The sequence below is a fragment of the Carcharodon carcharias genome, chromosome 14, assembly GCF_017639515.1.
Source record: "Carcharodon carcharias isolate sCarCar2 chromosome 14, sCarCar2.pri, whole genome shotgun sequence".
Classification (NCBI taxonomy): Eukaryota; Metazoa; Chordata; class Chondrichthyes; order Lamniformes; family Lamnidae; genus Carcharodon; species Carcharodon carcharias.
This window is the reverse complement of record NC_054480.1, coordinates 128,635,102-128,923,459: the sequence shown is the minus strand read 5'-3', so window position 1 is coordinate 128,923,459 and position 288,358 is coordinate 128,635,102. Positions and strand designations below refer to the sequence as shown.

Sequence of the window (288,358 nt, the reverse complement as noted above, 5' to 3'; positions counted from 1 at the left end):
TCCTCTCGCTCTCACTATTAAAGGCCCCACTGCTCCTCTCGCTCTCTCACTGTTAAACGCCCGAATGCACTTCTCGCTCTCTCACTGTTAAAGCACCAACGATCCCCTCATTGTCTCACTGTTAAAGGACCGACTGCTCCTCTCACTCTCTCTCTGTTAAAGGCCCCACTGCTCCTCTCGCTCTCACTATTAAAGGCCCCACTGCTCCTCTCGCTCTCTGACTGTTAAAGACCCCACTGCTCCTCTCGCACTCTCACTGTTAAAGGCCCTACTGCTCCTCTCGCTCTCTCATTGTTAAAGGCCCCACTGCTCCTCTCGCTCTCTCACTGTTAAAGGCCCCACTGCTCCTCTTGTTCTCTCACTGTTAAATGCCCCAATGCTCCTCTCGCTCTCTCAATGTTAAACATCCCACTTCTCCTCTCACTCTCTCAATGTTAAACATCCCACTGCTCCTCTCGCTCTCTCACTGTTTAACACCTCACTGCTCCTCTTGGTCTCTCACTGTTAAACGCCCCAATGCTCCTCTCGCTCTCTCACTGTTAAACGCCCCAATGCTCCTCTCGTTCTCTCACTGTTAAATGCCCCAATGCTCCTCTTGCACTCTCACTGTTAACCGCCCCAATGCTTCTCTCGCTCTCTCACTGTTAAATTCCCTGCTGTTTCTCACACTCTCTCACTGCCTCAGTCCTCAATCAGTTGTTGGAGCTGCAAAGTTTGGAACATCAGGAAGGGGTCTCTGGTGCACTCCTCAGATTGTGAGGGACGATGCCTGAGTCCATCCACCAGTCTGAGGTGATAGCGCTGGCATGCCAACACACCAAGGTCAACACTGGCAGGCTGGCGGCTGCTGTGGAGAACTTGGTCCAGGACATCATTTTGTACTGGTTTGTGGGCTTAACTCCGTCGCTGATGCCATAGTGTGTAACCTTCAGAGCAAAGTAATGGTCCAGCTTCACACTCACTGGACCCATCAGTGATGCCTGCTCCTCAATGGTGCTGGTCATTGCTGCTAGAATGTCATGGTCAGGCATTGCAGAGTTCCATCATTCTCTCTGTGTGCTCTCTGCATCTTTGAGGTGGGGCTGGCCCCATCTCTTCAGCACCTGTGATTGGTAACAATGGTCCGGAAGGGATCGGGTGCTCAAGGCTGATAAAGGATCAGGTGCACTTAAAGTTTCACAGCTGCATCTCCATGATATGACCCTGATCACAGAGCGCAAGTGAGCTGCCCTCAGCCAGAGAGGAGTCAGACGTTCAGAGAGGCTATGTGAAGATCTAAGGCTTGTCCTCACTGCGTATCATCATCATGCTCCTGGAATCGAGTGAATATTGGGGCATGTCCTGCATCTCCATGACATGAGCCTGAGCACTGAGGGTATGTGCACTGCCATCAGCCACACAGGGGTAACATTCACAGGTGCAAGGTGAGCATGTCAGGACCGTCCTCAATGCATCTCGTCATCATCCTCCATGAATCCAGTGACAATGAGACTAGTGCGATGACCTCATCTCCAGAATCCTTGCCTTCGAGGTTCTCCTCACCATCATCCCTTTCAAAGTCTTCCTCATCAGAGGAAAGGTGCAGCTCTTCCATCACCTCCACAGCCAGGTCCTCTTCTGGTTGCAGTACCCGGTTGTGTAGCGTGCAGCAAGCGACGATGATGCGCGACACTCTCCGGGGGTTGTATTGCAGTGCTCCACCAGACCTGTCGAGGCACCGGAACCTCATTTTCAAAATGCCTGATGTTTGCTCCACCAAAGTCTGGGTTGCAGCATGAGCCTCGTTGTACAAGTTCCCTGCTGCAGTGTAAGGGTGCCGCACGGGCACCATCAGCCACATCCTCTGTGGGAAGCCCTTGTCCCCATGGAGCCAACCCTGCAGCCTCTGTGGGCCCTGGAAGATGTCAGGGATCTGAAATTTGCTAAGGCTGTAGGAGGCGTGGATGCTCCCTGGGAATCGTGTACATACCTGGAGGATGCAGTTATGATGGTCACAGACCAGCGGAACATTCAGCAAGTGGAAGCCATTGTTTTTGATGTAGTTGACCGCTTGTTGCCATGGAGATTTAAGAGTCACATGGAACCCTGCACCTGCGTAAAAGCTGAAATCTGTGCAAATCTCAGTGCTCTTGCTTCCTGGCAAAGTTCAGTGACTTCGTGAAGACCTCCTGCAAGCACTTGTGTGTGGGGGCTTGCGAGATCCCGCACAGGTCACCTGTGGAGCCCTGGAAGGAGCCACTGGTGTGAAAACTGAGCACCACCGTCACTTTCACAGCCACCAGCAGTGGATGCCCTCCATGTCCCCATGGCGCCAAATCCTGCAGCAGCTGGAATATGTGACCAACCAGTTCCCTAGACACGTGCAGTCTTCAGCCACACTTGTTCTCGGTCATCTGTGAAAATGACAGAGGCCATCTATAGACGCTGGGTCTAGTGAGGCACCTACGAGCGGTGGGTCGCTGTGGATCTTAAGCTGTGTGCACAACAGGCCCTGCCGCCCCTTCATCTTGAAGGTGATGCTCATAAGAACGTAAGAAATAACAACAGGAGTAGACCATTCGGCCCCTCAAGCCTCATCCCCCTACCCAATAAAATCATGGCTGATCTTCTAGCGTTTCGATTTCCACGTTCCCATCTAACCTGATAATCTTTGATTACCTTACCTAACAAGACTCTATCTATCTCTGCCTTAAAAATATTCAGTGACCCCACCTCCACCACCTTCTGAGGCAGAGAATTCCAAAGTCGCACAACCCTCTGAGAGAAAAAATTTCTCCTCATCTCTGTCCTAAAAGGGCGACCCCTAATTTTTAAACAGTGCCTCCTAGTTCTGGACTCACCCACAAGGGGAAACATCCTTTCCACGTCCACCTTGTCAAGGCCGTTCAGGATCTTGTAAATTTCAGTCAAAACACCTCTCACTCTTCTAAACTCCAGTGGAAACAAGCCCAGTCTGTCCAACCTTTCCTCATAAGACAACCCACTCATTCCAGGTAGCAATCTAATGAACTTCCTTTGAACTACCTTCAATGAATTTACATCCTTCGTTAAATAAGGAGACCAAACTGCACACAATATTCAAGCTGCAGCCTCACCAATGTCCTGTAAAACTGAAGCATAACGTCCTTACTTTTATGTTCAATCCCTCTCAAAATAAAGGATATCATTCCATTAACCTTCTTAATTACTTGCTGTACCTGCCTACTAACTTTTTGTGACTCATGTACTAGAACACCTAGATCCCTCTGTACATCAGAATTATGTAGCCGTTCTCCATTTAAGTCATACTCTGCCTTTTTGTTCTTCCTGCCAAAATGAACAACTTCACAGTTTCCCACATTAAACTCCATGTGCCAGATCTTTGCCCACTCACTCAGCCTATCTATATCCATCTGCAACCTCCTCATGTTCTCTTTCCCTAACTATCTTTGTGTCATCTGCAAATTTAGCTACCATGTCTTCACTCCCCCCATCTAAGTCATTGATGAAAATCATAAAAAGTTGAGGCCCCAGTACAGAGCTCTGTGGGACTCCATTCATCCTACCAATCAGAAAAAGACCCATTTATGCATATTCTCTGCTTTCTGCCAGCCAGCCAATCTCCTATCCATGCTAATATGTTACCCCCTACACCATGAGCTTTTATTTTCCATAATAATCTTTGATGTGGCACCTTATCAAATTATTTCTGGAAATCCAAGTACAGTATGTCTACAGGCTCCTCTATCCACTGTGCATGTTACTCCTTCAAAAAACTCCAATAAATTGGTTAAACATGATTTTCCTTTCACAAAACCATGCTGACTCTTCCCAATTGTCTTGAGCTCTTCTAAGTGCCCAGCTGTAACCTTCTTAATGATTGATTCTAATAACTTCCCCATGACAGATGTCAAGATAACTTGACTATAGTTTTCTGTTTTCTGCCTCCCTCCCTTCTTGAATGTAGGGGTTAAGTTTGCTACTTTCCAATCTGATGGAACCTTTCCGGAATCTATCGAATTTTGGAAAATTAACACCAGCGCATTGACTACCTGGTTAGCCACCTCTTTTAAGACCTTAGGATGTGGTCCATCAGGACCCGGAGACTTGCCAGCCTGCAGCTCCATCAATTTGCTCAGTACCATTTCCCTAGTGATTTCAATTTCACCAAGTTCCTCTGTCCCAATCACCTCCTAATTTGCAGCGATGACTGGAATGTTTTTTGTATCCTCTATAGCAAAATATTTGTTCATTTCTTCCGCCATTTCCTTATTATTTACTATTAACCCCCCGTTGTCACTCTGTAGAGGACCAACACTCACTATACTTACTCTTTTCTTTTTTAAATACCTGTAGAAACTCTTGCTATCCGTTTTTACATTTCTAGCTAGCTTCCTCTACTCTAAATTTTTTTACTCCTTTTCATCATTCTCTGCTGTTTTTATATTCTGACCAATCATCTGTCCTGCCACTCATCTTTGCGGAATTGTATGCTTTTCCTTTAAGTTTGATGCTTTTCTTAACATCTCTAGTTAACCACAGATGGTGGGTCCTCCCCTTAGAATTTTTCTTTATAATAGGAATGTACTTATTCTGAATAATCTGAAGTATCCCCTTAAATGTCTGCCACTGCTTCTCTATTGATCTATCCTCCAGCCTAGTTTCCCAGTTCACTTCAGCTAGCTCAGTTTTCATCCCCGCATATTTGGCCTTATTTAAGTCTCAGACCCAATCTTCTCCCTTTCAAACTGGATGTAAAATTCAATCATATTGTGGTCGCTGCTACCCATGGGTGCCTTTACTCTGAGGTCATTAATTAATTCTGTCACGTTACACAATACCAAGTCTAATATAATCTGCTCTCTGGTTGGTTCCAGAACATGCTGCTCTAAGAAACTATCGCGAAAGCATTCTATGAACTCCTCATCCAGGCTAACTACTGCCAATCTGATTTTTCCAGTTTATATGTAGGTTAAAATCATCCATGATTATTGCTGTCCATTTATCACAAGCACTCAATATTTTCTCTTGAATACTCTGTCCTACACTGTGGCTACTGTTAGGGGGTCTGTAGACCACTCCCACTAATGACATTTTCCCCCCAACTAATCCTCATCTCCATAGAAACTGATTCTATATCCTGATCTCCTAAATCAAGATCATCCACAACTCTTGCACCAATTCCCTCTTTGATTAACAGTGCTACCCCTCCACCTTTACCTTGCTTCCTATACTCCTTGAATGTCATGTACCTTTCAATATTAAGGACCCAATCTTTGTTGTCCTGCAGGCACGTCTCTGTAATTGCTTTCAGATCATATTTATTTACTACAATGTGGGCCATCAATTCATTTACTTGATGAATGCTATGTGAATTCAGATAGAGAGCTTTCAGTTTTGTCTTTTTGTTACCTTTGTAACAAAACCTAGTCTTGACCGTTGATGAATTCTTAGGATTTTTCTCTCTGTCCATTCCTGCCATTCTCTGACCCTCATTTCTCATGTTACTGTTTTGCTCTCCTGTCTTGACTCCACACCTTGAATTACTATCTCTACTCAAGCTTGATCCCTCACCCCACTTGTTTAGTTTAAATCCCCCCTCTCCTTCCCTAGTTATGTGATTTGTGAGGACACTCATCCCAGCACGGTTCAGGTGTGAACTGTCCCCACTGTACAGCCCCCACTTTCCCAAGTACTGATGCCAGTGCCCTGCAAGCCAGAACCCACTTCTCCCACTACCAGTCTTTGAGACACACATTCGTCTCTCTAATCTTATTTGTCCTATGCCAATTTGCATAGGTAATAATCCAGAGATTATTATCTTTGAGGTTCTGTTTCTTAATTTGGTGCTTAGCTCCTCATACTGGCTTTGCAGAACCTCTTTCCTAGCTCTACCTATGTCATTGGTACCTACATGGACCATGACAGCTGAATCCTCCTCCTCCCACTGCAAGTTCCTCTCCAGCCCTGAACGGACGTCCTGAACCCTGGCACTGGGCTTGCAAAATAGCCGTCTGGACTCTTGCTCTTTGCTGCAGAGAACAGTGTCAATGCCCCCTCACTGTACTGTCCCCCACTACCATTACATTCCTTTTTGCTCCCGCCATTTGAATGACTTCCTGTACCATAGTGCCATGGCCAGCTGCTCATCCACCTTGCAGATAATTGCAAAGTCTGAGGCTCCTCCACTACTGTCTGCTCGGTCCCATTACCTGCCTCACTGACAGTCACATCCTCCTGTACCTCACTGCTGACCAAAACAGATGATCCTCTTCTAAGAGATGTGACTGTCTTCTGGAACAAAGTATTCTGGTATTTCTTTCCCTTCCCTTAAGTTGTGCAGTGTCTGCCTTTCAGCTTCCACATCAATAATCCTGATCCAAAATTCCTCAAGCTGCTTACACTTTCTGCAGACATGTTTTTCATGGATTGTCTTAGCATCCAAAAGATCCCACATCTCACAGCTGCAACATAGCACCTGTCCCACCATTCTAACTTATGTTATTTAGTTAATTTACTTTAATTACTTTCTTCCTATGTATGCTACAATTTACTATGTTTATTGAATGCTAGTACCACTGACAACTACAGGGTTATATGCTTCTTCACTACAAAGTGTGTGTTTAAATGTTTGTTTAAATTACTTTATTTTATTGCTTTTTGTATCTTTATTGTTTTATTTTAATTTTAAAAGTTTTCAAATGTTGGTTTATTATTTTAAAGTTTTAGTTCTTTTTATTTATAGATCTACCTGAACTCACCTGTCCTAAGCTGGTTTCTCACACACTGTCCCTTAGACTGAGCACTTACTGGCCAATCAACTTACTAGCTCCCTGTGATGTCACAGTTGCTTTTTCCTTTTTCCTGGATTACAGCCTCACAGCAGCTGAAACAGTGAAACAGAGAAACAGAGAAACGGTGAAACAGAGAAACAGTGAAACAGAGAAACAGAGAAACAGTGAAACAGTGACACAAAGAAACAGAGAAACAGTGAAACAGAGAAACAGCAAAGCAACGAAACAGAGAAACAGCGAAACAGAGAAACAGAGAAACAGAGAAACAGTGAAACGGTAACACAGAAACAGAGAAACAGTGAAACAGTGAAACAGAGAAACAGCGAAACAGAGAAACAGTGAAACAGAGAAACGGAGAAACGGTGATACAGAGAAACAGAGAAACAGCGAAACAGAGAAACAGAGAAAAGTGAAACAGCGAAACAGTGAAACAGAGAAAAGTGAAACAGTGAAACAGTGAAACAGAGAAACGGAGAAACAGAGAAACAGAAACAGAGAAACAGTGAAACAGAGAAACAGAGAAACTGTGAAACAGAAACAGAGAAACAGAGAAACAGTGAAACAGAAACAGTGAAACAGAGAAACAGAGAAACAGTGAAACAGAGAAACAGTGAAACAGAGAAACAGAGAAACAGAGAAATGGTGAAACAGTGAAACAGAGAAACAGTGAAATGGTGAAACAGTGAAACGGTGAAACAGTGAAACAGAGAAACAGTGAAATGGTGAAACAATGAAACAGAGAAACAAGTGAAACAGTGAAACAGAGAAACAGCGAAACAGAGAAACGGTGAAATGGTGAAACAGAGATACAGAGAAACAAAGAAACAGTGAAACAGAGAAATGGTGAAACAGAGAAACATTGAAACAGAGAAACAGAGAAATGGTGAAACAGTGAAATAGAGAAACAGTGAAATGGTGAAATAATGAAACAGAGAAACAGATAAATGGTGAAACAGTGAAATGGTGAAACAGCGAAACAGTGAAACAGTGAAACGGTGAAACAGAGAAACAGTGAAACAGTGAAACAATGAAACAGTGAAACAGAGAAATGGTGAAACAGTGAAACAGAGAAGCAGAGAAACAGTGAAACAGAGAAATGGTGAAACAGTGAAACAGTGAAACAGTGAAATGGTGAAACAGTGAAACAGAGAAACAGAGAAACAGTGAAACAGAGAAATGGTGAAACAGTGAAACAGTGAAACAGCAAAACAGTGAAACAGTGAAACGGCGAAACAGAGAAACAGTGAAACGGCGAAACAGAGAAACAGAGAAACGGTGAAACAGCGAAACAGCGTGTTCCTCAGCTCTGCTCCGACTCCCAGCAAGGTTGGCTCTTCCCTTTGCCGAGTCAGGCACCTCTACCACACTCTTCTTCTTCTCTGCTCCCCGTAAGCTTTGAGGCATACTGCTAAATCACCAGACTCCATGATCCTGATGTTCTCTTCCTGCAGGATCAAAAAGAGAGACGTGTGGGTTAGCATGGGTGTCCTAAAGACCTTTCTTGGGATTGAGTTGAAGGCCCCTTCAAGCATGCTGGAGAGTGCTGGCCTCCACTTAAATGGTCAATGCGTTGTGCGCTCATTGGCTGTCCAAAACCCCACCCACCTCCGCCCAACTCCACTTGACCAATTGGCTGCAGCTTTGCCCATTGGACTGCACGCTGTGCTCTCAGCTCAGGCACAGGCATTCTCCTAACCCGCACTGCAAGGCTGCGCTGTTAGCTTGAACCATGAGGGAGACTAGTCCAAACCTGAATAAAGACATTGCAAGGGGCTGTGAGCGCTTCCACCAGTGACTGCGCCATGACCACCTTTCACAAGGGGATTGTACAACTTGCCCAGTCGGCCAATTGTTCTGCAGCCTCCTAAAAGGTGCATTAATTTGCAGTCTGCACCTGAAGGGTGAAAAGTTCTGCGGCATTTGGTTGCACTCATTGATTCACAGACTCACAGCGCAGTCACTGGTGGAGGTGCTCACAGCCCCTTGCAATGTCTTTATTCAGGTTTGGACCAGTCTCCCCCATGGTTCAAGCTAACAGCGCAGCCTTGCAGTGCAGGTTAGGAGAATGCCTGTGCCTGAGCTGAGAGCACAGCGTGCAGTCCAGTGGGTAAATCGGTCAGGTGGAGTTGGGCGGAGATGGGTGGGTTTTGGACAGCCAATGACCGCACTACACACCAGCCATCCAAGCGGTGTCCAGCACGCTCCAGCACGTGTGAAGGGGCATTGAAACTTAGCCAAGAGAGATCCTTAGGACACACGTGCTAACTCCCGCATCTGTCTCTTTGATCCTGTAGGAGGAGAACATCAGGATCATGGAGCATGGTGATTTACTGCACAGAAGGAGGTCATTCGGCCCATTGTGTCTCTGCCAGTCAACAAAGATCTGACTACACTAATCTCATTTTCCAGCGCTTGGCCCATAGCCCTGGAGGCTATGGTAACGCAAGTGACTATCTAAATACTTCTTAAATGTTACGAGAGTTTCTGACAACCACCCTTTCAGGCAGTGAGTTCCAGACTCCCACCATCCTCTGGGTGAAAACATTTCTCCTCAGCTCCCCTCTTAGTCTTCTACCTCTTAGCTTAAATCTACACCTCTGGTTATTGACCCCTCTACTAATGGAAAAATTGCCTTCTTATTCATCCTATGAATGCCCCTCATAATCTTACACACATGGCTGAACTTCCAGGTTCAACTGGCCCTTTCTTCTATACATTGTAAAGGACACGGAGATCACTCTCAATGGGGAGAATTGAAACGTTGTCAGTGAACTCAAAGCCCAGCAAGGACTCTGCCAGCCAACACTCTCAGATGGACCCACACATGGAAAGTACTGACAATGCCTTTTAGGCCCCCCCATTTTCTTACATTCATTGAATGTTTCCACCACCACCGCACCCCACCCACCCACCCACCCCCCCACCCCCCACCACACCCGGGATGCCTGGCTATTCCGTCTTCGACTCCCCCATGCCCCGAACCCCCACCGTCTGCCCTCCCCTGGATCCCTCTCCCGCTCCTCCGTGCCCCCCGACCCTACTCCACGCCAACCCCCTCACCACTGACCCGCTCTGCCGGTCCTGAGCTTCTATGCAAGCTGCCAGCCCCCTGCTCCCCTCCCTCATGCCACAGAGTTCCACGAAGAAAGCCGCTGGCCTCAGGCACAACTACACAGAGCCGGCTGGTGCCCACCACCTTTGAACAAACGTGAACCGGGTGCCATGGGACTCTCGTGCACTGCCGGCTTCATTAAGTGTGAGAAAGCATTTCCAGTTGGCATGCAGACAGCTCACACCACCCATTAGAACATCCTGACCAATGCTGCGGCTCAGGTGTGTGGGGATGGGGGAGGTGGTGCAGAGCCAGAATTGCCCAAGTGAGGGACCTCCCCCCACTGCACCCACAATGATCGCTGGACCATCGGGTGAAGGCTCTGCCCCTCCCAGGATCATGGCCAAGTGGCTTGTTTACCTGGCCTTTCCCTTCCCCGTCTTCAGATCGACAACTCCCACCTCGGTGAGTGCTCAGTGCTGGAGGGCCTCCCATTGGTCCTCTCGCCTCAGTAGTCCGCCCACCATCCCCAGTTGTACAGCAAACCCACTCACTGACCTTGAATCGACTGAACCTTTAAAAGTAGTGGCGGAACGCGCTGTGTGGAGTCGGGACCTGCAATTGGTCCCCATGTCGTATTCCTAACATCAGAATGAAAATTCAGACCCAAGTCAGTCATGAACCAACTTAAAACTGCAGTTTGGCCAACGGTGGTAAAATGTGTGTCATGAATTTAATAAAGACACTCTTTTAATTATTGTTCATTCCTGTGATGTAGGATCACTGGCCAGGGCAGCAATTATTGCCCATCTCTAATTGCCCTCGAGAAGGCAACTTCAGATGCCCGGTGTGGAGGATATGGTGGCATACTGGTTATATCACCGGGTTAGTAATCCAGAGGCCCCGGCTAATGCTCTGGAGACATGGGTTAAAACCCCACCATGGCAGCTGGTGCAAATCAAATTCAATTAATAAAATCTGGAATTGAAAGCTAATCTCAGTAATGGTGACCATTATTGTTCTAAAAGCCCATTTGGCGTACTGGTGTCCTTTAGAGAAGGAGATCTACTGGCCTTACCTGGTCTAGCCTATGTGTGGCTCCAGACCCACAGTAGTGTAGTTGACTGTCACAGACAGATGTGTCTATTATTGTCCATGATCAAAGTTCTTTCTTAATCTGTGCGAGGTCAGCGTGTGTTCTTACCCTCAGTGGTTTGTCCTCATTTTAATAATTTCCAGCAGCAAGGCTTTGTGGATTTAAAAATAAAGAAGATTATTCACTATAACATTCTTTCCCCAGAGATTTTAACACGGCATCTCACACACAACTTCACACACACAAAGAATACATGCAGATGAGGAAAAAAACAATACGATTACAAGATGAAATTATTTCAATCTCTTTTATAGCAGGCCTGTAGTTTCTTAAATGAACTGATGCTGAAGTTGGGGTGGAAGTCAGATAAAAGCAAAGGGTTCTCAGTAAGCCGTGAAGTTTCTTGTAGTTGAATTGTCAGTCGGTTGGCTCTCAGGTGAACTTAAAGGTAGCACAGATTGGGGAGAGATTCCATCTCCCTCTTTCAAGGTATTGATGTTGTCTTGCACCTGTTCAATGGTTTTCCAGATGGTCTTTCAGATGGAATCTCTCATAGTGTTTCTCTGATCTGAATAGCTTCTGCTGTCATTTTAAAGGGAGGTACAAACATGGCTGCCTGAGCCTCGTGACCTATACAAGTCCAAATAAGGTGTTGGGTTGGGTCAATATGCATCCTGTATTGTGGCCTTTCACACCTTGAGTGTTTTGAGATGAGGGACCGTCACAATACAATGGAAGTCAACAAGACTCATTTTGCATTCGTCTAACACCTAGGTTTTCATGGCTGGTATTTTCCAGCCCCTCACGGTGGTGGGATCCTCCGGTCCTGCCGATGTGAACGGAGATTCAATGGCTTGCTGACCCCAGCGCGCAAGCACCCGCCACTATGGGGGGCGAGGAGTGGGGTGGTGCTGGAAAATTCCAGCCAATGTCTCTAGTGTCTATGGTGAGGCAGGAAGATGAATTGTATCATAGACCCGGTTGTTTACAGCTCATCGTTCAAAAAGGACCTGTGAGTTTCACAAGTAGCTGGGAATATTCATGGAGCGGGGGGGGGGGGGGGGGGGGGGGGGGGGGGTGGGGGGGGGGTGGTTGTAGGGACAAACAAGCAGTGATAGAAGCAGATCATCAAAAGATGTCAACGACAATAGTACAATAGAACACATAGATGTTAAAGTTAAAGTTGGTGATATTATCTAAACGAATGTGCTAATTAAGAATGGATGGTAGGGCACTCCAGGTATAACTCTAGTGGGGGGTTTTTTTTATAATGGAAATAGGTGGGAAAAGGAAAATCTTTATAATTTATTGGGAAAAAAAAGGAAGGGGGAAACAGAAAGGGGGTGGGGATGGGGGAGGGAGCTCACGACCTAAAGTTGTTGAATTCATTATTCAGTCCGGAAGGCTGTAAAGTCCCTGGTCGGAAGATGAGGTGTTGTTCCTCCAGTTTGCGTTGGGCTTCACTGGAACAATGCAGCAAGCCAAGGACAGACATGTGGGCAAGAGAGCAGGGTGGAGTGTTAAAATGGCAAGCGACAGGGAGGTTTGGGTCATTCTTGCGGACAGACCGCAGGTGTTCTGCAAAGCGGTCGCCCAGTTTACGTTTGGTCTCTCCAATGTAGGGGAGACCACATTGGGAGCAACGAATGCAGTAGACTAAGTTGGGGGAAATGCAAGTGAAATGCTGCTTCACTTGAAAGGAGTGTTTGGGTCCTTGGACGGTGAGGAGAGAGGAAGTGAAGGGGCAGGTGTTGCATCTTTTGCGTGGGCATGGGGTGGTGCCATAGGAGGGGGTTGAGGAGTAGGGGGTGATGGAGGAGTGGACCACGGTGTCCCAGAGGGAGCGATCCCTACGGAATGCCGATAAGGGGGGTGAAGGGAAGATGTGTTTGGTGGTGGCATCATGCTGGAGTTGGCGGAAATAGCGGAGGATGATACTTTGAATGCGGAGGCTGGTGGGGTAATAAGTGAGGACAAGGGGGACCCTATCATGTTTCTGGGAGGGAGGAGAAGGCGTGAGGGCGGATGCGTGGGAGATGGGCCGGACACGGTTGAGGGCCCTGTCAACGACCGTGGGTGGAAAACCTCGGTTAAGGAAGAAGGAGGACATGTCAGAGGAACTGTTTTTGAAGGTAGCATCATTGGAACAGATGCGACGGAGGCGAAGGAACTGAGAGAATGGGATGGAGTCCTTACAGGAAGCGGGGTGTGAGGAGCTGTAGTCGAGATAGCTGTGGGAGTCGGTGGGTTTGTAATGGATATTGGTGGACAGTCTATCACCAGAGATTGAGACAGAGAGGTCAAGGAAGGGAAGGGAAGTGTCAGAGATGGACCACGTGAAAATGATGGAGGGGTGGAGATTGGAAGCAAAATTAATAAATTTTTCCAAGTCCCGACGAGAGCATGAAGCGGCACCGAAGTAATCATCGATGTACCGGAGAAAGAGTTGTGGAAGGGGGCCGGAGTAGGACTGCAACAAGGAATGTTCCACATACCCCATAAAGAGACAGGCATAGCTGGGGCCCATGCGGGTACCCATAGCCACACCTTTTATTTGGAGGAAGTGAGAGGAGTTGAAGGAGAAATTGTTCAGCGTGAGAACAAGTTCAGCCAGACGGAGGAGAGTAGTGGTGGATGGGGATTGTTCGGGCCTCTGTTCGAGGAAGAAGCTAAGGGCCCTCAGACCATCCTGGTGGGGGATGGAGGTGTAGAGGGATTGGACGTCCATGGTGAAGAGGAAGCGGTTGGGGCCAGGGAACTGGAAGTTGTTGATGTGACGTAAGGTGTCAGAGGAATCACGGATGTAGGTGGGAAGGGACTGGACACGGGGAGAGAGAAGGGAGTCAAGATAACGAGAAATGAGTTCTGTGGGGCAGGAGCAAGCTGAGACGGTCGGTCTACCGGGGCAGTTCTGTTTGTGGATTTTGGGTAGGAGATAGAAGCGGGCCGTCCGAGGTTGGGCGACTATCAGGTTGGAAGCTGTGGGAGGGAGATCCCCAGAGGAGATGAGGTCAATGACAGTCCTGGAAACAGTGGCTTGATGTTCAGTGGTGGGGTCATGGTCCAGGGAGAGGTAGGCAAAAGATGCAACATGTGCCCCTTCACTTCCTCTCTCCTCACCGTCCAAGGACCCAAACACTCCTTTCAAGTGAAGCAGAATTTCACTTGCATTTCCCCCAACTTAGTCTACTGCGTTCGTTGCTCCCAATGTGGTCTCCTCTACATTGGAGAGACCAAACGTAAACTGGGCGACTGCTTTGCAGAACACCTGCGGTCTGTCCGCATGAATGACCCAAACCTCCCTGTCGCTTGCCATTTTAACACTCCACCCTGCTCTCTTGCCCACATGTCTGTCCTTGGCTTGCTGCATTGTTCCAGTGAAGCCCAACGCAAACTGGAGGAACAACACCTCATCTTCCGACCAGGGACTTTACAGCCTTCCGGACTGAATAATGAATTCAACAACTTTAGGTCGTGAGCTCCCTCCCCCATCCCCACCCCCTTTCTGTTTCCCCCTTCCTTTTTTTTCCCAATAAATTATAAAGATTTTCCTTTTCCCACCTATTTCCATTATAAAAAAAAACCCCCACTAGAGCTATAGCTTGAGTGCCCTACCATCCATTCTTAATTAGCACATTCGTTTAGATAATATCACCAACTTTAACTTTAACACCTATGTGTTCTATTGTACTATTGTCGTTGATATCTTTTGATGATCTGCTTCTATCACTGCTTGTTTGTCCCTACAACCACACCCACCCCCCCTCCACCTCTCTGTCTCTCTATCTCTCCGCCCCCCACACACACACCTTAAACCAGCTTATATTTCAACTCTTTCTTGGACTTGAACTCAAGTTCTGTCGAAGGGTCATGAGGACTCGAAACGTCAACTCTTTTCTTCTCCGCCGATGCTGCCAGACCTGCTGAGTTTTTCCAGGTAATTCTGTTTTTGTTTTGGATTTCCAGCATCCGCAGTTTTTTTGTTTTTATCTCTGGGAATATTCATATTCTAATGAGGTATTTGCTTGTGTCTGGTCTGGAGCCCATATTGTCAGTCACATGATGCGTTGTCAGCTATCTTAAAAACTGTTGTGTCCATTTTTTAAAAAATTGCAGCTTTAAAATTTGTGACACCTTCATGTCTGTACTGGACATGACATTGACTCTTAACTGCCCTCTGCAGTGGTTGAGCAAGCCGCTCAGTTCGAAGGCAGTTAGAGAAGGACAACAAATGCTGGCCTTGCCAGCGATGCCCACACCTCATGAAAGAACAGACGGAGAATAAAACAAAAACTTGAACAAAACAGAGTGACTTGAGAGTCAACAACATTGCATGGGTCTGGATTCATTGCAGGCCAGAACATGCCTCTAAAGGCTTGATAGATTTTGATGACAAACCAGTATCTGCATGGTCACCATCACTGATTCTAGCGTTTTGGTCCCAGACTTATTCATGAACTTCCTCAACTGCGATGGTGGGATTTGAACTCCAGGTCATTTGGCAAGTCTCTGAGCTACTATTCTAGTAAGATCACCACTGTACTATTGTGCTGCACTGATTGATAAAGGAGACAGATTAGGAGAAATGAGGAACCGTTTAAAAACACAAGCAAAGGACAAGGGCTAAACTTTATTGGAGGAAGTGGCATCATTAGAGGGGGAACTAATTTGAAACTAACATCATCTGACTCAGTAGTGACAATAGCTGAGGTCCCAGAAGCCAGAGGGTAGTGGCACATTCTCATTGTTAGGAACAGACAGCACTCTCAGAGGCCATTCAGCCCATTATATGAATGCTAGCACATTCGCAATGAATATCTTTTACTTGATGTGTTTTTGGAGTTTGGAATACTTGGTACAGGCAGTGGATAAAGCAGAGGCCTTTGACCTTTCAAAGAAAGAATGAAAAGCACATTGGGCACAAGAGAAAAGGAGAAGAGGAAATAACTCCCAGCTGCCTCCACACCCTCCTCCCCCCCTCACTGCCCAAGTCTCTGCCCTTCAGATCACTCCAGCCAGTGTCACTCTCGCCTGAGTCAGAAGGTTGTGGGTTGAAGTCCCACTCCGGAGACTTGAGCACAAAACCTAGGCTGACACTCCCGGACAGTGATGAGGGAGTGCTGCCCTGGCTGAGATGTTAAAATGTGTCCTCGTCTGCCCTCTCAAGTGGGCCTGGTAGATCCCACAGCCACTCGAGCAGGGGAGTGCTCTCCCCTCCTGGGTGTCCTATTCAACATTGATCCCGCTACCAGCACCGGTATAAAACAGATTGTCTGGTCATTATCACATTGCTGTTTGTGGGAGCTTGCTGTGCATTGGCTGCTATGTTTCCCACATTACAACAGCAACCACACTTCAAATAATATTCCACTGACTCTGCTTGGGGATTTCCTGAAGGTGTGAAAGGCATTATCTAAAACATGTTCTTTCTATCATTACCAGGGATGGAATTTTACGACACGTGAGATTTTACGATTCCGACAGAGTCAGTGGAGTTTAGATTGGCTGGCCGCATTTTACAGCCACATTTATAGTAACATTCCAGCCCAGGCTTCTGTTTGGACTGGGATGCCATTAGCTCATTTCTCCACACGATGGTGCTGTATATCAATCTGTCTCAATGAGCTGAAGCCTCAGCTTCAACCGGTGTTCGACCTGCAGGGAATTCTAACTGATTCAGGCTGTGCTTCAATGAGAAAGAGAAACAAAAACTTGCACTTCCATAGCACCTTTCACTACCTCAGATCGCCCCAAACTACGTAACAGCCAATCAATTGGAATCATAGAATGAGATAGCACAGAAGGAAACCATTCAGCCCATCATGTCTGTGTTGGCTATTTGGACTAATTGCAACGGTCCAATTAGTCATCTTTCCCCCGCTCTTTCTCCATTGGCCCTGTGAAGCATAGTCACTCTGGTAATGTAGGAAATATCGCAGCCAATTTTCACACAGCAAGATCCCACAGACTGTGATAATGACCAGATAATCTATTTTTAGTGATAATGGTTGATGGATAAATAAATAGAACTCCCCTGCTCTCTCTCGATGGAGTGGCCATGGGATCTTTTACATCCACCTGAGAAGGAAACTGGGGCCTTGGTTTAACATCTCATCTGGAAGATGGTTGACAGCCAGTTTTAGAAACATAGAAACTAGGAGCAGGAGTAGGCCAGTCGGCCCTTCGATCATGCTCCACCATTCATTATGATCATGGCTGATCATCCAACTCAATAGCCTGCTCCCGCTTTCTCCCCATGCCCTTTGATCCCTTTCGCCCCAAAAGCTATATCTAACTCTTCTTGAAAACATACAATGTTTTGGTCTCAACTACTTTCTATGGTAACAAATTCCACAGGCTCACCACTCTCTGGGTGAACAAATTTCTCCTCATCTCAGTCCTGAATGGTCTACCCCGTATCCTCAGACTGTGACCCCTGGTTCTGGACTCCCCCACCATCGGGAACATCCTTCCTGCATTTACTCTGTCTAGTCCTGTTAGAATTTTATAGGTTTCTATGAGATCCCCCCTCATTCTTCTGAACTCCAGTGAATATAGTCCTCATCGACTCAATCTCTCCTCATATGTCAGTCCCACCATCCCAGGAATCAGTCAGGTAAACCTTTGCTACACTCCCACTATAGCAATTACATCCTTCCTCAGATAAGGAGACCAAAACGGCACACAATATTCCAGGTGTGGTCTCACCAAGGCCCTGTACAATTGCAGCAAGACATCCCTGTTCCTGTACTCAAATCCTCTGGCTCTGAAGGCCATCATACCATTTGCCTTCTTTACCGCCTGCTGCACCTGCAGGCTTACCTTCAGCGACTGGTGTACAAGGACACCCAGGTCTCATTGCACATTCCCCTCTCTCAATTTATAGCCATTCAGATAATAATCTGCCTTCCTGTTTTTGCTACCAAAGTGGATAACCTCACATTGATCTACATTATACTGCATCTGCCATGCATTTGCCCACTCACTCAGCTTGTCCAAATCACACTGAAGCATCTCTGCATCCTCCTCACAGCTCACCCTCCCACCCAGCTTTGTGTCATCTGTAAATTTGGAGATATTACATTTAATTCCCTCATCTAAATCATTAATATATATTATGAATAACTGGGGCCCCACTAGTCACTGCCTGCCATTCAGAAAAGACCCGTTTATTCCTACTCTTTGTTTCCTGCCTGACCAATAAATTTTCCAATAAAAACCGCTGACCAGTCACAGTTGTTGCTATGGTGACTTTATTTGATCCAAATGCATTCACTTTGGTAAAAGGCACCTTGCACATACTCACACAACATATACTTCACATTATTTACTGCACAAAACTCTGCTATCATTCAATAACCAAGGAAAGTAAAGAACTGTTCCAGTGTGTGTGTCTATGTTTGTGTGTCTGTGTTTGCGTGTGTGTGTGCTGGGGGTTGGTTTGTGTGTTTGCGTGTGTTAATGCGTGTCTGTGTGTGTGTGTGTTTGTGCATGTGGGTTTGTGGGGGGCAGTTTTTGCATGTGCATGTATATGTGTGCGGGCTTTTGTGAGTTTATGTGTGTGTGAGGTGGTTTTGTGTGTGTGTGTGTGTGTGTGTGTTTTTGGGTGTGTGTATTTGCGTGTGTGGGGGGTGCTGTGTGTTTGCCTGTGTGCATTTGTGTGTGTGTTGGGGGGGTTTGTGTATTTGTGTATGTTTGTGGGTTTGTGTGTGTTTATGTTTCTGTGTTTGTGGGGGGGGGGGTTTGTGTGTATTTGTGATTGTGCATGCATGCCATTTACGATTGTTCACATTTAATACATGTGCATATTATGTGCATTGTGCATAGGTATGTGCTTGCATGTATGCATCTGTGTATTTGCATGTGCATATCTATATACACATGAGTGTGTATTTGTATGAATGTGTGAGTCTGTGTTTGTGTGGGTGTATATGTGTGTGTGTTTGCATTTGTGCTTATGTGTATTAGTGTGTGATGTGTGCACATTTGCATGGGCATCTTTGTGCAGCCCAGGAAGGCTAAGTTACGAAAGCATCAACTCAGGCTGTGTCACTCATGAGGCCAAATACCCTGCGATGCTCACAGTCACTGAGTTACTGCATAAGCAGCTGCAGCCTCCAGAGCGGCCATCCATCACCTTCAGGGGAGGAGAGGGGGAGGGGACAGAGAGAAATATGATACTTCAGAACTATGTCTAAATTGCTTGAAAATAGCTTTCTTTGTTTCCCCTGCGGTGATGGCCAATGAATGGCCTCTCGCTGCCTTCAATTAATGTCACATTAGCTGGACTGTTAACATTGATGTTTCTCTTGGACATCCATATGGATTAGAAGAGGTTCTGGGTGGGAAGGTGGAGAGAGATGGATATCATTTAATCTCCAAGGCTCAGGAAATGGCCCCCGACACAGTTAAGCTTCACTCACTTGCAGACTGCAGGATGCCAACTCAAGCCTTTTGCTTACTGTCACTGTGCCAGGGCTGGCACGGAGAGTAATCGTGCTGCTTTATCACCCACTGATTACAGATTTGACACTAATAGCCCTCCCACTCCATTAACCTCGCTGTTTCCAATCTTCCTCCTCATTAAGCCATTAATGATTACGGCTCCCAGTGCCAGTACTGGGGGAGTGCCGTACTGTCAGAGGTGCTGTCTTTTAGGTGAAACATTAATCTGAGGCATTAATTTGTAGGTCCCATGGTGCTATTTGAAGATGAGCAGGGGAGTTCTCCCTAAGGTCCTGGCCAATATTTACCCTTAACCAACACCACTAAAAAAGATTATCTTGCCATATATTTCATTGCTCTTTGTGGGATCTTGCTGTGCATCAGTTGGCTGCTGGGTTTCCTCCATTACAATAGTGACTGCGCTTCAAAAAGCACTTCATTCACTGGTAAGTTCTTTGGGACGCCTTGAGGTCATGAAAGGCGCTATATAAATGAATACATCCAAGTTTTTTTTTATTGTGTGGGCCGGATTTTACCCTTTGCCAGAGTGTTTGAAGGTAGGGGTTGGTTTGTAAAGTGCACCGAGTGGCCTGCCCACCACCTTCTCACCCTCCCCCCGACATGCCATGTTGGCCAGCAGCTCTCTAAGGCGGGACTCCCTCCTCAGGTGGGGGCGGAAGTCTTGCCCTGAGCCAATTAAGGCCCTAGCGAATGGAAAGTGGCTGCAGGGCAGTCCACTTTGACGTGGGCGGGCTCCCGGCTGACTTTTTCGGTGTGGGAGGGTGGGGGTGAGGCATGGGTGGCGATGGGGTGAGGAATATCATAATGTCCTCACTGGAGATACCTAGGAACATCGTAAAGCTTATCCAGATCAGGTGTTAAATCTGCTACTGTTCTGTCAGTATACAGTGCTATCAGTGATGGTCAATGTCAATTGTCATTGTATTTTTCTGTCACCCCTTAAGCTCACATGTAGTTCCTCAAGCCCCTTCCTCCAGATTGTTGATGAAAATGGTCCTTAGGGTACTGTAAACAGTTCTGGTCTCAGGCACCAGAGCAGGTGCAAAAAAAAAGGTTTCCAAGGATATTACCAGAACTGAGAGGCTAAAAGGCTGGGGATGTTTTCTCTAGAAAAGAGAAGGCTGATGGGTGGCCTAATAGTTTTTAAGAATATAAAAAGGTTTGATAGGGTCCCCTACACATCAAGGTATAGATCATCAATATACATCAGGAAAAGCAAGGGCCCCAATACCGACCCCTGAGGAACTCCACTACTGGCCATCCTCCAGCCCGAAAAATATCCAGAGACCATTACCTTCTGTTTCCTATTACTCAGTATTCATGTTGCTACTGTCCCTTTTATTCCATGAGCTATAGCTTTTCTCACAAGTCTGTTGTATGGCACTGTATCAAATGTCATTTGAAAGTCCATGTACATGACATCAACAGCATTAACCTCATCGATCCTCTCTGTTACCTCTTGAAAAAACTCCAGCAAGTTAGTTAAACACAATTTTCCCTTAAGGAATCCATTCTGGCTCTTCCTAATTAACCCACATTTTTCTATGTGACTACTAAATAGCAAAACCCAAACTGAAGAGAAAATCCATTCTGCACTGGAGCTTTTCACAGATGAAGTTATGAAAATTACAGACAAGGAAACACCAGGCCTACTCATCAAACCTGCCCTGCACTCAAGTGGACCGTAGAATCATGATTAAATAATTCCTAAACCATACAGTGTCCTCCCCCACCCCCCACAACATTGGGAGAGCCAACAAAAAAAAAAGAGCAAAAATCCAGGACAAATAGGGAGGGAAACTATGTACAATTCTTCTCTGAATCCTTAATGTGACCAAAACAAATTGATCTCATTGACTATCAAGGAGATCAGTTGAGGAGATCTCATGGTCCATTGAGGAGATCAGTTGAGGAGATCTCATGGACCATCTGTTTATTCATTTCTCCATATCCAGTGATTTAATCCAGTGATTTAGTCAGGAAAGGCACATCACCACCTCCTTCTCAAGGACAAATAGGGGTGGGCAATAAAAGCCAGCGATGCCCACATCCCATGAAAGAATAATTTTTAAAAACATTTTTACATCACACCTTTCATGATTTTAGGATGACCCAATGTGCTTCATTGCCAATGAAGTGCGCTGGAGCTTTTTTTTGAAGTGTAATTTCTTGATGTTGTAACTGCAATGTGATTCGTTATGTTATTACACCCATAATTTGTATTATGTTACTATCCTCCACTCACTGCATTTAACGTAGGGAACACAGCAGCCAATCAGTGCAGAGCAAGCTCCCACCAATAACAATGTGATAATGACCAGATCTAGTTTTAGACTGAGAGATAAGTATTGGTCAGGACATTAGCATGAATGCCCTTTCTACTTCTTCAAAAACTTTCATCGGGTCTTTCCAGTTTAACACCTCATCTGAAAGATGGCACCTCTGACAGTGTAGCACTCCGTCAATAATGAACTTAAGTGCCTAGATTTGAACCTAGATTTTGTGCTCAAATTTCTGGGGTCAGACACTGAACTCACAATCCTCTGATTCTGAGGCAAGAATTACCCACTGAACTGCAATTGTATTTTGTAGTGTTCAATTGTTTAATTGTTCTGTCTTTGATTATGAGAGTCTGGTAACTGATCTATGTTCACTGTGCTTGACTGGTTAAGCCTGGATGTGGAATCAGAGCGAAGCTAAACAGAAAGACCTTGAAGCCAGAGCTGGGATAAACATGAGTGCAGACATTTTGTGATTGCAGAGATAATTTAAAACTCTTTTAAATAAATCTGTTGCACACTTAGAAACTAATGTCATTTCTGCATTGCTCTGAGGCAAATCAAATATATAAAATATATGGCAAACCGGTGAATACACAACAGAATGCATTCTACAGATGGAAGGAGGGAGGAGTCAGAGGTATGGGCTGTGTGGGATTTGGGCCAATAAATTCAGGGTAAGTTCAACACAGGCCGTCATCTTCTGGTCCTGTTGAATTGATTCCGATCACAGTGGTACAAAATCATACAGCTTCTCACAATGAGGTTATAATTGTAGGAGAGAATAGTTTCTAGACAGCCAATGTGGACATTAATTTACTGCTGTGATGCTGGACAAAATTAACAATGGATATATGCAAATACAGAGTGGCCGAAAAGCCTTCAGGTCTAAAAGGGCATATAACAATGTAGAACTGACGTGAAACCAATGGACCAATGTACAATATGCATCTGTTACATTATGTATGAAATGTAGTTTAGGCAGCACAATTTACAGACTCCACTGAAACAACTGTGACAGCTAATAAGTTGGAGATGGGGCAAAACGTACAGCAGGATTCATAGCAAGCAGATTATTTTGCAGCAAACATAGTATATTTATATAGCAAACAGTCTACATAGTCTATTTATATGGCAAACTGCCTACAAAGTTTATTTATACAACAAAGAGTCTACAGAGTCTATTTATACAGTAAACAGTCTATAAAGTCTATTTAAAAAAAGGACTCTACAAACTACAGTAAACAGAACACATGGCCAAAGCTACGGCAAAATCTCCCAATAATAGCAACGTTTTCTCCAGTAAAATGCAGTGAGTGGAGGATAGTTACATCTTACAAGCTATGGGCACACTATCAATACAAGTCACATTGCAGTTTCCAGGTGTGATTGATGGAGGAGTTACCGATCACTGGTTGGAACAGTGCTATACAGCCCAAAATTAAACCTCTGTGGTGACTGATCAGTGAGGTGAATGATCTCATGCCGACTGAATCATTAACATGTTACTGATGTTCAATAATCACTTGAAGAGATAATGGTTGATGTGGCGTAAAGTACAAAGCTCCAAGGAATTGTATGCAAATACGTGATCAAGCTTTTTACTTTGAAAACCGAACTGTTTATTTCTAAAACATAGCGGCAGATTAAGCACCTGGCTTCTCAAATATGCACAAGTTTTAAATAAGTAGTTAATTGTCTTTGGATTAAGGAGGGTGGATGTATTAGATCAACAGATTCTTCTGGTGTTATGCTGATGAAAGCGTGAAAATATTTATCAACAATGATTAGTCTGCTTCAGTCTCATTTTTCAAAGGCCTGGCACTAGCCCAATGGGACAAATAGCTGTCCTGCTGAATGCTGCTGGCTTCTATGGCTGGAATTCTCTGGCCCTGTTACCGTCAGGCGTCATGGTGGGGTGGGGGCGGAATAATATGGCGAGAAGGCCACAAATCGGCTTCACGCCATTGAGAAACCAGTTTGCGATTGTCGGCACCACCTGTCAATGGTGGGCTGCATTTCCCACCACTGCACCTTGGGAATGTCATTTTAATGCATTTACATCTCATAATAAGCCCTGCTCGCCAGAATCATTCCTCCCCCATCACCGCAACACCCCCCCCGCCCCCACGTCAAAGTTACCGTCCGCATTGGCGTGGCTTCACAACCATCTTTAAAATGCGTGCACCTGGCGAGCTGAACTTCGGGGGGGAACTCGGAGGTGAGTGCGCACAACCTAGCGCAGCGCTCCTGAGCATCACCCACAGGACATCAGGGATGAGGCGTTGCGCATTCACGAGGGGGCACAGGCAAGTCATTATTTTCCCGGCCGGCTTTCAGCACAGTGCCGGGGGCTATGGCTCCAGTGAGGGTGAGGCCGGGGGGAGGGGGTGAGGGTGCATGGTGGGGTCAAGGCAGCACAGACTGAAGGTAATACTCAAGCACATGCCGGGAGAGCTAGGGGAGGGGAAGTGTGAGGGAAGCGGCCAAGCACTTCATAAAGCTTGTCAAAAGTGAGCTGAGACCGTTCAGCCGGAGCTCCATCGACAGGCTTGGAGACGGGTCTCTAAAGCATTTCTGCCCATTCAAACAACGCAAAAACATGAAAGTGCCACCAAATGCTCCAGAATGGCCTCCTTCTGTGCTGTAAACATCTATGAGCCTATGAGTGCCACCAAATGCCCTTGGGTGCAGACTGCACATTAATGTGAGTTTTAAGGGCTGCAGAACAATTGGCCGATGGGGCAAGTTGTACAATCCCCTTGGGAAAGGTGGTCACGGCGCAGTCACTGGTGGAGGCGCTCACAGTCCCTTGCAATGTCTTTATTCAGGTTTGGACCAGGTTCAAGCTAACAGCACAGCCTTGCAGTGCAGGTTAGGAGAATGCCCGTGCCTGAGCTGAGAGCACAGCATGCAGTCCAGTGGGTAAAGCTGCCGCCAATCGGTCAAGTAGAGGTGGAGGTGGGTGGGGTTTCACGTAGCCAATGAGCGCACTACACACTGACCATCCAAGTATTGGGGCCTTCAGACTTAATCAAGAGGGGTTCTTAGTACACCTATGCTAACCCATGCATCTCTCTCTTTGATTCTCTAGGAGGAGAACGTTAGGATCATGGAGCCTGGTGATTTAGCGGTTTGCCTCATGGCTTACAGAGACCAGCGAAGATGAAGAAGAGAGTGACGGAGGCACCTGGCTCGGCAAAGGGAGGAACAACTCCCTCAGGATTAAGGGGTGGAAGGGCCTGCTCCGCACGCAGCTGAAGATCCACAGCGAGCCATCGCCCGTAGGTGCCTATTCCCAGGGTCTATACACAGTGCCTATCATTCCTGTAGATGACTGAGAAACAGTGTCATCAAAGACTGCGCATGTCTAGGGAAGTGGTCGCTCACAAATGCCACCTGCTGCAGGATTTGGTGCCATGGGGACATGGAGAGCAGTCACTGCCAGTGGCCATGAGAGTGACACCGGTGCTCAGTTTTTACCCAAGTGGCTCCTTCCAAGGCTCCACAGGTGACCTCTGTGGGATCTCACAAGACTACACCCACATGTGCATCCAGGAGGTTATGGACGCCATCTTCACAAAGGCACAGAACTTTGTGTATTTCACCTGGGATCAGAAAAGCCAGGAAGCAAGATTACTGGGATCTCTAGTTTTCTACAGGTGCAGGGAGCCATCGACTGCATTCATTGGGCGCTTAGATCTCCATGGCAACAAGGAGTCAACTACATCAACCGCAAGGACTTCAACTCAGTGAATGTTCAGCTGGTGTGCGACCACCACAAACGCATCCTGCTGGTCTGCGCATGACTCCCAGGGAGCATCCAAGACTCCTACATCTTTAGCAGGTTTCAGATCCATGAAATCTTCCAGGGTCCAGAGAGACTGCAGAGAGACGCAGGCATCACTAATGTGTCCAGTGAGTGTGAGGCCGGGCCATCACTTTGGTGTGAAGGTTACACACTGCACAGGGACGAGGCCCTGGACTAAGACACCTGCCTTTATCTTGTGCAGGCACCAAGGTTTCACATCTGAGTGACACGAACACTGCTCATTATAATAAGGAGCCATAGGCAAGGAGACATTTTTGGGAGTTTATTTACAATAGTGAACATTATGTACAAGTGATTAACACCCGTGCCCAGGCTGCGCAACTGCATCTCCTTAACCTTTCTAACCCTGCCGCTATGTCTTGGTGCTCCCCGGATATCCACAGCAGAGGAGGAGGCAGCCTGCTGACTGCTGCGCCCTGTCTGTGTTGACTTTGGTGTGCTTTAGAGGGCTGAGACCTGGAGGGGCCCAACCTGCTTTGGGTGTCTACTGAGGACCAGCTGCAACCTCCTCGGCCTGTGGAGCTGGAGCTGCTGGGGTCGCAGGAAGAGGGGATTTGGGTCGACCGGGGATTCCCAGAGTCACCTGGATGGATGACCCCAGGGTGTCGAGCTGTTGTTCCTCCTCCCTATGGGTGCCCGACAGCCCCTGGATGACTCCTTGAGGGGAAGAGGAAGCTCGAGTGACGTAGAGGCATCCCTCTCGCATTGATATTGTTGGAGGCCAACTATGGGGTCAGCGATGGAGCTCAGCCCGCGCAGCAGTGCAGGACCAATGTCTTGGACCAAGATCTCCATGGTGGCCGCCATGCTACCATGCTGGCTCTATCACCTCAGACTGAAGGCAGACAGATTCCTTCATCATCACTTGCAATCTGAGGAGTGCACCAGACATTCCTTCGTGATGTTTCCGTGATTGTCTTTGCAGCTCCACCAACTGCTTGAGGACCCAGTCCAGAGGCTCATCATCGCACTCGGACTCTGCGATTCCTTGCCTCCAGCAGCCCTCTGAGTGCCGGTGACCTCGGATGTCCTTGCCTCCGCCATGACGGGTCTTCAATGGTGCTTCCCTCAGGGTCCCCATCCGAGGTGCTCTCAGAGCTGGGGTCGAGGTCAAAATTGCCTGAGGGCGACGTGCCAGATGTGCCTCGGACAGAAAGTGCAGATTATTAGTGCTTGGCAGCCACGTTACACACAGAACAGCGGACTCGGAGTAGCATTGAGAGAGGGATGATCTGGTGCATGGTCCTCACTTGGATGTTTGCTGCCAACCTCACCGTCACCACGGGAACACACATGCTCTCCAGCCAGGTCCAACGCACGACTCCTGAACAGAGTGAGGACCTTGATGTCCGACACTCCACCCCCGGTCTGGGATCTCTCCCAGTGATTGTGCGCGATCTTGTCCCGCATAAAGACAGATGGACAGATCGTGAGCAAGGGACATGCCAGGCCAAATGAGAAGGATGCCAGGCGTGCGGGTGTGCTGAGTGGAGGCACGGGCAGGATGGAGGAGGCAGTCTCCAGCAGAGATGAGGGCAGAGGGAAATGTGAGGGTGTGCGTGTGAGAGAGTGAATGGTGATGTCCTTTGAGCTGGCAGTGAGTGAGATGCCAGTGAATGTGTGATGGGCTTGTGACTGGGTAAGTCAAGACTGATGAGATGGCGGCCTTACCCTGGAGGCACGGATGAGATCATTCATCCATTTTCTGCATGGGGTGGCTGACCTCTTGTGTGCAGCATTGGCACTGACCACCTCAGTCACTGCCAACCTAGCCAGGGTGGTAAGATTGTTGGGCCTCCTGTGGCCAGAGTGGGGAGTGGGGAGGGGGTAGAGGACATTGCAGCCGGTCTCCAAGGTGTCCAGAAGGGATCCCAGGGATGCATTACTGAATCATGGGGGTGGGGACTGAACTCTTCTTGGCTTTTGGAGCCATGTTTTTACTGGAGCAGTGCAGGGCTGCAGTGTGTGCATGGCTAGATAACAGCATGGCAGGCAAATCGGAGACTGGCAGCCAGCGAGCTGGCATGTTTCCCCTAGCAGCTTAATTTATGACGCAGGAAGGGGAAGATACAGGGTGGAAAGCCACCATTGAGGCCGGCGCGTAAAACATCTTTCATGCCTGCTCCCGCACTTAGTGCAAATCTGGGACGATTTCAACCTGTGAATTATTCAGTAACACACACTCCAGAGAGTAAATTACCCTGTAACGCACTCCAGACAGTGAATTACTTGGTAACACACACTCCAGACAGTAAATTACTCTGTATCACACTCCAGACAGTGAATTACTCTGTATCACACACCAGACAGTGAATTACCCTGTAACACACTCCAGACAGTAAATTACTCTGTACTACACACTCCGTACAGTAAATTACTCTGTAACACACTCCAGACAGTGAATTACTCTGTAACACACTCCAGACAGTGAATTACTCTGTACTACACACTCCGTACAGTAAATTACTCTGTAACACACTCCAGACAGTAAATTACTCTGTAACACACTCCAGACAGTAAATTACTCTGTAACACACTCCAGACAGTGAATTACCCTGTAACACACTCCAGACAGTAAATTACTCTGTACTACACATTCCATACAGTAAATTACTCGGTAACACACACTCCAGACAGTAAATTACTCTGCACCACACACTCCATACAGTAAACTACTCTGTAACACACACTCCAGACAGTAAAGTACTCTGTATCACACTCCAGACAGTGAATTACCCTCTAACACACTCCAGACAGTAAATTATTCTGTCCTACACACTCCATGCAGTAAATTACTCTGTAACACACTCCAGACAGTAAATTACTCTTTATCACACTTCAGACAGTGAATTGTCCTGTAACACACTCCAGACAGTAGATTACTCTGTACTACACACTCCATACAGTAAATTACTCGGTAACACACACTCCAGACAGTAAATTACTCTGCACCACACACTCCATACAGTAATTTACTCTGTAACACACACTCCAGACAGTAAGTTCCTCTGTAACACACTCCAGACTGTGAATTACTTTATAACACACTCCCAACTGTAACACACACTCTGTAAATTCTGTAACACACACTCCAGACTGTGAATTACTCTGTAACACAGTCCAGACTGTAAATTACTTTATAACACACACTCTGGACAGTGAATTACTCTGTAACACAGTCCAGACTGTGAATTACTTTATAACACACTCCCAACTGTGAATTACTTTGTAACACACACCCTGGACAGTGAATTACTCTGTCACACAGTCCACACTGTGAATTACTTTATAACACACCCCTGACTGTGAATTACTCTGTAGCACACACCCCAGACTGTGAATTATTTTGTAACACACACCCCAGACTGTGAATTCCTCTGTAGCACCCACTCCAGACTGTGAATTATTCTGTAGCACGCACTCCAGACTGTGAATTACTTTATAACACACTCCCAACTGTGAATTTCTCAGTAGCACACACCCCAGACTGTGAATTACTCTGTAGCACACACTCCAGACTGTGAATTACTCTGTAACACACACTGCAGACTGAATTACTCTATAACACACACTCCAGACTGTGAATTACTCTGTAACACACTCCAGACTGTGAATTACTCTGTAACACACACTCCAGATTGTGAATTACTCTGTAACACACTCCAGACAATGAATTTCTTTGTAACACACTCCAGGCAATACATAACATGCACCCACACATCTTTCATTAACTCTGCAAGTTGTCATCACCAGACAATTCAGCAGATCTCATCTGCTGCAATCCTGAACCTAACATGAGCTCTGAATCTGCCCAAACTCCTTTCACTGTCACTGCTCCCTCTCCCCTCCACACTGCACCACTTTCTGCTTTGATAATGAGATTTTTCCCACATTGGCCTGGCAGGTTTGCTGACTGTGAGCAAAGTTCCGGTTAGACCTTTAATTTCACGTCAGCATTTCACTGTGCAGTCGCTCGAGACAGCGAGGGAGAGTGTGAATGAGAAAGAGATAGAGAGAGACAGAAATTGAGCGAGAGTGAGAGAGAGAGAGAGAGAGAGTCTGTCCTCTTGAACAACGTCTCCAGACTGGCTCATGTTTTAGTTCTGTTTAGTTCCACTGCTTGTACCTGCTGTTCTCCTGTGTTCCTGTGTTTGCAGTTGAGAGGGGAAATGGTAAGTTGACACTGCCTATATTTACAGTCTGTGGGATCATTTTGGTGCATTAATCATCTGACAGTGTACAGTAATAATAACCTTGACAAGCTGCCTGGGAAGATACTGCAGTGCTCAAACAGCACCTCGTTCTGCATTCCTACACTAAAGTGTTGCTGGGCGCTTGCTTACGATGCTGAGTCCCTTTGTGCAGTTTATTCCAGGAAGCGTTTGCTCCCATTTCTATTTCTGTGTAATTGGTCTTTGGCTTTCCCTCCTTCCTCTCCCCAGAGACGGGCAGATCCTTGCTGGATGCGTTGATCTGCAGAATACCCCCAACTCCTACTCCATAACCTACCCCAGGGACAGTCCCACTATGTGCAATGTATCAGCACCCTATCTGACTGTTGTTGGGGTGGGGAGGGTAGTGTAAGTTTAATTGAATCCTCTTGCCAGTGCACCCATACCCCCCAAAACCCCTGCACCGTGCCCCCCCCCCGCCCCCCCCCCACCATCCCCCCGCCCCGTCTATTCCGCCCCATCCCATTTCCAACAAGAAGGTGCCAGATCGAGTTAGATTGGGCGAAAGCATACCAGGTTTTATGTCCCACTCCCCTTTAGTCCAGGCCCAACGCAGCACCCCTTTCCCCCTCCCCTCTTTGCCCCATTTCCTTTCCTTCCCCCTCCATGCCCACCACTGCCATCCTGGTAACAATCAACCAACTCAATACAGAGTGAGCACTGAACCTGGAACCTGCCTGATCTGTGCAGCTCCATATTACAATGGGTGCTCCGGTGCTACCTGGACTGTCGGGTTCTCTCCACGGTCCAGCTCATTCGCCTCTTACAAGATCGATGGCAGAATTGAGAGGTTCTAGCTTTCAGTGAGAGATTGAACTGGCTGGGACTCCTCTAGTAAAGCAAGGCCTGGGGCAGTCATGTTAGAGATCTGTAAGGTTATGAAAGGGTTTGATAGAGAAGATGTTTCCACGTGTGGGGGGAGACCTGAACTTAGGGGCCTTCAATATAAGATAGTCAAGAATAAATCCAACAGCAAATTCAGGAGAAACTTCTTTACCCAGAGAATGATGGGGATGTGGAACTTGCTCCCACAGGGAGTGGTTGAGTGTAATAGATTTCAGGGGAAGCTGGATAAACACATGAGGGGGAAAGGAATGGAAAAATATGCTGATTGGTGGTGGGATAAAGTAGGAGGAGGAGGCTTGTGTGAAGGGTAAACACTAGCATGGGCCAGTTGGGCCGAATGGCCTGCTTCTGTGCTATTCACTCAATGTAATCCAAAGCATAAAATCCTCAAGTTTAAACAGTGAGACAGAGCTGCAGAAGGGAGAGAGGTGGCTGCAGGAGACACATGGCAAAATCCTCCCCACCTTGAGTGCCTTTTGTTGTGGGTTAAAACCTTACCTTGCTCACGGGTCCCTCATACAATCATCATGGGTGGTGGGGGGCATGGGGCTCTATACAGTGGCCGCACATTTCAATCATGCAACAGTGGGAAGATGCCAAGTGGTGGTCACAGACCTTCCCAAAAAGTGGGGAGTTAGGGGTGGGGAGGGCAGGGGGTATAAAGTGACATGCCATAGGATCAGTCATTCTCACAAAGCTGTGACAGTTAAGGAGCAGAGCAAGTGCCAAATCCCATAGTGGACAGGTGACGAATGGAAGCCCAGCCACAAAGGAAAAAGCTGCCCACCCAATGCCTCAGGGGCCTTATGATGAGCAAATGAAGGAGGTATTGTATGTTGGGCACAGTTTGATAGGCCTTATCAAGCTATTTGTAGTCTTAGGTAGTTCAATAGTAAGTATTTATTAACTACTATAAACAATATGTATATGTTCAGCAAAGGACCAAGCTAGGAGTTGTCTCCATGCTTGCTTCTACATACAGCTCTGTCCAACACTACACTGACTGCTAGGTGTGGGTCATGTGTTCTTTTATATCACTGTGTGGGCTGTACTCAGTCCCATGTTAACCCTTCATGTATCATGTGCCTTATACTACAGGAGGTGATTTTTTTCTCCCCTTCCTCTATTTTCCTTCACTTCCCACCACCCCACCCCCCCTCCTCCCCAACCCTTTCCCCCCATGGGGCTTTGTGGGTAGAGTCAGATGGTTGTGTGTTCAAATACTGTTTGAGAGACTTGATCACGCAATCCAGGCCAGTGTAATACTGAGGGAGTACTGCATTGTCAGAGGTGCTGTCTTTCAGATGAGACATCATATTGAGGTCCTGTCCACCCTCTCAGGTGGATGTAAAAGATCCTGTGGCCAAAGAAGAGCAGGGTAGTTTTCTTTCAGGTGTCCTGGCCAATACTTAACTCTTAAACAAACTCACCAGAAACAGATGATTTGAACATTATCACTTTGCCATTTGTGGGATCTTGATGTGTGCAAATTGCCTGTGGTGTTTTTTATACATTACAACAGTGACGACATTTCAAAGAAAAAAAATACTTCATTGCTTTTAAAGCACCTTGAGATGCCCTGAGGTCACGAAAGGTGCTTTATAAATGCCACCTCTTTCTTTCAAGTGATCTGGCATTGATGAGAAAAAAGTCTCCCTTTCCCCTCTCTCCCCCGCAGGGAAAATTAAACTGAGTCTGAAGATCATCTAATGGAGAGAGTTCAAAGCTCTAGCACTACAATTAGTCACCATTTTACACACATACCTAACCAGCAGGGAGGCAGATGTAACATCCAATCTGATCCTCACTGTGTTTACTGGGACAACTCTCAGACATCAGCCTGAGCTGTGGCTGATGTAAAGTTATGGATTTTAAAATTTCGCTTTTGGTCCATAAATTGACTGAATTGCTCCCGTGCCCTCCACCACAATAATTCTATAACAGCTTTTATTGAACCACATGCTTCACGCGTCCTTTGTTGAGGCGTCAGTGTTATTGACGGGAAACAGCGCTGCCAATTTAACTGGTAGTTAGGGGCCTCCTGCAGTTTCTTTTTGATCTGCACAGTTCAGGCAATGAAGGTGTTAACCCTTTAACTGAAGGCAGGGAGTCGATCCAGGATCTATATTGGAAGAAAGAAAGAACTAGCGTTTTTCTAATGTCTCTCACAACCTCAAAACACCCCGAACTGCTTTACACCCACTGAAGTACATTTTGAAGTGTAGTTGCTGTAGTAACGTAGGAAACATGACAGCCAATTTACACACAGCAAGCTCCCATAAACAGAAATGTGATTATGACTGGATAATCTGTTTTTGTGACATTGGCTGAGGGATAAATATTGGCCAGGACACTGGGGAGAACTCTCCTGCCTTTCTTCATATAGCACAATGTTCTCTGCTGTGTCCACCTGAAACAGCAGACTGATAGCACAAAAGCCAGAAAGAGCCCCTCTAAAGTTTGCTGGTGAATTGAGCTGCCATTCCTCCTGTTCAATCAGATCCCATCAAACAGGGAGGGTGGGGTTTATAAACTGCAAGGCTTGATGTGCTCTGTGATTATCCAGTCTGTCTGTCATTCATAAAGCGTCCTGCCAATCAGAAAGCGTCTTGGCACCTTCACTCCCTTCCCACCCTAAAAAAAATGTTCTCTACCTCATGAGAGAGTGAGGTGCCTTATAAATCAACTAATATATTAATTTACCCTTGAGGTTAAGTAAGGGTATCTGTGGGATCACAGATTGACTGTGATATGACAGCATCTCAAAGCCACACAGATTCTTGTGTCCCTGGGAGTTGAAAATAGGAGCCAAGTAGAGCTGGAATAATCCAGGAGACAGTACCTACACACACATGCACAAGCACATACACACATGTGCACTCACATACACACATGTGTGTGCCCACACATGTACACTCACATATATGCACATGTAACATGTAAACACAAACATATGCTGGCACACACACACACACATGTACACACATCCAGGTACACGTATAAACTCATAGGTACATATGTGCACAATCACACTCATATAAGCATATATACTCACACACGCATATACCCTCATAAAAGTAGACACAAACTCGCACACACACACACATGCACATGCGCACACACACACAAACACACACGCACACAAACACACACACGTACACACAAACACACATGCACACAAACACACACACATGCGCACACACATAGAAACACACATGCACCCACAAGCATACACACAGACACATACACCAGACTTTGTAATGTGGTGTACATTTTCAGTTAAAGTTGCAGTCAGTACATCAAAACCAGATTGTGTGAAGCCGAGAAACCAGTTGAGTGACAATCGAACATCTGCGGAGCACAGATTTTGCATCTGTATTTTTGTTTGGTGTTAAATAAAACAAGATCCGGCTTCAATGAGTTGTGATGGAGGGTCATTGACCTGAAACATTAACTCTGTTTCTCTCTCCACAGGTGCTGCCAGACCCGCTGAGTGTTCCCAGCATCCGCAGCAATTGTGATCTTTGCGCAAATTTCCCTTCTTTCTTTTAATTAATAATTCTTCATGCTGTAAGCAAGACCAGTTTAGAGATGCTAACTTCAGAATTGCCCTGAAGCCCCCAAAACCACAATGGAGAAATATTTTTAAAAAAAATAATTGTACATTGGAAACTTCAAAAACAGCAACAAGTTGCATTTATATAGCACTGTTCACATGGTGAAGCATCCCGAGGTACTTCACAGGAGCATTACCAGACAAAATTCGACATCGAGCCACATAAGCAAACAAGACAGGAGATAGATATGTTTTAAGAAGCATTTGGCCTCTCAAGGCTGCTCCAGCATTTGTTACCTCAACTCCACAATTTTTTATTCGCCCTTGGGATGTGGGCATCGCATTTATTGCCCAACCCTGGAATCCTTTACCCTAGAGGGTAAATGATGTTCTGTCATTGAGTGTATTCCAGGCTGTGATAGATTCTTGGTCTCTCAGGGAATCGAGGGAGATGGGAAGCAGTTGGGATTCCAGGATTTTGATCCAGTGACAGTGAAGGAAGGGTGATATCGTTCCAATTCAGGTTAGTGTGTCACTTGGAGGGGAACTTGCAGGTGGTGGTGTTCCCATGCATCTGCTGCCCTTGTGCTAGGTGGTAGTGGTTGTGGGTTTACAAGGTGCTGCCGAAGGAGCCTTGACAAGCTGCTGCAGTGCATCTTGTAGATGTTTCACACTGCTGCCACTGTGCGCTGGTGAATGTTTATTGTGGTGCATTGGGTGCCAATCAAATGTGTTGCTTTGTCTCGGATGGTGTTGAGTGTCTTGAGTGTTGTTGGAGCTGCACTCATCCAGACAATGGAGGGCTTTCCAACACTCTCCAAACTTGTGTCATGTGGACGGTGGACAGGCTTTGGGAAGTCAGGAGGTGAGTTAGTTGCCACGGAATTCCCAGCCTCTGACCATGGGCCAGGGGATTTTACTCTTGACTAGTGGGATATTACGGTCCCATTGAACTGAATAGAGATTTAAATGGCTTGCCGCATCTGTCAGAGGGAGACACATTGTGGCAGGGCTGTAAAATCCTGGCCTTGGTCTTTATCCTACCTGCTCCCCATGTCCCTTGCTTCCCTGGGAGACCAAAAATCTATCTCAGCCTGGAATATACTCAATGATGGAACATCCATAACCCTCTGGGGTCAAGAATTCCAAAGATTCACAACCCTTTGAGTGAAGGAATTTCTCCGCATCTCAGTCCTAAATTACCATGACCCCTTATCTTGAGCCTATGCCCGCTGTAAGGAGAGAGAGCTAACAAGGCTGAGAGGATTAAGGAGGGAACGCCAGAGCTTGTGGCCTGGGCATCTGAAAGCACAACCACCAACGGTGGAGCGAAGAGAATCGGATATGTAAAAAAGGCCAAAATTGAAGGAGATTCAAGATGGCAGAGGATTGGAGGAGTAGAGGAGGTTATGTATAATTGGTAAGAGGCCTGAACAGCCCAGGAGTGAAGAGGTTAAATGAATTCTAGAGCTTAGCAACTAGGCGGGTAAAAAGGAAGATTTTCAAGAAGTTGTTTAAGCCAGAGGAGGGCAAATTGCTGGAACCTGATTGAATAGATCGAAAGACTGGGAGGCAAATGGGGCAAGAAACTGCAGATGCAGTAGAAATGATAATCCAGGGTTGTATTAAGAGTGGAAAAATCCCAAAGGATTGGCGAGAAGTCAATTTAATAACTGAGTTCAAAAAGGGAGACAGAAAGCCCAGATAATTACAGACCAGTGCATTTAACATCTGTGGTAGGGAAAAAATTGGAATCTTTAATTAAAGATGAAATTATTAAATATCCGGATTAAATAAAAATAATCAGAAGCAGCCAACGCAGATTTCAAGAAGTATTCTGTGCTTGACAATTTGAATAGAGAAGATCAAGGGGACTAGAATCTGTGCATTGGTAACAAATTGGATTCAAAATGTTAGTTAGAATGACAAACACTGGGGAAATTTGTCCAAATCTCTGACTGGAAACATCTGTTTTACCATTCTCATTTACACATCTAAGTATGAGTCTTCAACTAGCTTGTAGTTTCTGTACGTTCATGCTTTTTCCCGGGAATGCAGAAGCAGAAGGATTTGCAGGTTGCCAGACCGTGACATGAGCGCTCCTTCCACAGGAGCAAGATCTGCCGTCCTGACCTGGTCTGGCCTACATGTGACCCCAGACCCACAGCAGTGTGGTTGACTCTCAACTGCCCTCTGAAATGGCCTAGCAAGCCATTCAGTTCAAGGGCAGTTAGGGATGGGCAACAAAATGCAGGCCTTGCCAGCGACGATCACACCCCAGGAAAGAATAAAGAGAAAAAAACCTCCCCCTTCCATGTCAAACATTATTGGTTTCCAGTGCAAACAGGAGGAACAGCACCTCATCTTCCAATTTAGCAATTTATAGCCTTCTGGACTTAACATTGAGTTCAACAGCTTCAGACCATGAACTCGCCCCTCCATCTTCACCCCTTTTTTAACCCATCTTTAAATTTTTATTTATTTTCGTGGTTTTTTTTTATTATTTTTTTTTAAGTCCTTTTCCCCAAACACCACCACCACCACCCCCCCTACACTACACAGGGGCGTCGGTCACTGTTTTCTCTGTGGTGCCTTCACGGAGCGCTGACCCTTGTTCTGCTAATAACACATTCTGCTATCTTAGCTTTATACCACTATCAGCACCTTCTTTAGTCTTTAACATGACTGTTAACACTCCCTTTGTCTTGTGTCCATGACATCTTTGTCAATCTCTCCTGAGCTCCCCCCCATCTCTGACCTTCTATCTTGTTCCACCTGCCCCACCCCCCTCTTAAACAGTATAAAATTCATCACATTTCTATTTCTCTTTAGCTCTGAAGAAGAGTCATATGGACTCAAAACCTTAACTCTGTTTCTCGCTGCACAGATGCTGCCAGACCTGCTGAGCTTTTCCAGCATTTTCTGTTTTCATTTCAGATTTCCAGTGTCTGCAGTATTTTATTTTTACTGTAGGTTTCTTTCTCTGCTCCCTAACTCTCGCCAACTTGTTACAGCCCTGAAGCTAAGCTTTATAAGTGTTTGTTTAAAATAAATTTAAATGAGTTACTAACATGAGCTTTGAAGGTTCTGGGGAAACAAAGACATTTTTATTCATTCATGGGATGCAGGAGTTGCTGGCAGGGCCAGCATTTGTTGCCCATCCCTATTTGTCCTTGAGAGTAGTTAAGAGGCAACCATGTCTGCTATTCTTACCTGGTCTGGTGTCACATGTAGACCAGGCCAGATGAGGATGGCAGATTTCCTTCCCTAGTGAGCCAGAAGGGTTTTTACAACAATCAGCAATAGCTGCCATGGTCACCATCACTGAGACTGGCTTTCATATTCCGGATTTTTATTAATTAAATTCAAATTCCTGCAGCTGCCGTTTGAACCTGCATCCTCAGTGCATTAGCTTAGGCCTCTGGATTACTAGTCCAATGATATTACCACGGCACTGCAGTTTAATCTCTTATATGACTTCGAACTGGTGGGTGAACCAGGTTCAGTTTGCCAGCCTTATACCAGCGTCTTGGACTTCAAGTGCTGAGTTTCACCATTTCGCACGTCCAGCACAGAGCTTCCCATGGCCTGAGCACGCATCGGGGGATTCATGTGCTCAGTGTGTGCCCGAGTCAGGACCTGGGGGATTTTTATCCGTTAAAGTTATGATGTCTGTTTGTCCCTTCAGCTCTGTCTGAGAAACCGTCTTTGCCGCAATTCCATTCTCCTGATGCTCCTCGTTCCGGCCTTCTCCCTCTTGAACAATGACATTGGAACCAAGCAGAGTGTGCACGTGTCAGGTGAGATGGAAAATAGAGCTCATAACGGTTTGTGACTTCCACATGATCTTGTGTTGGGGGACATGCGGTGGGATCTCTCCAGCTCTCCCTCTAATACCACAATGTTACTCTATGTGATAATGAGCTAGCTGCAAGGTCAGAAAGATCCCAGCTTTGACCTTCCCTCAGTTATGGTCACTGATCTCAGATCCGCGGTATTAACAACTGGTACCTACAGAGTGTCTTTAAATGTCCCAAAGAGCTTCATGGGAGAGCTGTAAACAAAATTCAACATTGATCCACAAGAGATGGTGCTAGAACAGGTGACCAAAAGCTTGGACAGGGTATCTTACAGGAGAGAAAGGTGGAGAGGTGGCAAGGATGAATTCAAAGCCCAGGGCCCAGGCAGCTGAAGACATGTCCACCAATGGTGGAAAATTGGGGACGTGCAACAGGCAGAATTGGAGGGGCATCTTATTTGGAATTATATTGAATTTACAGCACTGAAATAGGCCATTTGGCCCAAATGCTCCATATTGGTGTTTATGCTCCATACGAGCCCCCTTCTACCCCTCTTCACCTCGCCCTATAGCATATCTTTCTATCCCTTTCTCCCTCATGTGTTTATCCATCTTCCCCATAAATACATCTATACAATTGGCCTTAATCACTCCTTATGGTCGTGAGTCCCACTTACTAACCACTCTCTTGATAAAGAACTTTTCCTGAATTTTACTGGATTTATTAATGACTATCTTAGATTTATGACTCCTAGTAAATGGGAACATTTTCTTGACATACAATTGCTCTCAGAGTCTCTGGACTGAGTGACAGCGGGCTGGGGAGAGGTGGGAGAGGGATAGGGTTCAAGGAATAAGCCCAGGGTTCCTTCCTCTGATTGCTATCGAGTGCACAGATGTTGACTGAGGGTAAGATTCTGACGCCTCTTACAGTTGAATAATCCACCACCAATTACTGCCCAACTCACGCACAAACAGTGAGGCGAAGGACAAAGGAGAAGCCAGAGCCGGGGATGGGGTTTCACCCCAGCTAGAGTTTCCATCTTTAGGTTGTATAAACCCCCTTGGAGTTAGGAGCATAAGAGCAGGAGGAGGCCATTCAGCCCCTCAAGGATGTTCCACCATTCAATAAAATCATGGCTAATAACAACAACCACCTTTGCCCCATATCCTTGATACCTTTGGTTAACAAAAATCCCACCATCTCCAATTTAAAACTAGTAATTAAGCTGGCATCAACTGCAGTTTGCAGAAGAGAGTTCCAAACTCCTACCTCCCTTTGTGAAGAAATGTTTCCTAATTTCACTCCTGAAAGGTCTGGCTCAAATTTTTTGACTATGCCTCCTAGTCCCAGACTCCCCAACTGCAGAAATAATTCAGAGTTCAGAAGATCGAGGCGTGATCTGCACAAGGTGTTTCGAATGAGTAAAGGATTCAAAAGTGAGGTAGGGAGACACTATTTCCTCAGGTGGGACAGTATCCAGAACAAGGGGGTCAGAAACTTAAAATTGGAGTCAGGTTATCCAGGAATGAAATTGGGGAGCATTCTCTTGTTCAAAGGACTACAGATGCTGGTGGGAGTGACAGTTGAAATTTTCTAGACTGAGATCAATAGGTTTTTTGTTGAGTCAGAGTATTAAGGGATATGGAACAAAAGCAGGTAAATGGGATTGAGGTACAGATCAGACATGATCTGAGATCTGATTGAATGGCAGGACAGGCTTGAGGGGTTGAATGGCCTGTTCCTGTTCCTCTCTTTGCTTATTCATTATTCACTTGTTAATTGAATACAACCTAACAATTCAATTGTGGGGCGATGGGGATCCCTGTCTATCCTTACGAGCCTTCCAGCAGGTGTGACTGCACAGTGATCTGGCAAGACTCCTTGCTGATCTTCCTCCTCCTTGAACCAGAGGGTCTCACTCCTCACCAGCACTGATTGACTAACTCAGCCGGAACATCATCAAACCTTTCTTCCTCTTCTTGAGACCTCTGCCCAAAGGCAGATCTGACCCACAACTTCCACCATGTGTAGGGCAAGATTTCAGATCCTGAATCCAGCCCAGTCAGAAATGGGACCAAATCCCAAGCTGTTGGCACCAATTGGATCCACTTCGGCCGTCCAACCAATCCTTCCCATGGTGAACAAGTTATTTTCAATATGTTGCCAAATTGGGAGCATTGATTCTCCTCATCCTCTTAATCTTTGAATTTTCCCACAATTTGGCAAGACACCAGGCATAATGGCCATTTCCTACTACTATTGAATCATAACATTAAGAGTTTTACATGTAGCTCCTTTGCTTAAACAGAGAGCAATGTGTTCCCCAGAGGGATTACAAGGCAGCAATCTCATTATAGGGTTAAGAGGATATCATAAATCACTAACGCTAAAGTCAAGATGTTTCTCATCACCCAAGCTGAGATTTCAGCCTTGAAATTAGTCTTTCAGTCATCATTTCAGCAGCTCGTGTGCTGATCTTTTAATCAGATTTCTAAAATAAGTGTCATCTGACAGATTCAGCGAGGTGGAAGGCTCTCTACTGAGAAAAAGAACGTGCAATTCTACAGTGACTTTTATAGTCTCAGGAGGGTCCTGAAGCACCCTACCAAAAGAGGTACTTTCTGAAGTAAGCTTCCAGTCTGAGAATGAGTATTTGACACCAGCCAAAGGTTCCATAGTAGGAGGTCATGTGGGGCAGTGGCCCCCTCTGAGCCAGAAGTTCCTTAGGAATTGATGGTCAAAGGAAGGTGGGTTCATAATTTAGCCAAAAAGGTATCAACTTGTAAATCTTCCAACACACACCAGGGGTAAGAGTGGGAGAGATTCCTGGTCAGCCATGTGAAGCCTCTATCATCACTTTCCACAGCTCCAGACTACAGCATGAATGTATATGCGTATGTTGCCGCAGCAACTCAGACTCCTTGGGTGGAATTGGGGGGTGGGTGGCAGTTGGCTCAGGTTGCTGGGCAGCCAGATGGGTACCAACAGCATGGGGTTTGATCCATGTTCTGGCAGGGATGGGGGTGGATTTGGGACCAGCCTCCTTGCCTTACCTGTGCTGGAAGTTGTGGCACTGTGGGTTGGACCTGCCTTTGGAAAGAGAATTGACGAAGAATTTCTGACAATGTTTCTCTCCTTCCCTGCGTTTATTGATCTACATTAAGAGTTGTTATATGTTTCATACCTGTGCAGGTGATGAGAGTGGGCTCGTGGTGGTTCAGACTGCCCCAGGGAAAGTCCTCACTCACCGAGGAGGCTCCATCATCTTGCCCTGCAGATACCACTACCAGCCGGAGAGCCAGGACCCCAGTAAGATCCGCATCAAATGGACCAAGGAGTCCAACTCACTGCAGAGCACCGACGTTTTTGTGGCCTTGGGCAAAATTCAGAAAGCATTTGGGATCTACAAGGGGAGAGTGTGGTTGCAGGGGGACGGAGAAGGCGATGCATCCCTCATCATGCAGGACGTGACACTGCAGGATTACGGGAGATACGAATGTGAAGTCATAGATGAGCTTGAGGATGATACAGGAATCGTCAAATTGAATTTGGAAGGTACAGTTTCATCTTAATTCGACATTGTTGACATCTATTCAACTCACTGTTCTTTCATCCCAGCCATAGAGTAAAAACATAGGTACATAAAAACAGGAACAGGAGATGGTCATTCAGCCCCTCATGGCTGATCTATCACCTAACTCCTTATACCCGCCATTGCACCATATCCTTGAATACCTTGGTTAACAAAAATCTACCAGTCTCAGATTTAGAAGTAACGATTGATTTATCATCAACGGCCATTTGCAGAAGAGAGTTCCAATCTTCTACCACCCTTTGTGTGTTTCCTAATTTCAGTCTGAAAGGGTTTGGCTTGAATTTTTTCACCATGCCTCCTAGTCTTAGACTATCCAACTCATGGAAGTAATTCAGAGTTCAGAAGATTGAGCCATGATCTTCTCAAGGTGTTTAAAATGATTAAGGAATTCGATAGGGTAGACAATATCTTAACCAGGTCAATAATTTGCCTTCAACTCCATGAGCTTCAACATTAACTGCAGTCTCTTATTATATTATTATTTGTTGGGTTGAAGTAGATTCAATAACTCTCAAATCTGCAAACACTCTAACTTTGTTGTAGCATACTTACAGTTGAGAACATTCCTTTACACTAGCTTCTTTCCACGCTGACTCTCTCAGATCACAAGTGTATGTCACTTTCTTCTATGACACCACAAACTATTACAGTCAACCCTTTGTAGGACTTAGTCTAACATACTCCATTATACTACATCTCCCCCCAAGTCTCTGTTCAGACTTTAACATCCTCTGACATTCTTGGACACCCAATGCTTCAGTCTCCTGCAGTCTTCGGAACATTTCAGTATTTTGAAGTCTCATAGGGAATGTAGCCTCTTTTTATTATCTTGGATAAATGTTGTTTTTCTTTCTTTATCTCTCCTTGTTCTCTTTTTATTCTCTTTTCTCTCTACTTCCTCTACTGATAAGCATTTTGGTGCCTTCACTGGTCTACCATACCTCATTCTCCTCTCCTTTGTAGGGAAGCTGTTGTTGGCCCTCTGGATGCTGTTGAATAGAATTCAAACTAATGGATGGTTTGGGATCACCTTCTTTAGTGTCTTCTTTCATTTCTGATGATTGTGATCTCTCTGGTCTCTGGTTTTTGTGCTGTTGCTCAATCGCAGTCAAAGGTCTTCAGTTTTTTTTTTACTTTGCCCTGTTCCAACTGGATCTCAGGTGTGATGACTTCTCCATTATTTCTCCAAGTCCCAATTGATCTCTGATCCAAACTTTATTATTGTTGGGTTAACTCAGGAGACACTGGTTTTCTTACTCTAGAAGAGATCTTGCGGGAGGCAATGTTTTTTTACTTTGAAATTATTTTATTGTGGGTTTGGTAAACTCACACTTCTCGTTGAGTGTCAAGCCAGCATCTTGCAGCGTTCGTAAGACTCCTCTCACTCTCTTGTCCATATTCTTCCTTTGTTGAGCCATAGATTAAAACATCTTCCAAGTGGCATATTCCATGCCCTCCAGTATGTTGGACATTGTCCTTTGGAAAATGTCCGGTGTGGATGTGATGCCAGAAGGCAGACAGTTGAAGTGGTAACATCCAAAGCATGTTAGGGAAGGTGGTTAGGAGTTTGGTCTCCTGATCTAGTGGCAACTGCCAGGATCCACTATTTGCGTCGAGATTGGTAATGATTGTACTCTTTGCGAGCTTGGCTAGGTTCACACCTACCAATGATGATGTATTTTGATGATATCATTCCACCACCTTGTTCAGGTATGTCAGTTCAACGCAGATTCAGAAAGGGCCATTTGGTTTTGGAATTGGTACCATACCAGAGCACCGGCTGGTTGGTGTAGTGACTGGTGAAAGAACCCCATGTTGAAGCATCGCCCATCTCACTCCTGACCCATTTCAAAAGTGGGAGTAGGAGCTTCCTGGGTGTAAGTAGACAAATGGATTTCGTATCGATCTTCAGCATTATGTGGGTACACAGTTCTCAAGCCTCTGAAGAGTTTAGGAAATTCTCTTCTAAATTCATTGTCTTGTCCTTGTTCATTGACTTCACCAACTTTAACAACCAGGTTCAGGCCTGAGCAGCTTCCCTGTTCAACAAGGAGCATTCCTGATTCTGAATAACATATAACGTCTCAGAGATTTTTCTGCTTTCTCCTCAGGCTCTCTCACGTCACACGATTATATGTCACTTCCTTCTATGATATCACAGACAATTACAGTTAACCCTTTATGGGACTTAATATATACCATCGTGTAGTATACTCCATTATACTATACTTATGAGGGGCTTTATGAAATGCCACTGGAAGTCCATACAAGGAACAATGATACACATTCCCTTGTCGAATATAACACTGTTCTGAAGAAGAGTCCTATTCGACTCGAAACATTAACTCTGTTTCTCTCTCCATAGAAGCGTGCAGAGTATTTTCAGCACTTTCAGTTTTTAGCTCTGATTTCCAGCATCCACGGAATCTTGCTTTCGTTTTCACATCTCCCTCTTCTCTACTTTAGTCAACTCTTCAAAAAACTCAAACAAATTCATCAAGCTTGACCCATCCTTTCCAAACCCATGCCAGCTCTTTCTGATAAGCTGAAAAATTTAACTCTGTTCAGTCATCCAATCCTTAATTATAGACAACAGATGTTAGGCTGACTGGTCTATAATTCCCTGGTTTCCCTCTTTTTCCTTTCTTAAATAACAGATTGACAAGCACAATTTGCCAATCTAAAGGAACGCTCCCGATGTCAAGAGAACCCATCCATTCAAACTTCACTTAATCCCATCCGTGATGTGATTAATGACAGTTTTATGTTGCACTGCTCTTTCTTAAGGCCCTGGAAACTCATTCCTCATGCATCAGAACTGACCAGGCTAATTGGCCAGGAAGGGCATCACAGCTTCCCAATTGCTGTTAGCCCATTGGGGTGGGAATCCTTCCCCACAACTGACCTCTGCTCCTGGACCCAGCGGGGGTTAGGATTAGATCATGGGTTTAAAGTGGGTCTTGGGTGATAGGGAATTGGCTTGTCTGTTTGATGAAGAAAATCGGGTGGAGGGTGTGAATGCTAAGTAAGATGCTCCCAGACCGGTTCCTGGAAATTTTGGATCATCTGGGCACTTCAGATCCACGCACAATTTTCCGTTCAGTCAACGTGGGAACACAGGACTTAGGAGCAGGAGTAGGCCATTTGGTCTCTTGAGCCTGCTCTGCCATTCGATAAGATCATGGCTGATCTGGTTGTGACCTCAACTCCACTTTCCTGTCCGTCTCCCCTAACCCTTGACTCTCCCTTGTCAATCAAAAATCTGTTTAACTGCCTTGAATGAATTCAATGACCCAGCCTCCACTACTCCCTGGGGAAGAGAATTCCACAAACCACCCTCTGAGAGAAAAAGAATTCTCCTCATCTCCGTCTTTAAAGGTAGAGCCTTTATTTTTAAACTGTGTCCCCTAGTTCTAGTCTCTCCCACAAGAGAAAACATCCTCCCAGCATCCACCCTATCAATCCTCTCAGGACCCTATAAGTCAAATGAAAGGCCTCAATTAAAGGGGTGATGTCCCTCACCCAGCTGACCCAAAACACCCAGAAACCAGGGCAGAACACTTCACCTTGTCCTATATTTCTGCCTCCTGTGTATAATGGTGTCTTTAATTCAATTAAAGGTGTGGTGTTTCCTTACCATCCGCGGTTGGGACGTTACACGTTAAACTTCGAAGATGCTAAAAAGGCATGCGCCGAGCAGGATGGGATACTGGCCTCATACGAACAACTGCATGAGGCGTGGCAAAAAGGACTGGACTGGTGTAACGCAGGCTGGCTGGATGATGGCTCCGTCCAGTACCCCATTTCCATACCCCGATTCAAGTGTGGCAGGTCAGACCAGGCCGCTGGCATTAGGAACTATGGCTACCGGCACAAGGATGACGAGCGCTATGATGCTTTCTGCTTCACCTCCAACCTCAAAGGTGAGGGGTCATTTATTCGTACTGAGAAATCCCAAGGGAAGAGAGAGAGAGAAACATGATAAATTGAGGAGTACTGTCAGGTACTTGTTTGCAAGCTCTCTCTTGTGTATCAGCAACTGTACAGTTAGTATCTTGTGCATGAGTGTCCTTTAAACAGTCAGATAAGTGGCCAATAAGTTGTTAGATTTTGCTTTGTGGGTTGCACTCTAGCTGTGGATTCAAGTTCCACTCCAGAGACTTGAACATGTGATCTAGGCTGACACTCCAAATGCAGCACTGAGGGAGTGCTGCACTGTCAAAGGTGCAGTCTTTCAGTTAGGGTGTTAAACTGCAGCTCTGCCTGCCCCTTCAGGGGGATGTAAAATATCCCATGGCACTAATTCAAAGAGGAGCGGAGGAGTTCTCCACTGTGCCCTACTCAACATTGATCCTTCAGCCCACACCTCCAATGAAAGATTACCTGGCCATTATCACGCTGCTCTTTGTGGGAGCTTGCTGTGTACAAATTGGCTGCTGTGTTTGCTATGTTACAACAGTGGCAACACTTCAAAAAAGCGGTTATAAATTGCTTAAGGATGTGAAAGGCACTATATGAATGCAAGTCTTTCTTCCTCACACTGTACCTCCACATACCAGAGGTCAGGCAAGAAACATGAAACATAAGAAGCTGTTGGACTTGTGCAGACATTTATTGCAATCGTGTAACTTTGTTTTTTTTTAACGAAGGTAATGTTTACTTCTTGAGGACTTACCGGAAGCTGAACTATGGTGAAGCGGTGAAGGCGTGCGAGAAGAGCGGGGCATCCATCGCCAAGGTGGGCCAGCTGTATGCAGCCTGGAAGGTGCAGTTACTCGACCGCTGCCAAGCGGGTTGGCTGGCAGATGGAAGTGTCCGTTACCCCATCGTCAACCCTCGAGCCAAGTGTGGCGGCAAGGAGCCCGGTGTCCGCAGTTTCGGCTTCCCAGACAAGAAGCGCAGACTCTACGGAGTCTACTGTTTCAAGAAGAAGGAATGAGGGAGAGGGAGAGTGTGTGTGTGTGAAAGAGAGAGAGAGAGAGAGAGGGGGGCAGAAAAACGAATGGGTCAGGACTTTAGAAGTTCTCTGAGAACGACAAAGTTTTAAAGCAAAAACAGATTCAGATCTTAGAATGAACTCACTTTTCTCCTCAATCTCAGGCTAGAACGATGTGAATGTAAAAGGCCAAAAGATATGTGATTATGTTTATAGATTAGGATGCTTCTAGTTTCTATTTATCCTCTGAAAATAGTGCATGCTTTTAAATGCAATGTGAAGAGTTTCAAAATCCTAAATGTCATCATTCCAGAGAGGATGTTAAAGCGTCAACGTGACAAAATTAGGGATTCCCTTACTCTGAAATTTGGCTCTAAACCAGTGATGGGCAACCTAGGCGAGTAAGTGGGCCACATGAGAGGCCCTCCTTCACCTCAGTGGGCCGCAAGATTGAAATCGGGCATGCGCACGAACCATGAACCCCATGAATAAGAATTTGCGGGGCGTGCCAACTGAACCGTAGGAGCTCTTTGACTGGGCGCAGCGGGAGCACACGGCTCGCACAGTCAATGTTGTGTGCAATCAGCATACACCCCACATCATGTGCCCTTGCATTGTGAGAGTATCATTTTTGTAATTCGGGCAGGAAAAACATGACGTGAATGAAAACCAGCAGAATCTGGCATCCCTGCACATGGGCAATGGTCAACAAAATGTCTTGCGGACCACACTCAGAACCCTAATGGGCTGCATGCGGACCCTGGGCCACAGGCTGCCCACTACTGGTCTACGCTCTTCGTGGGCTAGCATCTAAAACACATTAATATGAATTCTCTTTCCTTTTTACAGCCTTTTCTGATCCTTTATTCATTCATGGGATGTGGGTAATTGCTGGCAAGGCTAGCATTTATTGCCTACCCCGACTTGCCCTCGAACTCAGTGGCTTACTAGACCATTTTGAGGGCAGCTAAGCGTCAACCACATTGTGGGACTGGAAAATCCCAGCCCTTATCATCACCCAGTGACCTGTCAGGTCTACATGTAGGCCAGCATTGGGCATTGGAAGCCTTAGACTCAGACGCAATGCCTCACCAAGTCAAATAGCTAACTGGCGCTCACCAATAGAAATGGTCCAATTTTATCTCTGTGAAAATGAATGGATCTTGAGGGAGTTAAATTCTCGCCCGGCCTAGAGTGTCTGAGTCACCAGACAGGAATTCTACCCAGCACCTTCAGGGAAGGAAGGAGAAAGAGGTGGGACCCCAGGGAACTAAGCAAAAGAACCATCTTTCAATACTTATTGGGCCTGGGTTTGAATCCAGCCCAGATTGATAGGGTGGAAGTTCCTTGTGTCTATTAGCTGCAGGAGCACAGAATGTATTTTACACACAATTTTACCCCTAGCCACAGTGAGTGGTGACTCTAACACACATAGAAAGCCTTGATCCACTAGCCATTGGCAGATTCACTGAGAGAGAGCTGAGACAAGTGGTGTAGGATGGGACATATCACATGAGGGACCGCCATGCTCATTTTGAGATCAAGGCAAATTATGGAAGCAGTGTACAAGGGAGGTCTACACTGCTTCTAACATTGGTTATACATAATCTGTGGGTGTTTGATGGTAACATTTGATGCCAAAAGTGAAACATTATTCCCTTCTTCACTCAGAAATGAGACACCTACGTTCCAATGTGCTGCTCCTTTCTGTGCTGCAATTGGATACCATCCTAATGGGCAAATAAGCAGTGAGTGAGATAGGATCATAGCAAATTGAATCATGAGGAATGGTCAGAACTTTGAAACTGTTCTCTCTAGTGAAGGTGGGGCTGGATAGAAAGGATAAGGTTTGAAATATATGGGGTTTTTTTCCTGTCTTACAAGGAACTCCAGAATCAGATAGCGTCCAGGCCATGGAGACTGAATGGGGAATTCAGGCAGAATGCTTGTAGCAATCTGATGATCAATATGTGGAACTAGCCTCCAGGGAATGTTGGTGAGCAGGAACCTTTAAGAGGTTACATGCAGGAGGAAGACAATGACCTGGGATCAATGGCCATTACATTTTACAATCAGCATCTCACAGGAAAAGAAGGTATCAGTTGGGCAGTTTTGATGTAGGTCTTTTTAGGCCTGAAATGTATTAGTCTGGTGGAGTGGGTGTGTTGCCAGTGTGAATACAGAGTCTCAGGTCGCATTCAGTAGAGAATCACAAGGTTTTTTGACAAAAAGAATAAGAAGCCAATGAGATGCTTTCTCGAAGATTTTAATGGAAGTCTGGAAGAGACAAGACAGAACCAGATGTTTCTCTATGAAGCGGATAACCCAACATCTGGAAGAAAATTCAGGACAGAATAACAGGGTGTAAAGAAGTGGATTAGTTTAGGAAAAAACAGGATGGTACAATAGAGTCCTGGTAGGGCTGGCTGTAAAGGTAAGATAAATGCACAAATCCATCTAGTGGTACTATATATGATGTGGTCAAATATGACAAGAAATTTTAATAGACAAACGAGAGGCACTTTCTTCAAATAGACACTGTTTACAAAATGATCAATTTTGGAGAAATATATATTGATGCTGGATCTTCATCCAATAAGGTCACCCTCACAGTGGCTGTAACTGGTATTCAACAAACTGATAGCCCCTTCCTCCCTTCCCAATGTTGTTAAGCATTCGTTGTATAATATGTCAAAAACAGAAAAGCCACAGTGACATTGGGAAGAATTAGATGGGGTGGTGGGTTAGAACCTTCACCTCAACAGAAGCAAATTAGTCTTGGGGAAGGAAGAAATTGACCACACTATGGTGTCAACAGAAGTAGATGTAAAGGGATGGGGCTGGCTGATTTTGAGTTGGACTTCATTAAATTCCAGATTGGGTAAATGTTATGCGGCTCTTAGATAACTGCATTGGCTTATTGTACCATTCAAGTACTGGCTCAGGGTAATACTCTCACCTCCAAAGGTTGTGGGTTCAAGTTCCGCACAAGAGAATTAAGCACAAAAATCTAGGCTGACACTCCAACCACAGAACAGAGGGAGTCTTTTGGATGAGACATCCAATAGAGTCTGCTCTCAGGTGGAAGCAAAAGAGACACATGGCATTATTTCAAAGAAGAGCAGGGGAGTTATCCCCAGTGTCTTGGTCAATAATGATTCAATCAACATCACACAAACAGATATCATTGCCGTTTGTGGGAGCTTACTGCGCGCAAATTGGCTGTTGCGTTTCTTATATTATAACTTCAAAAGTATTTCATCAGCTGTATAGTATTTTGGGGGCATTCTGAGGTCATGAAAGGCGCTATATAAATGAACATCTTTATTTTATTAAATGACAGTCTCATCCTAAAGTGTCGGGACGATCCATCTATTTTGCAACTGTAAATGAAGGCTGACTGGATTTCAGGTTCTGAAATGCTTAATATATGTATATACAGTATGTAAAACAGAATGAACACCCACTGAATTCTAATAAATATTGAGGGTGAATGTTTAAAACGTTGTGTAAAATAAAATGTTCTACATGTACAGTCAAACTGATGATGTCTACTCTGGCAGGTTGTAAATGATGATGCGATTCTCCCAGACATTGTTGGAAGATTAAGCAGCCACTTGTTGAACCAAGGTTGTTTTGAGTGTACGTTGACCTTCCACCCCAAGCCATTGTGGAGGGGTTGTTGGAGGGACACCAAAGGCTTTCCCGTTTGGGAGGAGCGGGAGCTTACCCCAGACACATTCCAACATATACTGGCTGAGTGGGTGAGGCACAAAAACCATTAATGTGATCCTTCCCTCCTATATCTCTCTCCTGAAAATGTTGACTCTCATTCGGGTGCAGCTTCTCAGTCATAGTCGCTTCACCTAAATGGCCACTCCGCAGGAGTGCGACAAGATGATGGCTGGCAGGAGGCTAATCCACTGTGGAGGGCATCACACCCACAACAGATTCTCTCACCCAACATTCTCTTCCCTGGTAGAATTGCCAAAATGCAGGAATTTTGGCCAATTCTTTCCCCCTGTCTAGCCCAGGGATGTTGAGGTCAAAGCCCCAATTGAAGTTACACAGGAAATCTAGGCTGACACACCCAATGCTGCACTGAGGGAGTGCTACACTGTCAAAGGTGTTGTATTTCAGATGAGGCATTAAACTGAGACCCTGTCTGCTCTCTCAGGTGGATGTAAAAAAATCCCATGGCCACTATTTCAAAGAAGAGCAGGGGAGCTCTCCCTGGTCTCCTGGCCAATATTTATCCATCTATAAACACTAAAAAGATTGATGACTTTGTCGCTATCTTCTTGCTGTTAGGGAGCTTGCTGTGTGCAAATTGACTGTCATATTTCCTACATTGGAACAGCGACTACACTTCAAAAAAAATGTACTCCGTTAGCTGTAAAGTACTTTGGGATGTGCTGAGGATGTGAAAGGCGCTATATAAATGCAAGGTTTTTTATTATTAGTTAAATCATTCAGCACAAGGACTGAACTCGGGACCTGGTTGTCCTTCTAGCTCAGACCTTGACCAAGTGAATGCCTGACAACTGACAGGATCAGTGAAATGATGTGGTCAGTGCGTTGTGAACCATATCTGTGTATCCTCCTGTTAACAAATCGGATTGATATTGCATTCATTTTCTACAGGAAGACAGTTTTCCTTTGCATATGATTGATGGCTGAAGACAGAACAGAAAACTGCCCAAACTGAATTGAACTGCTAAGCTTTTAAGCACATGTACACAATCATCAAGGAAACAGATACCAGGGGAAGACTTGTCTTCAACTAGCATAAGGGAAACATTTCCTTTTACGTTTACCATTATAAAGAAAAATTATTTTTCTGAATTGGCGATAATTCATAATGCTACTTTATCAAGATAATTTTTTTCTTTAATCTTACACATGAGAAATACACTCGGTGCATTACAACACATAGTGGCACTAAACCTTGGGTGGAGACCATAAGCGATGACAAAGGTTTTTCAATTAAGTTGAATATTGCTGAAAAGAGAGACATCTTGCTGAAGCTTTTCATCTTGAACTCATCCAGACAAGTGCAATTGCGGGGGTGGTGACATAGTGGGCTAGTATTCCAGAGACCCAGTGTAATGCTCTGGGGACCCAGGTTCAAATCCCACCACAGCTGAGGTGGAATTTGATTTCACTAAAAATCTGGAATTAAATGTCTAATGATAACCATTGCCAATTGTCACAAAAACCCCATCTGGTTCACTAATGCCCCTTCTGCCACCCCTTACCTGGTTTGGTCTACATGTGACTCCAGACCCACAGTAACATGGTTGACTCTTAAACACCCTCTGAACAAGGGCAATAAATGCTGGCCTAGTCAGTGGCACCCACATCCAATGAATAAAGGGAAAAATACAAATGCAAGAATGCCAAATTTCAAATGATCTCAACAATTTCTACTCCAGGAGGAAGATGGTGCTGATTGGTTGGCAAGTCAACTCTGAATGGCTGAGGTATTGCTACGGAGATAGCAACAGGGAAGTATAGTCTCCCCAGTGTCCTGAGTAATTCAAAAAATGTGCAAAGATTGAACGTATTCCTTTTGTTTGCAGAGAACTGGTCCCTGCTTATGAATATATGTTGCAGCAAGCATAACCCCATTATGACTAATTATTTCAAGTTGGTTGTTAGTGTAGCTATTAGCACACTCAGGATCATTTGATAGATTAGGCATGATCTCATTAAATGGTGGAGCAGACTCAATGGGCCGAATGGCCTACCTCTGCTCCTACGTTTTATCGTCTTATACTGTCCAATCGTGGAATCACATCTAAAAGTAGATATTTTGTTTTGGGTTTTGTGAGCACAGACGGGTTAAGTATGGTCTGCAATCAGCCTTTTATGACCAACTGAAGGATCATGCTGCTTGATTCGAACAATCAATCTCTGGGATGTATGTCCTACGTGTCTGACATCATACCAACGCTGAAATTCATACACAACATTGCTCAATTGCATGGTCTGGCAGCAGATTCAATTCAAAAACCAATCAGTCTGTAGTATAAATTCTCCTGAAGTATAAATTGTTGTGATTATTTGAAATTTGGCATTCTTACATTTGTCCTGATGAGTTCAAGATGAAAAGTTTCAGCAACATGTCAGCAATAATCATGTTCTGTACTACAAGCTAATGTGTGTCAATTATTACAGATACGAGTGTCTCTCCAGAATATATTCATTCAGAATAATCCCCTTCCACTTGTAGAATTATCCCTTTACTCCTGAGCTACTGGGAAGCTAAAAGCGCCAAATTAGCCCAAAGCTTGTTAATGTTCCAAACCTGTTCACTCGGTTATTTCAGACTTCCACAGAACAACACAAAAATACTCCAGGATGAGGTGAAGCCAAGATGAAACTCTTTGTTCTGATTAGGGGCTGAATATATAAGAATACCTGAATTTTAAGATGTTGGAAGTCAGAGGCTGGAAGAAAAAAACATTTTTATTTACCAGAGCGGATGCATTTTAACCTTTAAACTTCCCGACAATTAGAGACTTGCGAGCTTCAGTAGATCACCAGGGATGTAGAATAGATCTATCTAAAAAGACCATAATAAATGGGCACACACATCTGCATAATATACTAACATTTGAAAGACACCCCTTACACTCACTCTGCTGCCATGACTGGAAACTGAGAGAGAGAGAGAGAGAGAGAGAGAAGAAGGGAGGGAGGGAAAGAGAAAGAGAGAGAGAGAGGGACAGATGGCCAAATGATCTGCGTTGTGTTAACTGTCTAAATGCTTGCTACAAATGTATAAGACTTTGGTGGAACCACACCTGGAGTACTGTGCGCAGTCCTGGTTTCTAAAGAAGGATGTACTTGTCCTTAAGGCAGTACACTGAAGGTTCAGCAGACTGGTTCCTATGAGGAAAAGCTGAGTAAAATCTAGAGAACATAAGGCTCAATTTAGAAGAATGAGAGGTAACCTCACTGAAACATGCAAGCTTCTGATGGTGCTTGACAGGCTAGGCACTGAGAGGTTATTTCCCCATAGCTGGAGGAATCTCGAACTTGGGGCACAGCCTCAGGATAAGGAGTCAATTATTTAGGAGAAATTTCTTCACTCCAAGACTTGTGAATCTTTAGATTTCTCCAGCCCAGATGGCTCTAGATGCTCCATTGTTGAGGGTATTTGAAGCTGAGGTAGAAAGATTTTTGATTTTTCAGAAAATCAAGGGGTATAGGGGACAGGCAAGAAAGTGGAGTTTAGGTAAAAGAATAGCCATCAGTGCATTCAATGGCAGAGCAGCCTCAAAGGGACAAATGGCCTACTCCTTCCCCTATTTCTTATTAGACTGTGTATGGACCATTAACTCCCTGAGGAAGGGCTTTCTTTGTAATGTCTCAGCCACAGGATGACAAAGACCCAACACTCAACATTGTCCTGAAGTATCAGTTAACATATCCACAGGCCTCTGGAGTTGGACTTGAACTCACCCCCTTTATGTGTCATCTGTGGCTCAGTTGGTAGCACTTGATGACTCATCTCTGAGCCACAAAGATCTGGGTTCAAGTCCCTGAGCTTGAGCTCAAAAATCAAAGCTGACTCTCCTGTGCAGTAGTGAGAGAATGCTGCACTGTTCAAGGTGCAGTCTTTTGGATGAGACATTAAACTGAGACCCCATCTGCCCGCTCGGGTGGATATAAAAGATCCCCTCCCAGAAGGAAAAACAGTTCAGACCAGTGCTCTTATTTCCCAGTTTTTACTGTTGTTTTCATTCTGGGATGGAGATGTGTCCTGGTCACAATCCCTCAATCAACTTCGCAAAAAGCAGATAACCTGGCCATTACTTCATTGCTATTTGTGAGAGTTTGTTGAGCGCAAATTGGTCGCCACGTTTCCTATGGGCAGGATTTTTCAGTCAGCATGCAGGGGAAGGCCTGACTCGCCAATGCATAAAATGACGCGCGATGGCATTGGGCATGCGCCAAGGCGTCATCGCACAGTCCCGCAATATTTTGTTCGGCGGGCGTGCGCCAGAGTTGGCTGCGCACCCTCCAATATGTAAGCCGCCTATTAAGGCCTTTAAGGAAGTAATTGAAGTCATTGTTAAAGCTGCCTGCCCGACCTTAATGTTGGCGAGGCAGGCGAAAAGGCCAAGCGGCCTTCGAATTTTTTAGGAAGCCTCACCCACGAGCGGGATGAGGCTTCCAAAAGCTTTTATTTGAATAAATAAAACTATTTCCCTAAATACAAAAACATTTCCCATCTCATGTGACACAGTCACCTGAGCTGGGGACATGTCTAAATACATTTTTGAACCATTTATTTAATTTTTTCGATATCGATTCAATCTCCCTGAGGCACGGAGCATTGAGGGGCCCTTTTAGCCCACATGCTCGAAAGACCGCTGGCCCCGACTCTCCCTCCTGCCCCCGCCCGCACAGGCCATGCTGAGCGCTACCGCTCACGTATTACGCTGGGTTGGCCTGAATTGGCCCGCCCGCATAAAATGGCGGTGCGGAGCCAATCGCAGGCGGCAATCGGCTCCATGACTGCTCCCGCCGAGCCCACCCGCCACCTGAAAAATTCAGGCCTACGTTACAGCTGTAGAGCAAAGGGTTAACATCAGAAGCATACATGATGCTGATGCAGTAATGATGTCAGATCACATGACTGAGATTAAAGAGAGACCTGGAAGGGGGAGAAGCTCCAACCCCGTGTAGAGGTCCAAATGTGTAAATACTTGCTGTACATAAAGAGTAATGGTTTCGAGAAACTACAGACTCGAGCAGCTTTGAATAGACAATCCCCAAAAAGCCCCACTTAGACCCCAGCCACTTAACGAAACAAGTGACTACATTTCAGAAAAAAGGTGCTGTAAAGTGCTTCGAGATGTCCGGTGGCATGAAAACGCTATATAAATGCTAGCCTTTCTTATGACTCAGAGATGAGACCTCTGTCCTCGTGAGCCACAGTCAAACTGGTGCTTATTCACTACATGCTACAGGACAATAATTAGTGAATGTCGCCATCAAAGTCAGTTAGCCACCAAAATACAAGTTATTTTGGTGCCTGCAACTATAGGTTTCTTTAACTTCAATTAAATCCTTGATTTTAAAGGACATTCACCCTTATTTTGAAATCTGGCCACCCTTTCAGGCAATGCATTCTGCATTATAACAACTGTCTGTGTTAAATAAAATTCTCCTCATCTCTCACCCCTGGCTCTTTTGCCAATTACCTTAAATGCAAGTCTTTCTTTCTTTCTAATTGCTGACTCTTCCCAACTGGTGGCTCTTATTCATTGAGCAATAAGCAGTTTTCTGAAAAGATGCATCATTAGATGCTTCTTAATGTTGTCTGCTTGCATGCTCTGCCTGCTTGGCTACTGTGTGCTGTCAGCAAGCGCAATCTTTCCCCTCCAGCAAGGATTGATTAACCAACGGATATACTGCGTTGAGTCATACTACCCAGAAGGACAAAACCTATCGGGCCATTAATCTTTTTTTCCCAGTTTTTACTGGTGTTTCATTTTATGGTATACAAGACCAGTTTGAACCAGCGTTCTTATTTCCCAGTTTTTATTGTTTTTTTTTTCCTTCTGGATATGATCTTTCCCTCCCCTTCCCTCTCCTCCCCATCTGCCCAAGAATCTGGATGCTCAGAAGCATATATATCAAATAGAATTCGACACCAGGCCAAGTGGGGAGATTGGACAGGTAACCAAAATCTCGTCAAAGATTTTAAGGAGCATCTTAAAAGAGGAAAGAAAGATAGAGGCAGAGAGGGTGAAGGAAATAGTTCAGGGCCTGGACAACTGAAGGCACAACCAGTAAACGTGGGGTGAAATTGGAGGATCCATAAGAGGTCAGAATTGGAGGTGAACAAAAATTTCGGAGGGTTGTAGGACCGGAAATTATACCAATAGGAGGGAGCAAAGCCATGGAGGGATTTGAAAACAAGCATGAGAAGTTGAAGTACAGGAGGAGTAAATAATGTCAAGTGAAAACAGTGGAAAGTTTAAACATCAGATACAAATCAATGGATGAGTGAATTGTTCCAGCTGGTTAGGGTTGATGCTTTACCCACAAAATCCTCCCCACATTTAGAACCAGCATGGCGATTAACTGAGCCAAGCAGACCCCAACTCAAGCGGATAAGTCTCCCTTATTACTTCCATTTACAGTCAGTAATGGTTAAACTCCAGACCCTTGTGAGGTATGCACAATTACTTGTGTTTCATTTCACCAAGTGCTAAGCCGTGTTATTCCCCTGACACGACACTGTGAAATTTGAAATCTAATCTTTCACATGTTATCACCTTGTCAATGAGAACTCCATCTCCTCTCTATTTAATTATCCCAGAATGGTCTGTCTGGTGTTTGACTTCTTTCTCCCTGATGTCCCAAGCTGAAACATGGAATAAACTTTTGCAAAAGTAAACATTTAAATAGGCAATGAGAAAGGGGCAGGTGTGAATGGACACGACACATTAGAAAGGTGGTGATGGTTTTGGAGAGGGTATAGAAGAGATTCAGTAGAATGGTTCCAGGGAGGAGGAATTATAATTACCTGGATAGACTGGAGATGATGAAGTTTGTTCTCCAGAGAAAGCTAAAAGGGGATTTGATAGGAGCCAGTAAGGAGAAACTGTTGCCAATAGTTAAAGAATCGATAACCCGAGGGCACAGATTAAAAGTGATCAGCAAAAGAACCGGGGGCAATGCGAGGAAAAACTTTTTTTACGCAATAAATGGTTATGGATTTTTTAATTCATTCTTTCCTGAGATGGGCATTACTGGCAAAGCCAGCATTTATTGTCCATCCCTAATCGCCCTTGAACTGAGTGGCTTGCTAGACTATTTCAGGAGGCAGTTAAGAGTCAACCACACAGTGGGTCTGAAGTCACATGTAGGCCAGACCATGTAAGGACAGCAAATTACCTTCCCTGAAGGATGAACGAATTAGGTTTTTGTTAAAAAATTGGTGATGGTTTAGGCTCACCATTACTGAGACTAGCTTCACAATTAAAGACTTACTTAATTGAATTTAAACTTGACCAGTGGCTGCATTGGGATTTGAACCCTTGACCCCAGAGCACCAGCCTGGGCCTCTGGATTACAGGGCCTGTGACACCATCACTATGCCACCATCTCCCCATATATGCTACCTGATAGGCTGGTGGATACAGATTCAATAGTAGCCTTCAAAAGGAACTTGGGTAAACAATTGATAAAGAAAGGTTGTAGTGATATGGTGGAAGAGCGGGGGTACAGGACTAACAGGGTTGCTCTTTGAAAGAGCTGGCATTGTCTCAATGGGCCAAATGGCTTCTATGAATGGGATTACCTGGATAGCTCTTTCAGAGAGCTGAACATAGGTGTTAGAAGGCAAATGCCCTCCTTTGCGCTGTTACTCAAACACCTGGAACCTCAACCAGCTGCTAGTCACCATGTTTGTCGACACTTCAAATGGACTTCATTCACTGTGCAGTGTTCTAGAACATCCAAAGGTCATGAAAGGTGCTATTTAAATTTGAAACTTTTGGGCCAGGATTTTCTGGATGGTCGGGGGGGAGGAGCAGGAGGGGGGCATTGACCTGATCACTGCTCGCGATCAGGTCCGCACCGCCATTTTACGCAGGCAGGCCAATTAAGGCCCACCCAGCGCACTTCACAACTCCCGTGTATAGCGGGAGTGGGTGGGCAGTGGTGGACGCACTCAGCCCGCCAGGTCCAATGGCGACCCGACGGCCTGAATAAAGGAAAGCCTGGCAGCCTTGGAAAGGCAGCTCGCAATGGCTGGGCAAAGGACTCTGCAGAGGGGCAATGGAGGTTATGCAAGTCTGGAGGGTAGGCCATTGGGGCAGGCCAGGCCGGAGGGTAGGGCGGGGGGGCCGGTGTGCCCCTTGTTTCTCGGATGACTGCCTTGCTGCCCTCCTCGAGGAGGTGGCAGCACAGTGGGAGGTTCTGGTTCCCCAGGACAGGAGGAGGAGGCCCCCCCAACATGACGAAAGGTGCCTGGGAGGAGGTGGCGGAGGTGGTGAGCTCCCGCGACGTGGTGCGGTGCACCTGGATCCAAAGTCGTCAGCGCTTCAATGACTTGTTGTGCTCTGGAAGGGTGAGGACAATGTTAGCATCGGTCACTTAACCCCAGCAGGTCGGCTTTCCCCAATGCTTCATCCCCATCCCCAAGTCTGAGTGTCCTGACTGCACTGAATCATTGATGGCATGTGTCCTTCGCTGGGTGGGCCAGCAGATATTGCCCATGCCAAGGTCAGCCTGAGAGGGTGGTGAAGAGATGGGTTCTGCCCCCGAAGTATGTATTACACTGAGTCCCACATGACTGGTTTGGGGGCAACCTAGAGGAGGTAAACTCTGTGTTTGAACTGCAGGACATGCCAAGTCAGGGTGATGCGATGCTGGGAGGGGAGATTCAAGGTGGTGTGGCAATGAACCATCTGCTGCGCCCTGCGCTCCACGTGCTTCTACCTCCTTGCTATGGAAGGATACACCACGTGGTGCCTAATGTGGTGTTGGCGGCATGTGTCCAAGACAGGGGGGGATGGGGGAGTGGAGGTGGGGAACAGGCCTTGCATCTTTGTGTGAGTGTTCGGCAGCAGTGGGGTGAGGAGGAACTGAAGCCCCGATATGCCCCACTGTGGGTGGGGTGGGCTGTGCGCAAAGAGACTCCATGTACAATTTGCACAAATCAATGCTCTTCTCTCATTTTCAGGAGAAAAATGCTCATAACGCGGCAGAGTGTGTGAGGACTGGCAGCGGCCAGGCATAGTTAACCATTCTCAGCCGGTTTGAGCAGGAGGCCCTGGATTTGGAGAGATGCCATGCCCCCAGGTCCACAGGTATCGGAGAGGCTGGGGTGCCATGGCATTTATGCCCAGCAGTGAGGTCACTATTGTTCTCCCAACAGCCATGGCAGTGCTGAATGTTCAGTGATTTAATTTTGCAACATGGCTTGACCATTGCTTACGGAAGGATGAGTGCATAATGATCCGGGGGACAGGGATACACATTGACATTGTCTCCACGTTAACTGATCCAATGTCCTTTCAGCATCAGAGGAGCAGGGCCAGGAAGAGGAGCAGCAGAGGCCCCCTCTCACACCTGAGGGCCCTGAAATCTCCTCAGTGTCACACCATCTCTGCCAGGCAGGCATCAGCGCAGATACTAGCGCCTCAGTGGGAATTAGAACATCGGCTAGTGTCCTGGGGCACAATGTTGGGGGCACTTCACAGTCACTGGAGGAGCTGGCGGAGTCAGAGAGTGCCCATGGCGCCAGCAGTTGGAGGATTGCAAGGGACCAGGCACATAGAGTCATAGAGTCATAGAGGTCTACAGCACAGAAAAAGGCCCTTCAACCCATAAGTCTGTGCCAGTCAAACAAATACCTAACTATTCTAATCCCATTTTCCAGCACTAGGCCCATAGCCCTGTATGCCATGGCATCGCAAGTGCACATCCAAATACTTCTTAGATGTTACGAGGTCTTCTGCCTCTACCATTCTTTCAGGCAGTGAGTTCCAGATTCCCACCACCCTCTGGGTGAAAAACTTCTTCCTCACATCCCCGCTAAACCTCCTGCCCCTTACCTTAAATCTATGCCCCCTGGTCAGTGATCCCTCCACCAAGGGGAAGAGTTCCTTCCTGTCTATCACCTATGCCCCTCATATTTTCATACACCATAAGAACATGCCTGATGATGTGCCTCTGGATTTGTCCGCAACAGGGTCATGACATGTGGCCGGGTGTGTGGGAACATCTGGGGGAGATACATGAGGCTATGTAGTGATGGAGGAGTCTATGTGGCTTATCACTGAAACAATGAGCCACATGTCTGTGTTGCATGAGTCCTCCATGGAGAGAGTGACGACTCTCGTGGAGAGGGTCCTTGAGGAGACCCAACAGGGCTTCCTGGGGATGCGCTTTGACCAGCAAGCCCTCATGACAGCATTGACCTCAGCTGGTCAGTGCCAGTGTGGGAGATGGTGTGGGCACCAAGTTTCCCAGTTCGGTGCCCATCCATCCATGGTGAGCGTGGAGGTCCGAAGCGACCTCACGTCGGCGCAGCAGCTGCCTGTCATCTCTGTGGGCTCCTCTCAGGGCGCTCCAGATGAGGACGGCAGTTCCTCCGCCCCTCTCCCAGTAATGGGAACATCTGATGAGGTTCCCAGGCGGGGCCAGCACAGGCTTCACGGGCCAGAGGACGACCGCCAAGGTTACTGAGACCAACAGGACAGCAGTCAGGAGGCTGTCTCAGGCGCCACTCCCAGCGATGGGGCAAAAGCAAAATGTAGCACCCGGAAACGTAAACATAAGGCACCTTAGGCACACCAGGGGTTTATCACTGGTGCTTTTGCGTTGGCCCGAGATTAGGTCTTTATGATTTGCTTTGAACTGGAACATCCTTGTCATTTTGTTCATAAGTTTCTCTGCCTGTGATATTAAATTCAGATATTTCACCATGGCTGAGGGTGCCTCTTTTCTTCTGCTGTTGTATGGTTTACAAAAATGTTATGAGTGTTTTGTGGGACATTCAGCTTTATTAACAAGGCCCTTAGTTAATGTTCCTAACCAGGCAGACTTTGCACTTAGGTATCGAGTATGGAGCCTACAGTCCAGGCTTGTCCTGGAGGTCCATATGTGGTGTGCAGCTTAAGGTTTGTTGGATTAAAGCCTCCCAGGTGTCCTTGCCTCCCTGGAGTATGCCCGGGTCAGCGTTTACCCTCTCAGCATTTCCCTGTGCGTGCTCATCCTCGGACTCACTGCTGGACTCATCGTGTGCAGCCGCAGCAACTGTGTCGACATCTTCATCATTCACAATGTCTCCCCTTTCCAGCGTAAGCTTGTGGTTGCGCAGCATGCAACCACTATCACCAACACACTACCTGGGGGGTAGTGGAGTGCGCCCCCTGAGCGGTCCAGGCATCGGAAGCACATCTTGAGAAGACCAATGGCTCTCTCCACCAGAGCCCTTGTGGAGGCCTGGCTCATGTTGTACTGCTGCTCAGCTTCTGTTCTTGGATGGCAGAGAGGCGTCATGACCCACCTTCTGAGGGGATAGCCCTTGTCACCCAGCAGCCAACCATCCAGCCGGGCTGGAGCACTGAAGAGCCCCGGCACCTGGGAGTGTCTGAGGATGTAGGCGTCGTGGGAGCTGCCTGGGTACCTTGCACAGACTTGTAGAATCAGCATCCTGTGATCACACACTATCCGCACGTTCATGGAGTGGAAGCTCTTCCTGTTGACGAAGGCACCGGGCTCACCAGCTGGTGCCTTGATGGCCACATGTGTACAGTCTATAGCACCCTGGACACGGGGAAGCCAGCAATGGCCGTGAAGCCTCTGGCTCGCTGTGTGTGGCTTGCCTGGTCCCAACGGAAGTGGATGAAGGTCAATGCCCATCTGAACAAAGCATCTGTAACCTGCTTGACACAAGTGTGGACAGCTGATTGGGAGACATCGCAAAGATCACCCACCGAGCCCTGGAAGGAGCCAGAGGTATAGAAGTTGAGGGCAGCCGTGACCTTTAGAGCCACTGGCATGGGGCGTCCACCCACGGAGATCTCAGGCCCATCATCTGATAGATATAGTTGACTGTCTCCCTTGAGAGATGGAGCCTCCTTCGGCACTGCACCTCAGACATATTGAGGTAGCTGCTCCGCTGCCTGTATACCCTGGCAGCAGGATAGTGGCGTCTTCTGCGGCCCCTTCCACCTTGGACTACCGCTTGGCCCTGCACCCCTTGTGCCTGCGCCTGTCCTCCCAAAGGTGGCTCCCCTGGAGGCTGAATGCGCACTCCTGGCCTCCTCCTCCTTCTAGTTCTCACTTCCACCTCAGAGGAGGTGCCTCTAATGGAGAGTTCAGCTCCCATTCCCAAGCTATGGGAAAGTTTCCTGAAACCTGCAGGACCAGAAAAGATTCCTCACTGCAGAGCGCTGACCTGAAGGTTAAGAGCCCAGACCAAGCAGCTGGTATGCGTTTTGAAGTATTGCAGATCACACAGGCAAGTTTCAAAAACTTTGAAAAATCAATATTTGACAGAGCACACTTGCAACCCCACTGAGCCCTCTTATCCTGCCCATGGATGAGGTTTATACAAATGTGTCCTACCCGCCTGCCCATTGCGCCCGTGTGCCGACCCAAAGATTGCACGGGCGCCGAAAAATCGGCACTGATTGGGGAGTCAAGGCCCTTAAGTGGCCCGTTAATTAATGGCGGGTGCGCAGCAGCTATCATCGCGCATCTGCCCAACCAAATATCGCGATGGCGCACAGTGACATCGGGACGCTCGCCCGACCTCACCACGCGTACTTTTATGTGCAGGGCCTGCCAACAGGAAAATTCTGCCCTTGCTTTTATGCATGAGTCCGGGCTTTGTGTGGGCAGGGGATTCAACTCTGGTGGCATCACTGTGGAGCTTGACACTATCACAAGCTGAGGTGCACATGCAAAGACTCACACAGGCACACACACACACAAACACTCTCACACACGCACTTACTCACTGCCGCTGGGTCAAAATCCTGGAACTCCCTCCCTAACAGCACTGTGGGTGTTCCTACACCACACAGACTGCAGCGATTCAAGAAGGCAGCTCACCACCACTTTCTCAATGGCAATTAGGGATGAGCAATAAATGCTGGCCCAGCCAGTGAGGCCCACACACACACACACACACACACACACAACCATCGGCAGGAGCCACAAGATAGCAGAACACATGGGAATCCTGGATGAATTTCCTTCCTCTCCAACCAGTTGAAGCTAATTCAACATTCCCCTGCTCCTACCATCAGGCCTGGTTTGATTTATCCTCTGTTGTACGAGGTCCAAACAGAGCTCATGTCTCTGGCAGTCCCTGAGATTCCTCGCACAAGCACAGTTAGCCCTACTTTATCATCTTTGTTGATGGTCTGATACATTTTGTGCTGAGCACCACACCAGGCAAAACATTGCACTGGAGAAACCAATTTCTTGTGCCTGTCAACATAAGGGATGTTAGTGCTTTGTAACCAGTGACCAATCAAGTTCTCCCTGATCATGTAATTTTAATTATCATCCTTGTTTTCAAATCTTCCCTACCCCTGTAACCTTCTCGATCCCTCAACCTCCAAAATTTGCACTCCTCCAATTCTTGACCCTTCCGCATTCCCGATTTTCAGCAGTCTTATCATGGCTGTAACTTCAGCTGTTTGGGTCCCAAGTTCTGGAATTCCCTCCCTAAATTTCTTCACCTCCCGACATCTCTCTCCTCCTTTAAGTTACTTCTTAAAGCTCACACCTTTGGCTATAGCTTTTGGTTACCTGCTCCAATACCTTTTTATGTGGCTCTTGTGTGAAAGGTGCCATGTAAATGCAAGTTCTGTCCCTTTTAAAATATCTCCACAGATATGCTAATAGGAACAGCAGGAGGCCATTCAGCCCCTCGAGGATGTTTCGCTATTCTGTTAGATCATAGCTGATTTGTATCTCAACTCCATTTACCTGCCTTGGTTGTGTAACCCTTAATACCCTTGCCTAACACAAATCTAACAATCACAGTTTTGAAATTTTCAGTTGACACCCCTGCCTCAGCTGCTTTTTGAGGGAGGGAGTCCCAGATTTCCATGCCCCTTTGTATGAAGAAGTGTTTCCTGACATCATCCCTGACCAAATCACCTCAGATTTTAAGGTTATGTCCCCTTGGACGGAATTTAATGCCATCCCCCATGGGCGAGTTTGGTGGTGGCAGCCATTGAATTGGGTGGGTGGGTGGTGGGCAGGGACCGTGCCACCCTCCCACCTCTGCCCTGTTTAAGTTCATGGCGGGAAGTCTCATGGACAGCCTTGCCGTTGCCGTGGTCTCTTACGGTCTGCTGCCACTATATATGTTGAGGGTCTTGGTGTAGGCCTCAAGGGATCTGTCTCTGTGCTAAGCAAGACGTTGAGACTGACGAGGATTCTGGTCAAACACAATGACATGAAGTTTGGCAACAACTATATACAGCTCGGCACAGGCTGTGATCTAGCCTGGGTCCTAACAGTTACATAGGCTGGTTACTTGACTAGGTGTCTGACTCATAAGGTATACATAAGGTCCTACTCACAGAATCACAGACAGAAGTGAACATCTGCTGGAGAGATCACAGGCAATCGTGAACATCTAACATGGAGGCTGCACCTTTTATCCTCTAGCCGTACACACGGTGTTGTCATAGTGATGTCACTATGCAGCTTCTTAAAGGTACATGTCACTGTCTTCATTGGCATGCACACAATATCACAACGCCTGTCCCACCGCCAGTTGAGGCCTTTAAGTGGGCCATTAATGCCTGCTTAAGGGCCTCGTTCTGCCACCAATGGTATACATACAGCAGTGGGTGGGGGACTCACCATGCGGGAGCCCGAAAAGCAAACCCTAACAGGGTTGCTTGTGGGCTCCCTAGGCATTCCATGTTGTCAGGCACTTGGTGCCTGATCGAGGGAGCCATCATGGGAAAGGGGTGGTCCACTGAATGCCAACACCATGCCCCTGCTGCGTACCCACCCCCCACCACCACGCTGTGATTCCCCTCCCTCACCATCACTCACCTGTGGCCTGGGCCCCGCAGCAATCCTGGGCCTTGGGTAGTTGCATTACCGGTAACAGCCAATGCCTCCCCAGTGATGTTGCTGAGCAATGAAGAGTTGCTGAGCTCTGATAGGCCGGCAGGCCTCAGTTGGCGGGACTTCTACACCCGGGGTCCTTGATCCTGGGAAAGGACCGCTGCTGCCCAGTTAGGTGCCTGACTGGAACTTAATGCAGTGGGACTTCCTGAAAAGAGGCGATGAGGGTCTCTCTTCAACAGGTGAGACCCTACATTAATTCTGTCCCTCATTTCTTGTCTCCCCTCACCAAAGGATATAGTTTCTCTTTATCGACCGGATCAACTCTTTAACCATCTTAAACTCCAAGATGATATAACCCCTTCATCTCCTATACAGAAGGGAATACAAGCCTAGTCTATGCAGTGTCCCCACTATCCTCATAATTTAACCCTGATATCCCCAGTATCATTCTGGTGAATCTGTGTTGCACCCCCTTCAATAAACATTTCCTGTGAAGCCATGTTGAGAATATTTAAGAATAAATCCCATGTCAATAAATATAGCCATTCAGTTTGAGTATTGCAATATACAAGCAAATACAGAAGTAAAATAGAGAGTCCTTAAAAACACAAATCCCTCCTTGATATGTTTCAAACGTTGGATGTTTTTATACATTATTCATCGTTTCACTGCGAATCAGTTCTGGAATCTTAAAATCCTTGGCACTCAAGAAATTACTCACTCCATTTCACAATGCAAAATAATCTATCCGATTCCTGTCCAGTTAATCCCCAAAATAATAGAGTTTGCTGCATTCCTTAAAGTGAATCCCATCACAGCTCATTTGAATACCAGCAGCTGACTGGCTGGAAAGAATCCTCAACAGAGCATTTGGTTAAGAGATGCAAATTCATGCGCATACATTTGCAACTCTCAGAACACCAGGGTGGTGGAGCTCTGATGAGATGCGGTGCTCACTCTGCATAATATTAATATTTAATGAGTAACATTTACAGCTGCTTTCCACTTACACGATGCAGCGTATAAACTATTAGTGACACCTTCCAGAATTGGAGAGGCAATTTAGAATATTTTGATGCCTCTTTGTCTAACAGAATTTTTATTTTCATGAAATCAATTACAGTCTGTCCATGTGAGGAGAGTTTACAATCTCATTTTCGATGAGGAGCAAGGAAGAATCCTCCCCCGAGACCTGGTCAATATGTATCCCTGACCAATGTCTAAAAAGAGATTATTTACTTAATTGTTGTCAGATCTTGCTGTGCTCAAATTGGCTGCCGGGTTTCCAACACTACAACAGTGACTACACATTGAAAGTACTTTATTGGCAGTAAAGTGCTTTGGGACATCCTGAACACCGTGAAAGACACTATAATAGTCGAAGTTTGTTCTTTCTTTCTGATTTTCACTACTTCCTCTCTTGAACAGACTGACTGACAATCTATTAGGCAGCCAACCTTCAAGTATCTCAACCAAGTGCCCATTTTATTCTGTATACAAAGGTGGCGCATGTCAGTGGGCAATTCAAGCAGGTAGGACATTGTTTCAAAATGGATTCCTGTCCCTGGCCAATGCCCACACTTGTAGCTAGGCCACCATCAGGAATATTAAAGCGCTAATTTGCCCTGGCCCAGCCCTGGTTAATCGCAGCTCTTCATCACTGATATTCCAGCCAAGGTCTGCTAACTTGGGGTTAAGCTGGGGATCAAACCTAAGACTTTCCTTCACCTGCACAGCTCAGTGGAGGAGTCTCTAATTCATCAGAGGCCTGAAGCATTCTGCCATTAGAATAATTGGCTCTTAGTCATGCCAAGCTTTACCCTGTGGCAATCTAGCTACGACAGCTATAAATTGCCAAACCTTATTGCTAAATTGCTGCTAGCCAATGGTGGAAAGACAGCTGCCATTTCCACTCAGTTAGAAACCCATGTGCCTCTCCTTAAGCTTGTGGGTTCAAGCCCCAGTACAGATGCTTGCGCACAAAAACTGAGACTGATATTCCAGGTACTAAGGAAGTGTTACACTGTCGGATGTGCTATCTCTCAGATGAAACTTTAAACCAAGACCCAGTACTAAACTGGGGAATGAGTTCACATCCCACTGAGGCAGTTAGAGAATTTTTAATTCAGTTTTTTTTTTAATCATCAGATGAAAGTTTTTTTTTTGTTCTTGGTTTGTAGGCAACACTGGCAAGGCAATTTATTGCCCATCCCTAAATGGCCTCGAGATGGTGATGGTGAGCTGCCTTCTTAAACCGCTGCAGTTCAGTGGTGTAGGTACACCCACAGGGCTGTTAGGCAGGGAGTTCCAGGATTTTGACCCAGTGACAGTGAAGGAATGGCGATATAATTCCAAGTGAGGGTGGTGTACAACTCAGTAGGGAACTTTCAGTGGTGGCGTTCCCATGTGTCTGCAGGCCTGTAGGTGGAGTTGTATGATGTTGTATGTGCCTGCGTGCCATTGTCATGTAAAGGTGCTCAGCAGAGCAAGGGTTAATATGGGACTGGAGAATAGCACTGCCCAAAGTATGATGCATAGAGTCACATGGTAATAGACTAGAGAGAACACTCTGGAACCAGCATGCACGGAGATAACAGCACCATGCATGACAGCAACCTGGGATCTGTAAATAGTTAAATGTTAACAATAAATGGTTAATGGTTAAATATACAAGTCTCAAGAAATCATAATTGAGACATCTAAAGAACCAGTATTAGAACATGGTGGCAGCAGTGAGATATCAGAGCTATCAGCATAGTACAACATGGTGGCAGTGGTGGGATATCAGAGCTATCAGCATAGTACAACATGGTGGCAGTGGTGGGATATCAGAGCTATCAGCATAGTACAATATGATGGCAGTGGTGGGATATCAGAGCTATCAGCATAATACAACATGGTGGCAGTGGTGGGATATCAGCGCTATCAGCATAGTACAACATGGTGGCAGTGGTGGGATATCAGAGCTATCAGCATAGTACAACATGGTGGCAGTGGTGGGATATCAGCGCTATCAGCATAGTACAGTAGATGGTTAGAGGTCTCAGGTTTGGAAGGTGCTGTTGAAGGCAGCAAGGTGAGGAACCATGAAGCTGTCTGATTTTTTCCAGAAAACCAAATGGTTCACTCGTGTTCTTTATGGAAGGATAGCTGCTTACCGGGTCTGCACTTCTGTGTGCCTCTGAAATGCAATGGTTCAAAAAGAAGCTCGTCACCACCAAGGGACAACTAGGGGACGGACAATAAATGCCAGCCTTGTCAGTGATGCCCACATCCTGAGAGTGAACTAAGAAAAAAGATTTCTGCCAGACATTGACCACTCACCCACCGTATCCATGGGAACCTTGGAAAAATGGCATAGGCGATTTCTAGGTGAGTGTTAGTTTTATCCTGAATTTTTTCTCCAGAGGAGAGAGGCAGGGAGGAAAATGTCTTTCAAAATCACATCAGTTTCCTACCAATGCCCAACTCAGTGCACATCTGGGAGTAATTCTGATTGTCTAGTTGAATTTTATTGCACTAAACACACAAGCTGCTCTCTAACTGCAGCAGCATATAAACTGTCCAATATGATTAATGGAGCAGCATTGAAAGGATAAAGCGTAAAACAATTTGGAGAAATTTAATAAATCTTATTTCCCAATTTCAACGGATCAACCCTTTCCAGATAGCAGACACAAAAATTAATTGTAGCAAAATTGAAAATTGGATTTTAAAAATTGTTGTGGGAATCGCAATGACATTCCCCCTCTCTACGCAATTCCCCCTGGAATCAAATAAACCAAGGCACCCCTCTGCCCTCTCAGGTGGACAAAGAAGGGCAAGTGATTTCCCCCTGGTGTCCTGGAAAATATTTATCTCTCAGTCAACCATTCTAAAGCAGATTATCCAGACATATACCTCGTTGATCTTTGTGGGATCTTGCTGTGCATAATTTGGTTGCAGCATTTCCCTACGTTTACAAATTCAAAAGTTCATTCCACCTCAAAAGTACTTTGTTGGCTTCGAAGGCTTTGGGTTGGCCCGAGGATGTGAAAGTCACTATATGAATGCAAGTCCTTAAATTGCCACGGTGAACCGGATTGCCTCTTGACCTGTCAACCCAATGGGTGAGCGTGAATGGTGATGCCCCTTGAGCTGGCATTAATGAGATCCCTGCGGACGTGTGATGGGATTACGAGTGTTTGAGTTAAGAGTGACCTCACGGAATGGAGGACATCATTGATCCTCTTTCAGCACTGGTTGGCTGTCCTCTTTTGCAGGGTGTTATCGCTGACCACTGCCTCCCACACTGGATTGCTGACCTTGCTTGCTGGTCTTTGCCCAGAGTTGGGGTAGAGGGGGGCCTCCACAGCATCCGGTAGACACACGAGGGGGGGGGGGGGGGGCGGCATCGCTAAATTTGCGGGCAGCACGTTTTCATCCTTTCAGCAGCCATCAGTTCCCAGCAGCTTCCGATCCCTTGCAGAGTGCTGGCTTTGTACAGAGGCGGCCTTTAAATAAGGTTTACTGACTCCTGAGAGAACAGCGGGGCGGGCGAATTAAAGGCTGCCCTGCCAGCGACCTAGCACGTTTCCCGGGAACGCATAATTAATGAGGCTGGGAATGGGACAATACAGCGCGAGAACCCGCCATTGTGGGTAAAACGTCCCTGTTCCCACTCGCTCCCGCACTTAGTGCAAACCTGGGATCATTCCACCCTAGGTGTTTGGACATCTGGTGATCATGGGAGGATTCAACTGAAAGAAATAGGTCGAGGAATGGCAGAATCTTCCTGGTCCCAGGGTGGGAGTGGGGGTGGGGGTGGGAGTGGGGGTGGGGGTCGGGTGGTGGAGTGGGGGGGGTGGGGTGCGGTGGGGGTGCGGGGGGTGGTCTTGAAGGTGGGACGGGGAAGAAATTCTGTCATGATGTCAGTGGGTCAGAGGCCTACACCTTCCCACCTCCAACCTTGCTGGAGGTGGGTCATGACCAGCAAAAGCTACCACCCACCACACGCTCGCCGCCACCCCCCACCCCCCCCCCCCCCCCACCCCCCCACCCCGGCCCTGAGTATCAGCGGGTAGCCGATTTCAATAATAACCTGCCCATTTGTGGGCTGACTGGGCATGCTGCTGCCAACTCCCCTGTAGCGGGAGGCCTGTCCCTCCCCCCAACCCAGGCGGCTTGCCAGTGGCTGACCTGGGAGGGGCCCACATGGTCTCCTGTACTTACCCCCCACCATGGGGGCAACAGAAATCAGAGGGGCCGCTGTTGCAACCAAGGCCATCCTGTCGAGGGTTTCGCTCCACTTTGGCAGCCTGGCAGCTGTGCCCACAGGCAACAAATGTGGCATCGGCTGCAACACTCACATCCCGAGAATGAATACGAAAAGAAGAGCAGAAATACGGGCAAGCTGCCCTTATTTTTAATCCCTTCGCGGGATGTGGGCCTTCGCTGGCAGGGCCAGCATTTATTGCCCATCCCTAGCTGCCCTTGAGAAGGTGGTGGTGAGCTGCCTTTTTGAGCCGCTGCCGTCCATGTGGTGTAGGTACTCCCACAGTGCTGTTAGGGAGGGAATTTCAGGATTTTGACCCAGTGACAGTGAAGGAACGGCGATATATTTCCAGGTCAGGATGGTGAGTGACTTGGAGGGAACTTCCAGGTGGTAGTGTTCCCATCTATCTGCTGCCCTTGTCCTTCTAGATGGTAGTGGTCATGGGTTTGGAAGGTGCTGTCTAAGGAGCCTTGGTGAACACCTGTAGTGTATCTTGTAGGTGGTACACACTGCTGCTACTGTGCATCGGTAATGGAGAGAGTGAACATTTGCAGATCTGGTGCCAGTCAAGCGGACTGTTTGTCCCTGGATGGTATCAAGCTTCTTCAGTGTTATAGGAGCTGCACTCATCCAGGCAAGTAGGGAGTACTCCATCACACTCCTGACTTGTGCCTTGTAGATGGTGGACAGGCTTTGGGGAGTCAGGAGGTGAATTAACCGTCGCAGGATTCCTAGCCTCTGACCTGCTCTTGTAGCCACAGTATTTATATGGCTAGTCCCGTTCAGGTTCTGGTCAATGGTAACCCCCAGGATGTTGAGAGTGGGGGATTACCAGTGATGGTAATGCCATTGGACATCAATAGGTGATTCTCTCTTGTTGGGGATCGTCATTGCCTGGCACTCGTGTGGCGTGAATGTTACTTGCAGAGAGATCCTTCCTGGTGGATTTCACCTGGCCTTAAAGCCACCAGGACACACTCTAACCTGTTCATGTTGCACTTTTGACCGGTGTTAATGCTTCATACATGTTAGAGTGGACAATTTAGAGACACTCTCTTAATCTCATAATACACTAATTTTCCCTAGTCAAAGTAACTGAAAATGATGTATTTCAGTTGAGGCTAAATGGCTTCTTGTCAAATAAGGTCCCTGTACACCATGCCCAACAAACACTCCCAGAACAATTATATCACTGGGTTAGATAGAGAGTAAAACTCCCTCTACACTGTCCCCATCAAACACTCCCAGGGCAGGTACAGCACAGGGTTAGATACAGAGTAAAGATCCCTCTACACTGTCCCCATCAAACACTCCCAGGGCAGGTACAGAACAATTAGATATAGAGTAAAGCTCCCTCTACTCTGTCCCCATCAAACACTCCCAGGACAGGTACAGCACTGGGTTAGATACAGAGTAAAACTCCCTCTACACTGTCCCCATCAAACACACCCAGGGCAGGTACAGAACAATTAGATATAGAGTAAAGCTTCCTCTACACTGTCCCCATCAAACACTCCCAGGACAGGTACAGCACTGGGTTAGATACAGAGTAAAACTCCCTCTACACTGTCCCCATCAAACACACCCAGGGCAGGTACAGAACAATTAGATATAGAGTAAAGCTTCCTCTACACTGTCCCCATCAAACACTCCCAGGACAGGTACAGCACGGGGTTCGATACAGAGTAAAGCTCCCTCTACACTGTCCCCATCAAACACTCCCAGGACAGGTACAGCACGGGGTTAGATACAGAGTAAAGCTCCCTCTACACTGTCCCCATCAAACACTCCCAGGACAGGTACAGCACGGGGTTAGATACAGAGTAAAGCTCCCTCTACACAGTCCCCATCAAACACTCCCAGGGCAGGTACAGCACGGGGTTAGATACAGAGTAAAACTCCCATTTTGTTTTAAACCACAGTGATGTTATTTATTTATCATTCAAGCTAGATAAGAAAGAAATATAAAACAGGTTGAAAGTGAAAGCATTTCTTTCACCTTCAACTGACCAGGTCATCAGTGGAATGATGCTTGTGAAAAGATCAATCAGAAATGGAGTATGTAACGAAGTCGCAGGTGGCTTTCTCCGGCAAATATAACACACTCATCATTTCTCATGTTGATGTATTCAATGTTTATTGACTGCTGGTGGCTGCACCAGAGCCAGCACAAAGGAAGGTGGTTGTGGTTGTTGGACATCAGTCATCTCAGCTCCAGGACATCACTGTAGGAGTTCCTCAGGGTAGTGTCCTCGGCCCAACCATCTTCAGCTGCTTCATCAATGACCTTCCTTCTATCATAAGGTCAGAAGTGGGGATGTTCGCTGATGATTGCACAATGTTTAGCATTATTCTCGACTCCTCAGATATTGAAGCAGTCCATGTCCAAATGCGACAAGACCTGGACAATATCCTGGCTTGGGCTGACAAGTGATAAGTAACATTTATGCCACATAAGTGCCAAGCAATGACCATCTTCGACAAGAGAGAACCTAACCATCGCTCTATGACGTTCAATGGCATCACCATCACTGAATCCCCCACTATCAAAATCCTGGGGGTTACCATTGACCAGAAACTGAACTGGACTAGCCATATAAATACTGTGGCTACAAAAGCAGGTCAGAGGCTGGGAATCCTACGACATGTAACTCACCCCCTGACTCCCCAAAACCTGTCCACCATCGACGGACACAAGTCAGGAGTGTGATGGAACACTCCCCACTTGCTTGGATGAGTGCAGCTCCCACAACACTCAAGAAGCTTGACACCATCCAGGACAAAGCAGCCTGCTTGATTAACACCCCATCCACAAACATTCACTCCCTCCACCACCTACACACAGTAGCAGCAGTGTGTGCCATCTGCAAGATGCACTGCAGGAATTCACCAAGGATCCTTAGATAGCATCTTCCAAAACCACAACCAGTACCATCTAGAAGGACAAGGGCAGTAGATACATGAAAGTTCCACCACCTGAAAGTTCCCCTTCAAATCATTCACCATCCTGAACTGGAAATATATCGTTGTTCCTTCACTGTCGCTGGATCAAAATCCTGGAACTCCCTCCCTAACAGCACTATGGGTGTACCTGCACCACATGGACTGCAGCAGTTCAAGAAGGCAGCTCACCACCAGCTGCTCAAGGGCAACAAGGATGGGCAATAAATGCTGGTCCAGCCAGCGAAGCCCACATCCTATGAATGAATTAAAAAAAAACAATCAACAAATAGAGAGCTTTGCAAAAAGCAACTAAACAGAAAATCAATAATGTATTAGGGATTGGAAATCAGGAAAATGTCTTTATGGCAAAATTCAACCCTGTATCTGGGCTTGACTGGGATCCCACCATCAGATCCAGCTGCCCTCGCACAGACACTTCACCCTGCAGGTGTGTTATTGGCTCAGTCCTCTGACGCTTGATTCCTTTTACAATTAGACTGCTGGTCTGTAAATAAGATCCCAAAATTCTTCCAGTGGCTCAATTGATGACACAAGTGTTTTGTTGGCTAAAATCTCTCATATTTTACCGATTGAATTCTAACAGAATTAGACAGAATACACAGGATAATAATGAGCCAGTCAACCCAACTAGTCCACACTCCATATTAACCTCCTCCCACCCCTCTTCATCTCACTTTATCAATACTATCTTCTATTTGTGTCTCCCTCATGTTTACGTAATATCTTCTCAAATGCATCTACACTATTCACCTCAACCATTTCCTGTGTGTAGTAATTATCGTTTGGATAAACATAGGGCTGTAGCTTTAAGAATAATCCTGCGTTGTAAGATCACATGATCTGTGTAAACCAATGATTTAGCAGCACAGGGCACCTCTAGGAGAGAGTTCTTCTTTAGTTATAGAGTTAAATGCACACATGTAGTTGCTGCTGGTGTCTTGTAGGTAAAGTTAAATGTTCCCACTAAGAAAAGTTGCCTGAAGATAGACTCCTAGATGTTTACAGCACAGAAAGTGGCCATTCGGCCCATCGTGTCCATGCCAGTCAACAAAGATCTGACTACACTAATCCCATTTTCCAGCGCTTGGCCCATAGTCCTGGAGGCTATGGCAACGCAAGTGAATATCTAAATACTTCTCAAATGTTACAAGAGTTTCTGACTCAAAGACGCTTTCAGGCAGTGAGTTCCAGACTCCAACAACCCTCTGGGTGAAAAGAATTTCTCCTCAAATGCCCTCTTAGCCTTCTACCTCTTAACTTAAATCTATGCCCTCCCTGGTTATTGACCCCTCTATTAATGGAAAAAGTGCCTTCCTACCCACCCTATCTATGACCCTCATAATCTTATTCACCTCTATCAGATCCCCTCTCAAACTTTGCTGCTCCAAGGAAAACAACCCCAGCCTATCCAATCTTTTCTCATAGCTCAGACCCTCCAGCCCAGGCAGCATCCTGGTAAATCTCCTCTGCACCCTCTCCAGTGCAATCACATCCTTCCTATAACGTGATGACCAGAACTGCACACAGTACTCCGGTTGTGGCCTAACCAGCATCTTATACAGCTCCAGCATAACCTCCGTGCTCTTGTATTCTATGTATAGACCTCGGCCAATAAAGGCAAGTATCCCATATCCTTCTTAACCACCTTATCTACCTGCCCTGCTACCCTCAGGGATCTGTGGATATGCACACCAAGTTCCCTCTGATCTTTAATACTTTCCAGGGTCCTACCGTACATAGTGTAATCCCTTGCCTTGTTAGCCCTCCCCAAGTGCATTACCTCACACTTTTCTAGGTTGAATTCCATTTGCCATGGCTCTGCCCACCTGACCAGTCCATTGATCTCCTCCTGCAGTTCACGGCTATTCTCCTCACTATTTACCACCCTACCAATTTCCCTGTCATCCCCGAACTTCTTGATCATGCCCCCTACATTTAAGTCCAAATTATTTATGTACCACAAACAGCAAGGGCCCCAGCACTGAGCCTTGTGGAACACAACTGGAAACAGGCTTCCAGTCACAGAAACATCCCTCTACCATCACCCACTGCTTCCTGCCTCTCAGGCTATTTTGGGTCTACTTTGCCTTAGATCCCATGGACTCTTACTTTCTTGACCAGTCTTCCATGATGGGCCTTATCAAACTCTATAACAACTCTAGATCAACCCTATAACAAACTTGCTACGAGGAGAAATCAGAGGTGCTTTCCCTCGCCCAGCGATTGGGAGTATCAAAGTTCGTTAAAAATATAAAGAAGATACACTCATCCGAAATCCCACAATTTGGCAGAATTGATCCCTTTGAGCCAGCCACAGATGGTTGGTCTCAATACATAGAACATCTTGCATTTTTCTTTCAAGCAAATGAAATCACAGGGTAGGAAAAGAGGAGAGTGATTCTCCTGAGTATTTGTGGGAGCAAGGCCTACAGTTTAATTCAAAGCTTGCCAGCCCCCAGTGCCCCAGATTCAAAGATTTTCAGTGAATTAGTTGACTTGGTTAAGGGGCATTTTCAACCCAAGTCCTCAGAGGTTCATGTTCAATTCACGGAATAGAGCCCCAGGGAGACAATTGCTACCTACATGGTGAAATTAAAACAACCAGCAGAATATTGTGATTTCAGTGAAACCCTGAATGACATGCTCAGAGATCGTTTAGTATGTGGTGTGCAGGAAGACACTAGTCAGTGAAGATTGCTGGCTGAAGTGATTCTTGATTTTAAGAAAGCATTAGAAATAGCGCTGGGGATGGAAAGTGCTGTAAGGGGTTCACAAGCAATTCAAGGGGCACAAAATGGCACCGTTCTCCTGGTCAGATAGGAACAGACAGCTCAAAGTGGCATGAAAAGCCAGGGCACCCCCGCTAACCGAAAACTGAGGGGAAACAGCTTAGCAACTAAAACGAAAGATAACTTTCATCAACATGGAAACAATCCGTCTTCTAGCGATTCACAATTTAAAACAGAAATGGACATTGCAATCATGAGACATTGCAAAGCAAGATTTAAACAGGCCTCCAAAGGCAAACGAAATCCAATGAAGTCTATAATGTAGAAGAGTCAGAAACAACCGATTCTGACATTTATTCATTATTCAACATGACAATTGGGAAGACAGAGCCAATAATTGTCACAGTGCAAGTGAATGGTAAACGAGGCTTCTACCACTGTAATAGGAGAACACATTTTCAGATATTTAAATAAAGGTGATCAACAATTAAATTTGGAACAAACATCTGCCAAATTGAAAATGTACACAGGCGAAGAAATCCAAGTAAAAGGTATCAGCAGAGTAACTGTCCGTTATAGAAACCAATCGGCACAGATACCAATGATAGTGGTAGAAGGGGAAGGGCCAAGCCTTCTAGATCGTGTTTGGTTGAAGGAGATTAAATTAAACTGTGTCCCCCAATGGAGTGGGAGCGGTACTATCTCACAAAAAGAACAATGGTACAGAGAGGCCGATAGGCTCTGTATCCAGGTCACTTACCACAGCTGAGAAAGGATATTCTCAGATCGAAAAGGAAAGTCTGTCGATAATTTTTGGTGTACGAAAATTCAACCAATACATGCATGGGCGACATTTCACGATAGTATCAGATCACAAACCACTTTTGGGTCTGTTTAGCGAGGAAAAGTCTAAACCTCCCGTAGCTTCTGCAAGAATACAAAGATAGGCCCTAATTTTGGCAATGTATGAATACACCTTTGTACATAGACCAGGGCTTCATATAGAAAATGCTTATGCCCTAAGTCGCCCTCTTTTGCAAGAGGATGATGAACATGTCCCAATCCCACAGGAGCTCGTATCAGTGATGATTTTTCAAGATTTCTCACCAGTCTGTGCCAGGCAGAATCGTGATTCAGTCCTGTCTCGAGTGAGAGACCAAGTGTTACATGGTTGGCCCCTGGAACCAGTCTCTGATAAATTGAAGCCGTTGTTTAACCGAAGACACAGGATGAGCAATCAAGATGGTATTCTATTCTGGGGCGCAGGGGTGATAGTTCCTGCACAAGGAAGGGAACCACCTTTAGTAGAGCTACACAGTGCCCATCCAGGGATGTCCTGAATGAAGACAATAGAGCGGAGTTATCTTTGGTGGCTGGGGATGGACGGCGATATTGAGATTGTGGTAAAACACTGTGTGCAATGTCAACAACTGCAAAAGTTGCCAGTGGCAGCCCCATTACATCCATGGGAGTGGCCTGGTAGGCCCTGGGTGAGATTGCACACATAGATCATGTCGGTCCTTTCCTTGGAACCATGTTTCTACCGATTTTAGATGCTCATCCCAAGTGGTTAGACATTTTTGAGGTTAAGTCACCAACGTCCACCGCTCCTATAGAAAAACTATGCCAGAGCTTCACCATCTACGGTAATCATCTTAGATAACGGCACTAAATTTACGAGCACTGAGTTCCAATAATTTATCAGCCTCAACGGTATCAACCACATGAAGACTGCACCATACCATCATCTAATGGACTGGCCAAAAGGACAATACAAACTGTTAAAGCAGGAAAGTAAAAGTTAACAGGTGACTCGTTGAAGACCAAACTTGTTTGTTTTCTATTTCACTACAGAACAACACCCCCCTCCGCCCACACTACGACAGGAGCAACACCTGCAGGGTTATTGATGAGATGTCATTTTTAGAAAGACTAAGCCTAATACTTCCCAATTTGAAGGGAAAGATGGAGAAATGTCAAGGGAACCAAAAAGCAACTCTTGACTTGCATAGTCATGAGCGGCAATTTACTGTTGGAGAAGCAGAGTATGCAAAGAATTTCGGTGGAGGACCAAAGTAGTTACCTGGTAAAGTAAGTTCTGTGACCGGACCATTGTTGTATCACATGGAGTTGGAGGGCCGGATCACCCGTAAGCATGTGGATCATTTAAGAAAAAGAGAGACACCCCAGCAAAATGATATTCCACCTGTAACCATTACTGAACCAGTGGTTCCTGTTGAGGTTGCTCAACCAAGGACAAACATGCCCGATGCCTCTGTTGGAGTGGAAGACACTGAACTGTAAGTGCCCACTGAGGTACCTGATGTTCTTGCAGTTCCAGAGAATGTGGTTCCTGAAAAAGAATCTGAAGTTGTGGAGCTGCGACATTCCACACGGATCAGTAAAGACCGAACTCGTAAATTTCATGACCTGTGTAAATATTATAATGTCATTTTGTGAATATATAGTGTACAGAAAAGTTAAGGGAGAGAAATGTAGTAATTATAGTTCTGATAAACGTTGGACTGTAGCTTTAAGAATAATTCTGTGTTGTAAGATCACATGATCTGTGTAAACCAAAGCGTTAACAGTGTGGGGAACCTCTATGAGAGAGCTCGTCTTTAGTTATGGAGTTTGATGCACACGTGTAGTTGCTGCTCCTGCTGCTGTCTTGTAAATAAAGTTAAATGTTTCCACTAAGAAAAGCTGTCTGAAGATCAACTCTATAACACTGTGATAGCGAGATCCACATTCTCACCGCTCTCTGAGTAAAGAAATTTCTCCCGAATTTGCTACTAGATTCATTTGTGACTATCTTATATTTATGGCCCCTAGTTCTGGTCTCCCCACAAGTGGAAACATCATCTCTACATCTACCCTATGGGTAGGATTTTTACCTTGTCGGATGGGCGCAGCGGGTGGGCCTGGGAGTGTCCGCGAAACAGGCTGCCACCCACGATCGGCCCCGACCATAATTTCGCACTGGCTGACCAATTATTGGCCAACCAGCGTGAGAAGCGGGCTCAGAGTCTCAACGCTGCCAGGGTGGGGGCAGGAGGAGGGCGAGCGCTGAAGTGTGCACGTGCGCTGGGGAGCTCTCAGTGAAAGCTAACCCTGAAGGCACAGAGCTGAGCTGCCTCAGGGAGCTGGAGATTTTTAACAAGAAAAAGGAAGATGTCAAAATAAGGAAAATATGTCCCCTCATGTGACTCTGTCACATGAGCAAGGACATGTTAAAAATGAGTTTTTAAAAATTTTTATTGTTTTTTTTTTATTTACTGTCCGAAACCTCATCCCGCTCATGGGTGAGGTTTCGTTAAAAATGCAAAGGCCTATTTGCCCGACCACCAAATGAATGGTTGGTCAGGCAGCGAAAAATTAAATTTAATTAATTGACCAAGGGCTTTAATAGGCCTCTTAATTGTTGGCTGGCATGCTGCCCTCTCTCGCATGCACCCGCCGAGCGAATTATCACAAGAGTACTCAATGATGTCGGGACGCTTGCCCGACAACGTCACACACCATTTCACTCCCGTTCGGGTTAGGCACGCGCCCGCCTGTGGGATGAAAAATTCTGCCCTATAAGACCCTTTCATAGTCTTACAAACCTCTATCACATCACCCCTCAGTCGTCCCTTTCCTGGATTAAAGAGCCCCAGCCTGTTACATCTTTCCTGATGCATTGGAACCCCTCTAGTCCAGAAATTCTTTTGAGCATCATCGTCATCATTTTAGTCCAGGGAGCAGAAACATGGAAGATGTTTACTTGCATAAGTAAAATAATTTTTATTACTGCTTTATAATGTTTTATTACTGTTTTATGCTTCAGGTGAATACTTATATCTGCGATGTTTTCCAGTTCTCACTCTTGTGGTTAGGTGTTCTAATATCATTCTATAATCCAGAAGATTCCGAAATGCAGAAATGACTTGGTCCCAAGCATTCCGGGCTGGAGAGTTTCCAGTGTAGTTATAATCTGTTATCATCCTTGTGAATCTCTTTTCTGCCTCCTCCTCTATATCATTTTAATAACATGGTAGCCGTGTAGCACTGCGCACAGTGCTAAATAATCTGTACAATTGGCCTCGGCATTCCTGGGCTTGAGGGAGGGGGGAGGAAGTGAAAACCAGCCAGTCACTGTCCAGAGACATCTGCCGCACAGTGATTTGAGAGAAGAATCAAGGGTGACCTTCCAAATTTGTTAAAAGGGGGCATTAAACAGGTGTAAGGCCCCCTTCTTTGCATTTGCCAGGAGGCTCATGCCTGTATCAGATACAGCCCCCCAACCCCCGGAGACTTCTTTTGATGCCTATGATGGGCAATGCACCACTGCCTCAGCAAGTGTACACACACGTCACCTGCATTCTTGGGCCCTCTGGCACATGATTAATGCATGTGAACAAGGCCCAGCATCATTGAAATTCTAGGTTCATTTCCTATATTTTGAAGAATTCTTTTTTTCAACATGTTGGTGCATTCAGAAGTTTTTCTGTCCAGGGATAGCAAATAATCGCTGAAATTCCCAGTCATGCCTCTCACGCTAGCTGTCTATGTAATGCCATAGCTGATATCTCCACTTTGTATCCCACTTTGCCAGTGGCACGATGGTTCCCATCTGGACCTGGTTGGCCGGGTGCTACTTCCAAATAGCAGAAGTGCAAATTTACCTTTAACGGAAGAAAGCGTGAAACAAGTCAAAGCCATTCAGCCCATCAAGTCCGCTGTTTCTGCAATGCCTCCATGTCTACTTCAATCATGGTTAAGCGAGACCTCTATTTTAAAACTCTCATTCCTGTTTTTGAATCCATTCATGGCCGCATCCCTCCCTATCGCTGTATTCTCCTGCAGCCTAACAACCCTCTAAGACATCTGCATTTCTCCAATTCTGGCCTCTTGCACATCCCCGATTTTAATCACTCCACCGTTGTTGCCTTGTCTTCAGCTGCCAAGGTGCTAAGTTCTGGAATTCCCAGCGTAACTCTCTTCCCCTCTCTACCTCTCTCTTCCTTCAAGAGGTTCCTTAAAACCTCTCTACCTTTGAATGAGCTTTTGGTCACCTGCCTAATTTCCTATTAAGTGACTTGGCGATAAATTTTGTTTGATAATGCTCCTGTGAAGCACTTTGGGACATTTCCCTCTGTTAAAGGTTTTATATAAATGTAAGTTGTTGTTATTGACTCATCCTCACCCCATCCAGTGTCTTCAAACTCTCTTCCTAACGTCTATGTAATCCAGATTTATCAATTCCTATATTAACTCAATCCCTTTTCTCGACAACTATTGACCCAGTTTCTTTATGTCACCAGCTTTGATATCAATCAGCTTTGGGAAAAGAAATCACATTTAACAATCCTCTCAGGTGCTGTCTCAATCCTCATCTTGTGTTGTGCCCTTAAATCATCTTCTCAAATTGTTCCCATCACTAATACCAACAGTGACAGAGCTGTAACCAGCAGTGATCTACTCCTGAGGTATAGCAATATGCTTCCATCACAAGCAACCAAGGCTTGAGACAACAGAGTCTAGATCCCAATATCTGGCTGCTTTCACACACTCACACACACGTATGTTCCTCAAATTCCAGTGATATTGTTGATTGAATTGAGCACCTTCCATTTACTTTTGTGCCAACCACATCTTATCCAAGTGAGAGATGAAAACATTGAGGAGGCTAACAAACCATTGAAGTACTTTATAGAACAGTCATAACATAGGGAGCTCTTAAACAAACTCTATATAACCCCTTTATCGAGAGTAAAATTTCTCTGGAAGAAGTTCTTTTTATGCTTCTCCAGGATTTCTGTCAGTCTGAAAAAGGAAGACCTGCATTTATACAGTGCTTTTCATAGCCATCGGACATCTCAAAACATTTCACAACCAACGAAGTACTGTTCGCTGTTGTAATGTAGATATTAAAGATATCAAGGTCATGGTGATAGTGTGGGAAAAAGATGTTAAGGTAGAAGATCAGCTGTGACCTAATTGAATGGTGGAGCAGGATCAAGGGGCCAAATAGCCTATTTCTTCTTCTCTTTCCTATGTGCCTGAATGCAGCAGCCAATCTGCCAACTCCCACCAATAGTGATGTGATAACAACCAGATTTCTGTTTTTGATAGAGCAGGACACTGGGGAGAATTACTCTCCTGCTCTTCTTTGAAATAGTGCTGGAGCCAATAGATATCTTACATCTGAGAGGGCAGAAGGGGCATTGGTTTAATGCCTCACCTGAAAGGCAGAACCTCCCACAGTACAGTGCTCCCTCACTACTGCACTTGAGCCTTCATATTAAGCCTCTGGAGTGGGTCTTGAACTCAGAACTTTATGATTCAGAGGTGAGAGTGCCATCAACATTTTTTTTTCCATTCATGGGACATGGACATTACTGGCTTGGCCAGCATTTTTTGCCCATCCCTAACTGAACTCGTTCAGAGGGCATTTAAGAGTCAGCCACGTTTCTGTGGGTCTGGAGTCACATGTAGGCCAGACCAGGTAAGGGCAGCAGATTTACTTCCCTAAAGGGCATTAGTGAACCAGATTGGTTTTTATGACAATCGGCAATGGTTTCATGGTCAAGATCAGACTTCTAATTCCAGATTTGATTTTTTTATTGAATCAAATTCCACTATCTGCCATGGTGGGATTTGAACCCAGGTCCACAGAGCATTATCTGGGTTCACAGGATTACTAGTTTAGAGACAATACCACTGCGCCACCACCTGCCCAGGCCTACTGATTTACAACGGCACCATCTGTCACCATAGTTACAATTAGGAGACTGGGAGATACTACTTATGGGATTGTCTCACCATCTCACCAAACATTTCAAAGCGTTCCACCCTTTGGATGCTCCTGTTTAGTGGAGAGCTGCACCTAACTCAATAATCCAAGTAAACTACCATGTTGTCAAGTCAGCATATATTGATGGTGGTATCCTAGTCAGTCCTCATGTGGACTATTGTGTTCTGCTCTGGATAATGCAGACAGCCATGCCCTTGGAAATGGTACATGAAGTCGGTCTTAAAGGAGGGGGAAGGGAGGGTGCAGGGTTGCGATTGGGTGGTGGTGATGGCTACCTGTGGTAGCAAAGGGCAACTTTTGGCAAGGCAAAGAACATGGAGCTTATTGCCAGTCATTATTTAAGTAGAATCATACATGTGGATTTTCATCACCGAGGCAGGTAGGAGAGGGGAAAATTCCTGGCTTCACCCACTCACTGCATAAAGAAGTTCTTCCTCATATCCCCCTATGCTTCTGGCTGAAAACCTTAAGGTTCAGCATAACTTCCTGGCTTTTGTATTTAATACCTGTATTTCTGAAGCACAAAAGCACATATGCTTTGCTGACCACTCTCCAAGTATGCCCTGATACTTCCTAAGGTTCATGTACATGCATCACCCCAGCTGCCTCTGTCCCTGCACACTCTTTAGAACCATACAATTTAGTCTATATTGCCTCTCCCTATCCTTTCTGCCAAAATGCCTCACCTTTTTCTGTACTGAATTGCATCTACCACTTGTCTGTCCATTCTTCTAGTCTATCTATAACGTGTTGCAGTCAATCGATGTCATCCTCCCTATTTGCCATACCTCCAAGTTTGGTGTTGTCAGCAAATTATGAAATTTTACTCGGTATTCCAATATCCAAATAAGTCAGTGCAGACTCCTGCCTCCGGCACAATAGATTGGCGGGTAGGCTAGCGGGAGCGGTAGTTAGTGGCTGGAGACAGCAGATGTGGTCTCCAGCATACACAGGATGGGGTTAACTTCCTTGTAAGGCCTGTGGATGAAGCGGGTGGGATGGGAGACCACCCCTGTTCCCCCTGGTCCAAAAGTAGCTTGAAACCAGGCAAGTCAAGCAGGCCCTTACTTTCAGCAGGAGCTGGAGGCCTGGATCTTTAAAATTAAAACCTCTGAATCTTCAGGCATGAAAGGTAACAGACGAGAGGGAGGCCTTGTAGAGGGGTCGAAGGCATTCATCCTGAGTCAATGAGCGAGATTTTAACTGAGTCAAAAGCCACCCAATTACAGGCAGTTAAAATTGGGCCTAGTATTTTAAGTCAAGCCACAAATGAATGATGGGAGTGCAGGGTTGGGTGGGGACACACTGGGAAAAGGCGAGATCAGGATGTTGGTAAGCACTTCATCGTGCTCAGAGTGGCCAATACCTGGAATGATCTTCGAGTAGGTCATGGAGGGAAAAAGCTCTGGAAACATTCAAGGTGAGGTTAGCAGAGTCAGCGGAATTATCAGTTCATTTTGAAAGAAGGGTAAGCTCCATTCATCTCTGCTTTTGTGAGCTTTTTGAATTGCACCGTGATATTTAACATCCAATTGAACTGGCCGAAACACTGCTGAAGGCCAATACCTCTGACGTTGAAGCAGCCCTTCAGTGCTGCACTGACAGGCCAGCCTTGATGGTGCACTCCAATCCTGCAGGGGGAGCTTGAACTCACAGCTTTCTGATTCAGAGGTAAGCTTTTGTGTGGCCTGCCTCAATCTTGGCATTTGTTCGTTAATTATGCTAACCATCTAACCACAGGCATAACTGTAGAGAAACAGGGATGCAGGGTTATCAGACTTTAGGAAGGATGTCAAGGCCTTAGATAGGATGCAGAGGAGATTTACTAGAGTATCTGCAGGGAAGAGGGACTTGATTTATGTGGAAAGACTTGAGAAACTGGAGTTGTTCTCCTTAGAGCAGAGAAGGTTAAGGGGAGGTTTGGTAGAGGTGTTCAAAATCAAGAACTACAAAAGCAGGTCAGAGGCTGGGAATCCTGTGGCTAGTAACTTACCTTTTGCCTCCCCAAAGCCTGTCCTCCATCTACAAGGCACAATCAGGAGGGTGATGGAATACTCTGCACTTGCCTGAATGAGTGCAACTTGAACAACACTCAAGAAGCTCAACACCATCCCAGACTAAAGCAGCCCATTCATCACCTTAAATATTCACCCTCCACCACTGACACATTGTGGCAGCAGTGCGTACCATCTACAAGATGCACTGCAGCAACTCACCAAGGCTCCAAAGCCACAACCACTACCACCTAGAAGGACAAGGGCAGCAGGTGCATGGGAACACCACCACCTGCAAGTTCCTCTCCAAGCCACTCATCATCCTGACTTGGAAATATATCGCTGTTCCCTCACTGTCGCTGGGTCAAAATCCTGGAACTCCCTCCCTAACAGCACTGTGGGTGTAGCTACACCACATGGACTGCAGCAGCTCAAGAAGGCAGCTCACCACCACCTTCTCAAGGGCAACTAGGGATGAGCACACTTTGTGAAAGATTAAAAAAAGAATAATAAAGGAGAAGCTGCTTTCAAGGGCAAGAGGCCAATAACTAGAGGTACACAGACCTAAAATAGTTGGCAAAAGAACGAGGCTGGGGGTGGGGGTGGGGGGGGTGGGGGGGGGGGGCGCATGAAGGGAATGTTTTTTATGTAGTGAGTTATGATCTGGAATGCACTGCTTGAAAGGGTGGAGGCAGGGTGAAGTAAAAGCAGGATCAATATTAATTTTCTTAAAGGAATTGAATGTCTACTTGAATAGAAACCATTTGCAGGGATATTGGGAAAGGGCAGGGAAAATGGGACTAATTGTATGAACCAGCGCAGGCACAATGTGTCGAATGGCCTCCTTCTGTGCAATATCATTCTATGATTATCGTCTCATCTGCAACTATGATAACAAGTTCAATATTTTTGACGTTGGTATGTTGGCCTTTTTTTTATGAATCAATTTACAAATTGCCCTAATGTTCCCCCATTCTCCAAATCAAGGTTATGCCCTTTACCTGGCTCTCCATTTCCTCCCTTGTTCTTTACATGTGGCCTCAACATCCTCTTGATAGAGAGAGTACATGAGCAACTCAAGCCTCAAACTATGCTGCACCTAAGCCTGTTGTTAGGAGGTTTGCGTCTGATAATGGCTCCCCCTGAACAAGGGCAGAGTCCTTCACTCAAGGGGCTGAATCTGTGATCCACCTGCCACAAAGCTCCTTGCATTTATATAGCACTGTGGTAATCTGAGGTGCAATACACCTTTAAGAGAACGTGAGCATATTCACCACATGACTGTATTACCCACATGCTGTGTAGCGTGGGCTACAATTGTTAATCAGTAGTTTTGAATAGGGTCTGGTAGGAGAAGCACACATTGTGTTAGTGCTCTGTTACTTGTGTTAATAAAGTGCTTCATCTTACATTGGTCTCTGCATCTGCAGTACCTTGTTTACCAACTCACTCACTGGTAGATAGGCGTGCAAAAGTGTTCGCTGAACAAAGCAACCTGATAGGAGGAACATAACAACTGGTGATGAGGCAAAATATGACCAGTTAGCAACATCAAAGAAAGCCCCGAAATTAACAGAAGTAAATCAGCCGTACCTTGCAAGGTGATTGTAAGTACAGCCTTCATCATAGTCGTCGAAGTTATTTCCCTCCAGTATGCCATAGTTTGGCCATATCGAACCATTGATCAGATCACCGATGACTGGTCACATTATATGGTACACCTTGTGTTCTTCTTTTTGGCCAATGACATAGCGGGGGAGGAGAAGAGGCGAGCGATCCTCTTATTGACACATGGTAGTAAAACGTATGGCCTAATTCGTAGTCTAATAGCACCCAACACCTCAGATTTCAAGAGCTTTAATGAGTTGGTAAATTTTGTGAAAAGCCATGCCGAGATGAAGAATAAATTAGTCAAGAAAACACAACAATGCTTAATTCTCCAGAAAACAACTAACAAATATAAAAAAGAAATAGAAGAGCAGAAGAATCAGCTATGTGAAAGTCAAGAAGCTTTAAAAATAGACACCCCTGAGTTTTCAAAGGAGCTGACAGCTGAGAAAATGCTGGAAGACTCAACACTGAGTTCACTCAAGTTGAACTCATACCTGAGCCTAGTCTGGCCAATAGAGAAATTGAGAAGAAGGCCAATATTAAAGTCAGCACTGCCAAGAAGAAAACCCATCAAATGAAGACATGCAGGAAGAAAAAGCAGAATAACTAACAAGTCCCTGAAAATTTTATTTTTTATTACCCAACATCCTGATTTTGAGAACCTTCTTGACAGTTGACCTTCATTTGTTGAACTTGGAGGGAAGGGGCAGCAGGAGTGCCTGCGATTAGGTGCGAAAGAGGGTGAAAACATTCCCATTGGAGTTTACAGCACATGTGGAAGGAACTCAACTTGGTTTGGTAGTACCTATAGAATCCGTTGAGCCTGAGAGCGTTGAAGAAACAAACTTACAGGTGCCTATTGGAGAGCCTATTGGACAGATGACTCCTGAGAGGGAGGCCTTGGATAAACCATCCGAAGTCGTAGAAACACGTCATTCCACGCATTTGAGGAAGCCTCCTGAGAAACTGAATTTGTAAATAGTTTATTTATGTAAATAGTTGATATATTGTAAAGATTGTAAATTGTATTTTCAAGTTAAGGGGGAGGGATGTGGTAATCTGAGGTGCAATACACCTTTAAGAGAACGTGAGCATATTGACCACATGGCTGTATTACCCAATGGCTGTGTAGCTCAGGGTACAATGTTAATCAGTAGTTTAGAATAGGGTCTGGTTGGAGAAGCACACATGTGTTAGCACCCTGTGACTTGTAGTAATAAACAGCATGTGCTTCATCTTACATTGGTCTCTGGATCTGCAGTATCTTGTTTACCAACTCACTCACTAGCAGACAGGCGCGCAACTGTGTTCACTGAGCAAAGCGACCTGACAGAAGGAACGTAACAAGCACCTTTAATGCAGTAAAGCATCCCAATGTGCTTCACAGTTGCTTATCGGGAAAAATGTGACACCGAGTCACATAAGGCAGGTGACTGATACGTTAGAGGGAGTGTTTGCAGCAATCTGTGAGTCGTGCTGAAATGCGTTTGGATGCCTGAATTGCAGAAGTGTTCCATTCTGCGGCACTAATATTCCTCACCAGCGTTGAGCACAAAATCCACTAAAGTGTGTAGAACCAGGAATTTCCTTGGAATTGTTACCATTCCACCAGGGTAAATTTGTACGTCCATCTGTACACAGCTTCTGACTGAGTTACAGCAGATTTTTTTAAAAATTCATTGATGAAATTTGGGCATCCCTGGCTAGGCCAGCATTTATTGCCCATCCCTAATTGCCCTTGAGAAGGTGGTGGTGAGCTGCCTTCTTGAACCATTGCAGTCCATGTGGTGTGGGTACACCCACAGTGCTGTTAGGGAGGGAGTTCCAGGATTTTGACCCAGCGACAGTGAAGGAACGGCGATATATTTCCAAGTCAGGATGGTGAGTGACTTGAAGGGTGGTGGTGGTGGTGTTCCAGGTGGTGGTGTTCCCATCTACCTGCTGCCCTTGTGTTTCTGGATGGTAGCAATTGTGGGTTTGGAATGTGCTGTCTAAGGAGACTTAATGAGTTTCTGCAGTGCATCTTGTAGATGGTACATACTGCTGCTACTGTTCATCAGTGGTGGAGGGAGTGAATGTTTGTGGATGGGATGCCAATCAAGTGGGCTGCTTTGTCCTGGATGGTGTCCATCTTCTTCAGTGTTGTTGAAGGTGCACTCATCCAGGCAAGTAGGGAGTACTCCATCACACTCCTGACTTGTGCCTTGTAGATGGTGGACAGGCTTTGGGGAGTCAGGAGGTGAGTTACTCTCCGCAGGATTCCTAGCCTCTGACCTGCTCTTGTACCACAGTATTTATGTGGCTGGTCCAGTTCAGTTTCGGGTCAATAGTAACTTCCAGGATGTTGATAGTTGGGGGTTCAGCATTGGTAATGCCACTGAATGTCACAGGGCAATGGTTAGATTCTCTCTTGTTGGAGATGGTCATTGCCTGGCACTTATGTGGCACAAATGTTACTTTCCAATGACAGCTCAAGCCTGAATATTGTCCAAATCTTTTTACATTTGGACAGGGGTTGCTTCAATATCTGAGGAATTGTGAATGGTGCTGATCATTGCGCAATCATCTGTGAACATCCACTTCCGCCCTTCTGATGGAGGGAGGACTATTGATGAAGTAGCTAAAGATGGATGGGTCTAGGACACTACCCTGGGGAACTCCTGCAATGATACCCTGGAGCTGAGATGACTGATCTCCAACAACCACAACCATCTTCCTTTGTGCTCGGTATGACTCCAACCAGGAGAGTTTGCCCCCTGATTCCCCTTGACTCCAGTTTTGCTAGGGCTCCTTGATGCCACACTCAGTCAAATACTGCCTTGATGTCACGTGTAATTAGGAACCTAGGAACAGGAAAAGGATATTCAGTCCCTGCCATTTAATGGGATCATGGCTGATCTGTGACCTGACTCCATACACCCACTTTTTCCCCATATCCCTTAATATTTTGGTTACCAAAAATTTTTCAAACTCAGATTTAAAATTAACAATCACTTCAGAATCAATTGTCATTTGCAGAAGAGAGTTCCAAACTTCTCCCACCCTTCGTGTGTAGAAATGTTTTCTAATTTCACTCCTGAAAGTCCTGTCTCTAATTTTTAGACTATGCCCCCTAGTCCTAAATTCCCCAACCAGCAGAAAAAAATTAGTAAAGACAGAAAATACGCATCAGGTCTGGCAGCACCTGGAGAGCAAGAAACAGAGTTAGCGTTTCAGGTTGATAGTCTTTGATCAGAGCCTTGCACTATCAAGCCTTTTGTTATAAAAAGATCTTCTCTCTCCTCAGATGCTGCCAGACCTGCTGAGAATTTCCAGCATGCATTTTCTGTTTTTATTTCAGATTTTCAGCATCTGCAGTAGTTTGCGTTTGTGTTAGTTTCTACCTACTCTATCCGGTTCCCTTAATATCTCAAAAACTTCGATGGATGAATTCACCCCTTAATCTTTGAAATTCCAGGGAATGCCACTCTAATTCTTCCTCGTAATTTAACCCTTGGTGTCCAGTTATCATTCTAGCAAATCTGCAGTGCACTCCCTCCAGGGCTAATGTATCCTTCTGAAGCTGTTGTGCCTAGAATTGAACACTGTACTCCAGCTGTGGTTTAACCAGGGCTTTGTATAGCTGCAGTGTGACCCCAATGGCAGAGTTACAGTGAAGTTACGGCAGAGTTACGGTTGACTATGAGCGGCTCTGAGGAAGTTCCCCAGCTGTTTCGCCAGTCCTGTGCCAAACACCTGATCAGTAGCCCAAATTGTTTCAAGTCTAGTTTTCTGAAGACGACAATTTTATCTGATTCCCTGAGGCACACAGAGTTAATCTTAAATTGAAACAAAAGGATGAGTTTGTACATCAATTTCATCATTGTGGATACCTCCGAAAATGCTCCTGAAAAGATCTGAAATGTCTGGAAGGATTTGTTTAAATTAGTACTCGTGCTGGGACTTCGCACTTTTAGCACCTTTGGACTGCAATCCTTAACACAGGAAATAATGAAGCAGGAAAGGTTTCTTCCATTCTTTAATCATCAACTTGTATCTATTACAAACTCCTGGAGATTTGATTCTAGATCTTTCCTTTCAAAGTAAATCACTTGCATAAGTAATTCCAGCTTCTGCTGGAGATCCCCGCAGAGAGACTAGATTGTTCTTAGAACAGAGGACGTTTTGGATAAGATTTAATAGAGGTGCTCAAAATAATGAGGGGGTTTAATAAGGAGAAACTGTTTCCACTGGCAGGAAGGTCGATAACCAGCGGACACAAATTTAAGGTAATTGGCCAAAATATCCCGCAGGAGAGAATGAGGATTTTTTTTTTGTTTGTGTGTTTGTGCAGTGATTTGATGTAATCTGGAATGCACTGCCTGAAAAGTCAAAGGAAGATTATGTAACACTGACTTTCAAAAGGGGAATTGGATAAATAGCTGAAACAGAAAAACAATTACAGAGGGATGAGGAAAGAGCAGGAAAGTGGGACTAACTGCATGAATAGCTCTTTCAAGCCAGCACAAGCGTGTGGGGCCAAATGGCCTTCTTCAGTGCTGTAAGATTCTATGACCCCAGTCACCGCCTCTTTGGTGCTGCCCCAGTATCTAATTCTGTTGCTGCACATTGCAACTCACCTTGCCACTGTCTTTTGCTAGTATCCAGCCCAAAGCTTGGAAACTTCCTTCAGTCCTTACCTGATTCATCTGATTTAGTAGCAGTTGAAGGGTTGTGTCAGCCTTAATTCTTTCTCCAAAGTTAAAACACCCACCACATCATTATTTTGTTGGACTTCGGGCTAATTTTTTTTTACCTCTGACAGGGTTTTGTGTGTAGATATGGATAAACTGAGAGATTAGCTAGATTAGATAAAGTTAGAGTTTAGATAGATTGTGTTTAGGGAAATTAGATAAAAATTGATAAATTAGAGAGTTTTTCTTTCATGGGATGTGGGTGTCACTGTCATAAGGCCAGCATATATCGCCCATCCATAATTGCCTGAACTGAGTGGCTTGCTCAGCTATTTTAGAGGAAAGTTAAGAGCAAACCAATTTTTTATGGATCTGGAGTCACATGTAGGTAAGACCAGGTAAGCATGGCAGACTTCCTTTCCTAAAGGACATTAATGAACTAGTTTAACAACAATCAATAATAGTTGTCATGCTCACTATTACTGAGACTAGCTTTATATTCCAGATTTATTAATTGAATTCAAATTTCACCAGCAGCCATGGTGGGATTTGAACCCACATCCCTAAATCATTAGCCTGGGTCTCTGGCTTATCAACCCAGTGACATTACCACTACCCCATTGTCACACCAAATTACATTAGATAGGGAGTGGTTTGACAGATTGAATAGCAATTGGATAAACGTGATTACAGTGTGATAGATCAAGATGTTAGATAACTAGACAGAGGTTAAAAGATTTGTTGCAAGTTTAGATCGAGGTTAGATAAAAATTACACATTTAGATAGAGACAATGAATAATTGGATAGAAAATAGAGCTAGATAAATTAAAGATTGCATGAATTCAACAAATAGATAGATAAAAAGACAGAGATGAGTGGATTCAGTCACATGGGCTCAATTCTCCAATAAAATTGAAGACGATTCTGGTTCCCTTTCCCACCCATTATCACCAAGGCTGTGGCCTCCAGTCAAATTACTTTTATGTACAGATCCACTCCTCCTCAAATTTCTTCTCACCCTATCCTCACCCCCAACCTCATCCTTCCCTTCCCCTCCCCAATGCCCGCACCCCACCTTCGCCTTGCCCCCTCGAACTCTCTCTGATCCTTGCTGTCCCTCACTCTACCCCTGCCCCTCAGCCCATCCTCATCCTCATTCTGAACCTCACCCTCGGATTTGCCCTCATCCTCACCCCACCATGCTTTTGCCCTGCCCCTCACCTTCCCCCTCAGTTCTGCTCTGGCCCTTGCTCTTACCATCCCCTCCCCCCACCCTGGCCCTCCTCCCCCATCCCACCTCACGCAAACACAGAGAATTGAAAAGAGAGTTTCCATTTTTAAAAATCCTTTATTCTAACAACCAAAGTCCAGTACATAAAAACACAAGGTTTCCAGAATGCAGATTATTCACAGCACACTGACTAACACAAACATACCAGGAAATATTAACACTACAATGCAATAACACTCCAAAAAATAACAGAAATGAGATCAATACTCTTTCCCGATTCCGACCAGCTCTTGAAATGCTCTCCCTTTGGGACAAACCTGTTGTTGTGATATGCATACAACCTGTGTCCCACATGAAGGTAACACATAAAACCTGTGTCCCACATGAAGGTAACACATATAACCTGTGTCCCACATGAAGGTAACACATACAACTTATGTCCCACATGAAGGTAACACATACAACTTGTGTCCCACATGAAGGTAACACAGTTTTCTTGCAGTTCAGTAGCTAGCTTCACACGGGGGATGTGCAGCTTAGACCTGGGACTTTATTATTTGGGTCACCAATATTGGCTTTTGGATCAGACTGTGTTTTTTGGGGTAGGAACCATCCTGGAATTTCTAAAGTCTCAACTAAAGTCAAAAATCCATTTTTTTCCTCTCTCACTTACTTGTATCCAATGACACGGGTGTGTGTGTGTGTGGATTGCTAGTTAATAACATTACATTTAATTAATTTCTACCCGCAGAATTAAAGCAACAACAGATCCCGCTCCTACCCCATCCAAACCTTGCCCCATCTCACCCACTAATGGGACTCCACAAAAGGTTGAGCCACCTCCTTTAACCTGAGAACCATGTGATTCCACTGTCAGATATCCATGAAGAAAGAACTTAAGACTCTCAGAGCATCCTGAAGTGCTTTACAGCCAATGAAATACTTTTGAAATATAGTCACAGCTGTAATGTAGGAAACACGGCAACCAATTTGCACACAGGCAAGATCCCACAAACAACCATATGATGGTATCCAAATAAGATATTTCTTATGATGTTGATTGAAGGATAAAAGTTGACCAGGACACTCGGGAGAACGCTGTTGATCTTTGAAATAGTGCCATGGGACCTTTTACATCCACCTAACAGGGTAGATGGGGCCTCAGTTCAGCGCCTCATCAGAAAAAGGACGCCACTGACACTGCAGCACCCCCTCAGCACTGCACTGGGACTTTCAGCCTAAATTTTGTGCTCAAATCTCTGCACAGGGAATTTGAACCCATGGCCTTCTGAATCAGCATTGAATATGCCACCCACTGAACAGCAGCCAACACCTGGAACATTGGACCTTGCGGAATAAGGGTGTTCCTGTCAGTAGCTTTTACCTGTCCTTTTCCACTTATTTGTGCACTTTGGTTAGTTTCAATGCCAGTAAATGTGGAGCATTAAAAACATGCCTGCCTTAGTGGGCTGAATTTGGCATTGAACATTGATAGGCATTAGCTGAGCAAAGGAGCCTTCCATTGTCTCTTAGACAAGAGGGACCTGAACAATTATAAACCTCTATTGTAGCTCATTGGTTATCCTTTTGTCAACCGATGCATTCAGACACCTTAGGTCAATGGTCACAATCCTGAGCAGTGATTGACTTGGCAAACACACACGCACAACAAGCCCCTGCATTTAATTTGTACTCTCGCTTGTCTCTCTGTCTCTCACTCCTACATATTCCAGAGACAGGAAGGCTTTGAATGGAGGCCGGGGAAGGGGGGAAGTGAGGAGTGAAGATAGGAGGGGGTTGGGGTGCAACAAACTGGCCTCCAGAGAGGCACAAGTGATGGGGGGAGGTGGGGGTGCAAGGAGGGGTGGTTAGAGAGGGGTGCGGAGGGGCTTTATGCGGGTCAGTGAGCCATACAATTGAAAGCAACTGCTGTAAGTCAAACAGCCATTCTACTGGCTACTGGTTATATGAGACGAGGTCGCCATGGCAACCGTCAGTTGCAGCAATAAAAACTAGGCTTCAAAGGCTCGACCTTGAACTCGTTATCTCGTGAAGTATAGAGTTATGGGTTCGCTGAGAAGAATATTATAAAGAAAATTCTATTCTTGCGAAGACACTAGTGACCCCAATTTGCAATTTGCTTCCATTTTGACTTCTTACAAAGTAGTTACAACACAGAATCAGGCCATTCGGCCCAACTGGTCAATTCTAGTGTTAAACACAAGCCCTTCCCACTCCCCTGGACAACTAACCCCATCAGCATATCCTTCCATTCCTTTCTCCCTCATCTGCTTAACTAGTTTCCCCTAAAATTCAGCTGTACTATTCACCTTAACCACCCTCTGTGCTACCGAGTTCCTCACTCCAACCCCTCCCTGGGTAAAGAAATTTCTTCTGAATTCCCAGTTGGGAAGGTAAGGTTAGGAGTGAAAAGGGGGGATGGGGGAGTGGGTGGGAGTTGGGGGGGGGTGGAGGGGACACAAGGGTCAGTAAGGGGGAGTGGGTGGGGCAGGGAATGGGGCCCAGGGTGGGGGAAAGGAAGGGAGGATCGCCAGAATGGGATGGGGGAGGCAGGGGGAGGGGCAGGTGTGGGGTGAGGGGGCACGGTCGAACTTTAGATTTGACACAGAGATAAAAACAAAAAAACTGCGGATGCTGGAAATCCAAAACAAAAACAGAATTACCTGGAAAAACTCAGCAGGTCTGGCAGCATCGGCGGAGAAGAAAAGAGTTGACGTTTCGAGTCCTCATGACCCTTCGACAGAACTTGAGTTCGAGTCCAAGAAAGAGTTGAAATATAAGCTGGTTTAAGGTGTGTGGGGGGGGCGGAGAGAGAGTGGGAGAAGTGGAGGGGGGGGTGTGGTTGTAGGGACAAACAAGCAGTGATAGAAGCAGATCATCAATAGAACAAAAGAACACATAGGTGTTAAAGTTGGTGATATTATCTAAACGAATGTGCTAATTAAGAATGGATGGTAGGGCACTCAAGGTATAGCTCTAGTGGGGGTGGGGAGAGCATAAAAGATTTTAAGATATTTAAAAATAATGGAAATAGGTGGGAAAAGAAAAATCTATATAATTTATTGGAAAAAAAAAGGAAGGGGGAAACAGAAAGGGGGTGGGGATGGGGGAGGGAACTCACGACCTAAAGTTGTTGAATTCAATATTCAGTCCGGAAGGCTGTAAAGTGCCTAGTCGGAAGATGAGGTGTTGTTCCTCCAGTTTGCGTTGGGCTTCACTGGAACAATGCAGCAAGCCAAGGACAGACTTTTTTTTCCAATAAATTATATAGATCTTTCTTTTCCCACCTATTTCCATTATTTTTAAATATCTTAAAATCTTTTATGCTCTCCCCACCCCCACTAGAGCTATACCTTGAGTGCCCTACCATCCATTCTTAATTAACACATTCGTTTAGATAATATCACCCAACTTTAACACCTATGTGTTCTTTTGTTCTATTGTTGTTGACATTTTTTGATGATCTGCTTCTATCACTGCTTGTTTGTCCCTACAACCACACTCCCCCTCCACTTCTCTCTCTCTCTCTCTCTCTCCGCCCCCGCACCCCCGCCCCCTCACACACCTTAAACCAGCTTATATTTCAACTCTTTCTTGGACTCGAACTCAAGTTCTATCGAAGGGTCATGAGGACTCGAAACGTCAACTCTTTTCTTCTCCGCCGATGCTGCCAGACCTGCTGAGTTTTTCCAGGTAATTCTGTTTTTGTTTTAGATTTGACCAACTTGGCAGGGACAGGGAGCTGGGAGTGGTGTTGCCAACTCCGGTTGGATGTATTCTTGGAGGTTTTCATCACTTGATCTTATCTGCCAATATTTTTGTAATTAAGAAATTAAAGAGTTCAAAGAACTTGAGTATTGCTGAAAAAAGCTTTTCATCTTGTACTCATCAGGACAATCGCAAGAATGCCAATGTCAGGGGAAGCAACAAATTTATACTGTATGAAAAGAGAGTGCTGATTGGTTGGCAAGTGGACTCTGATTGGTAGAAGCATTGCCATGGAGAATGCTCCAGTTAATGGTGACTGACAGTTCATTGTCAAGCATTGTTTGAAATTTAAATTAGGCAGCTTGACTCTGATTGGTCAAGGCATTGCCCTGAGGAATGAACCAGCGAATGGCTGTCACTTATTTTGTTTAGCTGAAACAGGCGCCATGTGTGTCCATGTTCTTCCTGTCTGCAAAGAACATGGCCCTTTGTATTAATATATGTTGCTTCCAGTACATACAAACGCTCCACACTGCGAGCCTGACTGACAATCTTAAATTGGTTGTCAGCGTAATTCCGAGCACGCTGAGGATTATTTAGCAAATGTTGTCCAATCGCAGAATCACATGTAATGTTGGACACTATGCTGAGAGTTCTGCAAGCACAGGCTGGTTAGGTACGGCCTGTATCTTGTGAGTTGCGAACAGCGGCTGGGACATGTTATTTGATACAATCAGCCAGTCTTTGGAACATACGACCTACATACCTAGCATTACAGTGGCACTGAAATTCATATACCACATCACTCATTTGTGTGATAGGCAGAACATCTTTTCCTGTTAGTGGCAAATACCACTCGTGTTGCTGCTGCATAGTGGCAGCGTGAAACAGCTAGCTTCACCTGGTGCTCAAATTTTTTGCGATACCTTGTTCTTCCAGGGTAGCCTGAGGTAGACTGGGCACTTTTCAGGGCCAAAAGTGACGGCCTTAGGCCCATTCATGAGTTTGTATGATATACAGCACAAAACGATCTGATTAGGGTCGCCATCATCCTGCAGGATGTCTTTGATGCATTTCCTTAAATGTGAGAGTGGGGCGGGGGTCACATTAACCTGACCTAAATCACCAGGCCGGAAACCCACAGGATCGGGACAGTTATACACCCCCTCTGATATTACTCTGCATTGACCTGAATGGGGGGGCTAAAACTAACATGGCAGCCGACCTGTTTCACCAATGGACAGGTCAGATTAAAATTGTCCCCCAAGTATTTAAGTGCAGTGAAGTTTGAGGTTGCACAATGGGGCCAGGGCTGCATTTCTGGTGACAATGTCCCAAGACAGGCCAGAAAGTCAAGGCCAGAATGTCAGCAGGCTACTCGACCTGGAAAGCCATCACTGGTCAATGCAATCCTGTCCGCATGTGAGAAATGGATGTATACACACATACAGGCACATATGCACACACATGCACACATATACGTACACACACACACTCAAAAACATATGTGAACACACAAACACACACACATAAGAACATAAGCATACACAAACACACAAACACAAACATAAACACACAAACATATGCAAACGCTAATACACACACACATGCACACACATAAACACACTGATATCGTCCTCAATGAAGAAAGATGCAGTGGTTCCAGAGCATCAGCGCTCACACCAGCACGGACCTCGAGGCTCTGTTGATCTTCTAATCCCACCCAAGATACTCTCCTTAACATCGAGGGAATCCGTTCTGGGAATTCACATTGTTTTTAAGGGGGCACAGTCATTCTTGTAAAGCTTTCCCCACTCTTAGCAAATTTACGATTCAATGGAATCTTTGACATCGTGAAAATGATGAACCAATAACATCCTTGAAGAAAGTATGACAAGTGTAAAGTTAGCTTCTTCCACCCAAATCACAGCCAATGAGACCAAAGCTACCCAAGCTCTGTGCTGATTGCCTGATCCAGTAGAAGAGCTACAATTGGGTTCAGTGCCCATGAGTTAGGAAAGGATTCTAACCACTGATTGCTATTCCAGTGATCACTAGGTAATGCAATACACTATTCAGCCCCTCTAGCTTGTTGCACCATGGCTGATCTGTACCTCAATTCCAATGACCATTCTTGCTCCCTATCGCATAATGCAACAAAAATCTATTGATCTCAGCCCTGAAAGTTCTGTTTGGTCTCCAGTATCCACAGCCTTTTTTTCAGGAGGAGAAAGTTCCAGAATTCCACTGCTCTCTGTGCTTCCCGATTTCACACCTGAACAGCCCAGTTCCACTTTTGCCAATAGGATTGGGTTCAGCAGGTGATGCCCACCACACTCCAATAGCTCAAACGTCGTAGGATGCTCTCTTGCCCACAATGTGAAATGTAACTGTTTCATACTCTCTCCTTATCTCAGTCCTGGTCAGCCTCCAGTACTTCACCTGAGTGACCTTGACCTTTCTTCATGAATGTGCAAGGGGGAGATCAGTGTTTGCCTGGCTACTCACAGCCAAACCCCATCCTCACCTAACGTACGCTATACATGTTCACCTTTCAGGAAGAGTCACAGGTTAGCAACCTGGAGTAAGATCCCATCTTCGCCAAGGGCATTTAAGGTCAACTGTCTCTCACCCCCTTTACCATCACCTCACCTGAGCATAACAGGAGCTAACTCAACACACACCAGGGAAACAAACTTCAGACCCTTTACAACCATAAAAGTATACCAACCTTTAGAAAATGGTCTCTAGTCAATAAAGAATAAATTAATAATATATAAACAGTATTCACACATTTTTCGTTGTATTGTTCTGTTTAAATAGAATTTACAGCACAGAAACTGGCCATTCAGCCCAACTGGCCCATGCTGGTGTTTCTGTTCCACAAGAGCCTCCTCCCACCCCTCTTCATCTCACACCATCAGCATATCTTTCTATTACTTTCTCCCTCATCTACACATCAAGCTTCCCCTGGATTGGTGCCTTGTGAACTCAACATAATGCTGAAAGGTTGGAAAATCCATTGTTGCTGATCGTTTTCTAATAATTCTCAAATGAAGACCCTGCAGATAACGGAAAATTGAACATCAGGCAACCTGGGGCGTGAGGTTCATCATTACCTGTCTCATACACGTGACAAAAGCCCTCGGTGGTATCCTTAAATGTAACCAGTTGGATCAAAACACAAAATGAGCTTCTCTGAAAGGGCCTTTCGCACAATAAAACCTGATTAAAAACACACTGGACCCAATTGTAACTGCGCTCTAGCTGTCTGCTGCAGTAGGGGCAAAGGGAGTGTGGGGGCGCTGGTGTGAAAAAGAACACGAGGACCTCCTTGTGGAACTGCTCCTGCTCCTTGGCTAGAGTGAGAGGCAGTCACCCTGGCTGCCTGCCTCTTTTCTGCAGATTAATCCCAGCCTCATATGGCCTTGGAGAGTAAGCACGCGGTGCCTGCTGACTTGCTTGATGCCATCCTTGACCGATGGCCAGTGGAGGGACTGGAAGGCACAGTTGAGATGGTCAACAATATTAGTATTTAATTTGATAAGTTTCCTATGTATTTTTTTCATGATTGCAGTGTTCAAGTGAGGTCTTGTGGTGCAGTGGGTAGCATCCCTACCTCAGAACCAAAAACTCAGGTTCGAGTCCCACTCCAGGACTTGATGGCTACAGAAAGTGTGTTGATAACAGGGACACACAGGCTGACTATCAGCCTGTAAATCCTTCCAATATGCCTAATGGCTGGTGCTAATGGTGGAATAGTTTCCTGGTCAGCCATACTGCAGAAGGCAATGGCAAACCACTGCAGTACTTTGCCAAGCATAATCATGGACCAAGTCTAATGGAAGCCCATAGTCACCAATGCCCTCTTGGGCATGGTACCAGGAGCAGGAGTGCTTGATTAGCTGTGCTCCTTTGAAAGGGGTCACTTTGGCCCTTTTTGACATTGATACATTATTCTGTTTACCACACAGAAAAAGGCCATTCAGCCCAAGCAGTCCATGTTGGTGTTTTTGCTCCACATGAGCCTCCTCCCATTCCTACTTCCTTTCACCCTATCTTGATATCCTTCTAATCCTTTCCCCATTATGTGCACACTTAGCTTCACCTTTTGCACCTTATTAAACTCAGTGCAAAGATGAGACGTTGGGACTATCCAGCAGGCCTTAAAGTTACCGCCTGGCAGCTGGAGGAAGTCCGGAGTTGTCGGTGTGTTAACCTGTGGGTTTCAGGTTGTATCGTTCAGCAATGTGAAACCTGGCATCAGCGCCGGTGTGATCACATGACCTGACTTCAGTAAGCTAGCATCAAGATCCGCCACTAGATCAAAGCTTGAAAATAACAGCAGGGAATATAAAACAGGCCAAGAAATTCCCATCCTGAATAGAGAAACACAGAATGGTGGAAATCTGATATAAGCATTCTTCGTATCGAAGATGAGGGGGTGATCTAATGGAATTGTTTAAGAAGGTTAAAGGAGTTGATAGGATAGATAGAGAGAAACTATTTTCTCTGGGGGTACGGGGGAGGGGGTCCAGGACAAAGGGGCAGAACCTTAAAATTAGGGCCATTGAGGGGTGATGTCAGCATTTCCTCACACAAACAGGCAGTAAAGGAGCTGACTGGTCCATTATTGTCACCAGGCTGATCAGCATAGCGGGAAGTTAACACATTTCCCTCCACATCAGGACCAGTGGGATAAACTGTTCCCACTTGTGAAAGGATCGAGAACGAGGGCGACAGATTTAAAGTAATCGGCAAAAGCGGCAAAAGCGATACGAGGGAAAGCTTTTTCACACAGCGAATGGTTAGGGTCTTGGATGCACTGCCTGAGAGTGTGGTGGAGGCAGATTCAATCGTGCCATTCAGGAGGAAATTAGGTGATTTAGAAAAGAAATGACCTGCAGGGTTACAGGGAGAAGGCAGGAGAATCACACCAGAGGCAGAATTTTGCCCTTGGCTGGGGAGCCTGGTGGGGGTGGGCAGGGGGGCGGTGGGGAAGCCTGCGATCAGCACCACGCCGCGATTTTACACGGGCCGGCCAATTAACGCCCGTCCAGCGTGATACGCGAGCGGCAGCGCTGAGCGCTGAGCGCTGTCTGAGCGGGCGGGAGGAGGAGGGCGAAGAGGCCTAGCGCAAACTTCTCGCGTGCGCGCGGAAGAGTGCTTCAACCTGCCTGAGGTACGGCGCTGCCCCAGGGAAGGTGAAGCGCTGTTTATAACAACTAATGAAGAAAATAAAAATGTCATAAAACATGTCCCCTCAGTGCGACTCTGTCACATGAGCAGGGACATGCTTTCAATTCAAGCGCAAAATTTTTACTTTATTTTTATTGGCTTTGGGAAACCTCATCCTGCCCGTGGATGGGGCTTCCTAAAAAGTGCAAAGGAGTTTTCGCTTGCTCGCCAACTGTTAGTGGGATGGGCAGCGTAAATTTGAATGTAAAACCTTTTTAATGGCCTTAAATGGCCTTTTAATTGTCGGTGGGCGCGCTGCCAACTCCAGCGCGCGCCCGCTGGCCGATGTATTGCAGGACTACACTGTGATGTCGGGATGCTCGCCCGACATCATCGCGCACCATTTTTATGTTCGCCTGTGGTCCAGGCACGTGCCTGCCCGCCGAACTCAATATTCTGCCCTAAGTGACATTGAGCTGGTCGCACACACAATGGGCCGAATGGCCTCCGTCTGCGCTGTAACAATTTGGTGATCCTGCAAATATTTTCTGCTTCTGATGAAGGGCTTAGTTTGCTCTCACTGGGCCCTGCTGTGCCTGACTTGTTGAGGGACCAGCTTCAATTACACAGAGGGCAGAACCTTTGGGTCAGCAAGCAGGGGGTGGGCACCGCTCGCTGATGGGTAAAATGATGCTCGGTGATGTCGGGCGTGTGTCCCGATGTCGCCGCGTGTCACTCTGATCCTCAGTCCGGTGGGTGCGCAGTGGATTCGCCTGTGCGCCGACGAACTATCAAAGGCCTATTAAAGCCACTTAAAAACTAATTAAAGTAATTAATTGAGCTGCTCATCCAACCCTTAAGGTAGGCAGGCAGGCAAAAATCCCAGGCAGCCTTCGCATGTATCATGAAACCTCATCCACGGGCAGGATGAGGTTTCATGAAGGGTCTATAAATTAAATAATTTCTTTATTAAAGTTCATTGACATGTCCCAGCTCATGTGACACTGCCACATGAGGGGAGAAGTCTTAGAATTTTTTATTTTCTTTATTAAAATTTTTAAAAATCAATCTAATCTCCCTGAGGCAGCTCCGTGCCTAAAAAGCTTGTCAATTGGTAATTTCAACACTGGTTGGTAGGTTTTTTTTTTAGACAAGGGTAAGGGTTACAGAGCCAAGTTGGGTAGGTGGAGTTAAGGTACAGATCAGCCAAGATCTCAATGAATGGTGGTACACGCCTGCGAGCTGAATGGCTTCCTCCTGTAGCTGCTTTTGGACATAGGTCAGGAACGGCACCATCAGGCGAAGGGGGATCTTGCTTTTTGTAGAAAAACGGAAAATTGATCCATTGGCTCCAAATGCAGATTAAAGTGAGGAAAAGTAGAGAGGGAATCTTCAGAGAGACTCAAACAAAAATAGAATTTTTTAAAAAGAGACTTGCATTTATATAACGCCTTTCACAAATTCAGGACGTCCAAAAACACCTTATATCCAGCGATGTATTCCTGAAGCACAATCACAGTTGCGATGTAGGAAATGCTGCGGCCAATTTGTGCGCAGCAAGCACCCACAAAGAACAACGAGATAATATCGAAATAGCCTGTTTTTTTTTAATGATGGCTGAGGGATAAATATTAACCAGGACATCAGGGAGACAACTCCCCTACTTCTCTTCCAATAGTGCCATGGGATCCTTTATGCCCACCTGAGAGGGCAGATCGGGCCATGGTTTAATATATCATCTGAAAGATGCCAGCAACACCTCAGTACTGCGCTTTGAAGTCAGCCCGGACTACGTGCTCCGGAGTTGGAATTAAACCCACAATCTCATACTCAGAGGTGAGAATGCTCCCACTGAGTTAAAGCTGGAACCTTAGCAAGTCTGGCACAGCAGGCCTGGAGAGAACGAGCTGAGCCATTCACCAGAAGCAAAAAATATTACAGATGAACAGCTTACAAAAAGGAACAGAATGAATGGAATAGTTGGAGCGGGGGAAATGTGCCATCGACAAAAAAAAACATGAGCTGTGAAGGGGTAGGAGGGCAGGGTGGGGGGTGGAGTCAGGCAGATGGAGGCAGTGGTGGGGTGGGGGGGGGGTGCAGTTGTGACAGGAGGACCTTGACAGGGGTGATTAATGCCTGAGATAAAAGGAAGCTAAGGGTGGCGGTAATGGAGTTGAACTTGTCCAGTTGAAAGTAAGAACAGGAAGCGGTGTTAGCTCACAGTTAGCTGGCTGAGAGTAGGGCTGGACAAGGAGAGTTCCACAAAAGGAGAGTTCCACGCCTCTTATCAATCTTGTAGAAAGGGAGCCCCTCCGACATGACTGAGTCAGAGAAAGATCTACATCTGAAGTTGTGAATCACATTTAGATGCTGATTGGGCAGCTCTGTATTCCAGAACTATCTGGCTTCATTCTGAAGTCCATATTGGGAATAAAGTTTCACCTTCTCAGTCCATCAATCAATCACTATCTTCTAACAGATTGTGTCAACCCCCAATATGAAATGCAACACAAAATCCACACTGAGGGAGTTTTTCTTTTCCCCATTCAGTGGAGATAGCTTCCACTGCTACAATCTGGTTAATCACACTCTCACCAGTGACCCCTCTCTCCTACATCCTGTGTTACTGATTGTATCTCTACAGATGTTAATCCAGCTCCCTCACACCATCACTTAGTGACACCTCACTCCCAGCACCCTTTGTTACTGACTGTATCTCTACGGATGTTAATCCAGCTCCCCCACACCATCACTCAGTAACCCCTCACCCTCAGCACCCTGTGTTACTGACTGTATCTCTATTGATGTTAATCCAACTCCCTCACACTGTCACTCAGTAACCCCTCTCTCCCGATGGTTCTGTGTTATTGACCTTATCTCTACTTATGTTAATCGAACTCCCTCACATTGTCACTCTGAAACCTCAACCACCCCCAGCACCCTGTTTAATTAATGTATCTCTACTGATGTTAATCTAGCCCCCTCAGGCTGTCACTAAGTAACCCCTCTCCCCCCACCCAAACACTCTGTGTTACTGACAGTATCTCTACTGATGTCATCCTTTTCTGTTAAAACTAAAAAAATCAATAGAAAGAATCAGTAAAATAATATCTCCATTATAAAGGGGGCTCTGGATAAATTCTGGTTCTGGGTGTATCTTTTAACACCCTTTCATCCAAAAGTGATTATGTGTGGTTAATAAATAGCCTGTCATTCTTAATCACAGAAACGTGGGCTGTGATTAATTTTTTTTGGAATGGGTGGAAAAAGTATTCCAGGATATGAAAGAGCACACTCCCCAAAATCCCTGCACAGCCTCCAAATATCTGGACCATATAAAAATCCAGTAGTACCTGGCATCTGTACATGATGCAGAGATCAGGATAAAGGACCATGAACAATCATGGAACAGTGGCCAATCTGTGTTTACAAACTCACTCAGTTACACTAGGGTATGCCAAAGTCATAACAGCCAAGCACTGGTGAGTATTGAGCCCTGACCATTAACCCACCATTGATTAATTGGTTTGCCAGTTAAGTAACTAATGGCAAACTAGGATTCTGTCACGAGGCATGAATGTTTGGATTTAACTTGTGAATATGGGAAGTAGGACAAGGATCAACTGTCTTGCCATCCAAGCCAAGTTGCCAACTCTCCAGGATTGCATCGGAGTCTCCAGGGTTCATCTCCCAGACACTGCAATGAGCAACATGGGAAAAACGTCATAACAAACATTAAAGAATTGGGCCTGACTTGTGTTTTATTTAATGGAATATTTTAGTTTGTTATTAATGCACGAGTGGAGATTGGGGAAAATGTTCTTGACCGACAATTAAGAAGCGTCCAATCAGATTGTTTCCAATTGGTTGTAGGAAAACATGGACGTGTCAGAGGATCAATAGTAAGAGCTTGGGGGCAGGACATTAAGAGGCAGGCAGTCATATGATTAAACATTTAAGACCACAGACGAGTAGAGTTGGCAACCCAAGAAAGCATATTCAGAAGATTCATCTCTGCCATATAAATATTGCCAGAATATTGTCAGGGCCAACAGCCTTTGCAGTATCCAGTGCCTTCAGCCATTTCTTGATATCATGTGGAGTGAGTTGAATTGGCAGAAGACTGGCATCTGTGATGCTGGAGACCTCTGGAGGAGGCGAAATTAATCATGCACTCGGCACTTCTGGCTGAAAAACCATTGTTTTCTTTTGATCATTTTGTTTGAACATTTCTCGTTACCAGATATAAAAATATCGAAAATGAGAAAAAAAGAGTGGGAGTCTTCTTAGGCCATGCCTCGGGGACGGGGGTGATTTGCTTTCACACTGAAAATAAGTCCTCAGGTGACTGAAGAGTCCAGTGTGCGACCTACAGTCTCTGTCACGAGTGGGGCAGATGGTAGTAAGGGGAACAGCTGGGTGGAGTGCCAAGGTAGCCACACGTTCCTTTCGCTGTTGACACTTGGCTTCAGTTAGCCCTGGGTGACGAGACTTGAGGAGTTCAGCTCCTTCCTGGCTGCTTTTCCTCCACTTTGGGCATTCCTGAGCCAGGGATTCCTAGATGTTGGTGGGGACGTTGCACTTTTTCAAGGAGGCTTCAAAGGTGTCCTTGAAGCATTTCCTCTGCCCTCCCGGGGCTCACTTGCTGTGTGGAAGCTCCGAGTAGAGCGCTTGTTTTGGGAGTCTTGTGTCAGGCATGCAGACGATGTGGCCCGCCCAGCGGAGCTGATCGAGCATCGTCAATGCTTTGATGCTGGGAATTTTGGCCTGAGAAAGAACAGTAACGTTGGTGCCAATGGATTTGCAAGATCTTGCAGGCAGTGCTGGTGCAACTTCTAGACCCAAGGTCATCCCATTCTCTGTCATTGAACTACAGCGAAAGGAGGGCTACTCGGCTGATAGTCAAGCATTTTTTTTATTCACTTAGGGGATGTGGGCATCACTGGCAAGGCCAGCATTTATTGCCCATCCCTAATTGCTCTTGAGAAGGTGGTGGTGAGCATTATCCAGTTGGGTAATGAGTCTTTTTGCTTTCCAATTGGCGCAGGAAAGCAGTACATCACAAGGATGGATATGTTGGCCAACTAATGGCAGGAGAGTGGAGCAAGTCATGTGATGTAACCTCCAGGAATACATTTAAGCACAGTTGACAACCCTATGAAAAGGTGGTAGAGGGAGATTTATCGCGGCTTTCAAAAGGAAGTTGGATAAGCACCTGAAGGGAAAATATTTGCAGGGCTGTGAGAAAGAGCTGGGGAGTAGGGCTTAAATTGCTCTTGCAGAAAGCCAGCAGGGCCTCGATGGGCCAAAAGGCCTTTTCTGTGCTGCAGCCATTCTATGGTTCGTTGAGAGACCCTTTTCATAAAACTGCCTGATTACAGTTGCAAACCTCAAAGACAAAAATCTACCCCAACTCGTTGTGGCCATGACAGGAAGTTAAAGTTACTGGGGTCAAAGGTGAATAAATACTAAGCTCAGCTCCTTAAAGAGGAACCTCTGCCATTTTTCAAGATGCCCGTTAACATCCCTTCATCTCTGACCCTCAAGAGACCAATCTTAGTTCCTATCACCAGTAATTTAAAAAAAAAAATTCTTTAGGGATGGCTTGATAGATAAATATGCTAAATGGCGTGTTACTGGCCCACCCAAAATCAGGAAGATTCCAGTTTTAATTACCGGTCAGTGCTGTGTTAGTGAATCTTGGGCTCAAGAGTTGATGCCACTAACTATTCATAGAGTTCCGCTGGGGAAGTGGGCATTTCGATGATGGCCTAAGGCAGGATGAGGCTGCAATTAACCCTTGCCATAGCCAATTAGCCCACCAACACTAACATTAAACCACTAAAGCTTCCTTCAGGATTGGTTAAAACTTTAGAAGTGAAATGTGTGCAGGCAATAACAAGTAACAAACCCCAAAAAAGCATTTGTATAAAATCTCTCAGTCTGTTATTTAATGGAAAGTGTTAACCTGTTTTCAATTAATAGGGTTTAACGAGTTCAAAAATAATAGGCAAATACGTTAATGGGTCTGTTACTAGCATGGCACAGTGCAGTTACAGGGGGTAACGTTTACCAGGGCTCACAGTCAAACTAGTGCCTGTCTTGTTAAACCAGCTTCATTTATAATCTAATCATCAGTTACAAGGGAATATTATTGTGCCTTTTTTAACAGTAAAGGATTACGGGATAGTCTTTTGTTTGCACATTGAGACTGAATATTTGCTGTTACTTGGTGACCTTAACCAGTGGACTGTTTTCATTTCCAACTCCTACTGACTGTGACTCAACAAGGTTTTCTATAAGCCCCACAATTGTTTTTTAGAAAAATACGTGACAGAATTCTCGGAAACTAAAAAACAACACCTTCATTCCTTTGAAGGGCTTTGTTCAAAATGAAACATCGTTTACGATTTCAGTATTGTGTACTCGCAATCCTGATCCTCCATCGCAACTCTCACTGAGTGCCCGGTCCACTCAGTAGAAGGGCCTCAGATCCACCTGATGCAAGTCCGGGTTCCTCTTGTGCTTTCGCTTCTCTTTCCTGCTGGATTTATGCTGGTGCCTTCGAGATCTGCGGTTCCCAGAGGCAGCTGGAGAGGAAAGGGTGGAGGTGGTGAAGAGAAATGGACAGGTGAGATAAGAAACAGGTAAAAGAGCAGGTTACTTCTATCATTTTTTACAGCCCACCTCTCACCTAACCACTATTTGCTTTTGTTGTCTCATTTGTGTGTCATTTCGCCAACAGAGATTTCTACTCTGAACCAATTTGTCTCTGCTTTTTCCCTCATCCTTGGATATCTTTATTTTTTAACAACAAAGGTTGTGGTTAATTTGGGCTTGATGGGCACTTGAGATTATATGTTATATATTCTAACAATGGTGTGCTGTGTGTGTTCTGCCTGAAGGCAGGTCCTTGGCTCATTATCTGCTAATGCTTCATCTTGAGTTGTTTTCTTGGTAGTTTTAGTCAGCGGTGGTTTGCCATTGCCTTCTCCTCTCAGGGGTATGGTAAGGAGGTCCCAAGACTACCTTGGCCCCCAGAATGGGAATTGAACCCAAGCTGTTGACATTATTCTGAACCACACGTTAGCCATCTAAGCTAACCAGCCCCCTATCCCAACAATACTTGTGTGTAATAGTCTTCCTTACCTGCCCCTTTACCCTTCTCATAATAATCCTGACTCCCAACTTATTGCTACTGGTTCACCCATCATTGGGACAAACCATTCATTTGTTACTCTGATAATGTTGTTCATACATTTTGTGTTGATGTTGACTTGTTTTATTGGAAACAAAGCTGGTGTTAGTAAAAATGACCTTGGGAGCTTTTGGATTGTTGTAGAAAGCCAATTGGTTCACTAATATTCTTATAGGGAAAGAAAATCTACTGTTCTTAACCTGTTTGGGCCTATATGTGACTCCAGTTTCACAGATAACGTGGTTGACTATTAACTGTCCTCTGAAGTCACTGAGTGAGCCCTTCAGTTGTATATTGGCAATTCAGGATGGGGATTAAATGCTGGCCTTGCCAGTGATGCCAAATCCCAAGACTCAATAAAAGGGTAACACCAGAAGGGTCACAGGGAGAGCTGGTTCGCTGTAAAGAAAGACTTGCATTTCTTTAGCAATTTTCACAATCTCAGGACATCCAATCAAGTGCTTTTGAGATGTAGCCATTGGGAAACTCCCCTGGTCTTCAACATCTTTTACATCCACCTAAGAGGGAAGATGGAGTTTCAGTTTAACATCTTAACTGAAAGACAGCAACTCTGACAGTGCAGCACTCCCTCAGTACTGCACTGAAGTGTCAACCTAATTTTCATGCTCAAGCCTCTGGAATGGAGACCTGAATCCACAACCTACTGGCTCAGAAACTAGGAGGCTACCAACAGAGCCGATGGCAAGGAGTGATTTTCCACCTTCATGCAGCTCAGCCTCAACCACCAGCAGCACAGATTAGAAATTTAGGCTTTCTTTTTTTAATATTTGCTTTTTATGGGATGTGGCTGTCACTGGCTAGGCCACCATTTATTGCCCATCCGTAATTGTCCTTGTTCAGTGGGCAGTTATGGGTCAACTACATTGCTGTGAGTCTGGAGTCACATGTAGGCCAGACCGGGTGAGGAGGGCAGATTTCCCTCCCTAAAGGACATTAGTGAACCAGATGGGCTTTTACAACAACCGACATTGGTTTTGTGGTTAATTCCAGATTTTTATTGAATTCACATTCCACCAGCTGCCGTAGTGGGATCGAACCCTGGTCTCTGAAGCATCACCCTGGGTCTCTGGATTACTAATCCAATGATAATACGCCACCAATTTAGGCTTTCTAAGATACATAATTATTCAATTGAGTTTCAGTAAAACCACGTGGAGCGTGCCTGAGTTTCAATAAACACTGTCATTGGGGAAAGATAGCTGTCAGGCCACAAGCACAGAAAGTGTCTCCGATGAAATCTCTTGTCTCTATTTCAACACTGGGACTCCGAGGCTTATTCTCCATAGAACTGTGACTTAGAATCAAAGCCTGACATCCCTTTGATCAGTGTGCATCGCCCTCATTGAAACATATGTCACACTTTGTAGTCATTTAAAACACTTCTTTTTGGCGAGCCATAAAATGATCTTGCCTCCTCTTTCCCATGGGGGTCCCAAGTTGTTACAGTTGCTTGGCTTTATAAATGCAGATGGAAATACACAGTGTACAATGTAAGGAGGTGATGAGGAGCTCTAGGGTGAAGGAATAAGGAACAGGAGGTGGCCATTTAGCCCCTCGAGCCTGCTTAGAGTTCCACATCCCTTAATACCCTTAGCTAATAAAAATCTATCGATTTCCATCTTGAAAGCTCCAATGCTCCCCCAGCATCCACAGCCTTCTTGCGACTGAGAATCCCAGATTTTCAATACCCCTTTGTGTAAAAATTGATGAATTAGCTCCTGAATGACCTAGCTCCGAAAATGTCCCCTCGTTCTTGATTCCCATATACCAGAGGAAATCATTTCTCCATATCTGTCTTGCTGAATTCTTTTAACATTTTAACCACAAGGAAAATCAGAACGTTAGTCAGCACATCATTCATTGTACAGGGCAGGTTGCTACGGTTACCTGAGCAGTGGAATTAGCAGATGACTGGCACTAGGCCCCATGCCTACCCTTTCAGATAAAGAATGGCAAATGGCACAGGGAGATGGTATGATGGGAGCAAAGGGAGAACAACAACGTCAGGCCCGAGGCCTTTTGGTGTATTTGGCCTGCCTCCTTGAAGCATGCAATGAATGTTCACTAGACTGATCCCTGGGATGAGGACTGTCCTGTGAGATGAGATTGAGTAGCCTATATCCTCTGGAGTTTGGAAGGCTGAGAGGTTATCTCAGTGAAATGGAGAGCTTGACAGGGTAGAAGCTGAGAGGCTATTTCTGTTAATGGCATATTAAGTATGATGTTAAGATACATGGATGAAGGGAGTTGTTTAAGTGTCGAGAGCATTTATAAAGAGAGACTGCTGGGACATGGTAGGAAGCAGATATGTGTAATGCTGCATTCTGCAAATAAGCCTATTATCAGCAAGAGTATTAGAGCCTAATTTCATATTTCACCAACTGGCTTGGGATTGATTTACATGAGTTTCCCCATGGCTAGAGAGTCTAGAACACATTGTCACAGTCTCAGGATAATGGGTCAGCCATTTAGGACTGGGATGAGGGGAAATTTCTTCACTCAAAGAGAGTTGTGAACTTTTGAATTCTCTACCCCAGAGAGCTGTCGATGCTCAGTCATTGACATATCCAAGACCGAGGTCAATAGGTTTTTGGGCACTTAAAAAATCGAAGGATATGGGGAGTGGGCAGGAAAGTGGAGCTGAGGTAAAAGATCAGCCACGATTGTGTTGAATGGCTGAGCAGACTCAAGAGGGGCCATATGGCCTCTCGGTGCTCCTATTTTCTATGGTCTTATGTACCAATGCAAATCAGGCAGTCCTGCTGCCTCTGCGTCTGCTAGGTGTGCACTCTTCCCATGATTCCAGAGGCACAGCAAGCACCAAACAACTGTTGTGGAGGTTGCACATTTGGATCAGAGCCCAGCTAGATGGGAGCACAGGACACAGAATCGATAGGCTAGTCCATCAAGCCCTGACCCCTGTTCCTGCGTAAGGAGGCTCCAATCCTGGAGTGGAATCTCACAAAGTGACCCCTTACATTTCCAGGACACTCTCCCCACGCCACGGACCCTGATGGAGCCTTCCCCTCTATTAGCCAGGATCCAGGCTTTTGAACAATTGTCAACCGCACCCCAATGTCCTACGTTGGAGCCAGTATCCTGCACTGTGAACAGAGAAGGAGAGAAAGAACTTGCATTTATATAGCACCTTTCACAACCTCAGGACATCCCAAAGTGCTTTACAACCGATGAAGAACTTTTGAAATGTTGTTACTGTTGGGAATGTAGGAAACACAGCTGTCAATCTGTGCACAGCAAGATCCCACAAACAGCAATGTGGTAAGGAGAAAATCATCTGCTTCTGTTAATGTTGGCTGAGGGATAAATATTGGCCTGGAGGGTGAGGAGAACCCTCCCCTCCCCCCTGCTCTTCTTCAAAATCGTGGCTTGGGATTTTTTTTATTATGGTCGCCTGAGGGATCAGACAGAGCGTCGGTTTAACATTACCCATGGAAGAAGGCACCTCTGACAGTGCAGCACTCCCTCAAGGGGCTTCAGATACCGGGGTGGCGGGGGGGCCGGGAAAGCTAGAGATGTTTCAATTCAAAGAGAGTCACAAGAGCATAAACGACACGAAAGTGGTCACCACAGGAGAAAGCAGGATGCCAGGTGTCATTTGCCATAAGGAAGAGAACTGAGTGACTCAGCACCAAACAAACTGCAAAATTTGGCAACAGTCCTGTTATTAGTTTCTCATTTTTACTGAATCGGCAGGAAGCAATTAGAGTTTCACATTCCTGTTTCTGTACAAGTCAAGACAGAGACTCTCAGCAGGCTGCTCTTCCACAAATGCTAAATGAGGCCGCTTTAAAACTTTACAAGGCAGGGTAGCAGTTTCCACATATTTGCATCCCCAATTAAATATTTATCCCCACCTGGACGTCCTGCTTCTCTTCGCTGCAGACTTGCCTGATTAAGAGGTCCGAGGGGATGGATGGTGTTGAGTTTCACAGAGGGGCTTAGCACAGAATTGGAAAGAGCAGAGAAAGTGAAGGGGCTGATAAGGAGGGACAGGACCTGAGTTGTATAAAGTTTGTAGGTTGCTGGGGAGGGCTGAGTGGGGGAACAAACTGCTCAATTTTGTTGTCCTGCGAAGGAAGATTTCGCCTTTGGCTCCAGATCTTGCTGGACCCCATCAAGGTCAGGGGCTGGGAAGCCTGCAGCGAGTAACTCACCTCCCCTCTCCCCAAAGCCTAGCCACCATCTACAAGGCACAGGTCAGGAGTGTGATGGAATACTGTCCACTTGCCTGGATGAGTGTGGCTCCCGCAACACTCAAGAAGCTCGAAACCATCCAGGACAAAGCAGCCTGGTTGGTTGGCACCCCATTCACAACCTTCAACATTCACTCCCTCCACCACCGATGCACAGTAGCAGCAGTGTGTACCATCTACAAAATGCTCTGCAGCAACTCACCAAGACTCCTTCGACAACACTTTGCTTACCCCCGATCTCTACCATCTAGAAGGACAAGGGCAGTAAACACATGGGAACACCACCACCTGAAATTTCCCGTCCAAGTCACTCACCATCCTAACTTGGAAATATATCGCCGTTCCTGCACTGTCGCTGGGTCAAAATCCTGGAACTCCCTCCCTACCCACACCACATGGACTACAGCGGTTGAAGAAGGCAGCTCACCACCACCTTCTCAAGGACACCTAGGGATGGGCAATAAATGCTGGCCCAGCCAGTGATGCCCACATCCAAAATGATTTAAAAGAAATTACTGCTCTCCTCTGCTAAAACTGCTCACTAATCCAGGATTATCCTGGAATAGAGAGGTAAAGGGGCAGAGAATAACATAGGCAGGGAGTGAGACAGACAGAGAGTGAGGTAGGCAGGGAATGAGAGAGGCAGGGAGTGAGGTCGGCAGGGAGTGAGGTAGGCAGGGAGTGAGGTCGGCAGGGAGTGAGAGAGATAGCTAGAGAGTGAGGTAGGCAGACAGTGAGATAGGCAGAGAGTGAGAGAGATAGACAGAGAGTGAGATAGAAAGAGAGAGTGAGAAAGATAGCTGCGATAACTAGAGAGGGAGATAGACAGAGAGCAAAATAGACAGAGAGCGAGATAGGCAGAGACCGAGGTAGGCAGAGAGTGAGGTAGGCAGAGAATGAGGTAGGCAGAGAGTGATAGGCAGAGAGTGAGGTTGGCAGAGTGAGAGAGAGAGATAGACAGACAGTGAGATAGACAGAGGGTGAGATAGGCAGAGAGTGAGATAGGCAGAGAGTGAGATAGGCAGAGAGTGGGATAGGCAGAGAAAGTGAGAAAGATAGACAGAGTGCAAGATAGGCAGAGAGTGAGATAGAGAGAGTGAGAGAGATAGGCAGAGAGTGTGATAAGCAGAGAAAGATAGGCAGAAATAAGATAGGCAGAGAGAGAGAGAGATAGACAGAAAATGAGATTGACAGAGACAGTGAGAGAGATAAACAGAGTGTGAGATAGGCAGAGTGAGATAGGCAGAGTGTGAGGTAGGTAGAGAGAGAGAGAGATACAGAGAGAAAGCAGGAGAGACAGAGACAGAGAGGCAGTGGAACAGACAAAAACAGACAAACCAAAAGAGGGACTCACAGAGAGTGAGAGACCTGCCTGTAGGCAAAAGTAAGTTAATGAAGGAGCTATAGAAAGACTGCATATGAAAAACCAAATGCCTGGTTTTGATTAAAGAATGGAATTATCTTTTCTCTCTGACATATGCATATATTTATTTCTTTAACTGTGGCTTGTTAGAAGGCTGAAATGTATTTCTGTGTTTCTGTTCCTGCAGTGTGTAAAGAGACCGTGATAATCTGGAAATTTCTTGCAGGTTTTCCTGATCACTCACCCCAGCCTCTGGAGGTTTGCCGAACCCCCGGAAAAGAATCTGCAAATGGCGACTGGCACCTTTTCTCTCGGGGTTTCACTGATCCTCTGCCAAAGATAGTTTGCACTGACTTCCTTCTAAGTTCTGTTGCAGAGGCCGGCTTCACCCCCTCCGCCACCCCCCCCCCTGTCCCCCGCCATCTCCCCTAGCCACACGTGTCCGGGTAATCTCCAGCTGCCCGAGCAACATCGTGGGAAGGTCTGCCTAGTAAAGGTCTACCAAGTAAACGTCACCAGTTGGTCAGCACTCACGGTTTAGGCAGAGTATTTTAGGGTTATCCCACTTCCCGTTGGTGTGGCACTTGATGGTGGGGATGTGGCGTTGGACGAAACCATCCTCACACTGGTATCTGACCAGCGAATGGATCTCATAACGCGCCTTCTTTCTGCCGATGATCATGGCGTGTTCCAAAGCCGGGGGTGGGCCACAGAGCACTGAGAGAGAAAGGAACAGCGTTATTAAGACCAGGCCATCGGTTGTTATTTTTGTTTATGCAACATGGCTTCATAAATTCAAAAGTCGAAGGTGTTGATATTTGCTCTGACATATCATCCAACGTCTTTCAATGCAACGAAGAGCTTTCTTCCTATTCACAGAACTGTGGGATCATAGAATTTTACAGCACAGGAGGAGGCCATTTGGTCCATCGTGTCTGTGGCAGCTCTTTGAAAGAGCTATCCAATTAATCTCTCACTTCCTTGCTCTTTGCTCTTGGCCCGACAAATTTTTCTTTTTTAAGTAGATAAAAATTCCCTTTTGAAGGTTACCGTTGAATCTGCTTCCACCAGCCTTTCAGAGAGCGCGTTTCAAATCATCACAACTTGCCATGTTAAAACAAAAACTCCAAATTTCACCCCTGTTTTTTTTAATTCTTTCATGGGCTGTGAGCTTTGCTGGCAAAGCCTGCATTTGTTGCCCACCCCTAACTGTCCCTGAACTGAACATTTCAGAGGGTAGTTAAGAGCAAATCACATTGCTGTGGGTCTGGAGTCACATGGTCACCATGACTGAGACTAGCTTTATATTCCAGATTTATTAATTGAATTTAAAATCCACAAGTTGCCATGGTGGGATTTAAACCCAAGTTCCCACAACATTAGCCTGGGCCTCTGGATTACTAGTCCAGTGACTTTACAACTATGTCACCATCACCCCCTAATGCTTTTGCCAATTATTTTAAATTTCTGTCCTCGAGTTACCACCACCCCCCAACACAAGTCACACACACACACACACACACATACCCCCCCTCCACATCACATACACATCCACACACACACACCCCCTCCCCCACATCACACACAGCCCCACACACACATCACAAACACACACACACACACACCGCCCCCACATCACATACACACCCACACACATCACATACACACCCACACACATCACAAACACACACACAGAAACACACACACCCACCTCACATCACACACACACCAACAACCCCCCCACATCACACCCACACCCACACACACCACCCCCCCACATCACACCCACCCACACACACACACACACACACACACACATCCCCCCTCCCCACATCACATACACACTCATACACACACACCCCCTCCCCCACATCACACACACCCCACACATACATCACAAACACACACACACACACACACCCCTCACATCACACACACACCACCCCCCCCACATCACACCCACACCCACACACACCACCCCCCCCACATCACACACACACCCACACACACACACATCCCCCCTCCCCACATCACATACACAATCATACACACACACCCCCTCCCCCACATCACACACACCCCACACATACATCACAAACACACACACACACACACACCACCCCCCCACATCACACCCACACCCACACATACCACCCCCCCCACATCACACCCACACCCACACACACCACCCCCCCACATCACACACACACACACACACACACCACCCCCCCACATCACACCCACACACACCACCCCGCCACATCACGCACACACACACACACAAGTTTCTCTTTATTTACTCTATATCCAAAGCCCTTTCTTACCAGCAAATTACTTTTCAAAATGCAGTCATTGTAAGAAAAATGGCAGGCAATTTGCACATAGTAAGATCTCACAAAGAGCAACTGGATAAATAGCCAATAACCTGCTTTGCTGATGGGCCAGTGCATCAACAAGAACACCCCTGCTCTTCTTCAATATTGGAATCTTTTTCATTCATCTGAGAGAGCTGATGGCACCACAGTTTTACTTTATCTCTGAGAGACAGCATCTCCAACAGTGCAGCACTCCACAATAGCTCCACTGGAAATGGCAATCTCCATTCAAGGCTTAAGTGTCTAGAGCAGGACTTGAACCCAAAATCTCCTGATTCAGAGGCATGAGTAACAGTGACAGAGCCACAGCCTCTCCCTTATGCTTTGCAAGCTTGTTGGTGTACTGCTTTGGTCCTCCCCTCAGGCATTTTGCTAGAAAATATCAGGGAGTGAGTGGGAAGTGGGAACATCAGAGAGAAGCAGTATAGTCAGTCTGCTGAAGTTGAGCTTTGGCAAATTGTCGGAGGATCTAATGCTGCTATGAACTTTCTAAACTAAGAGAGTCCTTGGTACTGTCACCAGTCTGAGTGAAGCAGAGTGTCTTCCCAAAGACCTAGTTGGCCATGAACGAATCCTCTTGAAGTATTACAACATATTGTGAATGACCAATGAAGGTAAAGTCTACACAACCCCACAGAGGGTCAACCAGCCCCTATAACACTTGGGCACCCATGGCTTGGCCCATTCCACTGATTTCTGTTCCTTTACCTGTTCCCTTCTTACAGATGTAGGGCAGGTTGTAGTTACATGGCACGTCATTCCACTTCCCATTTTCATGCCTGATTGTGACCACACAGTCCTCTCCTCCAGCAAAGAAACTGTCTGGTTGGTTTTCCCGCCAGTTTTCATATTGCTTGACAAGAAGAAAAAAAAATTGGAAAGCAGTTAAAATTATGGATTTGCAAATCAATATCTCCATCACTACTGACACTAGCCAGTGAGCCACACAGGCCAAGAAGCTCCCAAGTTTGACACTGGGCCAAGTTGGCTGATCTCAGCCTTGGTGACCATAGTGGACACAACATTTGCTACAAAGACTCCTTCAGGTCAAGAAAGGAAAATTGCCCAAAATTTCCCACTTCCAATCATTACCAAATACATGGAGGTCCCACAAGGGCGGGTTGTATGGGTTAGGCCTCTATTCCCTTGAGTAGAGAAGTTTGAAAGCTGATCTGATCAAAATGTTTAAGACTTCTCAAGGTAGAAATGGAGAAGTTATTTCCTCTGGTGGATGGGAGGCAGGGGAGTCAAAAACAAGGGCGGGGGGGGGCGGGGGGCGAACCTTTAAAATTAGTCAATCACTGTTGGGGGATAACATCAGGAAGAACTTCATCACATCAAGGATAGTGGAAATGTAGAACACTGTTCCCCAAAAAAGGAGAGCCCAGGAGAGGCTATTAAAGTCTCCAGAACACAAAATAGGACAGTGTGTTTGGAAGGATTAGGAATCTAACTTCAAGCACATCAGATAAAGGGACGACAATGAGAAAGGGGATGGGAAATACAGGACTGAAGGTGTTGTATCTCTATGCACGCAGTATATGAAATAAGGTAAATGAGGTGGTGGCGCAGATTGAAATTGGCAGGTATGATGTGGTGGGCATTACGGAGACATGGCTGCAAGGGGATCAGGACTGGGAGCTAAATATCCAAGGATATATATCCCATTGAAAAGATAGGCAGGTTGGCAGAGAGGGTGGGGTTGCTTTGTTAGTAAGAAATGAAATTAAATCGATAGCAAGAAATGACGTAGGGTCAGATGATGTAGAATCTGTATGGGTAGAGTTGAGGAACTGCAAAGGTAAAAAAAACCATAATGGGAGTTATGTACAGGCCTCCAAACAGTAGTCAGGATGTGGGGCACAAGATACTCCAGGAGACAGAAAAGGTGTGTAAGAAAGGCAAGGTTACAGTGATCATGGGGGATTTCAATATGCAGGTAGACTGGGAAAATCAGGTTGGTAGTGGATCCCAAGAAAAGGAATTTGTGGAATGTCTACGAGATGGCTTTTTGGAGCAGCTTGTGGTGGAGCCCACTAGGGAACAGGCAATTCTAGATTTAGTGATGTGTAATGAGGCAGATTTGGTAAGGGAGCTTAAGGTGAAGGATAGAATTTACCTTGCAATTTGAGAGGAAAAAGCTGGAATCAGATGTATTACAGTTGAATAAAGGCAACTACAGAGGCATGAAGGAGGAGCTGGCCAGAATTGACTGGGAGATGAGCCTAGCAGGAAAGACAGTTGAACAGCAATGGCAGGAGTTTCTGGGAGTAATTTGGGAGACACAGCAAAAATTCATCCCTAGGAAGAAGAAGCATACTAAAGGGAGGACGAGGCAACCATGGCTGACAAGGGAAGTCAGGGACAGCATAAAAGTTAAAGAGAAAGCATACAATGCGGCGAAGAGCAGTGGGAAACCAGGGGATTGGGAAGCCTACAAAGACCAACAGAGGACAACTAAAAAAGAAATAAGAAGGGAGAAGATTAAAAATGAGGGTAAACTAGCCAGTAATATAAAAGAAGATTGCAAGAGTTCTTTTTAGATATATAAAGGGTAAGAGAGAGGCAAAAGTGGACATTGGACCGCTGGAAAATGACGCTGGAGAAGTAGTAGTGGGGAACAAAGAAATGGCGGAGAAACTGAATAGGTACTTTGCGTCAGTCTTCACAGTGGAAGACACAAGTAACATCCCCAAAGTTCAAGAGAGTCGGGGGGCAGAGGTGAGTATGGTGGCCATTACCAAGGAGAAGGTGCTAGGAAAACTGAAAGGTCTGAAGGTGGATAAATCACCTGGACCAGATGGATTACACACCAGAGTTCTGAAGGAGATAGCTGAAGAGATAGTGGAGGCGTTAGTGGTGATCTTTCGGGAATCACTGGAGTCAGGGAAGGTCCCAGAGGACTGCAAAATCACTAATGTAACCCCACTGTTTAAGAAGGGAATGAGGCAAAAGACGGGAAATTACAGGCCGATTAACCTGACCTCGGTCGTTGGTAAGATTTTAGAGTCCATTATTAAGGAAGAGATTTCAGAATACTTGGAAGTGCATGGTAAAATAGGGAAAAGTCAGCATGGTTTCATCATGGGGAGGTCATGCCTGACAAATCTGTTAGAATTCTTTGAGGAGGTAACAAGTAGGTTAGACAAAGGAGAGCCAATGGATGTTATCTACTTGGACTTCCAGAAGGCCTTTGACAAGGTGCCGCATAGGAGGCTGCTCAGTAAGATAAGAGCCAATGTTGTTAGAGGCAAGGTACTAGCATGGATAAAAGTTTGGCTGTCTGGCAGGAGGCAGAGAGTAGGGATAAGGGGATCCTTCTTAGGATGGCAGCTGGTGACTAGTGGAGTTCCACAAGGGTCAGTGTTGGGACCACACCTTTTCACTTTATACATTAATGATCTAGATGAAGGAACTGAGGGCATCCTGGCTAAGTTTGCAGATGATACAAAGATAGGTGCAGGGATGGGTAGTATTGAGGAGGCAGGGAGGCTGCAGAAGGATTTGGACAGGTTAGGAGAATGGGCAAAGAAGTGGCAGATGGAATACAACGTGGGGAAGTGTGAGGTCATGCACTTTGGTAGGAAGAATAGAGGCATAGGTTATTTTCTAAATGGGGAGAGAATTCAGAAATCTGGAGTGCAAAGGGACTTGGGAGTCCTAGTCCAGGATTCTCTTAAGGTTAACTTGCAGGTTGAGTCGGTAGTTAAGAAGGCAAATGCAATGTTGGCATTTATTTCGAGAGGACTAGAGTATAAGACCATAAGACCAGAAGACATAGGAGCAGAAATTAGGCCCTTCGGCCCACCGAGTCTGCTCTGCCATTCAATTACGGCTGATAAGTTTCTCAACCCCATTCTCCTGCCTTCTCCCCGTAACCTTTGACTCTCTTACCAATCAAGAACCTATCTATCTCGGTCTTAAGTACACTCCATGACCTGGCCCTCACAGCCTTCTGTGGCAAGGAATTCCATAGATTCACCACTCTCTGCCTAAAGAAGTTTCTCCTCCTCTCAAGCAGGAAAGTGGAGTTAAGGCCACAATCAGTTCAGCTGTGACCTTATTTAAGAAAGGATATAAATGCATTAGAACCAGTTCAGAAGAGGTTCACTGGATGGATATTTGAGATGGGGGAGGGGGGGGTATCTTATGAGGAAAAGTTGGGCAGGCTGAGCTTGTATCCACTGGGGTTTAGGAGCATGAGAGGTGATCTTATTGAAACATTTAAGATGCTGAGGTTACTTGACAGGGTGGATGCTGAGAGGATGTTTCCCCTTGTGGGAGAGACTAGAACTAGGGGACGCGGGTTTAAAAACAAGGGGTCTCCCATTTAAAACGGAGATGAAGGGAAATTTTTTCTCTCAGAGGGTCATGAATCTTTGGAACTCTCATCCCCAGAGAATGGTGGAGGCAGGCCATGTCTAAGGTGGAGGTAGATAGATTTGTGACTAACAAAGGAATCAAAGGTTATTGGGTGTTAGTGGGAATGTGGAGTTGAGGCCCCAATCGGGTCAGCCATGATCTTATTGAATGGCAGAGCAGACTCGAAGGGCTGAATGGCCTACTCCCTGCTCCTTTTTCATATGTTAATATGTTCCTATTGACTGGCACAGCAAGCTTGATGGGCCCAATGGCCTACTCCTGCTACCATTTCTTATGTTCTTACCTTCGTGTTAGATTACAATGGAGAGAGAGATTGTGATAGAAACTGAGAGTGAGAGAAAAATAATCTATTGAAGAAAAAGTTCTGTTTTAGTTTCTGGTCTGGGGATGTGAGAGAAGTTAACAATCCCATGAGATAAAGGTAAAATACTGCAGATGCTGGAAATCTGACACAATCCCATGAGATACCCTTATGGTTCAATGCTACATGTTCTTTTTTTAAAAATCTAAACAATGAACATAAAGAAGCCAGTCATGTCTCACTCTGCCCTAATGCTGTATTTGAGCATGAGGTCAAACAGGTCCCTGAAGTGTCTAATCCCTTCCAGCTCCCGTCCAACCCTAGTCCTGTTATCAGAAACATCAAAGCTAAGGTGAAAATCGATACAATCCATAGTCAAAAAACATCCCTGGAGCCTGGCTTAACTCAGCTTATCAACCAGAGCAACCATTTCAGAACCTTTCCACTTACAGGAAACCTTGTGTTTTTCACAAACACAAGGCTGCTGAAATTCACAAAACAGACAGTGGGCTTTTGAATTATGCACATCAACCATTCACTCACTGTGACCAAAAAGGACTGCAGGGGTCTACGTGTGTGTGTGTGTTTTTGCATACATGCGCAGCGTGAGCATGTGTGCGCATGTGCATGCGTGTGAGTGCTTGTGTATGTGTGTGCGTTGGTGTGTGTGCACGTGTAAGTGTGTGTATGTCTGTGTGTGTATGAGTGTGTGTGCATGTGTGATTGTGTGTGTGAGTTTTTGTGTGTGATTGTGTGTACGCATTTATGTGTGTGCGTGTGTGCGGGTGGGCGTTTGTGTGTGCGTGCATGTAAGTGCGTGTATGTGTGTGTGTGCACGCCTGTGTGTGCGTGTGTGTGTGTGTGTGTGTGTGTGTATGGGCGAGTGTGTGCGCGCGCATGTGTGCACATGTGTGTATGTGCATGTGAGTGTGTGCACATGTGTATGAGTGTGTGTTTGTGCATATGTGTGTGCATATGTGTGTGTGCGCGTGTGTGTGCATGTGTGTATGTGCATGTCAGTGTCTGTGTGTGTGTGCATGTGTATGTGTGCGTGCGTGTGTGTGTGTATGCGTCTGTGTGTGTGTGTGCGCATGTGTGCACACATCTGTGTGTGAGTGCGTGAGCGTGTCTGTGCATGTGTGTATGTGCTTGTGTGTGTGTGTGCATGTGTGTGTGTATGCATGTGTGTGTTTTTGTGTGTGTGCGTGCATGTGCGTGGGTGTTTATGTGTGCATGCTTGTAACATGTGTATTTACATATGTGTGCATGTAACAAGGATTGTCTGTTTATGCAAAAATGTCTATCAGAGCCACAAGAAAGAAGGGACTTGGCAGCTGTTGTATGGTTGATACAAGACTTTCACCTTTGCAATCTGGTTCAAAATCCAGTCCAGCTAGATGATTTTGGCCAGTCTTAATTAGTTCCTCATGAGCTCTGCCCCTCAGAATAAAACTCTCTCCCTATATTTGGTGCCAATGGACAATGTCGTTCAGAAAGGATGTCTAGTGTGGGAATTCAATAGTAAAGGATTCAATCAGGAATACTAATTCATAAAATCTATTCTATAAAATATTGAATTTTATGTTCACCTGAGAGTTTAGACAGGGCCTCGGTTTAACATTATACCCAAATGGTGACAGTGCAGCATCACCTCAGTACACACTGGGAGCAGCAGCCCCAGAATTTGAATCCATGACTATCGAACTAGAGGTGAGTCTGCTATCAACTAAACTACAACTGATACCAATGGATGAACTAAATGGCTTTCCCATCTTTGAATCGCTCGCATTGGCGAATGAATGAAACATTGCAACTCAAATCGCTGCTTTTATCCTTCTTTTCCCCCACCTCTTTTATGTTTTTGGTTATCAGGTTTGCTTTGTCCAGTGAATGTGAGCTGCGCCCTTGATATTAACACACTCATTGCCTTTGAAATAATATAGGCAGAGAGGCCGATTAACTGAACAAACACTGGTCGTTTATTGGCACTAAGAATGGGACACTAACACTATGAGTGCTTCTTTAATCACCTCCAGCTCCAGACTTACAGTTACCCAAGTCACCCCTGCTGTACAGCGATTGGTTGATACAGTCATGTGGTCAGTTAACTACATTCTTTTAAAGGCACTCCACTTTACCACACCCTCCCTTCACAATCTATCACCGCACAACAATCCAGACTTTGATTAATGACTGGCATCTATAGGCTTGATCGGAACTTACCAAAGTAGTGCCATCAGTCCACTGAAAATCCTCCTCGATTGTCCTGTCGTTCAGACCAATCCAAGCATACTCCCGACCCAAACCTACACACGGGACAGACAAAGAACATCAAGGAACTAGGGATTTCACTCTGGCCCATTTTATTGTAAAATTCATATTCTCAGGAGCAATGATGTGCTCCTAAGCCCTGTCCCATTCTATCCCCTGTCTTCACCCTGGGACATCAAGACTTTTCAGTCAGCCTTCTCACTGCTTTTAGCATCCTATTGACTCTGTTGCCTACTTTAGCTCATCTTCTCCTCTCCCAATCTGACAAATTTCTGGAGCTCCTCAGCTCCGATAATGACCTAACGTCCTTAAAACCCCAAGTTTCGAGTCACTAATTCAGATAATTGGCAAAAAGAAACCAAGGAGAGGAGATGAGGATGTTTTTAAATTCAGCAAGCTGCTGTGATCTGGAATGTGCTGCGTGAGAGGATGGTGGATGCAGTTTCAATAGTAACTTTCAAAAGGAAATTGGACATAGCATTTGAAATGGAAAAGTTTGCTGGGGAGATAGCAGAGTAGGGGAGGGAGGGGGGGACCAATCACATAGCTTTTTCAAAGAGCCAGCACCATTAATTGTATATGAATCGTGTTAAATTGTATGCAGCTCGTGGACAGTAACTAGAGATTCACTTGCGCCGCACCTAAATAGATAAAAATAAATGTAAAACTGTGGTTATTGGGTTAGGAGGCCTGTGCTTGTAATGTTTACCTCTGTAAAAAAAAATTATGTATAAAGATTGGCTCCAGTTCCATCCTTCACCAGCTGGCTTTCTGGAATAAAACAGTCTCAAGCATGATGGGCTGAATGGCCTCCTTCTGTGTTGTATGATTCTATGATTCAAGTCACAAAATCAAATTTTTCTCTTTGCCTGCTCTCCTACTGTTAACCCTTTGCACTGTCTTGCACTGCGGGCCTACATCTGGGTTTCTCAAATGATAGCAGCTCCTTTTGCGTCCAGTGGCTATGTTGCCAACTCTGCTTGGGGTATTCCTGAAGGTTTCATCTCTTGAGCTCCTGTTGCCAACTGCCCCTGCCACCACCACCAATCCTCCCCCACCCATCCCAATCAAACAGCCCCCTTTTATAACCTTCAACAATATTTTTACAACTGATAGACAAAAATGAAATATACAAAATATTTTCTTCCACGCCCTGATTATTTTTCTCCCAGGTTTACTCACAGTACTATCCTAGAGATTACTTATTAATTACTGGAGACTCCAGGGCAATCCTGGAACGTTGGCAACCCAATACCCAATGTAACAATGCCACCAATAATAATACTCCAAACACACAGCGCATTCTCTTAGAAAGTCTCACTGTTCAAGAACTCCTTCTCCTCAGCTGAGTGTATGCTGGCCAGGTGTGCACCATGGCTTCGGCAATCCTTCTCTGCGTTCTCCCACAAGCGTCTGTGGGAGAAGTATCGATAGCAATGGCCCAGGAACTTTTGCCAGTTGTGATCACATCCCTCTGTATCTGGATGTCAAAGGAAGAATTCAACATTATTACCAGTGAATCGCAATGCGGCGTTGTCCAGCTCACTCTCAATTGATGAGTAGGATTTTGTCACGTACAAGATGGTGGCCATGAAGGAGGACAGCTCTGAGCAATTTGCTGCACAGTGCCAACTGGTGGCCAGAGCCTGCAACAACACCATGGCCAATGGCACAGCAAAATTGAATGGGAAATTGTTGACATAGCGATTTACGACACTCAATGTTGACAGGGAAACAAGATCAAAAGTTATGACAGCAGCAGGCATCCTGAAAGCAAATCAATTAAAGACCAATATAATCGATGGGCATAACAAAATGGACAGCCATGGACGGGCAAAGAAGAGCTGGTGGAGAGAGTTGACTACGGAGAATTCTAGAGAAGGAGAGCACAGTGGAGAGGCATAAATGATGGTGTGAAGTGTTAAGGACGAACACAGGGTAAAAGATGTTAGCATTAAGGAAAGGGCTGGAGAAGTCATTCTTCATTAAGTTTGCAGAACACAGTATATAAAACACCTCAAGACGGAGCAAGCTGAATCTTCCTTGATTGGGAAAGAAATAAACAGAAGGATTGATACCTTGTCTTTAACTAATGCACAGTGAATATTTACTGAAAGGCTGTTGGAGAGCATGTCACTCATTCTGTTAGTGTGTCTCTGGTATAAACCATCTGACCTTTAAAGTAATGAAGAGTGTTTCTTAATAAGTTCTGTAATAGGTTGTAAGATGAGTCTACTGCCTTCAGTTTCCTGGGAGAAAGTGATTAACATTTTCACCCTGTAACATACAGGTTTATAGGTTTGCAGTGTTAGCCTAGTTAATCCACAGGACTCCCTGGGGTTATACTTTGCATGTTCTGCCCAGGGTCCCTTTCCATAGCAATCTGATTGGTCCATCGATCGCCCAAGAAATCCATCCCAAGTGTTAAAGGCTCAACCCATGAACTTACTTCCCACGTTTTCTGTTCTCCTCTCTTCATTCCTGTTTGTTTATCATTAATTTTTGGCAATTGGATGTAGCTGGTGAGACCAATTATTGCCCATTCCCGTGAGAAGGTGGCAGTGGTCATTCTGCTTGAACTGCTGGTAGTGGTTTGACACAGTTGAACGACACGTTAGTTAAGAATCAACTACGTTAGTGTGGGACTGGATTCACATATAGGCCTGACCAGGTCAGGACGGTAGGTTCCTTCCCCAAAGGATAGGAATGAACCAGTTCGGTTTTTACGAAAATCCAATGGTCTCATGGTCACACTTACTGACACCTCACATCCTGCTCCAATTGTTAAACCCGGTCTCTGCTTTATCAGTAACAGAAATGCTGCAGAACCTATCCCACTGGGGCATTTGCTCCTGGTCCCTTGCTCACAGGTCAATCTTTGTGACATGAGCCTGGAGCCTGAGTCTGGAACGTTCCCACGCCACATGTTACTTACGGGTCCTCACATGTGGTTGGTCAATCTAGGACGCACTAATCGAAATTTTCTGGTCAGTTGCTGAGTGGTCACGTGGAGATTTAGCAGAGAGCCTTGGGGAGTCCCACTCAAACATTGACAGACACTTCCTCTACCATCACAGTCCAGGAGGAGATGGTGGCGTAATGGTAATGTCAGTGAACCAACTTGAATTCAATTACTTAATAAACAAATTGATGAATAATTACAGAATATAAAGTCGGTCTCAGTAATGGTGACCATGAAACGACCATCGATTGTCATAAAAACCCATCTGGTTCGTTAATGCCCTTTAAGAAGGGAATTTTACCATCCTGACCTGGACGGGCCTACATGTGACTCCAGTCCCACAGCAGTGTGGTTGACTCTTAACTGCCCTCTGAAATGGCCTCGCAAGCCGCTCGACTGTAGCAGTTAGGGATGGGCAACAAATGCTGGCCTTGCCAGCGACGCCCACACATCCCATGAAAGAGCAAAAACAACAACTGGCATTTATATAGCGTCTTTAACGTAGTAAAATGTCCCAAAGGTGCTTGACAGGAGTGTCACCAGACAAAATTGAACATCAAAATACATGAGGGGTTATTAGGGTAGATGACCAAATGTTTGGTCAAGGAGGTAAGAGTTAAGGAGCGTTTTAAACGAGGAGGGAGATGCACTGTCCAGTGAGAGAAGGGGGTAGGCTAGCATCACTGGGCAATGGTTCAGATCAGGAACGAGTCCAAGGGGGCTCTGTGACCAATTGTTCCTGTACTTCATCTGGCGTCAGCTAATTCAATATATCCGATAGGAATTGGGTTCTTACTGGCCAAACAATGCAGCTCCACACAACACCCCCTCCTGTTCAGTGCTTCTCCCTGCTTTCTACTGCTCTTTCATATGGATATCACTCAATCCACTCACTGCCCTGGTGTCATATATGACAACGAAAAGAAATACTTGCATTTCTATGGCATATTTCACACTCTCAGGACATCCCAAAGTGCTTTACAGCCAATTATGTACTTTTTGAAATGTAGGCACTGCTGTAATGTAGGAAACAATGCAGCCAATTGGCACACAGCAAGATCCCACAAACAGCAAAGTGATAATGGCCAGATAGAATAGATTCATAGAATGATCATAACACAGGAGGAGGCCATTCAGCCCATCATGGTGTGCTGGGGCTCTGAAGGTGCAATTCTAGTGCTATTCCCCCTCCTTCTCACCATTACCCTGCACGTTCTTCTTTTTCAGATAACAATTCAATTCCCATTTGAATGCTTCGATTGCACCTGCCTCCCCCACACTCTCAGACAGCACATCCAGATCCTAACCACTCATTGCGTGAAAATCTTCTCCTCACATCGCCTCATTCTCCTCTTCTCTTTGCTTCTTTTGCTAATTATCTTAAATCTGTGCCCTCTGGTTTTCAATCCTTCCACCAACGGGAGCAGTTTTCTCCCTATCTACTCTGTCCATTCCCTGCATGATTTACCTCTAGCACATCTCCTCTCAACCTTCTCTTCTCCAAGGAAAACAGTCCCAGCTTCTCCAATCCATCTACATAACTGAAGTTCTTTATCTTTTTACCAATTCTCGTGAATCTTTTCTGCACCTTCTCTAATACATTCACATCTTTCTTAAAGTGTGGTGCCCAGAACTGGACACAATACCCCAGCTGGAGCTGGAGTCGAGGGTAAATATTGGCCAGGACACCAGGGAGAATTCCCCTCCCTTTCTTTGAAATACTGCCATGGGATCCTTTATGCTCACCCAGCATGTACGATGGAGGCTCAGTTTAACAGTTTACCCAAAGGACAGCACCTCTGACAGTGCAGCACTCCCTCTGGACTTGCTCAGCCCAGATCGAAGCTCCAGGATATCTCAGAGCTGTTAATTTCCACCACTCCACATAGCCTGTGTGCCAGTTTCAGAGGTCTCAGGGCAATACTGGAACAGCTGGGCATTATTTATGGGGGACAAGACAGGGCTGAAAGGGATGGAACCAGCATGCTCACTGTGGACTGCAGCGATGGACCAATGACATGTGGGTAGTCCCAGCAGAAACCAATTCACCTAAAGCCTGAGGTTCATGTTGGGAAAGTGGGAGAGAAAATTCTAGAATTTCTCAAATTGTTAACATGGCCAGCCATTAGTCTGATTTGCAGATGTTGACACTCTTAGGTTATGAATGTTCCTACTGATTCAATGTTTCCATTAATAGTTTTGGTTTTGATCTCTCCCTCACTTTGCCTCTAGCCCATTTCTTTTTTTCCTTTGCTTTCTCTTTCTCATTCTTCCTCTCTCTCTCTCTCTCTTTCCCACTTTGAGCATGCAGGCTCCCTCCCTTTCAGGCCTCTCTTGTCCCCCTTAAATAATGCCCAACTGTTCCTTCTCAAGGGCAACAAGGAATGGGCAGTAAATAGTGGCCCAGCCAGCAAAGCCCAAATCCCATGAATGAATTTTTAAAAAGTTATTTCTTTCCCTATCCCACATCTTTCTCTATCTCTCCCTCTCTCTCTCTGTCTCTCTCTGTCTCTCCCACATTTCTTTTCTTCTCTCACACGGTCTCCCTCTACCTCACACCGTTTCTTCTTTCTGAAACCTCAGCTGGAATTTTCTAACACTTGCCCCCTGGTGGCCCCACCACCCGGCAGTGGGTTCCACACCAACAGCAGGCTCTCCCCCCCACCCCCACCCCCAACCCTGGAAGCGGCAGGGCTGGGCAGCCATTGAAATCTCCATTCACATCAGCAGGTCTGGAAGATCCCGCCGGCGAGAGGGGCTGGAAAATTCCAGCCCTCCTTTCTCTCTTCCTCTTTTACCATTCTCAACATTCCTTTCTCCCTCGATCTCTTCTCCTTTCTTTCCCCCTTGTCCATGCGTCTATCCTTATTTTTGATTGACAAAGGTATATATAAAGGGCGGGGGGAGTCAGGGTGAGTACAGGCTGCAACCATGATCTCTTTGAGTGCTGACACGGGCTCGAGGGGCTAAATGGTCTTCTCCTGTTTCTCTCAATCTAGCTCTGCCCCTGACATTTCTTTGTTCTTCCTCTCCTATCTAATGCTTGATGATGACTGTCTACAAGAGGCAGTATATCTGCATTCAGTAATCAGTTTCCCAGTCTAAGCAGTTGTGCCGTCACGCTCCAGCTCTTTCTCAATGAGATGACAGACTATCTCATTTCTAACTGCTGCTTCCACTATCCTTAAAATCCAGTTCTATAATTGATCCCTCATGCTTCATTAGCTGCAGCTGTAGTGTGTGGCAGTCCTGGGCAGGATTACTCTTTACATTAACCCTTCTGTTCCGAAGTCTTTACAGCAGAATTGTGCAGCCATGATCAGTGGGTAGCGCTCTCTTGTTCCTGAGTCAATAAGCCGTGGGTTCAAGTCCCACCCCAGAGACTTGAGCTCATGAACTGAGCTGACATTGACATTGCTAGTGCTGTGCTGAGGGAGTGCCACACTGTCAGAAGTGCCATCTTTTGGATGCGACATTAAACTGAGGTCCCATCTGTCCTCTCAGGTGGACATAAAAGATCCCATACAGTACTTCAAAGATGAGTAGGGGAGTTCTCCCCGTGTCCCAGCCATTATCAACTAACAGCACTAACACAGCTTACCTCGTCATTATCGCATTGCTATTTCTGGGAGCTTGCTGTGTGCAAACAGGTTGCTGCATTTCCAACATTAAAGTAGGAACTACACTTCAAAAGCAAAAGTGACTAAAGTCCTTTGGGACATCCTGAGGTCATAAAAGGTGCTACAATAACACAAAGTTTGTCTTTCTGTTGTTCCAACACTGTGCAGGGAAATGCAAACTAAACAACATGGTGTCTGGGTCAAGTGGGGGTTTAAAATTAGACAAATCCATTTCCTGACACAAACTGCCCATTTTTGGCATGAACTAAGATCGAAAGATGGGAGGATGACCGAACCAATCAGAGACACATTGGAGCTTTAAATATGATGATGACTTTGCGAGGCTTGTTGTCATTCATTGTCATCATTTTAATCTTAACTCCTGTCAGCTGGCTTTCCTGAGTGCCGGTAACCATGGAGCTTTTCCTCGAGATGAGGACACACTGGATTCAGGACGTGAGTGTCTTTCCTACTGCCTGTTGAGCATCTATGATTGGGCACCCTCCATCATCAACCTCCCCCCCCCACACCCCCACCCACACCCACCACCAAGGCCTCCAATCAAACCACCACAAGGCCATTGATTTTCCCACCCTGAGGTCTCCAATTGCCCCCCAAGCCTGCAATCATCGACCCCCCCGCCAAACCCTGGCACTGAGCATTCAACATCCTCCGCCCTCCCTGACGCTGTCAATGCCCACCTCATCCCCACTTCCTTCAGGCCACAGTCCCTCAAATGACGAGACTTCGGACCTCCCCTTATGTCAAGTCCTTGACTTCAGCAGCCCCTCCATCCTTCCCCAGCCCAACCCCCTCTTTCCTTCCCCCAAACCACCCCCTCCTTCCTTCTCATAAACCCCCTCCTTCCCCGCCCCACCCCCTCCCCACTTCTCCACACCACCCCTTCCCTCCTTCCCCCATGTCACTCCCTCCCTTCTGCCCCCCTCTCCACCCGCTCGCTCCCCCTTATCCCCGCCCAGCTACTACCTCCTGGTAAACAGTCAGTGTGGGCCACCAAGCACCGTGGTGACATGTGAACTGGACTGTGTGTGAGTTTGGATAAAAGCAGCAGAGTTTTGAACGACCTCAGGTTCTTGGAGGATAGGAGTGAGAGGCCAACACCAGGAGAGCGTTGGAATATTAAATAAGTGTTTCAGCTGAAAATGGGCTGAGGGGGAGGGGGCAGCAAATAAACAGGGAAACTGGGACCTTCTTCTCCCCCATGTAGTAAGGTTTTCCACAGTCAGAGCCTTTGTGGAGGGAGTGTCATGGACTGGACAATGTAATTGCCTGGTGATCCCTTACCTTCCTCACACAACCTGCCAGCATAACTTGGTAAACAGAGGCAAGTGAAGGAATTGATCCCATCGACGCAGGTTGCTCCATTTTCACAGGGGCTGGACTGGCATTCGTCAATATCTGGGGAATAAAATCATTATGGAAAATCATTAGTGTCAGCCATGCCTCAGTGGATAGCTCTCTCTCTCAACTCTGAGTCAGAAGGTCTGTGGGTGAGTCCAGAGACTTGAGCACAAAAATCCAGGCCGACATTCCAGTGAGGTACTGATGGAGTGCTGTCTCTCGGACGGGACATTGACCCATGGGCCTGTCTTCCCCCTCAGGTGGATGTAAAAGCACAACTTCGAAGAAGAACAGGGAGATAATGGATTTAGCAGCCTGAAAATGAAGCCTTTAGCCAGCTGCAGAGAGGCAGAAAGCTGCCGATCATGTGGCGAGATTACCTCAGGGAAGCAGTGGAAAGGCATTAAAAGGAGAAAAGGAATGAAGAAGGGGTAGTAATTCAAGCAACACAATGTGCTCCTACTTGCACTTATCGACCTTGAGTCATTGTGTCATGAGAAATTTTGGAAAAGTATACGTGAATAGAGATAGGTCAGAAATAGTCTCCGAGCTGCTCCTCTCCTTTGGTGTTAGATCAACGGAATTGCAGAAGAAACAGGATGAAGTAAGGCTGAGTCTACTCCAAGGAATTTCCCAAAGTGTCTGGTTACATTGTCCAAGTATCTCCAGGTACATCACTTAATGCATTACCTTTGGAACGCAGAGAGAGGTATTTGAAAAAGATTAAGAAATTTTTAAAAGGGCAACGGCAAGGGATTAAGCAGATAGGTCTTACAGGGAGCCAGCATGATCCTGATAGGCCAAATGGTTCCCTTCCGTGCGATAAAATGTTACCATTCCAACCATTGTTATGAGGAACAAATGGCCATTAATCATTTACATACTGAGCTAGCTGACTGGCAAAACCGTCATTTAGTTGATGCAACAGGAACTTGATCAGCCATTTCTGAAAGTTAGTCATTGAAAATAATCAATTGAGTACTTTTACATTAAACACAGAATTCAATGGGATGGAAACTGATTGATCCACCAGAACCATATAGAACAGGTTTCAATCGGAAGGAGTTAAACTGGGATCTTATGCAATGAGAATGATAGGGAAGTGGTTTTGTCTTTGATTATTTTATTCAGCAGTGAGCAGTTCAGGGCACCACACAGTAGGAAGGATATATTGGTCTTGAAGAGAGTGCAATGCAGATTTAGCAGGATACCTGGACTCCAAGGGCTAATTATGAGGAGAGATTACACAAACTAGAATTGCATTCCCTGGAATTTAGAACACTAAGGGGTGATTTGATCAAAGTTTTCAAGGTATTAAGACAAACATATAGGGGAGATAGCGGGAAACTACTTCCACCGGTTGGGGAGTCTAAGGCGAGGAGGACATAGTTTAAAAATTAGAGCCAGACTTTTTAGAGGTGAAATTAGGAAACACTTCTACACACAAAAGGTGCAAAATACTTCGGATGCTGCAAATCTGAAATAAAAACAGAAATGCTGGAAAAACTCAGCAGGGCTCTGAAGGAGGGTTGTACAGACTCGAAACATTAATTCTGTTTCTCTCTCCACAGATGCTATCAGAAGTGTAAAGTTTGGAACTCTCTTCATAAAAAACATTTGATGTCAGATCAATGCGATCAATAAAGTGATGGAAGGGGTTGTCGACGGTGCTATAAAGCGGCACTTACACAGCAATAACCTGCTGAGTGGTGCTCAGTTTGGGTTCCACAAGGGCCTCTCAGCTTCTGACCTCATTACAGCCTTGGTTCAAACATGGACAAAAGAGCTGAACTCCAGGGGCAAAATTTTGCCGTCGGCGAGCTGGGGGCGGGGCCTGCTCGCCGACGTGAAAATGAGGTGGGATGATGTCGGGAGGAACCCCTGACCTCATCCCGCCCCATTTAAATATTCAGGAAGGGGGAGGGACAGTGCGATCAGCTGTCCTCCCGCCGACCTGTCAATGGCCAATTGAGGCCATTGACAGGGTAGTTAAATCAATTAAATGCCCTGCCCGTCCAACCTTAACGCTGGTGGGCAGGCCAGGAGCCCCTGCGGGCTTCTGATAATATGTGAAACCTCATCCACTGGCAGGATGAGGCTTCATATCAGTTTTTAAAAACTTTAATAAAGTTTCTGTGATATTTATTAACATGTCCCATCTCACATTGTCACATGGGGGGGACATGTTAATAATTTTTTTATTTTTCTATTTTTAAACTTTCAAAAACTTTCAGCGCTCTCCCGAAGGCAGCACTTAGTCTCAGGGAGCAGTGCGCGCACATTGACAGTTGGGGAATTCCCCCAAGCGCATAGCGCTTCCCATCGGGCAGCCCACTGGGTGGGCCTTAATTGGCCCACCCACTTAAAATGGCAGCGGGGCCAATTTTGGCGGCGGCGATTGGCTGCCAACCCGCCGCCAAGCCAGTGGGGTCCGCCCGCCCGTTAAGGGCAAAATTCTGCCCCAGTTGTGAGGTGAGAGTGACTGCCCTTGACGTCAAGGAGCCCTAAATAAACTGAAATCAATGGGAATCAGGGGGAAAACTCCCCACTGGTTGGAGTCATACTAGCACATGATGGTTGTGGTTGTTGGAGGTCAGTCATCTCAGTCCCATGACATCACTGCAGGAGTTCCTCAGGGTAGTGTCCTCGGCCCAACCATCTTCAGCTGCTTCATCAATGACCTTCATTCCATCATAAGGTCATAAGTGGGGATGTTCGCTGATGTTTGCATAATGTTCAGCACCATTTGCAACTCCTCAGATACTGAAGCAGACCATGTCTATATGCAGCAAGACAACATTCACATTTGGGCTGATAAGTTGAAAGTAACATTTACGCCACATAAGTGCCAGGCAATGACCATTTTCAACAAGAGAGAATCGAACCATCTTCCCTGGACTTTCAATGGCATTACCATCACTGAATCTCCCACTACCAACATCCTGCGGGTTACCATTGACCAGAAACTAAACTGGACTAGCCATACAAATACTGTGGCTACAAGAGCTGGTCAGAGGCTAGGAATCCTGCGGCAAGTAACTCACCTCCTGACTCCCCAAGGTCTGTCCACAAGACACAAGTCAGGAGTGTGATAGAATACTCTCCACTTGCCTGGATGAGTGCATCTCTAACAACACTCAAGAAGCTTGACACCATCGAGGCTTGATTGCCACCCCATCCACTACATTCAACATTCGCTCCCTCCACCACCAACACACAGTGACAGCAGTGTGTACCATACACAAGATGCACTGCAGAAACGCACCAAGGCTCCTCAGGCAGCATCTTCCAAACCCACGACCTCTACCATCTAGAAGGACAAGGGCAACAGACACATGGGAACACCAACACCTGAAAGTTCCCCTCCAAGCCACTCACCATCCTAATGTGGAAATATATCACTGTTCCTTCACTGTTGCAGGGTCAAAATCCTGGAACTCCCTCCATAACAGCACTGTGGGTGTACCTACACCACATGGACTGCAGCGGTTCAACAAGGTAACTCACCACCACCTTCTCAAGGGCAATTAGGGATGGGCAATAAATGCTGGCGATGCCAACACCTCATGAACAAACCAAAAAAAATTAATTGTTAAATCTGAAATTGTCAGATTTTTGTCAATCAGGCTGTTAAGGATAAGAAGCAACGATGAGTATATGGAGTTAGGATATAGGTCAGCCATGATCTGGTTGAATGGGGGATCAAACTTGAGACTAAATAGCCTCCTCCTGCACCTATTTCCTAAGCACAAAGGACGGAATCATCCCAGATTTGCACCAAGTGTTATAACGGGTGGGCAAAAGGATATTTTACCCACCAGTTGCAATAGCAAAGGGGGCAGAGAGCAGCTGATTGGTGAGTAGGATTGTTGAGTATTTCTAGGCTCTAAAGCAGAAATAAGGTCTTTAATTTGTGTTTAGGTCTCTACTCTTTTTTTCTCATTTTCTTAAAAAAAGCTTGTTAGGTATAAGATTGATACTGGTGTAAAAAAATAATTATAATAAAGTGTAAAGAGCAGGGATACCAGTGTAATTAATTAATAAATTAAGTAAAATATGATAGCGATGGCAGGATGGGTGATGGGTTACTGCTGCAACATGTGGGAGCTGCTGGACACCAAGGTGATCCAGAGCGAACACATCTGCAGTAAATGTTTGCAGTTCAAGGAACTTCAGATCCGAGTTGAGGAGGTGGAGTCTGAGCTGCAGACATTGCACCACATCAGGGAGGGGGAAAGTTACCTGGACACTTTGCTCCAGAAGGCGGTCACACCCCTCAGATTAGGTCATTCAAATTTGGTCTGTGATCAGGGACAGGAGGGTGTGACTGTAGCTGAAGCAGGTTTGGGGACCCAGAGGGTAGCGTTCGAGGAGCCTTGGCCCCTGCAACTGTCCAACAGTTACAAGGTTCTTGCAAGCTGTGTGGATGTGAGCGGAGACTGCAGGGAGGATGAGTGAACTAACCATGGCACCATCGTATAGGAAGCCATTTAAGTGGGGGGAGGAAATAGGAACTTGACAGTGGTAAGGGACAGTATAACTAGGGGGATAGATACTGTTCTCTGCAGCCATAAGCATGAGTCCCAAAGACTGTGTTGCTTGCTCAGTGCCAGGGTTAAGGACATCTTCTCAGGGCTGGAGAGGAACTTGGAGTGGGAGGGGAGGGGAGGGATCCAGTCGTCATCGTCCACGTTGGTACCAACGACATTGATAAGGCTAGAAAGGAGGTTCTGCTGAAAGAATTTGAACAATTAGGAGTTAAATTAAAAAGCAGAACCTCCGAGGTAATCATCTTGGGATTACTACCTGAACCACGGTCAAACTGGCATAGGGTAAATAAAGTTAAGGAGTTAAGTGCGTAGCTCAGAGATTGGTGTCGGAGGAATGGGTTTCAGTTCATGGTCACTGGCATCAGTACTGGGGTAGAAGGGAGCTGTTCCGGTGGGAAGGGCTTCACTTGAACCATGCTGGGACCAGTGTCCTAGTGAATCAAATAACTAGGGCTGTAGAGAGGGCTTTAAACTAAATAGAGGGGGAGGGGGGTTCTGCAGAGGGGATATATACACTTACAAAGCAAAACGATATGGCAGCATTGCAGGGAAGCTATTTAGGCAATGATACACGGAGTATGACAGGAAGGGACAGAGTGTACAAACTTTAAAAAAGCAGCAAATAGGGTCAAAGGGGGAAGAAATAGTAAAAGGGCAAAATTAATGGCTCTTTACTTAAATGCACAGGGTATTCGGAACAAAATAAATGAATTAACTGCACAAATAGAGGTTAATGGGTATGATCTTATAACCATTACAGAGATATGGTTACAAGGAGATCAAGCTGGGAACTAAATATTGAGGGGTATGAGAATTTTTGAAAGGACAGACAGGAAGAAAAGCTTTGTTAGTACGAGATGGAATAAATACAATGGCAAGAAATGACCTTGGATCAGAAGATGTAGAATCCATATGGGTGGAGGTAAAAAATAACAAGGGGAAGAAGACATTGGTGGGAGTTGTCTATAGGCTCCATGACAATAGTTATGCTGTCAGACAGAGAATAAAGCAGGAGATAATGAGGGCATATAATAAAGGCAGTATATTAATCATGAGTGATTTTAATCTTCATGTAGATTGGGAAAATCAAATTAGCAGAGGTAACCATGAGCAAGGATTCATAAAGTGTATTCGGGACAGTTTCCTCTAACAATATGTTCTGGATCCAACCAAGGGATTCGGCTATTTTGGATCTGATAATATGTAATGAGACAGGTTTAATAAATGATCTCAGAGTAAAAGATACCCTAGGAAACAGTGACCATAACATGGTAGAGTTTAGCATTCAGTTTGAGAGTGAGAAACTTGGGTCGGAAACAACTGTGCTAAACTTAAATAAGGGTAATTACAAAGGAATGAGGGCAGAGTTGGCTGGAATGGACTGGGAAAGAAGTTTAGCAGAAAGAGATGGTAAATAAACAATGGCAGGCATTTAAGAAAATAGTTCATGACTCACAACAAAGACATATCCCAGTGAGGTAGAAGGATCCTAGGAAGGGGATAAACCAACCATGGTTAACCAAGGAAGTTGAGGGTAGCATCAAATTGAAAGAAAAAACATACAACGTGGCAAAGATTAGTAAGCCAGAGGATTGGGGAAGTTTTAAAAGCCAACAAAAGATGACCAAAAAACAGAGGGAGAAAATAAACTTTGAGGGTAATCTAGCAAGTAATATAAAAGCAGACAGTAAGAGCTTCTTTCAATATATTAAAGGAAGAGAGAGGCCAAAGTTAATATAGGTCCCTTAGAGGATGAGGTTGTGGAAATAGTAATGGGGAACCAGGAAATGGCAGAGAAGTTGAATACATTTTTTGCATCACTCTTCAAGGTAGAAGACACAAATAGCATTCCAAAAATACTAAATAATCAAAGGGCAAAAGGCGGGGGTGAGAAATAAATACAATAACTAACTCCAGAGAAAAGAAAAACTAATGGGGCTAAAGGCCAATAAGTTCCCTGGACCTGATGGGTTGCATCCTAGCATATTAAAGGAAGTAGCTACAGAGATAGTGGATGCACTGGTAATAATCTTCCAAGAATTTTTATATTCTGGAGAAGTCCCAGAGTATTGGAAAACTGCCAATGTAACACCCTTATTCAAAAGGGGAGGGAGGCAAAAAACAGGTAATCATAGGCCAGTTAGCTTAACATCTGTCATCGGGAAAACTTTAGAGCCTATTATAAAGGATGTATTAGCAGAATAAAAATAGAATAGAAATGCATAATATAATTAAGCAGAGTTAGCTTGGCATCATGAAGGGGAAATTATGACCATGAAACCATTATCGATTGTCATAAAAACCCATCTGATTCACTAATGTCCTTTAGGGAAGGAAATCTGCCATCCTTACCAGGTCTGGCCTACAAGTGACTCCAGACCCACAGCAATGTGATTGACTCTTAAAAAAAAATGCCATCTGAACAAGGGCAATTAGGGATGGGCAAAAAATGCTGGCCTAGCCAGTGACGCTCACATCCCACAAATGAATTTAAAAAACACAAGGGCTGGGATTTTCCGATCCCATTGCAGGTGGGTCCCACCGAGGGCAAGGCAGTGCCCCACCCAGAAGTCTACTGACTTGCGCTGGGAGCAAAAGATCTCGGTGGCGGGTGGGTGTGTAAAATCCCGCCCAAAGAGTCTACAGAGGGATGCAGACAGGTTAAGCGAGTGGGCAAAAACTAGGCAGATGGAATATAACGTGGGAAAATGTGAGGTTATGCACTTTGGCAGGAAGAATAGAGAAGCTGCATCTTATTTAAATGGAGAAAGACTGCAGAAAGCTGCAGCATATAGGGATTTGGGGGACCTTGTGCATGAATCCCAAAAAGCTAACATATAAGTTCAGCAGATAATAGGGAAGGAAAATGGAATGTTAGTCTTTATCTTTAATGGGAATGGAGTATAAAAATTGGAAAGTCTTGCTAAAACCATACAAGGCACCAATTAGACCACACCTAGAATACTGTGAACAGTTTTGGACCCCTTATCTAAGGAAAGATATACTGGCACTGGAGGCAGTCCAGAGAAGGTTCACTAGGTTGATCCTGGGTATGGAGGGATTTTCTTATGAGGTGAGATTGAGTAGGTTGGACCTGTCCTCATTGGAGTTTAGAAGAATGAGAGGCGACCTTATTGAAACATATAAGATTCTTAGGGGGCTTGACAGGGTAGATGCTGAGAGTTTGTTTCCCCTTGTGGGAGAGTCTAGGACCAGAGGGCGAGTAAGGGGGCACCCACTTAAAACAGAGATGAAGAGGAATTTCTTCTCTCAGAGGGTAGTGAATCTGTGGAGTTCTTTACCGCAGAGAGCTGTAGAGGCTGGGTTGTTAAGTATATTCAAGACTGAGAGAGACAGATTTTTAATCAGCAAGAGAATCATGGGTTATGAGGAAAAGGCAGGAAAGTGGAGCTGACGATTATCAGATCAGCCATGATCTCATTGAATGGCTGAGTAGACTCGATGGGCCGAATAGCCTACTTTTGCTCCTACGTCTTATGGTCTTATGGCAGCCTTTCATGCCATATCATCCTCTTCTGGCCTCATTAATTATGCAGCCACAGGAAACACGCCGTCTCGCTGGTCGGCAGCCTCTGAATCACCAGGCACGCCGTTATCTCACTGCCTCCTCACTCCGAGTGCCATATCTAAAGTACAGCCGCACACACAGTTCTCAATGCCTGCAGCCCACGACTGTTCCAGTGAAGACATGGCCCTGAAAGCCAGGGCGAGTTCAGTGACCCATCACTGGAAAGCCTTTTGGAGGTCCATTGTGATGTCCCCCACCCCCGCTCTGTCTGCAGGAGGTCCAGCAATCTCACCACTCTAAACTCACACTCTCACAAGGCTGTCACACATTCACTGGCATCTCACTCACTGCCAGCTCAGGGGACATCACCTCTCACTCTCTCACACACACCCTCACATCTCCACCTGGCCTCATCTCCGCTGGAAACTGCCTCCTCAGCCCTCACTATCTTGAGACCACTTGCACAGATCAACATGTGCCCCCACACACACCCTGGGATACCCTCCTTCCCCAGTACGACCCTTGCCCTGCAGCCTCTCCCCTTGCCTGAGGCCGCTTCTCCATCTTCCCCAAACAAGCCCCAGGCCTGCAGCCATTAAAAAGCCACCCCAGCCTTATGGCTGGTCTGCTGGGTAGAGACCTGCCCGTGAGCCCCTGTAAAAGTGATGTGGTGCTGCCTGTGAAGCCTGGCGCTGATGATTGCAGGTGCTGCCCGAAGCAAGGTAGGCAAACAAACCTCGCCCTTGCAGTCCCGAGTGAAATGCAGCTCGCCAGGTGCACGTCACTTATGTACAGTTGTGAGACACGTTGGTGTGCAATCACGCCGATGTACCCGGATGATCCAGCATGGGGGACGATGATTCCGGTGAGCAGGGATTATACTGATATGTAGATGTATTACAATGTAGTTCCCAACGTCTGGCAGTGGGAAACACGGCCTGCCATTGACAGGCGGAGGGGACGATCGCAAACTGGTTTCATGACGGCGTGAAACTGATTTTTGGACTTCCCGCCATGTTATCTGCTGACGCCACCATGAAGCCCAACGTCAATGAGCATGGAAAGTTCCGCCCAAAAGTTTACAGAATTTGGAATTCACTCCCACCAAACCTTTGGTTGGTGGGATTATTGGTGCTTTCAAGAATGTGAGCATTAGATTTTTATGAAGGATTCTGACAAAGCAAGCAAGTGGAAACTGTTTCCACTGGCAGGAAGGGCTAGTAACCCTTAGACACAAATTTAAGGTAAATGGGAACATTTGGGTAAGATGTTGAATGATGCCTGGCACTCATGAAGCTTTACCCTGAGCCTAATTCAATGCCCTGAGAAGAGGAGGGGTCAAAGTCAGGATAAGAATCACAGAATCACAGAATCTTTACAGCGCAGAAGGAGGCCATTCGTCCCCTCGAGTCTGCACTAGCTCGCTGAATGAGCATTCTACCTAAATCCACTCCCCTGCCTTATCTCCATAACCTTGCCCATTCTTTCTTTTCAGATAGCAATCCAATTCCCTTTTGAATACCTCGAACAAACCTGCCTCCACCACCCTTTCAGGGTGATCATTCCAAACTTCAAGCACGCTCTGGGTGAGAAATCTTTTCCTCACATCACTTCTACTCCATTTATTAATTGTTATTAATTGTTAGTCGCTCACTTCACATTGAGGGGGTTGGGGGTGGGGGAATGCATTACAGAATCAACCAAGGCCTTGAGATACCTCCACAGAGAACAATAAGTCTTGAGGTGGGAGACCAATCTCTGAAAATGATATGGGGACAGCAGAGAAAATGTTGATGCATAGGGGTGCAACTCAAACTTGTAGTCGCCCTGTTTCCATGGCCAGAATTTAAGCTCATAGGGCGGACGTGCACCCGATCCTACCGAGCATAAAACAGCACACGATGGCATCGGGCGAGCGCCAGAGTCAGCAACGTGCCCGCTGACAACTAAAAGGCCTATTAAGGGCATTAAAGTTATAACTGTAAGAAATTTTTCACCGCCCGTCCATCCTTACAATTGAGTCACATGAGGGGACATGTTTTATAACATTTTTAAAATCTTTATTTTTAATGTTTTAAACTGTTCATCTCCCTGAGGCAGCTCTGTGCCACCTCAGGGGGCTTTTCCAGTGCTCACCCCCCGCGAATGCGCCAAGTTCACGCTAGCCCTCCTACACCCCTCCTCCCCACCCCCACACAGGCAGCGCTGAGCCCTGCTGCGCGTGTTTCACACCGGCAGGGCCTGAATTGGCCCACCAGAGTGAAATTGCGGTTGGGCCCCAATCGCGGGTGGCAGTCGGCTTCCCAATTGCCCCCTCTCGCTCCTGCCGAGCCCGTCCGACGAGGGAACAATCCACCCCCCACCCCACCCCCATGTTTCATTCAGTGCCTTACCTATCTCGCAGTTTTCCCCAGTGAATCCAGGGACGCAGTTGCAGGTGTAGATTGTTCTGTTGGACAAGCAGGTTCCCTCATGCAGGCAAGGGTTTGTCTGGCAAGGGTTTGACTCCTCTGGATCTGAAGAAAACAGAAGGTAAGCTGATTAGTGAGAAACAGAGCATCGTCATGAGGAGAATAAAGGGGAGAAACTGCTGGGGTTAGCATGACTCACACTGATATCTGAAAGTCAACTCATTAGAATTACATTCTTTTGCTTGACAATTATCGTTAGTTGGTTCACTGGCAACCACTTTACTCGGGAACTAAAGATTAATGATTTATTTGTGCTTGTGAGTAGGAGGAAGAATTCATTTCAGTTCGTATCTATTCTGTCTGAAGCTCTCACACGTCCCTCCTGGTCCTTCACACCTTCTTCCACCAGACCTTTACATTCCAATTCTCCCACTAAGCTCCTCTGCCTTGCTACATCTTTCTATGGGTTCAAACACTTCCTCATTGACCATGTCTTCAGTTATATCCTAACCATTTTCATCAGGGCATAGTGAGCACAGAAATAGGAGAATAGCGCAGATAAATGCATGGCTTAAGAGTTGGTGCAGGAGAGAGAGTTTTAGATTCCTGGGTCATTGGGACTGTGTCTGGGGAAGATGGGACTTGTACAAGCGGGACAGTCTACATCTGAAACAGAGCGGGACTAACATCCTTGCAGGCGGGTTTGCTGGTGCTGTTGGGAGGAGTTTAAACTAATTCAGAAGGGAGGGGAGACACAGAATGCTAGCAGAATAGCAGAATAGATACACTAAAACAATCAAGCCAGAGGGAGTACAGCTGCATTAAGTTTCAGGGGAGAAAGGCAAAGCTGGATGGCCTTTACTTTAATGCCAGGAGTATTACAGGTAAAATGGATGAGTTAAGGGTGAAGATTGACATGTGGAATTGTGATATATTGGCCATCACAGAGATGTGGTTGAGGGAGGGGCAGGATTGGAAGCTCAACATTCCGGGATATAGAATCTTCAGGTGAGACAGAGGAAGGGGTAAAAGAGGAGGAGGCATTGCATTGTTAGTTAAGGAGTCAGTTACTGCAGTAAGGAAAGATGATATCTTGGAGGGGGCATCGAATGAATCTTTGTGGCTAGAGTTTAGGAATAAAAAAGGGGCATCAAATTGTTAGGTGTTTATTATAGACCCCCAGATAGTCAGCAGGAAATTGAGGAGCAAATATGTGCACAGTTTGTGAAGGTGTGTAAAAACAGTAACAATAGGATAATTATACTAGGTGATTTCAACTTTCCCAACATTAATTGGGATAGTCATAGTGTTAAGGGCTTGGATGGAGTGGATTTCTTAAAATGTGTAAAGAAGAACTTTTTAGGTCAATATGTAGAGGGTCCAACAAGGGGTGGCGCAGTGCTGGACCTAATTCTGGGGAATGAAGCCAGACAGGTGGCTGAGGTGGTGGTGGGGGAGCATTTTAGTGATAGCGACCACAACATGGTAAAATTTAAGCTTGTTTTGGACAAAGAAATAGACAAGATGCAAAAAAATGTTTTGGATTGGGGGAGAGCGGATTTTAGTAAAATAAAGCAGGATCTGGCCAAGGTAGACTGAGAACAGCTACTTGTGGGGAAATCTACAGAAGAGCAGTGGGGGGCGTTCAAAAAGGAAATGGAAAGGTTACAGGCTTAACATGTTCCCTCTAGGGTGAAAGGAAGGAGTAACAAGCCCAGAGAACCATGGATGACCAGAGATATTCAGGATATGATGAGAAGGAAAAGAGAGGCTTTTAGCAGGTACAAGGGAAGCAAATCAGCAGAGGCATTAGTGGAGGACATAAAGTGCAGGGTGGAGCTTAAGAAAGCAATTAGGAGAGCAAAGAGGGGATATGAGAAAGCTCTGGCTGGTAAAAGTAGGGTAAATCCCAAAATATTCTATAAGTATATCAATGGGATGAGTATAACCAGGGAAAGAGTAGGACCCACAAGGGACCAAGGGGGCAATCTATGGGTGCAGCCAGAGGACATTGGTAGAGTGTTGAATGAATACTTCACATCTGTCTTCACCCAAAAGAATGAGGATGAAGGTATGGAACTCGGGCAGAGAGACTGCGAGGTTCTTGAGCAAATTGATATAGGGAGTGACAAGGTATTGGAGCTGTTGGCAGGCTTAAAATAGGACAAATCTCCAGGTCCGGATGATTTTTGTCCCAGACCATTGAGGGAGGCAAGGGAGGAGATCGCAGGGGCTCTGACCCAAATTGTTAATTCCTCTCTGGCCATGGGGGAGGTGCCAGAGGACTGGAGAACAGCTAATGTGGTTCCGTTATTTAAGAAGGGTTGTAGAGACAAGCCAGGAAACTACAGGCCAGTGAGTCTCAATTCAGTGGTAGGGAAACTATTGGAGAAATTTCTGAAGGGGAGAGTCAATCTCCACTTGGGGGCAAGGTTTGATCAGGGATAGTCAGCATGGCTTTGTCAGAGGGAGGTCATGCCTAACAAATTTGATTGAATTTTTTGAGGAGGTGACCAGGTGTGTAGATGAGGGTAGTGCAGTTGATGTAGTTTATATGGATTTCAGCAAAGCCTTTGACAAGGTCCCCCATGGGAGACTTATAAAGAAGGCAAATGCCCATAGGATATAGGGTAATTTGATAAGGTGGATTCAAAATTGGCTTAGTTGTAGGAGACAGAGGATGATGACAGAAGGATGCTTTAGTGACTGGAAGCCAGTGTCCAGTGGCGTACCACAGGGATCTGTGCTGGGTCCCCTATTATTTGTCATTTATATAAAAGACTTAGATGGCTATATGGGGGGTAGGATTAGTAAGTTTGTGGATGACACAAAGATTGGTGGTTAACAGTGAGGTTGAGTGTCTTGGGCTACAGGAAGATATAGATGGGATGGTCAAATGGGCAGATAAGTGGCAGATTGAATTTAACCCTGAAAAGTGTGAGGTGATACACTTTGGAAGGAGTAATTTGATAAGGAAGTATTCAATGAGTGACATGACACTAGGAAGTTCTGAGGAACAAAGGGACCTTGGCGTGTGTGTCCATAGATCTCTGAATGCAGAGGGGCATGTTAGTGGGGTGGTGAAAAAGGCTTATAGGACACTTGCCTTTATCAATCGAGGCATAGATTACAAAAGTAGGGAGTTCATGTTGGAATTGTATAGAACCTTGGTGAGGCCACAGCTGGAGTACTGTGTGCACATTCTGGTCACCACATTATAAGAAGGATGTGATTGCACTGGAGATTCACCAGGATGTTGCCTGGGATGAAACATTTAAGTTATGAAGAGAGGTTGAGAGGACTTAGGTTGTTTTCGTTGGAGCAGAGAAGACTGAGGGGCGACCTGATCGAGGTGGACAAGATTATGAGGAGCATGGACATGGTGGATAGGGAGCAGCTGTTCCCCTTAGTTGAAGGGTCAGTCATGAGGTGATACAAGTTCAAGGTGAGGAGCAGGAGGTTTAGGGGGGATGTGAGGAAAAACTTTTTTACCCAGAGGGTGGTGATGATCTGGAATGCGCTGCCTGGCAGGGTGGTGGAGGCGGGTTGCCTCACATCCTTTAAAAAGTACCTGGGTGAGCACTTGGCACGTCATAGCATTCAAGAATATGGGCCAAGTGCTGGTAAATGGGATTAGGTAGGTAGGTCAGGTGTTTCTCACATGTCAGTGCAGACTCGATGGGCCAAAGGGCCTCTTCTGCACTAAGTGATTCTGTGATCCTGTGAATAGGTTGTGGGTAATATTAAAGTCCAGTGATTGAAGGAAAAACCGAGTGCATGTAAAGAATTCCAAAATAAAAGCAAAAATACTGCGGATGCTGGAAATCTGAAATCAAAACAGAAAATGCTGGAAAAACTCAACAGGTCTGGCAGCATCTGTGGAGAGAGAAACAGAGTTAACGATTCAGGTCCAATATGACTCTTCTTCAGAACTAAAGAGAAATAGAAATATGATAAGTTTTATGCTGTTGAGAAAGGGGAGTTGGGTGGAACAAAAGGGAAGGTCAGGGATAGGTTACAGGATGGGGGAGATTAAGTGAGAAAGCTTTCACAGAACAAAATGGAAAGGGAGTGGCATTGGCAGTAGTAAAGAAACTAAACATTGGTCCAGAGTAGGTGTTAATAGCAGAATAAAGGTCAGCTCTGTCTGAAAGCACAACGTGAGAACAAGATGCAGACTGGCACTTGTGGTGGGAAAAGTTCAAAATGGAGGACAGAGTTCATGACCTGAAATTTTTGAACTCAATGTTGAGCCAGGACTCAAAGTTCTGCGATTAACACTTACTATCGGAATCATATTGAGCTCAAAATGTTGCCTGTTTCTCCACAGATGCTGCCAGACCAGTGGAGTTTTTCAAGCACTTTCAGTTTTTATTAAAGAATGCCAAAGCTTCTGGGACAGGAAGGTTCAAGTAGAAGATGGAGGGACAAGGCTTGATTTGAACATTAGAGTGGGAAGGACAGGACAGTTGGAGCTTAATAGGATCAAGAAAGGAAAAATAAGAGGAGTGCGGATGATGAATAGATGCATGAAATAAACACTTGCAATTGATCACACATGATGTTGAATTTATGCAGCTCAAACATGTTAATTAATCCTAATGGGAATTAAATCATTAAACATAATGCATTTAGTATCGATTTAAACGCAAGGGAATCAGTTGATGGCCAAGAAGGTTTCTATCAACAAAAACTATTAGCTCTATCCTAACCAAATGATTTTAACTATAATTAACACTCTGGTACCTTCAAATAAAATCAAAAGTTAAACAAAAAGGCAAAGGATTTTCGCATCTTCAGAAGCTCTCTAACATTTTTCCTGGATTCCTGCAATCACCTGCAATGGTTTCCCCTCCCATTCCTGCACTGTCACCTGTGGTGTCCCCCAAGTGGCCCCTTCAATTTCTCTTCTACATCCTGCCCTTCAGAAACATCATCCAAAAGCACAAAGTTAGTTTTCACGTGTACACCGATGACACACAACTCTACCTCAGCACCACCTCTCTCAAACTCTAAATTATCAGATTGCTTATCTGATGAGCAGACATTTTCTCCAATTAAATACCAGGAAGACTGAAGTCATTCAGTCTACGGTCCCAGTGATAATTCCCTCGCCATTGACCCCAACCATCTGAGGCTCAACCAGCCTGTCCGCAATCTCGGTATCATATTTGACCCAGAGTTGAGCTTTTGACAACATAGAACCAGAGAAAAGAAGCTTAGAAAACATATCCGGGTCATCACTAAGGCTGCCTATTTTCACCTTTGTATCATTGCCCAACTCTGTCCCTGTCTCAGCTCATCTGCTGCTGAAACATCATTCATGCTTTTGTTAATCTGAAGTCAACTATTCTAACACAATCCTGCCTGGTCTCCCACATTCTACCCTCTGTAAACTTGAAGTCATCCAAAACTCTGCTGCCCATGTCCTCACACATAGCAAGCCGCCATTCACCTATCACCCCTGTGTTCACCGGCCTCCATTGGCTCAAGATCATGCCTCAATTTTAAAATTCTCATCCTTTGTTTACAAATCTTTTAGTTGACATGCTTTTAGTTGACTAGGCTCCTAACTCTGGAATTCCCTCCCTTAATCTATCTTAATTCCCTATCTATTTAACATGTTCCCGTACAGGTGAAGAGTAGGGCCAACAATTCCAGGGAATGCTGGATGTCTAGAGATATAGAGGATTGGATAAGGGTAAAAGAGGAGGATTATGGCAGATACAGAGGGCTGAAAACAGCGGAAGCCCTACAGGAGTATAGAAAGTGTAGGGGGGTACTTAAAAAAGTAATTAGGAGAGCAAAGAGGGGACATGAAAAAACACTGGTGGGCAAGATAAAGGAAAATCCCAAAGCATTTTATAAATATATTAAGGGCTAGAGGATAACCAGGGAAAGAGTAGGGCCAATTAGGGACCAAAGTGGCAATGTGTGTATGGAGCTGGAGGACATAGGTGAGGTTTTAAATGATTACTTTTTATCGGTGTTCACTGAGGAGAAGGATGATGTAGGTGTAGAAATCAGGGAGGGGAGCTGAGATATACTTGAACAAATTAGCATTGAAAGGGAGGTGGTATTGGCAGTTTTAGTGGGCTTAAAAGTAGATAAATCCCAAGGCCCAGGTGAGGTGTATCCCAGGCAGCTATGTGAGGCAAGGGAGGAGGTTGCAGGGGCTCTGACACTAATTTTCAAATCCTCTCTGGCCACAGGAGAGGTGCTGTTGGTAGTGTACATTAATGATTTAGATGTGAATATAGGAGGTATGATCAGTAAGTTTGGTGATGACACGAAAATTGATGGTGTCATAAATAGTGAGGAGGAAAGCCTTAGATTACAGGGCGATTTGGATGGACTGGTGAGATGGGCAGAGCAGTGGCAAATGGAGTTTAATCCTGAGAAGTGTGAGGTGATGCATTTTGGGAGGGCTAACATGGCAAGGGAAATCACAATGAATGGTTGGATCCTAGGAAGTACAGAGGATCAGGGGGACTTTGGCGTACATGTCCATAGATCCCTGAAGGCAGCAGCACAGGTAAATAAGGTGGTTAAGAGGCCATATGGGATACTTGCCTTTATTAACCGAGGCATAGAATATAAGAGCAGCGGGGTTATGTTGGAACTGTATAAAATGCTGGTTAGGCCACAGCTGGAGTACTGCATGCCGTTCTGCTTGCCACACTATAGGAAGGATGTGATTGCACTGGAGAGGGTGCAGAGGAGATTCACCAGGATGTTGCCTGGGCTGGAGTGTTTCAGCTGTGAAGAGAGACTGGATGGGCTAGGGTTATTTTCCTTAGAGCAGAGAAGGCTGCAGGGGGACCTGATAGAGTCATACAAAATTATGAGGGGCATAGATAGGGTAGATAGGAAGAACTTTTCCCCTTAACGGAGGTGTCAATAACCAGGGGGCATCAATTTAAGGTAAGGGGCAGGCGGTTTAGAGGGGATTTGAGGAAGGGTTTTTTTCACCCAGAGGGTGGTTGGAATCTGGAACACGTTGCTGAAGGGGTGGTAGAGGCAGGAACCATCACAACATTTAAGAAGTATTTAGATGAGCTCTTGAAATGCCATAGCATACAGGGCTATGGGCCAAGTGCTGGAAAATGGGATTAGAATAGATAGGTGCTTGATGACCAGCACGGACATAACGGGATGAAGGGCCTGTTTCTATGCTGTAAAACTCTATGACTCTAACTCCACACTTAAGAAATTCCTCTTTGATCAAGTGTTTGGTCACTTAATATCTCCTTATGCGGTTCAGTGACAAGTCTTGAGTGATTATGCATTTGTATGTCTTGGGATGTTTTATGATGTTAAATTCACTATCCAAATGCAAGTTGTTGTTGGAACCACCTCAAACAGCTTCACCGTCAGTGGCCTATTCATAAAAATAGCACAATGTTGGTGACCCTCCTATTGATGGGGAGACCTTTCTTCCAGTGGTGTCAAAAATTCAATCAATATGTTGGGGAGGAGAGAACGATTGAATGGGTGAATGGGGAATCGAGCTAATTGAATAGCTCTGGACACAGTCACGAGAGGTTAAATGGCCTTCTTGTGTGCTGTATGGATGCTATGCGATTCTATGACCAAAAGCAGAGTTCCAAAGTCTCCTGCACCTCCCAAGCATGTTGTGCCAGCCACATGTCATGTCTTAAATCACTCAGATAGTGTATTCCAAAATGTTAATTCCTGAAAGGAATCTATCAAATTTGCCTTTGAATGAATCAATATTAATTGCTTCCAGTGTCTTCGCATGGAGTTTGTTCCATGGGTTGTCCATTCACTCACTATAATATGGACTTCAATATTAATCTGATGCTGCTTCGACAGGGGTTTGCTGGGAGAACGGGATTGTGTGGAAGAAAGCCAGAAATCAATTGAACAGGTTGGAACGTGCAATCCCAAATTAATTGAACAGTTCGGGATGTGCAATCCCAAATTAATTGAACAGATTGGAATGTGCAATCCCAAATTAATTAAACAGATTGGAATGCACAACCCCAAATTAATTGAACAGGTCAGAATGTGCAATCCCAAATTAATTGAACAGATTGGAATGTGCAATCCCAACTCAATTGAATAGGTCAGAATGTGCAATCCCAAATTAATTGAACAGATTGGAATGTGCAGTCCCAACTCAATTGAACAGGTTGGAATGTGCGATCCCAAGTGAACTGAACAAGTTGATATGTGCAATCCCAAATTAATTGAACACATTGGAATGTGCAATACCAACTCAATTGAACAGGTCAGAATGTGCAATCCCAATTTATTTGTACCAGTAAACCCGTCTCCAAATGGTGTGGTCTATAGTTGCATGGTGCAATCCCAGTCACTTATAAAGGGATGCTCCACAAATTGTATAGAGAATGGGTACCTCACAAAAAGCAAGGTCAACACCAGCAAATACTGCTGGGGACAGGCAGGAGGAGGGAGATCATTTTCCCCAGTGATGGGTTGGAGAAACCTGCTGCTCTCACCTAAGAAGTTGAAGTTAGATGTAGATGAGGAAGTGAGCAGCAGGAGCATTGTACATGCCTCATGGATGCAATGTAGGAAGAAGTTTACTGGCCTAACCAGTAATTAGTCTTAAGGGGTTAGCTATGTCGTAACTGACACCTTGATTTGCCCCTACCTGGGCTTCAGGGCCCCACTGTCAGGGCTAAATGGAGTCAGAAGCCCGCACAGTGTGGAGAACAGTCACACCGTTGTGCTTTTCCCCAAACTGGAATGATTAGTGGCCAAGCAGGTCATTGGAATGACAGAGGGCAAACTCTTGAAGCTGAAGGCTCAATGGAAGACCCTCCAGCACTCAAGAAGTAACAGGCTGACTTTACGGGTAAGTGTGAGAGAGGCCGCCCCAAGATAGGGAACCCTCAGGAGCTGGGCCGCCATTGACAGAAGGGAAACCTGCCTGGAGTGCTGCCCCCAATCACTCCCCGTTCCTCCGCTCCCCCACCAGGCAGCTGCAGTGTTCCCCAATGCCCCAGGCAAGCTGGAGGCTGACTGGAAAATTCTGACAATATGGGCAGGATCATCCCCCTGTTGGGGAGGTTGTGCGGAAGCGGGCGCAAGCAGGCGGGTTCCTGATCAGTGCCCCCGGTCGGGGGTGCGTCGCCATTTTACGTGGGCAAGCCAATTAAGAACTACCCAGCGTGACATGCGTCAGGAAGTGCTATGGGCTCCCTGTGCGGGCAGGGCGGGGTGGGGGGTAGTTTCCCTGAGCAAAGTGCTGCCTCAGGGAGACATGTCCATAACTTTTATTTTAAAATATTCTGAAATCTTAAAATCCCTCATCCCGCCCGTGGATGAGGTTTCGTGTTTTTCCAGAAACCCGCCTGGGCTCCCGGCCTGACCACAACCCTAAGGCTGGACGGGCAGGTCCACTGATTACTTCAATTACTTTATGAATGGCCTTAAGTGGCATTGACAGGTCGGCGGGCATGCAGCCAACTCGGCTCCACACCCGCTGACCTGAAAATGTAAATGACGCGGGGTGTCGTTGGGGACCTAAGAAGTTGAAGTTAGATGTAGATGAGGACGTGAGCAGCAGGAGCATTGTACATGCATCATGGATGCAATGTAGGGGGACCGGACAAAGCAGCCCTGTCTCTTAATAGGCCTTTCGTTCCACAGGCTACCTGCCGCTTGGAGACAGGACACCCTGCCCCATCCCCATCCCGCCTCCCAGCAACCAGCACACCAGCCAGCAACATGACCTCTCGTGCCCACCCTCCTCCGTTCTCATTCTCAACGGGGCTAAAAGTCCTTCCCATGTTAATTAAGAATAATTATGGTTTAGACTTAACAACTTTTCAATGGCAGGGAATTGGACACAGGGCTGTTGTGTTGATAACGAACAGAGGATTAGAAAGGTAGGATTTGAGGTGGTTTCTCAAAAATGCAGAGAGAGGCAGTGAGGAAGAAGTGGTTCAGAGTGAAGAGTCAAGACTGACAGGGCATGTTGGGAATTCTGGAGGGACAGGGGGTGAAACACATTTGGTGGGAATCAGAGAACAGAGGGATGGGGGAGAGGTAGGACTCAGAGGCTTGATAAAGGAAACTGTTCACTGTTATCCATTCAATATCGTTATCTCCAGTTCTCACCCACCAGGAGTGTGTATTGGGAATTCAGTGGATCTGCTCCTCATGTCCCAACTCCCTAACCTTACTCCTGACTTTGCTATCTAACCTCTTCCTCTTCCAAACCTCCCCAAGTCTTGCAGCCATCCCACCAGCCGATTCATTAATAGTATTAAAAAAATACATTCAATCCCAGAACAGGAGCGTGTACTATCCAACTTTAGGATGAGATGTTAAACCAAGGCCTGATCTGTCCACTCAGTTGCATGTAAAAGATCCCATGGTCCTATTTTGAAGACCAATATTTATCCCTCAATCAACATGACCAATAGGACAGGAGGAAGGGTCATACAGACTTGAAACGTTAACGTTGTTTCTCTCTCCACAGATGCTGCCTGGCCTGCTGAGTTTTTCCAGCATTTTCTGTTTTTATTTCAGATTTCCAGCATCCGCAGTATTTTGCTTTTATCGCCAGGTTGTCTGGTAATTATCACATTGCTGTCTGTGGGAGCTTGCTGTGCGCAAATTGGCTTCCGAGTTTCCTACATTGCAACAGTGACTACACTTCAAAAGTGCTTTGGGATGTCTGGTGGTTGTGAAAGGTGCTATAGAAATGCAAGTCTTTCTCCCTTTTATCAGAACACATTCAGGATGCTGCCTCAAGCATTATTTATTCACTTTATAGATTCTCTCATTACGGACAACTCCAAGCCAAATAAAACATTACCATTTGATACACGGATAATCACAAATGCAGAAAGTACATTTTTTATGCACTGCTGAATTGGTGTCACTAAAAGGTGTAGTGAGGGATTCCTTGAATGATGGCCATTGATCAGGATCCATCTATGTTCAGTGCACTTGTTGTTGCTGCAGATTAACCTAAAGCTCAGGAGATTCAGGTTTTCAGACATTAATGGTCTCGACTGTTCCAGGCTGTGTGGGCCCACTGGACTGATACTTAGTGTGTGATAGTATCACAGAAAAGGCAACGTAACTCCTGCTGGCTCATGTTTAACTATCCGCCCCCTCGCTAAAGTATGCAAGATGCACAAATATGCCATCAGCATGCCCCCTGCACTGATAAGGAGTTGTAAACCACATGTGTAAACCAGGCTTTGAACAAGCTCTTGCTAGAATTATCAAAGCAGCATGCAGATGCCTTAACTGTTAATTGTATTAATGCCAGAGTCTGGATGAGTGAGGGCTCTTTCCACAAAGTTGGGATATTAGAAAATACACAATGTGTTGCTTTTAAAGAACCTGCCCAATGCGCAAACCAACTGGCACATACACAAACGTACCTATATAGATCCTCTACATACAAATACCTAAACACATACACACACTTTTTTCCCCTACAGCCCTGCCCATTCTCTTAAGCTGCTGATTCACACACATTCCCATTGTTTCCACTGGATTTCACTCGCTGTATCCCTCGCCTACTTACCCACCAGCAGTGGGCACACTGGCTGTTATTGCTCTCCATAGTTCACAGGCAATGAGGAAATTGTTGCTAACCCAACATCCGGCCTCTGCTGAGCTCAGCTAACTGGTCACTGATTGGGGGACCAAACCTTTAAAGAGACTCTTTAGAAAGAAAGAACTTGCATTTATCTAGCGACATTCACAAGCACCGGATGTCCCAAAGTACTTCACAGCCATTGAAATACTTCTGAAGTATAATCTCTGTTGTAAAGTAGGAAACGGGTCAGCCAATATGTGCACAGCAAGCTCCCACAAACAGCAATGAGATAAATGACCATTTTAATTTGATGTTTGTTTGAGGACACCAGAGAGGGCTCTAAAATACTTGGGAGATGCTGAAAATCTGAAATAAAAACAGAAAACACTCAGTTGGTCAGGCAGCACCTGTGGAGAGAGAGACAGAGTTAACATTTCAGGTTGATGACCTTTCTGGTGCACCAGGGATAATTCTCCTGCTCTTCTTTGAGTAGTGCCGTGCGATCTTTTACATCCACCTGAGAGGGTTTCAGTTTTTTCTCATCTGAAAGATGACGCCTCTGACAGTAAAGCACTCCCTCTGCACTGCACAAAGCATATCAGCCTGGAACATGCATTCGATAGTGGCATCTGAACCCGCAACCTTCTGACTCATAGTTGAGTGCGCTACCCACTGAGCCATGCCTGCTAACTCATTGTAAAGTGCAACTAATAAATTGTGGAACTGAAAACCTCTGCTTTCAAAACAAATGATGCTCACTGCACCATCACCTGACGATGGAATCTAACAGCCCTCAGAGAACTCTTACATTGCTAACAGTATATCTATTAAGCTGGTCTGATTAGCTGGGAAAGAGAATTCATACCCCAGGCTAGGATCCAGCCACTGAGTGGAGACAACCAGCAGCCCCTGTCCTTTCATGTGATCTTTCATCTAAATTCTCCCTGAAGGAGAAATGTGCCAGAAAGCTGAATGAATTAAGCCAGCGAATTAAGCGATTAGGATACGCGTTTGCAGTTGGCAGCGCCTGTAGTAAAAGATGACTGACAGTAAAAGAAGGAGGTTTTCTTTTCCCCACTTTATGGAGTCATGCTACATGGAGAAGGAGCCATTTGGCCCATCATATCTGTGCTGGCTGAGGGGAGAAGTCAAACAGGTTGTTGACTCACTCACCCCCATTTAACAAGCTACTTACAAAACCACGATTTCCTGCGTCGTGAGAGGTTCTTAGAGTTTAGGAAAATCAACAGTAATAAATTCAAAGAAGCAGTGAGACAATCTGCTGGTTTATGGGAGTGGAGGATCATTTAATATTCAAAGGGGTCACCAGGCATGTAGGGGATGCTATCATTTTGTTTGAACTCTCACACAGGCTCACACATTAAGAGCTCCAGATTCTGCCCTTCCAGGTACCAGATGCAAATGCAGCAATAAAAAAGATCCTTTCAGAATTTAGAAAATGACTTGTTGGCAATTTCTTTCAAAAAAGGAATAATTGTGCAGTGAGGTAATTTATTATTAATGAAGTCCTTGGAGCTATCTCAAGCAGAGCCATCTGCATTTAATTTTCTAACAATTAGTCACATCTTATTAGTTGGAAACGGTTCTGTTACAAAGCCATCTGTCACCCTGGCGACAGACTGGTAACAACTGGTAAGTTAAAAGATCCTCACAACACCTTGATATTTTGGCTGCGATGAGGTTCACACAGGATGCTAATCTCTGTACCATGCATAGTGTTGGAGCTCAGGTCTGTGGTGTCAGCAAAACTTGAGAGGTAATGATTGACTCGACAAAGGAACCAGACTGGGACAGGAGGAAGGATATAAACCTGGCCCATCCTTTTCTAACCTGGGATGAGAGGGTTGTCCTATGATGGGAGGCTGAGTAAATTGGACCTCTGTTCTCTGGAGTTTAGAAGAATGAGAGGTGATCTCATTGAAACATACAAGATTCTGAAGGGGTCCGACAGGGTAGATACCGGGAGGTTGTTTCTGCTGGTCCGGGAATCAAGTAAACAGGCACCATTCCCAGGATAAGGGGCGGATCATTAGGACTGAGATGAGGAGAGCTTTCTTCCTCAAAGGGTAGTGAATGTTTGAAATTCTCTATCCCGGAGGGTTGTGGATGCTCCATCTTTGAATACGTTTAAGGCTGAGATGGACAAATCTTTGGTCTCAGGGAATCAAGAGGTATGGGGAAAGTGGAGTTGAAGCCAATGATCAGCCATGATTGTATTGAATGGCCGATCAGGCATGATGGGCCATATGGCCTGCTCCTGCTCCTATTTCTTAGATTTTTATGTTCTTAAGGATGAATTCCCTTCACTCAGTGTTCTGATTTCACTAATTTTGGAGGGATATCACTTGGGATATTATAGCATGGTGGGTATGTTACTGCAATAGTAGCTCAGGCTTACTTACTTAGGCTTCATTCCTCCAGTCTCGTGCAGGATAGTGAGCAGCAAGATTCCACCACGGACCCCGGTCCATTGCAATTTATTTCACTCCAGTCCAGGTGATGCCCCACTCTTGAAGGTCCTCCTTAAATGTACTTTGCCGGTCTTCTTTGGCCAGCCCCGTCTTCTTTTTCCAACTGGTGATGTCCATTCTAACCCAATTTTCAATGTCGAAACCATCACCAGAATCACCATCGCCTGGGACATCCACACACTTTTCCAGATGTCACAGGTGCTGCAAGAAGTCAGAACCCATCGACTTGACCTCTTAGGCATCAGTGAGATGCAGTGGACAGGCCAAGGTCGATCAGAAGCCTGAGCTAATATTGTGGAGGCTTGAGTTCCAATCCCAACAAGGAGGTTCTGGAATTCACATTTAGTTAAATAAATCTGGAAATAAAGCTAGTACCAGTCATGGTGACCAGGAAAATATGAGATTATCGTAGGGAAGGAAATCTGCCATCTTTATCCGGTCTGGCCTCTGTGGCGGCTCCAGACTCACAGCACTGTGGTTGACTCTGAATTGCCCTCTGAAATGATCAAACAAGCTATATTCAAGAAGGTATCTCACCAGCACCTTCCCAAGGGCAAAGAGTGCTGGATGTACAGCGATGGCTGCATCCCATGAATGAGTGAGAAAAAGTGAAGATTTTTTTTTTGAAAAATTGAGATCAAGGGCCAAGGCCCATGGTAGGCAGAGCATCAACAAGTTTGGAATTAGAGAGCAGGTGAGTTAGTCAGGTGAGATGAAAGAATAGGAGGAGGCCACTCGGCCCCTCAAACCTGTTCCGCCAATCTATTAGATCATAGCTGCTCTCACTTAGGACTGAGATGAGGAGAAACTTCTTCACTCAGAGGGTGGTGAACTTGTGGAATTCTCTACCACAGAGGGCTGTGGAGGCCAAGTCACTGAACATACTTAAGATGAAAATAGATAGATTTCCGGACTCTAAAGGTATCAAGGAGTATGGGGAGAGAGCAGGCTATGGCATTGAGATAGAGGATCAGCCATGATCATATTGAATGGTGGAGCAGGCTCGAAGGGCCAAATGACCCTCTCCTGCTCCTATTTTCCATGTAACATCCATGAGCTTATGGATAAGGAACATTAAAGACTATTTTGATTCCTGATTTAAATACTTAACATTTACAGGTATTCAGCATTTAATTACACGCAATTCACTGTAAGGAGAGGCCTGTTTCATTAAAGATCAATAAAGATGAGAGTTGCTGTTGAACGGTATGGGGAAAACTTGCATCAAGGTAAGGTGGAGTCTTAGAATTATAGTGATGCAATGCAGGAGGCCATTTGGCCCATTGTGCTTGTGTTGGCTCTTTAAAAGAGCAATCCAATCCATCCTGCTCCACTATCTTCCTCCAAAGCCCTGTATATTTTTCACCTGCAAGTATTCATCCAATTCCTTTGAAAGCCACTATTGCACCTGCTTCCACCGCCCTTTCAGGCAGCGCATTCCGGATCATAACAACCCGCTGTGTACACTTTTCTCTCCACCTATTGCCCTGGTTCTTTTGTCAATTACCTGTGTCGTCTGGTTACTGATCCATCTGTTGCTGGAAACAGTTTCTCCCTATTTACTCCATCGAAACTCTTCAGGATTTTGAACACCTCTATTACATTTTCCCTTCACCTTCTCTGCTCTAAGGAGAACAATCCCAGCTTCTCCAGTCTCTCCACATCACCAAAGTCTCTCATCCCTGATCATTCTAGTGAATCTCCTCTGCACCCTCTCCAAGGGTGACAGCCTAAACATGCCACTAATTGTGATATAAAATTAAGATTCTTCACCATTTCCAGTGCTAACTCATTCTTTTGCGAAATTGTGCCATTTCTCATTTCCCTCGGTCATTCTCTGCTCTCTACAATCAATGAGCTGGAAGCTACCAAACCACTTTCTCTCTCCCTGATTTCCCTCAATCCTGGTTGTGCTCTGCACTCTGCACCTCACCTCTTCACCTAGGTTTCTTAACTTGAAAGGAAATCATGATGAAAGAGATTTAGTTGGGGGTACTTCCCATCCTCGAGCCTGTTACAGGGTCGCTGTCTGTTTTCTGACTAGCTCTCAGCCAAGACCAGTGTACCGTTCCATTCAAGTTGACTGGGCTGGTGAAATTGGTACTGAGAATTAAAGTGTCACCGGACAAAAATCGATGCCTCAAGTGTTGCCCCGTTCAAGGGGGCACCTGTAAAAACAATCTAAGCCGGACCCCTTCAAACTAGAAGAAGCTTAACACCAATGAAAGCAATATATTGCTATTTTGGTTGATTGTACAATGATAGGACTGTGGTGCCCACCTGTCACAGAAGGGTTTAGGTGTAATGGTGGGTGATCCCTCTCTGGGACTATCCGGGTCCAGGCAAGAATTCAGAACAGGTGGAGTGAGCCCCCCACCCCATCCCCCTGTAGGGTCCCACACACCCTAGATCCATGGCTGGCTGTTTTGGCTGGGCCCAGGAGCAGCATCACAAGGTGGTCCCCAACTGGTGGCACCTCCTAATTCTCCAATTTATCCCTATCCCCTCAAACTAACCCCCTAACACCTCCCACTCTCCTTGGGCAGGATTTTCCACACATGCCCGTCGCCAGGACCTTCTGGTGCCACCGCAAGTCAATGGGCTTCTGGCTGGGGCACCACCTCACCCACGGTGGGTCCCACCCACCATGGGGGCCGGAAAATCTGGGCCCATAACTCCTCTACTCTCAACCCCAAAACCCTCAAATCCTAACACAGCCACCCCCTTCCCCATACCAATGGGGCAGAAGATCGTGATGTAATAGAAGCAGAAAATGTTCTGCCACAGCAATGTGATTTCAGGCAGGTTCTCCCTCATTAATTTTCAACTAACCCCTGGCAGCATAATGCCATTTGATAAACCCAGACATTTGCTTCTCTACTTATCTTTGGAAGGATATTTGCAATCCCTCAAGGGTTAGTACAATGTCTTTCCCACAATAAACTGCACATCTTAACGTTCCCTATTATGAATTCCCTGTTCATCTCATAGATATTAAGGTCACAACTTTCCCATAAAATTAAGATATTTCACTGGGTGACTGAGTGAGCGTAGGAGCAAGTGATAACTCATAACCTCAGGAGCATCAAACACACAACTGAATGAAGATGGCCTTTCAGTTAAATGAAAGGACCATTGTCAGACACCACAACCAGTGCAATATTTAATTCACTCTTTGAACATTAATCTCCTGTTGAAAAAGAATGACAGAGAATAGAAAAAGGCCACTCATCCCAAATGGTTCACGCCAGTGTTGTTTTTTAGGCGAGCCCCCTCCAACTCAAATGGACTCTTCTCACCTGCACACCTCCATCCCTCCTCCCTCATGTAAGCATCAAGCCTCCCATTTTAAATGTGCCAATGCTACAACCACTCCAAGCAGCAGCAAGTTGCTCATTCTCGCCACTCTATTGATTGTCACCTTAGGCCCATCTATTAGAAAATCAGCTTCAAAGAGCTCACTCCCACTTGCCCAGGGTTGGAATTATTCAGCCTGATAGTTTGCAGGAGCTGAATTTAAGGTCAATATTCATCAGGGTTATATAAAGCAATGTTGTTACCTTCCAGATCCTGGAGTGCTGGGAATTTCTATGCGTGGCCTGAGGAAACCCCCTCTCCCCAGCCCTCCCCCCAACCCCACAACCCTTCGCACAGGCCACTTCCTGTCAGGCCCGATTGTTGTGAAAGGTGCAAGTAAGTGAGGTAAAACTGACTAGTCTCCAGGATGTCTTCTGACTACTGATGGACACTGATAGTGAGAATGGCCTAAATCCCAATCCAAAGCTATTAAAATTCTCGTCGTAAGATTCCCATCCCTCCATGGCCTCGCCCCTTCCATATTTCTGTGCTCCTCCAATTCTGGTCGCAGGTACATCCTTCAATTGCTTCAATCCGCCATTGGCGCCCATGGTTTCAGCTGCCTATGGTCAAGGTTCTGGAATTCCCTCCCGAAAACTCTCCATCTTTAAGACACTACTGAAAACTACCTCTTTAAACAAGCTTTTGATAAATATTAGCCAGACCACTTCTGCTCTTCTTCAAATAGTGCATTGGATTTTTTCATGGCCACCCAAGGGAGCAGACAGGGCCTCAGATTAACACCCCATCCGAAAGACGGAATCTCTGTCAGTGCAGCACTCCCTCAGTACTGCATTGCACTGGGAATATCCACCAAGAGTTGGTGCTTAGGTCTCTGGAGTAGGGCCTGAACCCACTGAGATCTACAGGATTGACACCTGGAACAATCTTCTGGATGGTGAAGGTGAAAACCATTGACCTGTGCAGGGCTTGGTCAGGTAACGAGATGGGGAGGAATGCAGGCTCTTTATTGCAAACATGTGCAAAAGGAGGAGAAGTAGGCCATTCAGCCCCTTAAGCCTGCTCCACCACTCAATAAGATCATGGCTGATCTGTTTGTGTTTCAAATTCCACATTTCCATCCACCCCCTGATAACCTTTGATTTTCTTGCCTAACAAGAATCTATCTACCTTTGCCTAAAAAATATCCAGTGACCCCGCCTCCACTGCCCTCCAAGGCCGAGAGTTCCAAAGTCACACAACTCTCTGAGAGAAAAAAAATCTCCCCATCTCTGTCCTAAAAGGGCGACCACTAATTTTAAAACTGTGCCCCCTGGTTCTGGACTCACCCATTTGAGGAAATATTCTTTCCATGTCCACCTTGATACCATTCAGGATCTTATATACTTCAATCAAGTCACCCCTCACTCTTCTAAACTCAAGTGGAAACAAGCCCAGTCTGTCCAACCTGTCCTCATAAGACAACCCACTCATTCCAGGTATCAATCTAGTAAAAGCAAAAAACTGCGGATGCTGGAAATCCAAAACAAAAACAAAAATACCTGAAAAAACTCAGGTCTGGCAGCATCTGCGGAGAGGAACACAGTTAACATTTCGAGTCTGTATGACTCTTCAACAGAACTAAGGAAAAATAGAAAAGAGGTGAAATATAAGTTAGTTTGGGGGGTGGTGGTGGGACAAGAAGAGCTGGATAGAGGGCCAGTGATAGGTGGAGATAAACAAAAGATGTCACAGATAAAAAGGACAAAGAGGTGTTGAAAGTGGTGATATTATCTAAAGGAATGTGCTAATTAAGGGTAGAAAGCAGGATGAGCAAGGTACAGATAGCCCTAGTGGGGGTGGGGTGAAGGAATCAAAAAAGGCTAAAAGGTAGAGATAAAACAATGGATGGAAATACATTTAAAAATAATGGAAAAAGGTGGGAAAAGAAAAATCGATATAAATTATTGGAAAAAACAAAAAGGAGGGGGAGAATCGGAAAGGGGGTGGGGATGGAGGAGAGAGTTCATGATCTAAAATTGTTGAACTCAATATTCAGTCCAGAAGGCTGTAAAGTGCCTAGGCGGAAGATGAGGAGCTGTTCCTCCAGTTGGCGTTGAGCTTCACTGAAACAATGCAGCAAGCCAAGGACGGACATGTGGGCAAGAGAGCAGGGTGGAGTGTTGAAATGGCAAGCGACAGGGAGGTCTGGGTAATGCTTGCGGACAGACCGAAGGTGTTCTAGTAAATATAGTAAACCTAGTAAATCTAGTAAACCTCCTCTGAACCGCCTCCAATGCATTTACATCCTTCCTTAAATAAGGAGACCAAATCTGCACACAGTATTCGAGATGTGGTCTCACCAATGCCCTGTATAACTGAAGCATAACATCCTCACTTTTATGTTCAATTCCTTTCATAATAAAGGATAGCATTCTGTTAACCTTCTTAATTACATGTTGTACCTGTATACTAACTTTTTGTGACTCATGCACGAGGACACCCAGATCCCTTTCCACCTCGGAATTCTGCTGTCATTCTCCAACTGAATGGAAAAACTAGGATTGGTTGACTACCCTCTCTCTTATGTATCTATCTTTGATTGACAGGCAAGCGCATGCACGTTCTAGCCAGGGGCTGACAATCAGGGGTGGGAACCTGAACTGAATTTCCCCTTCATAGTTCAGGACACTAAGGTTAATGGTTCCAGTCAAACTGCCTTACTGTGGCTGCTATCAGCCAGCAGAGCACAGCACAGGGATCTTCTGGCATCAGATACACACTTCCTTCACCCAAACTAAACCATCAGAGAACGTTCAAAGGACTTAATGAGCTGAGCAACATGCCTGTAAAATTTCACAGCGATTACTGCATGTACACACAAGGGCTGCAGGAGCAGATGTGTAATGTTGCACTGTAGAACTGCTGTTTGTTTAATCAATCTCCCCAAGCTTGTCCAAAGGGGATATTTTTGCTCCAGTTCCATGTTTAACAAGCCCCAGTAGCCATTATAAAATGTTTCCATAAAACTGACTCACTCCATCTTGAATAAAGCTTTGCCACTTCATTCATAAAGATTAGAAATTATATATAATGGAAAAACCAGCATTTCTGGGGATTTTTTTTTCAAAGTTCTTTATTCAGTGTAATATTATTTTACAAGGTTATAAACATTTGCAATTGCTTTAATGGCACTCATCTGGTTAATGAGTCATCAGCTTGCCGTGAATCCCATAGAGAGTGGGGGCACATCAATATTAGCTGACGGGAAGGGCATTCTGAATGGTGCCACATTCTCCTCACCATCCACATATATTTGTGCTTATTAACGGAAAGGTTGGCAGCAAAAAGAAAATAGAACCTTTCTCCCCTCTCCTGCCATTTTGCACACTGGCACTGAGGAAGCAAGCGTTTCACCAGTTACAAAGATCTGAATATCATTGCCTTGCCTAGGGAAGCTATCACTGCTTCTGCTCCTCATGTTACCTGGTTACGGAGCACAAAGATATTTGTTGTGTGTTAGGCAACCTGTCTCCCATGCCACTGTCCAACCTCCCTCTCTCCATCACAATCTTTCTTGTCTTGCCAATTGTCAGCCTGGTTCAGTGGGTAGCACTCTCACTGCTGATTCAGGAAGGTTGTGGGTACAAGCAACACTCCAGAGACTTAAGCACATAATCTAAGCTGACACTTGCAGTCCTAGTACCAAGAGAGTGATGCACTGTGGGAACTGACATCTTTCAGATGAAGCATTAAAACACTACCCTCTTTGATATAAAAACACTAAATGCCACAATTCAAAGCAGAGCAGGGGAGTTCTCCCTGGGGTCCTGGCCAATATTTATCTCTCAAGCAGACCTAAAACCAAATTATCTGGTCATCACACATTACTGTTTGTTGGATCTTGCTGTGCACCAATTGGCTGCTGTGTTCCCTGCATCACAACATTGACTACACTTCAAAAAATACTTCATTGGCTGCTAAGTGCTTTGGGATTCCTGAAGCTGCAAAAGGCACGATAGAAATGTAAATCTTTCATTTATCTTATTGATGCTACAAGATTGGTAACCCTAACCCTTACATTAACCACAATTTCTGTTTTCAGTCGCTCAGAAGCTCCAAGTACCTTTCCTACATCTTCCTCCTCTTATATCTTTATTAACTTTATACTAAGCCCGTCACTCCATTTTCTACCCTTATCTGTTCATTTCCAGAATCTCAACACTGATGAACTCCTCACCTCCCTATCTTCACATTGATTCATTCATGGGATATTGGTGTCACTGGCAAGAGCAGCGTTTATTGCCCATGTCTAAATGCCTCTGACAAGGAGGTGGTGAGCCACCTTCTTGAACCATTGCTGTCTGTGTGGTGAAGATAATCTCACCGTGATGCTAGGGAGCGATGTTAGGGAGGGAGTCTCAGCGACAGTGAAGGAACAGCAACATGTGCCCAAGTCAGGATGGTGTGTGACTCGGAGAGGTGGACACTGTGATGTTCCCATGTGCCTTTGTCCTTCTTAAGATCATAAGAAATAGGAGCAGGAGTAGGCCATTTGGCCCATCGAGTGCAGTCCACCATTCAAGAACATCATGACTGATCTGGTTGTGGACTAAGCTCCTCCACTTTCCTGCCTGCACCCCCCCATAACCCTTGACTCCCTTGTCAATCAAAAATCTGCTTAACCACCCTGTGTGAGAAGAAATTCCTCCACATCTCTGTCTTAAATGTGAGGCCCCACATTTTTAAACTGTGCCCCCTAGTTCTAGATTCCCCCATGAGAGGAGACATCCTCCCAGCATCTACCCTGTCGAGATCCCTCAGGATCTTACATGTTGTAACTAGATCGCCTCTTATGCTTCTAAATTCCAGTGAGTATAGGCCCAATCTGTTCAACCTTTCCTCATAAGGCAACCCCGTCAGCTCAGAAATCAGCCTAGTGAAACTTCTTGGAAATGTTTGCAATGCAAGTATATTCCTCCTTAAGTAAGGAAACCAAAACTGTACACAGTACTCTAGGTGTGATCTCACCAATGCCCCATACAGCTGAAGCAAAACTTCCCTTACCTTTATACACCATCCCCCTTGCAATAAAGGCCAACATTCCATCTGCCTTCCCAATTATTTGCTGTATCTGCATGCTGACTTTTTGTGATTCACGTACAAGGACACCCAGATCCTGCTTTACTGCAGCCTTCTGCTATCTCTCTCCTTTTAAATAATACTCTGCTTTTCTTTTCTTCCTGCCAAAGTGGACAACCTCATATTTTCCCACATTATACACCATATGCCAATTTTTTGTCCACTCACTTAACATACCTATATCCCTTTGCAAATTCTTTGTATCCTCCTCACAAGATACCTATCTTTGTATCATCAGCAAATTTGGTTACAATAATCTGTCCCTTTGTCTAAATCATAAATATAGATAATAAATTGTTGAGGCCCCAGCGCTGATCCCTGTGGCACTCCACTGGTTAGTTTGCCAATGTGAAAATGACCCATTTATCCTGATTCTCTGTTTCCTGTTTGTTAGCCAATGCTCTATCCATGCTAATATACCAACCCCAACACCATTAGCCCTTGTCTTGTGCAGTAACCTTTTATGGGGCACCTTATCAAAAGCTTTTTGGAAATCCAAATATAGTACATCTATTGGTTCCTCTCTATCCACCCTCATAAATTTGTGAGATATGATTCCTCTTTCACAAAACCATGTTGACTCTGCCTGATTGTATTATGATTTTCTAAATGTCCTGCTATTACCTTCTTAATAATGGATTTGAGTATTTTTCCAATAACAGGCATTGGACTAACTGACCTATAGTTTGCTGCTTTCTGTCTCCCTCCTTACTTGAATAGAGGTGTTATATTTGCAGTTTCCCAATTCACTGGGGCCTTTCCAAAATCTAGGGAACTTTGGGAAATGACAACCAATAGATCCACTATTTCTGCAGCCATTTCCTTTAAGACCCTAGGATGCAAGCCATCAGGGCCTGGGGACCTGTCAGCCTTTAGTCCCATTAGATTCCCTAGTGCTTTTTCTCCAGTGATCATGATTATTTTAAGTTCCTCCCTCCCTTTTACCGCTTGATCTCCTACCATTCTTAGAATACTTTCTGTGTCTTCTACAGTAAAGATAGATACAAAATACTTGTTCAAAGTCACTGCCATTTCCTTGTTTCCCATTATTAATTCCCCAGTCCCACCCTCTAAGGGGCAATATTTACTTTAGCTCCTCTCCTTTTTTAGAAACTTTTTCTGAATGCTTTTATATTTCTTACTAGTTTTCCCTCGTATACCATTTCTGCTTCTTTGTTATTTTTTAGTCATCCTTTTCTGGTTCCTAAAATTTTCCCAGGCTTCTGGGCTATCACTAATCATTGCAGCATTGTACATCTTTTCTTTCAATTTGATACCATCATTCACTTTCATAGTTAGCCACAAATGGTGCATCCTTTTCATAGCATCCTTCTTTCTCAATGGAATATATCTTTGTTGAGAGTGAAGAAATATCTCTTTAAATGCCTGCCACTATTTTTCTACCACCCTACCTTTTAGCCTATTTTCCATTCCATTTTAGCCAACTCTTATCTTCATGTTCTCATAATTGCCTTTATTTTAGTTTAAGGCAGTAGTTTCAGACCCAAGCTTCTCACCCTCAAACTGAATGTGAAATTCTATCATGTTATGATCACTATTACCCAAAGGATCCTTTACTATGATGTCATTAGTAATTCTGTCCCTTTACAAATTACCATATTTTAAATAGCCTATTCCCTGTTTGATTCCACAATATATTGTTCTAAGAACCTGTCCTGAATACACACATCCTCCAGGCTACTTTTGCCAATTTGAATCATCCAATCTATATGAAGATCAAAATCTCCCATAGTTATTGCAGTAATTTTCTTACGAACCTCCATTATTTCTTGATTATACTCTGTCCTACAGTATAGCTACTGTCAAGAGGCCTATGAACCACTTCCACCAGTTACTTCTTTCTTTGCTATTTCTTATCTTCACCCAAACTGATCCTACATTTTGATCCTCCGAACCAAGATCATGTCTCACTACTGTACTGATCTCATCCTTGATTAACAGAGCTACCCCACCTCCTTTTCCTTTCTTCCTGTCCTTCAAAAAAGTCAAGTACCCTTGAATATTCAGGTCCAGCCATGGTCACATTGCAACCATGTCTCTCTAGTGGCTATCAGATCTTATTCATTTATTTCTACATGTGCTATCAATTTATCCATCTTATTACGAATGCTGCACACATTCAGATAAAGAGCCTTTAATGTTGTCTTTTTACCATTTTTCCCTATTCAGACCTTATTTACTTATGTACTGGTGCATTCTTATGTTTGTACTCTCTGTCCTTTCCTGTCACATTCTGGTATCATTATCTGCATCGTTAACCTGCATTATTGCCTTCCCCATTATTTAGTTTAAAGTCCTCTCAAGAACACTAATTATATGATCCACTGATACACTCGTCCCAATGGTACAGCTCCCTCTTTCCCCAGTACTGGTGCCATTGCCCTATAAAATGAAACTCACACCAATCTTTGAGCCATGCATTCAATTCTCTAATCTTATTCACCCTAAGGTAATTTGCCCATGTCTCAGGTAGTAATCCAAAGATTATTGTCTTTCTGATTCTGCTCTTTAATTTAGTCCCTAGCTGCCCATACTCTCTCAGCAGAACCCCTTTGTTCATCCTGCCTATATTGTTGGTAGCCACATGGACCATGACAACTGAATCCTTCCCCTCCCACTGCAAGTTCCTCTCCAGGCCTGAAGAAATGTCATTAATCTTGGCACCGAGCAGGCAATACAGCCTTTGGGCCTCATGTTGTTGATTGGTAGAGTTGGTCTCCAGGTGGTAGAGATCTGCAGTTGAAGGAGGTTTGGCAAATTGCAGCAGTTGGCAACATTTGCACCACACAAGTGATTGGCAATGGTCATTTCCAACAAGAAAGAATCGGACCATTTTCCATTGACATTCAATGACATTACCATTGCTGAATCTCCCACCATCAACATGCTGGGGGTTACATTGACCAGAAACTGAACTGGACCAGCTATATAAATACTTTGGCTACAAGAGCAGGTCAGAGGCTGGGAATTCTGTGGTGATTAACTAGCTTTCTGACACCCCAAAGCCTGTCCACCATCCACAAAGCAAAAGTCAGGAGTGTGGTGTTATATTCACCAGTTGCTGAATGAGTGCAGCACCAACAACACTCAAAAAGCTCAACACCATCCATAACAAAGCAGTCCACTTGATCAGCACCCCATCTATCACCTTAAACATTCACTCCCTCCACCATCGGCACATAGTGGCAGTAGTTGTAACATACACTAGATGCAGGGCAGCAACTTCGATAGCACCTTCCAAACCCACGACCTCTACCATATAGAAAGATAAGGGCAGCAGACACATGGGAACACCACTACCTGCAAGTTTCCCTCCAAGCCACACACCATATCAAACTATATCACCATTCCTTCACTGTTGCTGGACCAGACTCCTCGAGCTCCCTCCCTAACAGTACACCAGATTGACGGCAGCTTTTCAAGAAGGCAGATCACTATCACCTTCTTAAGAATAATTAAGGATGAGCAATAAATGCTGTCCTAGCCAACAAAGTTCACATACATGACTAAGTGAAGAAAATACTGCATTAATCACCAATGTACTTGCTCTATCAATGGGACTTTTAAAATTCCAAATCTGGCATCACCTAACCATCACTCCTTGAGTCACCTTGTTTTTTCCTATCCTTGGCCTTGGTAATGTCCTGCACTGTGGGTCAGAGCCCTTCACCTAGTTAGTTCCATGAAAGAAAATGGTCCTACAAACTTTGTTGTACGGCACATTTAAGACTCAAATATATTACAGCCCCAGAAATTCCTAGAACCTTCTCCCTCAGTTGTTCCCATCCTTCACAATGCACAGGCTTTCAAAAACCACGATTGGTGCACATTGTAGCCTATTGGTTGATTTAATTCTCTCCCCTACTCTTCAGGGCTTTAGTGATGCTCAGCATAGTCTAGCCCATCAAAATCTTTGTAACCTCCTCCAAGATCTCTGCACTTCTCCAATCCTGGTCTCCTGCACATCCCCGATTTTCATCACTCCACTATTGGCTGCCATGCTTTCAGTTACCTGGGCCCTAAGCTCTAGAATATCTTCTCTGCCTCTTTCTCCCCCTTAAACATGCTCCTGAAAACCTACCTGTTCACCCAACCTTTCACTCCCCTGGACAAATGTCTCTTCATGTGGATCAGTGTCAAGTTGGGTTTGATAACACTCCTGTGAAGCGCCTTGGGACGTTTTACCATAGTAAAGGTGCTATATAAATGCAAGTTGTTGTAGTATGCCTTCGGCCTTTCCCAAGATTCCCTGAAATAAAAAGCCTCAGTAGGTTTCGACCAATCTGACCTCCATTCAATTCAAGCAAGACATTGTGATTAATAGTGTGAAGAATCCTTACCAAGGTCAGTCAAAGAGAAATCCCCCAGGCCATCTCTTTGAAGGAGTTTCATCCCTGAGCCAAGCGCCAATGGTTTGAATACTCTGTCTACGCATGCCTGGATATTTAATGTCAGATTACAAATGACCCTTAGGCCTGTTGTCCATTGAATGCTCCCAGGATCCTTATGGGACCATCTGTCAAATTGTGATTGATGCAACGCAATTATAATGTAAATCAGAAGAGATAACAGATACAGGGGGATGACAGAAAAGAGGTTGGCTTGATGCTTTCATAAGCTTTTACACAAATCTATGCCTCAATTCCTGTTTCAACAATCAAAGTCTTTTTGTTCCTCCTCTGAACACAATCAAGCCACAATTGGTTCAGTGTTTGAAGAATAAGAATAAGCTAAAATGATGTTATCACGGATGAAAGAGGAATGTAATTATTTCGGTCTTTGACACCTTAATTTGCCATGAAGAAATAGATGTCACAGGGACACCATCCTTGCATGCGAGAAAACAGGCAGTGCACCATAAGCAATGGAACACAGCATTTCATACAGCTTTTATATGTTGAAAGAAGCCACAGAAAGATGTTAGATGGAACAAAAATGGCAACAACTAACACAACACACCAAAAGATACAAGAGGGTGCAATTCTAAAACATTTCCAGAAACCACATTTTCCAACTGTCTACCCTGATGAGCTCAAAGGTCAAAGCTGACACTCCCGTGTAGCACTAGAGAGTTTTATTTATTGACTCATTCATGGGACATGGGCGTCGCTGACTCGGGGGGCATTTATTCCCCATCCCTAATTGCCCTTTCAGAAGATGGTAGTGAGCTGCCTTCTTGAGCTTCTGCAGTCCATGTGGTGCAGGTACACCCACAGTGCTGTTAGGGAGGGAGTTCCAGGATTTTGACCCAGTAACAGTGAAGGAACGGCGATATATCTCCAAGTCAGGATGGTTTGTGGCTTGGAGGGGAACTTCCAGGTGGTGGTGTTCCCATGCATCTGCTGCCCTTGTCCTTCTAGATGGTAGAGGTCATGGGTTTGGAAGGCACTGTCAAAGGAGCCTTGGTGAGTTGCTGCAGTGCAAGCTGGTGCACATTGCTGTCAGTGTGCGATGGTGGTGGAGCGAGTGAATGTTGAAGGCAGTGGATTGGGTGCTAATCTAGCGGGCTGCTTTTCCTTGGATGGTGTTGAACTTCTTAGGTGTTGTTGGAGCTGCACTCATCCAGGCAAGTGGAGAGTATTCCATCACACTCCTGACTTGAGTCTTGTAGATGGTGTTCAGGTCCCAATAGAACTCTGGTATCACTTAGATTCATAAAATCCATATAGCACAGGAGGCAGCCACTTGGCCCATCATCGCTGTGATAGCTCTTTGAAAGAGCCATCCAATTAGTTCCACTCTCCCCTGTCCTTTCCCCTACAGCCCCACAAACATTTTCCCTTCAAGTAGTTATTCAACTTCCTTTTCAAAGTTACTATCAGACCTGTTTCCTCCACCCTTATGCATTCCAAATCATAACAACTCCCTGTCAAAAAAAATATATTGTTATCTCACCCTGGCTCTTTTTCCTTGGGCTAATGATCCTACCACCAGTAGATGCAGTTTCTCCTTATTTACTCCTTTCACGATATTGAACACCTTAATTAAATCTCTTCTTAACATTCTGCTCTAAGGAGAACAACCCCAGCCTTTCTAATTTCTGCGCATAAAAAGAAGGATATAATGTTGGAATTGGAATGTTGTGTGCAGTTCTGGTCACCACATTCCAGGAAGGACTTGATAGCTCTGGAGAGAGTGCAAAGGAGGCTTACAAGAATGTTGTCAGGGTTAGAAAAGTGTAGCTACAAGGAGAGATTGGATAGGTTGGGGTTATTTTCCTTAGAACAAAGAAGGCTGAGAGGTGTCTTGATTGAGGTGTACAAAATTATGAAGGGAATAGATAGAGTGGACAGGATAAAATTGTTTCCCTTGGTGGAGAATTCTAGAACCAGGGGACATAGATTCAAGATAAGTGGCAGAAGGTGTAGGGGGACACGAGGATGAACGTTTTCATGCAGAGGGTAGTGGGGTGTCTGGAATTCGCTGCCCAAGTTGGTGGTAGAGGCAGAAACTCTAAACTCTTTTAAAAAGTACCTGGATCTACACCTTAAGTGCTGTAAGCTGCAGGGCTGTGGGCCGGGTGCAGGAAGGCGGGATTAGAAGGGGCATCTGGGTGTCCTCGGGTTGGCATGGACAAGATGGGGTGAATGGCCTTCTTCTGTGCTGTAACTTTTCTATGGTTCTATAACTAACATCCCCCATTCCTGATAACATTCTCGTAAATCAAAGCAAAATACTGCAGATTCTGGAAATTTGAAATAAAAACAGAAAATGCTGGAAAAACTCAGCAGCTCTGACAGCACCTGAGGAGAGAGAAACCAAGTTAACATTTTGCGTCTGTATGACTCTTCATTGGACAACATTCTATTAAATCTCTTCTTTACTCCCTCCAAGGCCTTGACATCTTGATATGTGGTGACCAGAATTGGCTCCAATAGCCCAGCTGAGGCCTAAATTAATACAACATCTTGAATCATAATGTGTTAAACTCCTTTTCTAATTCATTCTCATTGTAAATATTTCGAAAGAACCAACCTCATTCTCATTATCCAAAATTCCAATGGAGTAAATCCCTTCCCCAATCCTACAGTATTGAATCTCACAAGGCCAAACCCCTTCCCATTGCATCGAATCCCACTGCGCTGCACCTGCTTCCACGCTCCTGATACTCTTGCTAAAGTGGGATGCCCAGAAATGGACACAGTTCTCCAGCTGAGGCCTAATCTTTTGCCCAGCATTTACATCTATTATTAGTGTCAGTCAATAATTGAATAAATAGATTCATTCTCACCTGGTATTTGAAAGAACGGTCCTTCATCTGAATTGTTGATACTAACGGTGGTTGGTGTGACTGTCCAAATGCCAATCTCTTGCACCAAAGCAGATCTGTCCAGCTCTTCAGCCATTTGGTTAGTGATGCCTAATTTCTGCTCTGCTGCTCCAGAACCATCAGCTTCTTCGTATGGTGAAGATACACTTGTTTGAGAAGACAGCATTTCTGCATCAATTGGCGTAGATGGTGTCATATTCTCCACACTATGTTCAGTTTCTGGTGCAAGTTCCTGATACACCGGGGTGGAAAATAGAACAGAAGTGAAGAGCACAGGAGCATCTTTGAAAGCAGAACCTTCATCAGCTCTCTCTAGCCTTTCCAATCTTTGTAATGCTTCCTCTCCTATGTTGGCTGTGCCTAAGGCTGTTGCCGCTGTTGACTGTTCTACTGCGGTCTCCTTGGCTGATGTTATGAGAAGCTCTAATTCTACATTTGAATCTGCAATGGTGGATACTGTTGTGATGGCAGGTATTGCTTCTTTTGTTTCCTTGACAACTTGCATACCTGACTTTACTGTTGGATTCAGGCCAAATATTTCTGTGCTTTCTTTTCTTTCAACTGCTCCTGCTACACCTGTCAAGGCTACCTCAGTATTCCTTACAGCAGTTAACGTTGTTGCCTGTAATGGCTCCTGTGCTAATTCAATGGATGTGTTTGCAAGCACTGCACTGCCTAAAGACAATGTTACTGCCACTGACGGGTCTCTGTGGGCCTCAGGAGCTGTTTCAATTTTATTCTGTAGCTTCTCTCCATGTAACAATAATCCAATTTGTGAAGAACTCGTCACTGTTATCGTCTTTTCCCATTCTGCTTCAGACAGTTTATTCATTGTTTGCTCAATTTCAGTTGAAGGCATCTTTGTAGGTGGCTGGCTGTTTACTTCATCTTCATCTGTTGCGTTAGTTACAGAAGACTGATTAGTGTTTGGAAATGGTGTGCCAACCAATAGGTCCTTCATTTCTTGCTGACCTCCATCCAATTCATTCAGGGATCCTCTCTCCCTTTTTGATGTTATTAAATATGGCTCCCCTAGTTTTTCTGTCAGACCTTCTCCTTTGCCTTTTGGCATCATTGCAGTATTGGTGCGTGCTGTGGAAAGCAGGGTGGGCAATGTCACACTTTTAATGTGTTCCTCAAAAGCCAATGGGGTGACTTGGGATTCCTCCTCAGAAGATTTGGGAGGTTCTGGTACACTCTCTACTGGAGCTCCTTTCTCTTCTGCATCTCTCCCATGCCCAGATACACCTCCTGAATGAGCTTCTTCAGGGTCAAAACCAATCTGGTGTTGATTTTGGAAACTTGCTTCTCCATCACCACTTCCCCCAAGGTCACGAATAACAAAGGTGCTAGCTCCCCCTTGAAGGAGACCTGCATAGACTGTGGCGAGCCCAGTTGGAAGGGAGGTTCCTCCACCAGGGTAATTTTTGACACCTTGAGACTGTGCATGTGTAACAGTTACCACAGCCAATGGCTTCTCCCCCTCACTGTTCACCGTAGCTCTGTTCTCCTCAGAGGAAATTCTGTTCTTGTTGATGTTTGGCACTAGCAATGAGACGGTAGTCTGCTCTTCCCTTGCTTCATTGCTAACAGTTGTATGCTGAGAATTATTTCCTTCCTGTTTTTGTTGATTGTAGCTTTCCAATTTGCTATAAATCTCTGTGCCCTTACTCAGTGTTGAAAGATATTCTTTATCCTCTTTGGGAATCACATCTCCGGAAGCCTCTGTGACAACTTCTACCTGGGTTCGAATTGTGGTGCTGGTTCTCGAGTTGTCGTCCACCCGAGCAAAGTTTCTGGAATTTTCTCTCTCATGAGGTGAAGAATCCCTCTCTTTGTTTCCGATGTTAGTTTCTTCAGTTGCTTCCACCGGTGATAATTTCTTGGTTTTAAGACTCTCATTTCCACTGAGTGATGCAATAACTCGCTCCTGCTCCTTTTCATTGGTAAAATCAATAGTGGCATTTTCTCTTCTGGTTTGCCCTGTCAGAAAGACACGAATCACAACGTTAGCTTTGGATTGACCCACGAGAATATCAGACCTCAAAACATCAATTCTCATACAGTCATTGGGTAACCTCTTCAATTTCAATGTCCAATTTCCACTTTATAGTCCATACAGAAATTAATTTCAGGTACATTGCTCATTCAGTAAAAAAAACATATAACAATAAAAAGAAAGAAAATTACCCTATCATAGACTTTAATTAAAATATTCATTAAAAACTATTCCAGCGCATTAAAATAATCAGATAGGGAGTGCCGCTCTGAGTGCATACCCTCATCCATGCATCAAACTCCTGTTAAAGGTTCTTATAGAGAAGAGCACAAATGAGTTCAGAAACCAGTTTGTCCTGTATCTGAGGGATTGTAGCCTTTTTCCTGAATGCAACCAGCAGCAATACTGAGACGAGGGGTGATTCTCACTTGTCCTGTCATTCTTTACGTTCATCAAAATTCTTCAAGAGCAGATTTCATCAAGCAAGATCTGCTCATCAGATGCCCTTGCAGCCTGGTTCAATAATCTCCATACCCTTACTTTCCTATGATAACAGAGACATTCAAAAAGGATAGCACTCTCAAGTACAGATGTATGGAAGAGCTTCATGATTGTGGGATCTACTTGAAAGGATTTTAATTTTCTGAGGTAATTTTTTTTACATTCATTTATGGGATGTGGGCATCACTGGCTGGGCAAGCATCTTTTGCCCATCCCAAATTGCCCTTGTTCAGAAGGCATTTAAGAGTCAACCACATTGTTGTGGATCTGGAGTCACAGGCAGGCCAGACCAGGTAAGGACAGCAGACTTCCTTCCCTAAAGGACATTAATGAACCAGATGGGTTTTTACAACAATCGTTTCATGGTCATCATTAGACTTTTAATTCCAGATTTTTTTTAACTCAATTTCCACCATCTACCATGGCAGGATTCAAACCCAGGTCCCCAGAGAATTACCCTGGGTTTTTGGGTTACTAGTCCAGCGACAATACCACTACGCCATCACCTCCCCCTTGTGTATGTCTCTTTCCCACCACATCTGCACACTGTTCCCTCCAATGCAACTGATCATTCTCTATGATACCTAGATTCTTGCAGTTAGTAACTATTTCAACATTTTTTTATTCATTCATGGGATATGGGCATTGCTGGATAGGCCAGCATTTGTTATCCATCCCTAATTGCCCTTGAGAAGATGGTGGTGAGCTGCCTTCTTGAACCGCTGCAGTCCATGTGATGTAGGTGCATCCACAGTGCTGTTAGGGAGGGAGGTCCAGGATTTTGACCCAGAGACAGTGAAGGAACGGCGATATATTTCCAAGTCAGGATGGTGAGTGGCTTGGAGGGGAACTTCCATGTGTCTGCTACCCTTGTCCTTCCAGATGGTAATGGTCATGGATTTGGAAGCTGCTTTCGATGGAACCTTAGTGAGTTGCTGCAGTGCATTTTGTGTATGGTACACTCTGGCCACTGAGCATCGGTGGTGGAGGGAGTGAATGTTTGTGGATAGGGTGCCAATCAAGCGGGCTGCTTTGTCCTGGATGGTGTGAAGCCTCTTTAGTGTTGTTGGAACTGCACTCATCCAGGCAAGTGGAGAGTATTCCTTCACACTCATGAATTGTGCCTAGTAGATGGTGATGTCCACATCATGAAGGGAAAGCGGTGGCGTAGTGGTATTATCACTGGGCTAGTAATCGAGAGACCCAGGGTAATGCTTTGGGGACCCAGGTTCCAATCCCACCATGGCAGATGGTAGAATTTGAATCCAACAAACATTGGAATTAAGAGCCTAATGATGAGCATGAAACCATTGCCGATTGTTGCAAAAACCCATCTGATTCACTAATGTCCTTTAGGAATCTACCATCCTTACCTGGTCTGGCCCACAGCAATGTGGTTGACTCTTAAATGTTTTCTGAAATGGCCTGGTAAGCCATTTAGTTGTATCAAACTTCAATGAAATCTGTAAGGAATGAAACCGGCAGACTACTTGGCATCGAGCTAGGAAATGACAATGGCAAACTGCACCACACGGACTGCAGCAGTTTGAGAAGGCAGCTCATCACCACCTTCTCAAGGGCAATTAGGATATGGGCAATAAATGCTGGCCTGGCCAGCAGTGATCACAACACATTGGATGAATTAAAAAATGAACCTTCACAGGAACAATATCATTAACTGGCTTTTTCTACTTGTATTTTGTCTTGTTTTCATTCAGTTTAAGAGAATTGTTATTGTTCAACAACACCTCACAATCCATGGTCTCCACCAGAAGGACAAGGGCAACAGGTTTCTGTGAAGACCATCGTCTCCAAGTTCGCCACCAAATCACACACCCTCCCAACGTTGCAGGATGGAATCGTCCATGCCTGCTGGCATCGGCCATGTCTGGTGGCATGAGTGGACAATATGGCAAGAAGGCCAAAAATCGGTTTCTCAACGTCATGAAACCAGGTTGCGATCGTCCACTCCACCCGCCTATGGCAGGCTGTGTTTCCCGCCATCAAATATCGGGAACCTCATTGTAATACATCTGCATATCATTATAAGCCCAGCCCACTGGAATCATCCCCCCATCCACCGCTGGATCATCCGTCCACATCGGCGTGATTGCAAGCTGATGCGTTGCACAACAGCATTTAAATGACGTGCACTTGGTTGGCTTCACTTTGAGGGGAACTTGGATGTGAGTACACAGTAACGTTGCAGAGCGCTCACTCGGGTCGTCTGGTGGAGACACGTTATGGGGGTGGGGGAGGGGGGCCAGGGCTGCCCTGCAGTTGAAGGTGTCACATAAGCACATGCGGGGTGGGGGGTGGTGTGGGGTGTGTGGGGGTGGTGCCAAGCATTAGGGAAACCTTGTATAAAGTGACCATTCCTCTGCAGCTGAGACAGTTCAGGCGCAGCCACATTGATATGATTGGAATCGGACCTTGAGCATCTCTGCCCAGTCAAGCATCGCAGAGGCACCAAAGTACCACCAAGTGTTCCAGAGCTTTTCACCTCCTCGGGCACAGACTAATGAGCATTTTAGGGGCTGCAGAACAGTTGGACGACTGGACACATTGTACAATCTCCTTGCTAAAGCTGGCCAGTCACTGCTGGAGGTGCTCACAGCCCCTTGCAATGTCATCATCCCAGTTTGGACCAGTCTCCCCCATGGTTCAAGCTAACAGCGCAGCCTTGCAGTTAGGGTTAGGAGAATGCCTGTGCCTGAGCTGAGAGCACAGCATGCAGTCCAGTGGTTAAAGCTGCCACCAATCGGTCGGATGGATTGTGGTGGATAGGGGTGGGGTTTCAGGCAGCTATTCGGCGCACTGAACTCTGGCCACTGAAGTGGTGGCCAGCACTCTCCAGGAAGCATTAACGGGCCTTCAGACTTAACCAAGACAGGTTCTTAGTACACCCAAGCTAACCCGCATGTCTCTCTCTCTCTCTTTCATCCTGCAGGAGGAGCACATCAGGATCAAGGAGCCTGGTGACCTAGCTGAATGCCTCGTGGCTTACAGAGAGCAAAGACAACTGAGAATAGAGCGACGGAGGTGCCTGGCTGGGCAGAGGGAGGAGCAGCACCCTCTGGAAGAAGGGGCAGCTGGGGCTCCCGCACACATCGCTGAAGAGCCACAGCGAGCTGTCGTTGGTCAGCACCCAGCGACATCCAGGGTCTATAGACGCCGCCTGTCATTCTGCAGATGACGGAGAATCAGTGTCGTGGAAGACTGGCAGGTCTAGGGAACTGGTGGTCACATCTGCCAGCAACTGCAGGATTTGGCACCGTGGGGACCGGAGGGCATCCACTGCCAGTGGCTGTGGAAGTGACTTGATTTCAATGCCAGTGGCTCCTTTCAGGGCTCCATAGGTGACCTCTATGGGATATCACAAGCCTCCACCCACAAATGCATCCATGAGGTCACGGATGCCATCTTCATAAAGACACACAACTTTGTGCATTTTGCCTGGGACCAGGGCAGCAAGAGCGATTGGATTTGCCCAGATCTCAAGTTTTCCACAGGTGTAGGGTGCAATCGACTGCACTCACATGGTGCTCAGATCTCCATCGCAACATGTGGTCAACTATGTCAACCGCAAGAGATTCCAGACGTTGAATGTGCAGCTGGTGTGCGACCACCAGAAATGCATCCTGCAGGTGTGCGCACAATTTCCAGTGAGTGTGCAGAATTCCTAGATTCTCAGTCAGTCACAGATCCCTGAAGTCTTCCAAGGTCCACAGAGGCTGCAGGGATGACTCCTCGGGGACAAGGGCTACCCACAGAGGCCGTGGCTGATGACACCCGTGTGGGGGCCTCAGACTGCGGCAGAGCGATGGGATAATGAGGCTCATGCTGCAGCTCACAACTTGCTGGAGCAGACCACCGGGATGCTGAAGATGAGATTCTGGTGCCTGGGCCGGTCTGGTGGAGCCCTGCAATACAGTCCGCAGAGGGTGTCACGCATCATCATCATCTGCTGCACCCTTTACAACCTGGTGCTGCAACAGAGAGAGGAGCTGGCTGAGGAGGAAATGGAGGATCTGGAGGTCTCCTCCGATGACGAGGGGATGAGGGTGAGAAGTCCTCAAAGGTGATGCTAACAGGGATGAGGCCTACGCACTGGCCAGATGAGGCAGTCACACTCGGGAAGTCTTCATAGCTACTAGATTTGTGGAGGATGATGACGACATGCAGTGAGGAGACAACACAGATCCTCACATTGCATCGATGAATATTTGACTCCAGCCTGGTTATGGCCACACACATACCCTCTATGAGAATGCTCGTATCACGGTGACACAGTGGAGGCCCTAATACTCGCTCGATTGCAGGAGGATGATGATGACAAGCATTGAGGACACTCCATGGATCTTCATATAGCCTCTGAGAATGTCCAACTCCTGTCTGTCCGGGGGCAACTTGCTTGCGCTCCGTGATCAGACTCATATCATAGAGACGCAGCCATGAAACTTTAGAAGCATCTGATCATTTGTCCAACTTCAGCACCTGAGCCCTTCAGGAGCACAGGGTCACTGGTCACAGATGCTGAAGAGATGGGGGCCAGCCCCACCTTAAAGGTGCTGAGAGCACACAGAGAGTACGAGAGAACTCTGTGACACCCGCCCACCACATTCTGGCCGCAATGGCCAACACCGCTGACGTGCAGACATCAGTAATGTTTCCGTGAGTGTGAGGCTGGACCATCACTTTGGTCTGAAGGCTGCACAAAGCACAGAGAAGAGGCCCTGGATTGAGACACCTGACTTTAACTTGTGCAGAAAGGTTTCACATCTGAGTGACACAAACACTGCTCATCAGAAAAAGGAGCCATAGGTTGGGAGATATTCTTGGGAATTTATTGACAGTAGTGAACATTATGTACAAGTGATTAACACCCATGCCCAGGCTGTGCAACTACATCTTCTTAAATTTCTTAGTACTCCCGCAATGTCTTGTTGCTCCCCAGCCATGGAGGTGGAGGCATCCTGCTGACTGCTACGCTCTGTTGTCTGTGATTGTCTTGGCGGGCATCCTCTGGAGGGCTAAGACTGCTTTCGGGGTCCTGCTGTGTGGCAGTGGATCCTCCTCGGCCTGTGGAGCTGGAGCTGCTGAGGTCACAGGAAGAGGGGTTTCGGATGGGCCGGACACTCTCAGAGTCACCTGGGTGGATGGTCCCAAAGGGGGTGGGGGCTACACCTGCCGATCCTCCTCTCTATGGGTGCCAGGGGACCCTAGGCTGACTCCTTGAGGAGCAGGGGAAGCTGGAGTGAGATCGAGTTGCCCTGCACCCCTCTCACGTACACACTGTTGGAGGCCAACTACGGCATCAGCGATGCAGTTGAGCCCATGCAGCAGTGCAGGAGCAAAGTCCTGGACAAGGTCTCCATGGCGGCTGCCATCCTACCAGTGTTGAGCTCAGTGCGTTGGCATGCCTGCACTATCACCTCAGCCTGAAGATGGACAGACTCCTCCATCATGCCTTGCAATCTGAGGAGTGCAGCGGACAACACTTCCTGATGTTCCCGAGCTTGCCTTTGCAGCTCCAGCAACTGAGACATGACCGAGTCCAGAGGCTCATCGTCTGAATCAGACTCAGCAGCGTTCTGGCCTCCAGCATTTCCCCGAGTGCCAAACGCCTGGAAGTCTCTGCCTCCACCTGCTGTGGATCAGACTGTGCGATGTGCTCACCAGATTGTGATCCCGAGGCTACTCTAGAGCTAGGTCCCACGGAGGTGTGTGTCTCTGAGCTGGTGGAGGGTGTGAGTGAGCGCGGTGATGGGACTTCAGGAAGGGTCCACATTCCTCTCCAGAGGTTTCTTTGAGGCTTGATTGGAGGCCCTGGGTCATGGACTCCATCAGCTGTTTCCCAGATGTGCCTGCAAAAGCAAGGGGAGATAATTAATACATGCCAGTGGCCAGGGAAAGAGGACACATCACTCACGGCATGGTTGTCTGATGGATGTTGCACTGCTGGACCTTCACCTGGTAGAGCAGCGCTGACCTCACTGTCAGCGCAGGACCTGTCCAGATCCTCGCCAGCCAGATGGATGGCTCTGTTTTCAAAGTCCGTGAGGACCTTGATTTCAGGAATTCCTACACTGGTCTGCGACCTCCCGCTGTTGCTGTGTGCCAGCTTGTCCTGCAAGAATAGGGATGTAGAAAGTGTAAGCAGGATGCCTGCCGGGCCAGATGATAAGTATGCCTGACCTGTGTGGGTGGTGTGTGGTCCCATGGACGGGTTGGGGACAATGAAGGTGTGTGTGAGAGAGTGAATGGTGATGTTCGTGGAGCTGGAATTGAGCCTGGGGGTGTGTGCTAGGTTTGTGAGTGTGTGAGTTGATTGTGATGAGAAGAGTGACTTACCCTGGCAGAATGGAGGAGATCATTCATCCTCTTGTGGCACAGGGGTGGCTGTCCTCTTTTGAAGGGCATTGGCACTGACCACCTCTGCCACTGCCTCCCAAGCCAGATTAGTGAGGTTGCTGCCCATCTGCAGCAGAGCGGGGGTAGGGGACTTAACGGCGAACCTGCACTGTGTCCAAAAGGCACTGGAGGGACCACGTCATTGAACCTGGGGGCTGCAGTCATTTTGCGTTTCAGGGCCATGTCTTCCCTGCAGCAGCCGTGGGCTGGAAACGCTGAGATGTGTGCGTGCAGCGTGCTGAAGCAGCGAGGTGATGGTGTGGCAGGCGAATGAGAGCCCGCCCGCCATGGAAACACCATGTTTCCTGGGGATGCATACGTTTTGCGGCAGGCCTGGGGTGAAACGATACATTGCGGCCGACAGGTAAAACATCGTTTTACCCACCCGCTACCCCACCTGGTGCAAATCCGGGACTATTCTTCCCGTCATGTATCAAGCATTCCTTTATTGTCACTGGGTCAAATCCTTGGAGCTCCCTTACCTAACAGCATTGTGGGGCTGCGTTCGTCATAGACTGCAGCAGTTTAAGAAGGCAGCTCACCTCCACCTTCTCCAGAGATTGGCAACAAATACCGGCTCTGCCACATCTGAGATTAATTTTCTCACAAAGTCTTTGGGTCTCTCCGTTCTGCAAGTTTAGCGGGTATGGTGACGCAGTTTCTGGTTTTCGGTAACGTTTAACTGGCAGCTTAAGTCTGGAATCTGGACCTTGTCTGCCTCCGACTGAGATGAAGCCAGAGTTCCTGGAGGAGTAATCTCATACCTTTGAGCTTGACAAGAAATGAAGTGTGAATCCAGTCAAGTGGTTTTACAAATTGCTTAGAGGTGTGTTCAACCCTCTGGGGAACTGTGTAAACTGACCTGAGCTTTACTGTAACTATTTAAGGAGAGGGAATTCTCTCATCCCAACCCACCAGTGTGTGATCGCATTCAAATCCGTACAGCACTCTCTCCCGGATAGGGTCGCCAACTCTCATTGGACAAATTCCTGGAAGTATCATCACGTGACCCACCCCTGTGCTCCCACCATTCATTGTCCGATACAACCCTTGATATGGCACTCCACCTACCGGCAGCCAAGTGGAAAGTGAACAGACTCTGTTACCGGATTGGCTAGTTAGCCTTACAGCTTTTTCTCTTTCATACCTCATACTTTTAGAACTAATGAATTTATCCGTTCAAATAAATTTTTTTTTTTAATTTTATTAAGTGCCTAATCAAAAGATGGGGTGCAGTTTGCTGACTTTCCATTGTACATCCATATACCAGCAACACGAATCTGCGTTGTACCCCCCCCACCCCCACCCCCTTCCAATATCGAAGGTTGTAGCTTGCTTTGACTGAAGGGACTGAGGGTGGGGGATTCAAACTCGAGATTAGGCCAGCTTGGCAGGAAGTGGGGGCCGAGCAGTGAACCGGGGACTGACGACATCCCTGACCCCAAGGTCGTGCCAGGAAGACCCACAGGCCAGAGCCTGAAGATGAGCGACGGAGATTCCTGGGAGTGAAACATTGATGAGGCTTTCCCCAAAATCACATGAGGTGACCTCAAAATGATTGCGGTGGGAGAGGAAAAAGTGATGACTCATCTCCAACCCTCTCAACAGCACTAGCACTGGGCACGGTGGAGTGGCGGAGGGTTGAATTAAAGCCAAGATATAAAGCTTAGAAAGAACTTAACTGTGGTTCTCCAGTTTTCCAGTCTACACTGAGGTGACTGACCTCTGGCCTATGAACGTGTCCATCTGGGATCGAGGATTGCCAACTGCGGTAATTCTGGTTTTATCGAATGTGTAATATACCTTTAAGAAGAATATTATAAAGGAGGATCACATAATCTTGCGTATCCAATAGAAAAGTAGCGTGGGCTACCTCTGTAGTTGGCAGTCAGTAGCATGGAGATAGAGTTTGAAGTGAAAGCACACGTGTAGTTGCTGCCGAGTACCTTTGTAAATAAACATAACGGGCAGAATTTTGCCGTCGGTGTGAGGGGATGGTCCTGACACGCCAACGTGTAAAATAACACGTGGTTATGTCGGGCGTGCGTCCCGGCGTCATCTCGATAGTTCATTCGGCGGGCGCATGCCAGAAGCGGCTGTGTGCCCACCAAACTGTCAACGGCCTATTAAGGCCAATAGAAAAGTCCTTAAACGTGTTAAGAACGCTGTCTGTCCAACCTTAAGGTTGGCAGGCAGGCAAAGAGCCCAGGCGGCCTTCATGTTTTTCAGGAAACCTTATCCATGGGCGGGATGAGGTTTCCTGAAACTTTTATAAAATAGATAAATAAATTTTCCTAACTTCGCAAACATATCCCAGCTCATGTGACACTGAGCACAAAAGAGCGCAGGCCCCGACTCTCCCTCCACCCCCCCCACCCCACCCCCCATCCCGCTCTCACATGTAGTGCTGAGCGCTACTGGCTGCGCGTTACGCTGGGCGGGCCTGAATTGGACCACCCGTGTATAAAATGGCGGCGTGCAGCCGATCACTGCTTGCGATCGGCTCCGCTCCCATCCAGCCCGCTGCCATAGGAAAAATTCTCCCCAATGTTTTCCACCTGCTGATCAAATCTATAATACCAACTCGGCCACCACCTACGACAAGTATGCAATGAGGATCCACAAGATCCAACGCCAACCCGCCCGGCGTGTCCTGGAGCCTCCAGGAATTGAAGATCAATTTTCCAAGGCACCGCTGCGAGCAACTCAAAACAGAAAAATAATTTGGAGAATAAAATAAAATAGTGTGGGAATTTTTTTACATTTACTTTAAACTCAGTTGATCCATGGATGGGGAGATAGGTTGTTTGGTTGGGTTTGAGGTGGGAAGTGAGGTGGTGAAACCTCCGGTCATACATTCAACCAGGGTTGGCAACACGATAGAGACCACAGGCTTCAGCGTAGACCAAGGGATAAATACTGAGATTTTCCTGGGCTGTTATCACTTCGAACCACACTGTGCATCTAGCAGCGCAGCCATCGTGAGTTTATCATAATTTCCCATCTGCCTCATTAAGCAAGCAATATTTCCAGAGTTATGCTGAACCTGTTTTAATAATTCAATAAAACCCAACCTCAAATGAGAAATTACTGACCACTAGGTTTAATACATTTTGACGTGAAGCAACTCCTGCTCACCTACATCCAGCCTCCTGTCTTGTGCAGTCTAAATCTAATTGTTACTGATACCCAATATTGATTACTCAGGAGATGTCTCTAAAGCACAGAAATGAAACATTGATGCACACCATCAAATTAAGGAGTCTCGAGAAATGCTCACAGTACAGGAGGCCATTTTAAACCTTTCCCTCTCCAGTAGAAAACAGACGGGCAAGATGCTAAAATCACTGGGGCGTGTTGCTTACCAGCATCTCATTCCCTTTCCACAGAGTTCATTTTTAACTTAGTCTTCAGGCAGCAAGACGTCCAAACCAAAACCATATTCTCTAAGTATGCAGGCTAGGCCTCAATGGCATCATCGGGGCCTGACTCAACCAGTGGCCTAAGAGGTGAAACTCGCAGAAGAAGAGGTCCAAAGAGGTAACCTACTTAATTTTTTTTTATTGTTTGCTTATCTTGTGGTGGCTTGAGGAGCAGCAGTCAACCTTCAGGCCTCACTAGGAAAATTTAGGCCTCATGTTTCCTGGGCCCAGTGCCATACCAATCATTATACCCTCCCTGAAAGCCCCTCATCGCAATCTTACCCAAGCGTCGGGATCAATACTTCAATCCCTGGCAACCGTTGCTTGCCGGCAACATTCCACTTTTGTCTGCCGACCAGCTGCCACTTCCTGCCAGTTGGGGGCATTTTGATCAGGCCTCAGGTAAGGAGAAGCGGGTGATTAGGAGGTGATAATGGTGGATCAGTGGTAATGTTACTGGATAAGTAATCCAGAGGCCTGGGCTAATGCACGGCAGCTGGTGAAATTTAAATTCAATTAATAAATCTGGAATTGAAAACCAGTCTCAGTAATGGTGACCATGAAACTATTATCGATTGTGCAAAAACCCACCTGGTTCACTAATGTCCTTTAGGGAAGGAAATCTGCCGCCCTTACCTGGTCTGGCCTGCATGTGACTCCAGACCCAAAGCAATGTGGTTGACTCTTAACAGCCCCCTGAAATGGCCTAGCAAGCCACTCAGTTCAAGGGCAATTACGATGGGCAACAGATGCCGTTCTTGCCAGGAACACCCACATCCCATGAAAGAATAAATAAAAGACGATGAGGGCCCAGTGATAAAGCAGCAGGTCCTGCCAGGATGAGGGGGCTTCGCTGGTCACTTCAGCCCAATTCGCACAAAGAGTTAAAATCAGATTTTTGATGCTGAGCTGAGCTTCTGATGCCGAAACCTCTCCATCAGCATGACCGTCCATTTCCACCTCCCGAACGTCGCTCCACCCTGCCCCAGTCCAAGCCTGAACCGGACTATATCCTAAAGAGCTCCACATCTTTCACCCTCAGCCAGCTTGAGCTCATCCAAAACTCTGCTGCCTGTATTCCTAACTCGCACCAAGTCCCTTTCAACCGTCAATCCTGTGCTCCATCGCCTAGGTTGAACTCCTGGTGTGGCAGCGCCTTGATCTTAAAATTCTCATCCTTGTTTTCAAATCCTTCCATGGCCTCAGCCCTCCCTGCCTCAGTAACCTCCTCCGGCCCCACAACACTCAAGATATCTGCGTTCCTCCCGCTCTGGTCTCCTGTGTTTGCCTGACTTTCATCATTCCACCACTGGCTGCGGGGCCTTCAGCTGTCCAGGTGCGGAAATTCCCTCCCTGAACCTCTCTGACCCTCTTTTCTCCACTGAGACACACCTTAAAAGCAAACTCTTTGACCGTGATTTTGGTCACATCTTCCCGAAATCTCTTTAGGTGGTGCGCCATCAAATTTTTTGTTCGATAATGATTCTGTGAAGTGTCCTGGGACATGTCACCACATTAAAGTCACCAAATAAATACAACTCGATCTTGCTGTACATTCCAAGAATTCCTGCTGGCTCGGAAACTCTATAATTGCTACAAAAAAAAAAAATAAAGCGCAGTCACCGAGTCATGATAACTTGGGTTCTGGGCAAAGTTTACATCTTTCTGTATTGACTGAAATACATTTTGTACAATAGTGAGGTCGCTTTTCTCTGGAATAAGTTCATCCTCACTGTTCTACTGGACAACCCAACTGTACATGAGTGAAGCAGCTGATGAGCCTTGTGCTCGGAATTGAAGGGAAGGGAAGTTAATTAAGTCCCACAGGATCAACTTACTTTTTTGTACCGGTGAACTGAAAGTTTTTTTGTGAATCATATAAGTGGCCAAGGGACTGTAGCAGAGGCTTTTCCAGTTATTTGCTGACAGATCAGTGTAGAAACTGCTGTCGGTAATAGTCTGACACGAATGTGTAATGTCAGGCCAAGCTCCAGTATGTGCTATTTTGGTGCAGATGATTAGTGCGTCCCTACCACTAAAGGTGAGGCAAATTTTCTACAGGTGAGTCCAGGAAGAAAAGGTATTGCATTTACATAGCACCCTTCAGGACCTCAGCATGTCCCAAAGTGTATTACAGCCAAGTACTTTTTGAAGCATAGTCGCTGTTCTAACATAGGGGACATGGCAGCTGGTTTGTGCAAAGCAAGATCCCACAAACAGCAATGTGACAATGACCAGATCATCTGTTTAACTAATGCTGGCTGAGATAGAGACCATGGAGAACTCCCCTGCTCTTACTAGGAATTGTTCTGTCGGACCTTTTGCTTCCAGCTGAGAGACTAGGTAGGGTCTTGTTTTAATGTCCCATCCAAAAGATGGCGCAACTGACAGTGCAGCATTCCCTCAGCACTGGGCTAGGAGTGTCAGCCTGGAGTGGAAGCTTGAGCCAACAACTTTCGGACTCAGAGGCGGGAATGCTACCCACTGAGGCACAGCCGACAGGAAGCCTCCGTCCAATAATATCAGTGCCAACTCTAACACACCACGGTTCCTTTTCATGATCCATTCCAACTCTTGCTTTGTTGCTCTTCTCATTTCCTCTGTAGCTGTGAGACTGGAGCCAGTCCACAAGACATTGCGTGTCTCTATAAGAGCAGGGAAGTTATACCGAGTGTCCTGGCCAATATTTATCCCTCAATCAACATCACTAAAAACAGATTATATGGGCATTATCACATTTTTTGTGGGAGCTTGCTATGTGAAAATTGGCTGCTGCATTTTGTACAGTACAATAGTGACTACACTTCTGTTGTACTTCAGTGGTTGTAAAGTCACTTTGGGATGTTTTGAGGTCATGGAATGCATTATAGAAATGTAATTTATTCTTTCTTAGAAGGGGTACCGGACCCTTTGTTCTTCACCTAAATAATGCCGTGGGATCCTTTACACCTACTGGTGGGTTGGGTCAGAGGGGGCCTCAGTTTAGCATCTCGTCCAAAAGATGTCCTTGTAAGAGTGTCAATTCCATAAAACGGTGGGAATTAGTTATCTGACTTAACTGCCATTATCCATTATCCCTGTAAGATTGGGCAATGCTTGTTGTAAATACTTCTCCTGTGTCACAATGAATATGTAGATGTTAAGTCAGTTGCACTTCACAAGGTGAGATCTCTTTGCTCCAATAAGCACCTACTTCCATCGCTTTGTATCTCATCTCATTAATCTCATTACACCACAGAAGATTTATTACAATTACAGAAATGAGAATTACATCCACCTAAAGCCCTCTCTCCGGTTCAGCAGTTTCTAAATCCTCCGCTCAGTATTGGCCGCCAATGGAAATGGCTCCCGTTTTGATGATAACCGTGATAACAACTTTCAAATTGGTCTCTGGCAGTTCTGACTGAAATATGTATCAAAGGATTATGTTGTCTGGATCGAAGCATAGCATTGTACAGCACAGGAACAAGCTGTTCAGCTAATCAGTCCATACTTAAGCTTCCTCCCATCCTTCCTCATCTGACTCAATCAGCACAATCCTTCATTTCCCTCTCCCTCATACTCGTTTTTTCTAACTCAGATATTGTCCTCTGCCCCTTTAGGAATTTCCCTTGCATTTATATAGCACCTTTCACTGCACAGGACTTCCCGGTGCACAACCAAGTACTTGAAAGTGTAATCAGCGTTGTAACATAGGAATTACAGTAGCCAATTACTGCACAGCAAGCTCCCACAAATAGCCACGTGATAATGACCAGGTGATCAGTTTTTGATCTGTTGATTGAGGGGTAAGTATGGGCCCAGGGCACTGGGGAGAATTCCCCTGCTCCTCTTTATAATAGTGCCATAGGGTATTTATACCCACCTGAGAGGACAGATGGGCCTCGATTTAACATCGCACCCCTAAAGGAGCACTTCTAACAGTGCAGCACACCATCAGTACTACCCTACAATTTTGAGTTCAAGTCCTGAAACGGGACTTGAACCCTCAATTCTAGGAACCACATGAGAACCAGGGCCACCCTGACCCAGAAACACTGCTGCAAATTCTGCCTCCACCACTGAAATTGGTCAGGCATTCCATATCCTGACAAATTTTTTTATCCATTTCCAGGATGTGGGCTTCACTCAAGACCAGCATTTCTTGCCCATCCCTAGTTACCCTTGAGAAGGTGGTGGTGAGCTGCCTTCTTGAACCTCTGCAGTCCCTGTGGTGTAGGTACATCCACAGTGCTGTTAACAAGGGAGTTCTCCAGGATTTTGACCCAGCGACAGTGAAGGAACGGCGATATATTTCCAAGTCAGGATGGTGAGTGACTTGGAGGGAGCTTCCAGGTGGTGGTGTTCCCGTCTATCTGCTGCCCTTGTCCTTCTAATGGGAATGGTCATGGGTTTGGAAGGTGCTGTCTAAGGAACCTTGGTGAATTCCTGCAGTGCATCTTGTAGATGGTACACACTGCTGCTCCTGTTCATCATGGTGTTTAAAAAAAATTGCATGAACTTCCCCTTTGTTATTTTAACAATTATCTACTAGTTCACGAGCGACTGGAAATAGATTTTTCCTATTTATCTTTTTGAAATCCCTCACAATGTTGAAAACCTAGTTTCACACAGAGCCTTCTCAATCCAAGTCAATATGTGCACAGCATGCTCCCACAAATGGCAACATGATAATGACTAGATAATCTGTATTGGTGATGTTGTCAGAGAGCTAAATATTGATCAGGACGATGGGGGAGAACTCAATTGCTCTTCTTCTAAATAGTGCAGTGGAATCTTTTTCATCTATCGGAAAGGGCAAATATGGGGCCTCCATTTAATATCTCACCTGAAAGACAGCATCTCCAGCAGTGCAGCACTCCCTCAGTACTGCGCTGGAGTTTCAGTAGGGATTAACCGTTCAGTGAAGTGAGACTCGCACCCATGACCTTCAGATCCAAAAGCAGGACAGCTATCCTTAGCGTCCCCTCCTCCTTATCACCGCTCATGACGCTGGTACTGAAATAAGGTTAATCCCCTTCTACCCTTAGAGTTTTGGTTAAAACAAATGTCAAACTGTGTATCCATGGACAAACGGGCATTGAATAAAATGTTTGCAGGGTGTTCTGGAGCCTGATGAGGTTGCTTTATGAATATGCCATGATAACAGCCAAACGCAGCAAGGTGCCTCTCAATAATATAATAATAAATAAATATAAAAACAAAAAACTGCAGATGCTGGAAATCCAAAACAAAAACAGAATTACCTGGGAAAACTCAGCAGGTCTGGCAGCATCGGCAGAGAAGAAAAGAGTTGACGTTTCCAGTCTTCATGACCCTTTGTTTGTCAGCTCAGTGTGGGACTGCTCTATCTAACAGGGTGAATAACTCATTTTCTTTGAGCTTTAGTTGTTTCAATGCTCTCCTGGCTAGTCACCTACCTACGCCTTGGTACACTTGAGTGCATCCAAAACTCTGCCATCCATACTAAATCCTATTCACCCATCACCCTCTCTGCTTGCTGACCTACCAGTCCAGCAACGCCACCAGTTTGAAAGTCTTTACCTCATATTCAAAAGCCTCCATTACCTCTCTCTCTGTAACCTCGTACAGCTCTACAACCCTCCAATATCTCTGTGCTTCTTCAATTCTGACCTCTTGGCCGTCTTCAATTTCCTTCACTCCACCATTGGTGGCCATGGCTGGAATTTTCCAGCCCCCCACATCCACACCCCCCACCACCACCCCCACCCCCAACCCCCACGGCGGGTTTCCCCGCAGCAGGGCTGCTGAGCCATTGAAATCTCTGTTCACATCAGCAGGACCAGAAGATCCCACCAGCGTGAGGGGCTGGAAAATTCTGGCCCATGCCTTCAGTTGCCTAGGCCCTAAGCCATTCCCTCCTCATAACGTCTCCTCCTCTCTACCTCACTTGCCTCTTTTACCTCTTAAATCCAATCTTCTTTTGTTTTTTTTAGTTTACTATGCTCCTGTGGAGTGTCTTGCAATGATTTACTATGATAATGGTGGCATATAAATGCAGATTGTTGATGTCTCAACGAACATTTTTTTGTGTTGCGCGTATGTCTCTGGACATGAGAAAGCAGAGTTAAAAAAACATTTATCAAATCTTTCAGAAACACCCCAAAGCACTTCACAGAGTGACTGACTTTGCAGTGCATCAGCTGTTGCTGGGTAAGCAAACAGTGCAGCTATTTTGTACACAGCAAGATCCCACATACAGCAGCATTCATTGATTCTGGTTGATCAGGATTACCTCCTTAACCAGGATGGCAGTTCTAACAAAGCAAGGGCCCCAACGGTACAGACCCTGGGGTGTCAATCCTGGTTATGCAGTCAGATAATGGGATGGGATTCTAAATCTTCTGGCGCAGAGAGGAGAGTGAAAGATAAGCAGAGATATTACAGTAAACCTGAAATGGAGGCACATCAGAAATGCCTGCTTTGGATTGGGTCAAGGGTCAACGCAACCTCCCAAGTAACTACATTTGTCTCTTGTCATTTTTCACAAATGATTCACCACGACTCAGCAGAGGAAAGTCGCCTTAATGGATGATTTTAAAAGGGACCTGATGCTCTGATCTTAGCTTCCAAAGCATAATCAAACACTGTGTTCCAACAACAATCCATCACTGCATCACATGCGGCTGATTCCTAAAAATATTGAGAACAACGATAGCATTGGATGAAAAGTATTTCTTTAAGAATTTGTCGGAACTCAGTTGAATGACCTTTAAAAGTTCTTCCAAGACATGGTAGCAGAAGGACTCGTCTTGCATAGTGCAATGTCTCCCTCGCATGTACCTCTCCAATTCTCTCTCTCCACCTTTAAGTCACTCCTTAAAAACTCCTGCTCTGATCACGTTTTTGGTCACATCCTCATATCTCCTTGTGTGTCTTGTTAAACTTTATCTGATAACCCCTCCAGTGGGCTGCAGAGTTTTGGGTGGGTGGGTGGGGGGTGGGGGGGGTGGTGGTGCAGTTCTGGTTAACTTAGTTGGCTAGACAGTTAGCATTTGTTTCAGGATAGCACTGACAGCAGAGGGTTCAATCCCCATTCTGGGGGCTGCCTCCTTGCCCTGCCCCACAGCAAAAATCATGGAAGATGCCAGGGTTCAGCAACCCTCAAATAATCAAGGGTGGCTACCTGGAGGAGTGAAAGAGAACACCTTGGGAATATTTTTAACACATCAACAGCACAGTACAAATGGAGGCGATTGCTGTCAGTTTATTTCTCTCCCACCATTTGTGTCTCCCTCTATGCTGTTTGCCCTTTGAACAAACTGCTCTTGTTCCTACCAAACTCCAAATATGCTGCCTCATATGTTAATCATATATTACGAGGGCAAAATGCTGCAGATGTTGGAAATCTGAAACGAAAACAGAAGATGCTGGAAATGCACAGCAGGCATGGCAGTGTCTGTGGAGAAACAAACCGAATTAACGTTTCAGGTCAATGACCTCTCATCAGACGTTCTGATGAAAGGTCATCGACCCGAAACGTCAGCTATGTTTCTCTCCACAGATGCTCCCTGGCCCATTAATTGCATATTAATTGTGTTTAATTTGTATGCATTAACTGGGAATTCACTTGTGCTCCTTTAAATAGGAACAGATTGAATCCATGGTGGTGGGTTAAGGAGATGTATGTTTATATTGTGTATCTCTTGTAAGTAAAAGCTTATGAAAAGTGAGTAAAGATTAGGCTGCAGTTCTGTCCTTCACTGTCTGGCTTCAGTGAGTGAAACACTACACCCTCTGCTCCTCTGCCCTACATCATTACTGTGTTATAACCAATCCTTACCTCCATCTTCTACTTCAACTCATTCCTTTCTAGGACCTCAGAAACCCCCTATTTCTTCCCTTGTGTTTTAAATAAACAAAGTTTGGGCTCGCTGAATTTGCTGCTGTTGAATTTATCTCCTCTGTGCTCCATTAATTTCAATCTTGAAGGTGCCTTGCATGGGAAGCACTGGCTATTGCCCTTCACCTGGATTTCTCAATAAAAGAGTGTGTGAGGGGCAAATTTTATGCATGAAACACCAAACTTAAATGACACAGACCCAAGTCATAATTATAAGGAGCAACCTATCCCTTCAATTCATTGATAGGATAGAAATAAGTCATACTGTGCTGAGCCAGTCACATAAACCCTTATGCATCTTCTTCATGACTTTTCCCATAATCTTTGCTTCTAGTTCTTCACCATATGAAACCTTGATATTTTCATTGATGTCCAATGCCTACCATAAATCAACACATCATCTCCAATCTTCATTTTCTCAGAATTTCTGACATTTACTATCAAACAGAGTAGCAGCTATTTAGTTTTCAAGATTTGGGCGAAGACAACAAAGTTTTCATATTTGACCTGAGGGATATCACTGGTGAGGAGGAGCTGGTACAGGTCCAATGGGCCAAATGGTCTTCCTCACAACTGAACTGAAGGGATTTCATAGTATCACAGAAATTTATGAAACAGAAGGAAGTCACTTGGCCTATCCTGTCCATGCCGACCAAAAAAGCCATTCAGCCTCATCCCATATTTTGGCTATTTATTGACCCATAGCCTTGAAGGATACAGCATTTGAAGTACAAATCCAAGTAATTTTTAATGTCGCTGTCTGTCTCAGGCAGTGAGGGTACAGACTCCCACCACCCTCTGGGTGAAAAACTTTCTCAACTCTGCTCTATTTCTTCCATCAAATTACTTTAAATCTATGCCCCCTCTGTTTGATCTCTCTGCTCATGTATATAGGTCCTTCTTATCCACTCTATCTAGATCCCATATTTTATACACCTCAGTTAAATCTCCCCTCAACTTCTCTGTTACAAAGAAAACAACCCCAGCCTATCCAATCTTCCTCATTGCTAAAATTCTCCATTCTTGGCAACATCTTCATAAGTCTCCTCTGTACCCTCTCTAGTATGATCACATCCTTCCTGTAATGTACTTCCTGTAACCAGAACTACACACAATACTCTGGCTGTGGTCTAACTGGCGTTTTATAAAGTTCGAGCATTACCTCCCTGCTCCTATATTCTAGGCTTCGGCTAATAAAGGAAAGAATCCCATCAGCCTTCTTAACCACTTTATCTACCTGTCCTGCCACCTTCAGGAATCTGTGAACATCCACTCCAAGGTCCCTCTGTTCCTCTACACTTCAATATCCCCCATTTATCGTGTATTCCCTAACTTTGTTTGTCCTCACTCAGGCATTACCTCACATTTCCTCATATTTAGTTCCATTTGCCAACTCATCTGCCCACCTGACAGTCCATTGATATCTTCCTGCAGTCTACAGCTTTCTTCCTCACTAACAACCACATGGCCAATTTTTGTATCGCCTGCAAGCTGCTAAATCATGCCCGCTTTATGTGAGTCTAAATCATTGTCGGTCTATTTTGTAGCGGGGGGTTGGGGTGGGGGAGAATGGATATAGATTGTATTGTGTGATTACTTGGCTAAGCATGAGGATAAATTGTGCTGCAGTGAGCACCAGGCATCTTGTGAATAAGACGTGCTTTTATGTAGTCATCCTGAAACAGGACACATGACTACAAATTATAAACAGAGCCAGGATTCAAATCCTCACACACCCCCAAATAACTGCACTTGTTAGATTCAGTTGGAGTTGAAGGCAGTGCTTTGGGAGTGATTTTGCAGCAATATTATCCATCTTCCAATGATTGTTTTACACGGCTTTGTTCAGTCAAGCAGAAAACTCCTGCATACAAGAAGTGAGTTGTTAGTGAGACTCAGCAGAGTTCTGTATTCCCTGATGTAAATTTTCACATGTTCTGAGAAATGGTAATTATAATAATTCATACAGAAAAGGCTGCACAAAGTTTGAGTTTTTGTTTCGTTTATCACTGGATGGTTTTGTCCCAATAAATTCTGCTATCAAAGAAGGTTTATCTTTACAGAAAGGGAAAGGGAGAGGAATATTTCATCCCAATATTCCCACCTGCTGTCCTGTACACAGAAACACAGAAACACAGACACTAGGAGCAGGAGTAGGCCATTCGGCCCTTTAAGTCTGCTCCACCATTCATTATGATCATGGCTGATCATCCAACTCAATAGCCTGCTCCCACTTTCTCCCCATACCCTTTGATCCCTTTCGCCCCAAGAGCTATATCTAACTCCTTCTTGAAAACATACAATGTTTTGGTCTCAACTACTTTCTGTAGCAACGAATTCTACAGGCTCACCACTCTCTGGGTGAAGAAATTTCTCCTCATCTCAGTCCTAAATAGTCTACCCCGTATCCTCAGACTGTGACCCCTGGTTCTGCACTCTCCCACCTTCGGGAACATCCTTCCTGCATCTACCCTGTCTAGTCCTGTTAGAATTTTATAGGTTTCTATGAGATCCCCCTTCATTCTTCTGAACTCCAGCAAATATTATCCTAATCGACTCAATCTCTCCTCATATGTGAATCCCACCATCCCAGGAATCAGTCTGGTAAACCTTCGCTGCACTCCCTCTTTAGCAAGTACATCCTTCCTCAGATAAGGAGACCAAAACTGCACACAATATTCCAAGTGTGGTCTCACCAAGGCCCTGTACGATTGCAGCAAGACATCCCTGTTCCTTTACTTGAATCCTCTCACAATGAAGGCCAACATACCATGTGCCTTCTTTACCGCCTGCTGCACCTTCAGCGACTGGTGAACAAGGACACCCAGGTCTCGTTGCACATTCCCCTCTCTCAATTTATAGCCATTCAGATAATAATCTGCCTTCCTGTTTTTGCTACCAAAGTGGATAACCTCACATTTATCTACATTATACTGCATCTGCCATGCATTTGCCCACTCACTCTGATTATTGGGATACATTTCTAAACATACAACAGAAACTCTTACACCTCACCCAACTGAATACATAGGGCAGGATTTTTTAGCTCAGCGAGTGGGCGTACGCTCGAGCCGACTGAGCGTGAAATGACATGTGAAGATATTGCCCGAGCGTGCTGAAGCCCAGCTGCGCGTGCCCGCCAACAATTAAAAGGCCAGCTAAGGCCATTATGTTATCAATTGTGCTGAATTTTTCACTGCCCGTCCAACCTAACGGTTGATGGGCAGGCAAAAAGGCCAAGTGGCCTTTGCATTTTTTTGGAAACCTCATCCACGGGCGGGATGAGGTTTCCAAAAGCAAATACAAATGAAATAAAAACTTTTATTTTTAATTAGACACATGTCCCTGCTCAAGTGACAGAGGGTGTGTTTTATTAAATTTTTCTGATGTTTAATCATTTTTTCAATATTTTCTTCATCTCCCTGGGGCAGCTCCATGCCTCAGGGAGATTATTCAGCGCTCTTCCACGCACATGTGCCAAGTGCACGCTAGGCCTTTTCTCCCTCCTTCCCCCATCCGAACAGGCAGCGCTCAGCGTTGCCGCTCGCATATCACGCTGGGTGGGCCTCAATCGGCCTTCCAGCATGAAACCTCGGTGCGCTGCTGATCGTGGGAGGCGGTCAGCTTCCTGACTACCTCCGCCCACCCCCGCTAATCCCGCACACCAAGGGAAAAATTCTGCCCAAAAGTTTAGTGAGGGTCACAGAGGAGTCAATCCTGATATGATTCTGGTTCAATGTTTTCCATCACGCTCATTAGAGCATAAGTCTCAAAAATCACACTGAAGCATACAAAATTCTGACGGGGCTCAATAGGGAAGGTGCAGGAAAGATGTCTCCCATAGCTGGGGGGTGTCTAGAGCCAGGGGACACAGTCTCAGAATGGGTAGGCCACTTTAGACTGAGGTGAGGAGGAATTTCTTCACTTGGAGGGTAATGAATCTTTGGAATTCTCTCCCCAAGAGGGCTGCGGAGGCTCAGTTGTTGAGTATGTTCAAGACAGAGATCGATAGATTTCTAGATATTAAAGATCTCAAGGGATAAGGGGGTAGTGCGGCAAATTTAGTGCGAGGCAGTGGCATGGTGGTATTGTCCCTGGACTGGTAATCCAGAGACCCAGGGTAATGCTCCTAGGGACCCAGGTTCAAAACCCACTACAGAAGATAGTGGAATTTGAATTCAGTAAAAATCTGGAATTAAAAGTCTAATGATGATCATAAGACCATTGTCGATTGTCATAAAAACCCATCAGGTTCACTAATTTCCTTTAGGGAAGGAAATCTGCCACCCTTATCTGGTCTGGCCTACATGTGACTCCAGACCCACAGCAATGTGGTTGATCCTTAAAAATGCCCTTTGAATGTCTGTGATGCCCACATCCCATGAACAAATAAACAAAATGGCATTGAGTTTGGAGATCAGCCATTCTAGTCGAATGGTGGAGCAGGCTTGACAAGCTGAGCATTTAAAGTTCCTCTCCAGGGCAGTCACAATAGGTACAAAAAAGGGAAATACTCCCCGTTACGCAAAGAAATGGCCCATTCTCTGACAGCTTTAATTGGATTAAAATCAGCTAATGTTTAATGGAGGATAGTGATAGAGTTCAAGAGGACAGAGACACACTGGTGGAGTGAATGGGCATGTGGCACATTTATTTATTCTCTCATGGGATGTGAGCATCACTGGCTAGACCAGCATTTGTTGCCCATCCCTAGACGCCCTTGAGCTGAGTGGCTTGCTAGGCCACTTCAGAGGGCAGTTAAGAGGCAACCACATGGTTGTGGATCTGGAGTCACCTGTAGGCCAGAACAGACCAGGCAAGTGAACCAGATGGGCTTTTACAACAATCATGGATAATTCCAATACTGAGACTATCTTTCAGGATTTAATTGAATTTAAATTCCACCAGTTGTCATGGTGGAACTTGAGCCCATTGGCCTGGGTCTCTGGATTACTAGCCCAATGACATTACCACTCTGCCACAGTCACACCTGATGAAATTTAATGCAGAGAAATGTGAAGTGATACATTTAGGTGGAAAGAATGAGGAAAGGCAATATTAAATAAAGGGTACAATTCTAAAGGGTGTGCAGGAGCAGTGTCTGGGGGTATTGTGCACGTCATTGTGGTATATGCTAGGGCAGGTTGAGAAAGCAGTTAATGAGGCATATGGGACCCTACAGTACAAACGCAAGGTGGACCTGTACAATACACTGGTTTGGCCTCAGCTAGAATATTGCGTTCAATTCTGCGCATTGCGCGTTAGGAAGAATGTGAAGGCATCGGACAGGGTGCAGAAAAGATTTACAAGAACGGTTCCAGGGATGAGGAATCGATCACAGAAGCTGGACGTGTTCTCCACAGAGAAGATAGAGAGGAGATATGATAAGGTGTTCAAAATTATGAGCGGACAGTGGAGATAGGGAGAAACTGTTCCCACTGGTGGGAGGGTCTAGAACCAAAGGACACTGGTCTAAACGGATTGGCAAAAAAACCAGAGGCGGCATGAGGAGAAACCTTTTCACACAGCAAGTGGTTAGGACCTGGGACACACTATCTGAGAGTGTGGTGGAGGCAGATTCAACCGCAGCTTTCAAATTGAATAATTATCTGAAGAAAAAAAGATTTGCAGAGCTAAAAAAAAAGGCAGGGAGTGGGACTAGCTGACTTACTCTCAAGCCAACATGGACACGATGGGTCGATCAACCTGCTTCTCACCTATAACTATTTGATTCCATCTACGAAAAATATGCTCAGTCAGCCTGAGCCTCCTGATCACGGTAGGAATCCCTCTCCCTCTTATCATCAAGTAACCTTCTGAGACCTAGCAGCTAAAAATACACAAAATGTATTTCATTCACGTCTTTATTGATTTAAGGTTGCTGTGATACAAAAGACAATCAAAGAGAGGCGTAGACCAATTTCTCACAATCCCAGACATCATGCAGCGGTCAAGCATGAGTCACAGATTCATTCTCTACGCTGTGCCTTGAGCATAGTCAGACTTTTAAAAGAACTCTGCTTTCTGCTGTCTGTATCTTAACTCACACCAAATCCCCGTTCATCCATCACCCCTCTGATCATTGACCTAGACTGGATCCCGGTCAAGCAACATCTTGATTTTAAACTTCTCATTCTTGTTTTCAAAGCCCTCTGTGGTTTTGCTCTTCCCTATCTCTGTAATCTCCTCCAACTCCACAACCCTCTGCGGTCACTGCACACTTCCAATTCTTGCCTTTTGAGCAGTCCTGGTTTTACTCGCTTCAACATTGGTGGCCGTGTCTTCAGGGGCTGGGACCTGAGCTCTAAACTTTCCTCCCCAAAACCTCTCGCCTTTGTATCTCTCTCTCTCTCTCCTTCTTTAAGATGCTACTTAAAATACACCTCTTTGAATAAGCTTTCGGTCATCTGCCCCAATATCTCCTAATGTGGCTTGGTTCAACTCTGGCTTTCTAACCTTCCTGTGAAGCACCTTGGCACTTTTTCCTCTGTTAAAGGTGCTAGGTAAATGAAGACCGGTGAGAAGGTGGAACTTGCTACTGCAGGAAGTAGTGGAGGCAAATGGCAGGGATGACTTTAAGGGGAGGCTGCATAAGCACAGAAGGGAGAAAGGAATCAAAGGATTTACTGATGGGGTGAGATTGAAGAGAGGTGGGAGGAAGCTCATATGGCCTCTGGATTACTAGCCCAATGACATTACCACTCCGCCACAGTCACACCTGATGAAACTTAATGTAAAGAAATGTGAAGTGATACATTTAGGTGGAAAGAATGAGGAAAGGCAATATAAAATAAAGGGTACAATTCTAAAGGGGGTGCAGGAGCAGTGTCTGGGGGTATTGTGTACGTCATTGTGGTATATGTTAGGGCAGGTTGAGAAAGCAGTTAATAAGGCATACAGGATCCTACAGTACAAGTGCAAAGTGAACCTGTACACTAGCTAGAATATTGCGTTCAATTCTATGCATTGCGCGTTAGGAAGAATGTGAAGGCATCGGACAGGGTGCAGAAAAGATTTACGAGAACGGTTCCAGGGATGAGGAATCGATTGCAGAAGCTGGGAGTGTTCTCCACAGGGAAGATAGAGAGGAGATATGATAAGGTGTTCAGAATCATGAGTGCAGATAGGGAGAAACTGTTCCCATTGGTGTGAGGGTCTAAAACCAAAGGACACTGGTCTAAACTGATTGGCAAAAGAACCAGAGGCGGCATGAAGAGAAACGTTCTCACGCAGCAAACACCAACAGAGAGTCATATGGACTTGAAACGTTAACTCTGTTTCTCTCTCCACAGATGCTGACAGACCTGCTGAGCTTTTCCAGCGATTTTTGTTTTTATTTCAGATTTCCAGTATCTGCAGTATTTTGCTTCCAACATAAAATTGTTGGTCCAGATGTTGGACCAAATTTGATTAAACTGTGAAAGGGTAGGGACAGACTGGGCATTGGGCCATTGTATTCTCAGAGAGCAGTGAGCTTCTGGAATGTGTTACCAGCTAGCGTGATGGGTACTGATTGTCTTCAAGAGGGAGTTGGACTGGTGCCTGACTAGGGCACGGATGGTAACATGTTGAAATATCTTCATTGATAACACTTGGTTCCTATGATCTCCTGAGGAGGTTCGGAGAGGATTATTTCCTTTATTCTTTCCTTGTTGACTCTTTTTTTTTCACCAGGAGGTTACATGACTGTGGGGATTGGTGTAAGGTCAGGGTGGGGGCTGAGAGAAGAGTAGTGTTTACTCATAATGTTCTCCATTTTGAGTGTCTTAGAACCACAGAACAATTGAAAAGTTACAGCACAGAAGGAGGCCATTCAGCCCATTGTGTCTGCGCCGGCTGAAAAGAAAAAAAATTTGAACTAGCCGCACATTCTAACTCCACCTTCCAATGCTTCCTAGGCTCGAGGGAGCATCTGAAATTCCTGCCTACCAGTCTGACATGTTCATATAACACATTGACATAAATTCCATCAGAGTGAATCACAGCAAGGTGACAGCACACGATTTACGACACTGAAGTCAGACTTTCACAAATGAGTGGAGGCATCGTCAGCAAGGCCCAGATCCTGAGAATCCTTCAACAATTCTTGATAGTGTGGGACGTTGAACCAGAGATACCAATGCCTAAATCCATGGTCTACATGATCCAAGTAAACAATTTAACCAAATAAACACAATTCTTAAATTATGTGATTCCCCGCCAATACTGAACTGACCTCTAACCTTCCTACCAGTACAGGTTTCTGGGCTTTTGGGAATTGGGAAATCCTGGCAACTGCAGCTCATCCTGAAAAGAGTGAATGAATAAATCCATGGAGTGAGACTGTCATTTACCCAGTGAGTCAGTGAGCCCAAATAATTCCCTTTCTCTACAAAGCCCAACAGACAATTAATTATTAAGGAAATGGTGTAGTTTCGTTTTCATATTTGAAGATTAGGCCATTTCTCTTTCAATGATAATGTCTTAATTTGTTAAACATGAAGGCCTTAAAAGTGTTTGACAACTGAGGATCTTTTGTTCAAGATCTCGGCTGTGGAAAGGACAAAAGCAAATTTATGACTGCCATTGTCTCATTTCCTTTTTTGCAAATTCAGAATTATAGCAACACCATTTATCAGTCTGTTCCCTTACTGGGTTTTTAACTACATTTACAGTTTTGAACCCTGATCCCATTACACCTGATTTACTGGGAATCCACTTGTTTCATGACATGATTGACTTCGCTTCATCCCGGCAAATCACTTAGTGAGGGGTTTCAATCAGGCTTTGGATCACGATATGTGATTAGATGCACAAGAAAGAATAATAGGCGCACAAAAAAAAAACTTTTGACTTTGGCACCAGTGAAAGTTTTCCTCTTTCTTGCAATTCCCAATCCTGGTATCGGGAGGAAATGAGGGTTGGCAAACCTCACACGCCGCGCCGACATCCAGAGGGCGATTTTCGAGGATGCAGCCAATTAAGTGGCAGCTTCTGAGAGCACTGTCCAATTGAGGAGGGTGGGTGGGCTCCCGAGGCTGGAGGGCCATTAGGAGGCCTTTAGAGATAGGAGCTGCTGATGTAGATAGGAGAAAGAGGGGGTGCCTCAAGATAGAGACACCCCCTGCAGAGCTTTAACAAATTTTTAAAATCAAAGGGGCCATGACTGCCAAGTGGGTAACATCCCTGCCATGGAACAAGTACTTCTGGGCTTGAGTCCCACCCCAGGGCTGGGGTTTTCCAACCCCACTTCCCCCCCCCCCCCCCACGGGACTGGGAATTTCCGCTCGAAGTCAACAGACTTTTGGCTGGTCTGTCAAATTTTCCATCCCACCTGCGACAAATCTCGCCACAGGCAGGACCAAAAAATCCCGGCCTAGGACTTGATGGCCAAGGAAGGTGCATTCATAACGTGGCCAAACAGGTTGAGTATCAACCTGCAGATCCTTCCAAAGCATGCCAATGGCAAGCGGTGAAAGCAAGAGAGATTCCTGGTCCACTGTGATGGAAAGAACATTGCAGCCTCTACCACCAATATCTGTAGCTCCAGACTACAACATGTATGTAAAAGTACATGTTGCCCTCAGCAACACGGACTCACTGAGCGAACTGTAACACTCCACCACAGCTGTAAGACTGTCAACATGGGGGTGGGGGGAACGTGGGTTAACCGCTTTGCAGGATGGCCAGCGAATGCAGTTGTGGCCTTATGGCTTTGGTGGGTGTGGGGTCTGTGGTTTCCCAGCTCGATGGAGCACTGGCCCCCAAGGTCTGCTGTCAGAAGGTCCCCTTCATCCCTCGGCAATGTTTTGGCCTCAGTAGGGGGTCCGCAGGCTGATTGGAAAATTTCAGTCGGTGTGTGCAGTGTGGTCTTAATCAGGCCTTTAATTGGCCTAATACACTACTCCGCTGCTCGAGGGTGGCTGGACATCATTCATCCCCACCTGACCCCACCAGCATGAATGTTGCCCAGAGGTAGGTCCATAGCGGGAGACAGGCACATCGCCCGATAGCAGGAGATTGCGGGTCCATCCACTCGACAGCCGTATGAAAACTCAGCCCAAGATGTGTTAACTCACTGGGTGAGCAGAGTTGATGCCGACACGGGTGATAATAATTGGATTTAATGGGTGAGATGGCCAGTGCTTTGGAGAGTAGAGAAGAGAGAGAAGAAGATACCTGGGTTGTGTGGGTGGATGTAAATACTGATGGGAGCCTAACTCCTGCCTCGCTAAAGAACACAATGACACCTACTAATCCGTCCAATGACTAAACAACCATACAGGAAAGTAAATGACTAGCATGAAATACTGTAGTGCATTGATCTCTACTGTATCCGAATGAAGAATTTACTGCAGGCAATTGGTATCAAATCTGAATCCTTAAAAATCTTATATACAGTCAATCAAATCAGATATGTCAGCACCAAACATTCACTCCCTCCATCACTGACGCACAGTAGCAGCAGTGTGTACCATCTACAAGAAGCACTGGAGGAATTCACCAAGGCTCCTTCGATAGCACCTTCCAAATGCATGACCATCTAGAAGGACAAGGGCAGCAGACAGATGGGAACACCACCACCTGCAAGTTCCCCTCCAAGTCACTCACCATCCGGACTTGGAAATATATCGGCCGTTCCTTCACTGTCGCTGGGTCAAGATCCTAGAACTCCCTCCCTAACAGCACTGTGGGTGTACCTACATAACATGGACTGCAGCGGTTCAAGAAGGCAGCTCGTCACCACCTTCTCAAGGGCAATTAGGGATGGGCAGTAAATGCTGGCCCAGCCAGCGAAGCCCACATCCCATGAATCAATTTTTAAAAAGACGAGGGCCGGAATCTTCCATTCCAGAGTCTAAGCTCACTGGCGGGAGCAGAAGTTGGAGAGATTTCCACTGGGTGTGGGGGAAGGGGCAGGAGGGATGTGGGACAGCTGACCACGCAGGATCTTGCCCTGCTCAGCTCATTACTTATGCATTCACGAGGAGTTCGCCAAATCTCGTGGCAGGGGTGGGCAGGAAGTCGCCATCCCCACTGTTACCTCATGGAGTCAAAGGTCAGGACACCATATTTAAAGGGCACCCGGACATCCATTCATTCACTGCAGGTCAGGAGCTTCAGTGATAATAATTGGATTTAATGGGTGAGATGGCCAGTGCTTTGGATAGTAGAGAAGAGAGAGAAGAAGATACCTGGGTTGTGTGGGTGGATGTAAATACTGATGGGAGCCTAACTCCTGCCTCGCTAAAGAACACAATGACACCTACTAATCCGTCCAATGACTAAACAACCATTCAGGAAAGTAAATGACTGGCATGAAATACTGTAGTGCATTGATCTCTACTGTAACTGGCTGTTCTTCAAGGCTCTATCAATGAGAATGCCCCAGACCAGACAACGTGCAGACCCACAGTTCAGAGAAGCCTCCCTGGAGCTTCTCCTCCAGACCGTCCAGCAAAGGCAGGAGGTGCTGTTTCCCAGGGATGGCAGCAGGAGGCCCTCCCGTCTGACCATGGCAGCCTGGACAGAGATCGCAGCAGGATGCTCACGCCCATGGAACACTCCAGAGAAACGCCTAGCAGTGCAGGAAGAAGATGAATGATCTGCTGCGCTCCATCAGGGTAAGTGGCACCGTCTACTCACTGCAGAGTGACACTCACAAGGGCATCCGGCAGTGTAAGCGTTCGAGCGCACAGGGATGTTCAGACAGGAGTTTGTGGTGCAGCACTGAGCAGCAGGTGGGGCATGTGCTCTGAATGTGTGCCTGACAGTTCATGCTCTCAATCTTCCATCAGTTGCAGGACACCCTGCTTGTTAATCAGTGCCTGGGGAGAGCTCAGCAGCTGCCACAGGCCTGCTTACCCCTTAGCTGCTCATGACTGTCACTGGGATGACAATCAATCCTTCTGTATTTCTGCAGGACAGGAACACCCACAACAAGGTTGGAGGCAGCATTCTGGGCTTTCGAGTCCTCACCCTATATGAGGACCAGGCCGCTGGGATAGCTGGGGAGGAGCAGGGCTGTGCCCATGCTGAAGACGAGATAGGATTTCCCAGGAACCCAGTGAGGGTGCCTCCAGTCTACAGTTGTCAGCTGCGATGCCAGAGTGAGACATTGCGTTGATTAAGGAGTCTGCTTAGGCATTGACCAAATCTTCCTTTTCTCTACTCCAGGTAGCAGCAAGGGGGAGGCCCACAAGGGAGACCACTCACAGCTCCATCTGCAACCCCACCTCTCAGGAAGATGCCTCAGGAGCCTCAAAGGATGCATCGTCATGGCAATCACCTGCACCCTCCATCAATGCAGATGCACGCGCCACAGTGGGTCCACGATATAGAGTGGGCTCAGGGTCACAATCAGATGAGCACATCACTGACACGGGTCCACAGTTGGTGGAGGAAGTGACAGCCGGGGTCTCTGACACTCGGAGGACTGGCTGGAGGCCAGACCCCCTGCTCAGCCCCATGCAAAAGACAAGCCTCTGGACTCAGCTCTAAGAGACATGTTGGAGATGCAGGGGAACGTCAGGCAGAGATGCCAGTGGCCATGTACAGACTGGACCGAAGGCTGGAGGAGTCCGTCCACCTTCTGTCTGATGTGGTGGCTTCAGCAAGCGAGCGCTTGGCTACCTCCACGGAAAGGCTGGTGGCTGCCTTGGAGACCCAGGTCCAGCAGAACGCACAGTGATTGCTGGATGTGTGCTCGGACCTGCACACCATCACTCTAGCTAGTGCAGCAGTGGCTAGGCAAGAGAGGGATGAGGCACCTCGACCTCCCTCCAGGTGCCCCTTCTCCTCAAGAAGACAGAGGGTGCCACAGGGCACCCACAGGGAGGAGAAGCGCCAGCCAGGCACCCCGGGGGCTTCATCCCAGGACACTCCAAGAGTGTCCTGCCGCTCAGCTCCCTTCTACCAGTGACCCCATCACCTCCAACAGGTCAGGCTGAGGAGGGTACACATGCACGTGAGCAGGAGACCCTGAGCAGGCCGGTGCCCTCTCTGGCCTCGGGCCAGGATGCCCGCCAGAGCCATCACAGTCACAACAGGACACTGCAGTCATCAGGCTGCCTCCACCCCAGCTGAGGGTGTTGGGACAGCACCCAGAGGAAGCGGAAGGGAAAAAAAGATTAATAAGTACTGAAGGCAGGGTAGGTGGCACGAGTGTCTAACCGTTGTATATAGTTTAGCCACTTGCACAGTTTGGAAGCGTCCTGGATTCCATCTTGCTGCTTGTTGTTTCAATGTCGCAGGCATTTCAGTGTGTGGAATTTGGGTCCCCATCAGAGTCTGATAATGAGCTCCTACAGATTCAGTTCTGTCACATTTTCAACATAGTAATTATTCAATTATCCCACATGTACATGATTAAGTACTAGCCGTCATTGGTGAGTGTGCAGCCAGGCCACACATCATGCAAGACATTACTTGAAGCTCACCATGTTCTGACCTCTGAAAATGTGCTCAGCGAGGTCATTGCAGCTGCTGCTGCTGCTGCCCTGATGTGAGATGTGGGTGGACGCCACAAGGGAAGTTAAACCTGCTGCTTGAGTGGCATGGAACACTGTAGTTGCAGTTTCGGGGCTGAGAGAGTGAAACTCTACACTGCCTTCCTAACGGTAGAAAATCAGAGGCTTCCCTACATGACCAGAGAAAACTGTGGTGGGGACATCTAATCGTCAATGGCCATCCTTGCTGATTTGTCATTTTGAGCAGCCTTTTGTCCTTCTGACACTATTCAGCTTGTGTCCACATACCTCAAGACTCTATATCGAGAGACAGTTGCTCTGGCAGCATAGAAAGAGTAACCACAAGATCCCTTGTCAGCCTTGACCATTCACCCAGGAAGATGGGGATTTGGAGTCAGGAGTTTACTGCTGTCCATCAGCTGTGCCCCTTGGAGTCATCCACCTCCCTCCCTCCCCCACTTCATCCCCGCCTCTGACTGCAGCCGATGGTCAATGGCACAGAATGGCACACAATGGCAGCTCCACACCTTGCTGGGTTCTCGATGTTATAAGACCCAAGAATCAGGAACGAACTGGCTGCAATGTGGCCTTCAACATAGACAGCAGGACACAGCTGAGCATGGTTGTCATGTAGCTGCCACATGATCATTATGGTGTCCCTTCAGTCAGCCAATTATGCTGATCTTGAACTCCAACCTCCTGAAAAGACCCTCCTCCCACTTAAAGGTATCACAGCTTTACATCAACTGCTTTGCATAGGTGAGAATCGCAGAATGATGCACATAACATTTCAGATTCCACCACCTTCTACCTTCCCCCTGTCACCCACCAGCCTCATCACCCTTGGCCCACACAAAATAACCAATCCTCTCCCCTCTGTCACCCTTCAACATCCCCCCATTATCCTTGCACCTATTACCATCCACTTCCACATGCCTTCCCTCCCCTCTGAGCCTAACACCCATTACTGCCCCCTGACCCCTCCCATCATCTGAGCCACAACTTTTGTCCATTTTCATGACCCCCCCCATGGAACCTTTAGCTAACTGAACCCTCCACCCTCCCGCATTCCACTCCCCCCACCCCCCCCCCCCACTGTGACTGCTCCTTCCACTGCCCAGTACCCTCAATTTGATATGCATGGCCCCACCGTCGACAGCACCAAACCCACCCTCTACCACCATCCTGCCCAGAATCCTCCCTCCCCCAGCCAGCCACAGGGCCCCCAGACCCACAAAAGACTCCTCCACCCCACGTCAAAGCACCCTCACATTCCCTCGCTGCCTCCCTCCCTGCCCTAGACAGTCTAGCTTCCTTCCACGGACAGCATCTCACCCTGCCCAAGGCAGTGTCTGTTGCCTCCCTGGAAACCCTGCTCCCCCTTCCACTCTTCGCCTGCTTCCCCTGTCCAGCCTTTGCGTAGCTTGTTCAGCTGACATCCGATATGAGTCAAGTTATTGAGCGGCCCCCAAGAAGGCCAAAGCAGCGTCTACTCACCTCAAAGTTGTGGAGGAAATCAAGCTCGACAGGTGCCACTTATATCCAGCCGTAAATGTGAGCATTCTAATTTCCAACCAGTGGGGAGCTTAAGCTTAATTTGGAGGGGGAGCTTAATTCCGGCGAGCTGGCCTTTCAGTGAGCATGCTTGACACATTAATGCATTCAAAAGGGCTTCCCAACATTGTTCGTCAGGAAGCTCGATCCACCTTTAAGCCGCCTTTAAAGTCCCGAGAACAGAATTCCTGAAGCTCATCCCGATGTTGGGGAATGGATTTTTGGCCTCACACCAGGCCTCCCCTGTCCACCACGCTTCTGGTTGCTGGTGGGACCAGGAGAGTCCGCTTCGGTAATCCAGCATGGGACATCCAGGCTGTAAGGCCTAGGTACACGTTGACTTTACCAACTGAACCAATGACAGGGTCTGAAATGTTCCTCCCCATTATTTTTGTTTCTTGTCAACTTTGATCCTGTGGCTATCAGTGTTATTGGGTGGCGGTGGCGGTGGTGGGGAAGGGAGGCAGTGCACCCCTTGTTGGCATCCAACAGTCCCAGTTTAAGTAAAAGCACAGGAGATGCATAGGAAGGACTTGCATTTATAACCTCCTTTCATCATCTCCAGACGTCCCAAAAACCTTTTATAGCCAATTAAGGACTCTTTGTTATTCATTCGCAGGATGTAGGCTTCGCTGGCTGGGCCAGCATTTATTGCCCATCCCTAGTTGCTCTTGAGAAGGTGGTGGTGAGCTGCCTTTTTGAACCGCTGCGGTCCATGTCTTTGAAGAAGGCACTGCCATAACGTAGGAAGCACGGCACCCAATTACTGCACAGCAAAATCTCTCAAACAGCAACAAAATAAATGACTAGATAATCTTATTTAGTGATGTTGGTTGGTGGATAAATATTGGTCAAACACTGGAGAAACTCACCTAATATCTACTTATGTGGTTCGGTGTCAAATCTAGTTTGATTCTGCTCCTGTGAAGCATCTTGGGACGTTTTACTGGATTAAAGAGGCTACATAAATGCAAGTTGTTGTTCAAACTTTATCACAACATTGCTGCCTATTGTACACCAAGCACCCGGAAGAACGTACGAAATAGGAAGCCATTCCATAAGACCATAAGACTAGGAGCAGAAATTAGGCCATTCGGCCGATCGAGTCTGCTCCGCCATTCAATCATTCAGCCCCTCAAACCTGCTCTGCCATTCGATAAGGTCACGGCTAATCTTACTGAGGCCTCAATTCCGCTTTCCTGTCTGTCCCCATAACCTTTGACTCCCTGTAGATAAAAAATCTGTCTAACTCAGCCTTGATTATATTCAATGACCCAGCCACCAGTGCGCTCTGAGGTTGAGAATTCCAAAAATGAATTAGAAGAAATTCCTCCTCAAATGGGAAAGCCCTTATCTTTAAGTTGTACCCCCCCCCCACCCGGCCCCCACACCAGTTCTAGATTCCCCCACAAGGGGAAACACCCTCACAGCATCTACTGTCAAGCCCCCTGAGGATCTTATATGTTTCAATAAGATCACCTCTCATTCTTCTAAACTCCAATGGGTACAGACCCAACCTGCTCAACCTTTCCTCATAAGACAACCCCTTCATCCCAGGAACCAGTCTAGTGAACCTTCTCTGAACTGCTTCCAACGTAAGTATATCCTTCCTTAAGTAATGAGACCAAAAGTGTAGCAGTAACTTGGTTGTGATCTCACCCGTGCCCAGCTGCGAGATCAGCCAGCGCAAGTTGCCTGGAATCAGCCAAACTGGTGAAAATGCTCACGGAATTTTAAGCACAAGTTATTTCAAGTGTAAATTGTGTTTCTGTCATTGTTAATACTTGTTTAAACACATGGTAGGGGAAGACAAATTCCACCACCCACACACACACATATCTAAGTAACAAGTTTGCAAGTTTCCATCATTTACCATTGTTGAAGGAGGCTCTTCAAATTAAACTCTTTTTTAGGTGCAAAGGCACTAAGAGGCACTATATAAACACTTCAAATATTACAATACACTTAATTTATTAATAAACTGACTTCTGCACATCAGTGAAATTAGTAAATATTACTGAGAAAAGAGACATGTTGCTGAAGCTTTTTGTCTTGCACTCGTCAGGACAAACACAAGAATGCCAAATTTCAAACAATCACAATAATTTATACTACAGGAAAAAAGGGCACTGATTGGTTGGCAAGTCGACTCTGATTGGCCAAGTTGGAGCCATGGAGAAAGCAATGGGGAACTGTAGGCTCCCCAAGCCTAGATAATTTAAATTTCTCCATGGCAATGCCTCAGCCAGAGTCCTGTGTTTGTACTGATGAGTATTAAACAAAAAGCTTCAGCAACATGTCTCTCTTTTCAGCAATATTCAAGTAAGTGCCTATATAGTTTTTTTGAAGTCATTTTCAATGATTTTATTCACAGACAGTGGACTGGAAACTTATTAAAAATGCTTATTTCAGCTTTCATCTGTGTTGAAAAACTGAACTCTTAAATATATCAAGGAATATTTCAAAACAAGGGGGAAAATAAACAGCCACATTCGATTCTGCTACCCAATTACACAGGATCATGGCAGATTTTATGTTTGTGATTATGGAAATGATAGAAATACATTGGGTGGAAACTTGAAGCTTAACTTCACTTTGGAAAATCCATTGCAATTTCAGGCAAAAAATTGTGCCCAGATTGCCAATTGTGACAAAGCTTAAGTTCCAGTCTCCCACTACTCACACATACTAAAGGTACAGTCTTTTCTAAGACTGTTATGAGAAGCATCACAGAGTACCACGCTCTCTTATTCCACCCTTTGTTGAACAGAGGTATACAATGCCAAGGGATAAAAATGGAACAAAATGAGCTAGCAGGTTAAGAATGTGCTTACCTGAGGTAACTTTCGGCCATGCCTTTGTTTCAGTCACAATGTAAGAAGCAGATGGCACATACAATGATTCTTGCGATACACTCACTAAGCTTTGCTCAGGAGCTACTGTTGTAGCTCTAATTGCGTTTTCAATTCTTTCAGGCTCAATCATAGGCAGATTATCAAGTTGCTGGCTGGAAAGGTCGATACTCATTACTTCCGTCGCTGTGCTTTTCAAGAACTGTTTCCCCAAGAATTCCCAGTCGGTGTCGAGCTCATTTTCAAACATCGGCTCCAACCCCAATGGAGGCAACTCATTGGATTCACCAATAACAACAACATCTGATTTTATCTCTTTAGTCAGTGAACTCATAGTAACAACTTGTGTATTTAATCCATCAAAGTCAATGGAAGCCACAGGGGTTGGACTGTCAGGTGACATTTTATTGAGAGTAATGGATGCTGGCTCTTCTATTGGGACTTTTTCGCTTTGAGTAGTTCGGCCTTGTGTTGCAATTGGTTTCTCTTTTGGATTTAGTCCATTGGTTACAATTTCAGCTGCCAGGAGAGTTGGGCTTACTTGAATTAGGTCACTGGGGCTGTGAGATGCTTTCTCTGTGAGTCCCTCATATGTCATAGTTGCTTTTGCATCTCTGTCAAACGCCATTCCCCTGGTTGAGTTGTCAGCATGGTCACCATTGTAGCCCAGTCCACTTCCTTCATAACTGTTCAGCTCCTTTAACACATCAGGAAGATTATCTGAAGAATTTCTGTTGTTGGCCAAGGACAGATTGTTACCAATGGGTCTTAAGTTGTGTTCCTCTAGGTCAGCGGTGAGTGAAGAGGCATTCCCAGGTGGATCGTACTGTTCTGAATTGGCTGTTGGGGGGAGTTGCTTCAGATATTTTTGCACAGTTGGCTGCGTCACAGTGGGACTATGGGATGGCGGTTCTTCCACTTGCTTTGACAGCTCAGTGAATTCAGTCCCAGGCAGTAATGACCATTCTTTGAGTGACAACTTCCCTGAAATAGGCGCCGCTGTGTTTGAACTTCTGCCTATTCCTTGTTCTGTGGGCTGTTTTGGTATCTGCAGCTCTGACTTTTCATACGCAGAGATTTCTTCAAGGCTCACTCTCTGCTTTGGGGATCGCTGAACATCTCCAGCTGGTTGGGAATTCAAAAAAAGAAGATAATGATTTAATTTCTGAGGGATTCAGTAATAATGGTAAACAACACGGGAACATACACCCCAATTTTTTAAGCCGGGGAGGGGTTGGGTCGGGTTAACGTGGTCCCAGAAACAGGTTGCGAACTTGGAGATTCCAGAGAGGCGGAGCGCCAGCCTACCTTATTGCCAGGCTACAGTTCCTTAAACTTTTCTCGGCTCCACTTGAGCACAGCTAGGCAGTGGACTACCTGGCTGGTGAGTGAAAGGTTGGGAGTGCAGAATTTGGGTGGCAGGAGGCCATAGGCAGGCACCCGCGTGATCCTCGCCCCCTTGTGACAGGCGAACAACGCTCTGGGCATGATTGGGGAATGGGAAGCAAGAAGCCCATGACCAAAAGCTTCCTCGTGAGGCCGGCAGGAACACCCTGCCCCTCCTGACCCACAGAAACATCTCAAATTCTTCTTGCCCGAGAACCCCCACCTGCAGGTTTGACCTGGTCGGAGTGAGGATTGAGGTTTCTATGATGACTGCCTTGTGCAGGCCTCCTACTAAACTGGTAGCTCGGTTACCAGTGATGTGATCAGACCCCAACCAGCATGCTTAGAAAGGATTCCCCTCTCCTCTCCCCTTGTCAGCTTGGGTTAGCTGTCCCATTTATCTGTTCGAAGAAGCAAGTTAACATTGGGACACAGCGGGACCAGAGGGGAATAAGTCACTACCCTCTTTTTAACTGCTTTCTAACATGCCCCATTTAACATGCTGATGTTCAATTGAGGCTCTGTCTGCTCTCTCGGCTGGGCGTTAAAGGTCCCATGGCAGTATTTTGAAGAAGACCAGTCGAGTTCTCCCAATATTGTCCTGGCCAATATTGATCCCTCAATCAACATCACAAAAACTAATCATTACCATATTGGTGTTTGTGGGAGCTTGCTGTGTACAAATCAGCTGCTGCTCTTCCTACATCACAACAGCAACTACACCTCAAAAGTGCTTTATTTACTATAAAGCACTTTGAGATGTCCAGCAGTAGTAAAAGGTTCTATGTAAGTGCAAGTCTTTTTTCAGAGTTAAAATGGGGTCCTCAGTCACAGCATATGAATTCACCATCTAACCCCACCCCCATAATAATTTTCAATGGCTTTAACACAAGTCAAGTAGACTCTTTAGTAACAAAACTGTAGATATCACTTTAAAAAGCATCTCTAATGTCAACTCTGAAGGCACTTTCTCCCCCAATTTCCTCCACTCCTCTCTTAGTGATAGTGGTGCATGCCGGGATCCAGGTCTACTGGCAATCAGTTTTCTCGCTAATCCCATTTTCATGATTTTTCTGTGATACTAAAAACATAAGGAATCATTGCAAAGTCAGTTCTATTTTGTATTTTTTCGGATTATCAGAAAAACCCAACTAGGCCTTTAGGGAAGGAGATCAGCCACCCTTACCAGGCTTGGGGCAGTCCCACACCAACAAGGCTGACTCATAACTACCCTGAGGCCCAAAAGAGTACACATCAGTTGTCAATTCAACATCTCAAAGCCGTGGCTTCCACATCATAAGAACACAAGAGATAGGAGGAGTAGTAGACCCATCGAGCCTGTTCCACCACTCAATATGATCATGGCTGATCTTGGGCTTCAACTCCACTTTCCCACCCACTCCCCATACCGCTTGATTCCCCGGGAGGTGCAAAATATCTCTCTCAATCTTAAATATATTCAACAAGTGAGCAGCCACAGTTCTCTGCGGTAGAGAATTCCAAAGATTCACAGCCTTTTGAGTGGAGGAATTTCTTTTCAGCTCAGTCCTAAATGATCGGCCCCTTATCCCGAAACTAGGCCCTTTTGTTCTAGATTCCCCCAGACAAGGGAAACAACATCTCAGGGGCCCACTCACCGAGGCGTAAACTGACGCGGTGTGACATCAGGCGTGTGTCCTTACATCACCGCACGTCATTTAGATTTTCTGTTCGGCAGTCGCGCACCCGAGTCGGCTGCACAGCCACTGAACTGTCAAAGGCCTATTAAGGCTATTTAAAAACTTGTTAAACTAGTAAACTGAGCTGCCCTTCCAACCTTAAGGTTGTGGGGGGGGGGGGGGGGGGGCAGGGGTAGGCCAATAGCCCAGGCGGCCTTCACATTTTTCATGGAACCTCATCCACGGACGGGATGAGTTTTCACGAAGCATTTATAAATTGAATAAAAATGTTTACAAAAATTCATTGACATGTCCCAGCTCGTGTGTCGCTGTCACACGAGGGGGACATGGCTTAAAAATTTTTCTTTTCTTTATTTAAATTTTTAAAACGTGAACTAATCACAGAGGGGTGCTTCAGGGAGATTTCTGTGCTCTTTTGCGCACATGTGCAAAAGAGCGCAGGCCCCGACTCAGGGAACACGCCCTGCCCGCGCAGAGAGCGCTCAGCACTTCTGGGTGGGCCTTAATTGGGCCGCCCACGTAAAATGGTGGCACGGACCCAATGGGGGGTGCCAATTGGATCTGCGCCCACCCCTGCACAAGCCACCCCCCCAACAGGGGGGAAAGTTACCCCCATGAACACCAAATCATGCACTATCACAACTTAGAGATGTATTGGCCATTTCTTCATCGTCACTGGATGAAGATTCTGCAACCACTGACTTAACTCTCACTACAGACTGTGGCTGTTCAAGAATCAGGCACTAAACACTGCATCTCAGGAAAGATATATTGTCCTTGGAGAGGGTGCAGCGCAGATTCACCAGGATGATACGGGGCTATGGGGGGGTCACTTGAAAATTTCCAACACTGAGTTTGACAGATTTTTTTGATAACTGAATTGCTTGTTATATTGGCTCTCCAAAACCAAAATAAACCAAATTTAACTCTCATTCTGCGGTGAATCTACTAAGAAATGGTGGAAAGTAGACATGGGATGGCAAAAGAGCTGCGATGTGTCTACACCGTTGAATGGACTGCTTATAGAGGTGTGGTAATGTAATGGTTATGTTACTGGACTAGTAGTGGTCCATGGGCGAAATTGTCTCTGATTTGCACTAATCGACATTTTATCCTCCGGCCACAATGGCGGCTTTTCATGTCATATTGTCCCAAACCCACTGCAGTAATTATGCATTATGCTCCGATTTGCCCACCATGCCGTCACCTCACCGCTTCATCACGCCAGGCACCACACTTAAAGTACAGCCACACTCATTGCTTCCAGCCCTGGACCACAGCAAAGAAGACATGGTCCCGAAAGGCAAGAAGACTGCAGCCGTCAAGCACCTTTTGGACGCCAAGAAGGCCCACTGTGATGTCCTTTGCCCCCACTCTGGCCGCAGGAGAGGCAGCTATATTACCCCTCCGGCTTGATAGGTGATGGCAGTGGTGGTCAGTGCCAATGCTGCACAGAAGAGGTTGGCCATCCAATGCAGATAGAGGATGAATGATCTCATCCGTGCAGCCAGGGTAAGGCAGCCTTCTCATCACTCTAAACTCACACACTCACATTCACTGGCATCTCACTCATTGCCAACTCAAGGAACATCACCACCCATTCTCACACACATACCCTCACATGTCCATCTGGCCTCATCTCCTCTGGGGACTGTCTCCTCAGCCCTCACCATCTTGAGGCCACTTGCACACATGTGCAACATGTGCCCCCACACACACCCTTGGATACCCTCCTTCCCCACTGCAGCCCTCGCCCTATAGCCTCTTCCCTTGCCTGAGGCCACTTCTCCCCCTTCCCCAAGCAAGCCCTAGTCCTGCAGCCATTGAAGAGCCACCCACATATGGCTGATCTGGTAAGTAGAGAACTGCCCGTGAGGGCCCACAAAAGTGATGTGGCGCTGTCTGCGAAGCCTGGTGCTGATGACTGTGAGTGCTGCCCGAAGCAAGGTAGGCAAACAAATCTTGAAGTCCCAAGTGAAGTTCAGCCCGCCAAGTGCACACCTTATATATGCTGTTGTGAAACTCGTCGGCATGTTTTCTCACCTACGTGGGCAGACAATGCAGTGGGGGGGGGGTGATGAATGAGTCAGGCAGGCTGGCCTTATAATGATATGCTGATGTATTACAATAAGGTTCCCAAAGTCCAATGGCGGGGAACGCAGCCCACCATCAGCGGGCAGAGCGGACGATCGCAAACTGGTTTCACAATATCGTGAAACCGATTTTTGGCCTTCTGGCCATATTGTCCGCTTGCGCCACCAAACACGGCCGACACCAACGGGCACGGAAAATCCCAGCCCATGAGTTTAAATCCCATCCCGCTCAATGATAGTTTGATAATGTGAATTCAGAAGGAGAGAATACCATTGAGATAAAAGACAGGTATCAGTATTAATACAGATTATGGCAAAAACCGAGCTGATGGCCTTTAGGGAAGGAACTCTGTTGGCCTATATATGATTCTATTCCAACACCACTTATAATTACCCTCTGAAGAAGCCTCACAAGCCACTCAGTCAAATTAAGCTACATCAAGGCAAGTTGGGATTAGCAATAAATTCCTCATCCCAAAAGAATTGATTTTTCCTTTTAAACAATCAGGTTGTTGAATGGTTGTTTATCAACTGTACCCGTGAAGCTCGACCAGCAAGAGGCAGAACTTGAAGGACGAGGAAGGAAAAAAAATCAAACGTGCAGGAAGAGCTCCCTGACGTGAAATGAAACAATTTCTGAAAATAGAAATGACTTTGCAATGCTTCCCTAAATTTGCAACTTCACACAAAATCATTCACACATGAAAATGAGATTAGCGTGAAACAGGGAAACAAAACAAACAGCAGTTCCAAGGATACAGAAATCACTGGGAATCACCAGAGTCAGAAAATTAATTTTTACTAACTTAAAGGGAACATGTGAAGAGGAGGTGCCATGCAGCACCTCAAGCCAGTTCCACCAGCCAATGAAATTATGGTTCGCCTGTATCTTATCTCCATCCACTTGCCTTGACTCCATATCCTTTGGTACCCATGTCTAGCAAAATCTATTAATCTCAGATTTAAAACTATTAACTGGGCTAGAATCTTGCTCTTGGTCGGAGAGTTCCACACTTTGATCAGCCTTTGAGTGGTGTTTCCGAATTCCTCTCTTGAGAGGCCTGGCTCTGGTTGGCAGGTTGTGTCTCCTTGTCCTAGACTCCCCCTCCTCCCTTATCAGTTACTTCCTCGTCAATTCCTTTCCTAAAAACCTCAGTCAAATCACCTTCCATATTCCTGACAATACAAGTCTAGTTTATGTAACATCTCCTCATTACCTAGCCTTTGGAACCCTGGAATTGTGAGTCTGCACTGCACTCCTTCTAAGGTGTAGCGTCAAAAACTATACACAGGGCTCCAAGTGTAGTCTAACAAGGGAAGCTGTAGCCGAACCTCTTCCCCTTCATATTCTAACCCTCTAGTTATAAGGGTTAACACTTCATTGGCCTTTTTGATGGGACACAGTGTAGCAGTCAGGAGTTCAAATTTAAAATTAGAACTAGCAAGTGTTTCACCTGTGATCCCAAGATCAGTTTGAATAAACAACATCCTTTAGAATCATAGAATGTCATCACACAGAAGAAAACCATTCGGCCCATTGTGCATGTGCCAGGTCTTTAGTAGAGCTTTCCAATTAATCCCACTCCTGTCTTTTGGCCCATTTAATGGATACCTGCACCTATCGTCTTCCAGTTAAGACATCTAGCTCGTTTTTCAATTAGTCAATTCTCAGGTTATAACCATCATTGCCAGCAACCCACTATGGTTGTTGATTCATAAAGGTATATTTGGCATTTGCCCTTCACAACCCTGTGCTTTGTGCCCACCACCTTTGTGTATCTGAAAGGATTTCTTTGTTTCTACATTGCCCACAGATGTGAGACTTCAAGGCTGAAGAAACACTACTTAATTAGTCATCCCTCATTGCTGATCATACTCACCTTAGGCCTATTACTGAACACTGCTGTTCTGTTATTTAAGGACTGTGATGTAACATTGAACTGCTGGCTGTACTTTATAATGCTCCTGTGAAGCACTTTGGGATGGTTCATTATGTTCACAGAATCACAGTGCAGAAGAGACCCTTCAGCCCATTGAGTCTGCACCAACATGTGAGAAACACCTGACCTACCTACCTAATCCCATGTACCAGCACTTGGCCCATAGCCTTGAATGTTATGACGTGGCAAGGGCTCACCCAGGTACTTTTTAAAGGATGTGAGGCAACCCACCTCCACCACCCTCCCAGGCAGCGCATTCCAGACCATTACCACCCTCTGGGTAAAAAAGTTTTTCCTCACATCCCCCCTAAACCTCCTGCCCCTCACCTTGAACTTATGCCCCATTGTGACTGACCCTTCAACTAAGGAGAACAGCTGCTCCCTATCCACCCTGTCCATGTCCCTCTTAATCTTGTACACCTTGATCAGGTCACCCCTCAGTCTTCTCTGCTCCAACGAAAACAACCCAAGCCTATCCAGCCTCTCTTCATAACTTAAATGTTTCATCCCAGACAACATCCTGGTGAATCTCCTCTGCACCCCTTCCAGTGCAATCACAATCTTCCTATAATGTGGTGACCAGAACTGCACACAGTACTCCAGCTGTGGCCTCACCAAGGTTCTATACAACTCCAACATGACCTCCCTACTTTTGTAATCTATGCCTCGATTGATAAAGGCAAATGTCCCATATGCCTTTTTCACCACCCCACTAATATGCCCCTCTGCGTTCAGAGATCTATGGACACACACGCCAAGGTCCCTTTGTTCCTCAGAACTTCCTAGTGTCATGCCGTTCACTGAATGCTACTTTGTCAAATTACTCCTTCCAAAGTGTATCACCTCGCACTTTTCAGGATTAAATTCTATCTGCCACTTATCTGCCCATTTGACCATCCCCTCAACATCTTCCTGTAGCCCAAGGCATTCAATCTCACTGTTAACCACCCGGCCAATCTTTAAAGGTGCTATATAAATATTAGTGGTTAGGGTTATTGTAATACAGCCAATTTGCGCACAGCAAGTTCAGACAAACAGCAACGTGATACTGGCCAAATAATCCATCCTTGTGAAGTTGACTCGGCATAAGTATTGACCAGGTCATGAGGGATAACTCTCCTACTCTTCTTTGAAACAGTCCCATGGAATCTTTTAAATACACCTGAAAGGATAGGTGGGACCTCAGTTTAATGTCGCTTCCAAAAGACGGCACCTCCAAAAGTGCAACACTCCCACTGTACTGCACGTGAATACCAGCCTTGATTTTTTTTTAGCACTCAACTTCTGGAGTGAAACTTGAACCTATCCTCTTTCGGCTCAGAGACAAGAGCGCTACAAACTAAGCTGGAGATATATTTTAAAAGTTTGAGGTCGTTTAAGAGACAGCAGGATGCAGCGGTGGGGGCTGTAGTGTAACATAGACAGTGTAACCCTGCTTTTTTAATGCCCCTAGTTATACTGCACTAAAGTTCCTTCTTCACTCAACTGAACCCGTCGCTATTTTCTCCAGTGAGATCATGTGTTCCTCTGCTGCCCCAAATATAGCGTCATGCGTTGATATGGCACTCTCCATTAATCTAATCCACTCTTTCCCGGGGAATGCCAATGTCCTCAGTTTTTCCTCCCTCCTACAAAATACAGTATTTCAAACCCAAATGTGGTCTATTATCCCGTTTTCTCGCCTAGCTTTATTCAATCATGGTGGTGTCTTTGCACGGTGAGCCTTTGGTCTTCACCAAGGTTCATTCTTCTCCTGGAAGAGTCTCCCAGACACTTTCAAAGAACACTTGGGTATCAGGCACTGAGTTAGAATAAGACTATAATTGTTCTGGTTTTTGTTCCTTTGTTCCAATTAAATATCTTACATACTCCATTAAATTTCTACTGCACAATCATTCTGAAAACTGTTTAATTTTCATGATTAGATCAAATGAACAAGCTGACATATATTTCATGCTTAGTTTGAAATTGCTGACAAACACTAAAGTGAAATTATTGTGCATGAAAGTCAAGTCTTCCAGAAGCCTCCCCTTCTTTCAGTTTAATTTTCATCCCCTATCTATCATTCACCATCCAAGAGAGCTGACAAATTGCCTTCTTAAAGGGTTTGAACAGCGGTATTTGAGTGATAATTGAGGGCTGGGTTGTGAGTTCAAGCCCGACACCAGAGATTTAAATACATAATCTAGACGAACACGCCCAGAGCAATCTTGAAGGGATGCTGCACTCTTGGAGGTGCTGTCTTTTGGACAAGATGCTAAACTGAAGCCCCATCTGCCACCTCCCCCCACACCCCCCCAGGTGTATGTAAAATGGCTTATGGCACTACTTCAAAAAAAGAGCAGGGGAGTTCTTCCCAGCTTCCTGGCCAATATTTATCCCTCAACCAAGCTCACTAAAAACATATTAGCACATTGCTGTTTGTGGGACCTTGCTGTGCATAAATTGGCTGCATTTCCTAAATTAAGACAGTGACTACACTTTAAAAATACTTCATTGGGTGTAAAGTATTTTGGGAGCTGCTGAAGTCATGACAGGTGCTATATAAATGCAAGTCTCTCTTTCTTTCACTTCTTCACAGCTGAGATGTTGACTCCACCTCTTTGAGAGCTCAACTGCAAAGCAGAAAATCTAAGGGATCTTACGTTGACGTGAACCAATCAAGTTTGCATCAAATCGCTCGTCCAAGACACCTAAAAATTGTAGCTATGGCGCCAGCAGATGAGAGGCAAGGAGCTGCACAACCCTTCTGCCAACATGGAAGACGGGCTCCACATCACATCCACACAAAGCCAAACCTGCCTGGCGTCACTACACAATGGGCGTGCAAGCCTGTGTATTAAAATTCTTCAAAGTATAGGAGAAAACTTCTGCCATTTATAATCCTCCTTGCCTCCAGGTGTCAAAACCCTGCTTTGATTAAACATTCGGCAGACAGAAAGATTAGCTGTGCCAATTAACAATCCCTTTGATCCATTGGTTGCACTGACTCATTCGTAAATGTTCACACTGAAACTTGCCGCAAGCTGTGCGGTGTCCCGACGATCGTCATTATTCCCACCTCCCATCCCCCACTCCCGCTCACTCTGGCACAGCTGAACAAACAGCTGATTGAAAGGTGGAAAGGAGACAATGGGAGGGAGGTCATAACAACGTGCCCCCCACACACCATTTCGTCCCTGGCTCTCCTGGTGTGTATTGTCAACCACGGAACATTGGACTCTGGCCTGGCAGAGTTCATTTTCAATGCCAGTCTCGGCAGTGAATGCCTCTCCAACTCTCCCAAGGGGAAGGAGGGAGTGGCCTTTCCTGATTTGTGCTCAGTGATCGAATGGTGGGATGGAAAATTAGACCTGCAGCTCAGGAGAGCCTCCAGGAACGATGCTTCAGCATCAGCAGATCATTCTGCTCTAAGTTCAGAGCTAATGTTCGTGTACAGGAAAGAACTGAGAGGTTACAAATAACAAGAAAGATTGAACAGGCTGAGGCTCGTTTCTCTAGAAAAAAACGTCTGAGGGGGGTGACCCAGTAGAGGTCTTTAAAATTATTGGCCAGGATTTTACGGCCCCTCCCACCCGGCGGGATGTTATGGTCCCGTCTGACTGAATGGAGATTTAAATGGCAGAGGTGGGGGCTGGGGGGGTGTGTGGAATGGGAAACCCCGGCCATTGAGTTTGATTGGGGAAACACAGAGAAGGTTTGTCCACCTGCAGTGGAGACTAAAACCAAGGGGCTAAAAGTATAAGGTGGTCATTGGTAAATCCAATACGGAATTCAGAAGAAACTTCTTTATCCAGAGAATGGTGAGAATGTGGAACTTGCTCCCACAGGGCATACTTGGGGCAAAAATCATAGATGCATTGAGGGGAAGCTAGATAAACATGAGGGAGAAAGGTTTAGATTCTAGAAGGATATGCTGATAGGGTAGGATGAAGTAGGATGAGAGAGGCTCATGTGGAGAATAAATATTATACTGAATGGCCTATTTCTGTGCTGTACATTCTATATAATTCTATGTAAAATATGGGGCATGAAGAAAAATAGAGTCAAAACAATATAGAGAGCTAATTTTGGGTAAGGATTGCAATTGTGGCCAGCTGTTCATTTTAATTAAGCCAAACAAGAGTTCACAGATGGCACAGAAATGTGTGCCACAGATTCAAATTCATGCCCACTCATACATTGGATTCCCAGTTTTGACAGAAGGATGTAGGAGACAATTCCCTATTGGGGGAGATGGAAAAACCAGTTGAAGCAAGGATCATCAAGGGTTGGCCTTGAGAATCTCCCAGTGGAATGTTTACAGAGTCGGTAGGCTTGAATTGAATATTGGCGGACAGTCTATCACCAGAAATTGAGACAGAGAGGTCAAGGAAGGGAAGGGCAGTGTCAGTGATGGACCATGTGAAAATGATGGAGGGGTGGAAATTGGAAGCAAAATTAATAAATTTTTCCAGGTCCAGACGAGAGCATGAAGCGGCACCGAAGCAATCATTGATGTACAGGAGAAAGAGTTGTAGGAGGGGGCCGGTGTAGGACTGGAACAAGGAATGTTCCACATACCCCATAAAGAGACAGGCACAACTGGGGCCCATGAGGGTACCCATAGCCACACCTTTTATTTGAAGGAAGTGAGACAAGTTTAAGGAGAAATTGTTCAGTGAGAGAACAAATTCAGCCAGACGGAGGAGAGTGGTGGTGGATGGGGATGATGAAGAGTCATACGGACTCGAAACATTAACTGTCTTCCTCTCCGCTGATGTTGTAGACCTGCTGAGTTTTTCCAGCTATTTTTGTTTCTGTTTCAGATTTCCAGCATCTGCAGTATTTTGCTTTTACCTTAATGTTTACAGAGTGGTGTTTGTGTAAAGATGATGCACAGAGGTCATTGGAAACATGTCTTACTGAGGCTGGGCAGGGAGCGGTGATGTGCTCACTGGGTCAGCTTAGAGCTGCCATCACTGGTTGGATGTACATCATATGACTTCATGCTCCCACCATTGGTTACCTGACATATACATCCTCATGGTAATCACCTTCCCATGCCAAGATAGCAATGGGACTCTTACTTACCTGATTGGATGGTGCTTGACTGTCAATCAAACATCCTCCAATATTTTTTATAACTAATAAATATTCAAAGAAAATGAAATAAAAATGCATTTTTTCTTTCAATGCTCCTATATTTTTTTCTCTGGAGTTGCTGGCAATAATGTACAGGAGAGGAATCTTTGATTCCTGGAGACTCCAGGACCATCCTAATGGGTTCACAACCCTAATCCAGGTGGGAATTGCTTCAACCCCCAGACAGATCTGTTTTTCTATTTTCAGTAGTGGTTTCATATTGCAGGATGAAAGCATTTTCTTTTAAGTTAATTGACGATCTGCAATTAGTGAACGTCTAGCAAGATCCATCGCTGTACACAAAACACAGCTGCACTAAATTCTAGAATGTTCCAGGTGTATACAATGACTCAGATAATCCGATATTTTTTTTTGCGTGATGTCATGGTGCACTGTACTTAACTAATGGGTGTCCTGGTGATCTGTTAACTTTAATAACCATTATTATTGGTGAGAGTTGAAGCACTTCTGCCTGAAAGGAGGCGTTGTTAGCAATAAGCCGATTCCCCGGCATGAATAAGACTGATTGCATATTGGATAAAGACCCTTGCATAGGCTAGGCTTCTTATTCCACACGAATGTAGTATATTAAGGGTTAATCTAATTGAGATGTTTAAAATGATTAAAGGGGTTTATAGGATAGATAGGGAGAAACTATTTCCTCAGGGGGTTGGGAAGGGGAGGGGGAAGGGGCTCCAGAATAATGGGGTATAACCTTATAATTCAAACTAGGCCATTCAGGGGTGATATCAGGAAGCCCTACTTCACACAAAGGGTAGTGAAAAGCTGGAATTCTCTCCCAAAAAGCTTTTGTGGTTTGGGGAGGTGGGATTGGGGGGAGGTGGGGAATGTGGGTGGGGTGCAACTGAAAATTTAAAAACTGGAAATGATGGATTTCTGATGGTCAAGGGTTCTAAAGGTTATAGAATCAATGTGGGTTGATGGAATTAAGATACTGATCAGCCATGATCTGACTGAATGGTGCAACAAACCCAAGGTGTTGAATGGTCTCTTCCTTTTCCTATGTTCCCTCCACTTCCCCACCACCACTCAGGAACATTGCATAGCCTCAATGAAAGAACTTCACAGTCTCCTATTTTCTCCACCAGTTGCTGCAGACCTCTGAGTAAACAAATTAATTTGCATGTATAAAGCACATTTCATGACCTCAGGACATCCTAAAGCACTTCACTAGTCAATGAGGTGTAATCACTGCTATAATCCAATTTGCTCACAGCAGTTTCCACAAACAGCAACATGATAATGACCAGATAATCTGTTCTGATGATCTCGTTTGAGGGATAAATACTGGTGGGCTCACCTGCTTCTATTCAGATATTGGCATAGGATCTTTATGCCCACCTGAGGGGTTATACAGGGCTGCAATTTAAGGTCTCACCTGAGAAAGCAACATCTCTGACTGTGCAACACTACCTCAGCACTGCACTGGAAATGGTGTTCAAATCTTTGATGTGGGACTTGAACCCAAAACCTTCTGATGTGGGGGTGAGGGTGCTACCCACTGAATCACAGCTAACAATCTGTGTCAGATATAGTGGGCAATATGAAAACAATGGCTTACCCTCCTAAGATCTGAATCAAAGTTGACTCACATCACAGAGGTGCCTCACCCTGTTTTCATCCAACATTCAGACACATGGGTGATCGGGGTCAATTATGCCAGTTCACGAAGGAAATCGGCCTAGTTTTCAACTCCTCAACTCCAAAGTTAATTGCAATGCCCCAAGTGGAATTGAATTAGGACCTTCTGACCTGTAGGTTTTAGGCCGACACTGAGCAGAGCCATTACACACTAGAACTTCCAAATTCATACCAGACAGGATGACTAGAACTATCAGTAAGAGGGCTCCCCAGAGGCAGTGACAGAGATGAACAAACAACATTCTCACGAATCATCTCTATCCTTATTCTCTTTCAGCTTATAATAAGCATGCTAATCGTCCCTTGATGCAAGGAAGCTATGAAGCTACAGAAGCAAAAAGAACGGTACGAGATGAAGGTCTTACCTCTATAACAGTAGGCATCATATTTTGAGCTTGGATCAGGAAAGCCTGTTCTGTTTGGGAGCTGGTAAACTGTCCTCACACCTGGTATATCGCCTCCACAGTTCTTCCTGGGAATGTTGATAGGGTACCGTACACTGCCATCAGCAAGCCAGCCAGCGTCACACTGATCGAAGCCTTGTCTCCAGGCCATGTAGAGCTGGCCAGCAGTTGCTAGTTCAGCTCCCTGCATCTGGCATTGATGCATGGCCTCAGTCAGGTTCAATTTCAGAGTGGCCGTCTCATGAAACACAGTGCCTGTGAACACATGAAGCCAGGTTGTCAATCACTGTAGCGATTAGTACTTGACATAATAGAAGGATAATTCTCTTAACGCACCTCAGGAGCCACTTCATCTGACTGCCTGGGTCCTCCAGGCAACTCTCAGGCGTCACTTGTGGCCTGTCTGATGTGCGAGTCCTGGATGAAGTGACAATTAGATGTTGTTCTCTTTTGCTTTCCAGTGACAGGAGGCAAAGAAACTCTCTTAGAAGGCAGCATAATTCAAATAAAGAAATCTATTCATCTGTAGGGGAAACATTCACTCCCTTCACCGCCTGCAGTGTGTACCATCTACAAGATGCAGTGCAGCAACTTCCTTTGACAGTACCTTCCAAACCCGTGGCTTCTACCACCCAGAAACAAGGGTAGCAGGTGCATGGGAACACTGCCATCTGCAAGTCCCACTCCAAGACAAACATCATCCTGACTTTGAACTATATCACTGTTCCTTTATTGTCGCTGAGTCAAACTCCGGGAACTCCCTCCGTAACAGCACTGTGGGTGTAAGATCCCACAAACAGGTAATTTAAAAAACAAAGAAACATCTAGTATCCACTCAGGACAATTGAGATCGCTTCACTGTATAGAGAAACAGAGGCTTAGTCCCATCGCCACAGGATTTGAACATTCCTGAGCAAGGCCATCAATGCCAGACAATAACTGGGATTGTGACCTTGTTCAAGATGTTGATGAGTAAATCCTGATCTACAGGAAGACGACAGGAAAGTAGCAATGTAAAGAATGTATAGGGCAGGTCAGTAAGTAAAAACCACTACCCTGCCCCCCCCAAGTTCATAATGGACAGAAAGATTTATAGCGCCTTTCACAACATCAGGACACCCCAGAGCACTTTGCAGCCAATTAGCCACTTCTGAAGTGTAGTCACAGTTGTAATGTAGAAAACATGGTAACCAATTTGCACACAGTAAACTCCCACAAGCAGTAACAGGATGAATGACCAGATAATCTGTTCAAGTAATGTTGGTTGAGGGATTGGCCAAGACACCAGGAAGAACTCCTTTGCTCTTCTTCGAAATAGAAACATGGGATCTTTTGCATCCACCTGACAGGGCAGACAGGTCCTTAGTTTAACATCTCATCCAAATGATAGCACCTCCAACAGTGCAGCACTCCCTCAGCCTAGATATTGTGCTCAAGTCTCTGGAATGGAACTTGGACCCATAACTTTCCCTCAGAGGCAAGAGTGCTTCCCACTGACTCACGTTTACACCTGAGAGATTTAGCCAGACTTTATAGCTGCAGGGCAAAAGTGAAATGATTTCATGTCAAGAAATTCATTCTCAGCCAGCACCAGACTTCTGTAATTGGGTGCACTGAGGCACACAGCCTTCTGGCCCATTTGAGACAACATAGAGAGAGTCTTTGGCTCAATATGTAAGTTATCTCAAAGCTTGACAATGAATACACTTAACTGTGGTGCCAATGTTGTTTATTTTATTTTCCTATGCCAAGGGTCAGATGAGGTGGCCCTTAGCCAAAGGGTGGGTTTTCATCTGTGGGCCTGGTCAGTGACAGGTCAGCAGCCTGTTTGGCTAAGTTGTTACTTGAGGACCGCTCTCAGGACAGCTACAACACATGGTGCCACAGTTTGATTATGCACAAGATGCTGTGTGCAAATCCCTCATAATCTAGTGCAGTATTAAGGGAGATGTCCTTTTTCAGATGAGACGTTAAACTGAGGTCCTGTCTATCCTCTCAGGTGGATGTAAAAGATCCCATGGCAGTATTTTGAAGAAGAGCAGGGGAGTTTTCCCCAGTGGCCTGGTCAATACTTATCCCTCAATCAACATCACAAAAACAGATTATCTGGTTATCCTCACATTGCTGTTTGTGGGAGCTTGCTGTGCACAAGATGGCTTCTGTGTTCCTCATATATTACAACTGTGGACAACACATCAAAAGTATTTCATTGACTGCAGAACACTTTGGGAGGTCCTGAAGTTTTGATAGGTGCTATTTAAATGCAAGTCTTTCTTTCTGGGCTCAATTGGAACTTATACATAACAAAAGTGCTCTAATTACCTCATAATAGGGTAACAGCATGTAGTGCATCTTCATTCATCCTCCCTTGCTGTGTACTAACCAGCATTGCTCACCTCGCAAATTGCTCCCAGTTAACATTTGCAGCTCAGAGGGGCTCAGACATATCACCAGCTTTACATCAGGCCGATATGCCCAGTGGAGTGGTTGGGATCATTAAACATGTGGCCTCATAGCAACTGACCATCCCAACAGGAGTTGGGAAACACCACATGCCACCACCCTTATGCCCCGCAGATCTCTGCGTGCCCATCCAAAAACAATAGCCAGTGTACTCCCTGAGATTTATAAGTGGCTTGTCTGAACTCCAGAGTGCAGGTTAGCAGGGGACTGCAGCAGGTACCGCCATTAGTTGAGTGTACAATGTCTGAACAAGAGGAATTGCAAGCAAAAGCCACAAACAGATTTCAGTCCCCTTGGCAGCACCCTTCCTCTTGATGGGCGCCAACACTCCCCCCGGCCCAACACCCCACAAAAAAGGTCTTTCCCTTTCCCATAACTAAATTAAATTTCTAGTCAACTAGTCCCCCTCCCCTACCAAAGTGAAGAAATAATGACAACAAAGAAAATAGAACATAAAAGAACTAAATAAAGCATTTTATATTTGACCTTTTTAACCTATTTTCAACAAAGCAGAAACATCAACTTGCCTTTCAGTTCTTTGATGTAACAGTAGACATCATACTGCTCACCAGGGTCTCGAATTCCGTAGGTTCTGATGCCAGGATATTCAAACTTATCCCCATAGCAACCAGGCCTTGGTGACCTGATTGGGTATCTGTCAAAGATAAATTGATCAAACTTAATCTTCAACTTCCATTGCCCTCTTCAATACAGTTCCATAGTTGACTAAAATGTACATCAGCCTAATACATGTAATAGCACAAAGGATTTGAAAAGTCATTCCAACCATTGAGCCCAACCCTGTTGACAGCTAGTGCTGTCTCAGACTTCTAGTTACTGAACAAGTACGAGAGTCCTGGTCTCAATCCAGAGAGGCAAGTTCAAATCCCACCATAGCTCAGGGATTTAAACTAATTTAACTAAATAAATTTGGAATAAAAATCCCCTATCAGTAACTGCAGCATTGTCACAAAAGAGAACCCATCTGGTTTATTAATGCCCTTGAGGGAAGAAAATCTTCTGTCCTTATCCAAACTGGACTTAAGTAACTCCAGACTCACAGTAACATGATTTCCTACATGTAACATTAAATAGCCTACCAAGCCACAATACCTACTCTTGCCAGCAACACTCACATCCCATGAGCAAAAAATAAAAAGATTGCCTCACTAGCATCTTCTACTTTAATGAACACTGATTGGCTGCCTTCCATGAATGTGCTCCCATGATCCCAGTGAAGGTTGGTAGCACATAACGATCTCAATGTAGATTTGGATGAAGAAGATTCTTTGAGTCATTTGATCAAATCCTTTTCACCCCAGTCTAACCAATTGCTCATTATTTACAGTCTTTGGGGAAACAACATCAAAGCTTAACTCATGAGCATTTGATCCATTCACCTTCAGAGTGCCATTTTCATATGCAGATACACTTTGCTTCAAAACAACTCAGGCTTTAACTTGCCCATCTTTAAAACACAGTAACTAGATGTTTCTTTAAGGACAAAAATTCCCTTTCCAACCTGACCCTGTGTCTGTTGCATTCTTCTGTTTAGCAAATATACCAATGATACAACAAGGATTGGCAGGATAATAATGTGGGTTCTTCACTTGAAGGTAAGACTATATATACACACTGGTAACTGAGAGGCTATGTAGAACATATCTGGTCTGTAGGACTGCTTCTCTGTTCTGTCTCCAGAGTACATGATATTATACGTTATATCGTATCTCATGGTGGATAGTGATGAACACTAGTTTAAGATTCGCGCCCTTAAAGGTGCATCACAACTGTGCCCATTGAACTGAAGCTTTGAGCTGATGAGGCCTTGGACTTATGATTAAATTTACCTCTAGATTCCCAACCTTTCTTTAGACATCAATGTATTATGAAAGAGGAGGAACTCAGAATTGATTTCATCCATAAAGTATGTAAAACAGAATGAAGTAACCTCAGATGATTAATTAAACATTAATTAGCAGCTACCCCTCTAGAGGCAGAGGCTGGAACTTCAGCATGTCATTAGGACACATGGAATGAGAAAAAGGGCTTGGAATAATGTTCCACCTTTCACAACCACAGGATGTCCCAAAGAGCTTTACAGCCAATAAAGTACTGTACTTTTGAAGTACAGTCACTGTTCTGATGTTGTAAAGTGGCAACAAATTTGTGCACAGCAAGGTCCCACCATCAGCAGATAACCTGTTCTTTGATGGAGGGTTAGAGATAAGTATTGACCCAGGACACCAGGGAGAAGTGCCTGCTCTTCTTCAAAATAGTGCCATGAGATTTTTTTATGTTCACCTGAGAACGCAGACAGTTTAACATCTTACCCAAAGGACAGCACGTTCAAAAGTGCAGCATTCCCTCAGTATTGCATTGGAATGTCAACCTAGATTTTTATGCTCAAGTCTCTGGAGAGGGACTTGAACTGACAACCTTCTGACTCAGGGAATTGTGACTGAAGGAAATTAGAGGGAAAACAATGATCTCCCAGGAATCAGTAAGGGAATCAAGGGTTATGGGGAAAAGGCAGGAAAGTGGAGTTGAGGATTATCAGATCAGCCATGATCTCATTGAATGGCGGAGCAGACTCGATGGGCCGAATGGCCTACTTCTGCTTCTACGTCTTATGGTCTTATGAAATATTTCATCTTCAAAACAAGAGATATCAGCAAAATTATTAAAGTATAAAGAGAAATGGCTTCACCGTTAGAACCACTTTTATGTGGGGGAGGGAAGTGTATTCATAAGAATTATAAGGTTTCGTGGTGAAATGAAATTATCTGACATCTCAAATCTCAAACCTGCTATTAATTTTACATAATCAGCTATTCCATAGCTATCATTAGTTTGAAGCATGCGTTGTGATTGGAAGTTGGAATTACCAAAAAAAAAGATATATTTTTTGTTTGATTCTAAGCTGTTAATTAAAAAGATTCAAAAGATTCAAAGAAAGTGTTATCCTGTAACCTCTCCGGTCCAAAAACACCAGTTTGCCACAATTTTTTTGAGCAGAACCAAGAAACTCACTGAATCATTTTAGTCCAGCACTTTGGGAGCAGAAACATGGAAGATACAGTATTTGGATAAGTAAAACAATTCTTATTACTGCTTTATAATGTTTTATCACTGTTTTATGCTTAAGGTAAATATTTATATCTATGATGGTTTCCAGTTCACACACTTGTGGTTAGGCATTCTAATGCCATTCTATAATCCAGAAGATTCCGAATTCCAGAAAGGACTTGGTCCCAAGCATTCCAGACTGGAAACACGGAAAAACAGTGTATGACTTTATCATGAGACGCCGCTGTTTACACTCCAAGGTGTTTTACACTTGTTGGAATTTCATGTAAAATTAAATGAGATTGTTGTCCTCGCTTGGGCTGAGTGTCTATAGGGAAGTAAAGATTTTTCTTGCTCGATTTTCCAACTTGTTTCCCACAGCAACATGTGATCCTGTGACTAACAAAGGTAAATCACACCTCTCCTGCACCCACTGCAACCCAGCTGTCCCAATCAAACTACTTTCTGAGTTACCACTGAGAGACAGGTAGATGTAGAAGAGACAGTCACTCAGAGGAGCTGGGTCCAGTTGTACAGTGGTTGTGTTACTGGCCTCTGATGCCTGGACAAATGGCCCTTAGGTATGAGCTCAAATCCCACCGTGACAGTTGTGAAATTTAAAATCAGTTAACTAGTTTAACCTGGAATAAAGGCCAGCAATATTGACCAAGAAACTACTGGATTTTTGTTATCTGGCTCACTAATATTCTTTAGGGAAAGAAATCTGCTGTCTTTACCCAGACGGCCTGGGTGTAACTTCAGGCCCCGCAGCAATGTGGTTGGCTCTTAACTGCCCTCTGAAATGTCCTGACAAGCCATTCAGTTGCACCACCACATTCTCAAAGACAATTAGGGATGGGCAACAATTGCTGGCCTTGCTAGCAATGCCCACATCTCATTAGTGAAGAGAAAAGGAGAGACAGTGAAGAACTAGAAAGCGTGTGGCACATCTCAAATATCAAGAGAGAACCATTACAGCAGTGACTACGCTTCAGAAATAATCCATTGGCTGTAAAGTGCTTTGGAATATGGCCTGAGGTTGTGAAAGGTGCCATAGAAATATAAAGTAAAAAAAAATTAATGAGGCAAGTAAAATGTCAAACAAGCCTTTGTTTCAAAACCAAATGCAGCTTAACTCAAAGATCAGTGGGCCTGTTCAATAAAGTGTTAACTTGTGGACTAAGGGCCAATTCGCTCTATAACTCCAGCATGACCAGACCTTGACTAGGGCAATACTTCATTGCCAGGCAATAGGTACCAAATCATGGTCAATGTGATCTCCTGGACTCAGTTGGCCACAGTTGGCCGAGAGCGATTTCCCAGATTTATTTTCCCTAACTGGCCTGGGGTTTTTTTGATCTGGTTTTCCGCCTCCCAAGAATGCTATAACAACAACATACAGCACCTTTAACATAATAATATGTCCATGGGGCAGGATTTTACCCCTAATGGGGGGAAGTTGAAGTGTGGGCGCGCAGAGGTGTGCCTCCGATCGGCGCCCCCAATTGGGGGCGCGCCACCATTTTACATGGGCGGGCCAATTAAGGCCCACCCAGCGTGACGTCTGCACGCAAGTGTTATGCACTGCCTGTGTTGAGGGGGGGGGGGGTGGGGGGGAGGTGGAGGGATGGGAGAAACCCTAAACCTGAGAGTGCACTGTTTCACGCATGCACACAAAAGAGCGCACTCATCTCCCTGAGGCTAAGTGCTGCTTCAAGGAGATCGGCTCTACTGTCAAAAATATTAAAAATAGAAGAAAAAAGATTCCCTGACATGCTCCTTCATGTCACATGAGTTGGGACATGCCCATAACTTTTTTAAAAACTTTAATTAAATTTTTTAAAACCTACATGAAACCTCATCCTGCCCTAAAAATGAAGTTTCATGCTTTTTCTGAAGCCAGCCAGGGCTCCTGGCCTGCCCACCAACCTTAAGGTTGGTCGGGCAGGTCCATTAATTAGTTTGATGACTCTGTCAATGGCCTTAATTGGCTGATTTTGCTGAGCCCCCGCCTACCTGAAAATGTCAATGGGACGCGGTGACGTGGGGAGTTTCGCCTGACATCACCGGGCGTCATTTTACCCATCAGCGAGCGGGTCCAGCCCCCCCGCTCGCCGACTGGAAAATCCTGCCCATGGTGTTTCACTGTAACATAATCAGATATAATTTGACACCGAGCCACATAAGGAGACATTAGAGCAGGTGAGGAAGAGCTTGCTTAGAAGGGTGGATTTTAAGGAGTGTCTTAAAGGAGGAAAGAGTGGCAGAGAGGTTTAGGGAATTCCAGAGTTTAGGGCCTCAGCAACTGAAGGTACCACCAGTGGTAGAGCAATTAAAATAGGGGATGCTCCCTGGAGACTACATAGCACTGAACAGATAAGGAGTCTCTTGTGGAAGGCATCGCAGCTGTACAAAATGAGTTGTTCATTCCTGTCTGGCCTTTTCATACGTTGACATTCTCTGAGTAAAAACAGAGCTTGAGTCAATTAATTTGAATTTTTTAAGAGTCTTCTTTTACGAAGGACTTTCTGCAGAAAATATGCCCTGTATGGAAGGACTGGAATAAGGGAAAAGCCAGGGGTGGAGGATGGGTGATTGACAGGATGTGTCTCTACCACGTGGCAGACGGAGTTGTGGCATAGAATCATCGAACGCTACAGCATAGAATGAGGTCATTTGGCCCATTGTGCCCTCGCTAGTTCCTTGAAAAATCCACCCAATTGGTTGGCACTCCCCCTGCTTTTTCCTCATAGCGCTGCCAATTTTTCTCTTCCCTTCTTTTACCTTTCAAAGGTTTCTGTTCTCCTCCAAAATTAAAAGGAAGAGGGGAACAGTGTCGTGAGTCAATTCCTGACAGATCTCAGCCCAGCCAACAACTCCTCGTTGTCTTACAGATAGTCAATAAAAGCATTGTCGGCCGTGCCAACAGGATCTGAATTGGAAATCAGCCAAGGAGGGCTAGGGTCATCTCAACGAAGATTAATTGACTATTATTGATGCCTGCTCCATCTCTCTCTTAATGATGCAGGAACATCGAGAGCAGAGAAGGCTTCTGTTCCACTACTGCGAGGGGGTGGAGGTTCGATGTGGCAAAAGCTGCAACTCCAGCTAACAGCCAAAGATGGCTGGCCCAGCTCGGGATCAATTACTGTAAGTGATGAGGATTAGAGAGAGAGAGAGGGAGCAGGATTCATACAGCAGAATGTGAAATTAAAATTTAAAAAATTGACTTCAAAGAGAAATGCAGAAACAAATCAGGACAATGGCCAGAAATCAGCAGCACTATGTGGAGGCAGTTCCTGATTGATTTTTATGATGAATAAATTACTATCCTGTCCTGTCAGTTAGTTTCACTAAATGGGAAAGTGAATAAAGTTTATATGTTAATTGGAGTTTGCAATTGGCCGCGGCTCTCTTGAGCGCTTGAAGTAAGTGTTTCTCAAGCACAGTCCCTGGAGGGAATCAGGGCTGATTTAGCTGCTGAACTCTTACCTTTCTGTGTCACGATGAGTGTGAGATGGAGGAGACTAGAGGCTTAGCCTGGCAGACGACGCAGCCTCTGTCTACAAGCTGAGCTCTGGCAGCACAAGCTGGCATCATCTCATGGAATCTGACAATGCCACCTCATTGCCCATCCCATTAACCATGCTACTCAATATGAAGTTGGCACTCACTGATGAATTTTCCATTCCATTGCTTTGGAAGGCAGTGCAATTATCTAGAGCTGGGCACACTTGAGCTATCTTCTCATGCCAAAACACAATGCTTAAATGCTGAGGTTTCAGGGAGCACTTCCTTTCTGGGTGTCTCATTGAAGCCCGAGTGGGAGGGAGGGAGGGGGGAAGGGTGGAGCTTGCATTTCCTTAGCGCCTTTCATGACCCAAGGGCATCCCAAAGTACTTCACAGCCAATTAGTTACTTTTTGAAGTGTGGCCTCCACTCTAAGGAAAGCAGCAACCAAGTTGTGCACATCAAGCTCCCAGATAGAGCAAAAGAGATAAGTGGCTAGATTAACTGTGTTCAGTGTTGGTTGATTGGCCAGGGTTGCCCTGTTCTTCTTCAAATTGTATTCTGCACTGTTTTACATCTACCTGAGAGGGCAGACTTGGTTCTGCATCTCATTTGAAATGCATTAAATAGTTGCATATTTGTGCCATTTGTTAAGTTGGTGGTGGTGGGCGCAGTTTAGGTGGCAGTTGCACTAATGAGAGTTTTGGGTGGCCACCTTTCTCAGCCATAATTCCTCAAAACCATTTGTATAACCTAGAACCATTCCAACAAGGCGCTACTGTTGAAGGGAAGACCCGTCCTCCAGTGTTTGAAGACCCACCTTGGTACAGCAGGGAATCAAATCTACCCAGGCAATCAATCTCTGCATCGGCACAACAGGAAGGTTGTGTGGTGTGGGAAAGGGATCCAATTCCAAGTACAATATTCCTGGTCTTTTAGAAAATGAGACATTAAGGGAGTATTAAATTCATAGAGGGCTTTTTGCAGAATTGATGCTGAGAGGCTGTTCCCCCCACCTCTGCAGAGCCGAGAACTAGCAAACATAGCCTCAGGGTAAGGGGTCAGCCATCTGGGACTGAGATGAGGAGAAATTTTTTCACAAAGGGTTGTGAATCTCTGGAATTCTGCACCACAGAGAGTTGTGTATACTGGCATTGGAGGCAGTCCAGAGAAGGTTCACTAAGTTGACCCCGGGTATGGAGGGATTTTCTTATGAGGCAAGGTTGAGTCGGTTGGGCCTGTACTCATTGGAGTTTAGAAGAATGAGAGGCGACCTTATTGAAACATATAAGATTCTTAGGGGGTTTGACAGGGTAGATGCTGAGAGGTTGTTTCCCCTTGTGGGAGAGTCTAGGACCAGAGGGCATAATCTCAGAGTAAGGGGGCACCCATTTAAAACAGAGATGAGGAGCAATTTCTTCTCTCAGAGGGTAGTGAATCTGTGGAATTCTTTACCACAGAGGGCTGTAGAGGCTGGGTCATTAAGTATAGTCAAGGCTGAGATAGACAGATTTTTAATCAGTAAGGGAATCAAGGGTTGTGGGGAAAAGGCAGGAAAGTGGAGTTGAGGATTATCAGATCAGCCATGATCTTATTGAATGGCGGAGCAGACTCGATGGGCTGAACAGCCTGCTTCTGCTCCTATATCTTATGGTCTGTGGATGTTCAGCTGTTGAGTATATTCAAGATTGAGATCGACAGACTTTTGGACACTAAGGGAATCAGGAGATATGGTGATAAGGTTGGAACGTGCAACTGAGGTACAAGATCAATCATGATTGTACTGAATGGCAGAGGAGACTCGAGGGGGCCAAATTGCCAACTCTTATTTCTTATATTCTTACAATCATAAAATACAAAATATACAAAAGCAGAGCCTTCAGAATGGAGCGCAGAAGAAGGGAAGACACTTAGAGAGAAAGAGCAAGATATACACATATTTGACTTTCCCTCAGTAAAAACTCTCTCGGATTATCCAGTTCAATTTTCTCTGGGCCCATACTGAGCAGTTTATGAGGTTTTAATCACACTCCAATCTGGTTTGTCTGACTGAGAAGTTTACCACTTATCGATCAAGTATTTTTGAGAAACCAATCATTGCAGCCTCAGCTGAGAGCTCTTTATTGCTCTTTATTCTTTCCTCCATCTCACTCTCCCTAGGATGAATAATTTCACCAAGGAGTCACTAAGGTAGTTGAATTCTTAGGAGTAATCATTTGCTTTGAAACCACAGCTAAGTTGTAAATATTTTTGTAGATGATGAAAATTCTTCATAGTACATGTGGCCTCTCAGCATCTTCCTGTCAGCCCTGTCACCTGGTACTAACCGTGGTGCCATTGTGCAGCTTTAGTGTGGGTCAGTGGGCAGCACCCTCACTTCTGATGTTGGCCGTTTGCGCATTTGAGTCCATGAGACATGAACATATAATTTAAGGCTGGAATTTCTCAGGTTAGTTTCCACCCCTCCTGACCTTCCACCATGTGTGATTTTATTCTATTAGGCCCCTCCCATTTGGGGGGAGCGATTCTGTGGACCACAGGCTCCCTCAAACACCCAATTCTGAGCTGCCATTTTTCACCTGAGGGCTTTTCTCAGCAATGTTGTTGACCTCCTTCTGAACTGCCTTCTGAAATGGGCCACTCAGCTGTAAAGAAATGGGCAGTCAATGCCGGCCTTGCCAGTGACGCCCACATCCCATGAATCAGTTGAACAAAAAAAGCTGAGACATCAAGGGGATGTTTTTGGATTGTCAATGTGCCCGTTGTGGCTCAGTTGGTAGCATTCTCGCCTCTGAGTCACAAGGCTCTGGTTTTATGTCCCACTCCAGCGCCTGAGCACAAACTGATGCTCTTGTGCAGCTCTGAGGGAGTGCTGTGCTGTGTGAGGTGCTTTCTATTTTGGTTGAGATGCTAAAGTGAAGCCCCATCTGCTCTCTCGGGTGTATGTAAATGATCCCATGGCACTATTTCGAAGAAAAGCTGGGGAGTTATCCCGTGCTCTGTCAAAATTTATCCCTCAATCACCATCACAAAAACAGATTATCTGGTTATTATCACGATGCTGTTTGTGGGAGCTGTTGGGTTTTCCTACTTTGGAATAATGACTGTACTTCAAAAAAATAGTATTTCAGTGGCTGTAAAACCATTTTGAAATGTCCAGTGGTTGAGAAAAATGTTATATAAATGCAGGTCCTTCTTATATGTCCAGGTAGAAATGCCTAATATACTTGTAAAACAGTAACTATGGTTCAGCGATTCTAAATGTTCAGGATGGAATCAGGAAATATATTCTATGTTTCTTCATTCATAGTCAAATGGTCAATCAATTGAATTTTATTGAATATTAAATTTCCCACTTTGCTGTGCTGTGCCGTGATCAGTAAGGGATGTGTAAGGGGACAGGTGACTACACCGGAGTGAGGCGGAGACTGAGTGAGTAGTGCATCAGATTCACATGGGAATACAGTGCACGGGGGAAAGAAGTGTGGTTTACATAGGAGTTATTCTGAGTTAAGTAAGAAGGTAATTAAATTAACAAAATAACAGAAGTAACAATGACAATGTTGCAGCTGTGGAATGTGGGAGCTTTTGAATACCAAGGTGATCCATAACAAACACATCTGCAGGAAGTGTAAGCAGCTTGAGGAATTCCCGATCAGGATTATTGATCTGGAAGCTGAACTGCATACACTGCACAACATAAGGAAGGGGGAGAAATACTCGGACAATTTGTTCCAGAAGACAGTCACGGCTCTTAGAAAAGGGTTGTCTGTTTTGGTCAGCAGTGAGGGACAGGAGGATGTGAGCGTGAGTGAGGCAGATAATGGGACCGAGCAGACAGTAGTGGAGGAGCTTCAGACTTTGCAATTGTCAAACAAGTTTGAAGTGCTCACAACCTGTGTGGAGGAAAGCAAGATCTGCAAGGTGGATGAACAGCTGGCCACGGCACCAGGGTATAGGAAGCCATTCAAGTGGAGGGAGCAAACGGGAAAGAAGTGGTAGTAGGGGATAGTATAGTGAGGGGGATTGACACTGTTCTCTGCAGCCAAGAGCAAGAGTCCAGATGGCTGTGTTGACTGCCCATTGCTCAGGGCTGGAGAGGAACTTGCAGTGGGAAGGGGAGGATCCCTGTTGTCATGGTCCATGTGGGTATCAACAACATGGGCAGGACAAGAAAGGAGGTTCTGCATAGTCAGTATGGGAAGCTAGGCACCAAATTAAGAAACAGAACCTCAAAGGTAAAAATCTCTGGATTATTACCTGAGCCACATGCAAATTGGCACAGGGCGAATAAGATTAGAGAGACGAATGCCTGACTCAAAGACTGATTTGGGAGAAGTGGGTTCCGGTTTGTGGGGCACTGGCACCAGTACTAGGGAAAGTGGGGCCTGTACCGTTGGGACAGTCTACACTTGAACCGGGCTGGGACCTTTGTTCTAGCAAGCTGCATAACTAGAGAAGTAGAGAGGGCTTTGAACTTAACAAGGGAGGGTGAGGGATCAAGCTTGGGTAGATGTGGCAAATCAAGGAGTAAATTCAAGGCAGGAGACCATAATCGTAATATGGGAAATGAGGATCACAGAGTGGCAAGAAGGGACAAAGAGATAAAACCTAAGGATACATCAATAGTCAAGACTAGAAGTTAAAAAGATAAGAAAAAGAAAAAAACTAAAGGCTGTGTATCTGAACGCTCATGGCATTCATAACAAAGTCAATAAATTGATGGTGCACATTGAAGTAAATAAATATGATCGGATAGCCATTCAGAGACATGGCTGCAGGATGACAAGGATTGGGTCTTAAGTATTGAGGGGTATATGACATTCAAGAAGAATAGGAAGCTAGGTAAAGGTGGAGGGGTAGCATTGTTAATCAAGGATGACACTGGTGCAATAGTTAGAGATGACCTTGGTTTCGGAGATCAGGATGTAGAATCGGTTTGGTGGAGATGAGGAATAGTAGGGGAAAGAAGTCATTAGTGGGAGTCGTCTACAAGCCCCCTAACAGTAACCACAGCGTAGGACAAAGTAGACAAGAAGAAATATTGGGTGCTTATGATAAAAGGACAACAATAATCATGGGTGATTTTAACCTACACATAAACTGGAAAAATCAGATTGACACTAGTAGCCTGGATGAGCAGTTCTTAGAATGCTTTCGAGATAGCTTCTTAGAGCAGCAGATTCTGGAACCAACCAGAGAGCAGGTTATATTAGACATGGTATTGTGTAATGTGGCAGGATTAATTAATAACCTCAGAGTAAAGGCACCCCTGGGTAACAGTGACCACAATATGATTGAATCTTACACCCAGTTTGAAAGGGAGGAGAGTGGGTCTAAGACTAGCATCTTAAACTTAAATAAGGGCAACTATGTGGGCATGAAAACTGAACTAGCTGAAGGGAACTGGGATACTAGGCTAGAGGATAGATCAATAGAGAAGCAGTGGCAGACATTTAAGAAGATATTTCAGAATACTCGGGATAAGTATATTCCTACTATAAGAAAATTCTAAGGGGTGGACCCACGATCTGTAGTTAACTAAAGAAGTTAAGGAAAGCATCAAACTTACAGGAAAAGCTTATAACTGCACAAAAATGAGTGGCAAGTCAGGACGTTTGGTCAGAATATAAAGAATGGCAGAGAATGACTTAATCAGGAGCAAGAAATTAAAATATGAGGAGAAGCTAGATAGAAATGTAAAAACAGATAGCAAGTGTTTCTACAGGTATTCAAAAAGGAAAAGAGTGAGTATTGGTCCTCTAGAGAGGGACAATGGAGAGTTAATAGTACATAATAAGGAAATGGTGAATGAAATGAACAAATATTTTGCTTCTGTCTTCACTGTAGAGGATACAAAAAGCATTCCTGTAGTAACTGTAAATCAAGAGGTGAGAGGGAGAGGGGAACTTGATGAAATTACAATCATTAGGGAAGCAACAGTGAGCAAACTGATGGTGCTGCAGACTGACAAGTCTTCAGGTCCTGATGGACTTCGTCCTAGGGTCTTAAAGGAGTTGGCTAATGAGGTAGTAGACGCTTTGGTGTTAATTTCCCAAAATTCGCTAGATTTCCATCAGACTGGAAAGTAGCAAAATAACTCCTCTATTCAAGAAGGGAGGGAGGCAGAAAACTATGGGCAGGGATTATCCCCCCCATCAGGGGCGAAGTTGAAGTGTGAGCGCGCAGAGACGCACTTCCGATCGGCGCCCCCAATCGGGGTAGCACTGCCATTTTATGTGGACACGCGCCATTTTATGTGGGTGGGCCAATTAAGGCCTGCCCAGCATGATGTCCGCACAGAAGCGCTATGCACTCCCTGTGCGGGCGGGGAGAGGCGGGGGTGGGATTCCCTAAGCCAAGAGTGCGGTCTTTCACACATACACACGAAAGAGTGCATTCATCTCCCTGAGGCTAAGTGCAGCCTCAGGGTGATTGACTCTACTGTCAAAAATATTAAAAATAGAAAAAAAAAATCTCTGACATGTCCCCTCATGTCACATGAGTTGGGACATGTCCATAATTTTTTTTTAAAACTTTAATTAAATTTTTTAAAACCTACATGAAACCTCACCCCGCCCGTGGATGAGGTTTCATGCTTTTTCTAATTCCCGCCCATGGCTCGCGGCCTGCCCGCCAACCTTAAGGTTAGACGGGCAGGTCCATTAATTAGTTTAATGACGCTTCAATTGGCCATTGACAGATTGGTGGGCCGGATTTTGCTGAGCTCCCGTCTCCCTGAAAATTTAAATGGGGCGCGGTGACACCGGGAGTTCCGCCCGACATCACCATGCGTCATTTTACGTGTCGGTGAGCGCCCCCCCCCCACTCACCAACGGGAACATCCTGCCCTATAGGCCAGTTAGCTTGATGTCTGTCGTGGGAAAGGTGTTAGAATCGATCTTTAAGGAGTTTATAGCTGGGCACTTAGAGAAACTCAAGGTAATTGGGAAGAGTTAGCATGGTTTTGTGAAAGGGAAACCATGTTTAACCAATTTATTGTAGTTCTTTGAGGGAGTAACATGTGCTGTGGATAAAAGGGAGCCTGTAGACGCACTGTACTTGGATTTCCAGAAGGCATTTGATAAGGTGCCACATCAAAGATTATTGTGGAAAATAAAAGCTCATGGTGTAGGCGGTAACAAATGACCATGGATAGAAGATTAGTTGGTTGGCAGAAAACAGACAGTATGCATACATGGGTCCCTTTCTGATTGGCAGGATGTCATGAGTAAAGTCCCCCATGGTCTATGCTTGGGGCCTCAAATTTTTACAATTTAAATCAATGACTTAGATGAGGGGAGTGAAGACATGGTAGCTAAATTTACAGAAGACACTAAGATAGGTAAGAAAGTATGTTGTGAAGAGGACATAGGGAAGTTGAAGATAGATATAGATACGTTGAGTCAGTGGACAAAGATCTGGCAGGCGAACCATGATGTAAGAAAACGTGAAGTTGTTCACTTTGTCAGAAAAAATAAAAACAGAGTATTACTTACATGGAAAATGGCTGCAGAATCCTGAGGTGCAGAGGGATATAGATGTTCTACTGCATGAGTCACAAAAAGTTAGTATGTAGGTACAACAAGGAATTAAGAAGACTAATGGAATGCTGCCCTTTATTACGAGAGGAATTGAACATAAAAGTGAGGATGTTATGCTTCAGTTATACAGGGCATTGATGAGACTACATCTTGAATACTCTGTGCAGTTTTGGTCCCCTTACTTAAAGGATGTAAATGCATTGGAGACGGTTCAGAGGAGGTTTACTAGATTGATACCTGGAATGAGTGGGTTGTCTTATGAGGACAGATTAGACAGACTGGGCTTGTTTCCACTGGAGTTTAGAAGAGTGAAGGGTGATTTGATTGAAGTACATAAGGTCCTGAACGGCCTTGACTAGGTGGACGTGGAAAGGATGTTTCCTCTTGTGGATGAGTCCAGAACGAAGGGGCACTGTTTTAAAATTAGGGGTCGTCCTTTTAGGACAGAGATGAGGAGAATTTTTTTCTCTCAGAAGGTTGTGCGACTTTGGAATTCTCTGCCTCAGAAGGCGGTGGAGGCGGGGTCACTGAATATTTTTAAAGCAGAGGTAGATAGGTTCTTGTTAGGTAAGGGAATCAAAGGTTACGAGGGGGTAGAAGGGAATGTTGAATTCGAAACACAAACACGTCAACCATGATCTTATTGAATGGCAGAGCAGGTTCAAGAGGCCAAATGGCCTACGTCCGGTGTAATTTTGCATGTTCGTAAATTTGAAATATTGACTGATTTAAAATTATCCACAGCAGGCATTTGAGTTCTTATCAGCTATTGAAATGCATCCAAGACCAATTCCACTTGTCACCTGACACCCACCGACACTGAGGCTCCGCAGAAGTTCTAACCACGGTCCTAAAGGGTAAGCGACTGCTGGATAAGATGGGGAAGAAACAAGGAAAGAGGAAGAAAGGATGAGGAGGACGAGGGGAATAACTAGTGGAGAAGGGCACGTAGATAACTGGCCTTTAACTTTAACCCATCCAGAGTTTCCCTTAATGTTGTTTGTGATGCAGAGCAGTCGACACTGAGCGCGCTGCGCAGCCTGATGCTGTGAGAAATACCGTTTAAAATCTGCAAACGGGGCAGGGTTAAGGGTCATACGTGCACGTCTGTATCCACGCGACTAAGGGCAGAATTTTACATCCCACGGGCAGGCGCACGCCCAACCCAATCGGGCATAAAATCGTGCCAGATGCTAACGGGCGAGCATCCCGATGACATCGCACACTCACGCGGGCAGCGCAAGAGTCAGAAGCGCGCCCGCCCATAACGCAGGCAACCAAGCCCATTAATGGCACAACTGTCTGCGACTTCTTGTGGCCCTGTCCAACCTTACACTTGGCGGACGGGCGAATCGGCCAGGCAGGCTTGACATTTTTCATCAAATTTCATCCAAGGGCGGGATGAAATCTGCATAAGGAAATAAAATAAAAATAAATATCTGGGGACAGCATTTTTATGAGGTATGTTTTCAGGTGCTGGATTGTGCTGCATGGACGTTTATTTGCAGCTTTTTAGAGCTTTATTTCACTATTCGCTGGTCTGCAGCTCCCAGAGGCAGCTGTCTGCCTTCAGGGAGCTCAGTGGAAGGGTCACCCGTGCCCCCCCGGTGATGTCATCGCTGACCACTTGCTGCACCACCGCCGCCCCCCCCCCACCCCCCACCCCACTCCGGCAGCGCTGAGCCTTTCAGCGCATGTTTCACGCTGACTATCCGTTAATTGGCCAGCCAACGTGAAATCGCAGTCAGGGGGCTGATTGCAGTCAGGGATCCGTTTCCCGGCCACTCCTGTGCCCACCGATCACGCGTGACCAATTACCAAAAAAATTCAGGTCTACGTGTGTCTGTGTGTGTGTGTGTGTGTGTGTGTGTGTGTGTGTGCCCATGTGTGCATGGTTGCATGTCACTGTGTGTCTGTGTACATCTGTGTATATGTGTGCCTGTGTGCATGTGTACCTGTGCATTTGTATGTGTGTGTGCCTATGTATGTTGCATGGACCTTATGTGTATGTCTGTGTCTATGTATCTGTGTGTTTGCATGTGTGCCTGCACATATGTGTATGTTGGTGTGTCTGTGTTTGTGTGTGTGTGTTTGCGCAAGTCTGAGTGTGTGTGTGTGTGTGTGTGTGAGTCTGAGTGTGTCTCTGAGCGTGTGTGCGTGTGTGAGTCTGAGTGTGTCTCTGAGCGTGAGTGTGTGTGTGTGTGTGCAAGTCTGAGTGTGTGTGTGTGTGTGTGTGTGTGTGTGTGTGTGAGTCTGAGTGTGTCTCTGAGTGTGTGTGTGTGTGTGTGCCTGTCTGAGTGTGTGTGTGAATGTGAGTCCGAGTGTGTGTGTGTGTGTGTGTGTGTGTGTGTGAGTCTGAGTGTATCTCTGAGTGTGTGTGTGTGTGAGTCTGAGTGTATCTCTGAGTGTGTGTGTGTGTGTGTGTGTGTGTGTGTGTGTCTGAGTGTGTCTCTGAGTGTGTGTGTGTGTGTGTAGTTTTCCTTCCTCACCTCACAGTTTTATCAGAAACCCAGCCAGCATCACAGTGATCAAACCCGTCCTGGAAAGCAGCCAGCAGTTGTTCGGGGGTTGCGATCCTCGCTGAGTTGTCCAGACAGGCCTGAGTGGCGGCCTCGAAGGTGAGTGAGTACCTGTTGCTCCCGGCACGGTAATGGAACACGACCCCTAGGGTGGGCGATGGAAAGAAGGAACCAAACAGAAAGGTGAGGTGAGGGAACAAAGAATTTTCAACTAAAACACTATCTGCATAAAACCCAAATGAATTTTGTATGCCTTTTTTCTTGGGAGGGTGTGAGGTGAATCTATACTTCAATGTGAAGGGGGCTTTACCTGGAGATACTCCCTTGATGGATAAATACAGTCGACAGTATAGAACTGAGCCTTGCAGACCCGAAATACATCGAATGTACAGCACGGAATCAGGCCATTCGGCCTAACTGGTCAATTCCGGTCTTTACACTCCACATGAGCCCCCTCCCACCCTACTTCATCTCACCCCATCGGCACATTCTTCTGTTGCTTTCTCCCTCATGTGTATTATCCAGATTCTCCTTAAGTGGATCTCTACTACTCACCTCAATCACTCCCAGTGGTAGCGAGTTCCACATTCTCACCACTCTCTGGTTAAAGAAGTTTCTCCTGAGTTCCCAATTAGATTTATTAGCGACTATCTTATATGAATGACCCTGTAGTTCTGGTCCTGACCCCACGTTTTACCCTATCAAACCGCTTCATAATTTCTATCAGGTCATCCCTCGGTCTTCTCTTTTCTAGAGGAAAGAGACCCAGCCTGTTCAATCTCCCCCAGTAGATTCTGGTATCATTCTTATAACTTTTTTAAAAATTCTTCAGTGCATTATAGGGTTACATTGAATTTACCCTACAAAAACAACACGCCATTCAGCCCATCAGGTCTACAACAGTGTTTATGATCCACACAGGCCTCCTCTCAACTCTCTCTGGTAGCCCCTCAAAGTGAGGAGGATGCCTGCCACAGAGTACAGCCCATGGAGTCTTTCAACATGGGAGGCTCCTGTGCTGCAGCTACCACACGGATCTACCTGACCAGGAGAGACTCTCCCACTCTGACCACCTGCCATAGTTGGAGGGATTTGCAGGTTGATAATCAATCTGTTTAGCCACATAATGAACACACTTCCCATGGCCATCAAGTCCCAGACTGGGGCTCGAACCTGGAGCTTCTGGGTTAGAAGTAGAGACCCGGTCACTGTCCCACACGACCTCCCATCTCCTCACAAATTTCCTCATTTGGTTACTTTTTAATAATATGGAGACCAGCGCAGTGAACCGTGCTCCAAGTCTGATCTAACCAAGGTTCTAACCCTAGTGCTAGTTGATCTCAACTGAAGTACCTACCATTGATTTTGATGACCCCTGGGATGTGATGCCCTCCTTGATCAAATTGCCTGCCACACTCCCTACCTAGAGTCACATGGTGACAGCGGCTTTCTCAGCTTCAAGTCTATTTTAGCAGAAGGAATTTGGAAAGACAGTACAGAATAAAGAGAGAAACTCTAAAGGAGGTGGAGGAACAGAGGGACCTCAGTGTGTCTGTGCATAGGTCATTGAAGATCGCAGGGCTATGTTGGGAGAGCAGTTAATAAAGCATATGGTATCTTAGGCTTAATTAATAGGAGCATTGAGTACAAGAGTAAGGAGGTCATGTTGAACTTGTACAAGACATTAGTAAGACCTCATCTGGAGTACTGCTTCCAGTTCTGGCATCCAGTTCTGGGCATCATACTTGAGGAATGAGGTGAAGGATTGGAGAGAGTATAGAGGAGATTCACAAGAATGATTCTAGGGATAAAGAACTGTAGCTATGAGGATATACTGGAGAGGTTGGGACACTTTTCCTTGGAGGAAAGAAGGCTGAGAGGAAACTTGATAGAGGTATTCAAGATCCTGAGGGGCATGGACAGGATAATTAGTGAGAAACTGTTCCCACTCAAGAGAACATCAAGAACGAGATGGCACAGATTCAAATTAATCGGCAAAAGGGGTAAAAGCGTGGTAAGGAATTTTTTTTTCACCCAGAGGGTGGTTGGAGTCTGGAACGAACTTCCTGAAAGGGTGTTGGAGGCAGGTTCGGTCGATGTATTCAAAATGGAATTGGACTGCTACCTGAAAAGAGAGAACGTGCAAGGTTACGGCGGTAGTGCAGGGGAGCGGGACTGGATAGCACACTCTTTGAGGGAGCCAGTGCAGACTGGATGGACCAATTGGCCACCTTCTGCACCGTAGAGATTCTGTGATTCGCTAATTAGACGTAAGGTAGAATGTTTTGTCCCGTGGGCGGGTAAGCGTCCGATCCCGATCGGGAGTAAAATAGTGCGCGATGACATCAGCGGGCGTCCCGACATCACGCAATGTTTCGGTCAGCGGGCGCACACGAGAGTCAGCCGGGGGCCCACAGGCAATTAAGAGGCGTATTAAGGTCCTTAAGCAAGTCACTGAAAGCTACTTTTCACTGCCCGTCCAACCTTCCGGCTAGCGGGTGGGCAAATAGGCCAAGTGGCATTTTTTTATGAAACCTCATCCACGGGCAGGAGGAGGCTTCCAGCAGTAAACTGAAAAACAATAACAATTTTTTAACGTCATTTTTAATGCGTCCCTCCTCATGTGACTGAGTCACGTGCGGGGACAAGTTTCTGTCATTTTGTAACATCTTTATTTTTCAATTCTTCAGCTCCCCGAGGCAGCTCTGCGGCTTCAGGGAGTTTTCACTGCGCGCTCCCCCTGTCCATGGGCAGACTTCAGCGTTCACGCTCCTCCCAACGCCCCCCTCCCACCCCCCACCACCCAGGCAGCGCTGAGGCTCTCAGCGCACTTTTCACGCCAGCTCGCCATTAATTGGCCAGCCAGTGTGAAATCGCGGTCGGAGCCCGATTGCATTGGTGGCGGCCTGTTTCACAGGCCCACCGCCTGATGATGGGAAAATCCTGCCCACACCTCATTCTTTTTTTTGTTTGAATTTTTGGAATTCTCCAGCTACACCCAGCTCTGGAAGTCCCTCCTCAAATCTTTCAAACTCTTTCCTCCTTTAAGACACTCCTTAAAACCTCTCTCTTTTGACCAAGATTTTGGCCACTGCCCCAAAATCCCTTGTACATGGTGTGAGCTTTTGTCTGATTATGCGCCTATGAAATGCCTTGGGGGCTTTTAATTTTTACATTAAAGGTGTCATATAAATGAAAGTTATGGTTGTTAAGCAGCAACTCATGTGCGTCACAAGTAACAATTAGCTTGCAAACAACACATTGGACCTCAAAATAGGTAGAAAGCTCAGCTCCAAGTGTAGAGACAGAGAGAGAGGCTGCCGGTATATTGGATACACTGGGTAGCTTTCCTTGCTATGTCCTATGGGTTTGCCTATGACAGTGACCGGTTCCCCTGATGGAAATGTTAGACGGCACTCACTGCTCATTCCTAAGCTAGGCCTGTCTGACTGTTGAACTAACACCGCTATCATGACAAACAGAGCAGTTAAAGTGAAAAGAAATCTATGGGAGTGAGGAACTAATAACCAACATGAGCCTCTTATTGATTTACAGACCTGCATGTGGAGAAAGATGGGTTTTCAAATCCATGTCTGATTCATACTGAGGGATTGAGCCAAGCTGCCTAATTTATTGGAGAGAGGCTGAAAGCAGTGGAATCGTGGTAATGACACTAGACTAGTAATCCAGAGGTCCAGGCTGCTGCTCTGGGGGTAGAGGTTGAATGGCAGCTGCCGGAATTTAAATTTGACTAATACATCTGGAATATAAAGCTAGACCATGACAACCATCAATTGTTGTAAAAACCCATCTAGCCCACTGATGTCCCTTGGGGAATAAATCAGCCATCCATACCTGGTCTGGCCTACATGTGACTCCAGATCCACAGCAATGCACAACTATAAGGCAGCACTTCCTCAGTCTAGATTTTGTGCCCAAGTCTCTGGGGTGAGTCTCAAACCCACAGAGACCGCCAGGGCTAACACCCAATCATGGCACCAGGACAACACTGGAAAAGCTGAGCACACAAGGACCTTCAGGATTAGGGGCGGAGTTTTACGCCAGCAAAATTTTACGGTCCTGCCGAAGTCTCTTGAAGACTTTTGAACAGTTCACTGCATTTTAAGGCCCCGCCCCCGCTGCAGGACCATAAAATTCTGCCCTAGGTGATGTCAATCCTGGGCTTAAAAGGCCATTACTGCAGGGGAAAGGGAGGTGAGAGATAGGCAGCAAGGAAATCGCTGAAAAGAATAAATTCTTGCAGGAGATTCCAAGGCTGTCAGGATGCTGAAAAACACAAGCCCTCCCCCGACATCCAATCTGTAGACCTGCCAATCTCTGTCACTGTCTCCTTCAGCCAGTCGGGCTGAGAAACAGCCAGGCTGCTCTCATACTCCTCCTGGTGGCTGGCCCAAGAACAACATGGACAGTGTTGTGTCCCTCTGCCTCCTTTAATGAATGGGCAGAAACAAAGCACCATCATCCTGATTAAAGGCCCCGAACACATGTGGCCCACAATCCTGTCAATTGCCGTGGATGCACCCTGCCCATTGGTGCCCTCCAGTCTTGACCGTGCCAGAATGTACAAAGGTCAATCAGATGGTACCTCATCAATAATGGTACAACAGACACCACTATAGCAAGTCTCTACTGCCCATCTACTGGGTGCCTCCCCAGCATTAGGTTGCCCCTCCCACTCCATAACTAGAAGCTTGCGCCATCTAGCCCATTGACTGGCACCCCATCCACTGCCCTAAATATTCCCTCCCTCCACCACCAGCATCTAATGGCAGCAGTGTGTACCATTTACAAGATGCACTGCAGCAATTCACCAAGCCTCCTTCCAAACCCACAATCTCTACCATCTAGAAGGACAAGGGCAACAGACACATGGGAACTCACCAGCTGCAAGTTCCCCTCCAAGCCACTCACCATCCTGACTTGGAAATATATCGCCGTTCCTTCACTGTTGCCGGGTCAAAATCCTGGAACTCCCTCCCTAACAGCACTGTGGGTGTACCTACACCACATGGACTGCAGCGGTTCAAGAAGGAAGCTCACCAACACCTTCTCAAGGGCAACTAGGGATGGGCAATAAATGCTGGCCTGGCCGTGACACACACACACCCAATGAAAGCCCCCAAGCATTTCTCCGCATCCTCCACAACCTTGGCTCTCTCTGTAAGGGATGGGGAGAGAGACGATGCAATTACAAAAGAACTGGGAACCCTGCTGTCCGTACCCTGGCTCACACTAAGTCCTGTTCGCCCACCACCCCCTGTGCTTGCTGGCTCTCGGTCCAGCAACACCTTGATCTTCAAATTCCAAGACTTGTTTTCAAATCCCTCCATGGCCTCACCCCTCCCTATCCTTGTAACCTCCTACAACCCTCTGGGATCTCTGTGCTCATCCAATTCTGGCATCTTGCTCATCCCTAATTTCACCGCTCCACCATTGTGTGGCCTTGCCTTCAGCTGCCGAGTCCCTAAACTCTGGAATTTCCTCCCTACACCTCTCCGCATTTAAGCTGTTCTTTTAAAACCTGTGGGCAGGATTTCCTGGCCCCGCCCACCACTGAGACCATCTGGTCCTGCCGAAAGTCAGTGGACTTTTGGCTGGGCCACCGAGTCTCTCACAGCAGGCCCCACCATGCCAGGGCCGGAAAATCCCGGCCTGTTTTACATCTCCTTACATAGCTTGCTGTCAAAATTCTGTCAGATAGTGCTCCAGCGAAGCACCTTGGGACATTAAAAGTGGGGACAGTAAAGGTGTTATATAAACGCAAGTTCTCGTTTTTGATCGTTGATGGGTTGTTTGAGGTGGAAGAGAGTTCCAATACGCAGCACTGAAGTCCCTCTACATGATGAGCAGAAAACTGCAGCAACTTACGCTACACCGACTCGAAGGAGTTAACAGCTCTCAGTAACCATAGCAGCCAGTAACAGCAACTCACAATAACAAACTGGGCCACATTCAAATAAAGATTGCATGTTCTATCTGCCCTGATTGAATGACATGAAGAAATAATGTACACTTCAGAAGCGTGAGTGGTTAATAACCTTCATCCTAACACCTTGACATTAGATTACAGCTTTGAGATCCCTGCCCTGGCGCCTGCTGCTATTTATAAAATATAGTTTCAATTCTACGTGGGTGTTGTGATCTGGCTCTCTACCGCCAGTGACTGGCAGCCGCCAGTACATTCCTTGGTCATAGTGCATCGTGACAGGACTAATAATGGCAGTCATTACTGTAGCCTTACCGAGGACTAACCTGCAGCTGATTAACGGCAAGTTACCCAGCCTTGTGTGCAGTGTTATTAAGAAACAAGGAGCCCCTGCATTTGCATAGCTCCTTTCCGATCTCTGGATGTCCGCAAGTGCTTTACAGCCAATGACAAAATGTGAAGTGTAGTCACTGTTGCAATACAGGAAATGTGGAACAGCAAGATCCTACAAACAGCAATGTCAGAATGACCAGATAATTCATTTCAATGATGTTGGAGTCTCTTGACCTTGATGGCAAGGATCTTGGACTGATAAGAAATCTTCAGTGGGAACAAACTACAGCTGTAAAAGTTGAGAATGATCTAATCGATTTTGTGAAGATTAAAAGAGGGGTCAGACCAAGGTGTGTTTACTCCACGATTTATTCCATTTGTACAGTGAAAATAGTCTCAGAGATTGACAACCTCCCTGGATTATTAGTTGGAGGTTACAACTTTAATAATATAAGATACACTGACGATACCATTCTTATTGCCGACTCTGTAGAGAAATTGCAAAAGATTTTGGATAGAGTTGTGAATGAAAGTGAGAAGAAAGGGCTGAGCCTAAATTGTAAGAAAACAAAATATCTAGTAGTGTTCAGAAAGAAAATCATACCAGATTGTAAGATCACAGTGAAGAATGAATAGGTCACACAGATAGACAAATTTTGTTACCTAGAAAGTATGTTAACATCGGACAGAAAGTGCGATTGAGAAATAAGACAAAGGATTGGAATGGCCAGAGAGGCATTTCAATGAAAAAGATTATGATCAGCTAAAAATTAGGCATGAAAACAAAACTGAGAATCCTGGAACATTACCTCACATTAATTTTGACCTACAAAAGTGAGTGCTGGACCAAAAGGGAAGCATTGCAGAGAAGAATTGAGACTGCAGAGTTGAGGTTTTTGAGGCAAATAATGAAGATATCTTGGACAAGTCACACTATCAATGAAGAGGCACTAGCGAAATCTGAGACCAAAAGAACTCTGCTGACCATGATCAGGAAGAGACAGTTGGAATTTCTTGGGCATGTAATAAGAAATCATGATTTAGAAAATCTGATGCAGATGGGAAAGATCTATGGTAAAAGGGATTGACATGGATGAAGAACGATCCTTCTAAAGAGCCTCACAAACTAAATAAGTGCACCACCAATGAAGATGATCCATGCCTCCAGAGCAAGATTAACATGGAGGCCCATGGTCGCCAACACTCTCTTAGGGCATTTTACCTGAAGAGAGAGAGAGACGTTGGTTGAGGGGTAGATCATTTTTTTTCGAAATATCTGTTGGATTTTTTGTTTCCGCCTGAGAAGCTAGATGGGGCCTCAGTGCAACATTTCATCCAAAAAGCTCTCCCTCAGTACAACAGCAACTTACCTTTCTGTAGCTTCTTTAATGTAATAACATGTCCTAATGGGCTTCTGAGGAGCGTTGGTGATTAAAAGCTTAGTCAAAGAGCGTCTTAAAGGAGGAAAGAGAGGATGGGAATTTCAGAGCTGTGGACCTCGGCAGCCAAAGGCATGGTGACTGATGTCAGAGGGATTAAGATCAGGGAAGTGAAGCGTTCATCTTGATTATGTTCTCAAGTCTCAAAGAGTGGGACCGAAGCCAGTGCCTTGTGGCTCAGAAAGAATGTTCCCTCTGATTGTTCCTTGCTAGTTGCAGCCTGTTTGTTTCACTGCATGGTCACTAAAAGATTGCTGCCTGTGCAGGGGGAACATTTCTCGGAGAAATGACTGAGTCCCGACTGACGATGAATGGGTTTACATTGGACTGGGCAAACTGGGCCTGTATAAGCTGGAGTTTCGAAGAATGAGAGGTGATCTCATTGTAACTTACAGGGCATGACAGGGTAAATTTGGATAGGATGTTTCCCCAGGCTGGTGAGTCTAGAACCAGGGGGCACAGTCTCAGAACAAGGGGCAGGCCATTTAAGATTGAGATGAAGAGGAATTGCTTCCCTCAATGGGTGGTGAATCTTCACCCCAGAGGGCAGTGGAAATTCAGTCATTGAGTACGTACAAGACAGCAATCGATAAATTTTTGTATACTAATAACATCAAGGGCATGGGGATGGTGCAGGAAAGTGGCGTTGAGGTAGATGTTCAGCCATGATCTAATTGAATGGCAGAACAGGCTTGATGGGCCAAATGGCCTACTGCTCCTATGTTGTTATGGGTTGAAATTTACGCTGGCGGGACTTACGGTGCCGCCAAAGTCAATGGACTTTTGAGCGGCTCGCTGCATTTTACAGCCCTGCCCCCCCCACACAAGGGTACCGTAAAATTCCACCCTTTGTTCCTACAACTCAGTCACACACTCTCCTAGGGTCGACACTGAGAACTCAGTGCGCAGTCACACCTGCATCTCATGGCCCAGCACGCGTGTGCAGGCCTCTGGCCTTTACCCAGCACCCAGCTGTCATCTCCCTCCTTTCATAGAATCATAGAATGGCTACAGCACAGAAGGAGATCATCCTGGCACCGCTGCCCAGCCCAGTCCATTCATCCTCCACATCCTTATGATGCCGCACTGCCTCCTTTTATTCCTTTATTCTTTTTCATGGGGTGTGGGCATCACTGGTAAGGTCTGCACTTTTTGGCCATCCCAGATTGCCCTTAAAGTGAGTGGCTTGTTAGGCCTTTTCACAGGGCATTGAACCAAGCCACATTAAACCTCTTGGGTGGATGTTAAAAAAAATCCCATGCTGCTATTTTGAAGAGGAGTGGGGGAGGGGGCGGTTGTTCTCCATGGTGTCCTAGTCAATATTTATTCCTCAACTAATGTCACTAAATTCAGTTATTCTCTCTGTGGTTTGCACGAATGCATAATTTGAGTGCCACACTGCAACATTCACAACAGTGACTACATCACAAAATGGAACATAAAGCACTTTGGGACATCCCGAGGTTGTGAAATTCACTGGTTAAATGCAAGTTCACCTACGTTTTATTTTTGTTTTCATGTGCTGGTGTATTGTAACAACTCTGTCCCAGCTACTTACCCATGATCTCTAAAGGGACTGTGTCCTGCTCATCATCAATCCCCACAACCACTTCACATTGATAGATGCCTGCATCGCTTGCTCTCAGAGAGAAAATTTCCAAGCTGGCATTGTAATGGAAGGGGCCATACCCAGGCAGACTGACCCTGCCCTGATAGGCTGGGTTTAGCTTCACTGTGTTGTTCTTGGCTACCAGCACAGGGATCTCCTTCCTGTTCCCACCTTCGAGCAAGACTTTAGTCCATTTGATGCGTGGAGGGTCTGGCAGTAATGAAGGGTCAATGGCAGAGCTCGGAAGCACTGAGAAAATACAGGGCAGGAGAGCTGAATCCGCTAATCCCCTGAAGACTGGCTGATGTTGGACCTTCTTTATATTCACTATCTTCTCAGAGTCATTGTCACCTGTTATTGTGGGGTAGTGGTGGGGGGGTGAGAGAGATGAGCAAAGGAAAGATCAAAGGACATCATTTGTACATGTCACACATTATCAGAAGTCCTAAAGTTGGCTTTCTTCCAAGCCAAAGCATTATGTTCTACATTTTCTAAACCCTCCCTCATTCTCCCCCACAATATTCCACAATCCCAAGCTTTCCTCTTTTTCCTCTGTCACACCTGAAGTAACTACATACAGTGCCATCACTGAACGCTCTTCCATTCTTTTTTTTAAAAAGTTGAGCATCTCTCCAACTCGGGGTGGGGGGGGGAGGGGCTGCACCTCGAGTCCAGCTGGCAGCTTCCCAAGAGGTCTTAGAACGTGGGCAACTCATACCCCTCTGCAGACTGTCCATACTGTGTAATGGGTTAATAGAATAGATACGCTAACGAATGATGTAGTCGATGATGTGTCACTGAGATCAGCAGGCATGTGCTAGACTCTCAAGAGACAGGATGGAACAGACATTCCTACTCTGTACCCTGTCCTTTCCATAGTGCTAATAAACCAGTTTAAAGCCAGTACCAGAGGAAGGCTACAGTCTGCCTGGGGAAGATAAATCACGTGTACCAGAGGCCAGGAACCAGACCATGGTGGCAGTACAGAGCACATTTGTTGCTCCCCGGGGCTGCCTGTAACAAGTTACAATGCTCCAAATGTACAGAGACAGTGTCAGACCCCCTCCCGGAGTCAGGGTCTCAGGAAAGATATACTAGGCATGAAGGGTTAAAATATGAGCATGGGTGGCAGAAAGCTCTCTTGTGTTTCCTTAAGTTTAGATGGTTGAGGAATGATCTAATCGAGGTGTTTGTGATGAAAAAGGGATTCGGATAAAGTGGGTACAGAGAAACTGTTTCCTCTGTTGGGGGGGATGCCAGAGCAAGCGGGCATAATCTTAAAATTAGAGCCAGACCAGAGAGGAGAAATCATAGAAATTACCAGCACAGGAGGAGGCCATTCAGCCCATCATGTTTGTCCTGGCCAACAAGTAGTGGAAGGAGTAAATTCAAGAATATAGAGTTCTGGAACTCTCTCCCTATTCTGGGTCAATTAATATGTTAAAGAACAGGTTTTTTGTAGGGTGAGAGATACAGAACAAAGGTGGATAAATAGAGTTAAGATCCAGATCTAATTGAACTGGGGCAGAGGTTTGAAGGGCTGAATGGCCGCTATCTGTTCCCATGTTCTGTTAATAAAAAATAAAATTAACCTGGAAGTTGGTTGATACGGCATTTTATCATCAAGTTATCAGGATGACAACTCATTCAATTGAATGACTGGGGGGAGATGGTGGCACAATGGCAATGTCACTGGAAGTGTAATCCAGGGTCCTAGGCTAATGCTTTAGGGACATGGATTTGAATCCCTCCGTGGTAGTAGGTGGAATTTAATTCCAATTAATAATAAGGGGGGAAAACTGGAATGTAAAGCTAGTCTCAGCAATGGTGACCATGAGGCTAACATTGATTGCTGTAAAAACCAATCTGGTTCATTAATGTCCTCCAGCGAAGGAAATCTGCCATCCTTATCCAGTCTGGTCCACACGTGACTCCAGACTCTTACCTCCCTTTGAAATGGCTGAGCAAGCCACTCAGTTTCAAAGGGCAGTTAGGGATGGGAAACAAATGCTGGCCTTGCCAAGAAAGAATAAAGGAAAAAGTTACTGAGTGAGGGAGGCCAGGATAGTTCATAGTTCACCAGGGATAACGCAAAATGGACAAGTTGACAACTGATGCTAGCTGAAGTTTAAAGAGCTAAAGCACTGAGATGCAATGTAATTTACTACTTGGTAAGGTAATGCACAATGCTACGAAACTAGAGAGATTTGTGATTAAAATGTAAGGTACAAAGTATGAGATGTAAAATTGCAATCTCGTGCTGCAGAAGTGGTCATCAACTAACCCATAACACCCTCCTAGGCGCTTTAATCCAGCTCATTATAATCCCTAGTTTTAATCCCTCATGCCAATTTTATAATCCATGCCTTTGGATCAAATGGATAGTTTCTTTGGTTAAATTATCCACGTTTATGCTTTGATGTTGCTCCATTGTGTGAATCTTTATATTTTGCACAGACATAGATAGTTCTCATATCTTCCAGGATAGTTAATAGAGCATTAACAGAGCTTGTTCCTCTTTTGTTAACTGTCAAATATGTGGAAGCATTGCCGAGTGCTTTAGAAAAGCTCCAAAGAAAGAAAGAATTCTCATTTGTTTAGCATCTTTCACAACGTCAGGGCAACTCAAAGTGCAGTTATTGATGTAATTTTTAAAGTGTAGTCACTGCTGTAATGTAGGAATGACAATTGCAGCCAATTTGCACACAGCAAGCTCCCATCAACAGCAATGTTTGTTTATAGGGTGTGGGGATCACTGCCTAGGCCAGCATTTATTGCCCATCCCTAATTGGCTTGGTTCAGAGGGCATTTAAGAGTCAACCACATTGCTAGAATGTATTTGTGGGTCTAGGGTCATTTCCTTCCCTAAATTTAGGGCATTCATTCACAACAATCAGCATGGTCATCATCAGACTTTTAATGAATTCAAATTTCACCATCTGCCATGGTGGGATTCGAAACCAGGTCCCCCAGAGCATTACCCTGGGTCTCTGGAATAGTAGGCCAGTGACAATACCACTACACCACCTGCCCTGATTAGTTAAACAGTTTTTGTGGTGTTGGTTGAGGGATAAACAATGGGGAGACCAGGGAGAACTCCCCTGCTCTTCTTTGAAATTGTGCCATGGGATCTTGCACCCACCTTAGGGACAGATGCAGTTGAAGCCCATATCCAGAGATTTTGGCACATAATACAACCTGACGCTCTCTGTGCAAAGCTGATCGTGCTGCACTGTTGGAGGTATCATCTTTTGGACGAGACATTAAAGTTAAACTGAGGAATCCCTGCCCTCTCAGGGTGTAAAAGATCCCCCAGCATCTATAAAGGGCAGGGGAGTTTTCTCCATGTCCTGGTAAATAATTACCCTCAACCGACACCTAACATTGATTATCTGATCATTTATTTGATCCCAGTCTATGGGGGCTTTCTGTGCATCAATTGGCTGCTGCATTTCCTGCATTGCAGTATTGGCCACAATTCTAAAGTATTTCATTTGCTGTAAAGCACTTGGAAACATCCTGTGTTTGTGAAGGAAACAACAGAATTGCAATTTATTTATTTCTTAAGATTGCCTCAGTGCCAGTTGTGGTCTGAGAAAGAGAATTTCTCTATAACTGAGGTGTGTTGAACTCCACATACTTATGAACATTCACCCTTCCCCAAAGTCATAAACCTACCTGTCATGTGCAGAGATGCAGCGGAAACCAAGCAGAGACAGAGCCAGGCGGTGTGAAGTGGCACATTTAGCATGCTTAACCTGAAAGATAAAAGTGAGAAGGTTTCTCTGGGGATGGTTACTAAAGGGCTCAATGGATAGCTGCTTACAGAACTGACAACCTCTTTGGTGAGTTCTCTATCACTAGCCCTGCCCCCTCCTCCCCTCCCACTCCTCCCTCATTCTCCCACCAGCTCTGAAACATCGGACACCGTACAATAAATATTTTAGAGACTTGGAGTACAGTTTGCTGGTCATAAATTCACTGCAGGAGAGGAGACTGAAACATTGAGACGCAAGCGTGCATTGACAAACTGTAAAAGAAATCTCTATCCATGCAGTCTGTCCCACACCACTGCGATGTCCTGTCTGTCACAATATAGGCGCTCCCTTCCCCACCTGAGAGAAGCAAAAAGTACAGACCTTTTTTAAAACCCAGCCAATTAGGGAAAATGAAAAATATGAAAATTTACAGTTCGATCCTATTAGATTATCAAAACCATTCTGGCCATGTTGAATGTTATACAAGGTAAGCTCCACCCCAGACTCAGATGTGTGTGCATTTGAACGCAAACATATATAGAGAAATTATATTTATACAATAATACAAATATAAAGCAACAATTTGCATTTATATAGCATCCTAACTGTTGTAAAATATCACAAGGTGCTTCTCGGAAATGAATATCAAACAAAATTTGACAGCAAGCCATAAAAGGAGATATCAGGAAGCTCAGTAAAACAGGTAGGTTTTAAGGATTTGCTTAAAAGAGGAGAGCAGGACAAAGAGGCTTAGGGAGGAAATTCAAGGCTTAAGCAGTTTGAGACATGGCCACCAATCGTGGGGCAATTTAAATCAGGAATACGCATGAGGCCAGAATTGGAGGAGCGCAGAAATCTTAGAAGCTTGTATAGTTGGAAGATATTTGAGAGGAATTTGAAAACAAATGCAAAGATTATACATAGATTAAGTATATGTATTATGTATATATATATATATATATATATATAATATATATTTGTACTCCAAGCAATTTCTGATTGAGTTTACATTCATCGTGCCTTAATAAAAGTTTACAAGGTATTTATATAATCTGTTACTATCTCTCACGGGATGAGAGGATTGGGAAATTCGCGATGAAGTGGAGAGGATATTGGAGAAGAACAGGATGTTGGATAAGGGATTGTAATGGAGTGGAATGGGAGGTTAAAGGTGGGGGATATAGAAGGGGACTGATGGTGCCATTTTTGAATACAGGGTTGAAGGTTGCCGCTTTGAAATGGGGAGGGATGTTGCCTTAGAAAGGGAGGGCATTTAAAATCAGCAATGGCTCCCAGGGGATTAGTCATGCAAAACTAATGACAAGATGGCTGTCGCCTCATTCCTCCCCTTTTAACTCGGCTATACATATATTTACAAGTACATATTTTTCAAGACAACATAATATTTACACTGGGTAAGGAATTTACAAGTTCAGTCTTTCAGGTGGTTTCCTGGTACGTGTGGAACGTCACAGCTCCATAACTTCTTATTCTTTGTCAGGAACCTCCTCTTCTGGAGTTGTCTGAACATCAGGTGCTTCGATGGGTGTCTGCAGGTCTGTATCCTCAACTCGTACAGGAACATCGGACATGTCAGCCCTGGGTTGAGTATCCTCAACAGGAAACACAGACTCGATCATGATCACTGGTGGAACCAAATCTTGATGATTTGTCTCTGTCTTCCTTAAATGATCCACATATTTATGGATGATCCAGCCTTCCACCTCCACATGGTAAGATAGAGGTCCGGTCACCGCACTTATTTCACCTGGTAACCACTTTGGTCCTTTCCTGAAATTTTTCACATATACTGTATCTGCCAGGGTAAATTTCCTCTCAAGACTATGCCAGTCATGTCTAGTTTTCTGGCTTCCCTGACTCCTTTCCACCTTCCCCTCTAAATTTGGCATTATTAAGCTCAATCTCATCCTGAGACAGTGTGAGGGGTGGTCCTGTAATGAAAAAGAAAGCATGCTGGCTTGATTGCCAAGGAATTGCCAGTTAGCTTTCTCATGCCTGTCTTAAATGTTTGAACCACCCTTTTGGCCAGTGGTATGGTGCAGTTTTTACATGAGTGATACAGTTAGTAAACCGAGGCTGATAAACCGTTGAAATTCAGCACTCATAAATGCCGTACCGTTATCGGAAACGACTACTTCTGGTAGTCCGTGAATGGCAAAACTGTGACATAGTTTCTCAATTGTAGCAGCCGACATTGGTGACTTCACCTTATATACATCCAACCATTTTGAATGGGCATCAACAATGAGCAGAAACATTGTTCCCAGGAAAGGTCCAACATAGTAAATATGTAACCGCACCCAGGGTCTACCTGGCCACTCCCATGGATGTAACAGAGCTGTCACCGGCAACTTTTGTTGACATTGCACACTGTGCTTTACTAAACTCTCTATTTCGCCATCCATCCCAAGACACCATAGATAGCTGCATGCTATGGCCTTTATGGTAATCTGAGGTGTAATACACCTATAAGAGACTGTGAGCAGATTAACAATGTGACTGTAAGACCCAATAGCTGCATAGCACAGGCTACCATGTTAATGTTAGTCTAGAGTAGGGTCTGGCTGAAGAAGCACACATCATGTTAAATGATCTGTTGTTTAGGTAAATAAATAGTATGTGCTTCATTTCATATTGGTCTCTGCGTCTGCTGTATATTGTAATCTGCCGACAGATAAGCAACCGGTTCCCGAGCCAGTGACCCATAGTTAAAACATAGTCTTCATATGGGAAATTCACTGTGTAGTTCAATTAAAAGTGGCTCCCTTCCCTTTGGAGGAACTATCACTCGTGCTCCCCACAATAAGATACCACCCTGGCTGGTTATTTCATGTCTTCTGTTGAAGTACAGTTTTGTGTCATCAGATACAGGCTCCTGGGACCAACCACGTAGCACTTGTACTCGTACTTGAGATGGGACTGGGTCCCGATTTGTCCAGTCTCTGATCTGTCGAGCACATACCGGCGAGGAAGCTAAGAAATTTAACAGTAAAACAAGTTCCTGTGGAACTGGGATGCGCTCATCATTTTCTTGTAAAGGCAAAGGATTAAGAGCATCGGTGTTTGTGATTTGATTGCCAGGCCTATGTACAACAGTGTATTCGTGTGCTGTCAGGATTAAAGTTCTATTAGTATTTCTGTATCTTCTTTCTACCTGCCATCTTCTTTCTAGCACAGGCTTTAATCTCGGCCTTCTTTCTGACTTCACTATTGGCCAGACTTCTCTCAGATCAAGCTCAACTTGTCTGATCTCAGTGGCTGAGTCATCCACAATTTCATTATCTGTCTGCTTCTTGAAAAATTCTGCGACTTTTGCTTCCAAAGTCTCTTTGGCTTCATTTAGCTGATTCTTCAGCTCTCCCATTTCTCTTTTGTACTTTTTTGCTCCTTCCTGGAAAATTGAACATTGTGGTGTCTTCTCTCCCAACTCATCCTTCAATTTGTTCAGAGAAGTGCTGAATTCTTTCTGTTTCTCTTCATATTTTTCCAGAGGCACAAACTTTGACCTGAGGGAATCTTGTCATGTGTAAAGGTCTTTCAACAGGTTTTCTTTTTCCCTTCGAGGGTTGCTCACCTCGTCTCAAACTCTGTCATCAAGCAGGGTCTCTTCGACTTTCTTCTGCTGTTCTTCCAGGTTTTGGCTTAGGACAACCTGCATTTCTTCAGGTTGTTGAGTCCTGACGCATTCCTTTTCCAGCTTCCTTTTGGAATCTCAATGGCCAATCAAGGTTGATTTCCCTTAGCCAATTTCACCTTAGAAGGCTTTGGCCCTCTGCCTCTCAATACCAACACTGGTAGCTTTGCTAAGATAAAAGCAAGATACTGCGAAGGCTGGAAATCGGAAGAAGGGCCATACAGACTCGAAACATTAACTTTGTTTCTCTCTCCACAGATGCTGTCAGACCTGCTGAGTTTTTCCAGCATTTTCTGCTTTAATTTCTGGTAGCTTTGCCGATTGGCTTCCACTATAGACAGTTACTGTTGCTTATGCTTTTTACTTGAATATCTTCACCCGTATATGTTTTGAGTTTGGCAGTTGAATCTTTTAAACTTAATTGATGTTCACCATTATTCAGATATCTGGATATCAATTACTGTAGTGGAAGCTCCTGTGTCCACTTCCATTCTAACAGGTTTGCCATTTACTTTCACTGTGACAAATATTGGTCCAGCCTTTCCAACTTTCAGATTAAACAATGAGTAAATGTCTGAATTTGTTGTTTCAGGCTCTTCTCCACTGTAGATTTCATTGGGCTTCTTCTTTTGTTTACAAGCCTGCTTGACTCTTTCCTTGCACTGCCTCATTATATGTCCCTTTCAGTGACAATAGTAGCATTCGATGTTTTTAAACTGCCAACCGCTAAAAGGCTGATTGTTTCCACCTCTATCAAAATTATTCTTCGATTTCGTTGCTAAGTTATTTTTCTTTATTCTTCGACTAGCGGGGGCTGTCCCCTGCCTCTCGGTGGAGTCTCACTTTTTCGGACCTCTTTCGGCTGAGGTTTCCCACCCGTTGTGGAGGATGGTGCCATTTTGCACACCCTATATTGCTTTTGAATCTCTTACTGTGCTTTCCATGGCCAGCGCTATCTCTAGCGCCTTCTTGAAATCCAGATTCACTTCGGACAATAATCCTCTCTGAATAGCGTCCTCTTTCACACCACACACTAAATGATATCTGAGCATGTCATTCAGAGTTGTACCGAACTCACAATGTTCCATTAGCTGCTTCAAGTTTGCCAGGTAGCATGCAGTTGTCTCACCCGGGGCTCTATTTCGCAAATTAAACCGGAACCTCTGCATCGTGACTCAGGGCTTTGGATGAATGTGACCCTTCACGAGGTCCACCAATTCATTGAAATTCTGGATGCCATAAACTTCAAATCCACTGTAGATTTTGCTTCCACAAGTACTCAAGGGGATCGCCCACCTTTTCTCTCCCTCCGTAATCTCGTTTGCTTGCAAAAAGAACGTGAGGCGTTATATGTATTGAGACCAATCATCTCTGGCTGGTTCAAAAGGATAAATTCTCCCAAACTGTGGCATTTTGAGAAGGGATAATTTCTTCAATTCTAACGGAGCTTGCTACTTACAATCCCTGGGTGAGGTACAGTGCCGATTTCTTTTTAACTTGATTTCTTCTGTTTTATGGCCGAATGGCCTAATTTCTGCTCCTATGTGTTATGGTCTCTTACGATCTTATCACATCAGTATGGTCTCAGACTGTTGGCTGGGATGCTATTTCTATCCTCATCACCAGTTTGTTGTAGGGTGGCCGAGTTGTACTATTAATGATAGAGTTGATCAGCAGACACTTCTTGGGTGGAATCATTAAGTTTATTTACAATATACTGAGCAGCAACTACACATGTGCTTTCAACTCCAACTCTATCTCAACACTGACTGCTGAGGTAGCCCATGCTACTCTCCTATTGGTTACTACAGATCATGTGATTTTCCTTAACAAGTATTATTCTTAAAGGTACATTACACACTAAATAAAACCATAATTACTACAATGGCCCTTTGCTCATTGTTACTATAAGACAGAAAATGATGATACATCACATCAGGGGAAAAAAGGCAGCAAACGTTTTAGATACTGGGCTCTGTCAATAGTTTGTTGGAATAGTCCAAGCAAGACAGTCAAGAATGATGAAACCTGTCCATGACTGTGATTATATATAACAAAATCACAGAATGGATACAGCACAGGAGGAGGCCATTCAACCCATCACGTCTGCGTCGGCTGTCCGAAAAAGCAGTTCATCTAGTATAATTCTCCCACCTTCTCCCCGTTGCCCAACACATTCTTTCTTTTCAGATAATAATCCAATTCCCTTTTGAAAGCCTCGATTGGAACCTGCCTCCACCACACCCTCAGGCAGCGCTTTCCAAATCCTAACCACTCACTGTGTGAAAAAGTTTCTCCTCGTGTCTCCATAGCTCCTTTTGTCAATTACGTTAAAGCTGTGCCCTCTCGTTCTCAATCCTTCCACCAGTGGGAACAGCCTTTCCGCCATCTACCCTGTGGTGAACCCCCATATAAACCCAGCCAGGCTACAGCAGTACATGTCATGGTACAGGACCAACAACCTAGAGTTTGTGAGTTCAAATTCCAGGATAGTAACTTGTGAAAATGAATTGAATAAATCTGCTGATTTATGGATTGACACCATGAAACCTGCTGGATTGGCATAAAAATACTCAACTAGGAGGGATAGGCATTAAACATTCCCTCACCAGTGAGAAGCACATTTCACACAGAAATGATCAACAAAAATAATCACGTAGCACAGAGAAGAAAGCTCCCCTTCCCCCCATCCCTCCCCTCTTCCACATGTGCCAACTGCACCTTCAGTGGAAAATCTCCAATCCATCATTGTGACATTTCCCAGCTCCCCTGCCAACCAGTCTTAAGGCCTCTCCAAAACAAGCTGCCAAACTCTGGATACTTTTTGTAATGTGGATAAATAACTTGGAACTGAGATGAGTTGTCCCTGAGTTCAATTCACATGAGACTACAAGGAACAAGCAGTGGCCATTCAGCCCCTGGAACCTGTTCCACCATTCAATGAGATCATGGTTGACCTGTATCATAACTCGATCTGTCTGCCTTGATTCCATGTTCCTTTATAGCCAGTTTTAATAAAAATCTATCAAACTCAGATTTTAAATTGTAAACTTGTTAATTGGGCTAGCATCGACTGCTTTTTGCGGTAGAGAATTCCACACTTCTACCAACCCTCGCGTAAAGAAATGCTTCCCAACTTCCTTCCTGAATGGTCTGGCTTTGACTTTAAGGCTCTGTCCCTTTGACGTTGTCTCCACCCGTACAACCAAGGGAGAGGTGGAAAAGTCCATGAAGAGGGAGGCAAGTGAAAAGTTGAAGGATAGATCTCCTTTCTGGGTGAGATTCCTCCCCCCCAGCTCCCCCCTTCAATAGCTCACTGGGCAACTGCACCACCTGGAGAGAGAGCAAAAAAGATAAAGGGAGGGTGAGAGGGAGTGAGAGAGAGAGAGATGAGCTTCCAGAGTTTGTCTATAGCAACTCAATTCCCTAACAAAAATTAGCTCACCCACCAATCAAAACAATTGCCAAACTGCATTCCAAAATCTGTATTTTAAAAAGAAAGACCTTGGGCGGGATTCTCCAGCCCTGCCCGCCGCTGGGATCATCCGATCCCGCCAAAAGTCGATGGACTATTGGCTGGGCTGCCAAATCTCCCGTGATGGGTCCCTCCACCATGGAGCAGGAAAACCATGGCCTTTATCACAACCACCAGGCATCTCAAGGTGCTTGAGAGCAAAGTGAAGTGTTTTTGCAGCACAGCAGCCAATTTGCACATGAGCAGATTATTGGGTTTTGTGATGTGGATTAAGGGATTAACATTGGTCAGGACACCAGGAATAATTCCCCTGTTCTGCTTCAAAATAGCACCAAGGCATCTTTTACATCCGCCTGACAGGACATGTCAAGGCTTCGATTTAATCTCTCATCTACACTCCCTCAGCACAGCACGGAAGTGTCAGCTTTGGGTTTTCTGCTGGAGCGGGACTAACTCGGAACCTCATGACTCAGAGGTGAGGGTGCTACCAACTGAGCCAGAAAAATAACCCACACATGGGATCATAGCACAGAACAGAAGGTCATTCAGCCCATCGTGTCCGTGCCGATTCTTTCGAAGAGCAATCCCACTTCCCCCTTTCTCTTTCTCCTTATTTTGGCAATTACTTCCCCTTCAAGTATTCATCGAATTCCCTTTGAAGGCCGCTACTGAATCTATACCCACCGGCCTACCCGGCAATGCATTCCAATTCCTAACCCCTTGCAAGTTAGACATCTTGGAAAGCTGTATATCATCTGCCCTAAGGATGGAAGGGGAAAACTGCAGGGATTAAATCATTGCGTCTCTAAGGTGCAGTGCTGGAAACGGAGCCAACTGATTGTCAGAATGGGTATAAACCGATGATCATATGCTGGATGTAACTGGATAGCGCCTGTATTATAGGGTAGGAATGAGGTAAGGGGGCACGGGTGATACATTGTCGATGGGCTAACACTAAATAGCAGACAGCACATTTTAGGAAGGATGTGAGAGTCCTTGAGAGGGTGCAAAGGAGGTTTACCAGAATGTTTCCAGGGATGAGGAACTTTAGCTACAAGGTTAGATTGGAGGAGCTGGACTTGTCTTCTTGGAGGAAAGGAGATTGAGGGGAGATTTGGGAGAGATGCACAAGATTATGACAGGTTTGGATAAGTTAGACAAAGCAAAGCTGTTCCTATTGGCTGATGGTAAATGGACTAGGGGACACAGATTGGGGCATAAAATACAGGGAAGAATGTGAGGAAAAACTTTTTTACATAGCAAGTATTAATGACCTGGTCCAGGGCAGTAGAAGTGGAGGTGCCTAATGATTTCAAAAGGAAATTGGATGGACAATTAAGGGAAATAAACTTTCAGGGCTATGGGAATAGAGCAGAGGTAAAGAACTGACTGGAATGCTCTACAAAGAGCCGACACAGACTCAATGGGCTGAATGGCCTCCTTCTGTGTTGTAAAGACTCTGACTCTATGTAAAAGTAAATTAATATTCAGGACCTTTCATTCAGCTATCTTTCAGAATGAGGAGAGTTTTAATTTGATACAGCGAGTTGTTATGATCTGGAATTCGCTACCTGAAAGGGCGATGGAAACAAATGCAATCATAACTTTTAGAAAGGAAATTGGATCAATAATTAAAACAGAAAAAAATTGCAAGGTTATAGGAAGGAGCAAGGTAGTGGGACTAATTTGATCGCTCTTTCAAAGAGCTGGCACAGCCACAATGAGCTGAATGGCCTCCTCCTGTGCTATAAACCATGTTAGCCATGTCTCAGGGGGCCAGCACTCTCAACCCTGAGTCAGAACGTCACGGATTTATAGTCCCATTCCAGAGAATGGAGTCAGTGTTCCATTCTAACCTGATACCACAATGCAACACTGCCAGAGGCTCTGTCTTTCAGATGAGATCTTAAACCCTTGTAAAAGATCCCATCGTATTATTTGAAGAAGAGCAGGGGATTTCTCCCCAGCGTCCTGGCTAATATTTATCACTTGACCAACATAACCAGAAACAATTATCTGTCATTGTCACATTGCTCTTTGTGGGAGCTTGCTGTGCGCAAATTGCTGTGTTTCCAACATTATAACAGTGACTATGCTTCAAAAGTACTTCATTTGCCATAAAGTGTTTTGGATGGTTGTGAGGTGGCCAAAGGTGCTATCTAAATGAAAGATGTTCCTTCTTTCAACAACAACAACAACTTGTATTTATATAGCACCTTTAATGTAGTAAAACACCCCAAGGCACTTCATAGGAGTGGTTATCAGACAATATTTGACACCGAGCCACAGAAAGAGACATTAGACCAAAAGTTTGATCAAAGAGGTAGGTCTTAGGGAGCATCTTAAAGGAGGAGAGAGCGAGATAGAGAGGCAGAGAGGTTTACGGAGGCAATTCCAGAGCTTGGTGCACAGGCAGCTGAAGACACCGTGAGTGGAGCAAAGCAAACCAGGGGTGACCAAGAGACCAGAATCCGAGGAGCGCAGGGATCTCGGAGGACTATGGAGCTGGAGTTAATTCCACAGGTTGGGAACAGTGAGGGTATGGAGGATTTTGAGAACAAGGATGAGAATGTTAAAAGAAAAATGTCACTGTACTGGGAATAAGGGGATACGCGAGGCTGCCCAGTGCCTAACCCAGTGGCCTAAAAAGGGACCAACCTTCAGGCAAGAGGGAGAGAAAAACTAGTTGAAATAAAAGGTATGGACAGCAAATAAATACAAATAACCTCAGTCCTAATGAAACCCACAAACTCCCTGTGAAAAAGAAAATGAATGATAGTTGCAATTGAAACCCTAATTTGAGCAAACGGACGGAGAGTGAGTGAGCACCAGTGGCTGTGTATAACTGCGGGTTGGCCTTGAATTTAAAACATGAGTTTTAGTCTTGCTAATTTCCGGATTTTCCTAACTGCTTGGTGCCAGCCAATTAAACTTGCAGAGCTGAGGTTTATAAAACTGGAGTGCTCTTAAACTGCCAGGGTTTTAACAGAGTCTGTGGGGAATAACTGGAATGCGTGGAATCGATATTTAGGTTGAAATAGCACAGTTTTAATTCTATCCTCACACTGTCACACGATTCAGCTGCAGCAGCTCGTAGTGGCGTTGCAGGTCTCACTTAAGCAAAGAGAAACCAACCCTGCTTCTCCATTAACACTTTGATTCATTGCACGTTGCCCACTTTGCTGATTCCCAGAAGATATTTGTTTTAGAATTATTATTGTGTCATTTTTTTCCACCTCTGCCTTGCCCACAGGCAAACCCAACAAACCTCTGGCACCCAAGTGACTGATTCCAATACGTGCCTCGATCTTGAATGTCAACTGGATATTTGACTGTGGTGTGCATCACCATCAAGCCTGATCCTATCTTTAGTTGCAGCTGAGGTTGCTCGATGGCAGTCAGGAGCTGAACCCTGAGGTCAACTGTAGTTTTGCTTCTGTCATCCAATGGAGGACTGGGAAGCAAGGGTGCTGCTTTATTTTTTCATATGCCATCATGCAGAATGTGCGCTACAAAGCAAATCTCGCTAAAGTGGTGGCAAACTGCCTGGGGCCGTAGTAGTGTAGGAAACACGGCAGCCAATCTGCACACAGCAAGGTCACACAGCCTCTAAAGTCACCATCTTCTTTAATGATTCCAAATTGGTACCAGTTCTCTTGCGGCTTAGAGAACCCACTGGAAACGTGCACACATAGACATCAGATAGGCAGGTTGACCAATGAGTTGATGCTCCTCCCTATCTCTGTGACTTTCTCCATGATCTCACCCCTCCCCAACTCTATACCTCCTTCATGGCTTCGCCCCCTCCCTATCTCTCCAGCCCTACAGCCCTCCAAAATCTCTGTATTCATTCAATTCTGGCTTCTTGATCATCCCTGATTTTAATTGCTCCAAAATTGACAGCCATGTCTTCAGCTGCCTGGGCCCTAAGCTCTGAAATTCTCTCCTCAAATCTCTCTGCCTCACTTTCCTCCTTTGAGACACTCTTTATAACCTACCCCTTTGACCAAGATTTCAATCACCCGTCCTGATACCTCCTTATGTGACACGGTGTTAAATTTTGTTTGAAGACCCTCCTGTGAAACGCTTTTGGACATTTTTTCCAACGCAGAAGGTGTTAAGTAAATGAAAGTTGGTACAAGTCAGGAGTGTGATGGAATACTCTTCACTTTCCTGGATGAGTGCAGCTGTAACAACACTCAAGAAGCTCGACACTGTCCAGGACAAAGCAGCCCGCTTGATCGGCACCCTTTCCACAAACATTCACCCCCTCCACCAATGATGCACAGTAGCAACAGTGTGTACCATCTCCAAGATGCACTGCAGCAACTCACCAAGGCTCCTTAGACAGCATCTTCCAAACACACGGCCGCTACCATCTAGAAGGACAAAGGACAGCAGACACATGGGAACACCACCACTTGCAAGTTCCCCTCCAAGCCACTCACCATCCTGACTTGAAAATATATCGCCATTCCTTCACTGTCACTGGGTCAAAATCCTGGAACTCCCACCCTAACAGCACTGTGGGTGTACCTACACCACATGGACTACAGCGGTTCAAGAAGGCAGTTCACCACTACCTTCTCAAGGGCAATTGGGATGGGCAATAAATGCTGACCCAGGCAGTGATGCCCACATTATGATGCCCCTCCCCTGTCAATCAAAGAGGGTTCACTGTTCAGCATCAAGCATGAAGAAAGACTGATGGGCAAAGCTGCTGGAATTTACCAGAAAAAAATAATCCCTTCAGAAAACAGGAGATTAGAAAAAGAAAATCCATGTCTTTGTGAAAAGTAATTGAAAATCTAATGCCCTAGTTTACTGCAAGGCAATGAGTTTCAGTTATATATGAATACTTGACACATTATAGTTGCCTGTTTGTTCTGCAGACTCTCTCCCTTCCAATATCATGGTATATTAAGAGACCCTGTCCTTTTGGAGTGCCTAATCTATAATGCCTTTTTAACGCTAGGGTGTAGATTTGGAATCCAACCCAGGCTGCTGAAATAAAGCCTTGCGTTGCACAGGAAATCAGGACGGAGGCTGTTCTTTCTCCAGCTCCTGTGAAGCATCAGTTCACAATATTGTCAAACTGTCATTGATTGTCACCTTACTTCTAATATGTATTTCACAGGATGCAGAATTGATCGTCAGATGTCGAAATATGGGCTGGATGTTTCAGTGACAGAGTCAGAGCGAGAGAACATCTGAGGAATTGCGGGATTTAAAATTTATATGTGATATTCAATGTGACTGTGGTCAGCGCCTCTGGTTTCACAGGAAGATTTGTTTTTTGGTCATGGACGTGGGCATCACTGGCTCAGCCAACACTTATTGCCCATCCCAAATTGCCTTTGTTCAGAGGGCATTTAAGAGTCAACCACATCACTGTGGATCTGGAGTCACATGTCGGCGAGATAAGGACAGCAGATTTCCTTCCCTAAAGGACATTAGCAAACCAACAATCATTTCATGGTCATTATTAGATTTTTAATTCCAGATTGTTATTGAACTCAAAATCTGCTGCAGCAGGATTCAAACCCAGGTCCCCAAAGACCCTGAATCTCTGGATGACTAGTTCAGTGACAATACCACTACAACATCGCCAGTTACTGGAGCTGCCGATGAATTTTCACCCCAGCCCCCTCCCCACTCATCACTGACCAGTTTATCAATGGGGTCTTTTAACAGGGGGTAGGCCCCTAATTTATTTATTTAAAAAGGCCTTAAAAACAAAACAGGCCGCACAGATTTGACAGTGGGCCCAAAGCCTGCACAATTTTCACACAGGCCACCATGCCACTAAATTGCTTTGCACAAGGCACACACCCAAAAGACAGATGCAGCTTGTACCAATTTCCACAATCTCTATGTTAAGACAGGGGCCCAGATGTCAACAGCCCAAAGCCAAGCACAAAGGTCAGAGGGCTGGTTGCTCTCCTGAAACCTAACAGGGCATTTAATTTCAATTTCGAAAATGTTATGAAATTCATAGCACTTCTATGTTGTACAAGTCTTGCACAGTGTGCCCTGAACCAACATCATGAAAAGCAGATTATCTGGTCATTATCACCTTGTTATTTGTGGGAGCTTGCTGTGCACAAATTTGCTGCTGTGTTTCCTACATTATAACAGTGGCCGCACTTCTCAAATAATTCATTGGCTGCAAACTTTGGGAGGTCGTGGAAGTCGCTATATAAATGCAAGCCTTTCTTTAACAGCACCAAGATCCAGAAAATGTAGCATGAGCCATTGTACAGGGTCAGCTTGGAGATGTAATGCTCCAAGTCTACCAGCAGGGGAGGTGTAGAGTCACTCGCGACCAAACATCTCTTGATCACTGCCCCTCGATCTGCCCCTTGTTCCAGCCTCCCTCCCTTGGCAATGAGAGAGCTGGGATACATTAACGATCCCTCTCCCTACTTTTACCCAGAGAAATACTTTGCATGCTCTTTCCTGAGGGGAAGCAAGTTGACTTCCATCTTGACAACCCCTTCTGATAACATGACAATGCATGTGGAGGACTCCCAGGTACCGACTAACTCTTTGCAGCCTTCCTGAGAGCAGACCCTCAAAGAAGGTACTCATGACCCATTGGCAAATGAGTGAAACAGGATCAGATCACCAACCAAGTGGACTGAGAAAAGACAATTGGGTCCATTGAGACCATCCCTTCTGCAGATAGTGGACAATCTTCTCAGTCGGGGAGTTTTCCAGCCTCCATTGTATGTAACTTGCAAACAAAAGAGAAGGATTGATGATACTAAAAAGGAAGACTTGTATTTAAATAGCACTTTTCACAACCACCTGATGGCTCAAAGCACTTTACAGCCAATGAAATACTTCTGAAGTGTAATCACTGTTGTAAGGTAGGAAATGCAACTGATTTGTGCACAGCAAGATTCCACAAACAGCAAGATGATAGTGACTGGATATCTGTTTTTGGGATGTTGACTGAGGGATAGATTTTTGTCAAGATACTGGGGAGAACTCCCCTGCTCTTCTTTGAAGTAGTGGCTATGGGGTCTTTTACGTCCACCTGAGAGAGCAGATGGGGCATCAGTTTAACCTCTCATCCGAGAGACAGCATACAGTGCAGCACTCCCTCAGTACTGCTCTGGAGTGTCAGCCTTGGCTTTTGCGCCCAGGCCTTGGATTGGGACTTGAACCTAGAAAAGTGTGAATCAGGGGCAGAACTGCTACCGACTGTAAGGCTGACATGTAATGCTAGCTCTTTTAGTTGTACTAGAGATTAATGAACTAGACCTGGCAAAGATCCTTAATGTACCAGTACTAAGGAAATGTTGGTTAATGCAGCATTACATACAGTTGTGGTGTCAGTGCTTAATCCTCTAGTACTTTCTCCTGAACCTATCATCTCGAACACTGGGTTTATATAGACATTAAATTAGACATAGGTTTGGTATGTCAGCAGTGGCTCAATGGGCAGAACTCTCACCTCTGGGTCAGGAGGTTTGTTCATCAGACTGATTCCTGGGATGGCAGGATTGTCATAAAAGGAGAGATTGGGTCAGCTAGGCCTGTATTCACTGGAGTTTAGAAGAATGAGAGGGTATCTCTTTGAAAAGTATAAAATTGTGACAGGGATGGACAGATTGGCTGCAGGGGTATTTCCTCTGGTTGGGGGGGGGGGGGGTCTAGAACAGGGGGTCCCAATCTCAGGATATGGTGTAGGCCATTTAGGACTGAGATGAGGAGAAACTTCTTTACTCAGAGGGTGGCGAACCTATGGAATCGTCTACCACAGAAGGCTGTGGAGGCCAAGTCACTGAATATATTGAAGAAGGAAATAGATAGATTTCTACACTGTAAAGGCATTAAGGGGAGTGAGGAGAGAGCGGGAGTATGGCATTGAGATAGAGGATCAGCCATGATCAAATTGAATGACGGAGCAGGCTCGAAGGGCTGAAAGACCTACTCCTGTTCCTATTTTCTATGTTTCTATGCAGTTGTAGTTTCAAGACTTAAAATACAAAATCTAGGCCTATGTCCCAGTCCAGTACCTGTGGGAGGGCTGCAGTGTTGGTGGTGCCAAATTTCAGATGAGACATTAAACAAAGGCCCTGTCTGCTCTCTCAGGTAGATGTGAAAAGCGGCATGGTACCCATTTGAGGAAGAGCAGAGCATCCTCTAGAGTGTCCTGGGCTGATAGTTATCCTTCAACCAACATCACTAGTTCATCAACGTGTTAGCTGGTCATTATCACATTGCTGTTTTGGGGAGCTGGCACAAATTGGTTCCTGAATTTCCTACATTGCAACAGTGACACAACTTCAAAAAGTACTTTATTAGCTGTACAGCACTTTGCAATGTGCTAAGGTTGTGAAAAGCGCTGTTTAAATGCAAGTTAATTTCTAAGCAGGCATTCCGAACAAAATTCAGTAGGCAGAACAGACATTTAAGAAGAACTCTCCATGCTATCTTTCTGAAACAGAGCATCAGTATCTGCTGTTGACTCTCCTCTCTCAGCAAAGCACAGTGCTCATATTTCTTGGCAGAAAGCAGCTGGTCATCAAATATTGATGATTGTCGGCACTTGATCTACTGCCTTGCAACTGAAATCCAATTTTATGTTGATCCCTGTAAACGAGGAGCAGCAGAGAAATGGTCCTTTATTAATGACTACACCCTTTCGACCTTCCCAAATCAAACTAGAAAAAAAAATAGATAAAGCAAACAAGGCAAAGCGAGGATATTCCAAACAACTTTGCTCCAAAAGCTCTAGAATAAGAAGAACAAGTCACCAGCTACCCTCAGCCCTATCTCCGTAACCTGCTGCAGACCTGTCACGCTCCAAGGTCTCTCCTTTCCTTCCACTCTTGCCTCATGCCACCATGGACAGCCGTGCCTTCAGCTGTCGAGACTCCGCACCCTGAAACTCCCTCCCCAAACCTCTTCACCTCTTTTTCTCCCTTTAAGATGTTCCCTAAAACTTTCTCCTTTGACCTGCCCTAATGGGCCGGAACTTCCTCGGAATGACAACCAGCATGGGGTTGCCACCCTGTGCCCAATTATTTACCTTGGTTTTTCTTCAATCCTGTCTCGCCCGGCCTTCCAACTCAGGTCGGGTGAGTCCAATTGGTGCAGCGCGTTCCCAGGGCACAGCAGGAGAGTCGAAGGGAAGGAGGCCACACCCCCTTTTCTACAGCGGTAGATGCTGTAAACCAGGTAAGTTTAAAGGTGCAGTGAAATTTAAAGGTCCTTGACAGGCCAGGGAAAAGGTAAGTGTCTAAGGTAACTGGACAGGGTTTGAGGGGTGGGGCGATAGGAAGGCAGGGGGAGTCGGAGGTCAGGAGGCTAGAGTTCGGGGTTCAGAGGATGGGAGTTGCAGGTCGGGGTGTCGGAGGTCGTGGTGGGCGAGGTTGGGTGATCAGGGGCCAGAGGTCGGGATTGGGCCTCAGTTTGGGTCTGTGGGGTGGGGTGGGGGGGGGGGGGGGGGGGGGGGGGGGGCGGCGGGTGGAGGGAAGGGTGTCGGGCCTTGGGGAAGGGGGTGGGGTCAGGCATCGTGGGGGGGGCAGTCGGGCTATGGAGGGGGCGGGCATCAGGCTGCAAGTTGGGTCGGGTTGGGCTTGGGTGGGGGTGAGAGTTGGGGCTGCCAGGGTGAGGGAGGAGATCCGGGTGAATCCCATTGGGGTGGCCAGTGGGAGACCCCTGGGGGGTCAGGGGTGGGGTGATAGACCAGTCATGGGCTGGGAGAGTCCCCTGGAGGGTAGGGGGTGTGGGGTTTGAGGCGTCCCCTGGAGGGTCAGTCTGGGTCTGTACAATAGTTTCCCAGAACTTTTTAGTAGTTTTAATCCTTCTAGCATTTTCTGGGTAACTATTGATGTAACCCCAATCGGAACTATCCGAAGTTCGTGATTTAAATCGCATTTTCAGATGGTTCCTAGCACAGGCAATTCCCAGAGGAAATTTGCACTTCTGGGCAATTGCCATGTGAACCTTACCTGTGAACTTCCAAAGGGGGTTCCCCAGCACATCTCTGGGGTAACCTCCCTTCCCTCCGCCCCAGCCCGACACTGGGGAGCTCAGATGTTAAGGCCCTATATCTCCTCACATGGTATGGTGCCAATTTTTGTCAGATCTCCCTCCTGTGAACTTAGGGCATTTCTGCAATATTAAAGGTGCTATATAAATGCAAGGTCGTTGTTGTAAGTAGGATGTCTTGTCAGCTTCCAGTCTCAATCTCAATCTCTTCTCTCTCCTCACACCCAGAAGATGCTTGGAGGTATAGCTTCTGCAGGCACTGACCACAATCCAGTACCTCCCTCAAGTGAGTAATTTTCATGCACGACTTGGGGCAGTGTGCATTGGTGGGCAATTCAACTGCCGAAGCCAGCACCAGTGCCCCCTCCCCAGCGCCGCCCCCCACCCCCCCACCAAGTCTTACCCTCACCTGATGCCCACCCATACTTTTCAGTAAAGTTAATCCCACAATGATCCTGAGGGAACATCAAAGTGATTTTCCCCTCCCTCCCAACTAGTTCATGCCAATTGTAACTGTCCACTTGCCCCTCCAGCCAACCCCCTCCCCACTCAGGCTGACTGCCCAAGGTGCCTCATAGAGAATAGAACAGAAACCAAGCCGACTTTAAGGAAGATCCTTGCAGAGGAGGTGAAGGTGGAGAGACGGAGGAGTTGAGGAAGGAAATAGGCATAGCCGTTGAAGGTGTTGCTGCCAATGGTAGAGCGAGAGACAACAACTTCAGATGAGGTTATTGGGGAGGACAGGTGGAGAAATGGTCCAATAAAAAACATTTAATGAGATTTAAACTTCGAAAACAAAGAGATATTGGAAAAATAAAATAACTCTGCTCCTCTGCAGAAAGTGGTGGCACTCAATAATCTATCTTAATAGGATGATTCTCCGATATTTCCAAAGAATATTAACACAGTGATATGAAATTCTTCTGTCCAGTGTTTTAATAAAGCTTTAACCAAATTTCAATTCAACCAAGCACCAACAAAATTCAAATCGTTTTTAGATTGCCAGAGCTGCATGCATCGACTTCCATCAAACAGTGTAATAAAGAACGCCACCTTTAATGAGGGCAGCCAAGTTTCCTAGAGATTGGCAAGCACAATATCCTATTGTATATTATTAGGATCAAAGCAGAACTCCCAACCCATCAAATTCCATTGCAGAGTGAGTTTGCCCAATTCCCAATCAAGTTCAACCTACAAAGCAGATGGAAACCTCATAACTCCTGTGTGAAATATGTACTTTTATACGATTTTATTCATAGACTAGAGTTGTTGAATGGCCACCAAGTGTGTACGGTGATGGCAATTTTCTGAACCTGAGGTTTGTTGAAATTGTGTGTGTGTGTGTGTGTGTCCATGTGAGTCTGAGTGCATGAGTGAGCATGTGTGTGTGGAAGAGTATGTGAGGGTGTGAATCTGTGTGTGTGTGTTTGGGCGTATATTTGCGAGCGTGCGTATTTGATTGTGTGTTTGTATGTGTGTGACTGAGTGTGTGTATGTTTTTCTGTCAGGGTGTGTGAGTGTGAGAGTGTATCTGAGTGGTGATGAACATGTATGTGTGAATGTGTGTTAGAGGGTGTATGTGAGTGTGTGTGTGTGTGTGTGTGTGTGTGAGCATGTATTTGTGAGTGTGTGTGACAAGCATGTGAAAGTTGTATGTGTATGTGCCTGACCGTGAATATATGAGCTTGTCTCTGTGTATCTGACTCTGTGCATCTGAGTTTGTGTCTGGGTGTGAATTTGAGCGCATAAGTGTATGTGTCGGTGACTGCGTGTGTGTATGTATGTCTGGTAATGTGTCTGTGACTGTGTGTGTGTATGTCTGGGAGTTTGTCTGTGACTGTGTGTGTGTATGTATGTCTGGTAGTGTGTCTGTGACTGCGTGTATGTATGTATGTCTGGGAGTGTGTCTGTGACTGCGTGTGTGTATGTATGTCTGGGAGTGTGTCTGTGACTGTGTGTATGTATGTATGTCTGGGAATGTGTCTGTGACTGTGTGTGTATGTATGTCTGGGAGTGTGTCTGTGACTGCGTGTGTGTATGTCTGGGAGTGTGTCTGTGACTGCGTGTGTGTATGTCTGGGAGTGTGTCTGTGACTGCGTGTGTGTATGTCTGGGAGTGTGTCTGTGACTGTGTGTGTGTATGTATGTCTGGGAGTGTGTCTGTGACTGCGTGTGTGTATGTATGTCTGGGAGTGTGTCTGTGACTGCGTGTGTGTATGTATGTCTGGGAGTGTGTCTGTGACTGCGTGTGTGTATGTATGTCTGGGAATGTGTCTGTGACTGCGTGTATGTATGTATGTCTGGGAGTGTGTCTGTGACTGCATGTGTGTATGTATGTCTGGGAGTGTGTCTGTGACTGCATGTGTGTATGTATGTCTGGGAATGTGTCTGTGACTGCGTGTATGTATGTATGTCTGGGAGTGTGTCTGTGACTGCGTGTGTGTATGTATGTCTGGGAGTGTGTCTGTGACTGCGTGTGTGTATGTATGTCTGGGAGTGTGTCTGTGACTGCGTGTGTGTATGTATGTCTGGGAGTGTGTCTGTGACTGCGTGTGTGTATGTATGTCTGGGAGTGTGTCTGTGACTGCGTGTGTGTATGTATGTCTGGGAGTGTGTCTGTGACTGCGTGTGTGTATGTATGTCTGGGAGTGTGTCTGTGACTGTGTGTGTGTATGTATGTCTGGGAGTGTGTCTGTGACTGTGTGTGCGTGTGGGTGTGACTTTGGGCAGACTTTTGCCCTTGGCGTGCAGGCTCAGCGGGGGTGGGTGGGGTTAGTTGGGTGCCCACAATCGGCACCGCACCACAACTTCACGCTGATGGGCCAATTAAGGCCCGCCCGGCATAAAACACGAGTGGCAGCTCTCAGCACTACCTGGGGGGGGGCAAGCGGGCCAAAGCATTCTTAAAAAATAAAAATAAAAATGTAATAAAACATGTCCCCACTCATGTGACTCTGTCACATGAGCAGGGACATGCTATTAATTCAAATGTGAAACTTTTATTTTATTTTTATTTGCTTTTGGAAACTTCACTTTGCCCTTGGATGAGGATTCCAAAAGAATGCAAAGGTCGCTTGACCCTTTGGCCTGCTGCCAACTGTTAGGTTAGAAGGGCAGCAAAAAATTTAGCTTAATTGATTATTTAATGGCTTTGTCAGGCTTTTTAATTGTTGGTGGGCGCACTGCCAACTCCAATGCACACGCGCCAACTGAACTATTGCGCAACTGCGCGTTGACATACAGCAGGCTTGGCCAACATCAATGCGCGTCATTTCACGCTCGAGTGGGTCAGGCGCAGGCCAGCCCGCCAAGCAAAAATGTCTGCCCTTTGTGTCTGTGACTGTGTGTGTGTGTGTGTGTGTGTGTGTGTGTGTGTGTGTGTCTGCAGGAGTGTGTCTATGAATGTGTGTTATGTGTGTGTGAGAATGTATCTATGAATGTGTGTTATGTGTATGTGGGAGTGTGTCTGTGAATGTGTGTCTATATGTGTGGAACTGTGTCTGTGAATGTGTGTATATGTGTGTGGGAGTGTGTCTGTGACTGTGTCTGTATTTGTGGGAGTGTGTCTGTGAATGTGTGTGTGGGAGCATGTCTGTGAATGTGTGTATGTGTGCGTGGGAGTGTGTCTGTGATTGTGTGCCTGTATGTGTGGGAGCGTGTCTGTGAATGTGTATATGTGTGTGTGGGAGTGTGTCTGTGACTGTTTGTCTGTATGTGTGGGAGTATGTCTGTGAATGTGTGCATGTGTGTGTGTCTGTGAATGTGTGTGTTGGAGTGTGTCTGTGAATGTGTGTCTGTACGTGTGGGACGGTGTCTGTGAATGTGTGTCTGTATGTGTGGGAGTGTCTGTGAATGTGTGTCTGTATGTGTGGAAGTGTGTCTGTGAATCTATGTATATGTGTGTGGGAGTGTCTGTGAATGGTTGTGTGTGGGTGTGTCTGTTAATGTGTGTGTGTGTGTGTGTGTGTATCTGTTAATGTGTGTGTGTGTGTGTGTGTGTGTGTTTGTGTGGGTGTGTCAGTGAATGTGTGTCTGTATGTGTGGAACTTTGCCTGTGAATGTATGTCTGTGTGTGTGGGTGTGTCTGTGTGTGTGGGTGTGTGTCTGTGACTGTGTGTCTGTACGTGTGGGTGTGTGTCTGTGAATGTGTGTCTGTGTGTGTGGGTGTGTGTCTGTGACTTGTGTCTTTGTGTGTGTGTGTGTGTGTCTGTGTGTGTGTGTGTGCATGTGTGTGTGTCTGTGAATGTGTGTAGCTGTGTGTGAGAATGTGTCTGTGACTGTGTATGTATGTGTGACAGTGTGTTTGTAAATGTATGTATATGTGTGTGGGAGTGTGTCTGTGACTGTTTGTTATGTGTGTCAGGGAGTGTGTCTGTGACTGTGTGTTATGTGTGTTGGGGAGTGTGTCTATGACTGTGTGTTATGTGTGTCAGGGAGTGTGTCTGTGACTGTGTGTTATGTGTGTCGGGGAGTGTATCTATGACTGTGTGTGTGGGAGTGTGTCTGTGACTGTGTTATGTGTGTCGGGGAGTGTGTCTGTGACTGTGTGTTATGTCTGTGTCTAGCTGTCAGCTGAGATGGAAATCGACTCCAAAGCTCTCTCTAGGTAATGTTCCGCCGACCTCCATTGGCAATGGAGCTGTGACCAACACTAGTGTTGCCTTCAGGTGAAGAGAAAAGAAAGCGGAAGAACAGAATGACTAGAAAGTGAAACGGAAGAGGAGCTGTCAGTCGAGGCCGTGATTTGCACTGTGGTAACCGGTTGAGAGCTCAGCATCCTGACACTTCAGAGCGACACCCTGTGTACAGCAGCCTGACTGCTTGTCATCTCCCTGTAACAGAAACTCCTCTCAGCACCCTGCCAGCAAGTGCTTTGAAGACCCTGCCAGCATTTCAAAATAAAGAACCTTTGAACACTTTGGCAGTAAGACTATTATTTCTCAAAAAAAACCTTTCTTAGCTAGAGCTAATCATTGTTTGGGAGGTGGGGGCTGCAGGGAGGGAAATGTACACTGGCCTGAGGGAAGAGACTACTGGAAACATTTTTAGGAAGAAATTTAATACTACCTAATTAAATTCTACCTATCCCAGATGCAGGGCTCAAAATGCAATTAAATCCATGTCCAGACCATACTCTGGTTTTACAATCTTGGCTGACTGCTTTTAATTTTAAATATTGCAGAGCACACAGATTGCTAACAATAAGAGGCGACAGTCAATTGTCTTTGTGTATTTCTGTACGATCTTTGACAGGACAGTTAATGCTACACAGAATCACAGAGTTGACAGCTCAAGAAACTGGGCATTCAGCCCCACTGGTCCGTGCCTGTGTTTATGCTCCACACGAGCCTCCTCCCACCTCCCTCTTCATCTCACCCCATCAACATATCCTTCTATTCCTTTCTCCTTCATGTGTTTATCCGACTTCCCCTGAAATGTATCCAAGCTATTCACCTCAGCCGCTCCCTGTGGCGAGTCCCACATTCTGACCATTCACTGGGTGAAGAGGCTTTTCCTGAATTCCTGGTTGGAATTATTAGAAGATAAGAACATAATCTAGATGAGGCCCATGTGACCCTTTAGCCTGTTCCACCATTCAACAAGGCCATGGCTGCTTTCCTACCTCCCCTCCTCTTTCCTGCACTAACCCCATATCCCTAAATTCCTCCAGTGTCTAAAAATTACAATTAGTGACCACCTTATATCTATGGCCCTTGGTTCTGGTCCCCTCACAAGTGCAGACATCTTCTCTATGTCTACCTGATTAAACCCTTTCAGAATTTTAAAGGGTTTGATTAGATCATCCCTCAGCCTTCCTGTTTTCCAGGAAAAAGGGCCTCAGCTGATAAAGTGTACTCTCTCCGTCCCGGTGTCATTCTTGTGAATCTTCTCTGCACCTTCTCCAGTTGCCTCTCACCAGTACCTTTGATCAGAAGCACCTTTAAGATGCTTCTCACTAATTTTAACCCAGCTGGGCTTCTTTGGGTCTGTCAGAGGTGCAGTCTGACAATCCCCTTCACATGTCAGCATCTCGACACCACGTCCGAAATGGGGGCTAGACAGTTAACTTGAGAAAGAGAAGGGCGAAAGGGCATTTGATGGGATGAATTCGTTGTCAGCTGTGGCTCAGTGGGTGAGTCTTGCCTCTGAACCAGGAAGTCGCTCCAGGGCTTGAGCACGAAATCTAGGCTGGCACTCTAATGTCGCACTGAGGGGTGAACTGCATTCAGGTGAGACAAACTATAGGACCGTGGGCAGGATTTTACCTCCTGTGGGTGGGCGGGTAAGTGCCCAACCTAAGCAGGCATAAAATAGTGTGCGATGACATCGGGCAAGCGTCCTGACATCATGGCGCACTCGAGCGATATTTCGGTCAGCGGGCAACGCGTGAGAGTTGGCAGCGTGTCTACTGACAATTAAGAGGCTTAATAGAGGCCATTGATCCATTAATTAAAAGCTATTTTTCGCTGATCGTCCAACCTCATGGTTGACGGGCGGCTGAATCATCCAGGCGGCCTTATGAATTTTTAGCAAACCTCATCCACGGGCCGGATGAGGTTTCCATCATTACATAAAAAGTATTCATTTTTGGGGGGCAGAATTTTTATCCTGTTTATGTTATTGTGAGTGAGAACCATGTCAGGACACTTTTTTCAGATTTTAAAAGTCATTAGTTCTGAGTTTACAATTCTTCAGCACCCACCCCCCCCCCCCCCAACCACATCTCTGCTTTCAGGGAGCTTTCAGTGCGCCCTCCCCCACGCATGCGCAGACTTCACCGCTCGCCCTCTTCCCGCCCCCACCCCGGCAGCGCCGGGGTTCTCACCACGCGTTTGGCCCGCCAGCGGTCAGGGGCCAATCACGGACGACGAGCCATTTCCCAGCCAATCCCAGGCCCGCCTGATGACCCGGAAATCCTGCCCGTAAGGCGTAGGGGCAGAAGTGGGCCATTCAGCCCTTCGAGTCTGCTCTGTCATTCAATGACATCATGTCCTCAACTCCACTTTCCTGCCTTTTCCCCATGACTGAGGCCCCATCTACCGTCTCCCATAGATGTAAAAGATCTTATGGCTCTATTTCAGAGAGGAGCAGGGTAGGTCTCCCTGGGGTCTAATACTTGCCCCCCAATTAACAATTAAGATAAACTGAGCATTTAATTCATTGCTGTTTGTGGGGTCTTGCTGTGCACAAATTGGCTGCCATGTTTCCTACGTGACATCGTTGATCATATTTCAAAAGTACCTCATTGATTGTAAAGTGCTATGTCAATTCCTGAGGTAGTGAAAGGTGCTATCAAAAAGCAAGTCTTATTTTTTTTAAATGAAAACGGAAAATGCTGAAAATATTCAGCAGGTCAGGCAGCATCTGTGGAGCGAGAAGCAGCGTTAATGATGGCCTTTCATCAGGGCACTGCGAGATGAACAAGTGCAAAAAAGACCAAAGTGTTACTCTCAGATTAGAGCAGTAAATTTCCCTTAGCCTGCTTTAGGGATCCAATAGGAATCGAATATGGGATCTGCAGGTTTTGGACTTAATAAAGCCCCATCTAGTGGTAGTAGTGCATGCTTCTTGGCGTGACAGAGTGTCAGAGAATGGTGATGTCCAAAGTAAGAGTGCAATGTTTACATAGCTGCTGCTGCTTGTAGCTACTCCTACCAGGGAGATCTGCTGTCATGGTACGTCACACTCGCCAGTCTTGCGCCACCCACACGCATCCACTGTAGCTCATCTGCAACCGCTCTGTGACGCCCATCATCCAACTCCAGCTAGGTCGACCCCTCATCTGTAGCCCTCCATTTTTGCCATCTAAAAGAGATTCCTGTCACTTTTCAGCTGTGAGCAAATGGCCGAAGTACTGACATTTTCTCTTCTGGGCATCACTTTTTAGAGTTCTTTCTGCTTTTGCTATTTCAAGCACCTCTTCATTTGTCTTATGCTCTGTATTTGGAATTTTTAGCATATGTCTTAGCATCCACATTTTAAAGACCTCTAATTTTCTTCCACAGATCTTTATTTATTGCTCAGGTTTCTGAGGCAGACAGGAAATTGGATAGAACGTAGCATCTCATGAGCTTTTGTCCTTGTTACAAGCTTGAGTTCTCTTGATGTTATCACATCCTTCATCTTCACAAAATTACTTCTGGCTATATCTATCCCTCTAACTTCTGCATAACATCTACCATATTTTGCTATCATTTGACCTAAATAGGCAAATTTATCCACTTGCTCCAGTGTGATACCATCCACTTCAATCTTCACTCTCGTTTCTTCTAATATATTGCTTCTAACTACCATTTTTTTTATTTCTGGCATTCATACTTAATCCATTTTCTAAACTTCTAGATTTTACTTGATCTACAACATTTCGTAGGGCCTCTTCTGATTCTGCAAATAGCATTGTCATCAGTGAGCCACAAGTTATGTTCTTGCCTCCAATTTTTACATCTAGTTCTCTGAATATTTGTTCTGTGTACAGATTGACAATACACAGCCTCCTCTCTTCATTTGAAACATGTCTGATTATCTATCTTCTATCAGAATCCTCGCTATTTGGTCCCAACATAGGCTCTGAATAGATCTCAGATCGTTACTGTCAGTGTCACATTTCAGCAACATAAACCACCATGTTTATTTTGGTGATAAACATGATTGAACTTCATAGTATATGAAACCTAAATGTTCTTGTTCACTTCTAGATATTTATCGAAGATTGTTCTTAGGTGAAATACTCCCTCTTTTGTTCCTATTCCAGGTCTAAATCCAGACTGTGTTCCACCAACTTCTGCTTCAAATGTGTTATTATTTCCTTCTATCATGATTTTAAAGATCACTTTAGTGAAATGACTCCTTAAGCTTTTGGTTTTAAAATAATTGCACTCAATTGCTTTAGGTTTCTTAGATAACTTAACAAATAATGGGTTTACATAGAAAGTACAGAATTTGCATTTATTTAGCACCTTTCATGTCCTCAGAACAAAAGTGTCAAACAGCCAATGAAATATTTTTGAAGTGTTGCAATGTAAGAAACGCAACAATCAATTTGCACAAAGCAAGGTCACATGAACAGTAGCGAGATAAATAGCTAGTTAATCTGGTTTTAGTGGTGATGGTTGAGATATAAATAATGGCAACTTTTCTTTAACCTCCAGTTTCTATCAGCTTGCTGAAACCCATCTTCCTCTTCTGGATATTAAATGGCTTGCTTTACAGTGTCAGCTATATTTCAGCATTGCATTCTCACCTCTAAAGCAATTAGGGCAATTAAGGCAATTAGGGAAGGGTTATAAATGCTGCCCTTGCCAGCGACACTCTCATCCCATGAACAAATTTCATAAAAAGATATTTGCAGGTTCAAGACCCACTCCAGAAGCTTCATGTGATATAAATCATCACTAAACCCAAATACTATTACACTAACCCTCTGGTTACTATGGGGAAATACGTTCAGAGCTAGAACATAATGCTGAAAATAAAAGGAACCCATAATAGCAAGGCAGAAATAGTCTCAGCTCGCTTAACATTTTATAAAATGAAATAATTGTGGTTTTTACTTCTCTTCAATTATCTGTTAAACCACCTGACAGTGTTGTCTCTCTGAAAAGCTTTTAGGCTTTGGAAGATGATAGCTGAACTTCTTGGAATCCTGATTATTGACAGAATCTCATTTGCCCTTCATGCAAGTGAGGGAAATATTTCTACTCAATGTGGCAATCCATTTCAGCTTGCTGAGAGAATAGCATTAATCGCCAAGGCGATGAGCAAGTGTTGTGTATCAGTGAGAAAAGGATTGCCCAGGGTACCATTTTTCAGTCGAACGTGGAAGATGATTTATCCTGTAAACCTGAAGGGGAACTGTTTCATCCAATCACAAAAATAATAAAGCCATCACTTTTCATACCACTAATTAAATGGCAGGAAGCAGTTTCTCTGGAGCAGATCTCCTATTACAGTAGACTTGAAAAAGGGGCAAACCCCATACAACATACTGGATCCTAATGGACTAAACCCCTTCCTATTCAGCCCCATTTTATTAAACCATAACAGGCTAAACCCCCTTTCATAAGTACTCCTGTAGTAAAGATTCCCATAGAACCAACCTTTTGACTTTCACTCCCACTATGTAGAATTCCAGTAGACCAAACTGCCATGTTTTTATAATGATATAAAAGCACCAATCACTCATAAGGGGTTGGGTAAACACACTGTATTTATTTATTAATTGTAGGCACATGTGAACAGATATACATGGATAGAAAGCTTGGAGATATCAGAGCTGCAGAGCTGTGTGCATCTGATCGGCTGAAAGCAAAAGCGAAACTAAAACTGGATCTCATGGACACACTTCCTTTCTAGTGATGTCATGTTACAATTCATCAAAGGCATATTACAACACAACTCCTTCCCATTCACTCCCATTGTATAGATTCCCAATAGACAAAACCCCTTCCCATTCACTCCCATTGTATAGATTCCCAATAGACAAAACCCCTTCCCATTCACTCCCATTGTATGGATTCCCATTAGGACATTGGAAAATAAAAGTGGATTTGTCAGGATTCAAGCACTATTGTAATTCCACTGCCAGCATTGTATTTGAATAATTTGTACTTGTAGTTTCCTAAAATGTTTCTAAATGATGGAACAGGGGTACCCTAAATTTCCCACTATAGTTCCCTCTATAACATGGGAACATTTTGATTTGGCTTTTATTCCATGCCATTTATGGAAGGAAATCTAATGTCCTTTCTCAGGCCAGTCTATGTGATCGACTGCCCATTGAAGTGGTCTAGCCAGCTGTATCAACTTGAAGAAGGCTGACCCCCTAATTGTTAAGCACAATTAGGGTTAGGCAATCAAGGCATTTAAGAGAAATAAACTAGCAGGGGATAGAATAGAGGACTAGGACTCATTTGAGTGCTCTACAAATAGCCATCAGGAACCTGATAGGCTTAATAGCCTCCTTCTGTGCCGTAGTGACTCTATGGGCAGGATTTTCATTGCTGGCCAGGAACCCAGCAGCCAAGGAATTCTGGGTCCAATCCTGTCCCCAACCTGCCTTGCGCTCATGATGTGATTTTTAAATGTAAATGGCCTATTTGGCCAGGAGGTAAGCATGGCACCCAAACAGAGGTGCTCAGGAGCTGCCTGCCTGGTACCGGCTGCAAAGGCAGACAGCAGCCATGTTGGGGGCTTTCACCGCCTTTCCAATCAAAGTCAGCAGCTCCTGGGAAGGTCATATAAATGTAATGAGAAGCTCAGCGGCCTTGGACGACTAGGTAAGGACGAGCGCTCATACCGGCACTAGTTGGCCCCACAGGTGCCTCTCAAAACTATCTCCAAAGAAATTTATCCAGGCCCCACGTGAACCTGACAGCTGTGTGCTGACATGCCCAAGACTGTTTGAGCTGGCCGAGAAAAATTTTGAAAATTGCTTTTAGTTCTGGGTAGCTCCTTTAGACACATCTTCTGCTTCTTCACTCCCTTTGACCCTGCAACACGAACTCTGGACATTTAATCTCTCCTGCCTTCCAGCCTGTCACAAACCTTCTCCCTTGTTCCTTTTTCACCCTTCCCCTTTTCACTTGCTTGAAACCTATTACGTTTCCCAGTTCTGATGAGAGGTCATTGACCTGAAATATTGACCCTGTTTCTCTCTCCACAGATATCGCTCGGCTTTCAGAATATTTGCAGCATTTTTGGTTTTGCTTCCAGAGATAGGTGAGGGTAAGGCCATGGAGGGATTTGAAAACAAGCGTGGGCTGTTGCTTAACCGGCAGCCTACATACGTCAGTGAGCACAGGAATGATGGATAAATGGAACTTGCTGCCATTCATTACGGCACAGGTAGCTGAGATTTGGATGATCCCAGGTTCAAGGAGGGTGTGGCACAAGTTACCAGGGAAGAGTTTTGAAGTTGAAAGGAAACATGGTCAAGGAGCAAATAAATGTGTTTATGGAGGGAGATGGGATTAAGGGACTAAGTGAATAGATGGGGTTAAGTTTAATCCCAGAAGGGATTGTCCTTTCATGATTTGTTCCCACTGACCAGCCTTTCAACAGAGGCTTATCCTATAAGTGACAGAAATTAACTAAACTTTGCAAATGTGGTATAGACTGAGACACTGCTCCATGTTGATGTGATGTGCACCAGTTGTATTGTTCTTCAACACAGCAGTGCTTCAGGAAATAATCAACATCTGCGATTTAAAACGGAGCAAAGCAGAAACCCAATATACTGGAGTCAATTTATTTCACACTGCTTGTGGAAGGAGAGGGTCCATTCAGTATAAATCTTCACACAGTCTTCATCAAAATCGTGCTCCTGGGTGATCTTTAGATACTTCCTGCTGTGAGCTTCAAGGGAACGCTGATGAGGGGACACGATTTTGATCCCAGGCCCAAAGCTGGTATTTCAAAGGCTTTTCCTTGCACTCATATCCTGAAAGAATCAGCATTGGGCCTCCAATTTTACCATTGTTACAGTTACTCTGCCCACTGCATGCAGGGGTAATGAAAGAAAGACAAAACCGACATTTATACAGCACTTTTCACGATGTCCCAAATTGCTTTACAGCCAATTAAGTACTTTTGAGTTGTAATCATTGGTATAATGTAGACACATTTAAAGAGAGAACAATGGAGTCATTTTCCTTCATTCCAGCATAATTCTATTCCTTTCACTTCTCCAATTTTCTCCGTTCAACAACAGCAACGATTTGCATTTATATAGTGCCTCTAACATAGTAAAACATCCCAAGGCAATTCACAGGAACATTATCAGACACCGGGCCAAAGAAGGAGACATTAGGAGAAGCAACTGGAAGCTTGGCAAAAGAGATAGGTCTTAAAGGAGAGACTGAGGGAGGGAATTCCAGAACTTCAGGTTACGACAGCTGAGCACAGGACTGAAAGGAACTTGGTTTGAGTTAAGTTGCAGGGAAACAGAGTTTTAGATGAGGTTTGGAGATGGGAAGCTGATCTGCAAAGTGTTGGAACAACCAAGTCTAGAGAGACCAAAAGTATGGATGAGGGTTTCAGCAGCAGATCAACTGAGGCAGGGGAGGTCAGGTGATGTTATACAGGTGAAAATAAGATCCAAACGCTACCATCAACCTCAGAAGAACACACCTTGACCACATTGATGTTACAGTTACAATCCCACTTGCCTCATGATCTCTCCAAGTGAGATCATTAATTTAATCAGGAATCATTGCTGCTTTGCACACTCAAGCCCGCTAGAAACTTAACAATATCAAATTGCATTTATAAAGCACCTTTAACACAGTTAGGCACCTCAAGGAACATCATCGGCAAAAAGTAACATAAGGAGATATTAAAATAGTTGATCAACATCTTGGTCAATGAGGTAGAGAGGCGGAGAAGTTTGGGGAGGGTACTTTAGAGTTTACGATTATGAAGGTTGGAGACGCATTCCTCAGTGGCGGGGCAGAGAAAGTGGAGAATATACACGAGGCCAGAGTTGGAGGAATTCAGTGTCAGAAGACAGCCCACTCGCTCTAAGCTACTTCAGTTCTGATGAAAGGTCATCGACCTGAAATATTGGGGGTGGAATTTTACGCCAGCGGGATTTTACAGTCCCACTGAAGTCAATGGACTTTTGAACAGCTCACTTTATCTTATGGCCCTGCACCTGCCATGATGGGGCTGAAAATCCTGCCCTTTAACTCTGTTTCCCTCTCCACAGTCACAGTCTGATTTATTGATCACTTCTACCTTTCCCTGTCTTTATTTCAGATTTCCAGCCTCCACGGTATTTTGCTTTTGCCCCAATTGATTTTGCATTTACCAAAATAAAAAAAATATTCTTTGCAAATTGTTCAACCACCTCATAATTACTCATGTTCCAGCAAGGAACAGCAGCATGGATCTCACCAGATGTTTCAGAACTACAACAAGGAACGAGGGACCTTCATTTGGTTAAATTTTTAATTCGTTCATGGGATTTGGCATCGCTAGCTAGGCAAGCTTTTATTGTCCATCCCTAGTTGCCCTTGAGAAGGTGGTGGTGAGCTGCCTTCTTGAACTGCTGCAGTCCATGTGATGTAGGTACACCCACAGTGCTGTTAGGGAGGGACTTCCAGGATTTTGACCCAGTGACAGTGAAGAAATGGCAATATATTTCCAAGTCAAGATGGTGAGTGGCTTGAAGGGGAACTTCCATGCGGTGGTGTTCCCATCTAGCTGCAACCCCCGACTTTCCAGGAGGTAGAGGTCACGGGTTTGGAAAGTGCCGAAGGAGCCTCAGTGAGTTGCTGCAGTGTATCTTGTAGATGGTACACACTGCTATTGATGTGCATCGGTGGTGGAGGAAGTGAATGCTTGTGGATGGGGTGCCAGTCAAGTGGGTTGCTTTGCCCTAGATGGTGTGAAGCTACTTGAGTGTTGTGGGAGCTGCAGTCATCCAGGCAAGTGAAGAGTATTCCATCACACTCCTGACTTGTGCCTTAGAGATGGTGGACAGGGTTTGGGGAGTCAGGAGGTAAATTACGCAACACAGAATTTCAAGTTTCTGTCCTGCTCTTGTAGCCACAATATCTATATGGCTCATCCAGTTCAGTTTCTCGTTAATGGTAATCCCCCAGGATGTAGAAAGTGGGAAATTCAGTGATGGTAATGCCATTGAATGTCAAGGCGAGATGGTTGGGTCCTCTCTTATTGGAAATGGGCATTTCCTGGCACTTATGTGGCATGAATGTCACTTGTATAAATTGAGATTAAATACATAGAGGTGGAGGATGTTGATTGGATGGTTAATTGAGCACTTAACTGACACAGGAGTGGCGTTAGGAGAAGTATATCTGTAATGTCTCACTCTGTAAATAAACCAACTCCAAGAAAAGACTGGTTTGGATTCTTTATTTACCAATTGGCTGTCAGGAGTTTAACACATATGACCTTGTGCCAACATTCTCTATCACACCTGCTGCCACAGCTGGTACCCAATCCATGACCCCCTGGGTAAGCAGGTATCATTGTAATCTGGGCCACTCAACCTCCCGAGAGTAATAAGATTTATGTATCAGCAAGAAACAGTGCAACTTCAGAAGCTAACAAGTTCTGGCTCAAACCAGCATTAGAATTTATATTTCTGACTCCCGTCTATGAGCTCTATGTAAA

At 45.5% G+C, this 288,358-nt stretch overlaps 2 protein-coding genes across 2 annotated transcripts; one reads left to right on the top strand and one right to left on the bottom strand.

Annotated features, from left to right (window-relative positions):
- The first annotated feature begins 29,533 nt into the window (after positions 1 to 29,533).
- hapln4 (hyaluronan and proteoglycan link protein 4) lies at positions 29,534 to 46,931 on the top strand. The gene is made up of 5 exons (XM_041203810.1): positions 29,534 to 29,670; positions 37,821 to 37,932; positions 41,128 to 41,490; positions 45,151 to 45,453; positions 46,180 to 46,931. Exons 1-5 carry the CDS (start codon positions 29,668 to 29,670, stop codon positions 46,467 to 46,469), a joined length of 1,071 nt encoding a protein of 356 aa, XP_041059744.1. The 5' UTR covers positions 29,534 to 29,667; the 3' UTR covers positions 46,470 to 46,931.
- Positions 46,932 to 107,688: 60,757 nt separating this feature from the next.
- On the bottom strand, positions 107,689 to 269,620 carry ncanb (neurocan b). Its single transcript, XM_041205542.1, has 15 exons — positions 269,361 to 269,620; positions 266,727 to 266,888; positions 258,974 to 259,051; positions 256,004 to 256,083; positions 252,275 to 252,574; positions 242,968 to 243,142; positions 226,883 to 227,010; positions 223,854 to 224,147; positions 141,757 to 141,879; positions 131,228 to 131,341; positions 124,662 to 124,820; positions 123,293 to 123,375; positions 117,094 to 117,238; positions 114,545 to 114,727; positions 107,689 to 107,804 (listed from the first exon to the last, which is right to left on the bottom strand). Exons 1-15 carry the CDS (start codon positions 269,618 to 269,620, stop codon positions 107,689 to 107,691), a joined length of 2,400 nt encoding a protein of 799 aa, XP_041061476.1.
- Between the last annotated feature and the right edge of the window lie 18,738 nt (positions 269,621 to 288,358).

Excerpts from the sequence above, each read along its gene's own strand:
- hapln4 (XM_041203810.1), top strand. Across the intron at positions 37,933-41,127 it reads GCAGAGTGTGCACGTGTCAG|GTGATGAGAGTGGGCTCGTG; the intron begins GTGAGATGGAAA and ends ATACCTGTGCAG. Across the intron at positions 45,454-46,179 it reads CTTCACCTCCAACCTCAAAG|GTAATGTTTACTTCTTGAGG; the intron begins GTGAGGGGTCAT and ends TTTTTAACGAAG.
- ncanb (XM_041205542.1), bottom strand. The coding sequence starts at position 269,620 with ATGTATCCCAGCTCTCTCATTGCCAAGGGAGGGAGGCTGGAACAAGGG. Across the intron at positions 266,889-269,360 it reads GCCAATGAATTATTTGAGAA|TGGGTTCTCTAAGCCGCAAG; the intron begins GTGCGGCCACTG and ends GCACGTTTCCAG. Across the intron at positions 252,575-256,003 it reads TGCATCTCTGCACATGACAG|TGCTTCCGAGCTCTGCCATT; the intron begins GTAGGTTTATGA and ends GTATTTTCTCAG.